Below are 288,358 nucleotides of genomic sequence, written 5' to 3'. Positions count from 1 at the left end.
ATCTATATTACAATTCATCCTCTAGAGGAACATCATCCTCTGGGGACCTTGAATATCCGCTGAGTCACCGCGGCCGACTGATAGAAACGCCAACATTGCCATAGAGACATGTCGATATCATGGCTTAAAATTAAAAAAGGATAAAAGGACCCAAAGTTACTGACACACTTTCAACTAAACAAAATGAAACGGCGAAGCTTCACAGAATTAGCATGACGGGGTTGCGTGAGGCGACGCAGGTGTTCACGACATCCGGTCCGCCCCTTAAATCTGTTTGAGTGTCACAGTTAAAGCCTGAACCCTCATGTGCAGCAGGATGGAGAACGGGACCCGGCAATTACAGTCTGGAGGTCTACGATCACAGATGTCGACTTAATGACCGTGTGTGTGTGTGTGTGTGTGTGTGTGATCCGTATTTATCTGTGCATCTGGGTGAGTTTGCCGCCTTAAATTTGCATTTCTCCGTGTGCAGAGAGTATAAAGAACATGGAGTACATAAATGTTGTTTTCAAGGTGGCTGGCGTGTGCAGGGGGGTCAGTGTATTTAAAATGGAAGAAGAAGGATTAAAGTGTGTATTTGTGGAATGAAGGAAGCTGAATGTTGGGGTTCGCCCTAAAGAACGAGGCGTTCTGACTCACTTGGGTAAACTCTGTCTGCAGGTCTCCATCTTCCTTCTTATACCTTACAGGATGACTCATAGCTGATCGCTACCAAGCCTCTGAAGTAGACTCAAACACACACACACACTCACACACACACACTGTTACCTCCTCGTTGTCAGTAACACTCTTTCCCACTCTCAGCACATCAGGCAGATGGTGCCACTCAATGGCTTCCCCTCGAGGAGCTCTGAACAGAGAGAGAGCCCAGATGGAGATGATCACTTGGATTTGGGTCCCGCCCTCTCCTAGTGGCCCCGTCCAAAATACACCATCATGAAGGGGAACTGCTAGAATAGAAGTATAGAAGGTAATATCTTTTATTTTTGGAAATAAATAATAAAATATAGGGAAAAGACAAAAAAAATCAGCATCAAGTTAGTCTGACTTCCACAGCCAATCTGTGGCTCTTTACATTACAGTAGAGGACGGATAACCAATAGATTTCACTCATATTCATGGCACTCACAGGATGAATCTTCATAACTTTATTTGTATCATTGGTTTATGACATTAACATCAGCCTCAGCTCTACTTTTGACATGCTTATATTGTTGTGGTGCTTGTGTTAAAATGTGGATGTGAGCATTTATTTGCTAGTGCTACCTAAGCACATCATATACACACATAAAAATACTAAATAATTGATAATAGCACGGTTGTCAGGGACTATTTTCAGCCGTGGAGTTGGAGCCGTGGAGTGAAAAAAGCCTCACCGGCCCATCAGCGGTGTGATTGAAATGCAGGTTTTAGTGTAATCTGCTCCTAATATATAACATACGCGCATGTTAAGTAAGAGGTATCATGTTTCTGCAGAGGAAATCCCTCGCATGGAGACACGCACGACTAACCGCATGAATAAATGCAGTCGGGTGTCGTGTGTCTTCCAGCTTTACTTACATTAAATGCTCAGTATCTTAACATGGCATGATTGGACTCCGACATCTGCAGGGCAAGGCATTTAAGCTGCAGCTATGGAAATGGGGCTCCTCCCCTCCTTTCCAGCCTCCCTGTTTGTTGCTGGCTTACCGAGGATCAGAGGAACAGATGCCAGTTATTCATCAGGTCTCTCCGAGATGCGATGCATCCATGCAACAACCACATCCTTCCTCTTAAATGTCACTCCGACCATTTGGATTCTCTGCAGATAAAAAAAAACAATTTACATTTAAGTGTATTAAACGTAGCAGATGGGAACATGTTGCACACACATGCACGTCTGTTTGTAGGTGTTCCCCCCCGGGAACATGAGCAGGTGCAGTCACTTCAGGCAGGGATTCCCAATCACAACAGCTGTCCATCACCAGTAGCTGGGAGGCTTTCCTGTCTCCAGCTAGTGTACATAAGCTAGTGTACAAGTGTAATATTAATAATATATATTTCCTCCTCTCCACAATGGAAAATACTGATTGTTCTTACAGTTCTTTGTCTATCCACAGCCTCTTATCCCGCCCACTCACACCCTGTTTAGCTCTGAGATTAATACAAATTTGTAATTAATTGAATGTATGTTAATGAAGACATTTAGGGACGCTTAAAATGTAGAATAAATTCCTCCCGTTTAGTTACAGTCACCTCTCACATAAACAAAAGTGCAGACATAAAGAGCCAGAGAGGCATGAAGGTTGACTGTCGTCATTAATGGTGCGTTGAACAGGAACACGGAGCTCGTCGCAGCTATTGTTCACAAACAACCAAAGGCTGACACCTCATTAGCATTCACAGTTAGCATTAGTTGTTATTTATGAGAATGCAAAGATATCCCCCCCCTGACTTGTTTTGCACCGTGGACCACAGTGGAGCTACACTCTGTAATATGATGTTATTATATGCAGTACATGAGTGTTTGTCGGTGATCTGAGTAGGACACAGGCTGGAGACGAGGCTGTGGACATCTGGGCTTCACACAAGAGGCCGGATGGAAACCAGTCAGTCATGCTGCTCCACAATCAAATCTGTCCCCGTTGTGATGGCCGCTCTTTCAAAAAAAAACACTCTCTCAGAAGGAGAGAACAAGAAGAATACATTATAAAAGATAATATAAGATGATGAGGAGGACATTCTATTGTGGCTCATTATTTAATCAGACGGTGGAAGATGTGAAAGTATGCAGAGACGGCGGGGTTTTCATCTCTTATTCTCACAGCTCAGCTCCTCCAGCTGTTAAATGAGTTTATCACCTTCTGTGGGAGTACGTGGAAGAGTCCAATAAGTCATTGACTTTTCAAAATAATTGGGTCTTTCAGTCACAAAGCTGCTGATTTGATTTTATATTGCAGCATTTATAAAAAATATTCCATTTTTAGCAGCGCTTCTAGAAACATGTGATGCGGAGGTGTGGAGCATCTGTTATTTACACAATGACCAAGAGTTTACTTCAGTGATATGAATGTATCTTGTGACGATCAAACAATAGCCATACTGTGTATATTTTGCCTGCTGGCTCCAGGATTGCTGCTGATTTACCCTTGAGGTGAAACCCTTCACCACAACGGGATTAGGCTTGAACGCTAATTGTTGCAAGTCGGCCCATGAAGTGTGCCGACACGGACTCCCTCGGAGGTCATTTCACTGTGTGACTTTGAAGCAAACCACTTCAGTGTTCATATATTATCATATATTATTATTAGCATTTCATTTTAAGCCAAAAGTAAAAGTTGATAAACTTAATATGAAAATCGACCAGAACAATTCTGGTGCAATTAATTTTTTCCCCAGAATTAAAGCATTATGATAAAATATCTATTATTATTATTATTATTATTATTATTATTATTATTATTATTATTATTATTATTATTATTATTATCCACGCTCAGACATTAAGCAAGCCCTTTTAATTCTAAATAAAAGTATATTTGAAGGGTGTTTAACTTATGCTTTTCATCATATTTTGCGACAATGCTTAATAATCCCACCATAATAAAAAAAATCCATACAGTCGGTTAATTAGCAACATCGCCAAAAAAGATTGTGCTGCACTAAATCAGCGTCATGGCTGACGAGATGTCCGGGGTCATTTTCTGGAGGAGGTACAAACAGCTGGCCGAGGGAACGGCACCCAAGGGTCCCGGACGACCTGATGTGTGTCTCTGTCCAAGGTGCTGAATGTGCTGTTCTCTTTTTTGCCACGTCATCCTTTCAAAGGCCGAGCCCCTCAGTTCCACCATCACTTCGATGGTTACTTGAATTTATTTACTTTATTCCTCTGATTTATCTTCAGCCACCGCCCTGGAAAGTCCCGACTCCACTGATGGATTTCTGATTTTGTGCGTCTGCAGTTGAAGTCTCCAAGACTTGTAACACAAACAGGCTCTACTTGCAATAGACAGAAAGGATCTGCACATCCTAAACAAGTCGTTCCATATTTTAACCATCAAGCTGTTACTGGAACTGGCAAACGTTCATACTTTCAGGTCGAGATGTCTTTGAAACATGGGACATACTTGTGTTTCACTTTCCAGGGGATATCAAGGCATTAGGGTCTTTTCTTAGGGTCTTTTTTTCAAGCCCAGTAAATGGCAGAGCCTGTTAGTGAACATGAAGGTTAAAATAATGTAACCCTAGTTCTAAAAGCACAGGCGGAGCCCGATATGAAGGGGGCCCTGCCACTCATACATGCTCACTTAAGAGGTGGAAGGATATTTAAACAAGGGTCTCCTGTTCTGTGGTTACAAGGTAACGGTATCATAACATCAGATTATATTTACAGTATCAGTTTTACTGCAAAGCACAATCACGGTAATGTTTTACTCTAAAACGAAGGTCCTAAAAACAGGCTAATTAAAATACAATAGGATATCCCCATGTGACGTTACACGGTGTGTGTGTTTGTGAATGGATTGCACCTCAGCAGCTGCACCGTTGGATGAAATGACTGTGAGTTGATTAGAGTAAACCGATTAAGTCCTCGTGTTCTGCCTTTCAGGTTACATCTGCCTCCGTCAATTACAGCCTAATCTAACAGAGAAGCCCCAGGTGGGAACATGCAAACAGGTGTTTTGGGGGAGATGCATTCAAGGCACGATGGAAACGGTGGCTTTATATAGAAGAGGTGAAGAGAAATGAAAAGATGCCCTGTTTCTAGGAGAAGAAGAGAAACTAATGAGCTCGGGAGGCTAAACACAGACAGTGAGCGTTTTTTAAATATGAGACTGTAAACCAGACAAATGGCTTCCCAAGGTCGGAGACAGGCCACAATCACAGTCATCTATTCATACGAGCCTGATGGGCTGATGATGCCGCCGGGGCAGCAGCAGCAGTCACGGCTTCAAGGCTCATCAACGCTTTCAGAAAAACATGAGAACATTATTTTTTTGATGTGGTGACGGTGAATGAATGGGACTTTGTGTGGCTGCTGCCTGGCAACATGACAAAAGTTGCTTCAATAACACAGTCACGCCCTTCCAAAAAGAAAGATTAAAAGACATAAATCAGTCTTAGAGAAATTGATAAATCAATGCTCCTTGGCTGAAGTGTGTGTGTGTGTGTGTTTATGTGTGTAAACACACACTTTCCTTTGTGACAAGTATGTGACTGAGTGCTGCAAATGAGACGGGATGCTTTCCTGCTACGTGTTCCTCCGGAGAGCCGGTGCACATGCTGCCTCAGCATCACTCCAATCAATTTGTCACCGCACTCGGAATAATCTCCTCCGTCTCCATCAGGGAGGAATTAATTTTAAAGATTGTGACCAAGAGGGAGTTGTGTGGCTTTAAAAAAGGAAGATATTCTTCCATAAAAAATAATTAAGCTTTGTGGTGGGACAGTGGAGTCATATATTCAAGAGGTAAAGGAGATGAACAAGAAGCCTAAATGATATATGGTGGGGAATTGGAGATACTAATCATTATTGATCATAATAAAGAAAACATTTTACACAAAAAATAACTGACAAAATAATAACTTCACTCAGTACCAATGTACCAGTCACAACCATCACCATTTACAAGAAGTGGAAGTTACCATATTTGGACTGTTAGAGGAACCCTCCTACATCTGGCACGATCTGGGTTCTGGTGAAACGCTGTTAACGAAGTTAGCTTCCATAATTCTATTACAGCTAAGTGTTAAAGTAACCTCAGAAGCTAATTGCATTGGTAGCGAAGCTGCGGTTTCGACACCGTGGTAACGACCAGCCAATCACAAGGTAGCCCCGCCCTAAAGCATACCCTGATTCACGTCTATCTGTATCTCTAAATGTGATTATTAGAATTTACTAAATGAACACCATGCTGTTTTAAAAGGAATGAAACCATAAACCCGTTCTCATTGACTTCCATGCAATCAGACTGCTTTTTGCAAGCTGAGGAGTCGCCCCCTGATGGCCAGTAGAGAGAATGCAAGTTTAAGGCACTTTATATTTGGCTTCACTTTTCAAAACTGGAGGTTGCCGCCTGGCCAAAACGATCCAATTTGCCTGTAAGAGACGGCAACTTCAAGCTTCATCTTAAGGAATACACATTCATATTTTATATGTATATATATATAGTTTTTTATGAATCGGTTTTGCCTAAAGCTAATGTTTGGGTACGTTTCAGAGAAACCAGCACAAATGTGACTGCACTTTTGTCCCGTGGTTGTAATTCTCTTGAGGATGCCCCTCATGCTGAAGTCAAATCCCATCCCTCCTCTGGATGAGAGGAAATAAATCGAGTGTGAGAACGTGTCAGATTTGCGGAGAGCTGAAGCAGCACCGCTGAGTGAGCTTATACTAACTGACTCATCGCTCTGTGTGTCACTGCTATTATAACTGTCAGGCACACACACACACACACACACACACACACACACACACACACACACACACACACACACACACACACACACACACACACACACACACACACACACACACACACACACACACAGGCAAATGGGATCTGATGGGAGGTGGCAGGGATCTCATTTAATGAACAGGGAGGCAGACGGGCAGAGTAAGGGGCTCAAAGTGCCAACTCATGCTTTAGTTTAATGTAATCAAGGCGGCTGAACTTGCAAATCTCAAACACGACATTGTTCAATAGCTTACAGCTTGTTGTAGCGATGTTCAGGAGTACTGACCCAGATCCTTAACTTCAACATGTACTTAAAATATCAGAAATAAAAGAACTAACTTTGCTTTCATGTGAAATATTGGATGCTTTTACCTATTTTGGCCTCGATCATTTATATTCATTTCTGTCTCAAAGTAATTTGTTCTTTTCCTCCTCTTAGACCGTGTCTTTTTATGTTATTTCTGTGTGTTTCTGGATTCCTGCAGAACAAGCAAATGCATTAGTGGGATCTCGTGGGAATCCTGCTCTCTTGGATTGATAAAGTCTGCAGAGACTGCATGAACAATGTTTTCTAATCACCCGGTTCCGCAAAGTATAAAGTATATATAAAGGCACATTAGCAGACATGTCTCCTGATCCAGGTCAAGTAAATCAACAGTTATGCTTCCTGAAGGCCTCTGTAAAGGTCCCTGGCCACCGGCCTGTGCACTGCAAAGACTATCACACATTTGAGCCCTACATTCATAAAGAAAGCGCCATCATTTTAAGGGAAATGCAATTTTCAATGCAAAGAATGGAGTGATTTTTCCCCCCACATTTGAAGGCAAGGTCACAAACACAGACGAACGGACGTTTGCACTTCCATTCTCACACGTTACGACAGCATTAGCATTGATTTGGAGTTTCTGGCAACCCAACAAATGTCACTTTTATTTTAGCTTTAGTCTCTTTAAATGGCTTGGATGAAATGAGCCTCCTTGTGTTGGTTCATATGGACCAGGGCTGAACTCTGGGAACAATGTCACCCAAAAGAGGAAGTGAATCTGTGCAGAAACTGTCGTGGGGTGGAGACTCCTTTTGGGTCCATGGGTGTGGATGACAGATGCAGCCTGTATTTAGGAGCGGTGACTCAGTGGTCAGTTACCCAATCTACGATCATGTGAAATTCTAAAAAAGTCAGCTTTTTAACCTTTGAGTTCAGAGAGAGTCCTCCTTTTTAGTATTTAGAGCATGCACGATACGTTGCGTTGTTATAATTCATGTTATGTGGGATTGAGTTACAGAGATTGTGGCATTATCACCCTCGACTTGTGCGATTACAGAAGCTAAAGGATTGTTTAACGGCCTTGGTAGGATTTAGATGTGAAGGAAAGGCGAGGAGTGCAAATACTAAAAACTAAGAACGAGGCCAAAAACGTTCCCTGAAAATTCAAACAGTTTCATAAAGTATGACATCAAACCCACAGCCTGCAGGCAAACATCCACCGCTAACCAATGACTGGAGTTTTTCTCAACCTCATCTTAAAGTGGACTTTACCAACGTCTCAGGTAAGAACGAGTTTTTTATAATTTCCAAAAATCGCATGACGTAAAAAAAAAATTAATATTTACAATTGAGGTCTCGCTCACACACACACACACACACACACACACACACACACACACACACACACACACACACACACACACACACACACACACACACACACACACAGGAATGGGTTCAATTATGGAATGGGGATTCAATTACCCGGCTGTCGGAGGCTTCACGGGGGGAAACGCCTCGCTGCAGAGATGATGTGACGGGAGCCGGTGGGGCTAAAACAGCATCAAATAAAATGAATTTGTGATCTGATATCTCTTGTGTCAACATTACGTCGACGTCGATGCTGTTTTTTTAAAAACGGCTCCAGGTCAAGTAGAGTGAAACGTAGGGATGAAATAAAGGAATGTGACGCTTGGATGGTCGAAGCAGAAAGAAAATAGGGCCGAGGAACCGAGAGAAACGGGGATAACAGTCAACCTCCCCTCCAAGTGGTGTGAAGCTTTTATCTTCTCATGATTTAATCTATTAAATATGAAGTGATCTAAAAGGATGAGACGGTGGCTCAGAGGACTCTTCTACCTGTCACAAAGTCAAGGATCTACTGGAGGTCACCACACGACTTTTTAATAGGAGTTATGAATGTTTGCTAGCGGTGGAGTTACTCCATATGCATTTTATTTTTAATCATCGAGCTAAAGCAAGTTACTGGAAGTGAGTGACTCCTCTTTTTAATTAAAGTTTCCATCTCCAGTAATCAGGTGAAGGTTTAAAGGTTGTGCAAACACAGACATTATTCTAATGATACAGATATTACATCGCCCCAGGCGGTTCAAGGATTTGGACACTTAAAAAAATGACTAACGCTACATTACTATTCTGCACCACAAAACAAACCCCCCCCCCCTCAAAAAAAACCCCAAAGGGTGCCAAACCTACCCAATGTTAACAGCTCCATACCACGCAGGCATCTTCCTCGCTCGGAGAAACCACAGCGCTGCCACAAAGATTATGCTGTAATTCCATATTTCTTGCTCTCTGTGCAAAAAACCCCCCAAAAAATAAAAACACAATTTATCATATTCCCTGATATGCATATTTGGCTTTTCAACAAAATTACGTTTGCGTTCATATACACAAAATAATTCACCTTTTCTTTGTCCTCATGCCATCAAGACTTCACCCTCTTCTGAATACTCCAACGCTGCTACACTTTATTGCCATTTCATGACCCTGTATTTTCTGAACATGCATATTATCCGTGGCTTTTGTGAAATTGATAAATTGAGATCGTCATGGGGACATTTTGGGAAATATTTGCTGTTTTTTTGTTGTTGCAGAGTAAGATGAGAAGATATTAAATCTTTATTTTATCTTACATTGTATCTCTAAGCTTACCATGTTTTTGCTGTAGCTTCTGACAAATATGAGAGTGGTAACAACTATTTAAGATGAATTGACCTGCGTTTACATCAACCAAAACATGAGACGCTTCAACCCTCCACGGCGTTCTCTCTCGGCTTCCGACCAGCAGCAGAAACTACGTCTGCACAGCTCTGGTCAACTAGCTGAACAAATTGAAGTCGTGTTTTTCTCTCTTTGGAAAAAATAAAGACATCAAACACAACTTTCCAGGCTTGTACTCACAAACGATATTTAGCTTTCTCAAAAGTCCCAGGATGCATTGGATCTCAAACAAAAGCATTTTTTTCTTGGCTTCTTGACTGTTGCTGACCTTTTCGGGGGGGCAGGTTGTAAAAGTAGAATTTTATTCTCCTCCACTTGACTTGAAAAACATCTCTGTGGAAAGGAAATGCTTTGAAGGGGGTTATTGTGTTTCCTCCAGGGCCCTGAATCCAGACACCCGTCATCCCAAAGCCCTCACTCAGAGAGGCCTCACAGGCTCTTCAAGCAACTCGGTGACTTAAAACAACGCTTTGCACCCGTCTGTCCACCTCGTTAGAGGACAGAAAGAATACATTAACCACAAAAGGAGCCTGGATGTCACACTGAAGTTAAAGAGCTCGTCCATTGAGACGTTTAGAGTGCAAATGGAAATGCAAAGCATGACATTCAAGTTCTCGCTGCTCCACAGTCCCACCCCCCCTTATTCTGCCTGACACCGATGTTTACATACGTCCGAGATGACCGTCTTCCTAATAAAGCCATGACATTGTGTGAGTCAGGCTTCTAGAGGAGGCGGAGCCACAGAGGGATGCTCAGAGGTCTGAAGCCTTTGTGTTTTGGTTTAACATACCGGGAAACCCAAACTAAACAATGCAGGAATAAACGTTCCCAAGTGTCAGACATTAACATAGAAACTAGAAGAAAATTGTAATTCAAATGTGGTGAATAGTGACCGTTAACACCCAGATCAAATATTATGCCATAGAAATTAAACAAGGATACAATACCATTTGTTTTGATGAGTTTTTAAGCAGATTTTGACAGTCTATGAATTTTGTTGACTGACCTTTTTTCCGCAAAATTTTAGCCAAAATTATGACTTTTTTTTCACAAGGGTGAGGTTGCTAAATCTAGTCTTAAAAGTCAAAAGTTATTTTTTTAAATAACATTTTAAATTCACCCAATTTTTTGTTGTTGTAAATAACAGTAAAAAAACCTGAGCGTATTATTAGGATTATTATATTATAAATAAGAGCTCAGGCATTTTTTTAATGATTTAAAAAATCTCTTAAAGCAACAAGAAAGCCGTGTTATCTTGATTTCCACCAGCAGCTATTAAAATGAGCAGCCACACGCGTCTGTGATCACCAGCTTCACACTAAGCTTTGATCGCCGGCCTCGCTCCCGTCTACACAAAGACTAACGACCTTTCAGCAGCATTTAATGAGCACATGAAGGCTGGACTACGTCTACTTTAAGTATGTAAAGCCAAGAGCCAAGGTTAACCAACGGTCTGCATCAAGCTGAGATCTGTGCAGGTAACGTGGGATTGATCCCAGATCAGTCGCAGTCTGCTATTGAACTGGATCAGATACCCCGAGCTGCTCAGACATCCTGCATTATTGACTCAGCCAGTTGGGGAATTCTTAGTTGGAGGCTGCTGTGCCACACATGAAACATAAAACACACACACACACTTCTCCAGGCGTTTAGCCTGAACCGGGGGGGGGGGCCATGTTTGCACTCCTGAGATTAGAGCGCTGCAGGGGAAATAATGACTCTCACGCCTCCGAGCTGAAGGATTTCCTATCGCTTCCATTCTCATTACTGCATCCCGCCGACGCCCTGAACACATTAAGCCTGTCAGTCACCTGCTGCCTGCTCTGGCGTACGCCGAGCTGAGCTTTTAATGCTCGGGGACTAGAGACGAAGAAGAAGAAGAAGAAGTGGCACCTCGGGAGCAGAGGAAGTGACAGAAAGTCTCTAAGAGGTTTGAAAACGTTCCACGTGTGGGTCTGAGAGACATGAATTATGAATGCCGGTTGCGAGTGTTCGGAGATGTGAGGAGGAGGAGGAGAGGAGGAGGAGAGCAGGTTCCCATTTAAACCCAAGCCGACCATCGTTATCCCATGGTTTGATCCAGCTGTGAGCTGCCTCGCCTTCAACATGTGGATGCTTTCTTCCCCACAGCGGATACAATTATGTTCACGTGCTGCAGTTATGGAAATGACATAGAAGACACGTATGAACACAGACATGCAATCACTGGTGATTTTAGCAGGAAATGAAAAGAAGATTCATATGAATACATACATGGGCAATTTTGTCTTTATCCTAGAAGATTGTGGTTTTCAGCATATAATGACATACTCTGGATATAAAAAAAAACACACAAGTACCTCCTTAAGTTCTCCAACTATTCCTCTTTATTATATGTTTTTCTTCCACGTGTTATTGCTTTTCAGAGCTTCCTGCCACGTGTGATGTTGAGAAAAGCCTCGTTTCTGTGTCGGATATTTTAACACCTGCACCTTTAAACCATCACACCTCTTTTTTCCTCTCACATCCGTTTGATATCACGTCTACCTGTCCAAGGTAGGCACTACTATACTATAACGCGGTAAAGTTAACAGCTACATGCCATAATCTTCATCGTTATTCAGGGAAGATCTGAAAAAACAAGCAAATATTCTCCAAATAGTCACATTTGAGAAGCTGGATACATATTTCTGTACGTTTGACTTACTATTCATCAATTTGATGGCCTAATTGGTTAATTAACCAATAGTTGTAGCTCTTTCTCTCTATATAAAAAGCAGATTTGCTGGTGATTCAGGATTTCTCAAAGTGAGAGGTGGAAACAGAGAAAATCCACCTGCCAAGCTGTCTTTCTCCAAGGTCTTCTGTGATTCCCCCAATTATCTTCCCACTCAGTCTGAGAGTTCATTTCACAACACAATCCCCACTCAGACAGGTGCAAAGCAAAGCTTTCAAGGCTGTTGGCTGGCTTTTTTTTTGCTTTCTTCCTGTGCTAAAATATCTTAAAAGTCAAGGTTTTTGGAAGGATTACGACCAGGCTGCATACGGGAGCAGGGCAATAAACCAAACAAAATCCATCCGGATATTTCACTTCATTTCTTCCAGCGCTGCTTTAAAGCTCAAGAGCACCAAACACTTAATTCTGATAATCATGAAACGACACAACCACACATGGATGTGCATAAACCAAAACTATAATCTGCTCACTTCTGTCCTCCCTTATTTTTTACCCATTTATCCAACTTTCTGATTCTTTTCTCCCACCCATCCTCCGGTCAGGTGCACCACAGGAGACGAGGCTCCTCCCAACATCACCGTCATCACACCTCACCTGCAGAAAAATGACATTTCCCACAATGCACCGCAGCGAAGCATCGTACAAAATAAAGTTTTAAGGTCGACTACTAGCAAAAATAAAAATGTGTTCCCTCATGTTGGTTGAATTCTACGCTAACGCATGTGTGTGACCTTAACAGTGCAAGAATTGCTACATGTATTCTGCTTAACATTCTAGTCACTAACGAGTAAGTCAGATCATTTCATTACAAAAATACTAAAATCTGTCCATCGGCTGATCCTTTATACAATAGATTATTTATTCCGGTGAGTGGTGTCTGTCCTGTGTACATAGAGGGTCTGATGGTGAGTATTGCATTAAGAGCTGATTGGAGGACAGTGGGAAAGGTCTCCGGGGGTCCTCCTAACTCCGCTGAGGGACATGAGGCTCCTCCTGGTTGCTCTCCAGCAACTCGTCCTCAGAGAAGCTGATATGTAGGCAGGTATCATTCATGGGGGAGGAGGAGGGCGGAGCCTGCTGGTAGGCGAGGGAGGGGGGCTCGAGCGCCGCCTCGTTCCTCTCCTCCGGGGGACTGTCACAGCCGCTGGAGGCCGTCATGAACGTCCCGCGGTCCCCGAACAGGTCGTCGTCGTCCCGCAGCGGCGACAGCAGCGACTTGGTCTCGGAGCGGACGCCCGAGTCCTCGCTGGCCGAGCAGGAGCTGCTCTCACCGTTGCTGAGGGAGTGGAAGTCGGCGGACGACAGGGAGCTGGGGGTGACGTCCGGGAACGAGAGGCTGCTGCTGCTGCTCGGGGCGCCGTCGTTAGCGGTGGCCTCTCCGGGCTTGGGCCCGGCGGTGACCTCTGACCCCGGAGACAAGGTCCTGCTGGACCGCTTCCGGTACATGGACGGCGGAGGGTCCAGTTTCGGGATCGTATACCTGGCGGGGAGAGAACGGAGGAAGTGGTTAATGGAGTCGGACACAAACGGCTTTATTGGTCAACAGAGAGATATTCATCGTCCTCGTTCTGCATATTCAGACTCAGCATCGCTCTCCACCCAGCATGTGCGTGAGTACCAGCCTCCAGCCAGTTTTTCCTCTCCATCAGTCACATTATACCCCATTAACCTGAGACGTGCTGTGACCTAAGCTGTTCCCAGACACGATAGAAACTCCCTCGCTGTTTCGGCTCTCTGCGGACTTATCTCCATCCCACAGCCGCCCCGCCGAGCAAATAGAACATAAAGGAGACGCAGGCTTTCCCCCTCTCCTTCCCAACACAACCACAAATAGCTAAACTGCAGCCTCGTGTGATTGCACCACAAGAGAAACGCCACAACGTGCACGACCACGACACACACACACACACACCCGCTAACGAGCTTCCTCCTCCCATCTCCATTCATTCTGCTGCTAACTTTGTTCCCCTGTGAAATCCGGTCTGTGGTGGAATCCTGGTCTCGCTAATGAAGACTCATGCGAGTGGCTGATGTATTTCTCGTCTCCGCTTCTGTGCGAGATCGGAGTCGACGGCTACGATAATGACGGACTCGTACCGGTGCGAGGGGGACGCCGGAGATAATTGCGGTGACGCCGTTTCCCCCGAAGGAAGAGATGGAGGAGCGCAGCGGCACGGTGGGGGAAACGTCAAGCTGCTCTCAACATGGCGAGCGATGATGTCATCGGGTTTTATTATGGTGTTAGAATTATCTTCTATCTTCAAATTTTTAATTTCGGCATGACAATCCCATCAGCCCCAGCTGAACGTTATATTGAGAGCATGCTAAGAAGGTGTGTCACATAAGTAATGAGCGACGTGGGCACTTTTGTCAAAACACCCATTTTTAAACAGATTATTAATGCTTTTAAAGGAAATGAAAAGTCAAAAAAGTATGCTGTGAAAAAGGCTAATTTCTGCAGTTTTCCCAAATTATTTGCACAAAAAAACACAAATTAATTACTTCCAGTAAAAACAGGTTTGCAAAAAAAAAAAAAAAAAAAAATGTAGAGGAAACTTCTTAATACAATCAAATGTTGGCTAAATACAAAGCAATATTACAATGTCTGCACGGAGAGACTTTTAATATATTTTACTTTCATTTATTCTAATTGGACGTCGACTGTCAATCTGTGATCCATTTATTACCCCGTTCTCATTTGCGATTTTAACAAATGTCTGGGAACAAACGACCCATTAGGGATGTGTCTGACAGAGGAGCCCACATTTGAGGCTCATTGTTTCTTTTAGACCAGTTTAGAAGTTTGATCCAGCTTTTCCCGGCGCTGTTATTTATTTTGCCGAGTCGCGGAGATGAACCTGCAGCTGGATGGAGGAGCAGGCCGGTCTATTATCATAACGCTGAGTCAGCGCTCCTCTGTCACATTGACGACTCTCTTCACCTCGCTGCCCAATCTCCCTCTAATGTGTCTCCTCCCTCCCTCCCCATTCCTCAACCTCTCCCCTTTATTACTCCCTCCTCGGTTCTCCATTCATCTCACTAGAAGCTGCCCGGCACCTCGGCTCCTTTCTCACCTCCTTCCATTTTTATTCGGAGACGCCGCCTCACACGTGACAAACAAGGAAACTACTACACTTTTTTTATGTCATCATTACTGGTTATAATGAGAATCAACTGCACAAGAATATTAGAGATATTAGATTACTTGATCCATCACAGGGAGAAATTCATTTTCTTTTTCAAAGTAAGACTCTTTTTTTTGCGGTTGAATTTGTGCATTTAGTCGTGGGAGGGAACTCTGACATCAGAGATCGAGCTTTTCTTGGAGAGTTACATTTGGTGAACTTTGAGGCGAATATCAGCATGTGTGTCCGTGTCCGAGGGATGGGAATGGACGGGCAAAGAGCAATAATTAAACAGTAATTCATTAATATTTTGCACCCTCAGTTGAAACTAATGAATGCCAAGAGCAAGGTTGTATTCACAGACTGTGGGCGTCTTCATGCTCACCCTCCATATTGCTCAAGGAGGAGAACGCTGTTCTTTACTTGATACGATGTTAGAAGTAAAGTTATAGTATTACTATAAAAACAACACACACACACACACACACACACACACACACACACACACACACACACACACACACACACACACACACACACACACACACACACACACACACGTAGATATAACCATCTCCACTGTAATGAGTGAAGGACGGGTGTTTCCCTGCTGCCTCTGCTCTGACAGCTTCACCGTTCCGGTGGAACCTCCACCGACAAGCCGGGGCCGAATCTTGACAAGAACATTTCTTCTATTGTGGCGGACAAAGCAAGCGCTCGCCGTCTGAAACCCACAACGGTGCCACCGTGCATTAAGATGTGCGCCTCGCCTCCATTACATCAATGCTTATGAACTCACAGAACTGGACGTTGTTGTGCAGTCGTAAGCAGAGAAATCACCCACAGTGTTCATCCACCGCATGCCTGATACCAAACGTGTGCCACAGACTGGTTTCTACATGCTGGTGGTCATGAGTAATACTCACATAGGAGGGAGGAGAAGGGGCAGAGAGGAGAAAAGGAGGAGGAGGAAGAGGAGGAGGAGAGGAAGAGGGCTCCCCAGGCTGGAGAGGCAGGCTGGTGCAGCGAAGGATGAGAGGGACGAGGACGGGTGGAGGGCATGAGTGGTGGGTTTGAGGAAGCTGCTTGTTGGATGTTATGCAGGAGGTTCAGTTTGTTTGGAAAAATGAGGGGATGGTTAGAGGAGGAAGAGGAAGAGCAGGAGAGGATCCTCGCACCTGTACCAAAGAGAGGCGACAGTTAGACTACAGAGGATCGGGGGGAGTCATGTACGGGACGAGGGGATTTAAAACAAGCCCACACCAGGGATTTAGCACATTAAAGACACTATGTGTAGGGTTTTTATACAAATAATGATTTGATGCTTTAATACTACAATACCCATGAGCCTCTAATGAAGCAATGGAGAAAAAGGCAGTCTGAAGCTGAAGATTATTTGATCGTTTTATTGTGTTAAGCTACTGAACGCCGACATAGAAATGTTATGAGGACTTGTCTTTAATTGAAAAAGGATCCTGGGAATCGTAGTTCCCACCATATAGTTTTATATACATTATTTTTCCATCAAAAGAAGCAGATTGTGTGTTTTTACTGATGATTTAGCTGAGAGAGAGTTTCACACTCAGCCATGAAAGTAGTTCCCATTGAGGAAAACACCCAGAACAGCTTCTCTTCACAACTCTATGTACAATCTGCACCTCTCACTGATCCACGCCAGGAACAAAAAGTCTCTCTGCTTCATTCTCACCACAAAATGGTAAAGGATCTCACTGTTAGGTAGCTTAGCTTTGCCAGTCACTGGACTACAGCAGCCTGAAAGCAAAGAGTCTCAAAAGGCCTAATCTTTGGGTCAGACGGTAGTTTGTAGTTAGTGGATGAAAATCATATAGAACCACCGGTATGGATGAAAGGTTTCACTCTTTTTAGTGTTGTTTTTTTATGCTTATTCACTGCCAAGACTTCTTAAATGTTACATAAAAAAAGAAGCAAGAGACGGAGTCTAGAAATGAAAGTGAAGCTCCCTCTGTGTCCGCAAATTCATGTGACTCATAATCACAGCGGGCTGATTGAATTCACAATGTAACAAGGCAGGGACAAAACAGCAGGCGATCAGGGGGGGTAGCATGAAAGCATCACACACAACAGAACTCTCTAGTGCTGCAGATCGACAGGTGGAGGCAGAGGAAGAAATCTGGTGTCTCTGAAAAAAGGAGGGTTTCCAGTAGAATCAGATATAAGCAGGAGGATTAAACTCTTTGTGAAAGCATCTTGCTTTTGTAAAGAAATTAACGCGCTGCATCCGAGTGTCTGCGTGGGATGGTTAAGTGTGGAGGAGGATGGACGTGAGAGTCTGTGAGAGTATCGGAGGAAAAGAAAAAAGTAGAAATTCGAGCGAGAGTATCGTGAAGAGTGTCGTCTGATGGACTTTCCAGCTCTCCAGATATCACAGTCCTAAAAACAGGATGACTCTGAGCAACGGCATGCAGCGCCGGAGGAACCAGACAAACCAAACATCATCCGCTGCAATTAGATGACACGAGGTGCGACCGTGATGCTGATGATGAAGATGGAAAACAAAAAAAAAGAAGGATGGCGGGGGAGGAAGAAGATCTCCAGATAGGTCAGGGAATGTGATTACGCAACATTAAATCCTGTTGCAGTGCTATACCCTGCCACCGGGGGAAAAGCATGACTCACTTGTGAATCATATATATATAAGTTGGCTTGTTGGTAGAAGCTGGTCACCGTATGTGTTTGTTCTTGCTGTGTGTGTGTGTGTGTGTGTGTGTGTGTGCGTGTGTGTGTGTGTGGGCACGGTGCCACTTTTAGCAGCACGGCTCCATTGGTTGGTCTGGACGGAAATACCTCAACATCTACTGCCTTTGCTATGAAATTCCATACAGACGTTCATGTCTCCCAGATGGTTTCCCCTTCATGACTTTTACCCTCTAGCGCCACCATGAGAAAACTACCACGTCTGCAGGCTCCCGCCTGTCATAAATAAGAGGATAAAGGATGCCGATGACTCAAATAACACCGTTCAACGTTGTGCCCACATAGTGTATTTTTAAGTTTACGATCGCATCCTGTTTTCATCCTACTTCCAGTGTGTTGTGTAAAGTGTGACTCACTACGTGGTTACATACAGTCAACGTGCCAACATGCCATATGCAAGGGGGGGGGGGGGGGGGACACATGGATGTGGTCCATGTTGGCCCACAATGCCCGTGTGATTTAAAGTTACACCGCACCGATAATGTGACGTGAATGGGATCCAGCGCCGGACAAAAAGGGAGACGTCGTCTTAAGGGGGGCGAAGAAAGGGAGGAGAAGATGGAGTGTCTGTCTGCTTGTTCGTAGAAGATAACATAAAGCCACTCAGGCTGTAAACATCGATTCTCGGGGGAAATCTAGAAAACAAAAGTAAGTGGAAGCAATAAAACGTGCCCTGAGGATGCAGGAGTCTGACTGCACAACAAAAGGTAATGTAAATGATGGAAGGCACAAAACCACACAAGCTTATGTGTCTTATTATCATTTAGTGACGTTAAAAGATGGAACTGAGTCACAATTATAATAACATAATAATTCCCATAATAAACTATGTTTATTCCAGCCATTAGTGTTTTTTTCCCCTTGCACTAATAACCCGACTTCTCCTTATTTTTACATGTTTTTTATTCCTATTTACAGAAAGGTGATGTCACACAGGAGAGGAGGCAAACAACAGCACATGAAAGAGGGGAAAGCCATTTTAGGAAAAAAATAAAATAAAAATCCCCCAGTGATTTATTACTATGCAGCTAAATCTTTTTTTAAGCCTTTCCAGACAGAAAATAGAAAATGTGGTGCTCACAAGGAAGAGAGCTGTTACATAATGACAAATACTGTAAAAAGGAAAAAAGGGGGCTTTCAGCCTGGCACACAACACACTCCCAGATGGAACTAATGTTCGGGTGGAAATGTACGGTTTCAGGCTGCTTCTCTTTGGAAGGAGATTTGCAGTTCCCCCTTTGTCCTTCTGTAATATTTTTCCCCCCACGCTCGTACAAAAGAAAGGAAAAAAAAAACGACATTCTGACATATGGACGGGTAGAGTTTCAGGTTGTGAGGGAGATGGGAGCCGAGGGTTGGCTGGGATTCTGTGCTGCAGGAAACCACAGGATGTGAGTCTGGCTGTCGGGAGCTAAGCAGCGGACACACACACACGCACACACACACACACAAACACACACACAACATCTGCAAACACACCAACATTTCACAACTCCTTATTTATCTCTCGTTTGTTTTGAAATCAACTTTAAACATGCTCTCCTTGGAGACTTTGGGGAGAGAGAGAGAGAGAGAGAGAGAGAGAGAGAGAGAGAGAGAGAGAGAGAGAGAGAGAGAGAGAGAGGATAAAAGACTGAAGACCTTGATAGCTCTCCTTGAACGTATGTCGGAAATGTTTTTTTTTCTTTTCTATAGCCGGTCTTTGCGATAGCGATAGCTTAAAGGAGATTAAAAGCTCACTAAACAGCTCATTAGATGACTTCGATGCTGTGGCGTGTGTGGTGTCGAGCATGCGGGCATCAAAAGGAGCAATAGAAGACAATCGGAGCATCAATATAGCAGCACACAGTTATTTGTTATGTAAAGACAGAGATGTGTAATGTCGAATGACGTCGCTCTCCCTCTGTGTGCGTTGTTACCCGAACGTCACCGGGCTTTGTTGACAAAGCTGGGCCAGCTGTGCATGCTTTTAGCCCGGACCCACCCTCCGGTTCCCCCTCAGGTGTAATCTCTTATCTGTATTAGCACCTTTACCGTAGTTCCTAGTGTTAGCGCTGCTAGCTCGACATTATGAGAGCCATTGAGAAGCAATCGAAATGCTCTCAAAAGTCAAAAGGTACGGGAAGCACTTCACAACATGAAACGTGTGAGAAATATCGCCTCAAATGTCCCTGCAAAGCAAAAACGCATTCATCATAAATGATTCCATTTACCGCCTTTACTCTCTCGACGCTCGTTTTAATGGCTTTGCAGAAATGAGTTATTTCAAGAAGTAGAAACACTTAAAGCTGATGGAGTTTCCGTGTTTGTCTTAAATCTCTCTCTCTCACACAAGCTTCTCTGATTCCCTCTTTCAGCCTCAAACCTGATCCCCTCTTTGTTTGTCTAACCCCAAACCCTCCTTTTCTGTTCCGTAATCCCCTGATTACAGTCACACTTTCATTAGCCGCAGGCCGGTTTCTGCTGAGTTGCGTTGTTCTCCTGCTAATAACACTAAAAGCCACGTATGTCACGGCGTCGCCTGGCTACATCAAACACAAACTGACTGGCATCACATGAGGAACAAGCACGCACATTAAAAAGGAATAGCTCTGGCAATTATTTGGAAATATTGTCTTTCTGGCAAGAGTTAGATGAGAAGATCGATACCACTCTCGTGTGGGTCCATTAAATAGGAAGCAGCAGGCACTTAGCTTAGCTTAGCACAAAGACTGGAATCAGGGGGAAACAGCTAGCCTGGCTCTGTCTAAAGGTAACAAAATCTGCACATCAGCACTACCAAAGCTCACTAATTAATTTACTGTAACTGGCCGATTGAACAATATGCAGATGATGCACATGTTTATGTTCAGATTTACACTTTCAGAGAAGATCTTTATTTTCATGTCCAATCCCAAATAAATGTCCTTAAATACATAAAGTCAGAACTTGCTTGAGAATCATGACATTTTTAAGTTTTCTTCAGTATCAAAGTAATCCAATGATAGTTGTCTATACATCCACGTGAAAACAGGAACTGCTAAAAGCTGGTTTGACATTAACTTTTAATGGTGACAATAAAAAAATAAATAATAATAATATTAAATAATAGTAATAATAATAAAGCTATAAAATAAATGGGGCGTAGCCCACAGCTAGTTAGCGGAGTCCATGGCAACATTACACTTCTTGTTTATATCTCCTGAGGCATCATGTGAACTGTAGTTTTTAGAAAACGTGGAGCATGTCAATTCCCCAATTAGAGGTAAAATAAAGAATAATAATTCCAATTTTATCCGTTTATATTGGAATTATTTAGAAAAAAACTAGTTCTTTAACGTACAATGGCTTCTGTGTGTCGGTGCAGCACTAAAAAACACAATCATTTCCAATAAAAACATGAGGAAAGTCGTCTTACTTTTCGTCCATGTTGGCCGAGTTCCTCAACGTGAACGGGACCGTCTCGTTGGCCGAGCTCCCCTTGCGGCCCGCGGTCCCGTTGGCCCTGATGAAGGGGTCCAGGTCTCCGTTGAGCGACGCGCCGCCGTTCTCCAGGTTGAGCAGGTTCAGGTAGGACTCGGCGGAGTCCACGTGGGCGGCGGCGAGGCTCGAGGGCTGGAGCGGCCATGCGGGCGTGGAGGTGATGAGCTGGTCCAGGGTCTGGTTGTAGTGATTCTTCAGATTCAGAGACAGAGCCTTCGCTGACGAAGACACCGAGCTGCTCGGTGACTGTGGACCATCTGAAAGAGACAAATCAACGCCATTATAAGACAAATATATAACATAATAAGTCAAAATTTGAGAGTCAACCACAATAACTAATAATTTCTAGAGATCTCTCTAAGCAGCGACTCTCATTCCAGAATGCAGGAGTTGGCACCGTGCCACCGGGAGCACTTAGCCCAGCAACAAATTTTCTATCAGAGAGACTAACGTGATTAATACGAGCATGAAACATACACACAAACACGTGTTTACACACATTCAACACACACACACACACACACACACACACACACACACACACACACACACAGTGTGTGTGTGGTTATTCATCTTCCTTTTAGCCAGACTGAACATCCAGTTAGCTCCTAAATACATCGCTGCTTCAAAATTCCTCCTCACAGACAAAGTGTGTGTACGATTGTGTGTGTGTGTGTGTGTGTGTGCAACAAAATTGATTATATAATCTGCTATACATTCAGTATAGAGATGCTATTGTGTGTGAGAATACACTGCTTTGAAACAGTCATTTCAAAGTGCGATCGATAATCCAAAATCTGAAACGTTCCCCTCTTCATGAATCCTCATTCATCATGACATAAGTGGCTCCTTGGATGCTGTACTCACGTCACCCTCAACATTACAAACAAACCTCACAAGACAACAAGGCCCCAAGAAACCACCCCCTTGGGCAACAGAGGAGTGAGCAACCGAGTGGGCACCTACCGTGTCCATTAGCCTCCAGTTGGGGCTGCCCTGGTGGTGTTTTTGGGGAGCGGGCCTCCAGCTCTTTCAGCTGCTGCACGAGCTGGGCCAGGTGCTGCAGCAGGTCCTTGTTCTGCAGCAGCAGCTGGTGGACGCGGGCCTGAGCCTCCATGCGAGCGGCGGTCTCCGCTGCCATCTGATCCTTCAACAGCTGCACCTGAAGTGCAAACAAAAAAAAAGGGCAAGGTGTGTCTGCTTGCGTGGGATTTGATTTAAAATGCACAACCCAGATACATTATGCATTAAAATGTTTGTTTGACCTCACCTACATCGTGCCTTTTTGATATAAGATGTTATGAGGATGTAATTGGATTCATAATCTGGCCCACATCCTGATTGGATGGCTATTTAAGGTAGACCACTTTTGTTTAAGCAGTGCAATCAACAGCATCAGCCAGGGAGGTAAATATGTATTTGTGTTGCAATTCCTCAGATGATATTATAAATAGGAGGCTTGAATAATCTCTTGAGATGCTCAGTTGGAAATTGGATTTTATTATGCTGCACTGCCGGGGCTTTCATTATTGTGTTGGTGCTGCCCCCTAGTGGGGGAGCTGCAGTAAAGGACACTGTACAGAGACAACATGGTGATGATCAACCTCCATAAGTCTAGTTATGATCCATATTGATTTCTAAAAAGGGACTTTTGATTTAAAATGTACCCTTCAAATGAAGACTATAAGAAATGTTGCTCATTGATTGACATAATCCACTATTTTGGGAATCAATTAATTGTCTTTTTTTTTTTTTTTTAATAAAATAATGGAAAAAATATCTGGTTACAACTTCTCAAAAAAGAGATTTTACTGTTTTTTCTTTTTAACAATTAATTAAAAACACAAAAAAGTCAAATGAATCCACAATGAAAACATGTGTTACTTGCAGTCTTAAATCTGAGCTTGTATAGGTGACGGTGTAATACAGTAGAGGCCCCGTGTGTGTTAACGTTGGCGTGTTTCTCACCTGTGCGACGGCCACCTGTGTGTGCTGCTCCTGCTGCTGGAGCTGCTGCTGAAGGAGCTGCAGGTAATGCTGTGATGCCAGCGGCGTGAGAGAGCGAGAGCAAGGGCTGCTGGGAGTAACGCCTTGGGATGTCACGGTGAAGAGGGACCCTCGGTCAAAGTCCTGACCGCAGACAAACACACAGAAAAAATACGTTATATATCGACGGAGAGAGAGAATGGATGTGAACCCTACACACAAAGCTTATTTCCCCCGACACGTACTGGACCAACAGAAACCATCAAAGACACAATGGACTTCAATGTCGGGCCCTCAGGACCCCTGGGTGCTGCCAGTTTCCCCCCCATTCTCACTACATAATAGGAGCTATTTTTAGACGTTGGACAGCAGTTGAATAAAATTAACGAACCAGTGGAATAGAAAGGACCAGGTGCTCTAGAGTCTCTGAGACCAGGACTGCAACCCAACGATCTGGACCCCCTTGGATCACTAAAGTGACCCCTCATCAGAACCTCCTCTACTTTAAATATCTCAGTCTCTTTCCTCTCTGGACTTTTAGATCATTTTCCATATTCAAATGTTTTCAGACAAAGTGATCTGATGCAAAAAGATTATCAGCAACGACCAACAGAGATGGATTTGGTGTTATTAAGTATGCTCAAGTCGTACATAATCACATGCAATTTATGTCTGTGTTATTATGCAAATTTCTACTGCTGTCTGTCATGCAAAATTACTTTCTTAGGTATGGTTTACTGTAACTCCTACATCCCACCACTAGAGGGCGAAGTAGCACACTGTAAAGCTCAGGAAGTGCATCTTATTCAGAGGTTCCAGCTTCCCTAAAGACATTTGAAATGTCTGAAAAAAGATCAGTAAAACTGTCAAATGTGATCAGATTAAGTTGTTATGAAGCAAATTAAATTATTACTTTATAATGAGTAGAAAGATTTGCTTTAACTTTACTTGATTTATACTCATTAAGCAGCGAATGAGAAAAATATAGGATTCGAAACTGGTGCTCAACGAATTAGTCAATTAGTCAACGGTCAGATCATTATTTTGGATTGATTTCGATGATCAATTAAGCGCTTAAGTAGTTACCGTAGGCTCTGGGGAAATTAGAAATTAGGCGTTTTGAAAGATGAAACAATTAAAGAAACTAATGAGCAGATTAAACTCTCTGAACTTTTAAATTCAGGGAAATAAAACCATGTGGACGTGGTTCAACATCGGTCTAGCAACTTAAGCAGCCGATCCCACAACTGTCATGGTTTTTTGGGATTGGTGCACAGATTAATGTGACATCACCTTTTTGGACCTGAGCGCCTCCAGTGGGAGGAGCTGATGTCACTTTGCTGCCGCCAACACAAGCAGCATCTCGCGTCGTCCCGTATCTTTCGGCTACTCTTTTCTCCCGTTATCCTGATCTCTCAATATTCCTCCCTCCATCCCTCTCTCTGCTCGCTTATCTCCACGGAGCAGCTGTTCCTGAACCCCTCAATGGGATTACGGTGGCGTTTCTCAGAAATCAAAGGGAACAGGCTGAGTATTTTTTTTTTTCATTTTGGGATTAAGTGTCCCCCCTTTTCTGAGCCAGCAGGAATATTCAGGTCCCCTCCCTCTCCAATCCAACTCTCTCCGGTCGAGCAGCGTGATAACAGCTGTGTCTACCGCTATCGCTATGGTAACAAATCCAAAGTAAAGCATCGTGACACACCAAAGCCGGCATGTTTTCAGTCAAAGGAAGGTAACTTTCTAAAGATTCAAAGGCTGCTAAGTCTCAAACACGGAGAGCGTGACCAGGTTACTTCATACATGCAGTGTCTGCTGCCAACCGCGGTTAGTCACGAAGGGGCTCGTAATCAGTGATCTGGTCAGGTGTGGCAGCGGATGACAAAGCACCGTACTGTACTTCCTCATTTCAATGAGCCGTTTGGCAGCCTGGAGAACGGCATCAAAAACACCTCGAAGGCCAAAGGAATTAATCACTACATTTCCTGCAGCTACGGAAGACGGAGGAAAACAAACTAATCATTAGAATGTGATGCTGCTGCTGCAGGTGTCAGCAATAAAGGGAAGCCTCCACTACAACTGTGTCTGCTCTTATATTTAGCTGGTTAGCGGCAAGAAATACAGACACAATAAAAAACTCACGACATCATTAACAAACAAAGGTGAACTGAAATCAAAATAGTTTATAATATCACACCAATCCCAACTCTTAGTGCTGCCAACTCTAAATGGAGCTGCTTTTAACGACCCACTTAGCAATTTAGGAATAAAAATCAACCAAATCGTACTTCCTCCCCTTTAAGGCGAGTCCCGAATGTTTATCGGTGAAACGCCGTCAAAGCCAAGATCGCTGCATTAAAGCAAACGTACGTCTTAATTTACGACATAAGACATAAATGTACTGAATTCTTATTTATTATAATAGTGGGATCCGATACCAGATCGTCACCGGGACCTGATCCAGCTGTTTGAGTCAGTATCGTTTCATATCATTTGAGTTTGGTTTGATTTCATTTCTATAAGTCACAGGTGTTAAAATATCCATCTATTCTAATAAGTAAGTAAGTAAGTAAGTAAAATGTATTCATAAAGCATATTTAAGTACAGTTTACACAGACCAAACTGCCGTACATAGTACAAAAGCAGATAAAAGAACACACACACCTATATCCACACATTGTAGCTAATTAAAATAAAAGGACAATACATGAGAACATATATAACAATATCTGTTTCATAACAGGGCAGGAAAAGTCAGGGAGAAGAGGTGTGTTTTGAGCCTAGATTTAAAACTAGAGATGGAAGGAGGTCTCCCTCATAGGAGGCTGTGTGTGTGTGTGTGCGTGTGTGTGTGTGTGTGTGTGTGTGTGTGTGTGTGTGCGCGAGCGCTGCAGCAGGATCTTACTATGATGGTCTGTCCAGGTTTGACCACGTTCAGCTCGGCCAGACTCTTCAGGATTTCGCTGACTGCCTTGTCGGCCAGCGAAGCTCCATCTGAAGGATCGTCTCCTTCTCGTCTTCCTCCAGCTTTTCCATCCTTCTCTTCCTCCCCTTGCTCCGCCCCCGTCAGCTTACGACCTGAGAGGGAAGACAGGAAGACAAGCGTTGCCATCACCTCCAGGTTTTTACAGAAAACAATGCTCAAAGTCCATAAAAAGGGCGGACGGGGATGCCTTCATTCCGATAATCAAACCCTCAGATAATGCAGTATTTTACGAGTGCGTGATGAGATCTGCTGCCACACGGCCGTCACTCGCAGCCAAAGAACTATTCATTAACTGGACAAATTACAGTCATTACTGGAAACGGCAGCAATCACCCTCTTGTGTTGTATCCCTGGACTCTTTCCCATCGTTCCTCTCTGAAATGAGCCCAGCATGAGACCTCACAGAAGACCCGAATGCACATTATTGATGTGCTTTCTTATAAATGTTCACACGTAGCTGCATATATGTGTTGTTGCTGTTTGATTGCTGTGCTGAATTCATGAATTCATGAGGTGTGATGGCTCCATTTAGGTTATAAAGAGGCGTGTAATCAAACTAAGGTGATCATGTGACCAAAATCACCAACAAATTAAGACGTTTTCCCACAATAACATCGTTCAGACACCAGATGTTAAAAGTAAAATGTGTTTTAATGCACCAGCATGCTTCTCTGTGGCAACATTTCTTTGTTTCTACTATTATTTGTCTGGTTCGTATTTAAAAAAGAAATGTTCCTGTTGCATTCAGATGCAGTCAATTACTCATAATTAACTCATTTATGTGATACAGTATAATATTGTCAGTTAAACTTATTCAATGTGCAGTTTTCATGGTAATTCTTGGAAAGTGTAAAAAACCACATATTTAAAACTCTGCTTAAGCATGAAAACATAAAACTTATATAACAGTCAAGCAACCAAAAAGTTAGCAAGGTGGTTTTGTGCTGCATTTCTTGTGTTTGACTCCCAAACAGGTGGACGTTTCCAGACCAACAGCAGGTGTTTGCTCATAACTAAACAGAAACTAAACTGTACAAACAGACGGCCTTATCTGCAAAAAAAGACCTCATTTTAATATCGTGTCATTTCTAGGTCGTGGAAACCAGCCATAATGTAATAACTTAAAAATGTGCATTTTATTTGAATGCACTCTGCGAAGGCAGGAGGGGGGGCTCACCATGGCTGCTGGACTCCTCGGTGGACTTGTCGCTCTCCCCGTCCGCCTGTCCGTCTGCGTCCTGCTCGGCGTGCTGCAGACTGAGCTTGTGGCACACGTCGAAGGCCTGACCCACGGTGCGCACGATACGCATGGCCTGCGACTATCGGAGGGGGAAGCAACACACAACACCATAACTCCTCTCCTGTCTGCTGTAAGATCACCTGCTGGTGTCACTTCTGTGATTTCTATTAGAATTCCCAATGTGTGTAAAGTCTCAACTGATGGATTGCGGCCGGCCAGCGACGCATAAAAGGTGCAGAGATACCTGTCTGTTGTAAAAACCTGTCTTCCAGCACATCTACTCTGTATTCACAGAGCATCGGGCCACAGGATATTAACCAAGCCACTGGTGATCGGATAAAATCTCAAACCAAAATTGATTAACTGAGCCGACGTAATCAGGAAATTGATTCTCATTCTTCTGTTCGAAAATGCAAAAGAACGTCGGAGAGAAACAACCCTCGACTTAACGTATGATTTCAGCACACACACACACACACACACACACACACACACACACACACACACACACACACACACACACACACACACACACACACACACACACACACACACACACACACACACACACACGCGCGCACACACACACACACACTCTCCCCGTGTGATTGTGTTTGATGTCAAACAGGATCTGTAGTTGTGCGTGAAGCCTAAATTCCCCAGAAAAGGTGCGTTTGATATCAGCTCGTGTGCGTCCACAGTGTGTTTATGTTGTCGTACCGTCTTCTTTGACTTGAACACGTTACATCTGAAGGAATTATTGGAACCGTCTCTCGCGATGTAGCTGAAGATCTTCAGGTCCTGGGAGTCATGTGACACGTAGAAGATCCTAGAGGGAATGACACCAAAATGTAAAGTACGTAAAAGTTACACCAACATCAACACTCTGAGATTTCCATTTCTTCAGAGACGTTACCTTGTTCGCTATAAATGCTTGTTTTAAGACTTTTCCCAGTCCCTCCTGATCAAAACCTTTCATTTCCATGTAAATGCACCTTCTCTTCTACACTTTACAGTCTCATTACTGTGAGTAGTGAGGCCCGTATCTGATTGGCTGACGGCTCCATCCCCATGTAAAACAGGGAAGGTAGGAGGCTGTCCTGGAAAAATTACATCCTGACAAACATATGCACTACAAGCACAAGCTATAGATTATTCATTCTGCTATCCTATGAACTAAGTGCATTTGGCACGCCTGGTCTAGGACATCCACATTAGCCGTGCATGGTAAAGTACACGGGAGGACCTATATAACGCAAACTTCACCTACAGAGGTGGAGCCGACTTTTCTGCAGCGCACTCACAGTAATAACCAGAACATACAGAGTGGACGGAAGAAGTCTAACATGTGACTTACATACATGCGAGGACACGTGACCAATCAGACGAGAGGAGAGACTGACCTGTATATGGGGTCGTGCATGATCAGCATCTTGCTCTCATCCCACGTCCATTCTTTCCTCTGTGAGACAGATGATGCAGTTCAATTAAATATCACTCATATGCTGAAAGTGACTTATTATGTATGTTTTCTGGATCTTATGGTCATCACGACTCACCTTCTGTTTCTTCCTCAGCAGCACCTTGACTCCGTCCACAGACACCACGATGCTCACTTTCTTCTTTTTGATGTTCTTGGCCTTGAATTCAAACTAAGAAAAGAGTAGCATCACACATACATAGCGTGTTATCTTCCAAGTCAACGTCTGAATAATATATGATTGCAACCGGCAGCAAAGTTAATGGAGCTTTTGTTTTCTTCACCTGATACAACTAATGATTATTTTTCATAACGGATTCATCTGACAAATACTTTCTTGTCCAAGCCAGAGCCCAAGACGACCTTTTTAAAATGCTTGTTAATGGACAAACAACAGTTCTTTATCCAAATATACTTAGTTTAGTAGCATTTTAGACAGAAAACAAGAAATCTCAACCCCGGAGAGGCTGGAAATCAGCAAATAAGATTAATAATAATATATGAAAACGGCACTTAGGATGAGAAACAACACTCGCAATAAGTTGATGACGGTGGATTTCCATTATCGGAAGACAGAGACTGATTTAATAAATAAATAGTATTTATATTTATCCTTTATTTATGCATGGAACCTTTCTGATTTATGATGACCTTATTTAAGATTATTAGATTAGATTGTTTCACTAAAAAGGATGTTTGCTAAGAAAAACGATAAAAATATGTATTTATTAACAACCTGTTCGGGATAATGTAGTGAATCACAATTATTTTGGTCGGAATAATCACGGCATGCTTACTAAATTAAGGGCATGACGGGGATGAACATGAAAGCATGATCTGCAGTGATAATTAACACACCAGCATCCGTTGGAATTTCACAATAAGAGCATCTGTTGAATATCGGCTGCCAAGCAGACAAAAAAAAAGAAAAACCCGTCTCTGCAGCTCTGACGCCAGAGGAACCAGAGAGGACACTCGGATAAGAAAGATAAATTGCCTGCCATCACCTTGACTGTAATGAGAACCAACAGCCAATAAGTCAAAACACCCACTGCAGGTGGATTCTGACTGATCAGAGTTAACGGCATTAAACAGTTTCACCTAATTAATCCTCTGACATATTCTGGACCGTTCCTGAGGGCCGCGTGGCTTCAAAGCATCTTATAAATAGGAAGTGACAACAAATTATCATGTGTCCCCGTACAGCCTCTGTTCCACCAGCTGATTTTAAACAACAACATGGAAGTTAAAACGTGTGTTTCCACCTCGTCAGCTGGAAATTAGCAAGTCTGGCCCGTCGCCTCGGATTAGAGTCACTTTTTAAAACATGAAGCCGGGGTTCAACTCGCGTTAGCCGCCGGCTCATACAAGGTCACGCGTGCAGGCGGTGTGGGGATATGGACCGCAGTGGGAAAACAGTTTGACATCATCCGTTTTCTTGATCGATCCATTAAATACGAAGCCGGAGCCAACTGGTGGTCAGTTTAGCACAGAGCCTACGGAGCTGGCTATTTAAAGCATCATATCCTTCCATCCTACACATCCTTTACGCTAAGCTAATGGTCTCCTGGCTGCAGCTCCGTATTTGTCATTCAAGGCAGCGGCATCGATTGTCCTCCATATTACAAAAATATCTTTTACAGCCACTTTAAAATCTCATGTCATTTCCAAATGTCTTTGAGTGATGTTTTACAGTATAAATAAATGGACACTGGAGGTCACTGGCCAAAGTCCAGGCTAACTTCTCTCCATATTTTCCTCTTTTTTTAATCAAGTGATTGGTTCTCCAGCTGGATGAGTCGGGGAGAACGATGTGAGGAAACAAGGCGATGTACGACGGGAGGTGATGAGATAGGAGGAGACAGAAGGAGAGGAGGTGAGGAGACAGCTGCTGTTATGTAAGGACACCCTGCAAACTGTGACCTTTCAATCCGGCGACCCACTGGAACACTCAGACGAACGTCATATAGTCAAGACCTACCAGACGTGATTATGAAATACTGTTTATTGATCTCGTGCGAATCCTCGGAAAAACGCAGTGGAAATGTGTTTTTCTTTCATGCCAATTTCCTGCTCGTGTGAAATGCCCTGCGCTCGCCTGCCCCGGATCCATGGTGATTAAAGTTTCAGTCTCTAATTATACAGAGCGGAGTCCTGAGAGAGCTGATTAAATGGAGAATAGGTTGGGAGAGCGGGAGGAGAGGAGGAAACGCACCACGGAGACGGAGAGCCGGCGTTTAAAGAGGAGGAAGATGGATTCCAGCGTGCTTATGAACACTTATATTGAGAATGCAACATTCTCTCGGGGGGATGACGAAACACAAAGAACAACAAAAGGTTTATTTTTAACGTATACACGTGAACCCTCGTAATCCCAAACAGATCACTGTTGTTTTATGTCCCATTAATGTGTAAAAGTAAACCCCATCTGTTACATCAGGATCAATACTAAACCCGTTAAACTAGAACGCTACACTCGTTAAACAATATTACAGTTGTGTTTCAGCTATTTCAAGCTTATAGAGGTGCAGCTTCTGCACTGCGATCGGCTGATTTTCTCTGTTTTGTACCATTATAATAATCCTCTTTGGGTTTTTGACTGTTAATTGGACAAAACAAGGCATCAACAAGGGATTTTATTGTATTTTATGGCATTTTATACACCAAACAAATGGATTAATTCAGCTTATTTAATAACTGTTAGATGCACTCCTAGTTTAGGATCAATATATGTCCAGGGAAGTGATTCTGGTACATCGGTTAGTGAATCCATTATAAAACTCCACAAGTATATAATGTGATTTATCCATATACTGTGGTATATATGGCTGAAGAGTGTAATAAAAGTATTTGAGCTGATAAAGTGACTTTTGACGGGATATCTGGGGACAGAAACTCCACCAACAACAGAGAACACAAGGCAGCCTACTACCTTTACTAAACCCCACCAGTGTCAACACTTCCACACACGCAGCTCCTTCATAATTCACTCTTTACGCCGGCATCCGGGGCCGAAGCAAAGATGGGATTTTGCAACTTCATTGAAAAAGTATGAAACTTTTATATTTTCTTTGCTTAAGTGCCAAGTGCTTTGAAATATTCACACTTCTAATGCACTTGTTTTGTTATGGTTTCCCTGTTATCGACAGCGGGAAAACAAACCCTTAAAAAGTGCCTGGAAGCCTCGACATGTGCAACCATCCAGCAATCAAGGCGTAGAAACATCCCAGGGTTCAGTTCGGTCCGCTGTTACACCTTTAGGAAACCATAGAAGAGGAGTATCACATGAGGAGTGATGAAAAGTGATATGTGGAGTGGACAGGCATGTCCAAAGATTTGTCCTAAAACCTTAAAACTACAGAGTTGCAGTGCTGCCGAGGCGTTCAGGCTTAAAACGGAGTGAGAGCGTTTCTTTCTAATCTCCCTCCGTCTGGATGTGTGTGTGCATTTAAAGCCTCAGACTCATCAGTCTTCCCAGACGGCGGAGCAAATTTCAGCACCTCGGCAAATCTATTATACAAGTGTCAGATAGAATAGCGATGGCTGTGCCGTCTGGGAAGCCGGCTCTCTGTAGAGTTTGGGATCCCACATGTATATTTTGAGTCTGCTTTAGAGACAAGCATATAATAAGACGTTTTCATAGTAATGTCTGAAAACGACAGCTTCTTTGAGATTTCATACCGTCTACAATATATCCTGTCGACATATATTAGCCATTTGAGATATGAGTATGGGGAGGCGTGCATCCATTTAAGAGGAATTGTTATTTTAGACATTTTTCAAAAGACAACAGTTATCTTTGCTCTGTCAAGTTCTCTTGTAGACTGTGGAGGCATCATTTTTGTATATATTTGTGCTATTTTTTCCAATTTATGGACCTTCCATTGTGTCCTGAATAAAGTGTATTATTATTATAAAAGCTTGGATGACCGCAAAAGAAAAAAACACCAACCAGAACCTTTAAAGCCTGTTTTTCCTCTGTTTTAATCCTTATAAAAAGAATGTTTTGTAAAAAAAAAAAAAAAACTTTCCCCCCTTTACTTCCAGTCTTTCTGTAAGATTGATGTTGATATTGATCTTTTCATCTAACTCTTGGACAGTGAAGTGATGTTTTCCTGGCATAAGGAGGCGGACTTCACCCTAGTAATGGGGACCTGGGCACCTAATAAAAAAAAATACAAAAAATAAACTTGGATCTCATGATCCAAAGATCCAGATAAAAGATCTAATCTCGGGTTCCACAATGAACTCCAGTGTTCGCGTCCTCTGTTCTAGGAGGAACAGCAGTTCTGGGAACAGCACTCCAAGTCATTATGTGGAAGTAGTTGCACTGCAGATACTGTAAATAAACCGGCCGGCTGCAAAGAAAAGTACCTGTCAGCAACCTCTTAATGAAATGCCTCCGACTCCTTCAGTTAGGGCTCCGTGCTTCACGGAGAAATCGGACAGTAAAGGTTGCATTTGTTTTTTTTATGGCTATTTTTAGAGTGAATAAATGAGCAGAATTTAAATAATGGAATAAGAAATTGTGGGCAACCCCCCACCCAAAACTCCCCTTCCTCCATCCTGAAAAGCAGTGGAATGCAGGGTTGCATTGTGGGTCATTGATGCTCCCTGTAGTACCATTGAATCCATACAGGAGTCCACAATAGGCACTATAGATCGCAACCTAGCAACCCCTTCATTACAATTCCCAGGATTTGGGGAGTTCCAAGGAATTTCGCTGCACCCCCCCCCCCCCCCCCCCCCCATCCGGTGTACAAAGAAATGACTGTTGAGAGCTGAGAAACGCAACAGCTGCCCAACAGCCTGACATTTAACTAGAAAAAGATCGAAATAAAAGCTTCCCGGAAATACATAGTAGCAAAAAATTTGAAAAACGTTTAATTTGTGTTAAGCTCCAGCTGTGAGCGCTAATTTTTCTGAGGAGGAACCGACATATTTTGGCAATCAAGCGGCATCTACTTACACCGTCCCATTAGTTAAACAAAAGCAACTACGCGTCCCTACGAGTGTTTTTTGTTTTTAGACGGGCCTCTCAGACGTGGGGGGGGGGGGGACGGAGCGACTCCCGTGACGCCGCAGAGGCCCGAACCTCCGGTGTGAACTGGCACATCTCGTCATTAGTCAGCAGGAGTGTGATAACGGAGCAATTACTTCGACAGTTGCCACGGACGACGACCTTGGCTCAACCAGAAACGAGGGCCGGAGTGGGGATGTGAATAGAAGGAATAAATAAAAACACACACACACTAGCGAGATGGGCAGAGGAGATGTTCTAAAAGTGTGTGTGTGCTTGCGATCCGATGCTCGCTGGTGCCCGTCTGAGCCTGCCTACGTGAGTGGTTTCCGCCTGAGTGCACACATTATGGATTGGACTCCCGGGCGTCTGTTTGGCAGCCTCCGGTGAGCAGCAGCAGCAGTCTGGTCCTCTGGGAGACGGCTGCTTAACGGGGGCGTCTCCATGACAGCAGGGTCACAAGCAAGACCGGGAATTTACTGCAAAGGGCGTAGAGTATAACTGGAGGCTTTTATTGTGAAATAATGTTTTATTTCGAAATTGTTTTTGATTGAAGGGCATTTCCTCGTCTCCCCTCCGGCATGTTGATTTTTGCGCGAGACGATCCTGGTCGGATAAGCAACCTCGGCTGGCTCCATCAGCTACAGCTGTGACTTCTATTGATGAACGACTTTCATTACAACCACTGAGAGTGTGTTTATAGAGGCTGACACACAGAATTGATCAATCCTGGAGGCCCCTGTGTTAATACGTCTAGACTGAGGCGGGGGGGGGAATCAAAGCTCCCCCGAACTCTGGACGACGTACCCCTAATTGATCGTTATGTCCTTACATCTCAAATTAAGGGCGGAAAAAAAGGTCAGGACGAACAACGCAGATGAAAGCGGTAAACGTGACGCGGTGATGAGTCAGCTCGTACCTTGTTTTGAAGGGGAATCAACTACACTTGAAGCACGCCTGTCAGAGGGTGCAGCTCAGCCCGAGTGGGGGCCGGGCGCTCCTCGAGCATTGGACCCACGCCTGAGTGACTCGCTGACGGGCGAGGTGAAAGGACAGCCAGTCACACGGCTCTGACGGCGTCTACTCAGGGTTAGTCACATGGGACGTGGAGGAAATACTAAAGGAACGACCTGAGCATGCCAAACACTCTCTCTCCGGGAGAATACGTGTGGAAGCTGCAAATACGGAGATTTACTTGTGGTCTAAAAGTAATCATTTCACTTTGCAAAAAGCCATAAGTGAACGGTCAGACACAGAAAGCCTCATATCTCGATCCGCGTCCAAGTTATTACATTAAGAGACGGTGGCGACGTCTCCTTTAAATGCAAATCTGAGTCACAAGTGAATCCACTGAAATGAAAAATATCGAGCCAAAAATACATCAAATCACCGTTGTGGCAAGAAGACTTGCTGATACGTCTCCTGTGGTACTAATGATTTAAAAAATGTACTGTTTATTGTAAATATCCATCTGTGGTGTCTGTGAGGGAGCAGAGTAGAAAGAAATCCACATTAACTTAATGTCCGATAGCTTTTCTTAAAGCTACGTCATATCATTCTTTTGAAGCTAGACAATTTTTTGGGGACAATCGTTAGGGACTGTATTCAAGAAGACATAGTCATCATGATGCCACCCATTGATTTTTTGGACTGCGGTTTTTGAAGCCTCGAGTTCGACATTTCGCAATCTTTCATTTTTTGCAACCACTGAACGGAAGTGACCATATTTGGACTGTGGAGGAGCGAAGGGTGGATCCATCTGGCTTCTGGTGCAAAGCTGTTAACAAAGATTGCTTCATAATTCGAGGTCAACTTTACAGCTAAGTCTTAAGTTATCTTAGTAGCTAATAGCATTAGTAGCCTGTCAATAAAGCAGCAAATCCTTTAGGGCGTCGCTAACTCGCTAACGAACGCTAGAATGAAGAAGACTTGAACCTAGAAATTGAGACCATAAACTCATGTTTACGATGTTTACTGAGGTAATAAAGTAAGAGATAAATGGGGTCATTTTCTTATAGACTTCCATGCAATCGGACTTCTTTTTGCAACCAGAGAATTCGCCCTCTGATGGCCAGTAGAGAGAATGCAAATTTAAGGAACTTCAGTGTTGGCTTCACTTTTCTGTTCTGGTGCTAAGAAATGAAGCCAATGCCGAGGTGCCAAAATGTTAATATACTCAACTTTACAGCTAAAATAAACATGCTTTTGGGGGAAAAAAACACATTTTGGTCTCTGTAATAATTTCCCTGTTCATGGCAACCTGTTTAAATGATTAAAGTTAGGTATGCTGTGGTGACTGTAGGTGGCATTTTGTTGCTTTCGTCTCTCGTAGTGTGACGCCGTGACACCAGTCTGAGACCCGTGATGGATCACTTGGGTCTACATGTGTGCTGCTGCTGTCTAAAGCTTGTAAATAGTTGCATATCAGTGCGAGACCATGGTGTTACTGAGCACGTCTCTGTCCAATGCCGTAGTCTGGCAGAGCAGCAGTCAGAGTAATAGGATTACTGGGACGTACGCTGTCAGATCACAGGCTATCAAATCCCTTAGTACCCAGTGTGTGTGTGTGTGTGTGTGGGTTACATTTACATGTTTAGAGTGTTTTGAATACAGAGTTTAAAGTAGTTTGATATATAATTACCAGCTAATTAAAATAATGATTGATTAATTGATCCTTGTTGCAGCTGTTTAATTATAAAACATATCTTTGGGTTTGGACAAAACAAGACAAATGACGGCATCTCTTTGGACTCTGGGGAGTAGTGATTGACATATTTTTTCACCATTTTAGACATTTCATTGACCAAAAGGCTAATAACTTATTGAAGAAAATGATTGTTAGTGGCAGCTGCTGCCTTACATTACTCTAAAGATTATTTTAATTTCCAAATGGCTTCAATTAGGAGGATTAAATCATTTATTCTTCCAGTGCAAAAGAAAGGAGCCCAAGGAGTGGCTTGTGTCTGTAATTTACATATTGAAGATAAAATACGGACATACATAAAATATATAAATGCTTGCTATATGAGTTTACATGTCTGCCATCACAAACACACTGGGGGGGGGGACACCAGCTGGTATGACGGGGGTGCGTGGTGAAAGGAAACCAGGAGGAATAAAAAAGGAGGTGGCGGTCCATTTAATAAAACAATGTCAGGTTTGCAGCCAAACTGTCCCATTAACCACGTGAACCCTGTTTTAGGGGGTTAAACCCGGGTGTGTGAGTCAGGGGGCACCATCTGTGTCTTCCATGCCCCCAAAAAGACCCATCGGAAGAGGCTTTAAGTGTGTGTGTGTGTGTGTGTGTGTGTGTGTGTGTGTGTGTGTGTGTGTGTGTGTGTGTGTGTGTGTGTGTGTGTGTGTGTGTGTGTGTGGGCTTTCATAAAGCTCAATCATGAGTAGCTTAAATCCGTGTCTGAGAGGATGGAGACGGCTCCTCATGTAGACCACAACAACAACACCGGCAACTTGTCTGGCAACAGAAGGCACCGGCGCTCTGATTAATGCCGTCTGCCGACTACATGCATTTTAAATCGTGGTACGCAACGTCTTTAAATAAGAACAGCAAAGATGGCGTTTTCATTTGGTGGCTCTCTATTTCCGAGTCTCCGTGATGCAGCGTTTGTTATGCAATACGGCAGATTAGAGGCAATCAAATGGATCATAAGCACGGAAAAGCCTTTTGTGCAGAATCAAAGGGCTTGGAGATGAGCAGTGTTCAGCATGTAGTGTGATAACCGAGATGATCGCTGTGCCATCTCTGTGATATTACCCCCAAAAACAAGACCAACGGTTTTGTTTTTTTTTTCACTGTGAGCGAAACATTGCCGGAGAAGGTCGGCTCATGCTTTTTAGCCGGGACAACGGAGGCCGGATAACGTCGGGACACACTCCTGTACTCGCGAGGGGAGACAATCAGACGGAAAGATAAGAAAGAGATCTGAGGAATCCATGTTTGTACATCATAACCTGCAGAAACTTGCATAGAAAGTGAGAAACCAGACAAGTCAAAGACACAGAGGATAATGAAATCCAACTGGGATCAAATTATTCAAAAGGAAGCACAAGAAAACATGAAAAAAAACCTCCAAATATATGCTAATGCCTTCAGTGCATATGATTAGACGCCTCATGTTTATCTGCCCTGATGTGTTGACGCGAGGGGAGATAACAATGAATTCAGCCTCTCAAACTTACATAAACATCTTCTTCCCGTTCCGTCAACAAGAGTGAAGACGGCTTTGATTGAGAAACCCGACGTCGCCTACAGTGACGTGACCGAACGTTAACGTGCTGCTCCGTGACAGCGAGATGCTGTTAATCTGACGGTCACATCCAGCCTCCTCATTCGGACCGCCGAGAAGCCGTTATCTTGTTAGACGGCCGGGCTGAGGCAGTTTATCCAATTAGAGGCGAACAGGGAATCTCTATTGTGTCTCCAGCGGACGAACGCCAAGAACAATCCCATTAACAAAGTCTTCCTAAACCACAAGTCAGTCAAACCCAAAGACATGGAACGAGGGTTGGAGTGATGATATGAAGACATAAATGGTACGCTGTAGATCTGGAGTGCATCCATGTATGAGAGGATGAATCATTTTAATATATGCACTAAAATATTCCTTAGAGAAGCAGCATATATGTACGTTTATTGAGAAATATAATACAATATTAAATAAATTGATGAAACAGGGGATGCACCGATACTGATATCAGGCCATCTGTGTCAATGGGTTATACGCTTTACATCATACTGGAATTTTTAATTCCTGTTAACATTTTTGACCAGTTAGTTTACACTTGAACTTTTGTTCCTGTTCATTTTGAAGATTTTTTTAGTAGGTTTATATCCAAGTATGTATTTATTTATTTAATATACTACTACTGTACTAATAAATCACATTTTATTTGTTACATTTTGTTAGGAAACAATGATTTATTCAAGCCTGATGTTCTTGTTAATCAAACACTGTATCAGATGGAACTCTTTACTTTATACTTTGAGTACATTTCAGAGCGTGTACTTTTTACTTGAGTAAAGAAGTTCAACTAGTACTTCTACTTTTCTTTATGAACACAAGTATCTGTACAGAAGTACAGAACGCATGTACTTTTTACAGAATGAAGGTCAGCTGAGCCTGAATGTCATGATCCACATAGAAAATGTAATATCGCTTCCTAAAACTGTATTTAATGATTCCAAATAGTCGGTAGATGTTACAACTCTAAAAACGACCTTGTAGGAAACCGTTTGATGGAGACGTTGACACCTGAAGTCAGGAGGGATTTAACTTCAGCTCAGAGCTTTTAAACCTCGGCTGCTTTCCTGCATGTGAGAACCGACTCAGACTCCAGACGAGAGCAGGAGGACGCAGAGGAAAATACGTCTACGAGGAAAGAACGAAACAAGACGAGGATCTGGAGGGAGGACGAGGTTCAACGATACGGGAGAATGAGACCTTGAGGCTTTCTGTGTGGCACGCTGGAACAAGATGAGACACACACACACACACACACACGCTGAATAACATTTAGAAGTAGGGCATCCTATCTGCCAGCTCAAAAGCCCGCAGCACTTTTCTCAATCATTATCCAACGATAACCATAACACAAAGGCCGAGTTTATCTGCCTACTCATGCTACGGAAGAACGCTTCCAGGCACAGAAGCACAACTTGCAACCCCGCCGTGTTTATTTTAAGTAAATATCAAGACGGGTTTCTGGTCAAACGTAGACTTTAATTTGTTGTAAATATGTAGAAGAAAAAAAAATACTTTAACCTTTTTGCAAAACTGGATACCAAAAAGACGGCGCTGCTTCTATATGCGATCTATGTCTACGTCCAAATCAAACGGGGTTTCGTTTCTCCCAACTCTGAGCCCATCCCAAACCTGAGAGGAGTTGAGAAAGAGATGTTTTGGGTGGAGGAGCTGGTCGCCGTGGAGACCTGAGGAGCGGCCTGACATTTATGGTTAATTCAGATCTGTGGAATAAACGGCGGCGGCTAAGTAAGAGCTCAACGGTGCCAGTCATCAAAAGACCAACTGAGGCGAACCGTGCGTTGGAAATTCTAATCATAATTCAAAGCTAATCGTTCTGTTTGGAACAAATCGGGATGACGGAACCGGGTTTGTAAAAATGTACAGACCAGGGAATTACATTTGACCAAACATAGACACAGTGAGCAGAAATGAGAAACGAGGAGCAGATGATGATAAAGAGTCTCCAGAAGAGACTCAGAGGGCTGCAACAGTGCAGAGATGTAAAAGCATTATGCAAACATGCTCAAAATAACCACGCAAACATGCTGAGGTCTAGCTGCTAATGTTGACCTTGTGAATGGAAATTCTGCACCAGCCACAAATACCTATTATTCATAATAGAGGAACATGGTTCTAAGTGCCAAATCTTGTGGGAATCCAGGTTAAACATATTTGTCTGCTGTAAAGCTCAAGAAAAAGTCAGGTGTTCAACAAAGCAAGAAGGATTCATCCTCTGGGGACCATGAGTGTCTGGTGGGGGGGGGGAACAACCAGCCATGCCGACGGCTAATGTGGCTAAAAAAAACACACACCACAACACGCATGCAGTATTGTTTGCAAACCCAAGGACATACAAACACCTGAAGCTCACCTTGGCCTCGCAATGACTGCAAATACACAGGTGCTGACACACACACACACACACACACACACACACACACACACACACACACACACACACACACACACACACACACACACACACACACACACACACACACACACACACACACACACACTACATGTGTCCACAGTTGCTGGTCTGTTGACTTAAGTTGTGTTTGTACTTGAGATTAGCTGCAGTTTCGGTTATGAGATCCTCTTGATATTATACAAAACTAAACACTCAGACATGCTGACATTATGCAATGCATCCAACTAGAGTTAAAGAACTGCCTTCATACAGCTGACCTGGTTTGAAAATGACAACCAGACATTAGAATCTCACAGTTCTATCTGACTTTTTGTTTGGTCAAAAATGACTCCTCTACTAACTCATGTGTTCGTAGACATCATGACATTCAGGGTTGGAAACACTAACAAACAACACAATATTCATGCATCAAATAGATGCAGGAAACCAAAAACATCACACCTAACACTTGTTTCTATTTTTAGCTCTTACTTTATCGGCAATGATATGTTGTGGTTTCTTTCTTTTGACAAATGTACTTATTGTAAGTCGCGAAAAGACCTAAATGTAAAAGTAAATGTAAGCCAACAGAGATGCACCGGTCAGGAAACGTCTACGGAGAAAATGCGGCGTCAGGGTCGAGTTCCAGGCGTTGGACGCGCGTTTCCTTGGCGTGGGGATTGTGGCCGAGGGTGGGGACGTCGTGTGCATACATCTCCACTAATTACGGCACTAAAAAAAGACACGGCGTCGCCCCGAGGGCAGATGATGAAAGCAGAAGTGTGTCTGTGCATGCGTGCGACAGGATGCTGGTTGTGGAGGCCGGGATCCACTCACCACCTGTCTGTCCACCACCTGTCTGTCCACTCATGTGAGCAAAGACCTGCTGGTCCCTTCAGTACATTCATCCGGCACACACGAGGGTCGAAGAGGAAAAGAATATGCTAAAATATGAATGTCCACCTCCAGTCTGGATGTTGTGAGGTTTTGTTTACACTCTTTATTGCATTAATTCCTATGATGTCACTGAGCTTCTTGAAACCCTCGCCCTGGAGGATCTTCACCGCGCCACGTTCCTGGTGTGAACTTAAAGGGAGTGGATCATGTGTACTACACCGATCCCAGATTCAGACTCACTTTTCAAAATGACTGTTAATCAAGAAGAATGGAAGCCCCCCCCCCCCATCCCTTTTCTCCAGGGGGGGTTTGGTTAAACAAAAGGGGTAACTGCACCCTTTCAGAGCTGAGATCACGTCTAATCCAGTACACATATAGGTCACCCACAATGCACTTGTACATCTGCCATTAAGCTGGCATGAATACAAAATGAAAACAATGCCGCCCCCCAATATGTGTCATGCCTCCTTAAATAGTGCATATCCCATATTCACACATGTGAGTGCACAGAGAATAACCCCCGTCCAACCGCCCCCACTTAGCTACAGATCTGTAACCCCCCCCCCCCCCCCCCAGAGTTAATCTGTGCTCTCCCTGCTTTCTGGGACATGCACTGTGTGTAATTGTTATGCAAAAATTGTGATCCACTGATATTTATTAACTGTTTATGTCGGATCCTGACTCCTGTTCAGTTTTTCCTAATGGTCAACTCACTTTGGCTCGACTACTTAAAAGTGAAATGCCTTGTTTGTTATATCTAATGTAACAGAGAGAAGAAGAAGAAGAAGAAGAAGAAGAAGAAGAAGAAGAAGAAGAAGAAGAAGAAGAAGAAGAAGAAGAAGAAGAAGAAGAAGAAGAAGAAGAAGAAGAAGAAGAAGAAGAGGGAAAGTGTAGCTCGCTGCTCGAGGAAGTGAAACACGGACATTTCTCTGTTTCTTCAGACTCTTTTTTTCTTTTGGCTGCAGGCAAATGAGTGGACTGCTGCCACAGTGTTGAATGAGTGACAGAGAGCACCATGGTTGGTTTTTTGTTTAAAAGATCAAGATCCTGGAGCGCAGGCCACAACTGGGAGATGTCGAGCCAATATTTGTATTTCTACGTGTCGTCAAATTTATTTCGCACCATAACGAGACGGTCATTGCTTCTTGAGCAAAATAAACTTAGGCAGAGGAAAGATTTCTGTTGCACTCGACGGGTCCAGAGTGCCCGTTTCCCCCTCGACAGACAATCAGCTTCTCCTGACAGTTCGGCGTAGATCTAATAAAAAAAAACACTAACGGACGAACCCAGATAGATATTCGTTTGCCTCTCACGAGACGTTGCGGACAGACGGGGGGGACAAACGCAGACCGAAGGGAGCCACGTATCAGACTCTTGGCAGTCGGAGGAAGGAGGCTGCATCCTGACGGACCTGCGAGCGAGGCTTAAAATCCCATTAGAGACGATCAAAATTCAAAGAGTAGCATGCATAGCCAGCCTTCAGCCTTAAAATCTATTCCTGTCAGCACTGAGTAGATAGCAGGGATGGGTTATATCGAGACGGGGCTATTTTAGTAGGAGGAGAGTGAGGGGATGGAAAGAAAAACAGTGGAAGATGGATGAAGGGGAGGAGGGGGAGGGCAAAAACATAAGACGGGGGGTGAGGAGGAGAGAATAGCCTTCAACTTGTTTCATTTTGTAGAGACAGTGGCCCTCTTTTAAACAAGGAGATTCCAGGACGTACACACGTCCCATTGTGAGGCAGCGAGCTGTGCACGACGACACCAAATCTCTCCATGTGGGACGCAACGACGCCGTTCAGCAACCTTAATCACCCAAAAGGGGTCTCACACGTGTGTGTGTGTGTGTGTGTGTACTGGGATGGTTTCTATTCCACCGCTCAAACTGAATGAAACTAATTCTTATAAACCAACACAGTAGGACCAGTCAGCCATAAATGGGAGAATGTTTTACAAAACACCCCTCTGAAAAGATCCACAGGATCCAAAAAAATTGGGTCTTTTCACGTTCTCGTTGGGGAGGAGGGGGGGGGCAGGTGTGTATGAGGACGTGACTCATCCAGCTCGGCTCCGTCAAACCCAGATTCACCGTTTGCGTTTGCTCCCGTTTTCCCCCCCCCTCACATCGTCTGAGACTAAAGAGATTAGTCGAGGCAGATGAAAGGAATACGGCTCCGCCAGCCGCCACGCAAACCCCTCTCCATTCCAGGACTTCCTCTGGAGACTTTTCCTCCTCGCTGCCATCAGTTCATTCCTCCTACCCTCTTTTAATCGCACTCAGCTGCTCGCCGCGGTCCCTCGGCTAAAGGGCTGCGCTTTTAAATTAAAGACGAGGCCTTTGCTTTCGTTAAAAAAAAAAAAAAAAAGAAGAAGAAAAACTGAGAGAGAGAAGAAGAGGAAGTCAGGAAGGCCGGTCAATATGCAGCTAAACAAAGCTAATTACATTTGACTTGGCAGCCGAGCCTAAATGCCCGCGCTCACCCTCTAAAACCTGCGTTTGCATTCAGTGGGTGTAGACTCACCCGGAGACAAGCTGCCGGAACACAACGCCAGCTTTACTTATGCATCAGGATAAAAGAACACTCGCACTAATCGATCCTGGTGAATTTCCGTTGTCGGGAGAATCGTAAATATCGTCACGAGTGATTGGAAAAAGCTGTCCAGCTCACTATCGTGGCAGAGAAGTGAGAAATAGAGTCTGAATAAAGATTTATATATCCTTTATGTCTTATTTCTGATTATCTAATTGTTTTTTTATGAAAAGAAAAGTTGTGTGTGTGTCTGTTAGGCAATAAAAATATTACTTTCCTAACGAAACGTGAAGTGATTCCAGTTTGTTTTGAGAGTTTTGTCACATTTTGATCCTTATCGGAGAAAATATTGTGAATCGCAATTACTTTGCCCAGTTATTTTCCTCCTGTAGGCCTATCCTTTTTAAACTGGGCTCTATTTTCCACCATGACTGCAAGCTAGATCGCTGTTTCAAATCATTCACGATTATCCCGATAATGGAAATTCACCACTATCATCTTATTTTGAGGTGTTTTTGCGACCTGCGATAGAAATCCTGTGTCCCATCCCCACATCCAGCACCTCTAAAAGGTCACTAATGCACTCCACGTTGATGTCATTTAGCACCGACTGACAAGGAATTCATTTTTCCATCACCTTGCAGCTGCTGTCTCGCTTAACAGCTTCGACGTGAAACAAAACAAGCCAAAGTCATCCATCGGTCAGCGTAAACACAAGTCTATAAAAAGTCACATCAATCCGGTGACTGTCGGCAGAGATCACATTAAACACACATGATTACACATTAAACACACATGACGATGTGTACCAATAAAAGGAGCGGTTGGTTCTGTTGACATCAGTCATATGGGACTCTATGAGGCAGCACTCTGCTTCATTAGCCATTCAGAAACAAAGACAGAGTTGCAACCGAGGCAGAAACTCATTCATTATTGAGTCGAGGCTTTCTTTGGAACTCATGGGAACTATATATAAACTAAACTGCTATATATATATATATATATATATATATATATATATATATATATATATATACACCCATAAACCCTATAGACATGCATCCACACACTCGGAAATAAATCATCTTTTTCTTGCAGCAATCAAAAGCATCTTCCCGTCCCGGATATACCTGCTCCGTTGCATGTTTTAATGTTCTGCCTCAGCCTGATGATCGTGTCTTTACCTCAATGATTTGTAAGATTTGCAGACTTGCCGCCTTCACACGCACTCATCAACAGTCTGGCTTTGTCTCCGTTCCACAGACCTACTTTGGTTTGCTTAAAATATCTCTTTCAGACAGCGGGGTTCCTCTAATTTCACACACACACACGGTTTCACACTTGCAGCAGCAGAGTACAGCCACCTACAAACTCAAGCTGTGACACAAGAGGAGGCAATACAAAAGTTTTAAAAAAAGAGCTCGGGAGGATTCCCCAAAATGCTAATCTGCCTGGAGTGTGTAATGTGCACACCGCGTCCATTTACAGAAAAGCAAATTATGGCTCTTAAATATGGGTCGGACGATTATTCAGCATTTTTTTTATAGTTATTTGTATCATCATTTTCTTTTAATGGATTTGCAGATAAAATAATTTCATTAAAATGCGCTACTTTGGCTCTGATGCTGATGGCTGCAGACACTACTCTCCTAACCTAGTAAATTATTGTATTTATTTATTGCACTCGCTGTGTTAAGTTCCTGTTGAGAGGTTCTGGGAATTAAACATACACTTTCATGAATTTCAAGTTTTTTTTCCACAACAAGAACAACAAATATCGACCCCCGACTTTTTAATTAAAGAAAATGTAATTTAATTTCCTGCATATTCACCCCGCTAGGGTTGGGAGGTGTGTCACGTATGCACCAAGCGAGTATAGTGAGTCACACTTCAATCTTAAATGACAGAACCAGCCCAGCTCCTGAGTTACTACCTTGAAGAAACAATCAGGTGAAATGAATGAGATCGCCATAGTAACACTCCAGACAGAACTTCATGATGGAGTGAGTAACCATGGCGAGAGAGTGAAATGGAGAAGAAAAAATGGGTTGATTTGTGAAATTCTATTAAACCATCACCTCAGTAGTTTTAATGAAAAGGCCCACACACACCGTGTCCTTGAACGTCTCACAGAAATATCTAGAAAGGGCAACACACTATTCAGCAAAAAGCAAGCCAATCCAGCTCGTTCTTATTGCTTTTTCTTCCTGCAAAATTCATCCCTTTCTTTCCCAGGAGTCGTGATCTGAAGGTAGTGTCACACACACACACACACACACACACGGTGTGTTTTTCTTCTTACCCTGATTCTCCTCATCGCCGCCACGATCTCCATCCGACTGTTGGGCCGGGTGACGTCAAGACTCCCCACGTACTGCAGGAAGCAATCACACACACATTAGAGGATCTCCAACAGCTCCCCAAAAGGTGGAGTTCTGGGAACATTTATCAGATAAAAACATCTTTCTATGAAGACGACATACACACTTTATATATGTGGCAATGCTCGTCCACAACAACACAAATAAAACAGAGCTATCAAGACTAACATTGGTGGAAACTTTGGTTAAACCAAATTTTGTGAAATGTGGCAACTAGTGCCTCTCTATATAAGCGTTTAATATATGGTGAAGGACTAGCGCTGCTATTATTTTGATGTCTGAGTGTAACACTATTAATAGATAACTTGTTATGGACATTAATTCAACATGTCAAGGAATACTGATGAATGTAGTAATGAACAGAGATGATGTTATGGTATAATATCTACATGCTGCTATATGAAGGTGATAAGACAATATCGAGAAAGAAAAAAGGCAGAAAGCTGCTTGAAAAGCAGAAAGATACCTGCAGCCTTGTGATTAGACTTTGGACTCCTAACACTCCATTTTCCTGCCCTGGAAATCAGCTCAGACAGCCCCAAAATAAAGTGAAGGATTGGTGTGTGTGTGTGTGTGTGTGTGTGTGTGTGTGTGCGTGTGTGTGTGTGAGTAGAGTCTCTAAGAACTGAATACTGTCAAGCTGCTTCCCTTTGAGGTTAATAATTCAATGACTTGGGAAAACCTGAAAATACACTCAGTTCAGTTCACTTCTGAGCACCAAACATAAGGACATCTCCCTCAGGTTTTAAAGGATTATAAACTACAATTCCCTCCGACCCCCGCAGCAGTAAACCACCATGCGTGTAAGTGCATTGCCATGCGTCCACAAGTTCACGGTGCACCTGCCACAGGAATAAAACTCGTAAATAAGTGCGTGTCGGTTGTTCACCTTGGCCTGGAAGGAGATCCCGTGGTGGTACGCCTCGTCGTTGTGCAGCGGCACCCTCGAGTCCGCCACATCGTCCACCAGGTTGTACCTGTTCCTCGCGGGCATCGCGGTGGCGGGTTCCGGCTGACGACGCGCTCGCGCACCGTTCAACAACCGAACGGGATAAACGTCGCGTGGGCACTCGGAACGCTACGTTCCCGCGCGCGTGTAACTCCAGCTCGGCTCCAGGAAGAGTGAGTTCCCGGCGGGGACGCAGTCCATTGTTGTTGCTCCAACGAGGTCTAACCTCCCCCCCTCCACCACCACCACCACCCACCTCCACCACCGTCCTCCGGGCGCCCCCTTCGTCCTGTGACACCGAGGAGGACTCTGGAGGATTTCCTTCCACCTTCGCTCCTCGTAGGAAAAACAACAACAACAACACAACAGCGTGGCGGAGCGTGTGTTCCCAAACCCGCCGAGGGAGGGTGTTTCCTCTCCGCAGGTGATGTTGCTCTCTGTGGGTAGTTTTCCTTTTTTTTTTTTTTTTTTGAATCCCGTCCTGTTTGGTGGGCAAGCAACGCTGCACCCGCCTCTCTCTCTCTCCCCCGCCTCCCTCCCTCCCTCCCTCCCTCCGCAAAGCGAGCCCCTCATTGGAGCAAAGTTCCCCGGCGTGATGCAACCCGGAGCCGGGGAGGGAAGCACGCAGAAGTTCGTTAGTGACGTTTGATTCCCTTCAGGAGCCCGAGGTGGGTTTACTCTGGGGGGGAGTATTTAATCCGGTGATACATTTACTCACAGTTTGGTGTATGGAAGCCCAAACTGTCAGAAAAAATACACACTTTCTCAAAATAATGGCATTCTATACTAACTCATTATTTTGAGGTACCAAGTAAGTAATTTGAGAAAGTTTCTCATTATTTTGAGAAAGATATTCATCATTTCTACCTCACTGCATTCAAAGGGAATACATTGTATTTTTTAACCCACATACAGCAATTTAAACTCCACCGTGACCAACCATCATCACCTTTCATGATGTAATAGTGACAGAGGTCATTCTGGGTCATGTCATGTGACATTCCCTGACTTGTCTCTCCTCTCCAGATCGAGGCTACGCGGCTCTTCTTGCATCATGCAGGGATTCTACTGTAGGCCACGAGCCCGAGGCTATTTTTTATGAATATAAAAGCCATCTTTCAAGTTGCATTTTACCCTTCGTGACTGCAGCAGAGAGTCAAGGCGCTGATCAAATGACTGAGATTTATTGCACCAACCTCATATGGTCATTTTCATCGTCCTTGGCGTCCCCCCCCCCCCCCCCCCCCCTCCCCCCTCCACAGCAGCCGCAGTGAATTAGATAACGAGCGTCCAGCCACTAAACAGCCGGCGTTCCCTCAATGACAAATGCTTTTTATGAGTGCAGGAGGAAGTTGAAATGATGGAGTGTTGATTCTCTGCATGCTTGTGTCACATTAACATCAAACCTATATGCCTGCAACGGTGGAGCATCACAGGTTCGAGTCCCATAAAAAGATTTCCTCTCTTTGTACTGCTACTAGTGGTAAAATATCACACAATTAATTAACTACTAGGTTAAATGTTTAATTAAAGCTAAGACATATTGTTGAAACAATACAATGGCGCCCCCTGTTGTTTGCTCAGTGATTTAGTGTTTTAAGATTAATAGATATCAGATTCAGCAGATGGACTTATATGGAATAATCCTTTCCAATCAAATTAATTAAGTCTATTAATATGAGGAAGAGGCAACTAAGTCCTAATCTTTTTAGAAGCTTTACAGGTGAGAGAAGATGCCTCATGAGCATTATTAAAGAGGTGGTGATCATTAACTTGATCGATGAATCAAACTATAATAACCTCATATCCACATATGAGTCTCAAAGATAAGCATTGGGTTGAGTTCAGGAAAAACATACAGAACCCAAAGAATATCAGATCAGACAATTTTCACATTTGGCAGCACATTTCATGGAAATACTTAAATAAATTGATTTCTATATTCAAGGGTTCAATAATTAACTGGTTAATTTGCTTGTTTTCAAAAGAATCGCTTTGACGTTTTTAAAGGAATAACACAGTCTGACACTTTAGGAAGAATTCCTCAGCGCTCTCACCCTGAAATCCACTTTCAGATGTTGTTCTTTGATCATGTGTTAAAGAGGGAAAAACTGAAAGAATATTCTTGACACCCAGAAGTATAAACCTTTAAGAAGATTGTGAGGAGACCTGTGAAGTGTTTGGATTTTGTACGATATCAGTAAAGGAATTAAATATAATTCAAATTCATCAAAAAGCACAGTTCCTTCGTGGAGTTTACACCCTGAGAAAGGTATTTGAGGTGAATTTTAGATTAGTCTTCTGAACAAAAGTAATCAATTTGATTTGAATTCATATGAGCGCTGCCTCTGAACAAACACAAATAAATTAAATGCTTCTATGAATCTTCAAGGCTATTCGCTCCAATAGGAATCCAGTTCCAGTAATCACAGGTCCCAGTCTAAGTGCCATTCATGTCACGATCAGTGCGACGTGTACGGACAGAGGACGGAATAATAATCTCATTAAATAAAGATCTGCCTCTGAAGTAGCTTCATCACATTACAAACACCATGGGTCACTTTGGGTTGGATGCCAATTAGTGGTATTTATAGGCTGTAAAAGAGATCTAGTTCACTTTGATGTGTGAGTTTTCAAAGACAAACAGACAAAAGACACCAAAATCACACATCATGACTGGTTTTAAACCCTCCGCTCAAAAATAGGGTTTTCTTCAATGTTGGCATCAGTTTTACCTGAAGAATTATTCCTTATATTTGAAGCTTCCACTTTGCATCACCACACTTGTACCTATTTGAATAATATCACACTGAAGAGTGTTTAATTAGAGGCCTCCTCCTCCTGTCTGATAGAGGAAAACACTTCAATGTTATTCCAATTTAAATGCCAATCAGGTCCACCAATCTGAAGGGCCAATTATTATTATTTTATCTTTGTAAAGATGTTGTTTTCACGTCGTCCTCTTCGGTTTTAGCCACAGAGCTGGCAGTGATGAGTGTTCCAGCATAGATCAAACCAAGACTAAAGTTAGTAAGTTACTGGTTTTAATGAAGTAGCCTATTTTCACTACTTAAATCAAATACCGAAGTAGAGAAAGGCTCCATCAAATATATAATAAAAGCTAAACACAAACCTGAGCCAATCTGGCTGCGCTCGCTGCCACACAACTCATAACGAGCCCAGACCACGACAGTAGTAGCAAGTTTGTTTTAATTCACTAATTGATAACAGGATCGGGATTCACACCACAACACACATTTAATATACACGTATCTCTTACAGCCAAATGTGCACTCAACACCCTGGAGATAAATCCTGGATTCATGTCCCTGCAATAAAATAAAAACTGGACGGATGGCTGTGGACAATAAAATTAGCATTTCACACGTTTCACGTTATTAAAACTGTAGTGTAAGAGTGTGTAGTGTCATACTGCTGGTGCATATGAAGTACTTGTAAAGCTGGTTGTACATGTTTTACATAAATGCCACGTGTTTTTCCGTCGGCACAAATCAAGTCTATGATCCGGGTGAACTCTGTGTTATTATCTGAATGCTGTATGTTGTTAAGTATGACACCTGAGAGCTGGTGGTAACGTGTGAATGTCACTGACCAGCCAGTAACGCATTCAGGATGGAGAGACGGCTATAAGAGGTACGCGTGAACAGTTAATCCCAAATCATCCTTATTACCCATGACACATCAGAGGCAAGGCAACACAAACAACACAAACACAAATGCGTACACGGCAGAGCACTGCATACCTCATTTGAGTGATGAAGGCAAACGATGGCTCTGGTGACTGTGTGGGATACAGACCGATTCATCCCCTGAATCAAGACATTCCCCCTCATTGAGTTTTTGATGGGTTTTGGTAGACGTGAACTAATTAAGACTCATAAGAAACACATCGGATATTCAGTAGGAGATTCTAAAATAACCAAAAATTAAAAAAAGGAGGACAAATTAAGCGCACCTTCACGTTTTTTTCCCCACACGTAAACGAGCCGACACGTGCAGCGAAAGCTTTTAATGAAATGCCCTTTTTACCCAGAGTCCATGCTACCAGACGTTTAGTACAGGAATGCCTCAGCTGAGCTTAAACCAACTGATAAAAAAAAAATGATATATGAAAAGCATAAACTGTCCTTATCTTTGGGTATACCAGATACATTCCCAATGTTAAACTAATGCCGTTGTATGTTTGAATATCATTCTAGCTGCAATTCAGAGTTTTGTTTTGGGATGAATTCTGTGATGTAACAATACCATAATCACTCGTTTCTCATTGTTTTCCAATGAAGGTCCATACAGGGATTAAAATATGGGAAAATAAACAGCCCTAATGATTTGGAAAAAGTCAATAAATATCATTTAGAAAGTTCATTAAGATCCTAAAATAGAAAGAGCTTTTGTAATGCTAGTTTTCCCTGATACCCTGGTTGATTTGATCATCTACATTCACTGCTTAAAGTAGCTTCTACTAATTAAATACAGAGTTCACTCAACCGGCTTCGGAAACTGCCCACAAATTTGCGAAGATAATGAAGTTAAAGCCGATATCATTATTTGGGCGTGCTGCCAAAACCAGTCTGAACCTTTTTATCATCATTATCTTAAACCCAGCTCTCTGAGTGAAACAACTCTGAAACAGTGGAAAAACCTGAAGTCAATTATCTACTTTTTACAATCACATTCATTTCTACTGGGATTTCCTGAAAGGCTCTTGGGGCTACAAACACACACCTCACATTTTCCCTGCAGAAACGGGGGTTTTTTACAACTGACAGCGGCGACAAACGGGGAAACAAACAATAACAAATAAATAAAACCCATAAGTAAGACCATAAAAACAAAACTCACAATTTAAGGAATGGAGTCGCAATGTTCGATTCCCATTTACACGCCAGGTACCAAAATGCAACGGTGTGTTTTGATACTATTAGGTCAGAACGAGAATGCAGCAGTTTGAGGAAATAAATAAACTCAGTATCGTAATCATGTAGTGGGGAGGAGGAAAGGACCGTGTAAGAGGAGGGATGGAGGGCCGTAAGAACCGAAGGAAAGAGAGGAAGAGGAGATGCAGATGCTTCACTCCGGAGCCCCGTTTGCCGTTTCCGTCACCCTCTCTTCATCCCCCTGTTTCTGATGCTGCAGTCTGGCATAAGTCACCGCGTCTCCCCTGAGAGACAAAGAAAGGAAGACAGGACGCGGGAGGGAGGGAGGGGGTAATAAAACGGTGGGTAGAAACAAAGAGAAAGCGGGTGTGACAGCGGAGGATGACAGTGTTAATTGTTATTACACGGCTCACCTTGTCAGATGCGTTTGCATAAAAAAAACGAGGCTCATTGGGATTGTTAGAAGAAAATAAAAATCATATTAAGTTATTATAATGTGGAATGCAGCGTTTAATGAAAGCTTAATGACCGTTTAGAGGAATATTATTCTGTGTTAGACATCAAGAGATGTACACGGCTTTCAGTCAAACAGATACTGAATATAAATCGTGTTATATGAAATAGTTTTTGTAGGCTTTTAACGGACGTCTTACTTTTTGCCCAAAGACGCGAGGCCGTACAGAACTCCTGTAGCGAAGGCGATGCCGTTCCCGAACAAGGTCGTGATGGAAAAACTTAAGAATACGGGAAACAGAGCCATCCTGAAAAAATTAACCACAGGGACACAAACAAAAAGTCAGTAAGTCATATTAAGGACATGCTGCAGATATGAGGTAATAAAATAGATAATGCAATGTTATTAACCACCAGAAATTCACATTCCAAAACCTGAAGTGAACTCCAGCCTCCGCTGACATGACGGGGTACAATGCACAGTTGTTCTCACCCACAGTAGAAGAGGGCTTTCTGCCAAGGCTTTAATTTGTCTGCACGGGCTGCTATCGCATTAGCAAACTCTATGAACTGGCAACAGAACGGGACTTCACACAGGAACAGCACGAAGGCGTTCAACCTTGAGAAAAGCGGGAGAAACGGGGACACAAACACAGCAGTGAATTATCTTATCCATCTCTAATACAACTCCAGTCTGGAGGCTGAGTATAAAAGACCCACTATGCTGTCATCGTTCAAGGTATTGGAGTTGGACTGGAGCACTAGTGCAGCATGAAAGGTTCTTCAGTGAGCTGATTAGTGGACTGGACTGCAACTAGCTATTTTAATTATGGATTAATTTCTTAATTTCCCAAAGAGACATCTTCAAATGTCTTGTTTTGTTCGATGAACAAAAATCGAAACCCCCAAAAAATTAGAGAACCTGCAAGTTCGACTAATCGATTAGTCAACCAATCATTTCAGCTCTAAAAGGCTCATTTTATCTGTGATCTGGTGTAAAGTCTTTATTGTAATGTTTATAAATCACTCTATATTTCTATTGAGCGTTGAAGCTACACTTTCAAAACAAAATGTGTTCAGACAGGAAGACAAATAAACTGCAGTTGGCTCTCCTATGTCATGCCCTCGAACTCAAAACTTCAAACAACTAAACACAGTCTTTGGCTCGGCACGTCCATGTCAAGGATTCCTCCACACCTCCGTCATTCGAGCAGTAGGTGTGGCCAGAGAGCTCCATGAAACGACTGCTCACTATCAATGTACGACAACACTGTATGCATGTAAAACTACTGCATAATGTATGAAATATTACAAACACTTTAAATATGCACAGTAAAGCTCTTTAAGATGGTTTGTATACAAAACGTAAAAAGAATCTGCTCACGTCTCCGTTCAGTGACACAAACTGCAGAACAATCAAAGTTTTGTTCTATTCAACAGATTAAATGTTTATCAGGCTGAAACAACGTTCACGTTCACAGCCTCGTATAAGTCGTTTTATAGTATATTGTTTTTTTCTCTCTGGCCTATGGAATGTGAATGAGCTAATTTATGGATTCTACCCAATAAACGTGATGATCCCACATGGGTGTGTGTAATGAGTGTTAGACTTACACCATCCATACTCCAGCAGCAATGTTTAAAGGGTTCACAGTGACACAGTTCCACACTCCTGCGACAGCACAGGCTGCAAGACAAACAACAAAGTAGACAGGTATTTATTAAGATAAGTCAAGTGAGTGACAGTGAAAACATAAAAGGCCTGGCCATTACTTGTAATGTTGAAAGGGGAGAATAGATCTTATAGTTGTGGATGTGGCTGTAAAGAGATCCGGTTCAGTAACTCCTGTTTTCTACATCCATGAAAATCAGAAATGCAGAACACATGGAGCATGTACAGTATGTGGATACGAATGCAGAACAAACTAACACACAGGCATGTCTTTGAAGAGCAGCACATGACTGCCTTATATATTTAAAACCCGTTAGAAACACCTGACAAACACTGAGATCTAGCGCTTACATCTCGATGTAAAAGCTGGAGCTAATTTGAAACACTAATTACCACAGTGTTAAAAAATATCAAAGCTACATTTTCCATGCACAAGATTTCTTTACTGATAATCTGAACATTTTCCATCTGTTACCACGGCTATGATATCTGTTAAAAGATTATTATTTCACCATGCCCCCCACACACAGATCCAATGGAGACTGCCTAAATACAATGCCGGATTAATCTACTGTCAATAAATTGCTAAAAATTCAAGTTGACATGTTCTACATGCAGGAATTTTGGTAAGCTCTGAAATAATGTGTGGAACATTACACATGGAAGAAATGTGTCAGCTAAAGCAATTAACAGAACAAGTTCACGAGTTGGCCTACATCAACCTAAAATGTCATTCCTAGAATGAAAAGGTTTATGGCTTATTCTAAATATAAACACAAATGAGGGCATGTCAGCTTTGGGGTTAACTTTTTTTTCCTTATCAATTAATCCGGTAATTACTTTCTTGATTCATTTTTTCAGTCAGTGAAACATCAGAAAATGGTGAGCGAGCACACCAACAACACCAGTTTCCCAGAGTCCCAGGTGAAATGAAATGGTTTGTTTTGTTCAATCAAACGTCCAAACCTGTTGAAGACGACTGAATATTTAAATACAAGCTGAAACCTGTGTATATTTGGAGCTACTGTGTGAAAAAAAAGATGACGATTTGCTGATTAATTTCTATTGGTTCACTTTCCTGCTGTAACAGGTCAAAAATGTAAAACATGAGAAAGATCTGTGATCACACCTCCTCAATCAACACCAGAAAAGTGTTTCTTTCACTAAAGAGAAGGGAAATAGATGTCACACCATTGACATTTCCCTTTTGTTTCACAATAAGACACAGACATTTCTGTATTAACAAATGTCTATTCATTCTCATTTCTGTGTATTTATAACGGGGCACATGTTGTTTGGCATTCAACCAAAATGGTAAATTAATCAAACATGTACCAATTGTGATTTTTAGTATTTGAGAGCAGATTCAGGCTGCGAATCCACAGCGAGACAGAAGATAATGACGCTTGCTGTGTGACCTGTCAGGCCAGAGTGCCTACAGTGTCACAAACAGAAGAACAACGTGCTCCGTCAGACCATCCAGCCTACTCAATAATACAGAGCCCATTGAATATGCAGAGCCCCAGCTGGTTAATGTGATACAGGCACCATGACTCTGGTGTCACTGTGAAGGAGAGAGAGGGGAGGGAGGGGGGTGCAATGCTGCTGGAAAAACTGCAAAGCCAGCAAAAAAAAAAAAAATCACTTCTGACTTCAAACATACCTGCTGTTCTTATCATATAGCTGTGATAAATTACAAGCAAGCCATGCAAACAGGCGGTGCCCAGCGGCAGCTGCTGCAGGGAGGGGACAATAGGCTGTGACAAAGCTTTTGTCTGGCGTAGCTGAGCGACTGGAATTATGTTTACACACAATCACAACACGGGCTTCTAAACAGTAATGTGCCCTGTCATGTCCCTCGTATTAATGCAGATGAGAACACGCAAACCGTGTAAAAAGTATGCTGACAGGGCAATAAAAAAGCTTGCCACATTAAAACAGCACAAACTTAAATGTCAGCTACACAGCAGCATATTAGTTTACTGTGCACACGCAGCTACGGCAGGATTAAACGTGATCTCCGCCCGTTTGTTTGCTCACAAAGAGAAATGGACTTTGGCGACTGGCGTTACTTACATATTCCTCCCAAAACTCCAGCTATTTTGCAGAGCCATCGGTACCACCAGGTCATGCCATCGTCCTCCGGGGTGGCTTTGGTGGAGGCTGCCGTCTCTGCATCGGTGCTCATCTTCGTCTCTAAGCTAAAGCTACCAGTATTTACAGACGCGAAATCCCCAGATAGCTAAGTTTACTATGTGACGTTAAGCTAGTCTCAACAAAACTAACTGCTAAACTTGATTATGACGACACAGCCACGCTTTATCGGTAAAACCTGATTTAATTTAAACTCTAAAGTATTTCTTTTTTTAATATATATTATCTTCTCTTTGTTTGGAGGTGTTTCGGCCGGCTGAAATGATGTTTCCAGCCGCTTTTCGCTCAGCTGTCCACCCCTCCCCGTCAGTTGGTACCAGCTAACCGGCTAGCTGATGCTAAACAGCACCGCTACCCAGCTGCCGCTAGGAGTGGATATCACTCATTCGCCCTGAACTCTCCAGAAAATCTTAGAAATGAGCTAAAACTAGCCCGAACTCCTTAAATTATTATTTAAAAAAAAAACGACACTGCTTAGCTGATTGTTTGTGTAGCTGCTCCGTTGTTCTCCTCCCCAGGCTGCTCCTCTTTCTCTTTCAGCAGATGTAAGGCGCGGTGCATTGTGGGAGGCGTTCATGGTTTGTTTACATGCAGGGAGTTCTCCAAATCGATTGTGATTCATGTTTTACAACACGATTTGTGATTATTCTCACAGCAAACAGATGAAACAATAATATTAATCAAATAAATACAAAAATAACCGACTTTTATAAAAAAAAGAAAGTTGTTTCCATTATAGTGAGGTGCACATTAAAGCATCATAGTCAGTCCTCCCATTCAAACAAGTCTTTAAAGTTCCCTTCCTAATGCCATTTTTTTTTGCAAAGGTTAATCTGAAGCTTCAATATGAGGTTTAGCTGTTAGCAACAAAAGGAGGTTTTTTTTTCTCATAAAAACAAGTATATTTTAGAGTATATATGTATATTATCGTCTGCAAATGGACTCACTTCAGGAAGACGTTTCGCCTCTAGAACTGATGCTTTCAAGGACTATCGTGATCTGGATGACTGACAGGGTTCACACTAAGTCAAATGTCAAACTCACAGATTTATTCCCAACTTTCAGACTAAAAAGCTGAATTTCAATTACCTGTAACGAACAGGAAATACGGCCACATTTGTGTTGATATATTATTATTTTAAACCCATTCATTTGTGAACTTTACATTCAAAACTTTAAAGATGTTGATGAGTGGTAAATTGTTTCTCCCAACACCCCTACACATCAAAGCAAAACAAAGATTTATTTTCACTATCAAAATTCCAATTAATATTTTAATCACTCATTCACACTTTTATATACATAACACATTCTTCCCAAATAACTCAATATCCATATGAGATCCTTGCAAGGGAATCCCCCTCCATTTAGATGGTGTCGCTTCTGTAGTTTTCTCTCAGCAGGTTTCTGTTAAAGTGCCCGCTGCACAAATATGAACGTTTTTCATCCAAATTTGCAAAAGAAAAGGGAACAATAATCCGGTCTGCAGAGGGAAGTCTGTGTCTGTCTAAGGAGAGGTAGATGCAGTAATTGGGACAAAGTCTACTCTAACTGTCAGTCTCATATCAGAGCGTTTAGTAAAAGCAGGCTTTGGAGCGGCACACAGCTTCTCTCACTCCGACAGCAGAGTGGACCGTAGTGGCTTCAGTGTCCTCCGGCTGGTCCTCCTCTCCTCCATGATTAGTGCTGGTTTCCTCTTCCCCGTGGGCGTGTGGCAGAGCATGCCATCGAGGGTCTGCTGGGTCACCTGATCGGCTCGTTCAAGGTGAGTCAGGATCTGCTCCACTTTCACCATGTGCCGTCCGCCCTCGCTCCGCAAGCGCAGCAAATCCACCTGGAACGCATCAGAAGAGGCCATCGATCAGTTTCTCAGTGATGAAGACGTTTAAAATCTCTGTAGGTTTTGTTGACGTTTCTCTGATCAACAATCCTGGGAACATGTACTTCAAACCTTCTTATTTTGTTTGTCTTATTACATGAAAAACCAGAGCAAGCAGACTGACTTACCACTTCCTGAGAAAATTCAGGCTTCTTCACAAAAGAAGGGCTTTTAGGCAAAATGGCTGCAGACAGGATAGAAATGGCATCCGGCAGCGCTCCTGACATTGTGAGTATTATAACCTAATAACATAAACAAATAACATACAAATCATTTGATGACAACAGCAAGAAATAACGTATACCACCGTTAGATGATTCACCCTTACCTTCAAGTTTTGGCACAATCTGCTGTCAGTGCTCATTATTTGTGAATACACCGACCGTGCCTTTTCTATGTCATTCTGGAAAAAACAAAAGACAGATTATTGATCACAGATTCTCCACACTTTCTGCCTCAATGAAAGGAATAGAAGGAGAAGCTAGAACTCACCCGTCGAAGTGCTAATGCTACAGCAAAGCAGTAAGCGTGTCTGGGGACGAAGTGGCCTTTGGTCTGTGCCTCCTCTATCAGAGCGTTACAGATCCTGTAGGACTCCGCCGTGTTCTGACCGACAAAGCACAGATCGTTAGCCGACTTTAACGAGTTTTTACATCTTAAAAAGAAACAGAACTCTTGGTGCTACAATGTGTAAATAAACTGAACATGTATAGATAATAACTAATTTGCCTGTTACCAGTTTATAGCAAGTGCCAGATGCGAGTGTCAGCGTGTCTTTGTTGAATGGTACACCTTGGTCTCGCATAGTTCTTAGTACCTCCAGGGCATCTGCAATAGCCAAGGTTGGAAATATTATACACATGTGATAATCCTTTAAGAGGATTTAAAAAAAAAAAAAACACGAGAAGGTTAACCTGTCACTTACTTTCATAAGAGCCTTTGGTGAACAACATGTCTATGGTGATGTTAAAGGAGGTTACATCGTTGAAAAATCCCCTCATAATCTGTTCAGACAAGCCAGAGGAAATATTACCAGTTTAAACAATATTAGTTCTGCCTTTTATGGCACTTTATCAATAATCAGGGTTTTGGGGTTAATGTAACGTACCTTATCTGTGAGTGTAGCAGCAGCCAAGTCCTCCAGACCCAGCTCATAGCAAAGTCTCACGAAGAGGGGACCAAACTTGAACTCTCCGTACGCCAAGTTGCGGTTCTCTGCTTGATACCTTGTGAGAGCAAATGGGAGGATCGTAACAGATAAGAGAGGGTGAGATAAAACTGGATTTATCCCGAGGGGGGGAAATGACAGTGCAGCAGCTGGAATACAAATTGGGGAAGAGTGCAAACCCAAAGAGTCTAAGATGACAATGAGGTGCAAATCCCAAATATATATGGTCATATATGGTATGCATGTAAGTACAGTCATTTAACAGTACATGATTAATGCAACATGTTAATGATTATGTCCATGATATTGCATGAATCAGTAGTAAGGAGTTGAGTCACAATATTAACATATACATAATTCAAATACATTGAAGACACATTTGGTTTGCTGTATTTCCTTATTTCTAGTGTTTGTAAAAGACAATTCAGCAATAAAAAAAGTACCATACCTATAAATGGCGTCTCTTGCTATCATCATGTCGTCTGCAGACTGACACAAGTGAAGGAGAAGCTTCAGCTCGTCTCTCAGTATCAGCTCATTCCTCTGTAGCTTCAGATTAAACAGCTCAATATAATTTCCTGTAAAAGTTTTGAGGTGAGAATGTGAGCTCGTATTACGCGTGACGTTAAAAGTGCGGGCTTCAGAGCGAGCGATGAGAACTACTCCACCTTTGGCTCCGGTGACGAGGTGAGCCACGGCCAGCTTCCTCTGCTGGAAGTCCTGTAGTTTAATGACGTCTTCTGACAACAGATGCCTCTTGGCTGCGGAGAAAACCAAGAACCAGATGTGGAAGAAGGAGTCAGATCTTTTGCTCGGGTAAAAAATAGCGACACAAATAAAAAATCTTACTTCAGTATAAATAATAATGTTCAGCTGAATAAGTATACTTGTATGAAGTGACAATATACCAGAAGTAAAAGTTTGATAACCTATAATATATCAAATTATTAATTGATTTATATCATGTATTCATGAGATAAATGTGCAAAATAACTAACTGAAGCTATCAATAAATGTGGTGGAATTAAAAAAACACAATATTTCTAAATGTAGTGGAGTAGAAGTACAATGTCTTAACTGTATTTGCTTGTTTTTTCTCCAATGCTTTTAATGTTTTATGTAATGCACTTTGAATTATGGTTAATAGGTGCTAGACAAAGTAGCATAACATTGTGGTACTCAAGTACAAAATTGTACACGAGTACAGTACTTGAATACACGTAACCTACTTAGCTAATTATCCACCAATAACAATAAGGCTGGTATAATTTCACATCAGTTATCACCACTGGGAGAGAAACAAACCTCCAATAAATAAAGGGAATTTAAAGAAAGGTTGAGAAGCCATCATATCATCATTTAGCATATGTTATACTTAGACTACAATATGCCTTAACTTGTCAAATAAAAAGCCAGAATGCAACTTCAAAACCCGAACGTTAAGTTAAGTTAAACCCCACTTTTAATGAAGCTGTTTACAGTCAGTGCTGTATCTTTGCTTGCTAATGTAGCTTCTCTAAAACAACATGGCAGCTTTACGGCTCGCCTGTGTATCAGAAAGGAAACATGTTCAACATGAGTTTAGTCTGTTTTTACCTCCTATGCATCCTTCGATCCAGCCCGGATGTGAACCCCCACAAAACGCACTTTTAGAGGGCTCGCGGACCAACGACCGACAACATTTACCGACCCTGGCCAGCGCCATGGTGCCCACGGACTGTACCATGAGGATGACAACACAAGGGGAGGCCATCGGAGATATTATAGTTTTAAAACGCCCGATTCACGCCAAAATAGCAAGACATATTTTCAAATGTTCTGCTATTTAAAAGCTAACGTACCTGGAGAAACACAGCGAGGGAAGCTATTTATTTTATTTTTTTAATGCCCCCTACGCATTTTGGTATCATCCAATATGGCCGCGCCGTGTGAAGTGGGAGTCTTTTTAAATTCTATATCCACGTTATCGTTATATCGTTATTTCTACTCGGTTAGTTAGCTCTGTTCATGTCTGTGCTCCCGCTGTGTTTAAAACTGGATCGGCTTTTTATGACCCAAAAAGGTGTTCATCTTTTTAACCTACAGGTGGCGCTGTTGTACTGCACTTTAAACAGTTTGCAGATGTCTGAAAGTTTGGGACACAATAATATCCTAATACGTGTACAGACACAATACAGACACTCATGCATATATTATGCACTTTTTAGTAAAAATAATAACAAAAACAAAAAGCAAAAACATAACAAAATAGGCTGTATATAGTTTAGTAATATACGTTTTTGTAAAAATGTCACACTGTTCATACGTTTATTATTATTATTATTATTATTATTATTATTATTATTACCTATTCATAATGTAGGCAATATTAATCTGCAATTTACATCTTTTTTTTTTGCACTTGTTAGATGCTTAACTGCATTTTATTTTCAATGACAACAAATTTGAATCTAATCAAATCTTATTTTCTAAACGTTTTCATCGACAATGAGTGTCATATCATTCAGGCTCACCCATGCTTTCCATTAGTTTTCTCCATATTTTCTATTCTATAAATAAATTCATACTAAATCGTCTGTTTTAGATTTCCTGATAGACATTACATTTTGATAGCCAAATAGCTCAGAATTGTTTGCACAATGGTTCTTATTTGGACAACATTTTGGTTACGATGGGTACAATTTAATTTAGGCCTGTGTGTGATGTTCTCACCTCCACTCTAGTATAGGAGCCTTCAGCCTTCCTCTTTAGTGTACCCATTGACCTACATTACATAACATATAACATATAACATTCTGCTGCATTTTGTCTGTGATGTCGATGTCATACATTTGAAATTAATCTATTTATTCAAATACTCTCAGATTCATCTTGTAACTACGCTGAATATTTTTAATTTACAGTTGTTTATCATACACAAATGTACACTACGCATGTGCACTTTTCAATTTATGATCTCGTTCCTTCATACAGGATTTATGGTAACACGTGATTTTCAAACTGCTGTCAGTGGATAGACTTTTGAGGAAACTAATTGCTTATTAATAATTGCTAAGCCATGCAGTCATTAAGTGAAGTGAGTTTTGAGTAGATTCATTAACATCGATCGAGGTGCATCTTAAAGTTACTCCAAAGATAGACTCGCAGAGAGGAAACAGGGCTGGGACAGGGAGTTCCCCACTGTTGCCTTGGCAACAAGATCTCAGCCCATCCAGCTGAGATTGCTCTCTCAGCCAATCAGACACAGGGCCTTGGATAATTCATGGTCTCCTGCAAGGTGTGTGCGTCTCTGTGGGTTTCTCTCTCTGCACATCAAGCATGACGTTAAAAGACGATTTTCCGACACATAATCACTGGATACTGTAGTTCCAGGTTGAGGGTTTATTGTGTTGGCAGCTCATGGTGAGTGGCGGCTCAAATGATGTAATAATCGACAGGGGAAGATTGCACTGTGTGTGTGGAGAGGTCTATTTTAGCACTGATTTCCCAAACACCCAGGTTCTGCCGACAGATAGCTCTTACATCTCCTTTGATTCATCCCTGCGTGTACTTCCCTTTGGTGTCGGAAAGTGCCCGGGGTGTCCCATCATCATTAATAAATGTCCCCACTGAAACAGGTTTGGCACAGAAAAAAAAGGAAAAACAGCTGGTGATTACTGTCAGACTGTATGCAAGTGTTTTAAAATCACTGTCCTTGAAAGATAATTAAATAGATTAACTTCCATCTATTGCCAGACTTATGACATACATTATTATGCATGTTTATATGCCTATTCAATCTGTGACAAATCTTGTATTAAATCCTGAACGCCTGTGGCTGCATGGTGGGTTTAAATATATAGGGGATGCGGTCTCATTTGCATAACTAGAGTATAGTAATGTAATACTGTAAGGACGGAAACAGCTGAGCTCTCCAATTCGACTGGTGTGCAGTCGGCCTATATCTGCTGAACCAGCTCTGAGAGAGGGGCTCAGACATCAGACATGCGGACTCGCCGTCCCACCACTGTACAGTAAATGGATGTTAAATTGTGGAGACATGTCCCGAGGGCATCGGATCTTAGAGGTCCTTCAGTTCACTTCCTACTGGAGGAGCTAAATACACTCTAAATGCGTGTACTTTTCTCATATTCCTCTGACACGTTGCATGGGCTGAATATTCTTATATATTTTAGATCTGTCCATTTCTTATATGGTGCATATATTTAAGATTCAGACTTCCTTTGCATAAGAAGCAGAAGGACGCCAATGTTCTGACATGCTTGTGAAACTGTGGTGATGTTAACTGCAGAGTGGAAAACCCACTTTGGTTGCTCCTAAAGCAGTGTTATTATGGTATGGCTTCAGAGTGAGAATGATGAAAAAAAAAATGAAAAAAAAAAGACGAAGACGCAAATCCTTCTTTTTCACAACAGATTTTATTGTGGTTGTTTTTGAATTGTTTGTTCTTTTAGTAGTGGTTCCTCTTACATCAGAGTCGCCGTATGGGTGGAGGAGATATTGCACACAAACATCAGAAAGCACTAAGGAATACTTTCACTTGAAACTAATTGCTATAAGTTACATATGAGTTTGGGGGAAGGGGGGGGGGGGGGAGAGGATGCAAGGATCACAAGACAAATATACCACACAGCTGCAGACAAACATTATTAAAGTTCTCCAGAGAGAAAGATGAGGAGAAAAGGCAGAGAGAGAGAGAGAGAGAGAGAGAGAGAGAGAGAGAGAGAAAGGAAGTGTAGAGAAAGAGGAAATGTCAGTTCAAGAGAAAATGTCAGTTCAAGAGAAATGTGTGAGGAACACAGCCCGTTAGTTGTATCGTGGACACCTGGCATCATATTTGGTGAGCTCGATGAGTTGAAAACCCCAAAGTACCAAAGCCTGTTATCATCAAGTTGTGATTTGTTAAATGCGGCCTGTGAAAGTTGACCTGTGGCCTCTGTACTGTTAGTTTGGTTTCTGTCATGTATATGTTTAAAGTGTCTAGTTTTTGTTTTACATCCTTTCATCTAAAAACACACGAGCCGCTCACTCTCGCCTCCGTGTGCTGCCTCTCTGAAGACCACGCCTCTCCCGGAAGCTGTTACCCTTTTACATCACGTCTAAAGAGCAGAATACTCTTTTGTCACAAGAAATGTTCTGCCTTCAACCTGAAAATCCGACGCACTGCAGTCAAAATCAAGCGTTGTATCGATTCAGTGCAAATTTGAACGCAGTTTGAGTTTCTGTAGTATACAATGTCATGGCACAACTTGCAAAAAATCATAAAATGCTCCTTACATGTATTTATTTAACCTAGCCCTGTTATTCTTAATGCATGTTTTAGCAAAATCCCCATTAAAAACAAAGAAAATCCTGACATCATGCATGTCTTCCAACCACTCAATCTGCCACGAAGCTATTTATAATTATAGTACAATGCTTTAGAAAAACAAGACATTTTAAAGTTTATGAAAATATCCTGCCTCACCAGCTTTACAATGGGAAAGGTTAGCTCCCCCATAGCTCAATGGTCACCTAAAAAACAGGTATAAGAAATAAGATCTGATTCTTCTCTTTTTGAAATAACTTTGAATAAATCAAAAATAAAATAAAACAGACAGTCTGAAATGAAAGGCGATCCTCTAGAAAGCATTGTGGAAATGATACGATTTTACACATGTGACAAAAGGGAGCGTAAAAGGCTAATCAAGCACAATAAATTAAATTCAACATAATAAATTAATATTCAGCACATATTTCAGCAGCAATAAACCAGATTTAAATCATCCATTTTAAATAAAATAAAACCCAGTCAAAATAAAAACATAATGTTTGTCTCGCCCATTATGAATATGAAGTCAGACATCATATTAGGTCTTATGAGTGTTCAGTAAGCTTTCAAGATATTTCACATCTGCCATCATTCAGCAATGTAACCATTTAACAGTCCTTTCTGGGATTGACCTCTGCTGTGTAGAGTTATCTTCCCATTCTTCTACTAGTTGCACCAGTTCTTATACATTCATTTTGACTCCCTAAGGCAATAACAGAAAACCTGTTTCTTTATCCTTTGGTGTGGATAACAACCATTATTCAATAATATACCAAATGCTGGGATGTGTTGTTCCTTGACAGCAGTTAAACTGATTAAAACCTCTCCTGTATTTTGATCTGGGGAGGGAGAAGAAGCTCATTATTTGATCTGTATGAGTGTTTGTCTTATTTGGCAATCATGGCTTGGATGTTTTTATCAAATTCTAATTTATACCTAAATATGACCTTGAGGATGTCAAGGAGGAGCCCCTCAAAGCCAATATCGATGTTAGTCTTCATTGTAGGTATTTCATTATTAAGGGTTTAGTACACAAGAATTAGCAATTAAGCATATAAGTGTTTAAGTATTTGCTTAGGGTTGATGCTACATGGATTTGTTTACCTCCTCAATGAATGACATTATCAGTCACGAGGCCTCCTGATCTCTCGCTGAAGGGCCTACATCTCTATCTTACAAGCTGGGAATGACTCATCCTGCATGACGACCGTGCTGCTGCTGGCCAGGACCATGATGTTGAGCTCCTGCTGCTTGTCGTGGGTCTCCTGGTACCACTCCCTCATCACATCAGTGTCATGGGTTGGAATCAGAGTGACCTGACACAAGAGAGGAGGGAGGCTGCTTAGCTCAAGCATTCAGAAAATCGTCTTTAACACCTTTTGATGTTTGCATGCAGAGTTCAGTACTAGCAGGGTTTTAACAAATGCATGAAAAATATGAAATCTTTTGAATAACTGTCATGTAAAATGATTTGATGCTGGTTCATTCCCATTGATTTGTTTGCATTTACCCCTGATATTCTAATCTAAATGCAAATGTAATGAACAGAGGGCCAAAGAGCCAGCTAAAACTGAAGCATTACAAAACGTGGTCATAACTAAGACATTTATTGTCTTTATACATTTAAAACCTTGTTGCACCCTGAAATTGGAGTGGTGGCATTTCCATAAACTATCTATGAACTAAATAAACTATGACACGTTACCTTTACAGTATCACATCAATCATATTAATAATTACCTGCATATCGCTCCCCCACTGGGCCTTTCCTTCCAGCAAAGCATCAAGGACAGCTCTGCTGGGCTCCTGAGCTGTCTGATCGTTGCCACTGACCACATAGTAAGAGGAGCGCACCCGCTTAAAGAACTCAGCATCCACATTCTTGGCATTGCAGTGATTGGGGATGTAAACCAAATCCATGTACATGGGAGGACAGTTGGGCAGAGATGGTCCACCTGATACCTTTCCACTGCCAGTACCTGAAAGAGCAAAAAAATATAGCATTCTCTTTGATAATCGTCAAAAAATATGAGTAAACTATGTGAAATAATGTGCTTATTAGTACTCACCTGATGTGGCACTTTTTACACCTCTGGATGCAGAAGTATTGGTTGCATTTTTGGCATCTTTTCCTTCTCCGAGAGTCTTCTTTGGAGAGGAGGTCTTTGTGTCCTTCACTTTTGATAGAGTACTCTTTCTGGCTGGCGAGGAAGACTTTTTCAAGAGCTTTTTCTTCTTGGGCTTTTCTCCTCCATCTGTATTAGCATTGTGGAGGTTTTCTTCGGCCTTAAGGGCCTCTGGGTCAACCATGCAGACATCATGGTGGCCAGAAGATGGAGCAGAGTCCCTGAGTGCCACTGGAGGAGGATCGGCATGCCTGTAGGTCAGCGTTCTGTCAGTAGGCAGAGTCTCAGAGTCGTCTTCAGAGTCAATGTTAGCATCTGCTGTAATGGAGGGGCACTCCTCTGTCCCCGGGGGGACATCTGAATCCGTCTGGGAGGGTGCAGATTCACTGATGGATGTGGGTGGGGTCTCCTCACATTGCTTGGCAGGAAGCTTACCTCCTGGAGGTGGGGGCCCTCCTCCAGACTTGACCAGAAGCTTCTCCTCATCTATGGTGTTCTCTTCATTGATGAAGTATTCTAGAGGGTTAGGGTTGATGAAGGATGGGGAGAGTTCTGTCTTGGGATGACGATACTCACATGAAGTGACGAGACAGAGGTCCACATCGGTCTTTGATGGAGCAGAGGGGCTCTTCTTTGTAAAATCTGGGTCCCTGGAGCCACAGGCAGAATTGGCATTACACGGATCAGAGGAGAGAGGTAGATATGATGGGAAGGGAACTTTCGGGCTCACAGGGGATTTTCCCTCAAGTGTGGAATCCCCACATTTAAAGGGATTAGTCTCCTTGGCCGGGGAAAATGTCTCTTCTTTTGAAAAAGTGAAAGATGATGGGGAAGCAGCTTTGGGAGGTGAGGGTGACTTGTCGTATTTCTGTGGTGAGTCAGATTTATAAGTAATGCTCTGCACAGATGGTGAAATTGGGCTGGTATTGTCTTTAGCCATGGGGGAGCCTAGCACTGGGGATGGCTCACTGGAACGGGGCGAGTGGGCGAGAGAGGATGCCTTTGGCGTGACCGGAGACTTGTCTGTCTGCTCAGCAACAGCATGTGGCATCTCTGTCATCTGGCATGGGGTTGTAACAGAGGGAGTGGACTGAGATGCATCTGAAGGGGTCGCAGAAGTGGCAAGGGCTGAATCACTCTCCTCAAAAAGAAAAGGGTTCTCCACGGTTGAACTATGTTCTTCAGATGGTTTTCCATTTGGTCCATTTGAGGGGCTGAAGTCAACCTCAGTCGGGCCATTCTCTGTAGCACGTGAGCTGCCTCCCAAAGATGGATGATCTGGAGATTGCTTACTAAAGTCCAGGGCTAAGGAATGGTCAGGGGACTCTTGGCCAAACTCTATTGACATGGTCGAGTGCTCTGGGGATTTTGAGTCCTGTGTTCTGCCTTTTGCCTTTGGTGAGATGTCTGGGGAGATAGACATGGGCCTTGGACTATCTTCCTTAGATGGAGATCCCTCAACTTCGTGGAGGGTGGTTGGAGTCTGAACCACAGAGACAGACAAAGAGTCATCTACTTCCGTTGAGTGAGGAGAGCCTACCTCAGCATGAAGGGAGGGAGAGTCAGTGGTGGGTTCTGGAAAGGAGCTGGTTGCCAGAGAAGCGGTGGAAGCTGAAGCCAAATGTGAAAATGTGTCTTCTGCTATCACCTCCTCTGGAGGGGTTCCTGACTTATCTGATGTGGTACCCTCTGAAATGGACATTTTGCTTTCTTCTTTGAAAGATGCGAAAGGATTGGTGTCTGCTTCCTGTTTGGTCATTGGAACTGAGGACACAAAAGAAATTCCAGTTCTCTCCTGATCTACATCAAAGAGTGACTTTTCCATCTTCATTGGGGAATCAGGTTTAGTTGGAGGTGGGCTTTTTGGAGAGGGCATTACCTGCTCTACAGGGGAGGAACTTCCTTGTTGTGGCTCATTAGGCTCTGGAGTACCTCTATTGGAGGCATCCTCTTTATCACTTGTGACCTCCACAATAGTTGGACCCTGCGTTTCGTCTTCTGACAGAGGTGGTAGAGCTCCTGCTCTTTCATCGACTGGTGACTGATAGTATGGTGTGTGACCAGAGGACTGAGGTGAGTTAGCTCCTTCCAATGTCTTATCATCTGGGCTGATGGAGGCATCAACTGTTGCTCTGGCGCTGCCTGCCATTGTGGTGGACAGTTCTATTGGAGCAGCAAACAGCGGTGGAGAATTAAACATGTCCTTGCGGTCCACTGAAGGAGAACGCACAAGAGGTGATGTTGTGAAAGTTGAACTGAGTCTCGTTGAGTCTGTTTCAAGCTTCTCGCATGACTCTTCGGCTGTGGAAAACCCTTCAGCTTTTCCTGCAGAGTCAAACCCCTTACAGAATTTATCCTCTTCTAGAGATGAAGGGGGAGATATCGTGGAAGCAGAGTGGTCGTAGTCCTGGCCTTCTGTGGCATCACTCTTAGAGTGATCTGACCCTGGCATGTCCTGAAGTGGGGACAGCTTCTTCCTATCAAACTCTCCTGATGCTGAAGTCACAAACGTGCCAACGTCCGGTGAAGGAGACTCATCATTGGTGTTTTCGTCACTCATGATGTCCCTCGGAGTCAACATCTCATCCATGGGAGTAGGCACACTGGAGATCTCAATGGTGGACTGAGTGTGGCCGGAGTTGATGGTGTAATCCTCAAGGGGCTCATCTCTGTTCTCGTCATCCGAGGCTGTGGAGCTCTCAAAGCCAACTGGAAACATTTCTTCATGGATAGATGCAGCTGGAGAAATGGGTGAGGACACTTTGGGTGAGGCTGCTAGAAACAGAACCGGTTTCTCTGTTACTCCCTCACTTACATGCTGACCTCCATTTTTGTTGGTTATGTCAACGTTGTCTTCAACACGATCTCCTGGTTTGACTTCATCAATTTTGTCTTGGTGTTCATCGTCACTGGGAGTGAGTTTATCCTTATCTGGTTCCACTCTCTGTGGTTCATAAATCTCTTCTGTCTCCCCCTTTTCTTCATAATCTCCTCCCTCTGATGTCTCTTCCATTACAGTGCCTTCGTCTTCAAACTTCTCACTTACACTGCCACTGAGTTTTCCCTTCAGAACTTGTTCTTCTGGAGTCTCTCCATTGTCTCCTTCAGCTTCCGTTGTGGTTATACCCTCATCCACAGACTCTAATGCCTCAGGTGACTCTTTGGTTTGTATTATTTCTTCGCGGTGGATCATCACAGCCTCTTCTTCTTTAATTTGTTGCATGGTCGCATCATCCTCCACCAACTCCTCAGCCTTCAGTTCTTCAAAATCCTTTGTGAGATCCTCTGGGGTGGACATCAGAGATCTTACTACTTCTGGATCCTCTACAACAGCTGCTGCAGGTTTGCCACTATCAACCTTTGTCTCCTTCTTCGTCACCTTTGGCTTTGCTTTCTCTTTTAACTTTGACGGGATTCCTATGTCTTTCTTTGAAACGTTGTCTCTTTTCAGGGGCTTTGGTTTTAGGACTGGACTCTTGTCTTCACCCACAGCAGATGCCTTTTTTATGTCTTTAAAGGGCCTTTTGACATCTTTCTTTTCTTCCTTCTTTTCCTTCATAGGTGAGTCTCTTCTGATATCCCTTTTTATAACTTTCTTTGCCTCCTCTTTCTTTACTTTTTCATCCTTTTTAATCTCGCGTTTGGGTGTGTCATCTTTCTTTGCTACTTCCTTTTTAACCTCTTTCTTCTTTTCCACAGACACTTTGGTCTCTTTTTTTAGTTTAACTTCTGACTTCTTTTTTTCTGGAGTTTCATTTTGGGCTGTTTGCTCTGCCTTTGCTTTTGATTCTTTCTCAGGTGCCTTTACCTTTTCTTTTTTCAGCGGGGCCTTTTCTTTTTTCTCAGACTTTGGTGTTTTTTCATGAGATGATTCTGCATCTGCCTTTGCCTTTTCTGGTGCTTCCTCCTTTGATTCTTTCCTGATGCTTTTGATTGGTGATGGCTTTGGGGTAGACTTCAAGCTCTCTTTGCTGTCTGTTCTGTGTTTCATCTTAGCCTGCTTTAGTGTTGGTGTTGACGGCATACTAGAAGACATTGCTTTCTGAGTGACAACTGGCTGTTTCAGGAAGTCCAAGTGCTTTAGCTTCTCTAAACCTTCAAAGACCTGATGCTGGGTGGTATTTCCAGGGAAGAGAACACGCACAACCTTATCCGTGGGATTTGCAGGGTGCCACACAATGAGTGAAGAGATAGAAGTCAAGTAAGAGACGGGGAACTCTGATTCCTTTCCATTTGGCAGCAGAATGGAGGTGGTGTCTTTTTCACTTCCTGTCCACTGCTTCATAAAGTGCTGCATCTCCTTGCTGTTCCTTGATGGATTAAGCACATACATCTCAAGCTTCCCAACGCCCATTTTCTGAAAAAGTATGAGGGGTTCAATAGTGTTTCCAACCGGCCTTTGCAAAGGCTCTAACCTCAAATTTAGCTTTGTGAGGAACTGCTGAGTGAACATTGCCTCCTCCAAATTCCTCCGCACTCTGTAATTAGGTTCAGGGCTTTCCAGTTTTTCAGGGAGATTCAAAAACACAACACCAATATCTGGAGAAATCATGTTCTTCACCCAGTCACTGTTAGCAGTCGAACCCTGTGACTGCTCCTCCTCAAGCTCTGCAACCTTCCTCTGCAGCATGCTATTGATGCCCGGCAGGTTGTCGTCACCAATGTGGGTCATGAGGATGGAGTCCACGCGGTCCAGATGTCTCACTAGCTTCCAGAAGCAAGACTTCCTGTCCGAACCACCGTTAATGAGCATGTTGAAGCCGTTGACAGCAAACAGAGCAGAGTCACCGCTGCCAGCAGGGAAAATGTAACAGCATGGTTTGGAGAGTTTGAGGAAACCACCTGAGGTCGGCGGTTCTAACATGTCAAAAGGAGATGGGATCTCTACTGATTCAGATAGATACTCTGTGAACTCTGAGAGGCCCTCCATCTCAGGGAGTATTGCTGTGGAGTTTAGTTTCATGTTAATGAAGTCCTGCAGGTTGTGTTTGTCCAAGTTGGAGTTTTTCCATTCGCCTTGTTCAGGGCAGGACAGTGTGAGGTTGGCTTTGTTTGCCGGGTGAATGGTGCTGAGCAATTCACCAATCTGTGCATGAGAAAAATTAAGTGACTTTAATTTTGAAAATATCAGAGGCCCTAATCAAATGAATAGTGCTTTGCAATCACAATTTCAGTTCATACGGTATGTGTATATACCTGAACTGTATATATGTCACGTTTAAAGACTGTTATGCAATGCTAGAATGAGAACCTTTAGGGATAGCAACCACCGTGGATGTTTTTAATTAACCAAAAGGGTTTTCACGAACAAAAATATCTAATTTTTAGTCTGAATGTGGGAAAAATGATTATATTTGATACAATATGAGCTACCCAGAGGTAAACTGAATGTCACTATTACACAAGATACAGACAATAAGCAAAGGGAAAACAATGTCACAGGTCAAATATGGTTGCTTACAACAAAATAATCATGTTGGCTCACCTCTTGGTCTGTGAATATGTCTATGAAGTTAAAGAAGGAGAAGGATCCAGACTGAAGAATCAGCTCCCCACTGTTTTCAGAGCATTGCCCTGAGAGAACCAGCAGCTTGTGTCTGGCGGTGTCTGAGATCATCAAACGAACCTGGAAATGAAATGAAGAAAATTACCACTGACAATAATAAAAATAGGGAAACAATCAGGAAAAACAACAAAAAAGTATTTTATTTATTGCAACTTCTGAACAAAGAGAATGACTACTATAAAATAATAATATTACGGGCCTCAGTGACAGAATACAAAGCATTGGGGCTGCAGCCATAAGCCTAATGCTTTAGTGCATTTCAAATATCCCCAGCCACTCAAATCCATTAACTAATTAGCTGACTATGTTAAGTTCCTTTTCATCGCTCATCTCTTTCCATTGTTTTTTTTTCTTTTTCTACTTCAGCAGCATCAGCTGTTCTGGGCGACTGGCCAGGTCAATCCTGCTGTGCTGTGAGATATTATTAATGCACAGTGTGACTGCAGACATGGGTGGGGGGCTGGAGGCAACGCTGAAAAGGAGCAGTGACACAAGAGAAAATCTGACCCCGCCCATGTCTTTTCTTTCCATCCAAACGTAGCAAAAGCTTGCAATAAATTGCAGTAAACGGTTGCACTTGTTATTCTAGCAGTAAATGAGGCATTTGTGTATTCCCTTGAGCTCCAAATTGGATTTTTATTCCAATCAACAGCAACAAACAGCAGTTCCTATTAGGGGTGGATAATTCCACCGTCAAGGCCGAATAATGGATATTTTCAAAGTGGGACTGTTTGTAAATATCCATTTATGTATTTGTGAATCTACTTGATAGAAGAATGGAAAAATAAACTTACCTCGGTGCTGACTGCTTCATCTGAAGGGTTGATGAGCACCACCGTCTCCAGGACGTTACTCTTATGGTGAAGAATTCTCTGCCCTGCGAGACAAAAGAGAAAATAGTTAGATACTCAATTTACTTTCATGTATGAAGAAGAAAACCAGCAAATATTTACACACATCAAGCTGGAAGGAGGGATCTATTTGAGCAGTTTTGCTGAGAAAAATTACTCAGATGATTAATTGATTTCATAATTGATCGTCAATCAACTAATAATCAACTGACAAACAATACATGCAGACTTGATTGTTAAGACCCTATTATTGTTTGTTATACAGGGGAATAATATGGGTCATACTTTGACATAAGTCACATTTTCCCTTCAAAAGTAACAGTGGAGTGTGACAGGCTCATGATCAATCATCCTGGGTTTTGGATGATTGATTATGCTAATGACTTTGTTCCCATTGTGTGTGTTTGTGGGTTTATCCTCTGGTCCAACATCATTATTCACCCCCGACACCCCACGCTTCACTCACACGTCCATCTTTGTTTCTTCTCCTTGTTATCTCATTTCTTTTTGAATAAACAATCAATGAATTCCCCTCGAGCCAACTGACAAAAGACGGGTTTTATTTTGTTAATTTACATACATTTCTGCCAGTAAAAATCGAAAGAAAATGCTGCCTCTACCATTCTGTGAATAGAACAAACAACATGTTCCCTGTTAGGTTCAACGGGGCAGTAAGGTGTTGCTTGAAGATGAGTTTAAAATTCAGAGGACAGGGTGTGCCTCGTCTCCAGAGACGCCATTCTGCAGCAGCTATCTGGCTGCCGGGCCGATTCCTCCATATATATATTTCATATTGCAGTTTCTCATTATGGAGCACATAGCCATTAACCCTGCCGCTTCCTCCCAGAGGACTGTCACTCCATATGGAAGAAGTCTTTCATTCACTGCCATTAAGAGTAAACGGCCCCCTATACAGTACATTACTATGAGCGTCTAATAGTCTGGGAAGTTCAGTTCCAATATTGCACTCCATTCATGTGAGTATTCTGGAGGGATCTTTAGTGTGACTTTCATATGAGTTCAGTATCTTATAAGATTCTTAAATGATTCCTTTTTGATGGAGGGGAGTGGTTTTAAAAAAGATCATTCTGCAAGTTGAGCATTAAATATCTTGGTGTGTCTCTTTTCAAATGAATGACAATGGAATTGATTCATCACATTTAATTAATAATTTCATACACCATGTTAAGGGTTCTGGCATGTCTGAAAGGAAATAAGGAGGAACCTGCCAGGAAACACCAGAGTGAATCAAATGGTGGTTAATATTTAAAAATAAATACATTTGTGTTAAATCCACGATGATGATTCACTTGTTTCCAAAGCAATCTGTCAGTCCGTTGATTGCTATGAAATTGAATACACATATTTATGGTCCCCAGAGGATGACTCCTAATGATTTTGGTGATCCCCTGACAATTTCCTCTAATGCAACCCTCAAGTAGATGTTTCTTATTTTTAGTAATGTATCTTAGCATCTATTGAATGCATTGGTATGCAGTTTTGTGCAGATATTCATGGTCCCCAGAGGATTCTTCCTTTGGTGAATGTTTTATGCAACCCCCCCTGCATTCCCATCAGCTACAGATGCAGTTTCTACTTCACCAAAGACCAAAATGCCATGTCTTGATTTTTGATCGTGTGCATTTCGTTTGATTTGCGTCGCCATCATCAACATCCCAGTGGACTCTGGAGGAAACCAGCTTCACCCAGCTCTGTTCTGAAGAGGCAGCAGTCTTAAACTGATGAGCGAAGCTCCTCCACAGTGACTGAGGAAACAGTTTTCAGTGGTCTGAGAAATGCGAGAACAATCAATCATGGATGTTGTTCATCCTGTCATGCTTATATACAAAAGGCTGTTGCGAATGTTAAAGAAAAGCATTCTTCTTTGTTTCTCACTCGGTAGGTTACGCCCAGCTTACTATCATGTCATGTGATGAAACAAAGAAATACAGTCTGTACATGTTAAGGACCAGCGGAGCACAAGGCAGCCACCATCGCCACCATTATCACGCTGCTAAATTGCCCGGTGTCTGGGCCAACTTGTCAAAAAAAATGACAGATTGTGCATTGGGGCTTGCTTGACCCTGACAATTACCTTGATCGATGTTAAAAAAAACCCCTTAAAGCCCAGTGCATCTCTGTCTCAGCGGGACGTGAGGTAATGTGACATGCATCGCTGAGCATTCTCCTCCTGGCTGAATAGAAAGAGCAAGACTGGTGGAGCCTGCCTGCCCGCCTGCCACAGACCGAACCAGACAGGGGAGCGTCGATGTGAATGGCACTGCACCAAAAATAGACCGGTGGAACAACTGGTGTCGACTTTTTTTTTGCATTTAAAAAAAATGCAACAAAAAAAAGATCTCACATGTAAGGATTATAGATTTATTTCCTCCCTGTATGTGTCAGCACCTTTTTCTACTTCCTGTCCTTTTCCACCGTGAGTCGTCGATCAGGGTGACTTTCAGAAGCTGAAGCACAGTTTTCAATGTCACTTGTTCCTGTGACCCCAACTGGATTCAAAAAGCGGGGGCTGTCTGGCACACATAATATGTCTGGACATGGTGCTAATGCTATCAGCTAGCTGACTCACAGAGCAGGCGATCACCTGTGTCGTAGTATCGATGCCTCTAAATAACATTCAATTTGATCTCCTCTATCCTTAGCAATTAGCTTTGTCAAGACAAATGAGAATCTAAACGTTTCTACATTATTATGTCTTCCCACCACCTGTTTCTTCCCCCAATTATTCCGGCTACGAATATGAAGATTGACCTGGCTTTCCTTCGCTGTTTGACTGATCAATCAATCTGCTGATTGGCTGCTACAGAACAATCAGGCTCAACGGATTAATAGGCGTCGAGAGACGGACAGGAGATAAAAAAAAAAATAACCCAGGAGGACCTTTATCTCAGACAATTTGTGGAAGTCAACACAATTCTTAATTAGTATTGATCACATGCTGCAAAGTTGTCTTCAACAATGTCATAAGGAGGGTCTTTAGTGGATTTGCGGGTTCAGAGAGAGCCTTTTAGGCGTTAGTGCTGTCTGCATTGAAGGCAGAGCGATGGGAAATCTATACGTAAGCAGGAGAATCACCGGGGGTCTCCTGTCTTGCCCCTATTTTTAAACCCTCCTCCTCCTCAATGTGGGTCCAGGCTTCCTGTGTGATGGATGTCATATCATCCGTCAAGCAGACAGATAATTGTATTTGCCCTCCTCCGCTCTGCAGGTTTGTCTTTTCCTGTAAGACCTGAGCCCTAAATAATGAATGTACTGCAAGCTAAAACATAACATTAAAAAAAAAAAAAAAAATCTGCTTGATTGATTTTTGCTTTTATAGCTAAAGCTGATCAGGTTCCAGTCAAGCATTTTAAAAATTAAACTTTGTTTGCTTTCTCAGGGAGAGCTAGATGGGAAGATTGATACCAAACTCTTATATCTTTACAGTAAATATAAGGCTACAGCTAGCAGCCGGTTAGCTTAGCTTAGCATAAAGACTGGAAACATCAACAGCAATGACTACTTATGTCCAAAACGTTGGGAAGTTACTGCTCCAAGTCAAAAAATGGCATTTTTTGGTATAAAGTCAACATGTCTATCAGTGAGATTTGGAGATTTTGGTATTTGTTACCTTCAGACTGCGCTTATGCTAAGCTAAGCAGCTGAGAGTGGTACACTGAGCTTCTCATCAGAGAAGAAAGCAAATAAACATTTACCAAAATGTCAAAGTATTGCTTTAAGGCTGTTTATTAGGTGTGATGGAAGGGTAATCCACAAGTTTGGTTAAAACACAACTTCATGCAGGGAAACTGTCCTTAATAAACATAAAAGCCCTGTAAATGTTTCTTGGAAGCCCTTCGTGTTCATCTATTAAAAGTCCAATAGACAATGCCACCCCAACCCCCCCTTGAGAAATAAACTTGGCAATAAGCCTGAGGCATCGAATATAAGACAATATCAATCCCGTTTTACTGCTGCTGCAGCGTTACCGCTCATCGTCTCGGCTTCATTAACTCAACCATCAGAACTACATTTCTGTCTCTGTCTCACGTCTTTCTTTCCTCTTAACCTACTCTATATTTCCGTCCTTCTTACCTCACCCCTCCCTCCCCTCGATGCTCTCTTTTCTCTCATCCTCTTCACAGCCACTCCCCTCCTCTGTTCCCTTCATCCTCTCTCTTTCTCTCTGTTCCCCTCCCTTGCCTACGTTCACGGGCAGACACTTGCCACCAGGGATTCGACGCTGCTAATTACCCCCGAATCAACAGCACATCCAGTACTGGGTTGCAAGGCAACAGCACACATGGAGGAAGAGGAGGGGAAGAATGGAGGATGGGAAAATCGAGGCTGGATGCAAGGGAGTGGGGGGTTCGGAGTCTCTTTGTGTTCTCTCTATATATAAAAATCCCCCTCAAGCTATTGTACTTCACCTCTTTTGGACTCCAATACCGAGATTCGATATCACTGCATTGAAATAAATCACCTGATTTAGTCTGCAGCAGCCGTTGTTGGCCGGATCAATCCGTTGTACAGTACGAAGGCCTGCCGGTCATATCCAATATGGAGCGATGCCAAGCAGAGGCTTTAACTGCCGCCGAGCATCAAGGCCAAACTGCCCACTGACGGACCACATGCCCTGCCGTACTGGATCGCTTCCATCTTTATCGAACCTCTCCCTCACCTTGCAAATAATATCCGCAACATGCAACAGAAATGCTGAGAGGGCGTAACCAGGGACGGCTCATAAAACAGCCGACTGCATGTTAGTCGCAGCTACCAGGGCTGAAAAGTGCAGCGTAACCAAGAATATTTACTCAAGTACTTAAGTCGTTTTGATTGTACTTTACTAGAGTATTTCCAGCTTTACAGCTGTAGACACTCATTATGTGTTCATAAAAAAGAAATGCAGCTTTGTAATGATATTAATTGAAAATTATGAAGTCATTTGAATCTAGGATTTAAGTTTTAAGTGAAAATTAAGTAATATTTCAACTCGATTTCAATATGTTCTCACATATCAATCACATATTTCATAATTCTAGTGCAACAACCTGCTCTTTTGTTATGTTTTGAGAAATATAACTAATTTTAAAATGGTGTTTATGTCGTGGAAGCTTTATGAATCATAGGGTTGGTAATCTTGAGACACTAATTATGCTCATCCGATTCAGCTCAGTGTTGCCAAGTCTTTACATTTTCCTGTCTGAGAATTTCATTTATTGATAGCTGTCAGGATGTAAAGAGAATATAAACAAATACATAATTTTTAAAAATAGATTACCAACCCTTTAAAGCATAATCAGACTGCTTTAACTTCCAGTTTTACCTCTGACATCTGCTGAGAAACGAGCTGAGTGTCTGGAGACAAACAGCTTGAGTTCCTGGTCCAGGTTGCAGTCGATAAGGTTGGTGTCCCACGAGCGGATCCCTGCAAGGCAAAAGAAATAAATGAACCAACCAGAAAATCAAATAGAGGGAGACAAACACGTGTTAGCTCTGCTGTCTGAAAATGAATCAAGAACAAAAACACAGAGAACTTGGCAACAGGTCTGACAAATGTGAGGTCTCGCCCTCAAACACACAACGATTCCACTCATCCTGCCTCCAGTTTATTGTACAATCTTAGAGGGAACACGTATAGACTTGTTAGTGGTTTGGCATGAGAAAAGAAATCTATAATAGGAAATATCTATAGCCCTGTCTCTGGGCCAGACGCACTGGTAGCTTCCACCGAGCTGAGTCACGGCGGTATCATCCTCCCTCCATCATCATGCAGTTAAAGGCTGACGAGGTGGAGTTACGTGATAACATGACCTGGGGATGAACACAAAGGGACTAGTTTGCACATATAAGGTGGATATTAAAGTTTATTTCACTCATTTATACTGTAAATATTACATGAAATTGAAATGAAAGAATGAAATTACAACAGTAAGCCTGGACTTGAAGGCTGAAGGTGTAGCAACAATAATAAAAATAATAATAATAATAATAATAATAATAATAATAATACATTGACATGAGCAACAGTGATGAAGATGATAGCATTTCTTTTTTAAGAATAAAACTAGATGAGAAGAATGTAGCCAAATAAAATCAAACAGATTCTCAATAAAGAAAAGAAAAGCTCCAAAACAGCTGGCAGAACCTTCTGTTTTGATTTGTTTCTTCAAGGCCGACAGCAAACTTTTAGATCTGACACAAAGCCATCATAACAATGTATTGATCTAACATAATCAGGTGATACCCCCCCAAAAGTAAATACACTTCATTCCACAATAACTGCGCCACATTCTCCTCCTCCTTCCCCTCTCTCGGGCCAGACACGCAGGCAGAACATCACAGCAGCTGGCTCTCATCTTTCTAAAACGCCCTGCTCGCTCAGAAAAGCGTTCCTTGTGGCTTTCCGTAGGGACCGCAGTGCGGACTGGGCCACGCCCACCAGCCGGTGAGGGGATGAGAGAGAGAGAGCTGGATGCAGGATGATGTTGCTGATGATGAGGATGATGATGGAGATGTGTTCCCACGGGGTTAAAGAGGGGGATTTCATCTATCAGGGCTATACCATCCAAGCAAGTACAAACACAAAGCGTATATTTAATCCACTTCCTTCCACACAAACAGAAGAAAAGCTGCTGCTGTGAACGCGGTTGTCTCTCTTCCTCAATCCGCTCTCCTGAAACAAAAGCCTGACGCACCTGAATAAAACCCTGGCAAGATGCTGCGGGAGAAGAAAAAAATCATACGCAGCTGCACTGGAGCCAAAGCGATGCGATGCGCTGCATTGTGGCGCATAGTCCTGAATTAATGCTGAATCACCGCTGGCTGGTTTATCAGAGGAGCCGGCCTACACGTGATATGACAACAATAGGGCCTCCTGACATTAATATGATGATAATAATAATGATGGATTGACCTGTGGGGTTTATTTGGCTTCAGGTTATGGTGATGTTTCTGGGAGGGGCTGTTCGATACCCCCCCTCTTATAAACAACACCACCTCGAGAACAAATAAGTGCAATTAATGTGCGTAATTGACGCGTAAATCCGGTTCCTAACAGGTGCATCACCGCCTCCTCGACTTTTCACACCTACAAACCAACTTCCAAGCCAAACATGCCAGTTTAAGTTCAGCCTCCAACAAAGCTCACACGTCTTACCTTTCTCTATGTCCGCAATGGCACACTTCAGGTGATCCTCCGCCAGGATCTCCCCGATCACCACCAGCAGGTAAAACTTGCCGTCGTTGAAGTGCTGCGCGGGGCCGGCGGACGCCGGGGACGTCCCCGTGTTGCTCTGGCCGCCCAACGTCTCCATCTCTGCAGATGCTACTACCAGCGTGGCCATCCTCTCTGCCTGTCTGTGTGTGTCTCTCCCAGTCTCCCAGTATGCAGCGCGCAGGATCCCCGACAAGCAGCAGCCTCCTCCCTCTTTTTCTTCCTCTCTGTTTGCTGCAGAGCACCGGAGCGGTCCCCAGACATCCAAGTGGAGCCTCGGTAGGAGTGGCCCTAGCTTTTTATACCAGCAGACATTGTGTCATATTCGGTAACCGGGGAGAGAAGAGGGCGCCGACGTTTTTTTTTTTTTTTTTTTTTTTTCTTTTTCGCACACTCACGCCGCAGCTGATGTCATCCGCAACGAACCAAACGCCTCCGGAAGTAACGGATTTGATGCGTTGTGTTGTAGCCTTCACCGGGAGTAGCTGTAGCTACTTGTTACTCATTAAATACAAGTTGGATGTGTCCATTACAAATAAATCCCAGAGCTCTCTTAAAAAGACTTGATTTAAAGATTCAAAGACTTCAAGAGGAGCAGAATGGAGACGGATGAGTTTATTCTACATACATGCAAATTCATATTTTGTATTGATGTTGTCTCCTGAATAAAGAAACATAATCTTTCTCTTATGCCTTGGTTTCAGGATGTTCCCCCTTAGTGCTCTATTTATACATTTAATTGGTTTACAAATGTATTTTTAGCTGTTTTCCTGTGGACTTATTGTAAAGAGACGATGCAAATATGATCCCAGTGATTTAAATGCTCTGTTTTAGTCGAATTCAGGATGATACTCAACTTTAAGGCCACAGTTTTGTCCAATTAGAATAAAGCAATCATTAAAAAGTTGCAGTGGTTACATAAAATAAAAGGAATATACAATAACGTTGAATGCCTTTAACAGAGTTCACTAAAGTAACGTCTGTGAGTAAAGTCCAGAGATGACAGGAAATGGTCAGCGCCAACCCCTTAAACCCCTTCAGCCTCCCAATAAAGCTTTATTAACACCACCATAGAAAATCACAATCTTTAGAAATTGGCCGCAAGCGATGTCCAAACATGCTGTTCCTGTCCACCTTAAAGTGGTTGTTTTCTAACCCGACCGGAATCCTTCGAATCCACAGACGAATATCCACGTCTGATCACAATATCCGTCTTTGATCTCGCTCAGGTCGGTCCCTCACAGTCTAACGGGGAGTATCAAGAGATTCACCTCACAAAACAGAAGCAAAGAACAACAAGGCTTTGATCCGTCTAAGAAAAACTAGTTTCCGAATGAAAGAACGATCAAATCAGAGGGGGGTTAAAGAGGAACAACTACGAGCGAACAGCAACCAAGATGAAAAGACTGCAGCCTGTCAGAAAGGAAACAGCGTGTGTGTGTATATATGCAGATGTTAAATGCAGTTGGCAGTGAGTAATAAAGTCATTTTTTCTAATCATGTAAACATAAAAGAAGCTTCCCAGGAGGATCACCGTAAAGAAGCAGCTAAAAGCAGACAGACTTCAGAGCTGTAGCCGACTGCTGCAAGAACAAACGCCACAAATCTGACAGCGAGAGAACAGGATGCAGACACAAAAGGATGCACTAAAACACACACACACACACACACTCATGCTGGATTTCCCCCTGGCAAGCCTCATTGATGTGATTCGCTCTCATGGATGGGGTCGCTGCAGGTGCTTTATTGACTTTAACGAGGCTATCAGGAACAGGGGTCCACTCAGCGGCTCCTGGATGTGAATATTTCAGGGCCTTTGTGGCCTGGTGGGCTGGACCTGGTCAGACTCTCCCCGGGCCATGAGGGTGAATCAAACATTCATTATACACTTGCTGGGAAAGAAGCAAGGCATTAAAAATACAACAGGCTGCAACCAAAAGTCTCACAAGGATGGTATGAACGCCTGTGTGTGTGTGTGTGTTGTTTTCAGGAGGAAGCTCAATGGATGAGATAGGATTTTTGCTTTGCGCAGACGCATTTGTATCTGTGTATATGTGTCGAGAGGCGGTTCAAAAAATAAAAATGGAAGGGTTTTAATAATTCAATAACCCGAGACCCTAAATCTAATCCCATGATGCCTCAGGTCACTTTGTAAACACGACAAAGACGCCCTATAAGACGGGTGAGTCTGGAAACTGTAAGAAATGTTAAGCAACAAAACATACAATGAAAAGAAAGAAAAAGAAATACGTAGTATTATCTGGGATATAATGCGAGAGAAAAGCGATTTTTTAGCAAAGTAGGTTCAATTACAGTGTTGATTTAACCCCTGATACATCGTGCTTTCACATTGTTTATTATTTGTTACTGTTATCTGGTCTGATTGAGTTACTTTAGTGTTAGCAAAGTACAAATATAGTAGTTAGGATTCTTGAAATTGGAAGGACCTCTTCCACACCTGCCTCAATTATCTGCGGTGTCCCCCAAGGGTCAATCTAAGGTCCTCTTTCATTTCAGGTTTTAAAACTTTAACAATAGAATCTATCCACAATCTATGACTCCAACCTCACGTTTGATGCATAATTATTCACTCTATAATGATTTTTAAAGCTATACCTTTCTTTAAATGTTTTATTTCTTGAATGCTCGTTGTTTTACTGTTTTTCCTCACCTTTTAAATATCCACATTATTTTAAGATATTTCCTTGCTTTCCGTTTGTTTTACTGGACCTGCAGTTGCTGTGCCACTGGCAATCCCTAAATCATGTATTAGTGACAAATATCTGATACGACAGGGTTTATTTTCATTATGTGTTGGCATGGAGACAGCCATCTGCCCTCAGTTGGCACAGAGCCTCAATTTAGACCTCATTGCCATGGTGAGGAGAGTGGGCTTGTGGGTAAAACATATTTGCACCGGCTGCATCTTGCTGCCTCCTCCTGTGCAGAGTTGGCTGATAACGTTCACCAGTGGCACATATGTGATATATAAAGACGTATTAACGTTTCCATAATTCATAATATTTAATTCAGTCATACACTTTAATTGCTATAAGTCGCGGTGAACCATTAACATAGCAGGTGTAACTGAAAGCAGGTCATTAAGGTGTCATATCCATAACCTAGCCTCGTGTCTGACAGGCAGACTATTCACCTTGAGCAAGGTTGATATGCAGGACATGTTTATGCATATTACAGATAGCACATGAGCTGGTTAAACATCCTCCACATGAATTATTAGTTAGTCAATGGAGAAAATTAAGGTGGATCAATTGACAGTAACTTAATACTCAAGTAAAACAAAGAAGAAAGAAGGATCATTTTATGCTTCATTGCTACTCTCCTACATCTCAGCAAGAAATATTACTTTCTTACATCACAGATTAAGGTTAAAAATACACACATGATCAGATTATATGATACATTAATGTAGAATCATCCAACCAAGCGCTGTATTAATGTTAACTTGTTAAACTTGAACCATGATCAGCTACAAGATTAACATTTCAATACACTTTTACTTTTAATCAAAGCACATTTTTCAGAAAATACCTTTATTTTAAGGTTCTCTATACGACATTCAGAGCTTTAGTATAGAATCAACCAACGGGTTTCTATGTTCAGCAGGACCTTGACTTGTAATGAAGTATTTCTACAGTGAGGTACTGCTGCCACACTGTGCTTTGTTTGAATTAATAGCCTACTTACAAAATGTAAAAAAAAAGGATAAAGAGGAAGAAAGGTGGAGTGTACGCTAAATGGTGTGATGTGGTAAATTGTGCATTATAATCAGAAAAAAACACTGGTACTGCAAACTACTGTGATACAAATACAGTAACTGAAGAAATAAGTGGTTTCCCTAAATACTGAATATAGGTTTTTGAAGAAAACACAAGGACACAATATAATCCTGGAGAGGCAGAGGCCGAGGAGTCTCTCTGTCTCTCTGCCTGGCATCTCTGTGGTATTTCTCTGGGCCAGCCTGCACCCTGCTGAGCTGACAACACCAATGTGTCATCCTGCAGCGTGCCCGTGTGTGTGTGTGTGTGTGTGTGTGTGTGTGTGTGTGTGTGTGTGTACATACAGTACAATTGACTGAGAGAGACAGAAAAGGGAGAGACACAGAGTTCAATCAATCCGCTTACATGAGTTTAACAGGCCCAGTCATGACACTCAGTACTCAGTCTACATACAGGAGGATTGTTGGGTTTGTTGAAAATGCCAAAAGGGAAAATAATACTTTCTGACCTGTTTTTTTTTTTTTTTTGTTCTAAGCTCACTCTGTGCACAGCAGTGGCGTATGTGTGTGTTGTCATGTTTCCCCTGCCATGTGGGGACATTAATTCGGTTTAACAGTTACTTTGTGGGGACTCACCTATTTTTGGGGGAAATGGTCACAGTTGCGTGTTACATAAATCATTCCATTTTATGGTTGAAGACTCGGTTTAAGGTGAGGGTAAGGGTGAGGCCGGAAATTTAGACCGGCTAACTAAAGTTTCCCGGTCGTGCTGCCGGCATGGCTGCAGGGATGAAGAAGTGAGTCGGTCCACCACAGTGGTTCAATCCGACGGCTTTAACGATTCCCCCCGAACTGTTCCTCTGACACAGAAGGTCAAAATGTTCACGTGTCCAGTCCATCTACTCGATAGACCACCACAAAATTTGGCATTTTGACATTCATGTTCCCCTCAGGACAGGATACACTTTGGTGATGCCTTCACTTTTCATCTAGTGCCATCATCCGGTCAGAGTTTAAATGAGTCAAACACTTGCAAAACCATCGACCTTCCCATCAGCAGCAGTTGTAACCTGCTTATTAGTAAATCTATGAGCATTGCATTGTCATTGCAAGCATGTTAGCATGCTGAAATTAGAATTTGGCTTAAGGCTTATATCAGAAGTAATGGCTCCTGGGATCGTTACTAAAAGGCCAATAATACCATTCCGGTCTCAGTCCCGTCAGGATATCACTAAGTGCAGATGAGAGGGTCATGGAGGCAGGACAATGACTTTGCAGTCTCTTCCTCTTTGTGTGTGCTAGCCAAAAATAGGCTACATGACCAGCTTTTTATCCAGAACTAACAAAGAAAACAGAAAAGCTCCTCATATCAACACGACAATGTAGTGAATCTTATTAAGGTTATAACAGAGAGAGGTCTGTAGGTTGGGAACCATCCTTCCCTTTGTGAAGTATTGAGTGAAAAGCCCCGACTCAGCTTTTTTTTCTGCAAGTGGTATAATTACAGTAATGCAAGGTCAAAGGTCTCCATGCTAGAGGTTCTTTGAGGCTGCACTTAAGGAGCAGAGCAATATCCAGGTTTCACTGCTTCAAAGAAAAGAGTTGTGCAGAGTTGCAAAAATAATAATAATAATAAAAAAAATGCAGTGAAATCCTGGGATGACATCGCAGAAAAAAAGGGATTTATTTTACATTATGTCAACGTTTTTTGGGCAACTGTATCCTGCAGGTGGGAGCGAAGAATTGGCATAAATGGACGGAGAGCTCCCTCTGGTGGTGATACAATGAATGACAAGGATGTCATTCTTCAGTTTACAATTTATTTAAGTGGCCTCAGTTATCAGCATTTACTTTACTTTAACGCTGCAACTACATTATACTGGACTATATACTTTAACTGTATATTTATAAACAGTATTATGCTTCTGGCACTTTGGTCCTTAAATAATATCACGTTCTCCTTAGCAGAAAAAAATATTTCATTTCAAATGTTTTTTGCAAATTATTTCAGTAGATTAAAAACAAGCGGCGGTGGAAGAAGAATATACAGATCACTAACTTAACTTAACTTAATAATTTATTACATCATAGTTTGCATTAAAACTCTTAATTTCTAAAGGGACTTAAATCTTATATTCAAATAAAGGTAAAAGGACTTAAAAATTAGAGCATTTTGCTCCAAACTGTGATGGAATCAACATATTAAGTGTCATAAATTTGAAATACTCAAGGAAAGTACCTGCAATATTTACATATTTGGTTTAAATTTATTGAATTCTTGCTCTTGAACTGTCGAAAAAAAACAAATTAAAAAAATTGTTACCGCTACAACTTCTTCCAAATTTGCCAGTTTGCGTCGTTGAATGAACTTTCTTTGCCTCTCAGGTGAAGAGTTTACGGCACAGAGGAGAAACATTTCATGGGTGTGAGTCAACGTTACACCCGGATAAAACGTGCATCATCACAATGCACCTCCTCTCACTTCTGCTGCTCCAACTTATCATTACCGGAGATCCACACACTGTGACCTCTATGAATCATTGGAAAGCACAGAGAAGTACAACCTGTGAGGTCTTGTTTTTGTCCCATGATACCAACTGAACGTTTTTTTTCCACAGAAGCAATTTAAAGGGAGGCTAACTCCAACATCAGCCTGCTTATTATCTGAATTTCTCTAGTGGGCCATTATATGTAAATTCAAACTCAACCAGGGAGTGGAGCTGTGGTGCCACGACACGAAGAAGTAACGCCTTCATCTTCCTTTGTGAGGACCCGCTTTGACATTTATAGGGAGCGAATCAACATTTGTGGAGATTTCACAGTTAAGGGTCTGAGAGAAAAAGGAATAGTTTGGGTGCATTTTAGGAAAAATACTTATTACATTTTTGGCGATATGATATTTATACATCTCTTTTGAATATAAGGCTTAAGCCTGCAGCCAGTTAGCTGGGCCTAAAAAGAAAAATGCCTTTAAATGGGGAAACAACTGGCACTTTGCAAAAGTAAGAAAATCCACATTTCAGCCCCTTTAATGTGCAATAATTAGCATGCAATATGTCGAGCAAAGTGTAAAATCAACTGGTGTCTAAGTGCAACAAGACTCTAGAAAGTTGCTTATTCAGGCCAGGAAATAGTCCCAAACAACCCCTGAATACGCTTGTGTAACTCTTTTGGATCTCATCTAAGATATGAGCATATTTCCTTAAAAGTCAACCTCCTTTAAAGATAGAAACAAAGATTAAATTCAGATGTTTCAGTCACGCATTCACTGCTGCCGTTTTGGGTTCCGAGGCATTAATGCACTGCATCAATCCTCCTGTGGCCTCTGCTTTGTGTGCCGACAGTTTCCATTTCAACAAAGGCTTTAAGGCCACGGCTCGAACCATCAAATCCACCGACACCATTTCTGAGGAAATAACTTGGCACCTGCAGCACAACATCACACATGGCAGCACCCTTCCCGACATCGCACAGCGTCCTGGAGCATCGAACAGAGCCAGGAAGCTGCTGGCGGTAAGTAAACTGTGGGAAAACAAAGAGCCTTGAGAGTTTTAAGCATTAATAGGTAATAGAAATACATCAAGTCAGAATTCTTGTTTTCCCTAAAGGTGAACTGTAAGCAGACCTCCCTTTCCCAGGGAAAAAGGCGATGCATATTATCAGGCAACTCCTTCCTGTTGTCATCTCTGCAGATTCCCACCCTCAGTATTAACTGCTAAAACATGTTGTTCTGTGCCGAACCGAATGGAGAAGACACAAAAACATAACGTGCTGTTCTCAGATCTGCTTCTTTGATCTGGTTCCTGTCAGTTTAAAGGCTCCATCGTTTCTTAGTTCAATAAAATTATCCTCCAACTTCCACTGATGTTCATCCAAAATCACACACACACACACACACACACACACACACACACACACACACACACACACACACACACACACACACACACACACACACACACACACACACACACACACACACACATGTTCCTCTGGCTGACTTCATTTCGACCTGACCTGTGAAACAGATATGGATCAATAGAAACAGGTCACACTGCACTGCTGTTAAAATGGTAACTGCTTGGTCACCAAAATAAAAAGTAACATTAACGTACTGTTTTGTTCTGCCCTTTCGCAGATTAAATATGTTTTATGTGAGGCGATACACACTCCCTCGCTGGGTTTATCAGGCAAATCCAAACTTTCATGAAAGTCATGATGTCCAGCTGCAACTGATGCAAGACTAGATATGAGAAATACCTCAGCTCTAGTGTAAATTAGCTTTATAGGATTCTAATCAAGATTGTATTATTAATGTAGCGATAAGAATGTTGGCTTGATCATGACTGATCTGATTTAGGTGTCCAACATATTTCAAATAAACTATAAAGACAGCCATTTGACAGCTGGGATCGGCTCCAGCCCCCCAGCGACCCTGAATACAGGATAAGATGGATGGATGGGTGGATGGATGGATGGATGGATGGATGGATGGACAGCCATTTGTTCTGTGTACTGTATCAAGGAGATTTTTTATCTCCCAATTCTAAATTGGAACAGAAATAAATTAAAGCTACAATCAATATTTCCATATCAACAATCAATCTAATGGCATCAGCCAGCAACAATACAAGAAGATCAGTCCCTTCAAATCAATTAAACCTCACAAACATCACAAGCAACGCAACGTTATAGAAAACAAACAAAGCTACAAGTAAAAGCTGCCGCAGCCTCGCCTGTTTGATGTGTAGAGCTGTCCATGGTGCTGACGATGCAACCGTCACAACGTCGCCTTCAGTGACTTTGTTCTGCACAAATAACCCACTTGGGCCTCGGACGGTTTGTTTGTGGTTTGGAGGGTTTTAACGGTAAGGAGAGACATCTGGAGTTTTGCATACTCTGATAAATAATACGTTGTGCTATCGAGTCCTGATTATTTCATACAGACTGAACCAAATTTTACTTAACTATGTCAAATTCAGCTGGTGAATATATTTAATATGCTTTAAAACCGCGTCCCTTCATCAGGAAAACTCGTTATCGTGGGCGATAACGAAATAAGTGAGTTCAAAGTGAAAACACTTATTCGATTTGATGACAGGAAATAAATCATTTAGATATTGAGGTCCAAAATAGTGACACACATTTATCAGTTTGATCCAGGGTCCCTTGGGTTTTTTTTCCCCGAACAAGTCAGATGCTGATTGTTATTCTACGATACAGACGCCGTGTTTTATTTACTGATAACAGTTTGACATGAGCAGAAAGGTCTGTGTTTGATTAGCTGCTTATGCAGTGACCTCACAGAGACTTCGAGGTCAAAGGCATTGCATCAGTGACATGACGTTGATGACAGCTGTGCAGTTTTCTTTGGTATCGGTCTTTACTGGAAGCGTTGCTGGTGAAAGGCTGATTGAGAGACCCAGGCAAATAAATGACAACTATCAGTAACAGGACAAACAAACGCGTCTGTGCGGTCACATGATCGTGTAAAAGGTTTTCATCTCGTACTCTTCAGAAGTCGGGTCGGTTTCATCGCTGCCTTTTTCGTGTTTTCAGTTCCTTTTCCCCACATGATCAATTCAGGGAAGGAGTTCTCTTATTTTGTTCCCTCACCAAGCAAATCTGACATTACAGCATAAAAACTTGTGACTCTGTTCAAAGTTCAATTTTCGAATGTCATCAGCAAAATATAACAGCTTGCTCAGTGATTTTTTTTCTGCAGCCCCTTCAACCCAACAGTTCTGTATCAAAAAATCAGTTAATTTTGATATATTTTTTAATGTTTAATTTATCTTCATTCATTTAAAAACAATCCAAAGACTGTTCTCCACTTTAAGTTAATGTAATTTATGTAACTGAGCTTTTTTTGGACACTTGGGGGCAGCAAACAGATGTTATAAATGCAACACTGACATATTATCACAAAAAAAGTCACCTTTTTTGGCTCTGTTTTGGTCTCCACCAACTCTTCAGGTAATTTCCTGGATGTTAAGCTGCCGTTTGAACAACATCGATGAGAGTGACGTGTGACTGAACCAAAAACATTAAAAGCTGAGGGATGGAAAATAAATACTCAAAATAATTGGAATTGGAAAATGCCCAACATTTTACACTGCAAATGCAAAGTGTGGTTTCTCTATTGATGATCTACAAAAATATTGATTATAGCAGCTTTAAATCTTAGAATGTGTAGGCCATGTTTGAGACATGACCTCCCTATGCACCCTGATGTTGTTGGTGTTTTTAATACTCCCCAGTGTCAGGAGAAATGTTTTATCTCAGTGTTTTAAATGTCAAGGTTCAATCTCTGTGGTTTCTCCCGCCTCTCCTCCGGTCTGAACAAGAACCCGAGCCAGACCTCGTGTGTCTTATTTTGGTGCGGCCTGGCCAGTGTTATGCCTTCTGCCAACGGGAATGCCAGCATGTCACTGCACTGATCTCCTCTCAAGTCAACAATGTTTTTTGGGTATTTACAAAACCAAGTGAATGTGGCTTATAAAAAAAAAAGAAGGTCAAGCATCCTTGAGAACATTTCTTTTTTCTTAAATAGCTCGGACCAAATCAAACATGAACATTTCGTGGGAGCAAAAAAAAACAACCCCAAAACCCACTAAATCGCCTAATGTCACTCCTCCTCTGGTCTCCCATGTGTCTGAGTGGAGCCACAAAGAGGTTAACCAGTCATTTCTCATAAACAAGGGTTTATCTGTGGGTAACAATGGTGTTACCGCCATTATTTCTTTATTTAAACATAATGAGCTGGCAAAAACCAAGATTACTCCCCCACGTGTTTTTGTAAATGTCTCCTTTATCACATCAATCAATCAATTAACACACAGCCTGCAACAAGCTTCCCATCTGAATGCAAAAGTCTTAAGTCTCGAATTCAGATATGACGATGTTGTACGACGGCGTATTAGGGTCACTGTAGGAAGAAAAAAAAAAGCAGCCGAGAGAGGTGGGCAATATTCCAAGAAAAAAAGTTTATAAAGTCGCAGATTTGCTTGTTTACTAACTCTATGACAAGTGAAAGCTAACGCTAGCATCGTAGCTCAACCGCCCGATCAATAAACACTCATAAGATGTGCTACTTTATAAAATTTGCGTCTTTTTTTGTTTGTTTTTATTTTCCTACAGTGGCCCTAATACGCCGTCGTAAGTTGAGGCTAACATGCTGCTTAGCATTTCTTTGAGTGTTTTCAATGTACAGACAGATGAGCAGCATGTGGTGCTCAGTATTAGAGAACAGTTTTTTCTTTTTCTTAAAGACGTGCTGGTGCAATAACACAGCTGTCTCATTCCAGGGGCATTACACATGGCAAGGATCCTTTCACAGCTCTCGACAACTGCAAGAGATGGAACAATGCGCTCACTCGGCAGTCCTGGAGGGGTCGGGTTTCGAAGCGAAGCCACGAAAAAAACACACTTCGGATAACGAGAATTCACACATGGCCAACATGCTCTCGCCCCCGGTGGAATTAGAGAAGTATTAAAAAAAGGTCCTCGCTGTCTCTGGGAAATCACTTATCTTTGACAGATCACACACACATGATTTGGGCTGGAGGTCCCTGGTCATGAGGGGACACCATGATCACAGACGTGGTCCGGTTGGGGAGGGGAGGTCATTCAAAGTGCTGCTCAACTCCGACTCCTTTTCCCACGGAAACGAGGAACAGTAGCTCAGAAGATGGCAGACGCATCATGCGAGAGTGATAGAGATAAATTAATATATTTAATGTCAACAAAGTATTTACGTCCAGTTTGATATTTGTGTGGATATTATCGCTTTTAATTAGCATTAGCCGGGCAGCTAGCCTGTTCTGAACCTCTGATTTCATCGTTTACCATCCAGTATGCAAGGGGGAGCGAGGTCCGATCACAACCGCCCTCAGGCTCTTGCACAGTTTTATTCTCTATTTTACACCTACGGTGAGCACATAAATGATTACATTTCTAAACATCATACAGTGTATTTGTCCAGCTTTAAGCTCACTATTTAGCTTGTTGCATGTAGTTTGTTTAATCTGCACAAAACCAAAAACCACTGGTGAGTTACGTGGAAGATGACTGTACAAAGTGACTGCAGACATCCTGCCCACTCATCAGCCCAACACACACTTTTTTTTCTTTTTTTTTTTGTCGAGTCAGATGAGAAGATTGATATCACTCTTGTGTGGTAAACATGAAGCTACAGCCAGCTAGCTTAGCTTAGCTTAGCGTGAAGACTGGAAGCGTCTCTGTCCAAAAGGAGGGCAGAACTTCTCAGGTGATTCCCTCCACAAGGGGTCAAAGGTCATGGTCAGAGCTCCTGCAGTTGGTGTCTATAGAGCTTCAAAATTTGCTTTTTTTTTTACTGCCATAAGTTCTTAATTTACGCACACACACACACACACACACACACACACACACACACACACACAATCTGTGTCTTCCATCAGCAGACATCTGATGACACAGCAACAGATCATATCGAGTAATTTCAGCAAACTTGCATTGATGAGTTCTCTGGAAAGGCAGAAACGGGGAAGGAATGCATCTGATGCACTTCATGCTACTCAGGAAAGAATGAACGTTTCCAGATGGAAAATTGCCGAAATCATTAGGAAATGGTTACCGTCCAACAATTTTCTATTTCAATCAAAACACATATTAACAAGGTCGATTTACCTCGACCAACTGATAAAGCAACCGTTTTCCTCTCCTACTCTATCTTTCCCCTCTACTTTCACCCTTATTGTAAATACAAGTTGATTTATTTTTTCCTTTTCAAATCAGCAGTCTCAGATATTTCGACACTTAAAAACCAATTCCAAGTGATATGGCTCGGGTATAAAAAGGTTCTTGGAAATTACCGCTTGGATTGTGTCTCAACTGATATTCAGCAGATGTGCAGAGTGTTACCTTTTTACTCTTAAAGTGATATTAAATCTCAAATAGTATCAATCACTTTGGCTGGATGAACTTTGTATAATATACAAAGTTCAAATTCTCAAATTCTCCCACTTAAAGCAGCTTGGATTCATATTGGTTGTCATGGATTCAAAAACAGTGAGAAAAATATTAAAATTTTCATTCTCATGAGGGTAAAACCCCCCCCAAAACTTTTAAGAAGATACTTTTATTTCGCCTTATTTCATTATGAATACAAGTGGAATAAAAGTGGAATAATCTCACACTGAGATGGCCTGAACGCACAACGTTCAGGCCATCTTCACCCAAGGAATACAATTCCGTTGTTATTATTTGTAGACAAATAATATTCAAGCAAATCCATTATCATATCAGCATGTTTGTAGCACTTATAAAGTCAGGCTTATCGATTAATCTGTTTAAACCCTGCTGGGGAGCAATTCTTTCCGTTCCACTCGCCAATAAACACACTTCCATTCCTGGAAGCGCTTCACCCCCAAGAGACGGGACGGTTTAAAAGATCAAGACTTCCTTTTTATCTGTGATTTGGTTGAGACTTTGATAATGTGATGATCTAAGAAGTTATCATTTGAAGTTAAGGTGCATATTTAAGGTCCGGTGGACTCTGGAGCAGTGTGATGTCACGGGGATGGCTCTGGGATTAAAAACATGACATAGCACAGAGGTCAACAGTCTACTGGAGGCCTACATGGAAAGGAATTTGCTGTCTCATACTTTATTGGCGAAGTGACATGCATGGTTTCTAGACTATGACGCTGGGCATAGTTGCCTCTGGTGAAGCTTTATTCCCAAGGTACAAAAGAAGATGTAAAGTATGTCTTTGAGGCCTGGAATGGAACTCAATTTGCCAGGCGGCAATGAATTATAAAAAAGAAAAGTTTCTATATTTGTCAGAGGAGCCTTTTTAAAAGACATTTACTCAACTGACGTGTCAAAAAAAAAATTATAATGTGAATTTTTAAAACCAGAGGTCTGAGGTGACAAATATTCCTAGACCAGCTGCTTTCTGATCATTCATTGGTTCATAAGTATCGATCCAAAATACGTAGGCTCATTATTATACATTGTGTATGTATTTATTTCCTTATTTATTCAGTTTTGCATTATTTATTTAGTCATATTTATTAATGTATACACTTATTTCCATCTTTATCTCCATAATCAGCAGATTAGATTCCCCTGAGTGCTGATTAAGGAGCAGCAGGAAGCGGAGTGAGGACACTTCAAACAGCTAAAAGCTACCAAAACATATACAGATAATAATAAACTAACATTTTTAATATATTTATTGAAATGCTATTATGCACATTAATTTGTGTGTTTTTACCAAACTTGTGTTTTACGAGGGAACATTTCGATTTTTTTTATTTTTTATATTATTGTCTCAAAACCATGTTCCACCCACACAGAATTACTACTGCCATGACATCTCACTACTTTACTGCTAACATTGTTTTTCCAACCGACATAGACTTTCCTCAGCAGCAGCAGCAGGTGGAACCAATAACGTTACATTTACTGTACTCGTTAGCGGAGTGCTAATTGATGATTACAAATGCCAAAGTACTTTTATTTTGCAATGTGGGGGTCTTCCCACACCTCACAGATTCCTTCTGGGCACAAGCAGGCGGCGTTCACTCTGACGTTCACTCGACGCCCGGAGGTCAGCCAACAGTTAATCTCTATTGCATCTATGTTGCAATCAGCGAGAAGGAGCTGTGTTTCCAAAGAGCTCGTCGATGGGCCGTGAAGGCTGACGGTTCAGCCTCTGGGCTCCAACACACACACACACACCACGCCATTCACCCACGCCAGTCCCACTGAGGCAAAACCGTGACCCTCCTTCCTTTGACGGGATCCAGCGGTTGTTTTTTTCGTGAAGGTGGACGACGCTCTCCTGAGCTCAACCTGAACGAGCTGGTCTGAAAACGCAGGAAGCCCGCCTGTACCAGTTGCAAAGCCTCAAACAGGAAGTTCTTTTTTTTTTTTTCCACTGCAAATATTTCATCTCTCGGCCTGCGGGCCCAGCAGGGGGGCCCCCTGCCATTGTGTAACGGGACTTACATGTGACCTAAAGGATGTAGCGGTAGATCTCTCACAGACTGGATGTTCTGTACTCCTTTTCATGTTTTATGACCATGTTTCACTGCATTCACACATACATTACGATACCAACTACTGCTATATATGTTACTCTGTCTGAGTGGATGTTGCAAGGCACTGTAGTCCTGATGATTAAAATCCAAACTGAGTCACAGCTGGAACAAAAAATGTGTTTCCCATGCTGTATTGAGCAACAGCCTATCACCATATTTGATAGAAGGAAGTAACAGGAAAAAATGTCTTACGGTATGAGATTTTATCTTTCAGGAAGAAATCATCACAACTAAAACATGAGCCATAGTCATATCAAGATTATCCTGGCCTAAATAATTGATTAAGAATAATAATGATTCACGATATTACCATCAAAATGTGCTGCTAATGCATACTGGAATCACTTAACATTTTGTCAATAAATAAATACTGTTACACAAAACTTTGAACATCCTTTTTTAGTGAAAACGGTCTTAAATAAAATGCTCAAGAATCATATACAGGATATATTATCAATACAGGATAAGTAATGTTTTTAAATGTGTTTTTGTATCCTGTTCTTTTAATTGGTTTATTTCTCAGCTTTTTTCCAAGTCACCCGTCACCACCTTATTGCACCTATGTGTTAACCATGACCTCTACCCAACCTCAGTTGTGGATTTCTCGATTCAAACACAAAATATATTTTAATTTAACTGGTTTAGTAGTGGCTGCTTGGGTTTTTTTTGTCTTTTTGTTTCTCCCTCAGGAGTTGGTGGGCACCAAAACAAAGCTAAAGTAATTAATGATAATGTTACTTTGTGTCTGCTGGCTGTCTAAATGTGTTTATGTATCCGCCAAATATGAAACAGACTATTAGCTGGCACAGCTTGCATGCTCCATCCCGGCCGGTCAAACAGGCCGATAGTTACAGACGTCCAAACTTTAAACGTGGATCGATATAAGTGTAATTTTCATTTCTCTAAACTGCCTCGTTTGTTAGTGTTAGGTTAACGCCTTTATTGAGCCAAATCTCCTTCTTCCAAGAACATCAAGAGCCTCACAAACAAGAGATTCTGACAAATGTATGATCCGATCCCAGCAGGAATAAGACCACCGGCCCGTCTCAGGGTTCTGGTTCTTTAATGAAAACACGGCGCTGCGTGAGCCCTGCTTGGCATCGGCACAAAGCAAATTATTGTTGCACGTCTATTCCCGCAAAGCTCAGTTAAATTCAGACAAATGTAAGCAAAAAAGTGATTCGTCTTCCGCCTTCCCGCATTTTCGCTGCAACTTCTCGATCCATCTCCTACTCTTGACCTCTCGCTTTTCACCGTTAGATAAATCTTAATAACAGCATGAATTATGTCATCTGCAACTAATAAAAAAGCTGTTATTTTTAATTTTTTTATTATTTTAATAATGGGAATGCGTTTTTCAAAGGATTCAAACAGCTGTCATACTTGTATTCGACCATTACTGTGAGATATGTTAAGAGAATACACAACATCTGGAGAATAATGTAGGATTTATAGGGTAGGGAGCCCACACGCAGCTATACTGTTCTCCCTTTCCTTTCATTTGATGGGGTGTCAAAGATGAGGTGTCTCCCCAGGGAGCCGTCGTTTTTATCAGATGGACAGGACTCATTCCTGCGTTTCAGGATACGAGGAGGTCAGGGAGTCGTAGAAAGTGGCAGAACTTTCCTCCACATTCCAATAACACAACTTTCTATGAGCCGGCGGGGCAAAACTCACTGTACAGACATATCCTGTCCTTGGAAACACATTCTCTTACTCACAATACTACCATTAAATAGTCAAGGAAGATGATGCTTTATGATTAGAATGAATAATTTCCTTGTGGTTCTCATATAACAGCTCGTAAACTTTAGCTTTTGCAAACTTAATACTTCAAGATATTGTGGGATAAGAGTTATTAAACGAGTTAAAACTTGAAAATGAGCTACGATAAACATATGTGCTGCTGATATAGAGGATCCAGCCTCACCTCTGAACCAGTTTCACCATCAGACCACAGTTTCCACCCGTCCGTCAAACGATCCAGACATATGCTTGTTATTGTGGCCTTAATGTCATCACACATTTAACTGACTGACCTATTTTTCACCACTTCAAACAACATCTAAACCTGCCAGACTATAAAAAATAGATATAGATGTTAAAATAATAATTTAACAGTAACTTAATGGAAAGGTTTAAACACTATGTGGGCTTTAAGCACGTCGGCTTTGTCTCATGATTCCTTCGAATTGCTTGAGCACAACTACTTACTGGAGACGGCAACCACACAGAAACCACTGCCCCCCGCCCCTCCCCTGAAACACAAAGCGAAAGCAGGCGGATAAAGTGGCCTGTTGCTTTTATGCAGCTTGTTTGCAGCGAAAAAACCCTCTTATTTTTATCTGCCGGTTAATGGATGTGTGGAAAGACGAGTGCCTGAGGAAACTCGGGGAAAGAATCAGAAATTAACGTGATTATTATACAGATGAGCACCTGCTTATTTAAACAAAGGTCCCTCTGTGGCCTCGTAAGCAGCAGCAGCTATTAGATTTGGTTCTGAAACCTGCAGGGTGCCCGAGGGGAAAAAACGCTGGAAAGCACCAATGAAAACAGCGTTCTTCATCAGAGTGAGTGCTGGGAGAGAAATTCCCCCGTGCAGACACTTACCCGCATGCATACACATTTCCAAACTGTCTAACTGGCGTGCAGCAGAGTTTCGGCTCCAACCGTCGTCGTCAGAGCACATTTGTTGACAAAGCATGCAGCAGAGGACAGGTGTGGCACCTCGTATCGTATCACACCTCATTCAATTCTAATAATACATCTGCTGCAGCTTGTTCACACCAAAATATCACCCACAATCTTTAGTGTTGCACAATAAAGCCAATATCATGACACACCAGTGTCTTATCTGCTATTTAAACATGTTAATACACAAGAAATACAAGTAAAACATGCAACAACTTTTGCTGTGGAGATATGAGTAAAGTACCGACGAGCAACTTACAATTACTTTTTACATTCTCCAATCACAAATCAGTTTTCGAGTAACTCTCCACATCCACAACAATGGATCCTCAGTTTGGTGCTTTGTCTTTCAGGGAACAAACATTCTCATGCAGCCGCCATGCAAAGTGGTACCCACACTTCAGTGTAAACAGTCGGGGTCAGACGAGGTCAACTGCTCACATAGTTGGTGTCTGCAGGGGCCTGTTGGATTCTTGGTCATAACTCTTATATATGATGAAAGGTGCATGAAATATTGAGGCATGCATCATCATTTTGGTATTTATACAATGTAAACCCCCCCCCATCTCTATCCCTCACTCAGTCCCACACAGTTGCTAATACTCTGAAGGCAGTGGGACACTGACTTCTGTGTTTGCTCTTCAAGCCGCCCAAGGGAAATAGTTTGCCACTGTTGGGACTTGCTCCTCTAAAGCTTATGTTAAAACCGCACCTGAGCGACGAGCTGATGAGCGTAATTATAGCCATAAGTCTGAGGTACTTTATGAATGTAGTGATTGAGAGGGGAAGGGGGGGGTAACAATAAAAAACAATGTCTAAGAGAAAGCAGAAGGGGGAAAGATGCTGGCTTGTTCCCTTTCATCCAGGAAGTCAGTCAGGAAAGGGAAGGGGAAGGAAGATACCCCCCATCTCCCCCATCCGCCCCCCCCACCCCCGCTCCAGAAAAACAGGTCAGCATGTGTGAAAGTTGGCCTCCCCTCACTCTTATCTCTCAACACACCCACACTCCATACTGTCCATACTGCAGGAGTCAAAGATAAACCTCTGTGGTCTCCCCCGTATGTGCCGTTAAGATAGCACAGAACAGGCTGGAAGTTGCAGAGTCGATGCTAATAGGCTTTTTACTTTGATATTTTTCATCTTTGCCAAAAAGGGACGATTTTCAACAAGTAAAATATACTTTTCAAAAAGCAGCTGAAAACTTTCACCTGGAGTAGGGATCACTGTTTTGTATTTTTTACATGAGCATAACTCCTTGGGTAAATAATTCACAAATGAAAAGGCTTTAGCGGGGACATTCTGTCCCGTTTCAAGGTGGTTAAACATTAATTGTACCGTTTTTCCAGGCGTTTTCAGTATTGGTTGCATCGTGAAAACCAAGCTGTTGATTTTGATACGTTATCAGACGGCTGAGTGAGTTAATTATTATTCATCTTGTATCGCAAGAAAAACAACATATTTGCTTGCATAAAGGAAGGACAGCAGTCATCGAAATTTGACCCTCGATTAAGGTTTTCCAGAATGGCGATCGAGAAACACAAATCCATACATAAAGACTGTCGGATCGATTTACTGGTCAAAACAATGACGACGACGACAACAAAGCAAAAATACATTTAGTGGAAATCAATTAAATATTGACTGGTTTCACAAACTCACTTTAATCACAACATCAACATGTGGTTGAAGCGTGTATCTCCCCGTATGCAGATGATGCATGCTTATTTACATGTACAGACAATTATAACTTCTCGTATGAAAACATATTATACTATTCCAAATGTCACTCATTATTTGTTTACACACCAGCTTACACTTTAGAAAGATCTTTATGACATTAAAGTCTGCTATAATCATTTATTAAAATGCTAAATAGGAGGGATAGTTACCGTTTGTACATGTTGTATAATTAATTGTTTTTTAAAATTGCCCTTTATCGGCACTCCTTTAGGCTGCAGCCGGCTGAGCACCTCCCACTTTTATTACCATCTGTTGTCTCTCAGTGTTGTGAGAGAAGTAAATTAACTTTTAATCTCTTTGACAGCAACTGATATCCCACAGATATCTTCTTCTTGGGATCATATCCACAGTATGTCCCCCGTACTAAGAGTTCCACCTTTAATCTGTGCTGGGGGAGTAACCTGACCCCCCCGGGGGGGTTAACTCCTTTCTAGTAACATGGGAAGTTTGTGTGGGATGAGCTTGACTTTCTCGGGAGCAAAACGTACAAAAGGTCGACACGGCCTTTTTTGGCCTCGTCTTTATCGGCAGCCTCTGTGTTGCGCAGACTTGTGGTTTGTTTTTTTTGGTTTTAAATCATTAATATTACGGAATTGTATTGAAGGAATGCAACAATTGACGGTGGAGTATGCAAACAATTCGGGACTTGACTATGTGTGATGCTTTCCCTTATTTAGACCAGACGATCTTCATGCTTTGATACGGCTCTCTGACTGTTGGCAGTCAACACCGTGAGAGAGCAACAACATAAACGGCAACAGTCAAATAACAAAAATTCTGATCTGTGCTCGTAGGAGGGGGAAAAAAAGAAAACGTGACACCCGCTGGCACATTAACACTATTATTAAAGTGATCATTGATTGTCTCTTTAATCTCAGACATGTTAATAAAATGTTACTCAGGATGTTTGCTCTAACGGGGCGGTGCAAGAGCAACATATTTCTTTAGGGTGTTTTTATTAGGTCCCTGAAGAATTGGAGAACGACCACAAAATGTGAGGTTTTCGACACGTGACCCCGCTACTCAAGCTGGACCTGAGTTGATACGAGTGGGGATGGAGCTGGGGAGGGCATATATGCTCATAGCTCCCCGGGGAGCTCAGAAATGAATCTGCTTCCCAGGCTCGGACAGTTTTCATCACATTGTGGATCAGCACTTCTTTTCCACATACAAGGCAGACGTTCTGCAAGTACAATGTATGGGCTTCAAGTGTAAATATAAGTATATTGAAATAAATGATCTTCAGACCTCCACATCATTTCATAGACAGCCGTCAGCCTAAGAAATTCAATATGTGGCTTCACATATTTCCTAAATGAAAAAAAAAAAGGATAATTGCAATAAAGCCATTTAACCGAGACTTCCTGTCGAACCGTTCGGGACTAGCCCGACATGTTTCGGTCTTTAGAGAGAATATTACTCACTTCTGGGAAGAGAAGTTACTGGAAACGGAGCCAGAAGGTGAGTCATGTGACTAACTAACATTTTGTTTGCAAAAGGCAGGAAAACAAATGCATGCCAATAAAGAAACATAAATAAACTATAATATGTCTCTCATTAGGGGGCTGCACGGTGGTGTAGTGGGTAGCACTCTCGCCTCACAGCAAGAGGGTCCTGGGTTCGATCCCCGGGTCGGCCCGGGTTCCTTCTGTGTGGAGTTTGTATGTTCTCCCCGTGTAAGCGTGGGTTCTCTCCGGGTTCTCCGGCTTCCTCCCACAGTCCAAAGACATGCAGGATGGGGATAGGTTAATTGGTGACTCTAAATTGCCCGTAGGTGTGAATGTGAGAGTGAATGGTTGTCTGTCTCTACATGTCGGCCCTGTGATAGACTGGCGGCCTGTCCAGGGTGTACCCTGCCTTCGCCCAATGACAGCTGGGATTGGCTCCAGCCCCCCCGCGACCCTAAATACAGGATAAGCGGTAGAAAATGGATGGATGGATGGATGTCTCTCATTAGCTCCGGTAAATACATTCAGTTGATGAAATTTCTCTTCTCTTTACTTTTGTGCAGCTTCTTTGAACGGCACCTATATTTTGCTAAGAGACTGAATATAAGAAGTAGACGTAGTCATTGGACTACAGTTTGGAGGGCTCGAGTTTGTCATTTTCACCATCACCATCTTGGATATGTACAGAAGTGACCATATTTGGACTGTGGAGGAGCGACGTGTGGATCTGACGAACACAAGCAGCAGTGTGACCCCCCGACCAGCAACCTTACTGGATCTGGATCCATCCGGCTTCTGGTGGGAAGCTGTTAACAAAGTTAGCTTCATATTTCAAGGTCACTTTTACAGTTATCAGACTTCTTTTTGCAACCAGAAGAGCTGCCCCCTGGTGGCCAGCAGATAGAATGCAAGTTTAAGGCACTCCGGAGATGGGCTTCACTCTTCAGATAGTTTCAGCCTACTATTGCTGCATCCACCCACAAGATGTTGTGCAAATATCCTCAGCTTCCACTGGAATATGAGTATACTGATCCAAACAATGATAAGTGGTTACGCAGGAAAGGTTGTTTTTTTTAAGACGTATTCCAGTCATCCATAAGAGAAACGCTGAGCTGTTTAAATACTCAAACCCTACCTAACATAGTTGACTCAATTGTGCATTTTGTACCGTTGAGTGTTTACAGTTTCGACAGTTAATGTTGTTTTAACACCACCATTGCGCCAAAGTCACCTGACTGCACTTCCCGGTTGGCTATTGTGTTTGTGGGTTAAGGTGCTGGGAAAAACAAACACATAAGAAAAATGTATTATCAAGAAGAGGTAGGGCTATTATGTATTTAATGAAACACATGATAAAAAAAAAAACATTGTGAAATTAGGCATAACCATGTAAAGGCAAGACTTCCGTGGGAATCTGTTTGCCTGCAAACCCTCCTGACTCTGATCTAACCTTAGAATTTGCATGGAGTCCTTGTCAGGCAATCTCAAGTGTGACAAATGTTCCATAAAAGGTGACTTAAGGGTGGGCATTTCCCCCCCGAAGATTTGCGTTCCATGCAAAAACTCTAAGAACTGCAGTTTGACGTCTTTTTTAGCACCAAAGTCTTGAATGTCGCTCCACTGACGCTCTACAAGGAAACGCTCTCCACGGAAACACAAACAGGGAATTTGGTTATAAAAACACTGGAAGTCTGGAAGGATTCCCGTTTAATTTGTCTAACTTATTCTGCCGAAGCCTCATATTAGAATCAGCTTAACTTATGAAATGATTTGATATACTGAACAAAGACTGGGATTTTGTCGCATTTAAGAAAGGATCTCTTTGCTGCCAGTATGGACAACCCACCGTCCGAGTCAAACATGGGTCTCCGGAAAGAGCACCGCATCAAGTAGAAACAATGATGTGCAAATGTAAAATCTACATAATGAGAAGTAGAGGAAGTATCTGTGGTGTTTAGACGGATGCTAATGGGGCAGAAATATCTAATAAGTGTCATAAAAGTCTTAGAGCTTTTAGCAACATTAGCATCGTGCAATCTTGCAATCAGTCCATGGACAACCCCAGCGTTTACATCACCTATGCATGGTTTCATGTCAGTGCTTGTCGAAGGATTTCTCTCAAAGTGTGCAGACACAAAGGATGGGTATGCATCGCTAAGAAAGGTCTATGAAAACCAATCATACATAGCAGAGACATGGTTTGACGAGACGACTACTATAATTTGGCTCATAAATTGCCCCAATTTAAACCGGAAAGTCTTGCCCACCACCTGTTTCTGCACACGCAGGCAACTTACAACGATCTAATCCACAAGAAAAAACTGACTCGTACCAAAAGACTCCTCATAGCAAGCAGATAACGTGAGTTGTGTTTGGAGCATTATGTTAAAATGTGCATACTGATGAGGGGAATTTGAGTGTTTCGGCGGTGAGACGTTCGTCCCCTTCCTCTTTGTAAGAGTGTAAAACCTCACCCTGAGGTCAGGGGAAGTGGCGTCTCCAGCGATGTTCTCAGTAAGTGTTACGTGACACATTCTCAGCGCCAACCACAGATCACACCACCGCTTTGTAACCAATGATAACATCCTGCTCTAAAACATCATGTTTACGGGTCACCGATAACAGAATTTCGGTTTGTTAGTCGCTCGTCCTTTGATTCAATGAACACAATATCAACTTCCCGACCCGCATCCTAACAAACCTTTATTTATTTATCTGCTGCAGCTGTTTTTGTTGAACACAGTCTGATTGCATCCAAGTACAACAGAATGCTGACGTATGAAAAAAAAAAAGTATTCGCGTTTTAAAATATATAGCATTAAAAATAATATCAGGCGTACTCCGAAGACGATGAAATGCTCATCTTGTAATTGTGTTTGCAACTCAAAATGAAGATTTCTGAAAAGTCATCGCCGTCTGTGCAAAGTCTCCAGATGACTGAGTGAAGTGTTTACGAGACGGGGAAGTGGGGTTTAGAGGTGCAGTTACCACAAGTGAAAAAGTACATGTAGATGACGCATGTGTGACAAACCAAATTAGAATGTAGCAGGTCACTCCATTTGTAAACAAGTAAACACGTTCATGTTCTTCTGCATCAGCATGTCAGTCCGAACCAGGTTTTCATCCAAATGGATCCAACGACGAACCAACCGATGCACTTATTATCAGCACCCAATCAGAATCGCTCGTATCGCCAAATTTACTCAATAACAGCTAAGAAAAAGGACAAAGATGTACACTGTTGTATTTACATCGGAAGTGGCAAATGACATGACATGCTATATTAAAAATGTCTTTACAAAAATCTAATAACGGCAGAATATATAGGATATTTTGGACTGATTTAATGGTTCATCAGAGCGTCTGTGAGAAGAAACATGTTGTGATATCCAAATGATGCAGAAAGCACAAAATCCTGCTTCCTAACTGGGTTCAGAGGTTGTATGAAATGAGAGAGACACTATGAATGTAGAGAATATGTATGTTTATTATTACTGTTTTAAAGCAAGGGCAGCTATAGAGAAAGAGGTTAATCATGAGGTATGAATATGAATTGTTTGGAGCTTTGTTTTGTGGGATATATTATGTAAACTTATAACCTTAAGATGAATGAAGGAAGCTTTACGTCATAATTAAGAAAACAGGGCATCAAGGTATTATCTTGCCAAAGTATTATCAAATGGAAATACTCAAGTAAGGTACAAGTACTTCTGCATTCCACGTGTTTAACATGACTGTCTCTCATTTTCCCATGCTCTCTTCTTAACGGCTGACCTCGTTGACACGAATCAACAGTTTGCCTATGACTTTACTGAGATCAAATGCTGATGACGCGATAATGAAGACTTAGTGACCTCGAGATCTGCATGTTCTCCCGCTGCACTATTTCTCCAACAGTGGTGAGACGGTGCGCAGAGGAGGAGCCGCCTTCAGGGGCCCCAGAACGAAGTTCCCTGTCAGTGTGCAGAGTGACAACAACGTGGAGGCGCAGCTCGCAGTCACGCAGCGTCGCTCTCACACCAAAACAACCCACAACAGGAAAACACTTCATTGGATGCTCGCGTTTTCACGGACGAGGAGCTGTTTTTAATGCTGCGCGTAAAATGAGACATTTGGGGGAAACTATGGATTCGCTTCTTGTTGGAGAACCTGGAGAACGCGCGCTCGCGTAACATGCAGAGAACCTCCGCTTAGTGTGAGCCAGTGAGTCCCCCCAGCAGGTATGAACTCCACGGCAGCGGCGGGGAGGTTTCACCCCGTCACCATCCCGGTGATCATGTTCATTTTCGGGGTGGTGGGGAACGTCGTCGCCATCGTGGTGCTGCGGATATCCCGAAAGGAACAGAAGGAGACGACTTTCTACACGCTGGTGTGTGGCCTGGCGGTGACGGACCTCCTCGGGACTCTGCTGGCCAGCCCCGTCACCATCGCCACCTACATGAAGGGCGCCTGGCCGGGAGGCACGCCGCTGTGCCAGTACTCCGGCTTCATCCTGCTCTTCTTCTTCTTGGTCCAGCTCAGCATCGTGTTCGCCATGTCGATGGAGAGGTACCTGGCTATAAACCACGCGTATTTCTACAACGAGAACATCAACCAAAAACTCGCCGCGCTCACTCTTCTGGCCATTTACATCTCCAACATCGTGTTTTGCGCGCTGCCCAGTATGGGCTTCGGGCAGGTGGAGCGCCAGAGACCGGGGACGTGGTGCTTCATCGACTGGCAGAACAACCGGACAACAGTGGCGACCTTCAACCTGATGTACGCGGGGGTGAATTCCGTCATGGTGCTGGCCACCGTCGTGTGCAACGTGATGGTGTGCAGCGCTCTGATCCTGATGCACCGGCGCTTCATCCGGCGCACGTCTCTGGGCACGGACCAGAGGCGCGTGGCGGAGCTCGGGCGCAGGCGGAGTTTCGGGCGGTTAGCCGGAGCGGAGATCCAGATGGTGATCCTGCTCATAGCCACCTCCGCGGTGGTTCTCACCTGCTCCATACCGCTAGTGGTGAGTATGCGTAAAGACCGAGCCAGACGCACGTTTGCGTCATCCGTGTGCGGATTAACAGATTACGCGCCAAAACAAAGTGTCAAAAAAATAAATGAAATACAGGAAAAAGATTTGCAGAAACACATCTGCAGAAGTTTCCTGATGAGTGAATTAAAACGATTTGCAGAAGATAAAATAATAGGCTTGAACTTTGTGTTCCTGTTTGAGATCTTTTGCGGTCAGATGACGCATTTTCTCTGAGGCACAAGTTCACACGCACTCCGTTTGCTATTTAAAGTTTCAGTGGCATGCACATATATGTATATACATATAAACACGTGCTTCAGAAAATATGAGCACATGTTATGTGTATAAGTTTGCACATGGAGGGAGGATCAGTGGAGCAGCGAGAGATTTCTGCAGGTGTTTTGCTGGAGTGCAGGCATCCTGCAACTGATCACTGATCAGCTCACTGATCAAATCAAAGGAGTGGTTCAGCCTGTGTGTCCTGGGGACAAAACCAACAGGCCTCATTTGCACTTCCATGTCGTCATATTTTAGAGATGAACAGCTTGGAAGCAAACCCGATCTCCTTCAGGGTGTTTGTTTTCGATTAAAAAGGTGTGAAACCCATCTTTAAAAGATGAAATGCAAAAATATCAAGGTTTTTTTTGTGACTCTGGTTTCCTGGAAATATGATTGTTGATTAGACTCTGGGGAAACTCAGCGACCGAAGGCTCTCCGATGATGAACGAGGATGAGAACTGTGTTTTTATTGGCCTCTCGCCATCTCTGCTCTGCTGTGGTTACAAGTTGCATTCAAGTGCCTATTTAGATTTGACCGTCCCATGCCAACCATGGAGGAATATGTAAAATAAACAATCCCTTTACTGCTGTAAATGAAGTGTGGACGAGTTTGGGCATGTGAAAAAAAAAAGGTCTCTTTGCAAATGTAGTTCCCTCCAAACCTAGTGACTTCCTAACACTGTTTTTCTCTCCTGTTGCAGCTGAGGATCTTTATGAATCAGCTCTACGGAAACCAGACAGCAGAGGTTGGTGGGTTGAATAAAGACCTGCTGGCCATCCGCATGGCCTCCGTCAACCCCATCTTAGACCCCTGGATCTACATCCTGCTCAGAAAGACAGTGGTCCTCAAGCTGATGGAGAAAATCAAGTGCCTGTTCTGCAAAATGGGCGGGCGGGGGGGATCCAACGGCGGGCAGTTCCGCTGCGCCGACGGCCGCTTCTCCTCCTCCGTCGTCTCGCGGGACTCTCCCTCGCTGGTGACCCGTGAGCCGCTGGAAATGGTGACCACCTCGCAGACCTTCCTGTGCACGTCGGAGGGGACCACCAGGAGGTCGTTTCAAGAGGGGTCGCAGGGCGGCTCCAGCCCGCCAGCCGCACAGCCGTCGCTGGGCTCCCAGGGGCCTCAGAGGGGGCCTTCAAACTGTGATTTAGGGGACAGAGGGCCAGCCTGGCCCCTGAGAGAGCTTCCAATGTGCCCCAAGGACCCGGCTCTACACGTGACCTTCACGGACGAGACTGCAAACGTACAGGAGAAATGCATATGACAGCATCATCTGGAGGCCCTAACAAGGACCTGAATCATCCATCCTGTAAAATATCTGGAGGACTGATATTTGATGGATATAAACTGAACTAAACACCCATTATCAATGTACTAATTACCACAAACACCGTATCTCTAAATACACTTCAGTACAATCACAACCGTTATATCAGCCAAGCCGTACAGGAGCTCTTTTCCTTGCACTATTTGTTTTATTGGAAAACCACTGCTGTTTGGACGACCCGTACAATGACTGTCAGGAGTTCATGTTAAAATGTGAAAAAGTGTTGGATATTAATTTATTTTATGTACGAAAAACCGTACGTTATCGTCTTCTCTGTGAGAAGGTCCGGATCGTTTGGAGCCATTTGAAGCGGTACAACCGGGTTGTTTTTTTTTTACGTGTTGTAAAAACATTTGGAAACAATTTGGTCCGACTGTGTGACATTAAAGCTAGAATCATAGCATCCCCTGCATTTCTTAAGAAAAGAGCAGACAGCGGAGCATGTTTGGATGTCTTTAATGTGCTGAGCCCATTACTTTGTAAGGACTAAACCACCTTCTTACTTTACCTTAATGTTATGTGTAATTCCTCTCATCTAATCAGGCTTTATGGGGGAATTAAGAAGGGGAAAGAAAATTAAAGACATTAAGCTAAACAATCCTGGTGGCGTTAATGCTACCGTCGCTTTAAAGATCAATATAAATACAAATGTGAATGTCGTGGTGACAGCTGATGTTAATTCTAACACAAAATGTCTAATATTGTACCAAACGATTTAATAAACCATAAAATAAAAGTTTGTGTCACTCTTTTAGTATGGTGTATATGAGCATGACGTATGTCGTTAAAGTAGCTAAATGTTGGATAATATGTATCTATTTAAAGCTGAAACAATCAATTAATGCTTTAAGACATTTTGAAGCAAAATGACACAAAATTCACTGGTTTCAGCGTCTTTAATGTGAGGATTTTTATCATTTTAAATATAATTTTTGGAGGGATAAAAACATGTGATGGGCATATTTCACTAACTTTATTTAACCTTCATTTTTATTTCATTTTATAGAGCAAAATCAATTTATTCATTCAGAATACGATCTGCCTGTAACGAGGCCTTTAGCAGCCGATGAATCTTTGCTGAAATGAAATATTGATCCGTCCTCAATAGGACTCAATGATGGAAGTTAAAGTCGATACCAATGGCTTGAGGTTAATGGATAACAGACATGAAAGTACTGGAAGGTAAGGTTCCTAATTAATAGCATTTACTGTATAATTCATAGAAAAACAGATCCGAACCGAAGTGTGTCGTCAAATAAAAGCTCTACAAAAACATCTTTTTCTTGCATTTTCACTCAGCAGCCGAGAGAATATACTGTAGGTCAGCTTTCCTCTCCGTCAGCTGATGGTTAAAACACATTTCTGACCAGCGGCCAAGTTCAGATGGCACAGCAGCTCACCTGCAGACAGATGGTTTCTTCACCCACAGAAGGTTTCCGGGTCCAGCCTGGCCGACGTCCAGAGGCTTCCCAGAGCAGCTAAAACCTCTCCCTCCGAGAACAATACCCCGTTAAAGAGAAAGAAATCTGCTAAAGCTGAGGATGTCTCACAGGAGGTCGGAAAAAATAGTGACAAAACAGATGATGGGATTTTAACAAGAGGGCAAAATGAGGATGATGGAGGATTCTACATGTGCAACTCATTGCTCACCTCATCCACTGACAGCAATGATACACATGTGACATTTAAAACCTAAAATCACAAGAATAAACAAATAATGCTATATTCTCACACCAAAAGAACGGCCAGGACGACACAGACTCCAGGGAAGACAATAGCAGTACGACAGGCTACCATTTAGCTTTTTATTCTACAATAGCAGAGATACAGCGCTGGAGCCAAGACGCAATAAAGGGATCCAGGCTGTACTTAAGTGACCCGATCCTTAAGGCCCCTACCAGGAGAAAGCTGCACCTGCAAAGAGGTCTCACTATAATCTGGCAGCAGTGCTCTCCCCTCCCCCGCCAAGTCATGTATTTACTCGGGTGTGGATATGATTTTAGTCACCATGCTGCAAACTTGTGTCTGGAAAGAGCCAGACACCTTCTGCTGTGGTCTGCTCTACCAGAAAGAAGAAGGGACACGGGAAACTGCATGCGTCATACCAACAGGTCTTAGAGGGGGAATATAATAATAAGTAATCATATGCAACTAGTTCTTCATCTTTTTCCCCCTCACATATGACCAACACATACCACCTTTATCCCCTCTCATCTCATAGTTATTGTCTGTTACTGTTTTGTGAACCTTTTCTGTGGAATAATAGATTGAACTCTACTATTCTATGCAGATCTGCAATGCTCTCTGAATTAAGCAGAGGCAAATTCATGACCTGCTTCTGAAATGTATTCGTCTATTTTACATGTTATTTTCCTGTGCAGCCCAACGATTAAACCCACATGACTTTGTAGTAAAATCTAGTTGAGGTCCCAAAGGACCAAAGCTGGGGAAATTCTGAAAGATTTGCATATTGGAAAAGTTTGATTTAAGTTGCTACGTGGAGCTTAGGCAAAGTGGTGCTTTGAGTGAAGTAATATCAGCAGCGTATGAAAAGGGAAGTGGAAATGCAAAGTCACAGGATCAACACGGTTAGATTATCCTGAGGAGGACGTGGATGTCTTGAGCCAAACTTCATGGAAAGTATTTATTTGAGATGCTTCAATCTGGACCGAGCAACATCGCCAGACCTAAAAACATTGAGTCTCGAGTTTGAATACCTATAACTCCATAAATATCATTTCAGACAGTGTGAAATAAGATGAATTTTACTACTTTATTCTGCTGAAAAGGAAATAAAAGTATGAATGTGGGGTGTAAGTTCCCATGCCACACAAAAGGAGCTGTTAGGTAGAAAGACGTTTAAGCAAAAACAGTCAAAAGAAGGAACAAGTAAATAGATTTTCTTTTCCTTTCACTTTTCTGATACAGAGATCTGGACGGTGTTTGCTTTCATAAGGCGATGTTACGTCTGACATGTGTATTTAACCTGAAATCACTTGGCACACCCCGATTACACACAGGTGATCTCCATCTCTCTTATACAACTAAAACCAACAGCTGCATGATTTATGTCCATCACAGGTAAGGGCTTGTCTACTTATGTAATGCTTTTTTTTAACTTACATCCATTTGTAGAGATGTGTTCTCTGGTTCTCTGCCACAGAAACCTATTTTAATCAACGCTAACACTTTGTTTTGTAATTACCGGCCTACAAACCTACCCGTTGTATAAGACTTTTTGCAGTAATCTTCCCCTCTGGCAAGAGATCCCGAATATTGTTAGATAAAAAAACATGACTTTCCAGTTGTGTCGACTAAGCATAGACACATATACAGTGTACTTTCAGATATCTATAAAGCAAATAACTTTTTTTTATTATCTTCAAATCAACAACGATGAACTACAAATAGCTGTTGCACAAAAAACGGGAATTAAACTTAATATATTTATTTTCACAAATATTGCAAATTTTCTAAATTTGTTTAAACAATCATTTTAAAAGAAATGAAAACAGTCTGACAAAATGTAATTTAAAGCAGAAGCTGAAGAATCCCATCACCTCTGGTAAGAAAATCTTATTTTTAATGATTAAATTTGTATATTTGTGTGCCAACATTGTTCTGCATATTCAAAGTCATTCTCAATATTCTTTCAAGTAATAGCTTATTATCCTTAAGACACAACAACTATGTTATCTGTCAAAAAGTGGCTGTAAATCACATACTTGTGATACTACGTGGAGCTCACGTGTATCCTGTTCAGACTTGAAGCGCTCGGTATTTAAAACGTTGGCCTGTTAGCGTTTAGCTACAGCTTGGCAGCGATGCGGCGGTCGACTCTTGGACTTTAGTCGAATATAAAACACATTATGTCTTGTGTCTTTTCATAATTTTCTTCGATGGAAAAACTTGATGAGGTCAAGAGAAGATGTGAAGGAGAATTCTTTATCACACAACAAAGGGATGCTAACGTTTATAGCCTCAAACATGTAAAAACTTTACATGCACATTTAACAGGATTAACATTAAAACTCAACAGTCTTTTATTCTATTGCATGTCAATTTAACAATCAAATCCTCTTGCTTTGACAAACTGCTCCTTGGACGGCGTCGCTGCGTCCTCTGCTCCGTCTTCCCCAGCGAGTACATTTTTAGTATTTCCCTCAGCGTCTATGACCACGGCGGTCCTCTTCAGCTTCTCGTAGCGCGTCTGTCGCTCGGCAACCGCCTCGCAGGCGGCCAGCACCTCGTCGGACTCAAAATCATAGTCCTGCTGGAGCTCCGGGGCGTTGAGGATCTGCTCTTTGGTCTCCTCTTCTTGCCGCGTCTTCTCCTCCGTTGCTAAATGATGCTTCTGGAGGCGGCACGCCCACTCCAGGTCTTCCTGCCACAGGCCGCGCTCCGACGGGCACAGGTGGATGGCAATCTGGAAGGACCTCACGGCCTACGGGGACAAGCACCGCATGAGGTTTCAGACACAAGCTGGTCATGACAGATGGGTGACGGCGGGTTCCCAACACATTTAATCTTTCAGGCCTTTTCATGGCTTCACTGTCACTCTCACAGATGAACGGTGTGACATCCGAGCAGCTGAATGAGCAGGTTAGATGCATCATCAGCATGTTGATCGGCGAGACTCTTAACATCCTTCTTGCTGTGCAGGCAGATTTATGGGTTCATTAAGAAGACATCGATAGCTCTCAGCTGTGCGATATGCAGATCGATGTGAAAATTATTATCCCTATTGGACAGAAATACAAACGGCCTCCGATGGTTTCTGGGACCCTGATGTCAAGGTTTAGCTGTGACAGGAGAACACAACTCCTCAACCTGACCACACAGGTAGATTGTTTAACTAGAGAAACCACATCAGTCTGGTACAAAACCCTCTGGGACAAGGTTGCTTATTTACAGCTAGTACAACCTGCTGTAACCATCGTTTGTCATTAACAGCTGGTACAGTGTGTCGCCGGTGATGTTTTCACCTTGTGAGTCCTGAGTTTGTGAGTCATCTTAACCCAATATGGTGCCGAGGACAACTACTGTAGCGGGAACTACCACAGAAGTGGGTTTTAGTACTTTACAAGCTGTTCATATGTCTCTTTGTGGTCACATTTTGTCAATGCCATAGTGTTTGCGACCGTGCAAGGCCCGCCCACTTTGAGCCCCAGGCCCGATGTGGCGTGGAGGCCGGTGTGATCCCATCACGAGTCTCTTTTGTGAATATTTTGTGACTGTGCCCTGCTCTTTGCTGATGACTGAGATAAAAGATTCAGATTTGTGTCTTAGCTGCCGTGTATTTTGGAAACTGAACTAATTTGTCACATTCAAACACTTATATGAAGTCGTTACCGATCCGTTCAAATATGCTCAGATCGGCCCCGATAATGATCCTCAGGATCAGCTCAGGACATCTCTCATCGAAGTGCAACACTAAATCGCTGTTCCCCTACAAGCACTTTATACAGATTAGATGACACATCTCTAATGAGTCTTAACGAGGCCAACCTGTGGTACAAGTCGGGCCAAAGAAGCTTCACTGATACATCACAGATACATTTAATGACGAACACAAACCAAAACTCCCAACTGGCCTTTCTTGAACCATCACAAGAGCTGAGAAAATGCCGCCAAAAAAACATCATCTTATGCGAGTCATGTCACTGCGTACAACACTGATGTGAAATGTTCCCCACCCATCATATAAATAACCTGCACCATCAAATTGAACTGAAAACGTCTTTGGCAGGTTCACCGTAACAGATTTTTGACTAATGACACCGTCTGGTGCCTGAAACAACGCGTCATGTTTCATCTTGAACCGACTGAACGCCCATCATGTTTATATTCCCCAAAGTAATCCCTCAACAGACGAGATGCCACGCTAGGCAGGTTAACCGGCACCTCTGTGGTAATGAGAACAAGATAAACGCTGATGGAGCCGTCATGCTGTCAATGTCCGTTTCCAATGTTTTTAAAACATTAAAATCAAAATCAAGAGTGTTTGTTTTATTTGGGTTCTTTCCAGGAACGGAAACTGAAGCAGGGAAGGAAAAGAAGAGACTCATAAAAGAGAAAATGGGTAAATCACTGCACTCACAAACACTAATAAACATGTCGATGCACACAAAACTCTGAAACTTGACTGGGCAAGTCTTGCTAAAAATAGATGGGCCTCATTCCCCCCTTCCTTCCCCATAAGTTCATTATACAAAAGTTTAGTGTTCCCTCAAGTATCTTTCAACACTCATTGTTGTTGTGAGTGCAGTCGGACAGGTCTCTCCTCTCTAGGAGTGAAGGCAGCGACATTAGCTCTAGGGGGTTCAGCCCTGTTTGCTTGGCTCTGAACGGGCGTGCGGTATAACTGAGATCTGCGGGTTTCATACCCTCGCATGTCTCGGCGTGTTCCGATGCAATGTGAACAATCGTCCGAGCCGCAGGCGAGTGGGCGTGCTTCGAAAGAGGAACATCTCGGAGGAAGTTAGCAGAAAGAAGTAAACAGAAATAACTGACGTATCTGAACAAAGCGAAGACACGACTGATTTATAGTCTGCAAGAAGAAGAAAGGGGTGGTTTGTTGCAGAATCAGACGTTAAATAGTTAAATGGGGACGTTCTACTGAAGCTCATCGACTGTTACGCAACGCCATGAGTGAATGTCGGGGGGTGTGTATACTTGAAAGCTTTTATTTTGGTGTGTTTTCATGGGCAAATTGGCACCTTTTTGAATGCCTTTTGTGTGAATCACCACACTGAGTCACCCCCACTAATACACCATCCTCTGTAATACCGGTAATCAATGTTATGCTTTTTGTCTCCTCCTTTCGTGTCTCCTCCCGCTCCCGAGTCACAAATTCCTCCATCTAGTACTCTCGTTTGTTGACAGCCCTGAATGGGATATTCCTATTGGTTTTCCTTTGGAGTGCATTTGCCAGCCATACTCACCAGGTCCACCTCCCCCAGGTTGAGCTGGGCTCGGCCCAGAGTCTGCCAGCCCTCCCACCACAGGGGACGAAACTTCACCGCCATCTCCGCCGCCTTCACAGCAGGAAACACTTCCTGCAAAATGGTCAGGACCTGTGGAGAGACCAGATATGGTTGAAGACTAGTTGAAGAGTTACCTAAAAAGCAGAAATTCCATTCAATTTTTTTGTCTTTGTCTTTCTGTAATGCATTTTAATTTTGCCTTTATTTTCTTTTGATTCTTCTACTTTGTTCACTTTATTGTATGACATGTTATGATGTGAAGCACTTTGAGTCTACCTTGTGTATGAAATGTGCTATACAAATAAAGTTGCCTTGCCTTAATTTCATTTCTGATTTCTCATTATTGCAAACGGAATATCTTTGGGTTTCTGGGAGCGTTGGTGAAACAAAACGAGACATTTAAGCGATATGTCATTTAGGAAACAAGCTGTCAAGAAGCTTAAACCATAAGGCTCAATTTACACGACAGTCGGTGTGAAAATGAAGCATATTTGAGAGAAAAATGTATTCATGAAGCTGACTAATTATTGTCAGTGTTGAAGGGGAGGTTTCTGCACAGGACTGTTCTCTCACATCATCTGAAACGCTTTGTATTGCTGCCAACTGTCAGAAGACGGTGCATACAAGTCGACTTTGACAGAGCAGTTGAATACATCCAAGAAGATGTGGTGACAGATTTCCTCCAGAGCACACTACGGTCCGCTGTGACAGACGTGCAGCGTGACAGCGGACGCAATAGTCACAACACTGATCGAGTTTAATCGGAAGAAAGTGATGAAGGGAAGTAGGGCTGGCGTCAGTGGAACCATCCTCGTCATATCAGTAATGAGAACATGATGAGGTCCAGATTATTTTTAGCCTGATAATGCACACTAATATTTAAGATGTGCTGTACATGTTTAGTCATACACAAGACATCTGAGCTTATGTCATGCTTTAAGTCATAGCATCGGGGCGGAAAGAAATCCCATTTGTAGTGGTTTTACAGGCTTGGCCCTATAATGATTTCCTTCTCAAATATCATATAATGGGTTATATTATATCAGGCATACAATGGATATAGCTGTATGGAGAGACTATTGTGTTAGTCGTCATAAATGAATGAGAAAGAATGGAGTTTGTCCGTCCATCTCCTCTGGCTTCTCCACTTATTCCTCCAAATATATGGGAACCATTAATTTCCGAATACCTGCATGTTAGAAGAAAAGGAAAATGAAGCCGAGGATTGATGGCGAAGTATGAGTCACAGAGCTATTGACCGGGAGGAAGAGGAAGTGAGAGGGACAAAGAAGAGGAGCTAAAGAATCGACGTGAAAGTGACTGACTGCAAATTTGCTCGGATTAACTTCTTATATCCTGGAGACAAAGCCACTGTCAGATCATCCTACCAAGATGTAAAACTACAACCCCCATCTCTAAAGGCAGCTGTTGGACTACAACACTTGTCCTGTACCAGGAAGCAGCAGAAACATACAGTATCAGCCATGTGGTTAAAGGCAATTCTAACCACGTTACCCAAAGACTCGCAACTAGCTGCTTTTTAGTTGCATCATGGGTAATGTAGTTTTGGCAAAGAATTTTAATGCGTTTCAATCCAATTCCTTTGAAGAGAAAGAGCTGTAGACAAGTTAAGTATGGTGAAATAAATAGCAAATGTCAAAATGTGGATTTACCTGAGACTTCATCTCGTACAGTAGTGGGTTGTCTGGAGTCAGCTGGATGGCCTCGTCCAGCTTCTTAATGGCCTCCCAGTGCCTGGAGAAAACACACCATATAGAACGGAGGGATTACTCGGACAAAAATAGTTTGTTTATGGCATCATAAACCATAACCTGACTGCTACTGGTATGCTGTAAACCGCGGTCTGATATGCAGCTAAGCATGTGAATTATTTATAGTGCATGAATGTTGGCTATGATCTGAAGCTACCGAAAGCTATCAACGCCGCATTGATTTCAACATCTGTATTCACGTTTTAGGATAATGCAGTGTTGAGTCATAACAGACTCATATAGCCATCTCATAAAGCAATTCATTTAACACACAGACAGTTTTATTGCCTCCGCCCTGAGGTTTGATATATGTTGCAACCTAACCTGATATTAGTTAGTCCTTATTTTCACTCAAATAAACATTTCTAAAATGAAATTTTTACTTTTTTTTCTCTTTTGTCTTATAGAATGAAAAGGGGAGGAATGTCTCCCAGAACAATAAGCTAAAATGACGTCATGCTCACTCCAACAATCCTCTCCTCCTGAAGTCAATATTGGCTCAAGAAACATTTCAATAGCCTGATCGAGACAAAGGCTGAGACAATGAGGTGAAATCCTGGCCTTGACAGTACAACACATGTCTTCATCTTTTATAGCGTTATGGAGAAGGATATCCTGAAATAATCCAGATGCAATTAAACCACACAATGAGACCATTAACACTGATCCAGTTATACAACTTGGATTACAGCCAGAACCAGGATCCTTAGAAAACACACACCACTGCATTAAACGGTAGGAGAGGAAATGGAACTAGCAGTGTGGAAATCTCACCAACATATGAGGCAAAAGACTGCAAAATCATCGGAGGAAATTGAGCAATACGCAGCTAAAAAAAACAACAACCATCAGTCACCGTATGGGCAGGGTGAGAAGATGAACAGAAGCCTGCGATCACTGGAATGATGGAAGTACACACTCGTATGTGTAGTTTAAAGAAAGCGTGAATAAATATGGGAAAAAATGAGATATGTCCAGCATGTTATTGTGCCGAAATGAGCAGAGGGTTGGAACAATATTATCATTTCACAAACTGCTGTCTAAAAGAAGGAAACACGCCCAATTCACAGTAATGATGACAACACTTACACCAGTAATCTAAACCGCAGAACAAAAAGCAACGACCCTGAAAAGAAAATTAGCGTTTGAAATAGCCTCCGAGGACCAGAACACCTCCAGCCAAACACGATTGACTCAACAGGGCAGATGGAAGACAAATCAGTAAACTATGTGGAGTATTTGGCCTCCACAGAATCCCAACATCTTCCAAAGAACTGTTAAAACGAACAGTAAAACAGACGAAGCAAGGCATGACTGTACATATTTTTTTAAGCTGATGTTTGAGCCAAGGAGAGAACTGTCAATCATCTTTTGAACTATACTTGAAATTACAGTCTTAAGCAAATGTTTGTTGAGCCTGGGTCTTTCAGAGGTTATTGCAAATTAATTATTCAGAAGATGCCCATCATAAAACTACCTTTACAAAAGGAATATCTGCATCATATAATTATCAATGTTGGTTTGTTTGTTTCACCCTTCATTTATCAGTCAGACAGTTTCTTCCTTTCATCTGCAGTTTATGAATAATAAAATGTCAACAAGTTTGTTCACGCATACACAGCGGTGACGGAGCGGGGAGCCTGTCTCACCCGTATTAAGATTCTACTCTATGTCAGCAATAGCTGATCTTACATAAAACATGTTGGCGTGCTGCCGCGTGAAGATTACTGTCTGTAGGTAGTTTATTCTATTCTTCTGTAATGTTGCGTACTGTTTTAAATGTTCACTGTCAAATCTGGCTTAATATTGATTGCGCTTCGGTAACTTCGGCAGTCAAAGAACGTGGAATTGCGACTTGGGATCCAAGTAAAATGACATGCAATGAGCCAAATGCCTACTGCAACACCACGTGACTCATCATGAGATTCGGATCAAACAGGTTTGAGAGGAGGTCTTCAATGACATCAGGAGCATGTGAACCCTGGTAATGATGGACTGACATCGGAGGTCAATGTTGTTAGAGGAGAAAACACTCCTGGCTGACATCCCCAACCAGACACCATCTCAAATCTCTCAACAGCCATTACGGCGCAGCGAGACATCATTTCCCCGGCAGAATCCACTTTCTCCTCGCAAACACGATTACAGGGCAGTCACTAAGGGCAACAAAATTACATCTACTGGACCGAGGAGGGGTTTCACAAAGTGATTGTTATTTGGCTAAAAGGGTCAATTATCATAGGAGAAATATCCAACATCAGCTTAAAAAGCATGCCTTTTTTGTTTACTGGGTGACATTTGGAGTTATGCAGTGAAGTAAGTAGTTTCAAAATTCACAAACACTTACAATGATCATTCTTCAACATATCATTAACTTTCTACAAGCATATACTTCAGTGGGTCCTAAAGTAGATTGCAGGAGCAATTTAAACATGTCTTCACACACACACACACAAAAAATGCCTTTTCTGTTTGAAAAGCTTTCTTTAAATTGCTCCATGCTTTGCCTTTCCTCCCCTCTAACACTCAATATGGGTTGACAGACCTGAAAACCACAACACCTCCCAAAGCCCACATGTAAATTGTTATGTTCATTCAGTGATCTCATCCTGAGAGGTAAATAGCTCTTTTGGCTTTTGAAATCCAAATCTATTAAAAAAACAATATGATTGCAGAACCCCTTCAAAAAAGCCATTAAATAAAATACAGGGGGGAAAACCTCAACCTTAGATGGCTCTTGGGTGTGTCTTTGAATCACACTTCTTATCTGAGTTACCATAGCGCCCTCCCTTGGAAGGTTTCTAGTATGACACGTCTAGTAGACATCCCCCCTCCCTCCTTTCCCTGAGTATATTTATTATTTACCTATTGCTCGTCTTTACAGATCCTGCATCAGGAGACTCGAGTGGTTGGTTCACTGGCTATGCTAACCCTCTCTTGACAGTATGACTAAGTATTAATCCAGAAGCAGACAGACATGACATGAAAGACATGAAGCCCACAATACCATGAAATCAAACAAGATTCAAGTTATAATCTTGCTTGTGATGAACAGATGAAATGCTGATATATGTGTTTGTCTGAGTGTGTTATTATATATTGGTTTAAAGCTGTCACTGACAGCAATCACAGAGCAAACAGCATCCCTCTTCACCTGCCATGCTCGGCCAGCACTGCGCCTTCATCCTGCAGCCTCTTGCTCTGGGCTGCACAGTCCTCCAGCAGGACCTCCCGCCGTCGCTTGATGGCGTGCAGCCAGTCCACCTCCTCGGTCTGACTTGGTCCGGCGTCTTCGGTCTTCGCTGCCTCGGCCTCGAACTGCTGCACCACCGACTTTGACACCTTCTCGCCAACTTTCCTCTTCCAGCCAAATGAAGCCATCCTGTACGGGGGAGACAGTAGCGGTGGTTACTGACAAGATATCCCATCTATCTCATCGGATATCAGTATTCAACCAATACCGGGAAATGCACGGAGATCGACTATCTTTTTTAAATATCAGAAAACTCGCCTATATGGCAGCCACAGTTTGGTGTAACTTCAAGGCATATCTCGCAACTAGCTTAACGAACGGATAAACAAAAACAGGAGGCTAGCTTACGTTAGCTATAGCAACATAGCTGAAAACTAACTTGACACCTCTCGAGTACGTTTGCTCACACAATTTAACACTTTATTCGACTTTGACACAACATATTACACCTAATCTTGTCATGTGAGGACGGTAAAAAAAACTATGCTTACGAGGTATACGCACAGACTTTCCGTTGGCAAAACCGAACAAGCTAACGGCTGCTAGCCATGTTCGGTGACCCGGAAGTTGTAGTAATGTTTACCTCGTCTCTTAAAGAGACACGAACCGCGTATTTAATGTTGATATACTGGCACGCCAACGTCATAAAACACCATCTATTTATACTAAAGTATTTGTGTACATTTTATTTTTCAGGAAATGTTGTTACTAAAATACGATGTCTGGGATGGATGCTCCATTTTGTCCACTAGATGGAACCATAGGGATGGCTTATGTGTGCCACAGAAGATGTAATATTTTATTAATTTTAATGCAAAATTAATCTTAAAGGGCCATTGCTTTCCATGCCATATTATTACATAGAATAACCCTAATAGCTTAAGTAGTTAGTGAGATTTCAGAATAATAAACACTGTTAATTTCATGGCTGTGACAGCAGTTTGTACTATATTTCAAGTTCACGTGACTTCATTTTTTTTTAGCTGTCCAAACACTAGAAACATGCAGAGAAACTTACAGCAGAATTATGTGCAATTTAGCAGTTTATTAGGCAGTTGTGTATACAAATGATTTCAACACTGTCCATTCAGATTTACACCGGTCAATCTGGTAGGGTCCCTTTTCACAACAAACAAAAATAAAAACAATATTTCTTTGAAGCAGTCCAAACAGATGACAGACTGACAGAATTTATCTACAGTCCGCAAGGACGCTACTCCATAAAGGTCACGGTTTCACACATTATTCTTCCCTACAAACCCCACGAAAAGTTTTGTAATCAAAACTCGCAACTGTCCTATAAAACTAAAAACGTTTAGTTTTACAATATCTCCTCAAGACCATAGTGCATTTCTCCACCATGATCATGATATTTCATAAACTCTAGTTTTAAAATTGAGACATAAAAGGTCAAAAAGACAAAATACCAACTAAATATTTCAGTCCAAACCTGCCCCTTAGGACAGTAAGAGAAACAAGATTATCGCAATTATTGTCACTCTTGGCAATTTTTTATTATACCTCTGAAATGTAAAATCGTTTATACCAATGGCATATTTCTGATTTTTTATTTTTTTTTAAAGCTGCAGAGAGCTAAACACTGGGAACGGATCCTTGAGCAATTGCTAACACCTCTTATCACAAATAAAATTTGCCTCTTAAGTGACTGATATTATAATGAGAACATGCAAAGTTCTTTAAAACCTAACGAAACCAGTTTAGCGTTCAAGTTTGCTTTGTCTTCTTCTGTTGCCATAAAGAAAAAGGTGGTAGCAGTTACTGAGGTCCACAACAGTTTGGCGTCAACAACGAGATGTTTATTTTACATTTTGCCGTTAAGGAAATTTTAACGCAAACACTTAAAATAATCTGTGAATTCTTAATGACCGAGTTGTGAATTAACAACACTGACTAAATAATTTGTGGACGTGAAACCTTCAAATTGCAAAAAAACGAAAAAAAAAAACATGCCAATGATTCTGATCAGCACTGGATTCCAACTTTTACTGACATAAAACCGATTAACAGTACTGGATAATGATAAGGCAGCCAAACAACACACCGCTTCAAACTTTAAGACTAGACAGGAAATGGAGGGAGACGCATCATACTTGTGATTAAAGACATATCCAAGACTTTGTGAGCTTGTGAGTATATGGACTTTTTTTTTTAATCAAATAAAAACAAATCACCCACACATTTATAATCCATGTGCAATATTTTCTCTCCTACCAGAATTGCAATCAACCCAGCAGGACTTAACAATTCCAAGCTCACAAGATTGTTTCAGGTTCGAGTATGTAAACTTTTTTTCTTCCTCCAAGGTCAACCTTCAAGGGAATGTGTGGGCAATAAAAACAATATTGTGGATGTATTCACTGCCAATAGACATTGCCCATGCACTGCATGTAACTGCTACTAATCATTTTTTTCTCCATTTACACATGTGATGGATTGGCATATACAAATTGGATGTAGGCAAAAGGCATTTCATTCAGTAATCATACTCAAATCCTAAATCATTAATCTAAACAAAAATAAAGATAATACAACAAAAAAAAGTCAAAATCAATTTGTCATTTAAATATGCGACACTGAAAATGATATATTTCTAGAATTTGACTGTCATGGCAAAATACCTCTTAAATGGTAAAAGCAGGCTATATTTATCTGGAAAGACAATCAAGTATCAGAATAATTGCGATTGAAGGAAAAAGCTGTGATATTGATTTATAAACCAGACTGTAAAAAAGGAAAATATATACCATCCAGCAATAGATAGATCTTGATGCAACAAAGAAAACAATTCAATTTCCAATAGAACTATCACTCCATCCAATGATAAATATATTCATGTCTTTATATATAAAAATGTAGGGGACAGACAAATTCAAACATTTTTTTACAACGAGGACAAATTTGTGAAAATTTAGTCTCTGACAACTCAAATTCACAAAAAACAAACAACCAAACATAAATCTGATGAAGCATTCTTTCGTCCCTGACACAAGACAGAAATAAAGGGGTCATTGCACTTCTTCAGAGTCTAATGAATGTGACGGGCATGGAAACCCTTGTTAGCGAGTGCAGCGCCCCGATACATCTGCACCACTTCTCTGATCCCCACAGAGAAAAACAAAATAAAACCAAAAAATAAAAACAAGAGCAGCAGGAAATAAAAGAAACTTGTGCAAAAGTGCTTCCTGCATCCTATACGACTGCCAACCGAACCCCTCAACACGTGGCTTCCTTCTCTGCAGGCAAAAACTTGATCTTGTTCTCTGTACTGGAAAGCAGTGGTCACTGACTACAGTACAGAAAATTCAGTGTAATCACTTGCGCGTATATGTATAGGTGGGATGTGGACATTTGCCATTAAATTGATCAGGAATTGTAAAACCCGCTCCTAAATGTTGTTCTGTCCTAGTAGCTCATCTTTCCAATAACCTCTTACAGTCCCTGCCAGCTGACTACACATCCCTTTCCACTTCGGGAACACTAACCTGCGTCAGCGTCATGGAACCGTCACTTCATCCTCAGCGGGGATGAATTGAGCCATGAATTGGTTGCATGCTTATTGCTATAAAGACACTCGGAGAGGAAAAAAGGCTAGCGATTGTTTTGCAAGCTATCGTGCAAGTAGTTTAATAAGATTTGCACACATCTCAAAGAACTCGATGGTGTGGCTTCCCGGTCGGGGGACGGTCGGGGCGTCCACCCCTCCCGTTGAGTCGATGGATGAGGTCAACGACGACGCTAAGGAGCCTTCCGCCGCCTTGGTGGGGGTGGGCACAGTGCTAGACGTAGCTGGAGCATCTGCCCCCTCTACATCGTTCTTAATAGTTGTGCGGTAGTTGCCAACGGACCCAGATCGTAGAGGGGTAGCAGTTCCAGATTTTGTCTCCAACATGTCATCTAAATAAGACAAGACACAAAAAAATAAATAAAAAAAACATACAAATGTCTTGATCATTATATATTTCTTTCCAGCTGTAGAGGACACTATAAATTATTGTTTTGTATGTAGTTGTGGGCGGTTGGGAGACTTTATAAAGCTATCAGCTTGAGCAATCAACCTTTGATTTGATGCCAAGTTTAAATCAGCCTTCATTCCTTAAAACTATCAGTTACAACGGCAGCTAAACATTAACACCGTGGCTGACTTGGCTATAGCATGAAGTCAAAACTCAGTCTCATGCCCTTTACACAGCATGCCTTTGCAACATTAATTCAGCTCGTAACAACACTCTTATCTCATATTTGCCTTTGAGGTACCGCCGCGCACACACAGACAAAAAGTCTAAGCCCTCAACTCCAAGTCAATCATTCATGAAGTGTGCACTGAGTGAGTGCTACAGGACAGAATCCAGGTAAACAACCCCCTAGATACAGGGAAGTGGATTCAGGGTGGACCAGAATATCTTGTCAATGTTATCAGGTTATAAACTTAAAAACAAATGAAAGAAGTATGAGATTAGTTTAAATGATACAAGTAACATTAGAGAGCAAAACAACTAGTCTTTCCTATTATACCAACTTTTAGCTTTCAGGTTTAACAGTTTAACTCCAAGGCTTGATTATATTTGTAAACATATTGATACAGAAGAGTTTGGTTGAAACGTACCGTCTATGCTACGGAAGTCGAGGAGGTAGGTTCTACTGTCCACCTGGTAGAGTTGAAGGCTCATCTTGGTTTGCATCCCGGTAATCGGATTCTTCCTTCTCACACGTAGATAATATGGATTCGCAACCTGGAGTTGAACGGTGAAGAAAGAATGACCGTATAAAACTACATCTTTAAATGTACTCTGATAACACAACTTCTTAATTTAGAGTTAAGTAACATAATCACAACTCTAATTACTGGTCCAATGCTTACCTTCCACTCATAATCCAGCTGTTTCATCGCACGGCACACTTCTGACATGATGTCATTGGGTCTGCTCTGACTCCGGATACCCAGGTGCCACTTGGCCCTTCTAACACCCTGGTGCTTGGACTTCAGGGGGTTCAATTCATCCAGTGTGTGGCGAGGCCTGGGTGGAGCCTCTGCCAACAGGAATGGTACGCGCTCGGGGTGGGCCTTGATAGTGCCGCCCACAGCTGCACCAGACGAGGTCAGGTGCTGGTCATCTAGAAAAGAGTCGGGGGGGCTGGATGCCAGGTAGAAATCCTTGGCTTCATTCATGATGCGACGATTGTCAATGATGAGATGGTAGGCCACGGCTAGCGGATCCTGATGATTGCGACTGTATATGCAGGTCAGGACCTCCTCCTCTGTGCACTCAAACTTCTCACAAACCTCCTTCAGGGCTTCATCGTCAATCATGTTGTTGCTGTAGGAGGGGTCCTCGGGGAACAAGTACTTGGGTAGGCCCTCTTTAAACCACTCATCCTCTCTGCAGGAGAAATTATATTTGTAGTAAAACAGACCACAGACCGTACATCTTAGAATCTAGACTTTGAAATTAATGTAGTGAGGCTCACCGGATCTCTTTGATTGTGGCTCTTTTCATGGGGTCCACCTGCAGCATGTGTTTGAGGAGGCTTATTACCGAAGGGTTCAGATACTGCGGGGTGAAAAAGATCCCGTCGCAGATCTTCTTAAAGAGCGTTGGCACGTGGTCGTCATCAAAGGGGAGCGTCCCACACAACAAGGCATAGAGAATGACCCCACTGCTCCAGATGTCTACCTCTGGACCAGCATACAACCTGAGGATGAGTAAAAGGAAATCCTGTAACCATGAAAGCAACTTGCTGGGTTTTTGTTTATTCAGCAGTATCTTGAGCTGTGTCAATGGCAACTTTGAATGACGCCAACACAAATCTTACCTTCCTGAGATGACCTCAGGAGCAGCATAGTTAGGAGAACCACAGCTTGTTCGGAGGAACTCTCCGTCTGACATCATGTTTGATAATCCTGCAAAAAAATAATAATCCACATGATACACTTAATTTAGAGTTACTGTACTATTGTGTCCATACATTTTACATTTAAATAACGTCCTGTATAACACCCGTTTTCCATGCTCTAAGGAGGCAACACCAGGGACTTACCGAAGTCTGCGATCTTTGCATTCATGTGTGCATCAAGCAGCACGTTTTCAGGCTTGAGGTCCCGGTGCACCACCATGTGCCTGTGGCAGTAGTCCACTGCTGAAATAATCTGCTGGAACAGCCGACGAGACTCCTTTTCATCCAACTGACAAACAAGAAATGATTCATTGAGTGTGATCTCGTCTGTGCGTCAGTTATCACATCACAGCTGACTAAGCAGCGCTTCGTCTGGTGTTTTGACATCTTTAACAGACTCTGTTTTTGGCTCAAAGGTTGCCGTGTCCGCACCAAAGGCTGGTTACGACTCAGAAAAGTACATAATGCATTTTTATATTCTGGTTCCTTCATTTAAAATAAAATATACAATATCTGCTAAATATGGCACAATGGAAAGAGTGAATGAAAAAATCAGCATTATAACAGATTATAAGACCTTTTCTGGCATCGTAGTGCATTACCTTTCCATTTTTGCAGATATAGTCAAAAAGCTCGCCTCCTGAGACGTACTCCATCACCATGAAGATATCTGTCGGGGTGCTGATAACTTGATACCTGCAGACACAAAGTTGACACATTATTAGAATATATAATAACACTGCTCAAACAGACATTTATCAGTCATTGTGATTCAAGTCATGCAGTGATGCGATTAAAAACACATTAAATTGTTATGCCTTGCTCATGAAAATAAACCCATTAGTACACATTTTACCCTCACAAGACCAAATTAAATAAACTACAGGTGTGAAGGCACCCGTGGTTAGTGAGCCTAGTTTTCAAACAACAAAATCTTAGTAGTTTATCTCCGTAGCTTAACAGCCTCTGCAGCTCTGAATCCACAAGCCTTAAAATACAGAAGGAATGTAAGGTCACAGACAGTCATCTTAAATACACCATCACAAAATTGCCAAGTCAGTCTAAAGGTGACAAATGTGTGTCATCACCAACGTTTCATCAGTGACATGTGACAGATGTTGACTAACTAATCACCCCATCTGTCACAATTGCTGCAAACACCCTGTCAACCAAACGAAGGTGCATTGTGTTATCGTGCTCGACTTCCTCAGCAGACACTCAACGGTTTGCACTTTGCCCTAGTTTTTGTGTGTTCTGTCAAAGATGGGATCTCTCTCTCTCAAACAGACACAAAACAGAGTTTACATTCTTGTGCACGCATGATGTGGAGCTGGTATTTCAGGCAATTAGCCACACCTCATGGTCACTTTAATGGCCCTGTATCTGTGGCCTTGGGCCTTTGCTGCGGACAATCGCATACCAGGTAGGCAGTACCTCGGAAATGTTCTAAATCACTACTTGATGCTCATGTGCATTAAAGCACCAACATGCAGAACATACATGCACATGTTGTCTGCAGAGCCGGGAACTATTTCAAACAGATCACATGTTTGCTTTGGCAAATACACACATCTGGACAACTGCACAACACAGACCCATGAGTTCTGTGAATACTAAATTGAAGGAGAGAAGATTGCATGGCATGACAAAAGATCGTGATAAAGACTTTTTTTATACTAGAAACAAAAGATCACCTAAGAGGATAACCCAAGCAGGCAATAAAGCAGAGTGAGCCAAGGACTGAAAGGAGAGGAGACTGGGTCAGACTGATATCACGTGGATGTTTTCTAAAACACACCATTAAAACCTGCAAATAGCTCAGTGGGAGGCATTAATGTGGCGGCATGGGGATTATGGAGCGGTGAGCAGGGTGTAATCTAGGACTTACAGTTTAATTATGTGAGGATGCCTGAAAAGCTTGAGGTTCTGGATCTCCCTGCGGATCTTTCCCACCACGTCCAAACTGCGGATCTTCTGCCTGTTCAAGATCTTCACGGCCACTTGGTGCTTGGTCAGCTCATGCTGGCCCACTGCAGGATAAAACAAAATGTTGACACGAGTAAACACCAATTTCAACACAGGACATGCACTGCTGTTCAGAAATATATAGAGTCACCTGTTGTATAGTACCTTCCTTCAATAATGACTATTTTAGCAAAGACAAAAAGTATAATACCTCCCCCCAAAATACCCTTCAAATTGGTTTCCCAGTCCAGATAAGAATAAGTAGCCCTACTCATTAATGAACCACGATGCTGCTTGGGTTATGGCTTTAAATATTTTGGATAGTTGTTTTTCTTTTAGCCATCTGCAGTCTACTTAATAGTTAAACCCGGAGAGGTTTTGTCAGTCTATAGTATGTTCACTGTTCTATTGTTTCTAATTATTGTTCTCAAGCAAGTACTACTAGAATCATCTCACTGGTGTGATTGTATGCACCACCGGGAATTTAGACGACCGAAGTTGTCTGTAAAAAGAAAGGTCTGTGCTCTCCCAGCGAAGAGGTAAGATAACATAATAATTGCAGCCGCAACAGTTGCAAGTTTCAGAAAAGGTTCAAGAACGTGGCAGAGGGCTTCACGCCATGCAACTCAATGGCAACTCCAGCTAAGTTTCAAGCAACTAAAGTTGCGTGAAAGTTTCATTGCGTAAAGTCAGCCTGCGACGTAACGAAATTATACCTGACAATTTGTAGTTGTGGTATTCGCGATATAGTCATTTAATACATCTCATGTACCAAAGAGGGAAATATCTGGCTGTTATGCCACTAAATGCTCCACTATGTTCAACGACTACTCACTAACTTTGTCCTTTTGACCTTTAGTCCTGGTTGAATTCAGAGCTTTTTGCTGAACTAAGCTAAGTAGAGGCCGGACAATGAACCAAAAGAGAAGTTGTGGGCTGAAAAACTAAAACATTGAGCTAAAGGATGCTCACTTTTTAATTGAAGGGAAATGCTGTGTAAAGTCATATTTTTCTGTGGGTTCATGGCCATTCACATACAAGTAGCCATTAGATCGTATATTAATAATAATGATTATAGCTGCTTTTAAATGTAACAAAATGCCATGAAGTGAAATTGAGGCCTATATTTCTGTAAACACAAGACTTTGAGGAACAAGGTATATTAAAAAAATGGAGGGGGGACAATCCAAGCAGCTAGATTTCATACATTTTAGACATGTATGTTCAGTGGCTTGACAACCCCAAACAGAGGTTTATCTAAACTCAAAGACGTCATCCTTCAGTTGAAGGGAAAACAACTGATGCTGAAACGTTTTCAGCGATATGCAACAGCAGCATCGGTCAGAGGAAAGTATGCAAGCATATCGGAAATGTATAACAGATTATTATAAGGAGAAAACACGATAACGTTTGAATGGATTGTAGGAGATGGGAGTCTGCAAACTGCTGCTATTGATTCAACAGCTGTGCTGACGATCGACAACGATGAGGTGAGCATACATACACATCCAGTTGTCTTAAATCCAAAATAAATGTTATTCCAACGTGCGTTAAGTAAATATGTATATAGACATACTAATCGTGGGCGTAGATTCGGCCGGGTTTGCCCTGCTCCCTCCCCACAAACATCTAGCTGTCTCAACAGAATGGAAAACAATTCATAAGGAGGAGGTCAGAGTTCTGACCAAATGTGTTACCGAGCAGCAGAACTTTCTTACATCATGTTCAAACAGAGAGACAAGGCAAGACTACATGCCTGCATCTCATGAATATGAACCGAGCTAGCACCATAACTATCGCTAGCCCGAGTCAAACAAGGTTTACTTCCCGGTGTCTGTCTTGACAAGCGACTTGTGGCTCTTCTGGCTAGCTCAACAAACGCAACCCGCCGCTAACTAAACGCGATGTGGCAAAACGTAAGCTAATGTCGCGTAACTTTGCATTGCAAAAAAAACCAAGCAAAAAAAACGTCACGTTTGTCGGAAACAAGTTGAGATAACGAGCAGGACGCGGGGACAACAAGTGTGTTACCTTTCCTGCGACAAGTTAGCTTTCCGAGCATGCTAAATTAGCCGCTAAGCTAAAAAAAAAAGCTCTCACTGGCCACCATCTTTCAGGTTTGGCAGGATGCAACACACAGGGCGTTAAGACAGTCGATACATACCTTTAACCTTCCCAAACGTCCCCACTCCGAGTGTATCTCCGAGAATGTAATGTCCAATTTTAACTCTTCCTTCATGTTTCTGTTTTTCCGTCGCCATCTTCCCGCAGTGGCCTTGCTGCCGGGTAGAGCTAGCTGCGAGCTAGAGATGGACCGAACTCCGCTGTGTGCGCGAGCGCGTCTCTACTCGAGCGACTGTGCTCCGCGCGGAGGGTGGGAGGCGCCCCGGCTCGTGCGTGATTCGTCAGAAGCGAGGCGACGTACTCGTGTGGCGTTCAAGTGCTCCCAGTAAACGCCTAAATCGGGCTATAATTATCAACTTTACATGGACTGAACTTTTTTTTTTGTGCCTGGAAAATGTATAGAAGCCTTATTTTGAGGCCAGAGAGAATAGGGAGGAAGTGCACATTAGACATGCATGGGAGGATTAATGAAAAACAATGATGACAGTGGAACATAATCCCACATGCACGGATGAACAGATGCAACAAAATGTAACATCAATTATTTACAGAGAAAGCTAAACAGTGATCCAAGCACTATGGGGAGCTGTGGATCTGCTCAGCCCTGAAGAGCCATATGGGTTAGGTTTTTATTTTTATCAGCCAGACCAGGCGTATATGTTGGTCTGCCTGATATAGATTACCTTTGCCTAAGAGGGGGCATACAAAGTTAGTTTACTGGCAACATACCTTGGCAGTTATACAGGGAGTTACACATCTCATTCTGCATTTCTTGCATTTATGATTTACAGGGTTTTATGGAAATGTGGTCTAACAATGTCAATTTAAAAGAAAATGTGCCCCACTCCATTAGCAAGAGCCACGGATCTTCTTTGGCAAACAGTTGGAGACACATTTTTTGTCATATTGTATTCTATTTGAGGAAACTATTCCAAGGATAGGATGAGCAAATGAAAGCGAACATTTGGTAGGATTAAGAGAAGAGGGACACTCATCTACCACCAGAGACTGAGATTTGCAACACTTTAGTATTCATGGCAACATTGTTTGGAGATAATTCTGGTTATAATAGTTATTGCATGGAAATAAAGGACTGATTAATTGTTGGTTTTGTGCGGCGCTGGTCTGGGTTGATCTCCTTGTGAGTGCTGAGGTCACAAAGGCAGCTGGACGTTGCTGTGTAGTCTCAATTCCTGAGTTTGACCGTGGCCAATTATACTGTATCTCATGTCCCAGAAGGCTGAGAATGAGACGCGGTGTGAATAACAATGAGCTCGTTGGGATGTGAAGAGCTGCTCAGTCACGGTGATTGATGACCAAACACCCTAAAAAAAATCCCAAATCCTACTCCGAAGCACAGCGTCCTGCACTTAAAGGGATATCCTAAATAACTATGTTTTACCCAACATACAGGCTGTATAAATACTGTTTTCACTCGGTCAGTGAGGAACTGTTAAAGAAAGAATGGTCTGGTGGCCCGTTACCACGACGACTCATTGAGGTTTGGTAAGAATTTACAGTTGGAACCAAAAGTCCTTGTCAGTGACACTTTGTGTGTGTGTGTGTGTGTGTGTGTGTGTGTGTGTGTGTGTGTGTGTGTGTGTGTGTGTGTGTGTGTGCCCTCTATATGTGTTTTAAGAATACTGATTAGATTAAAAGTTTTATCCATCGTTTTTTTCCATTTGAGGACACAAGAAGTAATTAAACCTCAGTACAGTAGGCTACTATATTCAGGTATGAATTCATATTAAATATTTGATTTTGTTTCTGTTCTTATTCATCCGGTGGGAATTTGAAAAGTGAGGGGCCAGTGAATGTACACATCTCTAATCACAAACCTCCAGATGTCTACTCGACAGCGACATCTAGCGGTTGGTTGTCAATCCTGCAGGTACAATTTGCTTTCATTCTTTCACAGTCGACCCTTTTGTAAGGCAGGCTTTCTGTGTAACATTTAAGTGTTGGCCCAATTTAAGATGAATTTAATGATAGAATCGGGGATACAAGTGTCTAATCCTTGTGACGAGTATGATTGTTTTAAAATGATGCTTCATTGGACTTTATGTTTTTATTGAGAATAAATATGTCCTCATTGCTCAAAAGGCACATTTTTATCTCTCAGATTTGTAAAAGGATCTCAGTTATAACTGACACTTGCTACTGCATGTTATTATACAGGGCATACTATACGTTATATAGTTTGTGTGATGATGAATATGAACTCAATGGAGCCCAACAGATCAAGCTGGCTTTCTTCATCACCAGCATTCCATGGAAGATGCAATATAGTATTTAATGTAGGCTGTTGGTGACACTAATGGACACAATGTGCTTCCTCATTTGCTTTCCCTCCAGTTTAAAGAGCTTTTCACTTTCTTAATACCAGTCAAATGTCTCATTCATGTCCTGACTTTGAGTGACCAGTAGATGGCAGTATCTTTATTAGAGATGAGCCACTGAGGAGGAGGAGGTCCGATCCTCTGATGCACTTTTACATTCTTATTGCCATGTACCCATGGACCATTAATTACCATCAGCACAGAGTAATAGACCTCTCGAATACTTAACTCAGCAATAACAATTAATCAAGATAAATCAAACAACAAGTGAGGCGATGACTTGAACGAGTTGTGTATATGCTAAGGACACACAACAAATACAAAAAATATAAATAAAAGAGGGCTGAATGTGGCAGAAAATGCAACAAGACATTTTTTCTTTCATTTGAGATGTGAAAAAGTGGATGAAATACAAACAAAAGGTGCAAAATTGTTCCCGATGTGACTTAACATAGTTGATGCAATTAGACCTGACATTTTCCCTGGGGGGGCTGGATGGTTGTTACGTGAGAATCCCACTGTGCCTACGTAAGCTCCTGGTAGCATTACATGCAAGAGTGATGATCATTTTAATTACACAGGTGCTTATTATAATCCTGCTGTATCTGCCTGTTAGCATGCTTATTAAAGTCTCCGCATCCAAACACAACCTGCTCTCTCAGAGACATGAACGGCCTTTAAAAACAGAACAAAAATAAAATTAAATAGGAAAAAGTGATCGTTTGCAGCTGCAGCTATTGACTTTTTTCATGAAAACGTTTTATTGCTCAAGAGTCCGTATGCATACAGATGCATGCACATTAAGCAACATGAAAATGAATGAGAAAAAAATATGGAATGGCATCTTGATGTGGAGTCGAGGTCTGAATACGACCGAATGTCCCTCTCAAAGTGTTATAAACAAACACTGGTGTTTACTAGTGAAATAAAACAAACATTTAACCACAAACTTGTTATTTTTAGCCAACCAAGAGTTTAAAAAGAGATCTCCAATACAGAAATAAACAATTAAAAACTTAACAGGCCAGTGTAAGAATAAGTTTTATTCCTTTGGTGTCTGCAAACAATGTGCATTTTAACAGCATTAAACGATGTTATACGCCTAAAACAAAAAAAAACTGGTTAAAATATGTTAAATGGGTAAAAAAAACTACAAGTACCAAATTCACAGTAAGTAGCGTGAGTTACAGGAACACTGAGGCACAAATCACAGAATTCACAGGACAATGAATGCAGTTCGACAGAGAGGGATGAAAAGAAATGTGAGATAAAGAGAAACTAACAACGTATATGAAGTATAAGAAGGATAAAATAAGCAGTCAAACCCGCAACATAAAAAGAAACAACGATGGCAAGAAAAAGGGGGAGAAAAAAAAAATCCACTACTTGTGAACTTCACTCAGAGCGTTGTGAACACACCACATCAATATAATTCAACAAAATATCATGAAAACAATCTCACCAGATTACAAAGAACACGGTTTTCAAGACCTGGTGAGCTAGAAAGACTGCTGGAACTGAACACTTGTGTGCCCTCCCTCCTTTCCCCCCCCCAATCTGTGTGTTGAAGCTCTACAGTATCTGCATGTTGAGGCACTTGGAAAGAATATGATTGTACTGCGTGTCGTATATTATGTACATTTATTATGCTTGTGTGCCTGTAAATCACACTCCTTCCAAAATGAACATGTGCTTAACCTTACAGATCTAAAAAAAAAAAAAAAAGTTCTTCTAGTCACCTACTGAAACTGAAAGTCCCATGTTCAACATGATCTCTTATTCACTCGCACTAGAGAGGAGAATATTACAAACACATAGCAGTACAGTCATCTACAAAAAATGTTTTTTTTATTTTTCAGATCATGAGGTGGCCATTGCAACATAGCTACTGATTCCAGATCAGTATTTGGCTCCAAGGGCTGATGACTTTGACCCAGAGGAAATGGGCTGGGTCTGTAATCTCTGGCACCTTATCTTTAGCGAGACGCTGACCAAGATTAGCCCGGCAGGATTTCATCCAAGACCACTGAGGACAGTGCAAAAAAACGTGTTGGGGGGGTTCTTTTCCTTGTGCTCCTCCGAAAGCATCCTACTCTCACATGGTTGAAATGAAAACGCGTCCCAAAAAAAGAAAAAGAAACAGGAAAGGAAAAAAGCAACCTCTGGTAATTTGGATTCTTCCCTTAAAATATAACCATAAAACACTTACTATGCAATCTATCAAGCAGGTTACACGTACAACTACCAATGCTACATTTCAATTAAAAAGGGAAAACGTATGAATGATAATATTCACAGTCAAACATCATTTAGTGAGTCGTGGTCTCAGTCTTTCAAATGACAACACTCGCACGCACACACACATACACACCGTATATCACAAAATAACGTCCTGGATCACCGTTCCCACACTAACACGACAGCCCACATCAAGGGAACGGCTCTGTCACGCAACCGCCGCTGGTCCCTCTGCTTCACGAGCAGTCTGGAGGTCGAGGTCTACAGTTAAGGCAGGCTAGAGATGTCCCGCTTCGGAGGGGGTCCGTCGGGTTTGCAGGGAGCGCCGTTGGCTTTGTCCTCAAAGATCAGGATTCTGCCGAGAGAGAGAAGAATCATGAAAGTCAAAAAACGCAGGATTTCTGAGGCCAATATCAAGATTTATGAGTTGAAACACACGTTTAGAAAGATTGACTCTTTTCTAAAGGACTTAAAACTGTCGTTGCTCTTTGGTTATTGATTTATCTGAAACACAGAATGGACGTAGCTCCGACGTACAGTATTAAAGCATTATAACGTTATTTGATTGTGATGAACACGAACAAAAGTAGCACTAAAGAAATAGTATTAATGACAAATTAAATAAGGAAAGCGTTTGAAAGAGTGTAAAGTATGTGTGTTAACTAATGTTGATTTTCATCACCAATGCAAAAAGCCTGAGTCTGTTGTTGTTGGCCCTGCAGCAACTGGAACTAAGTCATTTTGCTTGAAAAAACTATGTTTATGATTGATTGAATGATTATCAAAACATTTCGGCCCTCATCGCCTCAAATTAAATGAACTCAAGCAGGCAGAGATAGAGAGATTGAGACCGGGGGACTTGGTTTGACGGTTTCACGCCGCGGAGAAAGGCATAAAGAAAGTAAAAATGTACACGTAAACCAGGAAGACAGAAGGTAGTCTAAGGGTTTAAAGGTGGTAAAAACAAAAAGGTATGAAGAAGAGAAGCAGGATGTGCGAGTGAGGAGGGATAATTGCCTCCTGGAGGACACAGAGAGCCTCAGTGAAGACTCGGGTATGAGCTGGCTGAGCGGGAAGTGAAAGGAAAGGAATGAAGGGGAAACCACAAAAGGGAGTGAGGGGAATGGTGCTTTGGAGCGTACACAGAAGAGTGAGAGGACTGACAGGAGCTATTCAGAGCCAATGTCTGTCTTTAATTTCCTTTTTTGGAAAAACTCTGCAAAGCTCCGCTAAGCTCATAAGGAGCGATGATCCCGGCGACGAAACCGGCACTCGGCAGACTCGAAGTCCGGCACATTTTCTCTGGTATCTCTCACTCTTCACACCCCTGATATCTGCTTCCCAAAAGCTGCATGACGTCACTCAGATCACCGCTGATGGTCGGTCATCTAACTGATGATTCAATCATAAATGCAGCCAATATCCCTTTCTGTACAACAAGTTATTCATTATAGGACTATCATGTATGTGACAGAGGACATATGTTTGGCTAATCTGCTCCATACAGGCAGAACGGCTTAATAGATAAAGTGACCGGCTGACTTAATCTCATTATTGTGCATACCATTGACTGTGGAGTCTACGCTACACACCTGACACCTGTTTAACACGTACAAAGTCTGAAACATAGGACCCGATAGGAACTCTGCTTATCTGTTTTGCGTAAAACTTGTTAACCAGCATAAACATCTTTAAGGCTCATTTCAAGTCTCGGTCACAAAACTGAGCCCCGACTTGTGGAGCCTGACCTCAATCATTTTCCTCCGATTGTAACTACATCAATTGTTCTCGTGCCAAATGCTTTGAATAACACTCTTCTAGAGCTCAGTGTACCCTCCACCTCTCCCTCCCTCTAGAGACAACAAACAGCAACACACAAGAGAGGCGTTGTAGACCTTATCAGAGTGGGGAGCAGGACAACAAACAGCAAGATACTCCATGAAGGTAGCCTACACCCTGTGGCCAATGTGTCTTTTCTTGATTAGATCAGTTAATATATGTGTGGGTATCACACTCAAATACCAATAGAAGCTCACTCCTTTCCTGTGCATGTCAATTTGTTAAATCTGCAACTTTGTGGAGTGATTTCACAATCATTCTTCCAAATACTGGTTCAAAATCCATGGAGTAAAACACACATTATCAAGTTCCACTGTCAAAAACAAAAATGTGACGGTTGACCACTTTATCCCGGTGAAGACTAATTCCAAACATCAGCGTGGACAAGTAAGGCCCGGGAGGGAATGAGGTACTTATAAATAGCGGACGGCGGATTATGGGATACACTTTAAAAAAAACAAAAAAACAACAACGGTTGAGGGCAAAGGAGGAAAAGTTATGCATTTTCTCCGCTTGGTGTTTTTGGGATTATGAGGATTTGTCTGTCCAACCAGCTTAGTCCAACGGAGCTGACAAGCGGCAGCCAATACACTGGTTCTCCTGCAGTCTGACCCACTCCAAGGCTGCTTTAAACAGGCTTACACTGCCTACACTAACCCCTTTTAGAATAGCAGGAAATATGTGTCCTTATCCAGCAGGGATCATTGGAAAAAAAAACCCCAACGACAACAAATCATTTCTATTGTGAAAGAACTTTGTTGACAGAATGTGATGAGTTTCTATTTATCAGTCCTGCGTGACTGTCGGTGCTTAATCAGCCTCTAATCGGTTACCTAAGCACATGAGCCCAGCTAAGGATGAGGACGGGTTGACTATGGATAGGCTACATATATGGGTTTTGTTGCCATGGAGATTAACGACCAGTGCAGCGTGTGGGTAGTGACATCATCGCTTGTCAGAATTGGCCTCCTCCCTCTCGGACAACACACCCGAACACATCATGAACCAGCAGATGGTTTAGAGACACGGCCAACTCCCGTAAATGTAAAAAACGTGTTCTTTTCACGCAACACATTGCACATGGAGGTTGACTCACAGTTTGAGCACGGCCGAACGCTTGCCCAGCATCATCTTGACAAAGTCCCTGTAGTCGATCGTGTTGCTGCTGCTGCCGCCCGTCACCTCCACGATCATTTTTTTCAACTCCAAGTGGGTCTTGGGTACGCCCAGCTTCTCCATCATCCGCTTCAGGCCCATCATGTCTGAGGAGAAGGAAGAGCGGATGATCAGAGACGGTGCTCGGCTGAGAGAACATGACTAATTTTTATGGATTGAAGTACAGTCACTCGAACAACAGTCCAACACATATTCTACTCAGACTGTGAAGACAGCTGTTTAATGTCTTATGTGGCTCTGGGGGGAGCTTTCCAGAGTCAGAAACGATTACCCTGAAGAGTTATATCAGCTTGGGGGGAAACATTTTCAAGAGAAAGCCTTCGTTACATAATGGTGGTGTGGGGTTTGAAAGATGGAAGCATTTAGGAGACAAATAGAGACTAAGTCACGGCAAAAGTATGTTATAGAAGGGTTTAGTTCACCGCTCAGAGAACTAAATCTCCCGTCTCACACAACGTACGCCACCAATGTTGCCATTACTTGTTGCTTTTTTTATCCAGCAACTCCCTTTTTTTCAGTCGGGACACAAAAGAATGAGCAAGATCTAGAAAAACATGCTAAATTATCGTTTAAATTGAGAAACACATACAATGTGTACATCCACCTGAAGGGTGCCTCTCTATACAGTAGGTTCTAATACAAGATGATTTGAGTTGCATGATGGGAAATGTAGGATGCCATGTGTGTATCCATTGAGTAGTTGTTAGGATATTATAGATCAGGCCATAGTGGTGGACCAAGCATCTGTTCCGTTTTTTTCTTGCTAACGTGGCTAAAACAACATACGTTGTTTCAATTAGCAGCTGATTTCAGGGCCTGCAGACAGACACCACATCTGCACCTCAACAGCTTCCCCACTGGTGTACAGTAGGTCTCACTTTACAGGACGCAGACACTATTAATTACTGCACCCTCATGACAACACTGAGCCTGGCTCAGCTGACAGGTGTTATCCGGGTCGCAGTTGTTGTTTCGGCGCTACAATTACTCACCAATCTCTCCTTGGTCGTTCAGGTCAAACTCAGCATATCTATCTGCAACACAAGCACACACAAGAGATTATTACCCTGACAGCTCATGTACCACTTCCCCACGAGTAACACTTACACAAACACAATCCCCCGGCTGGCATCTCACATGCCAGTAACACACACACACACACAGTCCAGTGATGTCACCGTCTCACACACTGCTGACAGCTGGCCCGACAAAAGGATGGACGCAGGCAGCAGATAATGACAGGTGTGTTTTGAGTGTCTCAGCAGAAAGCAGGCGAACGGGGGGGGCAGCTGAGCGGCGTTGACATCGGAGACGGATTAAAGTGAGAGGGTCGGGAAGTTAGAGGAGAACTTTAAAAAGTTCAAACACAGCAACCAGGAAGGAGAACAAAGACGCTTGGGCTGAACATGATGAAGCTTGGATACGGAGTTTACCCTCCCGGTCACTCGCTCAAAAATAAAATCTGGTCCTCCTAGCCTGAAAGCATGCAGACAAAGCACTCATGCTTGCCAAACATGTCCCACACCCAGTAACTATTGGTGCACAGCCACTTTGTTTTCAGTTCTAGTGTTTGGGGCTGTCTTGCTAACTTTTTGCTGGGACCAAGATGTTATTTAATCACACAAAAGTTGAGCTTTTGCTAGCCCGAGTAACTATTGACTTCTGTACGTGTCTTCAAGTATAAAAGGTCATTATTGACGGAAAAAACAACGAAAAAAGAAGACATTTTACCACTTCTCAGTAAATTTTACCACTCTTTTGTCCAGAAGACCACTTTAGTCAGATTACACTTGCTATTTCTATCCCACACTGGGACACTGTGTGTGTGTGTGTGTGTTGTGTGTGTGTGTGTGTTGTGAGGGAGAAAGAGAGGACTGTGTTAACTGTGTGAACCCTTGGGGAGTGGGACAGGACAATGCCAACCCTGTTCGTAAACTCTGAGAAGGGGGCCTCCACACATCACACACTAACACACACACACACACACACACACACACACACACACACATGCACGCACACACACCAGCAGCTCTTGAGTGGGGCCACTTGTCGTAGTGCAGCCTGTTGATCATCCGCAGCCACTGAAAATGGCTCCACCGAACAAAAATGTCTTTAGGGTATCCTCCTGACCTACATTCCTTTACAACGGATGTGATCAAATAACACATGTCGTCGACATACGAGCCAGACATTTTCTGCTATAATTCATTGAGAGGTCGGTGATTTGGAGTTTGATTAATTTGAGTTGTTGGAAGAGTTTAACGGCCAGTCACTTTGGCAGCTATCACTCGTATAAAAGAACAAAAACCACACGGTTTTGCGGATCAAATAGAAATGGATGATGAATTCTCAACACATAAACAAAGAAGTTTCCCTCACAGTTAAACGACACCAACCCTGCCAGGCAGATAAAGGCTTCAATGCAGGCATCCAAGAAAAAGCTACTGAAAAGGCGCCAAAAAAAAAAAAAAAAAAAAAAAAGTGAGGCAAAGCAGCAGGCAGATAAAGCTCGCTCCAATAAGGGAGTGTATCTCTGGTTGGTTTCCACCCACTGGCCCCTTGTTGAGGAAGTGAAGTGTTAACTGTTATTATTTGGTCCTGAAAACAGTAGCTGTGATGTGATTTGGTCGGTGGCGGGTTTAGATCCTGACCTCTGGGTCACTGGGACAGTATGGAAACAGACAGATAGCAAGGAGAAGAAATCCTCTCAGGACCTGGGTGTCGGGTCCCCTTTCTGTTTATATATTACTGCTCCATTTCCTCCAGCAAGATGAGATTGTAAGTAGGACAGCGTGTTTCTCATGCCCCCTATTCTTATGTTACTCCCGTGTGGAAAATCGTAGATAAAAAAACACAACACATAGCCAGAAAACAAAACGCTCGACGTGCACCCAGAGCACACACGAGTGATATCAGAGCAAAGCTATTTTGTTCCCGTAATTAGCTCCTTGTAGCAGTGATTTTATTCTATTCCAAGGGGTGAGTTTACCCAGCATAGTTCTGAATATTGTAACAACAAGCGGAGGAACGCCCCAGCACATTCCTCCAAGGCCACTGAGGACTTGGCCTTGCAAGCCTCTTTGAAATCTCAGCAGTCTGTCTTTCCCACAGTGGAAAACAAAATGCTGAGGACTCCTGTGTGTGTGTGTGTGTGTGTGTGTGTGTGCAGGCCGCTAACAAACAAATATTGATGCAAAGACAAAAGGCGGGATAAAGGATCACACCCTCACAAAGACGACTGCATACTTGCAGATAGTGAAGCTGCTGTGGGGAAAAGGACTGGATTTGCTTACTTTTGAGACCTTCCAATTTTTCCGCCAGGTCCTCTTCATCCCTGTATTTCTGGTCTTCCAGGTATTCCTGAGGAAGAAGATGGGAGTGATCAGAAGAAACCCCCCCAAAGAAACAAGTCTTACAAGTTTGACTGAAACCCCTTTAATCAGTTTCGAACCCCGGTTTGAAACTCTGCTTGCATAAAAGCTCCGGCAGTGTTTTAAAATACACAATTAAAGAGGACGACGCACAAATTAGAGCATTCGTCTGATTTTGTCAAATGTGCCAAAAGATTCTAACTATAGAATGATGACTCACATAAAATGCCCCCCTCCCCCGGTAATATTACTTATCACCGTGTTCGTTAAGTGGAACACCACACAAGGGTGTAAAGGAAGAGCCTGAAGGGAGCTATTCTAATGAAATTATAACGACACAATCTGCCATGTGGGAGTCAGCTTCCATCTATGTGGAACAACCAGAGAGAGAGAGACAGGAGAGAGGGAGGCTGTTCTTTTCATTTGACCTGTCAAGCTTGTAATTAAGGGAGAAGAGGATAAACACCAAAACTGGGTGTTTATATGGGACGCCCCCCCGCCTACACAGGAATGTCCTCTCGAATGAACAAGTGCAGTGAAAGGCATCATCACAAAGAATTCTGTGAGATGTATTTTTTTTCTGTTATGAAATTAACAGCACATTGGGTTTGATTGCTTTAAACATTAGAGAAGCTGGATTAAAAAGTCAATTAACTTAATTGATTATTTGACCCAATAAAAACCCAGGATTTTGTCACATTTTTAAACTGTATTTGATGGATTTAACTGATAAGGAATGTGGGGTAATTTCCTCTAATTAACTAATGAGGGACGTGAAGAAAAGCCTAGATAAGAGGTCCATGAAGGAGCAGCGTGTGTTTGCAACCGTGCACAGGAATGTGACAGGCGCCGCGGGGCCGCGACCTGGTTTCCAATGCGCGAGCCCGATGTGATGACTGCCAAAATAAAAAAAAAGGGAGGGAAACGGAGAGATTATACGGACGACAGTCCAGTTAATCTGGAATACTACTATCTGACGGAGCCGAGGGCTGACGTGAGACAAAGAGCTCATTCAGAAAGCCGGGTCTTTGCCGTGGAAACGCCGGACATGAGGACACACGCTTCATTTTTGTTTTAACAGATCGATGTGAGGGCACGCAACACCGTTCAACAAGTGGGGTCAAATCAATAAAATGCATCAACAGCATCGCAAAACGTGTGTGTGTGTGTGTGTGTGTTTCATTGTGAAATCATTATTTACGACACTGACAGTTAAACACAAGCTGCCTCGTATCATCAGTGTGGCCGCGCGCGTTCAAAAACGAGGCCAATGCCGAGTCAAGTGTATGTGCGCGTGCCCTCAATTAATTCAAATTCCCTCGAGGAGGAGCCGTTAGACACGCCGATAAACGGTTAACACACACGCGCACACACACACACGGGAGCGTGACTTACCTTGTTTATTTCATCCAATTTAACCCTTTGCTGCTCCTTTAACAGCCCAAAGGCTTTCCCTCCTGAAAAAACAACAACAACAAACAACAGAAAATCGCGTTACATTTTAATAACAGCAAAGCTAGTTAACACCGACTTAGCTTGGACGGTAGCCTGCTGATGCTCTCTCTCCAGTGTAAAAGACTCAAAAGCTTTAGCTAGCTGGAGGTTAAGCAGACACCCGGGAAACGCGGACAAAGCGTTCCGTTTGTTACCTTGTACATTTGAAGGCATCCCGGAATTTATGTGTGGCGTGTGTAAATCCAGAAAGTGACCAAATATCCGAGCCGGAAAGGCTGCCGCAACCGTGCGCCGGGGCGATACTCGTATTCTCTCTCCCGCTGGAGACTGGGGGGGCTGAGTGGGCCACTAGGTACCGGTGTCAAGTCGGACGCAGTTACAGAAGGGACATCCGGTCAGTCGTATTTCAAAATAAAAGTCTGACCGCGACCAACGTTAAAGCAGTGACTCCATGTTGACGTTGCTCTCAATGTACGTGTGCACAATTACAGGAGCACACATCTGGAAACAGAATACGATTAATTTACTGTCGATTAGCGTATAAATTAATCGTTTCGGCCCTCGAGACGTTTATCAAGCTCTTACTTTGAAGGCGGAGTCACCCACGTTCCGGTGTGATTAAAGTGACCGACTACCCTCATCAGTGAGTGATGCTCTTGGAGTAAAGTGGGACGCCTGCTGCTATTCGTGCTTACCATCATGTGGCGGCGGAGGAAACTGCACACAACGCGGATGTTACTGAGACAATACCGGCGCTGTCTCCAGTCGTGTGAAGTCCGAACACCTCGGGGAAATCCATTTTTGTTGTTGTTGTCCAATGTGGATTAATGCATTTAAACACCCTCCTCTAAAATGGGCTATATCAGCTTAATTATGCATCTACACAACCGGAAGAAGTAAATAAACCTGATCAACCGCAAAGAGAAGATTGTTTCAGTGATTTACACCCATTTTAGTGTCAATGAAGCTCAGACAACCATAATGTTTCAATGCGCAATCAAAATAATCGTTTTCCCCTCCAAGCAGCAAATGTGTGTTATGATAATTAACATTATCTCTGTCCAAAATATTTATTTGTCTCTTTATGATGTGAATCTGAAATCATTATGTCTTGGTTGAAGGTTTCATGCCTCTTAATTGTGATGTGATTTCAGCCTCATTAAGTCCCACATTGTCAGTTTGGGGATTCATTTCGTTTTCTGGAAGGGGGGGGGGGGGGGGGGGGGGCACATTTCCACTTCATGACAACAAAGCAATGGCAATATACCTGCCTGTTCACAAACATACCATACCCTTTATATTTGAATTCGCAAAAGTATTATAATACAATTATATGATACATTTGTGTTATTAAATAATATCATGTGGCAACAATAAGGCATTAAAGGAGTGAATGTGTCGTGTCAACAAAATAAATTCATAGAAATATAAGTTGTGTTGGTATAATTTGGAGGAGGGGTTGTCTCCCCCTTGTGGCCATTTATTGTAAAAGCCTCTATTCTTGTTGCATCCAGACAAGGGCAATCAATCAATCTTTCTTTGGTGCAATTTGTTTTACAATAGTGATGCCAATTAAATTTGTGTAACAGTATATATGTTTTACACACTGGGTTACTCTGTTATATATATATATATATATATATATATATATATATATATATATATATATATATATATATATATATATATATATATATATATATATATATATATATCATTGTGTTCCTGTATGACAAAGTCAGGTCTCTCATGTAAAATAGATTCTGAACTCAGTGGGACTTCCTGGTAAAATACAAATAAAAAAAAATGCAAAATCTCCTCACAGGTAGTTCACCACTCAAAAGGGTTCTAATGGAGCTCTTAAAGAACCCTGGAAAGTTAACTGCAGGATTGAAACCCATATTTCCAAGAGTGTATGACTGATCCCGGAGCATTAGACAGGCACATAAAACCAATTAATACCCTTGGTTGAGGTTTAATTAGCATCCAGTAAAACTAGATGTGAGTTTTCAGTTTTAATGATCGATTGGCATAAAGGCGCCATATAAGTAAATGTCAGCCCGATCAGAAAAATCACACATTTATGATAGGTCTATGGGATCAGTTTGCACGTTAAAAAAAGCATTTAATAGGAGCTAAAGATTTGAGAAAAAATAAGCCTATATATTAGAAAAAAGGCCTATATTGCTGCCTGTATCAGCTTTTCTTAGAGCCATTGAGCATCCATTGCATACGTTCACTGGCCTTTTCTGTTTTACATTTATTGGATTTCTCTCTTAATGGGGCTCCAGTGTCTTTGGGGGTTTTTGTGTTCATTAATTGTTTAGGAATGCAGGCATTGTGTAAATATAACTATGACTGTTCTGCCCTGTTAGCCCGCTCTCAGATAAGCTCGGCTTGTCACTGCTAATTCACACTTTCAGGACCTACATGTTATTTTTGAAGCTGCAGTCTCACATCATTTACATGAATAACTCAAAGGTGTTTTTCAGTGTTTTAGAGGAGTTTTACACTGGAAAGTCAGTTTGTTACTTTGAGTTTCTGATTTACATGAAAAGGTCTAATGGTCTACAGCTAAAGAGATTAGCCTGCATCATATTAATCATTAGACTCAGAGACTGTGTGTGTGTTTTTTTTTACGTTCATTAATTCAGCGCTAGATCACAGGGCAACTGGTTTTTAAATAAATCATGACCTTGGCAAGCCGGCGGTCTGGCATTAAACTGAACCGACAGCAAAACACTTTCAAATTATCATTAGTTGCCCTCAGTGATTATTAAGACATCTCTTATTTTTGTCAATGTTTTTTCTCCTTGAATAATGTGGCTGACAGTTTTATTATTTATTATTATTATTTTTTTCTCCACTGAAAAAGAAAGATTGATCTAAAGGAGACTCGATCAGCCCCAAAGATTTGTCGTAACAGAATAATGAACCATAATCAAGTCCAATAGGAGATTATAGTAAATCTCAAATGAAGGCAGATTGAGATTATTATTATTAATACTATTGTATTTATTTATTATACTAATGAATGTGATTATCATTATTATTAATGATGCTTTTATGATCATTATCATTGAAATTATTTCCTTTTTTAAATTATTAAAACATATGATTTGTACTGTATCCCTGTGTTTGTTTCTCATGTCTGTTTAATGCTATTTTGCAACAAAAACAAGTGACCAATTTCATACCACATAGTAATAATTATGAGTATATTGCTGTAAAAAGTTACAAAACAATGTATTCTCACATCACACCCATTTTTGAGTGAACTGCATTTGCTAATTAGCTTTGAAAACTACCGTTTCCAGCTGTTAAGCTGTATATTTGTGTGCTTGGGATGCGTGAGTAAGTAAGAAATATAAGAGAGGATGGCTGATTGGTTGTTGTTTTTGGGTCTTTGCTCAGTTAAACCTAAAGATTTTAGCCTGCCACCGTTCTGGTGAGTTCTCCGTGTTCTGTGAACGACCCTCGGGGTCATCGAGGAACATCTGCCGGTTCAAAGAGCTAACGGAGGACGAGGGCCACGGGGACGCGGCTGCAGCCGAGGCTGGCGGGAGCCTGTTTTGGAAAACAGACTAATTGGGGTCGACAGGCATTTGCGTGAGGAGACGGAAACATTCTTGTGTGCATGTTTGATGTCGTGCAGGTTTAGGATGATCTGACTGATCTGAGGAACGGGAGGGAGGGAGGGAAGGCTTGCACGTACCGCTGGAGAAACTCTCTTTTAGGCACTTTTCAGACTCACTGGATGAAAAAAAAATTAGGTTGGAAGCGACTTAGCTCAGAGGGTTAAAGGGTAATTGAATCCTTGGAGGGTGTCCTCGGTGCACAGGGAACAGGTCACGAAAGGTTTCAACAGAATCTAGAAAGTAAGAGGTGGTTAAAATTTAAAGTGAAGGGAAGAGGAGGCGGTTAGCACCTCAGTTAGCTCCGGTTCCTCCTCCTTCTGGAGTTTGCATGTTGTTTAACTGATGACTGAGGCCCGAGGGTGTGAATGCATGTGTCTGTCTGTATGCGTCAGCCCTGTGATTGGCTGGTGACCTGTCCAAGGTGAACCCTGCCTTCCTCGACCCTGAACAGGATCAGCGGCGAGCGATAATGGATGGCCGGATGAGAGAGGAGGGTTTGTGTTTTGCATTAGACGAGGTGAGATAAGAGCAGTCCAGTAGGGAGGGGGGGGGGAGGACAGGACAGCACACATCCTTTAGACCACAAACACAACAAGATGAGACGACGCCGCGGAACCGAAACCGTGAATTCGTTGCTCACAACTTTTGCATTTCATGTCGTCGACGGAGCAGAGATAAGCAAAACATCAACCCACCGAGCATATCACGCCTCTGAACCCTGCAGGGAGGAGAGAAACCATTTGAAATGAGGGAGACGGGAGGATCAAACACACCACATGGGGGCAGCATCGGCTCACACGGCCGCTGCCTCGCTGACGGAGGAGCCACGTTGCTGCAGAGAAAAGTCATGAAAATGATAAAAACATGTGATGTAAAAGAAATGAGAGAGAACACAGAGAAGACAGCACTTATACTGACTTAATAACGACACACTAGTCACTCAAAGTCATAGAATACAGTAGATTCATGCAAACGTATATCTGCTGAAACCATTTCTCCTAAAGTAAGTGATATTGGCATCACCTTCAGTTCATCATATGGAGAATAAAGTCAGCTCCTCTTCTCTACTTGACAGGCCTCCAAGTTCACCAAGTTTCCCGCTGAGCTTTAAGAAGGATGTCAGGAAGTATTAGTAGTTTTCTCAACAGACGTGACTACAAAAATGTCCTTAATGCCGTGTCGTCGGTAATCAATCAATCACAGTGTTATCATTAAACCGGTAAACAATGCAGGACTCCGGCTAATAGGCCTGGTCCTTTAATGAGGTGGCGATTAACTTCCCAAACAATGACTGATGCACTGCCTCCGAGTGGTCATTAGTGTTACCAATATTCATTATCATTTCTCTTTTGATTGGATCGTGTCATCGTTTTACAGCGTGGGATTATGGGAATCTGAATGAGTTCGTTGACGCCAGTAATCAAACTGAGCTGGCAAAAATGTCACATGGTGGCTTTTAGGACTTTTGAGGTTCTGCGTGAAACTTCTATGTTTTTTGCATGAAAGCTTGTATGAAATCCAAAATTCACTAATGTCACTAAACACACATTCATCGTCTAATAGTAGCTTTATGATGAATTACCTGCAAAAGTAGCATTCCAATCACACTTAGCAACTGTTAGCGTGCTAACAGGCTAAACTCACCTCACCTGCTAAACATTAGCATGTTAGCATTAGCCTCACCGAAGCCAGCAGCGTGACTGGTTATTATAAAATATGAATCCATTATTCTGGTTCCCATCATCATCATCATCATCATCATCATCATCATCATCATCATCATGTCTTGCGTCTCCATCTCTGCCTCTTTGACTGGATTTCCCAAACGTGATGCATCTTTGTGGTTGTTATGGTTACGGCGGGAAAACGCCACCAAATATGGGATTACACTCCCACGCTTATGAACGTATTGATAAATGAGGAAGAAATCCTTCTGTCGCTCTGGAAGGCAGAGTTTTTACTTTGTGCACAAACACGCACTCAGACACATGAAAAGTCTGTATTACTGCAGCCGACGCCGAGGTCAGCCTTCCTACCATCCTTGTGAATAAATCACCTTTTTTTCTTCTTCTGTCGCTCCTTGAATTGTAACCATATCGTGGTGGAGCATGTATGTGTGTGTGTGTGTCCATGAACAGACCCCCCAGGACCCGGGGCCGAAGCCCATTGTAGACTTCATTGTGAGTCACGATCAGATAAAAAAACACACAAAAAAAAACAAGGTAATTATTCACTTATCTGCTCCTGTCCTGTCATGTGTCATCCAGGAACAGACTGAAGAAACAGCCGACACGACCTTGGATGCTCGTGTGAATTAATTCCACCATTATTTTTGAAAAGTACAACATGTAAAGTCTCATAATACAATCTCCGTCCAACAAACTGAAAACCAGAGGAAGAATGTCGACGACGGCAGCGACACCCAGACGCTTGTTTTCACGGCTGTTCTTTTTGAAGCTTGTTATTGTGGCGAGATCAACAAGCGTTGTCATAAAAACGACAGAATAGGAGCTTCGCTGCTTTGAGTTTTTTCTTCCCTGTCTGAGTAGCTTATTTATTTATTCTTAGAGGAAAATGTGTCCTTCTCCTGTCATACACATATCCAAACAAACAAACAATCAGAAAGCAGTTGGAGTCCCACAAAAGGAAAAATGCCGAATGCCCCTCCCCCCCAAAAAACCATCCACCACCTGTTTGCTGTCCAGACGTCGTCACCCAACAGTCTCTCCAATGAAGCAAACAGTCGTAACCAAGCGTTACCTCCAAGGCCACGGGGGAAACATCACAATCTAATAATACTTCATTATGTAACCACTTAAAGGGCCACAATTATTAAATTAAAAACATAAAAAGCATGACATCATCCCTCACAAACGCCTTGATCTATTCAACCACGCCTTTAGTCCTTTTCTTCTCATTCTGCTGCGTTTCGGGACGTTTCCGAGCCCTCGGCAGAGTCTTTGGGGTCCATGTGGGGTTAGTAACCTCCAGGCAATAACCCGTTACAGGTCGCCCTTTCACTGTCAGATACAAACAAGGGTCGGCTTCTGTGTGTCTCTTTAGCAAGGCACGCAAACGAGCAGAACCGCGACCTTCGATTTATCCAAAACCCGGCGACGTGTCACCTTCCTGCAGGATTGGAGCATAACTATGAAACGATCAGAAAATTGCATTTTATTTCTCTCTTATTCACTCCACTGTCTATCAAAGAGAGATTTTAACCTTTTCTTCCACGACATTTAATACGTCAGTAAATAAACCAGTCGGTGTAGGTCGTTTGCAGCTTCCTAGTGATTGAATTCACGCTGCAAAAAAATCATAAAAACCGTGTTTCTTTGCATAGATTATGTAAGAATTATACATTTGCCATAAAGCAAACAAACGATCGTCTATGGAGGGAACCGGTGCGATGCTAACTGGTTGGCCTACAAAATGACATCATCCCTGCAGGAGGCTTTGGAAATACAAAGTTCAGTGGTGACACACATATTCATCAAACATAAAGCAAGGCTGCTGCTCGGCTTCGACATGGAACGGACAGTTGGACTCATCTCCCCTGTGATTGTGTTGTCTTTGCTCTACAAACCTACATTTGATGTCGGCAGGCGGCGGGGCGACCTGATTGGCCAGGAGACCGGTTTTTATAAAGCTCTCGTATCCGTGGAGAAGGACATATGCTGGGCTAAAGTGCAGACAGATGCAGTGTCTGTCTTTTTTTTCTCCCTCCAGTCCCTCGCTCCTCCTCACTGAAGTCTGTTCTGCAAAGCTAAGTGGGTAATGTCGGTGTCCAAGTGTCAGCGGTTTACTTCCACTGTGTGAAGGTTGAGTGCATGTAGGGATTAGTGGAGAGAGGTGTTTGAAGTGGGTATTACCCTTTTTTATTCACCTCCGGTGCATCTGTTTCTTTATTTGCCCGGGCAGCCGGACGGAGGGGCATGTTGGGGCAGAGCGGACAGGAGAGAGAAAGGCCACGTCCAGGCTGGATAATGAAATATTTGTGCTGTTTTACAAGAGGTTTTTAGACCGTTTTAAAGGTCACAATCAGATTTGTTACAATAACAAGGAGATGCAGTTAGAGCAACCTCAGACAGGGTTTCACCCATTACTTTATGTAATCACCCCATAGAAACCCCCCCCAAAAGTGCTGAGTGCAATAAATAGTTATGCATAATATGAGGTAGCTTGTTAAGGGTAGGGGGGTAATGCAATGATGCAAGGAGTATGGGGGTGTATGGAAATGGGGCACTTTGTCACCGAGGGGATCGGGGGAGCAGATTGTCCGTTTAGCAACCTGACTGCATGGAAAACGCAATAAAAATCTCTTTTTTTTTTTGTGATTTAGCATTTTCCCCCCATGATTGTTGGATTATTGTAGAAAATACGATATTTTTCAGAAGTTTCTGATATTCAGAGCACGATATTCTTCACAAACAACAACCAAAACAAGCAGCTAAAAGAGGCAGGGACACTCCGTAGACTATTATACAGAATTATTTATTGGGGCGTCACTATGAGCAACCTTTTTAACATTAAATATAATCATTTGATCTATAGTTATTATAAATATATTGATTATCTATATATCTCCACATAATCCCTTTAACATTTTGAGTAAATCTGGACTTTGTCATAAAAATAACATTTTTATTATCATACATTTGAATGATTAAAGTTCTTTGCAGCCACATTATCATCATAAACATCGCTAATGGAAGATCCCATAACTGAATGTATGCTGTGTGGCCCCGCAGTATTCAGTATTTACAGAAGGAAATAAAGAACACGATGAAAACAACCTGTTTGTTGTGTAAAAACCACATAAAAATGAATCAGTTGTGCTTGTTGTTTTTGTGTTTTTGAGGCTCAGACCTTCACAGCGCCGCCTGGACTGTTTCCTCCTCGGAGAAGTGGAGTTATTGAGGCCGTACAAGTTTCCCCTGACAGCAGCAGTCCAGCTAATAAACGCTAGATAACCTAAACTGCACTTACCTGTCGAGGAGAAAAACAACTCCTTCCCTCCGACTCTCAGGTTTCCTCCTCTCTCGTTCCAAAGCGTACCGTTGTTTATGATCCGACTATCATCGACAATTTGCAAGCCGTACCTGAACAATGCTCCGTCGTGTTTTTCATTACACACCTGTGGTCGGGATGGGTTTTCTGAGCATTTCTAACGGTGGGAATTTCATGACCCAGACCAAACCTCCCCACTGAGCTTAGTACATAAAGCACAGTATCCTGTTATCATCCCGGTGAAAACTCTCCAGAGTGGTCTGTCTTTTTTGATCATAGAAACATTTTTATTCCTTTTATTGCCATGTCATCAGAAGCAAAACACTAAATATCACTTAAAGTGGCAGTCATGTCATTGATCATGTGACCCACTAATGAAACTGCTTTGCCCAGAAATAGGATCTCCGTGTCTGTGGTGACATTCCCGCCACAAAATTAAAAATGAAACTCAAGGGAGTACCGGTGTGCTGAGTTTAATCTGCTGAGTCAGTGTTTGATACATGTCATTACTGCTGACTCACAATGGAGGATCAACAGGCAGAGAAAGAAGACCATTCAACTTCCAGTCCAAGAAAAAGAACCAACAAACTAATGGAAGTGAAGAAGGAACGTCATCAAGAAGCAAAGTGACACCAACGAGGGAAAACCACGGACCTCCTTTCAGTGTGGAGCATTTGAAGGCATCACGCAGACGAGAGACGGTCCACACTGTTGGGTGAGGGAGCCTGCAGTTCCATCTACCGCCAGAGAGGCCGCTAGAAGCATCTCAAATCTTACAGACTGCCACTTTAAAAAGCAATATCTGACTTGTATTTAAAAAAATATCCCATATCTCTGTTTGTTTTATTACTCTCAGCATGTCGTCAGAGATTATGGAGCTATTCTTCATTCTGTAGCGCTGACGCCCCAAATAAAGGGTGGCAAGTTGTTATTTGGCAGCTGAAAACACTTGGAGAGGGATGATGAGAGACACACAACAACTGTAGGCAGAATCCCTTGCAAAAAAATAAAAAATAAAATAAAAAATTAATTCAATTCATGAAGAAAATGAAAAAGAACTAGATGCTTAAAACAACCCCAGGAAGCTAAACGAAAACAAACTTAAAAATGAAATAAAAAAAAACAAGCTCCCCTCCTCCTGAATTGCACACCCGTGACCTGAATTGGGTCGTACCATCTTATGGGGTGAACCAAACAGGTGATTGCGCCCTGTTAAACATACAATGTCGTGCTTGTGTTTCTAAGCATTTATGAATTTGAAGAGCATAGAAACTCCAACAGAGTGGACTGAACCATAACTAAAAAAATAAAAGAAGCTGTACCACCTCTGAGAATCTCTCTCAAGTACAATTATATTTGCACGACTGCTTTCTCATAAAAGAGAGAGAGAAAACTTTACCTTTGTGATATCCTTTACATATAGAGGAGGAACCCCACGCAGCTAAAAATGAATCCATCCATTTAAACGGATGAAGAATAAATGAAAAAGCAGACGGAAAGCAGTGATAAATGTGTAACGGAGGTAAACAGTGTCTGGATCATCTACCTGCCGATCAGAGGAATAACTCATCAGTCAGCCTGAGCCTTTTATTAACAATATTGGAAAAAGCTTATATAGTTTCCAAGTGAGCTCTAGAATAATACAAAAACATGCCACAATCAGATCGCCATGACAACCTGACAGCCCTGCAAGGTAATTATGGCTCTCGGGGCAGCAAAGACAGAAAATGTCACCTATTACCCAATTACAAATACAATTATGATAATAATAATTACAAATACATAATGAGGTTATTGCTCGTGCCGTTAGTGTCAATCTTGTTCAGTCATGGATTTGTTCTGAATTAGTCGTCTCAAAGGTGCACTAATCATGATGTATTGACGACGATGCAAATTAGTGACTTACGTGGACTTTTAGACGCTTTCAGCTCTTTCTTTTGGTTTTCACTGCTGCTGTTTGGGTCGACTTTCACCGCATTGTGATGGACAGCTGGGAATATAGTGGAGCATTTTTTTATTTTTAAATTTTAAACTTTACTTTATTATTGGCTTGTTTTAATGTTTTTTTTCTCTCCAATGCTTTTAATGTTTTATGTGAAACATTTCTAATTGCCCTGTTGTTGAAAAGTGCTATACAAATAAAATTGCCTTGCCCTTAAAGAGACAGGCAGTTCCCTCAAGAATCGGGTGGAGACCAAAACAGAGCTAAAAGTGTTACAGCTTCTTACGCCGCCCCCAAGTGGACAAAAAAATAATAACTGGTCAGCATTCCTACTTTCAACACACCATGAAGCTTATTTACCCCAAAAATCCTCTTTCATCTGCCAATTCTTCTTCTTCTTTTTAAAGATATTCACTCTTCATTGAAGCCACACACACACACACACACACACACACACACACACACACACACACACACACACACACACACACACACTTTCATCAACATCGTCAGAGTGCATTTGAGCTGCGTTAAAGATTTCACCGGGAAATGCAACAGGACTTCCACGACGACGAGGCGCGATTGTAAATGAGGTTACAATCATTTCATCATGCAAAGACCTTTTTTCTCTTTATCCTTTCAACTTTGAATGATTCCACGTGTTGCAATGCAGGAAGACGACGCTGTTTTCACTCCACGTCGGCCTCCTTCATCACAGACCATCATTACCGGAGCCCCGTTTAAGAGGAAGAATGTTCACGTTTTGGATCATTTAGGGGTCACTTTCATTTGAAGAGAACACTTTGATTTTCTAGAACATATAGTGAAACGGGGCATATTGTAGTATTTTTTAGTGTCATGATAATAAAACAAATTCACGCGGCAGAAAAGGAATCACTGCACTGATGTCAGCTGAAAAGCATTTATTTGCATATGTTGACATGATTTCAAAAGGCGAGTCACACATACTGTACAGCACAAATCCCTCTGCAGTTCTTTGTGCAGGTTTTCTTTAATTTAAAAACTCTGACATGTATTTTCCCCGTTGCTACGAGCTCGTTTAATCTCTCCTCCGTACTTACAGCACGCTCACGCTCGATCCCGAGGCAAATAAAAGGGATGAGGAAGACGGCAGCTCTCGGAGGATTCTATTTTTTTTGGGGGGGTATGTCATATTTGGTTTCCTCTCCTGAACTCATGCCTGGCTGAGGTGGGACGGGAGGCGCAGTAGGAGGGGTTGGGGGTGTCAGCCGCTACCTTTGATGTTGAGGATTTGCCTCCTCAGACCATGTCAGGTAGCTCTTGTGTGGATTTACTGGTTTCTGTAGGTTTTAAAAAGAGCTAATTTGACACTGTGTGTGTTTTTCTCGGCGTGGATCGATGTTTTTCCTTCTAGTGATTTATCCTCGCCACATGGTCGCTGTGGGGATGACATCATTCAACGTACTGTACGACTTGCCAGCAATGTGAAGCTCCATGCATCCTAGCAACTGGTAATTACCCCTCCCCCCCTCCTCCTTACCAGTAGCCAAATAGCATCTATGGTTAGCTGCCAGTCTCTGTTTGGCTCTTGGCTTATTATCACTGAAGCAACTTTTCCTCTTACAGACATGGGTTTTCTCTGTGGGAGAACTTTTTTTTTTTGGCAGAAAGAGACTTCAGGCTAAAGTTCTATTTATGCAAATGTTTGAATCAGGAGATGTTGTGCATGTTTTGCATTTTTATCAAGCCAATATCTCACTTTACCGCTCGCTCAATCAACCAGCGACTGTCCGATCATGGTTCATCAACATAACAAGAACAGCGGGCGTGTGAAGTTTATTATTTAGGATTTTGCCAGCATGCTGAGGAGGAGATATTCGGTATTTAATGAATTTAACGGGGCTCGGTTTTAGACGAATGACTACGTTAACTGTTGAAGAGGTTCTTTGAAGACGTAAGTGTGAAGCCTGAGATCTCCAAGCTACCAGCTGACATGAGATTAGCAACACAATCGAGACAAAATGGGCTAATTTGACCTGATTCACTGGCTTTTATCTGCTTTTATGGATCCCATCAGGAAGAATGTTGGCGTTCTCACTACACTAGCGTGAATATTTGAACAAAGTAATGACTTGAAGGTCTTTGCCATCATTCTCTATCTCCATATTACCTCTCAACAGTCATGAATTTGGATTTCATTTTCATATGGTAATGACACTCATCTCTGCTTAGCTGGAAAAAAATGACAGCTTTTAATTCCTAGAATTTAAGAGCTGCATTTCTCCACATGATGGATTTCCACGAACGCTCTCCTCCGTGATTATCTGGGAGTCGAACAGAGACGCCGCCGCTTCCCCGATCTCGTACGACGTAGCGCTCAGCGGCATCAGATGTGTCAAAGAAAGGAAAAAAAATCTCTTTTCATTGCTGGTGTGTCAAAAGGTGAAAGCCGACTACATATCTATAAAATATTTCATTTGAGTAAACCTACACAGTCCATGTGTGAACCTCTGCCTAAGGATATTATTGTGATTAAAGTTATTATAGTTGTGCTATTGGAGTTATTAAAAAGAGCAGATTAAAAGACGAGCATAATGACTTTCACAACTGCACAGTGGATTAAAGGAATAGTTTGACATTTTTGGAATGAAGGTTCTATCATTTGCTTGACTTTTCAATTTGGTTTGAACCAAACGTGCAGGTGTGAAAGGTGCCTCGGACCGCCGGCCGTACCAATGGACAGGAATCTGGTCCGACCAAAAGAGGGGTGCCTCGGTCCAGATCAAACCGAACCATGGTTCGGTTCATTTTCAGTGTGAAAACAATATATCTAGATTTGGTGGGACTTTCGGATCAGTTAGAGGAAGTTAAGGATACCATAGAAGGAAGGAAGGAACCGGGAAAAGAAGATGAGGAGACCAGATGTCTAATAGCAATTTATCAGACGGAACTATAAAAATGCAGAAATGAACACTATGTTTTCTGAGAGGATGAGAGAGAAGTCGGTGCTGCTGTTGTATCCATTCAAATGGAAGACGGTGAGACAACACACGACTGTCTACAAACCAATCAACGTGAAGTATAGGGAGCCCATGTAGGTGATAACAGCAGGTCATCAAATGGGAAGCTTGTCTGGACTTTCAGGTGTGGAACCAGCCTAATCTGGTTCCTGATACGTTATTCTTCATTATAAAAAAAATAGATCATGTGGATGTGGACTTTATGAGTTATTCACAACACAAAGACCAAGAGCCAAAGCAGTGTGATCGAGACGTTGGACAGAAACACAGAGAGAAAGGAAGAAACCCTAAAATCAGAGGGAGACTCTGTCAGAATCCGGCTCACGGGTCGTGTGCTGTCGAAGCCTGACCCGAAGCCCACTGAGGCCGAGGGGACTAATTGTTAATTAAGTCGGGCTGATGAAAGAGAGCTCAAGTGTAAATGAATGTGTCAGTCTGGAGGAGCACTCAGACGCACCTTTTTACCCCCACAATAGAAAATCAGCATTATTTTAAACCTGACAGGGCCACTCCAGCGGCTCAGAACGGCTCCTTATTATTCACGGGGAAATTAAACTTCTGATGTTGTTGGTAAAAAAAAAAAAAAAAAAGTGTGGGAGCAGGAAGTTAGATGAAGTATGAATCATGGGAGACGGTAGAGAAGTGTGTGGTGGGAATGAGTGAGGTGGTAAAATAAATTATCCACCTTGAGGCAAAAGCTGGTAAAATGGAAGAATTTAAGGATATGTGTTTTTTCTCCTCTTATTAAGGAAATCTCCTGTGTTATGAATGATCCGATCCATGTGCTACAGTGTCTAGGCTGCTCCTGTGGCCCCGGGGCAGGACGGAGGCAGGTTTAAAGCAATGTCCCTGAGACTGTCCCTCTCCTCCCTGATCTCCTGCAAGTCCTGCTCGATGAGGGACATCCGGCCGTGTTGCTCCTTCGCCGCCGACTGCAGCTTCTGGATCTTGGAGCCCAGCGTCGGGCTCTCCACGCTCCCGCGGAGCATGCTGAGGCGGCGCGCCGTCTCCTCCAGGATGCGGTCGTAGCGCTCCAGAGGCACGTTCCCGTCTGGTCCCGGTCATCCAAGGCAAAGAGAGAGGACAAGACGGAGTTTGTAAGATTCAAGTGGTGGACGAGCTAATTACAGTGATTTGCTCATTATCCTCTCAGTCACCTGTCGACATATTCACCACTAATTGCAGGTACCTGCCTCTCACGGTAATTCTACACATTATACAATGCGTTATATTGGGAAATGGGCTCGCATGTATAGGTCAAAACGCAGCTGAATTATTTAAATTCACCCGCGAAAGAAAAATGCTTCACTTTCCAAATCTGGGAAGTATTCCTCTGTTAAATGAGGCATTAAAAAGCACAAAGCTCTTTAGCCGGGCTGACATTTGAGTTCTAATGAAGATTCATGAGTTTTATAGATACGGAAGACTAGAAAGGAGTCACAGGGAAAATGATCTAGAAGGGAGTGACTTACCAATCTTGCTGATTAGCTCCGTTAGTGTAACAGAATAGGCCTGTAGCTGAAGCTTGGCTGCTTCCATGTCTTCCTTGACGCCGGTCAGGGACACGGCGAGCTAGAAAACGAGAAGACAGAGTCTTTCAAGCTGCAACACGGGATCGACATGCATGGACCCTGCATGTGTGTGTGTGTCGGGTACCTCCGGGGTTATCTGGGAGTTGGCCGCGTCGGTTAGCGTCTCCTGCTCGGCCAGCTGTTGTAAAGCGGAGTCTAGGTGGGAGCCGAGGTGTGCCGATGCGGTCCTGGTGTGCTTGGCCTGGGTCAGGACGGCTTTGGAGCTCTGCACACAAAGAGAGAGAAAAAAATTAATAGAATCGACATGTGGACAGGAGGAGCCGGGATCGATCATAACCATTCATGCTAATGTTCACTAATTAGCAACACAAAGTAGAGCTGAGGCTGACTGGAATGTCAGTTTTACGGGTATTGGTTTATAAAGCAGAGTATTGGATAATTTACTAATTTGAGCCGCAATTTGACACGAGATTAAAAGTTAAGGGATCGCAAAAGTTGTTAGAATTCATCCTGAGGCGGACATCTGTGCAATACTTCTAGTTTTATTGGTGGAATAGAGTGTAAAGCCAACGTTATAACCTGCACACCTTTGCCACGGCGTGAGCCGTCTGCTGCGCCTCCTTGGTGACGTTCCTGGAGAGGCTGGAATTAACCTGAGCCGGTTTCAGCATCTTCTCGATCTGCGAGACCCTTTTCCTGACGTCGACTAGAACCTTTTCCTCCAGGGGTCGTTCCTTCTTCATGGCAGCCTTGGTCAGCGCCTGCTGACGGGGCCACTCCCTCGCCATGTCTGCACGGCCAATGGGAAGGAGGCAGGGGTAAATATATTAAATAGTCATGACTAAATAAGAAGAAGTTAGAAAATATGATGTCTAGAGGGTGAAATGTTACTAAATCCTGATTGGTGCAACTACTCACAAAGTAAAGTACAGACATATTTCACGCCATGACATTTATATATATTATATATGTATATATTTGTCCTCATGTTGGTTCCCATCATTCATCATCATCACAGCTAATTAAGAAGATGTTCAGGGCCTTTGAGGTGGATTCCAGGTTGCACTGAATTACAGGAGACAAAAGTACTCGATGATTCTCTTCACAGCTTAAACTGCCAACATTTTCCTTCATCAAGTTGAAGGCGTAAAAAATCCCCCAAACATTCCACTTCATCGCATTTTTCCACGGAAGCCGCCGCCGCATTCAGTGTATGACAATTAGGTCAAAACGCTGCGGCGGTGATGACATATTTATGGTAGTAAATACTTCAGTCTGCTGCTCCCGCATTTTGTTTTCAGTCTCTGCACTTGACATTTCAATTTGAGTGGAATAATACAGTCGGACGTCCGACAAGATCAACAACGCCAGACAGACAGCGAGGAGAGAGAGAGACATAAGAGACTCACATTGTAGTTCTCTGTGCAGGGCGATGGCATCAGCCTCCACCTCCTTCCCCGCCACCACGGCCGACAGAGCCGTGACCTTTGCCCCCTGAGCGTGAGCATGCAGCTTTGAGAGAAAGACACGTGAGAGGAATCATAACCTGAGCTGAAGTGTGTTCGGATATCAAGGTAAACTGGTGGGAGGGCAGCGTCGACACGGTGCTCTGAGCTAAACGCTAACATCATGGTCCCTAACGGCAACATGCTGATGTTTAGCAGGTATGATGTTTAAAATGTTCAACATCTTTGTTTAGATGGGGACATTATGGGAGAATAAACAATCTGACAAAGTAACAGTAATATTAATTGGCTGTTATTTACACAGAAATAGGCTATTTATCATGATTGATTTGGAGAAAACAAGCAGTTCTATGTAAAATCAGACATTCAGCACCCCCATATAGCCTGAATGGAATGATCCATTGTTCCATAACCACATTTTCCTGCCACTGGTGTTCGAATCAGCCTCTTAGATCGACTAGTTAGCACGCTAGAAAGAGCCTTCACATGTAGAATCTGTAATAAACCACACTCTGCACCTCACTGATGTCATCCACCATCTCCAGTTTCTTATTGGCCGTCTGTCTTAGAGGCTCCATCTCCTCACTGATGTCACCGATGAGTTCGTCTCTGGTCTGAAGGTGCCGGTCCAGCTCTTCTGTCTTCCTGAGCAGCTCTTCGCCCCACTAAACGGGAAAAAACACAACTTTATTCAAACAGAAAGACAACATTCTGCCTTTAATCAGCCGTTTTGCAGAGGGCACGCTGGCCTATTTCTGTGTCATTTCACAACGTTTTGCCTGCTCGGAGATGCCGCAGTGGTTAATCACCCTCCTCTGGAACAACATGTACCCCCATGAGCAGCAAATCCTGCCAGAATCCTCTCTCCCGTGCCTACTCAGTGTCCCCCTCTTCTTGCCAAATGTTAAATCAAGAAGAGAAAAAAAACATGTGGAGTTAACTGCCCACTCTTCAAAAAATGGGATACTTGCATCTGTGTATACGAGGCCAGTTAAATGTGCAGGAACGGGCTTCTTACGTAACATGTGCGGCTGTTATTGGACTAAATGATTCTCTGGCGGGTTTGTAATGCAACACGATAACGCTTCACATTCCATTTGTGCTCCGTTCAAACCGACCTGGGTCGTATGGTTGGTTGGGTGTGTTTGGTTGGGCTCCGGCGATGGGCTGGCATCTGTCAGAGCCAGCTGATGCAAGGATGATGTGATGTTACCCAGGGCCAGCTTCACACCTGCAGCCTCCCCCTGCAGGGCCAGCTGTTGGGCTGCCGTCTCATTCACCTGCGCTGTCAGCTTCTCCTTACGCCGCTGCATTCCTGTTAGTCTGAGATGAAAAGAAAAGTATATCATGCACCGTAATCGCCCACTATTTAACGGGACGTCTTGTGTTCCTTTTGATTTATTATTGTGCAGATGATGAAAAGAGATACTACAGCCTCCTTAGGGCTTCACCTATTTTGCACAAGGTCCAGCACATTCCCTTTCATATCTCCGGTTAGAGACGTTTAAGAAGGAATATGAATATGACTCTGGGAACCAGACAATGCAGCTTATCATAACCGACTAAAGAGGATTTAAAAAGGTAAGTGCAGTAGAGGTTTCCGTGGCGATCTCGTCGCCTCCACACCTGTAATAATATGAAATGTGTTTCGCCCCAGCAGAGCAGATCCACACGGCTGTGTCACTTTAGCTTTTATTCAAATCAGAGTCGAGCGCGTGGCGTTCTCTTGGGTAATTAAAAATAATTGATTTTCACAAGAATTAATTCAACGTGTTTGGTTGAATGCGGGAAGTTGTTTGTAAGAAATAAATATGGTAAATGTGTTGAAAAGTAATAATAGAACAATGTAGAAGATGCTCATTACATTCCAGGTAAAGAAAGATAGATTAGATATATTTAAGTATCAAAAGGAAAAGCACTGAATAAATAAATCACGAGATACATCTGTGAGGGTTGTGAGAGGATCGATGACATGGAGGAGAAGAAAAATACTGTTCTGCTCCACTTTTCTCAAAATGTCGCTTTTTTTGGGGTGAAATATCGGATACTTTTGACCTCTTTATGCATCTAAACCGAAAGTTTCGAGGGAACATCACTCAGACGGCTGAATCGCGACCGCTTCCTGTGAGGCGTGATGAGTCATGAGGTTCGGGAACGCCGGTTTAATCTCCAACGAGTAATTTAACACGCTGAAAACCGTGTTCTCGCTGACCCCCCCGGGCGGTTTTCCACTTGTCACTTTTTTGTGGCGGTGACGTACGAGCGTTTGTATTGAGCGCGGTTTCAGGTGCAAACGGGAAAAACTAATCCCATCAGCGACGCTGGTCGAGGTGAGAGGTGAAGCAGGCTGTGAAACACAGCTGTTCACTCCGGCGTTGCTCTTAAAGTAAACATTGTATTTCATAAGCGTATGTTTTTCAATGTGAAATTCTAATCTGTAAAGCTTTTAAACGTATGTAAACACACTTTAAACCACTGTAATCTGATAAACAAACGGCTGCTTGAATTCTCACATTTCTCATAGGAATGTCCTGTCTATAAAATGCATCTGATATGCAGTTTACGGGAAAATATGGATGGGAAATGCAATTTTATGCTGCCCATCTGTGCATAAACTGCTCAATTCACATCCTATAAAGTGACACACACACCCCCACACACACATTGTCATACAGCCGCGCTCCAAAGATTAACAGAACTCTCCTTAACCGAGCTGACGACTGTTAGAAGGGGGTAATCAATTTTGAGTTCCTCGCTTCTTGCTCTCATCACGGCCACCGGAGGGCTTTTTTTTTGCATCATTCTGTCTAGCATTCGGGATAATCCTCAGAGCAATCACACGCTAGGAGATGCAGCGAGCGTGCGGCAAATCCAAGAAAGCAATAGGCTTACAGTGGAGAGAAGCTGTCCCCCTGTGGCTAAATGTCTTACTCCTAAAACTCCAATGTGCTTTAAAAAGGGGCCGCTGTGAACACGAAGAACCGCGAGCCGGGTTACAGGGATAGGTGCACCAAAAAAAACATAAAAATACAGCTAAAAAGCACAATAATCCAGGGAGTCATGCAGCTTGTTGAGGTTCTGCAATCCAGAATGATTTATGTGAATGGGAGACATTCTCTCTGCTCGTGCTTGTGTGGGTGGCCGTGTGCTCGGGTCGGTCATGGTGCTCACTGCTCCGTTAGGTTCCTGATGTACTCCTCGGTGGAGTTGTCCTGCAGTAGATCCATCAGGAAAGCCAAGGTCTGCTCCGAGGCTCTCGCCGCCCTGCTGGCTGTGGCCTCAATGAGGTCTGCCGTTTCTCTGTGACTACGAGGGATGGAGGGAAAAAAACAACAACAGAGCATTACAACTGATGAGTGACTGAGTGGCTGAGGGCATCGACTCAGTGACGAGCTGAAGGACGGGCAGAGACGAAGCTCCGCGGATCACTCGAGTGGTCTGTTCTCCTAACTGGCCCGCTGCTCTTACTTACCTTTGCATTAGCGCCTGTGAGTCATTGACCATTATGTTCCATTTGTTGGGTCCTGCCATCAACTCAAAGGGGATGATCTGTGAAAGAGCGAGGAGAGGGAGATATGCTGAGCACGTCTGAGAGATGAAAAACCTCAGAGAGGCTTGACATGTTCAACTAAATCACGCAAACTGGAGTATACATCTAATAATTTAGGCATTTTCAGAGTTCTTCTGCAGCACCTGAGAATTTAGGATGCGTGTGAAAGTGGTTATTTAAGTGTAGAGGTTCATTAGAGGAGGTTTTATTGCTCAATTTAAATAGCTTTTTCTGGACTGAAGCCTGAAAATGATGGTCTGTGGATGGCTTTAGTTCAGCAAATATTTAAAGTCATCTAATGAACCTTCATAAATAAGTATGTATTCATGAAGGTTCAAAGCAGGGGCATGTGAAAAAAAAAAAAAAAAACTCCCTCAAACTGAATCCCCTCGAGTTTTGTCAAATGTTGAATTCTTCCCCGAGTGACATTTAATTTGAGAAAATGCAAATAAAAACGGGGAAAACTGAATAAACAATTGACACTCCTGCATTTCTCTTTTCTCTCTTCAGTTTGGGTGGCTGCCCTGCTTATTAATATGGAATTAAATTGCTGCCGCTTCAGGCTTCCCCGAGTGATAAGGTACAACGTGCACAACGCAGACACGCAATCGGAAATAGAGAGTTTTTATATATTGGCAGAACAAGCTGTCTGGCGTCTCCCAGAAACCCGAAGAACGCCGTCTGTAATAGATTCCTGCAGAGTGTGGTGGTGAGATGGTGGGAAGGTGTTAATTTTAGAGTCCATCAAACAGACTTTGGGTTTTTCCTTTGGAGGCGGGAGGAGGGAGGAGGAGGTGTGTGGAGGGAAGAAATATTGTTTTGCCTTGGGGGGGATCTTTGTGATCTATACAGAGGAGCTGCACCAGGAGGAGTAAACTGCAGCATCCCGTAATAAGGACAAAAAAATCGATTGTGTTACATATAATATCAGCGTGCCTGCGGACTGGGTGGACACCGAGAAATACCAGGATTACATATCCTCACCACGTGGACCGTTAACACCATGTCAAAGCTACGATATGATTGGCCTACCATGTCGTCCAGGTCCAGCGTTGCCTGCTTCAGCTGCTTCTGAGACGCTCTGACCACGGACTCAGTCTCCGTGAAGCTTCGACACGCGCCCCGGCTGCCTTCATCCTTCCTCCTCTCCTTCCCCTCTTCCTCCGTCGTGCCGACGCTGCAGTTCAAAGTGGATGTAATGCCGTGCAGCTGGGCTAAGAGTGCGCCGGTGGAAGCTTCCAGGGAGGCAAATTGTTTTATGAAGGCCTCCCGTGCTTCTGAAAGAACAAAGAGCCACACAAAAAATGTAATCCGTCATGGATTATTCCAACGACAACATTATAGTTCCAACTATTTTGTTCTAAAACATCTCTCATTCACTGTGATGAGGCTACCTGTTTGTGGGAAATCTATCCAGATGTTAAACCCCTCACTTTGCATTCTGTGGCGTCTCTCCTCTAACCGGCGGTACAATTAGTAGAATACGTCTTGATGTTTGTTGCTTCATTGTGTTACATACTTCTCTTTGACTCCCTGCCACATAAAATGAGAGTTAACAAGTGTGTGTGAGCCCCGGTGTGTGCTGTTCGACCTCTGCATAGCCGCACAGCGAGCCTGTCGCTCCCACGTCCTCATTAAATCATTACTAGGCCACATAGTGTCATCAAGGCCGAGGCAGGTGGACGACGTGTGTGTGTGTGTGTGTGTGTGTGGGTGTTGGGAGGGGGGTTGTTAGACAACTGTTATCATGATTGCGACTATAATCATAATAAACCAGGGATTAGAGATGCACCGCCTGTCATATAAATAGGGATTAAGTTGGTCACACGCCGCCTTGTTCTATATTGTTATGATTTGTCTCCATTTGGCCTGTGCAGCTGAGCCTGTAAGCCCTTTCCCCTCCAAAGATAATGAGGATATATCAGCATTGTGCTCAGTAATTGGGAGAGGGTTGTATTGTTGCCCGCTTTTCTGATTTAATCGCTTTGTTGTGTTTCAGAGGAGGAGAGTCTCTCAGGAGACGCAGACGGAACGTCGTGGGCGGGTTCATGTCAACATTGCCCAGCAAATGCTCGCTGGTCTCCTGTGTGTGTATATATATTTATATATATATATACACCGATATGGCGTGTTACAGCACTTACGATGACACATACTGTGACCACATAGCAAACATTCGAGGAGTGACAGGCCGAAGTGGAATTATCTGTGCCGGTACCTTGGAAGGCCAGGAAATCCTCCAGAGCGTTGGGTAGAGCGTCCTCCCCCTGGTGCTCATGCTTGTGAAGCCTGGCCATGTGATACTTCAGCAGGTGGTGTTGCTTTCCAAACCTGCCCCGGCAATCGAAGTGAGCCAGCAGCTTCTCCAAATCCTGCAGGCGACTCCTCAGCTTCTCTGCCTGTACGGTGACGGCATGGAGATTTATCACAGACGGCGTCAATGAGAGTACAGATTATAAAAACCACCTCACGAAACAGAAAATAATCCATCCAGATCTGTATTTATTTATTCCGACAGAGGGATTGAGATCGTATCTTCGATTCCCGCTCCACGATGACGTTAACGTGTCGTATTTCAACGGAAGCAATGAATAAATGAATAGCAACAAACAGAAAAGGAACGTGGGTTTCATATCCACATCCACTGTTCTCCGCGCAGCACGTGGCCAAAGGACGTGTTTCCGTGGGGAAGATAACCGGATTAGACTTCTTAGAGAATGGGCTGAAAATCACATGAAGGTGCTGTGATTGGCACCAATTTGTTGATCCTGGAAGTTAAATGGTTTGAGGCTCTATAAATAAAACGTGCTTCTCGCTGCGATCACACCTCTTCAAACCCAGTTGGCATGTCGTACATGCACGTGTGTTCTGGTGATGAAGGTGTGAATGTTTTTACTATTTCAGTCCATTCTTTATTTGACTCTCTTCTCGGTCATCGATCCTTCCTCTCTTTGCACTTGTTAGTCTTTCCCTTCCTGCGTGTAAAGCCGGCTGACCATGGTGAGCAGGACGATAGAAGGGGGAGGTGGGAGGGGGGAGGAAAAAAGGTGAGCCGGGAGGGAGACTGAGGAGTAATTGCAGTTGTTCAGAGTGGACGAGGCTCGGGATGTTCACCGAATTGCTAACACTGTGGAAATCACAGTATACATTCACGCAGGTGGGTGATGAAAAAAAAAAAAAAAAAAAGAACAGAATATGTTGAGAAGAAAGACACGTCTGTATTGGATTGGCTTCAGGGGGGCAAATCCAGGGCCACAACACCTTAGCATACAGACGGGGGTTACAAGGAATCTAAGGGGACGGGAACAAGCTGCACAGGAGATCATTAGGCCATGTCTTTTTGTGTTCCACTGCACATCTACTGTTTACTTGCAATCTACAAATACAAAAGGAGTCATATATATGGCTGTCAAGGGAGGAGGTGCACGGGGGACGCTGCTGTTTCCAGAACAAATTGCAGCACAGAATATAATAGTGATAGCCAGAGTGTGTGCATTAGAAACACATTAATACATGTGAAAAAGGAACAATGGAAGATGAATAAATACGATGATGAACGAATAAAGTGCATTCACTCAAGTAGCAGTGACACTAGAAAAAAGAGAACGATGCATTCCCCTCCCATTACGTCTGAGATGGAATTACTGTCATTTTATACCAAATCTATCTGACAGCTGGGCTTTCTCTCGTCGTGCATTTGCATTCACGGCTTTATGTTCGTGCTCAAACTAGTTAAAAAACATGCTGATCATGTAAACACACCAAACCGTCACTGGAGAAGGGATTGCTTTCATGTCACTGTAAATGTCGTACTTATGATGGGCATTTCCTTCTGTATTTAATGGCATTTAATATGTATGTTTATCAAAGAGACGTCTGTTTATTCCTGAAATATACTTATAATATAGTTTGAGTTTTCTGGCCCCACAACAGGACTGTTTAGGTGCAATCTCACCACACTCATAGTGCTGTTTCAGGCTGTTTTTAGAAACCTTCCTGTAGGCTCGGGACTGTTAGAGTGCTGCTGTGGTCACCTGCTGTGATCAGTCACCGGGGCTAATGTTGAGATAACTGTCGCTGGCCAGCACAGACCCCCATGTTTTATCAGACACCAAGCAGGAACTACTTCTTTGCCAGGTGTTTGTATTTCTGTCTGTGGGAAGATTTTTGTCACAACGGTGATTCAGTCACAAAACGTAAAGGTTTGAAGATGGGTGTGGTCCGAGGTAGGGTGCCAGAAATAGGGGGGTTTCTGGCACTTTAGCCCCTCCCCTTTACTCCTGACTTGGCTTTGATCCTCATCCAATCAGATGATAGTATCTCGTTAGAATTGTACCCGTTAAATAAACAAGATGTGAGGTGTGGATGATTTGAAGATGTCTAAATGCACCTATGACTAAGCTGAGCTTAGTAAACAAAGTAACATAACAAATAATGTAGCTAGATTATGATTGCTGTTCGGTAATCAGTAAAGTAATGTAATTGCTCAGGAAGTAGGTAACTTGCTGCTGTCTGTATTTGTTGGATGTGTAAATAATAATAATCATCATCATAAGCACCTTTCATACATAATATGCAGCTCAAAGTGCTTTGCAGAAAAAAAAAAACAGCGTGCATCGTAAATTAAATATAAAGAATAAATGAGTTCATGAAATATAAGAATAAAAGATCCAATAAAAAGGCAGAGAAATTAAAGCAGTAAAGATGGTAGAAGAGAAGGATAAAAAAAATGTACTGCATTAGCTTAACGCCTGTCTGAATAAGTAGGTCCTCAGTTGTTTTTTCTCCTAAATGTCAGCAGAGCTTGCATATGTAATGTGGCTGTGCTGGGTGGTCCTGAGTCTTGGAGCGTAGTAGCTGGAAGCAGTTTCATCAAAGGACCTCGGGGCTGTTGAATGTATTATATATTAGTATACTTTTGAATGAGAAAGTGATTTTGTGTGGGATATTCAGGATACTGTCAGTAGATAGTGTAGACGTGCTAACGCTAGCGTAATACAAATCTCTACAGGTTTTTAAGTCGAAACATGAAGTTTGAGACGATGTTTGTCTCTTTTCCAAACCAGCCTGAAGCCTGAAGTCCAGACTGTGTTCAAGGTCAAGACTCAGCAGGTCAAGGGTCAATTAGGTAAAAACAAAACACTCACAAACAAGCATGAACTCACCTGTTTCTTGACAAGGCCGTAGCAGACGGGACATTCCTCACACTGGTGTGTTGCTCTGTTGTGGTAATAGTTCAACTCACACTTGTCACACTTATAACCCATGAAGCCGCGGCGACAGTGGCAGGTACCATTACTGTGACACTGCATGGACATGGAGCCCATCGGGTCACAGTTACAGGCTGGTAGAGGGGGGGAGGAGATCTGTTTTAGAGGATGTATTACAGCATTAGGATGCAGGTGTGATGCCTGAAGGGAAGTCCCGTACCTCTGCAGCCTCTTGACGAGAACCCAAAGAAGCCCACGCGGCAAGAATCACACAGTGTCCCCTCCACTCCTGCACGACACAAACACTGCCCTGTGATTGGATGACAGGCTACGGACGCCGAGCCAATGGGATTACACTTGCACCTGAGGAAGGCAGCGAATGACAAGATTCGGTTATTACGTCGACTCAACGAATCCACCGAGAAGTTCGCAGGCCATCTCGGCACCTTTCACATCCGACGCCTCGCCGGAGGTTGAAGAAGCCGACTTCACAGTGACTGCAATCCCGCCCGGTCACATGACCGAGGCACTGGCAACTTCCTGTCTGGGGGTGGCATTCGTTCACATGGCCAGAGGTTCCGCCGGGATTGCAGCCGCACGCTGCACGGAAACAGATAAAACAATGGAATCATCACTTACTGCTCAGATTGTGGTGATGTGGCTCCTGAGTGTGTGTTGCTCGTTATTAGTCTGATTCCAGAGTACTTGAAGGGAATGACAGCAGCGCTGATGAGTAACGAAAGGCAAAATCTGCAATGTGGTGAACAAATGGCTGAGGAGTAAAACACGTCTTATCGAATGAATACCTTGAAATACAGCTACACAGGCAGACAGGGAACCAAAGAATAGCAGCAATGTGTTCATCCTCCGATTTTCTTCTAGTTCTACCCGTCGAGCTTCTGTACAGAATAATGTCAAGGAGACATCCGCGAGTCTCCTACACTCGGATTTTTATGTTCTGAACCGTTTATTCAAGTCGACGTGAATGACCCATTTTCTGCATTCCTTTAAAAGCTAAACTCACGGTCATGTCGTCTTTAATGGGATTTGTCTATTTGACCATTACTTTACTCTTCCTGTCGTGTAGAGAACAGAACACATTGGAACATTTATGGTATTTAATGCACGTCTGGAGCGAGGACTCAATCATTTGTAAAGAGCTCCTCTACAAACGTATTTAAGATAATAAAAAAAAAAAGAAAGATATTTTTTCCCATGAATAGTTCAGTTACTATGTTGTAAATATTACATCTTATCCCTTATGTCTGCGTTAAAACTCAGATTTAAAAGAAATAAATACATTTACATATAAATAACGCACCCCATATTACCTTGAATTCTTAAAGAAGACGTTTTTTTTGCAAAAAAAAAAAAAAACAAGAAAATGGGGGGCTGCGTTTTACAACAAGACTGTATCAGACCATCAGTTAACTAACTGTCACACAGCTCATGCATTATAATCCAAGTTTTAAATAAACTGTGTGAGTTGTCTGAGAGTTTGTCGACGGACGTTTTGCTTTAGTTTCGCCGTTGTTAGACGCGACCCCCATTTACCTCAAGACTTTTCTCCGTTTCTGTGATCCTGCGTTCACTGAGGAGGCATGTGAGAAAAACAAAGTTTTTCTTCCAGAAAGTATTCCTATAAGAGGAGCACAGACACACTTTCCCACTCCGCAGATGAATGTGAAAACAGCCTTCTGGTGTCAAACTCTGCACATCCATCATTCTGCACAGTGAAGGTCAAACATCCAGGTGAAGCAAGAGTAAGCACACTTTTGAAGGTGGGATTTAGTCTTGCAGAAATGAAGTCTCTCTCTTTCTACATTTCACTGGATGAAGACTGAAATAATTGATGCTCCATGGCTACCCCTCTCAGTTACTCACGCTTGCACTTCTGGCCAGCCGTCTGGTTCATGGCGTCGCCGTAGAAACCCCGCTGACAGCGCTGGCACCGCTCGCCCTCTGTGTGTCTCAGGCATTTCAGACATCTCCCGGTGAGGCGGTCACAAACTCCCACCGCGTTCAAGTCCACGTTGCCGTTGCAGTTGCATCTCGCGCAGGGGCGGGCTGCAGCAGATTGTCCCAGGGGGTCACCATAGTAACCGTCTTCACACATCTGACAGCGCATCCCTACACAGGGGGGGGGGGAGACAGTCGAAGGTCATCCAGGTGTCATCCTCAGACTCTGATACAATTAAATCTAAAAAACTGATTTCAGATTCCTGCAAATTAGCTGCTTTAAAGTCTTTTCAATGAGGAGCTGCCTGGGTGAATAGATTCTCATCACTCTGTTCTTGACAACAACAACAAAGAAGATTTGACTGTGAAAGCATTATGACGCTGTCAGTGGTTCGTCGCACCTGTCTGTCCTGTAGGGCAGTTGGTACAGACCACCTGTCCCGTCTCCCCAATTACAGCACAGCTGGTACGGTCCGGGCAAGGGCAAGGCTGACAATCACCAGGCGTGCCAATCAAAGCGTTGCCGTAGTAACCATCCAGGCAGCGCTCACAGGTCACCCCGGCGGTGAAGTCTGAGCACTCACACACACCTGAAACAGAGAGAGAGAGTGTAATTATGCAGTCCGACTACACACACACACACACCTGCTTGTATGCGTCACTGTTCTTCACGCCTCGGGCTCGACACAACACACCACCGAGGGTGACGTTCTCTCCATCGCCAGCAGAGTGCGCTGTGTCTCTGACCATGGCTGCAGCTAGCCAACGCTGAACTCCACTCTATAGCCCCGATCCAGTAAAAAAAAAAAAAAAAAAACATCCCCACAGCCCACCATGGAGAGCGGAAGACAACTAAATTCCCCCTGACTGTAATTGCTTTGGGAAACATAAGAGCCAAATGCAGTCGGAAAGACCTTCAAGAAGTAAAGCAATTCCCCCACCATTACCGACTCTATGATGTCCTGAAAAACAAACTGTTGTTTCAAAAGCCCGGCAAAAAAAATAAATAAAAAAAATCACAGCTTTAAACCACTTTAAAGGATTTGTCCGCGTGCAACACGTGTTGATGTACACACACACACATTTGATCTCCGATCGATTCTTCTCGGTTGGTTGAGCTGATTTTCAGCCCTCATTATGGAATGTTTGGCAATGAAGAAACTGACATAATGTGAGCAGATTGTATGACTTTAAAAAATAGCAAAAGGCTGTAAAACAGACTCCTGCTGCAGCTCAATAGGACCTACATTCAACCCTCAAAACCAGCAGCTTCGGAAAGAACCAGTGAAAATGTGCCTTAATACAACGAGGCACTCTAATTTAATAACTAATAATGAATGACTGGCTAAAGCTAACGGAGGACTAAAAAGGAAAACCACAGAGAAAAAAAGGCAATAATCAAGATGTTTGCAAACTGTGTTTATCAGAAGATCACAATGAACACATTCATTAAATTTTAATCGTCATTTACGCAGTTTAAGATGTAACAAAAATAATATGCATGCTTTTTGCTGCAAGAAGACACTTAGCATTCCTGCTGCACTGTTTGGATTTCAGTATTCTCCCGGCTTCTGCATATCAGAGAACTTACAATAATTTAAACCATTTGGAAAAATGTAAAACTTTCCGCAAGTGACTTCGGCACGACTTGATAACAATAATTGCGCTAATTTTCTAGAGAAACACCAATAAGATCTCGATGCAAAGCAAATAATCCGCGGGGCGCGCGGTTTTACAGAGTCCTCATTAAAATGTCCTCGCCGCTCCCTCGCAGCCTACGGTGTGATTCAGTGAGGAGCTCTTTGCTGTGCATTTTTAAAAACCAGCTCACGCCGCTGAATACGGGAGTAGAGGAACTCATGCCGCTAGTTATAGGGTCACTGTAACCCCGTTACTGCCATCACTAAATAAAGCCCCGTTAACTTCACATCGGGAGTCAAGTATACGAGAGAATAACGAGCTGCGGCGCTAAATTGATCACACATGCCATTAATGAAAGGGGGGGTGGGGGGGCAATTATCCCCATTGTGTGGTGGAGTGTAAACTTCTGGGTGAAAATCATTACGTTCCTCAGTGGGGTGAGGTGAATAATACATGACTTCCAAGCATGTAATGCCAGTCATTTACACAGTATTTAGTAATGATCACTCCGAGCATAAAGGAGTGAATCTTTCTGGAATTTCACCAGGCGTTACAATGACACTGATGGTGTGCGGTGTCGCTCCCCAATGAGCCGTCGTATATTTAATGGCATCAGAAATGTGCTGACTTTACTGAGTGTGAAGATGACTGAGCGTGGTATGAGGGAGCGGAGCCGCCGAGGGGCCTCCTCCACGCTATCATCATTCCCATGAACTCCTCGGCAAAGCTAACGGCATGCATCACAAAGCGGCTACTTCCACGTGATATTCTGCACACGTCATGCTAATCATGATTACTCCATCACGTCCTCGTAGACCGTCCATGAAGTCAATGACGTTCATGCTGCCTTAATGATTTGGGATTTCTCAGCTCCCTCCCCCCCCGCGGCGCCGCACACTTCCAATCCTTTGACAAATCCACACAATCCCACTATTCTCCTCGTTCTCCTCCCCTTTCAGCTACGAGGCGCTGCACTTCAGCGCTCCGCTTCCCCGCCTCGACTCGACTGCTTGTCTGGTCTGTGATGGCAAAGCAATATTTCTGTGTGTGGGGGGAACAAGTATTTTCTTTCTTTTTTACCCCTCGAAGAAGAAGAGCCCAATATACACATAGACACTCCAAAGGGCTCCTTCTACCTGTACATCATCCCTCCACTCTACTCCACACACATCCAGGACTAATGCACTTCAATAAAGAAGCCACTTGTGGAGAACACGAATGAATACGTCGCTGCATTACAGCTGCCGGGGCACGACAGGCACTAAGGAACGAATGAATGAAAGACTGGCAACTTTGAAATCGTGTTTTTTTCTTTTTTAAGTTTCCCTCATCGACCGGTTTATACCCGTGCGTCATTCAGCGTCCCTCTCAAACAAACCGAGTAGCTCTTCCAAAGATAGTGGTCGTCATTGTCTGCTGTTGCTTGTAATAGCTTTAACGGCAGATGGAGATAGAAAGCAAATCCAAGGAGAAATGGATTTTAAATAAAGTATGTTTTTGTTTAGGAGAAGATAAGAGCGCGTGCCTCTCTTCTCTCTTTCTGTTATTACATTCTAGCCCCCCCCCCCCCTTCCCTAAAATCAAATTCATTTGCTGACCAAATTGAGTTTCTAAAGATGGCTGTTGTCATTCCGCACCATCTTGGGAGGTCTCTCGGAAGCAGGGGGGCAGTGTGAGGTCTTTGATGACGTGTGAGCCCGAAATACGCGTCAAAGCATGAGTTCACAGCAACATATGGCTGCGTTATGTGGTTGTTTCAGATATGAGGCAAATTCAACAAAATAGTTCTGAACTGGAACATTTTTACCCCCCTTTCCTTTTTTGCTTCACATAAGCACAACATGGATGCGATGTCAAAAACATGAGCGTTCACGTTTTCCACAAAGCTTGTCTGTTTCGCCCGGCGGAACATTAAAATGCTTCGGGGCAGGGAAACGTATTTACTAATGCATGTGAACTCCCTGTTTTAATGAAGGAGAGAAGGAAACAAAACAGAGAGGAGTCTGTCTGCAGCTCGGAGGCCTCGAGGGTAAACGTTGGGGGTAAAGCTGCTGCAGGACTGTTTGATGGGGATGTTGGTCTCTAATTTAACACAGATCTGCTGCCAGCGCCTGCTGCTGCAGATGTGGCTCATCAGAGGGCTCTGAACGGAGGAGATGAGTTTGTTGAAGGATGTATATTCTGTCCATCCCCACAGATAATGCACAATACGGATGACTGGGGATATATATATTTGTTTTAACATACTGTGACTGTGGAAAATAAATGCATGCAATTCCTGTTTTGTGTATAGCAGCTGTCAGCTAAATTGTTATGTCCAAGGCCCGAGGGTATCAGGGATGGCAGTGGTTGCACTTCATCTCGTCTCGCTCTGGGTGACCAAGTTGTCGTAGACGAGATGCACAAACGACTCGCTGTGTATTTACGCAAATCAAATGTCAGCGTTTGGATATCTGTCACTTTTATTCGGCTCATTTAACAGCTTTCATGCTCTTGCATAAGGGTTATCTCTAAACTCGTACTAGTGGATCGGATCAGTCCATAACTCTGCTCTGGACTGATATAGCTCTACATCTATTCGTTGGAGGCGTTTCTCATGGTCCCCAGAGGATGAACTCCTTTGGTGACTTTTCATCTAGTGGTAAATATCGGAGCACCTGCTGGATGGATGGGCATAAAGTCAAACATTCATAGTTCCCAGATGATGCATCATCGTGACCTTTCCTCTAGTGCCACCATGAGGCAACTATTATTATGGCGATGCGTCTTTAAATTGGATCATATCTCTCTAATTGCTCACATTTTATTTTGTATGAGCGGTCCCATTAAAGTGGAGGAGCTCTGAGCTTTTTTCTGTAGCTTTCTCTGGAAGTAACTCTGAAGTGTGTCGCTGTCTTTCCTCCTCTAGAGGTTTTCTCTTCATATCTGCTGCTTTTAGGCCTCATTTCCATTCATTTCACTGATGCACCGGCGAGGTTATGCTAAAGGCTCCTCGTCTCCACTGATTTGATCAAGGGGGGAAAGGTTGAACCCCTTTTCAGATCAGCGATCTCCGACAGTGTGACTGGAAACCCAAGGCGGGCAGACAGAGTGTGCACATCACTTAGCGTTCTGTTTATTTTGGTGTAAAATAAATGCCCTGGTTGTGAGGAGATAAGTAAAGCGTGCTGAATAGGATCAGCAGGAGAAATTACATGGTAAGATTCATTCTGACTGACTACATCTGTCTTTCTTGCTCTTTCTCACTCCCTCCCTCTCGCTGTCGCTCCTCATATCCCATCATGCTGATACGGGCCAGGCATCTCAGGGCTTAGCCTGCAACAAATGCAGCCCACCAGAGAGATTAGGGAGCAGAATAAGCCAGTGCGGGAGCCGGCTTCAATCTCTATCAGTTTGTCTGCCTCAACTTTCTCCCATACGTTTTTCTAACTAATGACCTTATAGAGCTGGAAGCTGGCATTTAAGCAGGCATTTGGGAAACGCATGCTCCGGCTTACTGGGTCTCATTCTAAAGAGCCCTTTGTTGGTAAACACTGACTCACAGCATCCACCATCTCAACCCTGCATTCTAATGAGTATTGTAATGAGCAGCGGTGTTTGCTCATTTCTTCATCTGTACCCTAATTGATGCAATGAGACAGGCACTCTAGGTGATGGCCTTTATTAGGACCACTTCAGAGTATTTTGCTGCAGGAGCCCCTCGGTGGTCCGTTCCCCTTCACACAGCAAGAACAACAAAAAAGAAAGAAAAAAAAGAAAAAAGAAGCTTGTTTCCCAACCTCCACCAGACTGCAGTGGGCGTGACATTTAGCTATGCAAAACCACTGTGCATTATTCAAAAAAATTTGGCCCCGCATAAATGTCAGAGAGACACGAGCATATGCTGTTATGAAACCAGGAACAGAAAGACCTCATTTATTCCGGGAGTTTTGTGGAGCAGATGCACATGCTGCATGCAGGTATCTGTGGTCAGCAGAATGCAGTTAACTGGAGCCGGCCTTAATAGCTGCAGGATCATAGCTGGTTCCAAAGGGGAGTGGTGGAGACGTGTGGTGTAAGTCTATGCTTTGTGGAAATGTTCCCGCGGCGGTCTGTCTGTGACTTCCAGACACCAGAAAGGATCACTTAGATCCACATCAATCTACGTCAGGTCTTTAATGCACATTAATAATATGTCATTGACAAGTAGAAGAGGGGGTCATCAAATGATTCCCTCGGTTTGAATCACTGATTATAATACACCAGAGGCTGATGGGTATGTCATGTCCAGACAAACTCAAATTGCATGACGGTGTGTCGATCAGAAGTCAGGATATCACCAAACATTAACGTCTGTACCAAACTTCCTGGCAATCCTTCCAGCGGTTATCGGGGAATTTCAGTTTTCATTTAAGCCACGTGGTTAAAAAAGATTGGTGAAAATCCAAAAGACAAACTCCGCGCCTCCACGTAGACATTAATAGTCATAAATATTGGTTGAAATAACCACTATTTCTGCATTTTACATGTTGTAGAAGTCCTGGATTCGATGGAAAACTAAGCATCTGGGTTTATAACATCCTCCAGAGGTGCTTGGCTGTAATTTAATTCCTGACTCAACTACATAATGATGCTGATTTGTTAATATCACACAGCATAACAGATTCCTTCATTCTAACATATGCACCACTGTCTTCCATCATAAGGAGGGACCAAAGATCTCTGTTAAAACGTGTCCCCTCGAGCTTGAGTGAACGTCTTAATGACTTAAGAACGGTTCCTAGATCCACACAACACGTTACACGACTATATTCCCAGATTAGCAGTACTACTTAGACTTTGCCCCCTAATTATTCAGCAGTTTTTCCATTTGAGACTCATATTAGTCCCGTTTCTCCAGACAAAGACAACATCCTCAGATGCCATTGTTCTTTGATGATGTAAGTGCACACAACGGAGGAATTGCATGCGTCTACTAGGATCGGCGCTCACGGAGGAGCTGTAATACAGCTCCCTACTGCTCAGCACCCGGCAGAGACTAGACAGTGTCAGGAGCATCATGTGTTTCATTTGTTTAGGTGATTAATGAGTGATCCCCTACAGAGTGGGCTGCAGAGAAAATTGAGTGTCTCCATTTTATCAACGCGTTACAATCATCTCTCGCCTTCCTCGACCCTCGAAGCTTATAAATCACAGCCTCCGCCTAATGTTACGGACGGTATGCAATTAACGCGGCGTCCATACCGCATAGGAGCGTGTCAAACGTTCTCTCCCACACACGTGGCGTTGCGTCTGAAGGACATATGTTTGCCTTCGCCCCGGCCCCGCAGCACAAGTGCCTCGGCAGGAATCGCAATTTGCCCCGTACCCACCGCAAATATTAACATTTCCAATCTGTTGTGCCGCGCTACAGCAAATAGAACCGACACGACTCAGAGAGTGTTAATAAATCATGATTATGAAGCACCATTGGCTGCGGCTTCCCATCGGCAAAGCCAGAGAATAAACTCTGTCCCCCGATTTTCCGTCTGTGGGCACACCCCCTGCGTGATGATACAACTCGTTAGGTAATTATACAGCAATTAAGATTCTGATAGGACAAACAGCAGGTTGGTCCGCCCTCCTGGTGACAAATGATGAACAGCGTGCCTCTAATCTTACTTACTTTGATAGTTCCCCTTGACCTGAACTTATGGATTTATGGAGAGCGTCTTTTTTTTTTTTTTTTTTTCATTGAAGGCGAGCCAGCCGGCTGTCAGGAGGTGACATGCCATCATCATCTATTGAAAAAGGCAGGCTAATTTTAACGAGCCCCCCCCCTTCCCTGATAGTCAGCTATTGCTATTCAGCCCAAGAGCTTGGTGCCAAAGGACACAACGCACAACGGGGATTTGATCCATGACTCACAGGACACGTCGTCTTCTGCATTTAACGCTCAAATATTTTTAAAGCATCTTGAAAAGCTTGTGTGCGTAAAAAAGAAAAAAAAAACCCTCCTCCAGTCCGTGGGGACTCGTGAACACTGTTGAGATGTCAACTCTGTGTTCAGACCACCCTGAAAACGCTCTCCTATCTCCTGACACTTTAAATCTCTTTAAAGAACGTCACCGTTTTTATCTCTCCACTCATCCTGTAACATCTGCTTTCGGAAAATTCGGGTTGAAGTTAAAGTTGGCACTGAATCCTGTTCTGCATTAAAGCACTTACACGGCGTGAGAAAGCGCAGATTACGTCGGCCGCTGCAAACAAAGGAAGTGTATCTGTGAGAGATTACAAGGAGTCTGCACAGAAGGGAGTCAAGGACGCTAAAAACAAAGTCAAGGTCACTGGGGAGAGCAGGTGCAGTCCTTGCTGAGAGGAAGAAGGAAGCCAACAAGAGGCTGACGAGGGAGTCTTGGGAATGAGAAGAGTACAAGTGTGTGTCTGTGTGTGTGTGAGGAAGACAGAGACGTCCAGATTGAGAAGAGACATAAGAGACACAGGAAATCTGCAAGCAAATTAGACATCATTAGCCAAGAGGCGGCTAACAAGTCTAATTAGGGGGGAGGCAGGCAGGCAGGCAGTGATACCAGACTCGCTTCCGGACCTCAGACACACACACAAACACACTCATTTAAACACACACACACACACAGCCACAAACATAACACACTCACAGCCAAAGCTTCAGGCAACCTCCTAACTAGGTCAGATCTCTGATACTTTAAGTCTGAGGGGGTAGGAGGGCGCGATAGAGAGGAAGGGAGAGATTGAGGAAAGATAAAGGATGGGAGGGTGGGACCTCGGATGGGAGAGTCGTCTCCTCTCGGTGAGATGGAGAGACTTATTTAAAGCTGTGAGAGTGAGATAGCGTGGAAAAAGACGTATAAATAACTGCACAGAGGTTGACTTGTTTACGCGCTCAACAGCTGCTGTTTTTACTCCCGTCATTTACGGGACGTTGCGTTTAGGATATGAATCGGGGAAAAGAATACGGCAACTGCTGTTATTATCTGCCATAAAAAATGTCAGGTGCGTTAAATACACACACACACACACACACACACACACACACCCCTGCAGTAGTTTATCTGTTATTATAAAGATTACTTGTGTGAAATGAGGCTACTGCTGTATTAGTGACAGCCATCCAGTTCTCCGTTTGAGTGATGGCTTGCCAATACACCAGGGGGGGGGGTGACTGAGTTACATTCCCTTGTAGCGATGATGACTGAACGCAGCTTCTGGGAAGACGTTGGGAAAAAATGGTTCAGTCCAACAGGAAATATTGTCTCAACAACCTCTGATGATCCCTCATCTCGCGTAGACGCTTCGGAAGAACGGCTTTGTTGCCCGACTTTTTAGAGCGGTTTAATATTCTAAAATGCCGCAATAAACCAACACGCCATTCTGAGCAGAGCTCGTGGCCATGGGCGATACCATCCGTGGTAATGGATCTGAGCGCTGACTTGTGAAATTGGGAACTTTTAAATCACTTTACGAGAAAATTCAGTCAAGTATGATTAAACTGTTTATAACCTGTGCTTCTGCTTTTTTGAAAAGCACTCTATCTATCTATCTATCTATCTATCTATCTATCTATCTATCTATCTATCTATCTATCTATCTATCTATCTATCCATCCATCCATCCATCCATCCATCCATCCATCCATCCATCCCTCCCCACGTATTACCTGTCTCCGGGTGGCAGGTTCCATGCCGATGGCAGTTGCACGGCACACATGCCGAGAGCGGCCCTCTGCCGGTGTCTTCCCGGGTGAATCCGGGGGCGCACCGCTCGCAAAACTGGCCCGCGAACCCCGGGGGACAGGAACAGGACTCCACCCACGGGGCGGGAGCGCCGGCCGGACCGGAGGGGACGACGGCCGAGGTCAGGGTGACGCCGGCCAGCTGTGATGTGTCTGGAGAAGAGAGGAGGAAGAAAAAGGCAGGGAGAGCGCTTTGTCATCAAACTCATTACAAAGTTCACGAGCAACTGGTAATTGTTGCCTCAGCGGCTTGTTGAAGCATGTGGGGCACCTGCTTTTCCCTGGAATTAGGAGTGTGTGTGTGTGTGTGTGTGTGTGTGTGCGGGTCTCTGTATCTTGTTAAGCAGTAGGCTATTAGCATTTGTTGCAGTGCTGTCCCTCCCTCCCCGTCTCATTACAGGTTCTGGCCTGTGTTTAGAGTTTACAGTCCGACACACACACACACACACACACACACACACACACATGCACGCACAACAGCTTCTTCCCCCCCCACGCCTGTAAATGCCACACTTAATGCTCACTTGCGCACACACACGTGTGCTCGCATTCGCCCAAACACGCGCGTACACTCGTCACCCAGGGAATCTTTGATATAGCAAATGAATAAATCACTGCAGCATAGCAAGACAAGAAGAAAAGGAGACAGGAGACTCGCTGGAGGTATGTCAGACGTGCCGTTCCTGTGGGGTTTCAACATCCCTATCTCCTCTCATGAATAGTGATGGCGGCAGGCCATCCTGAGCCCAATCCCTTTCGCCCCACACTCTCTACGCCGCAGAACACAAAATCACTCCTGTCCCCGGCCCGATACTTTGTCTGCTCTCATAGATGGATGGGCGGATAGAATATGTTATGTCGTATTGGCCAGATATGGTGGATGCAAAAAAAAGAAAAAGTGTGAATGGACGGCTGCATAATGAGGGGAAACTGGGCAGGAGAACCAGGAGAGAGGATGGACCCTGAACCGCGAAGAAGAAGTCACGATCCAGCTATTCCTTTAGCGGCAATGAAACCGGGTTCATTTGCACCACGGAGGGATAATCCAGCCTGTCCTCTACCCTCGGCGTGACTCGTCTCATCCCACACCCTTTACTCTCCTCTACCTCCTTAGCTCGTTCAACCGGGAAAAATGTGTATTTAAAACAATATTCGCAAACTCAACCCAACAGTTATTTCAACAGTCGTGCTCAAGTTCTCTCCATCAATCCTTCCTATGAGAAAGCTCGTCAAACAAGAGGAGATTTTAATTCCCTTTAATCTTGAATGGCTCTCCGCAGCCCTGTGAGCTATGACAGTTTAGGTCTCTTTAAGGTGCCTGTACATTAAGCCATTTATCACAAACTTCCAATGAGGCTATGTGAACTCAAAAGCACAATTTGCGGCGGGGAGAAAAATGAAAGGCCTTTTCCCCGTGACTTCTGTCGAAGCCCGACTTCATAGTCTAAAGACAATACTCTCATTAAAATAATACAATCCTGTTACAAGAGATTTCTGTGCGGTGCGGAGGAATTTAAAACATAAAGGAGGGAGTGAGGAGAAAGATGAGAGGACGGCTTTATGGGAATATGGAATTAAAGTTAGTGGTGCAGCCTGCGGCGATAAGGCACTTCTAACACACTGTGTTTGAGACCTAACACAAATCATTACCAGCGTTTCTCCCCTGTGATGTGCCGCTGATGCTGTGTAAACTGTGTGCTTGACTTTGTTTGCGTGTCCACGTGGGCGGCCGGCTAAGTGGAACAGTTTGACGGAATATGCATGACTGGGCCTCGGATTTTTTTTCGTTTCTGCGTGCACAAACTTGTGTGGCGCACGTGGCAGCGACACAAGAGGGTGTGCGTCACGCCGCCGCCACCGAGCAACTAATTAAAATGGTGTAAGTAAGTGTGAGGGAGCTGGTGATTCTGACCAGATGTTCCGTCTTCTCGGCGCTGTAATCCACAGTAATGCCTCTCAGATCCAGCCTGTACTTTTACAACACAGACTATCAGATGGAGAGGGAGGAAGGATACCGTAAAAAAGAAAGAAAAGCAGGAGGATTTCCAGAACTAGTTTCTAACATCTGGGAATAAATGTCCCGTTCTTTTACGGAGCCAGATTTGGAACGGTTGAGCTATTCCCCCGAATACAAGCACTGACATTGTTTTAGGAACTATTTTTGGTGCAGCTGTCGCTTCTTTGTGATGTAAAATGTATTTTTAATCAATAAATATGTCAAGGTTTTGGAATCTTTCTGGGGCAAACTTTGCTCGTCTTATATTACATGATGTTTGTAAACTGTTAGTGTAGTGCAACATAAAAAAAGCAGTAGTAGTAGTTAAGTTAAAAGATCATATTTGACAATAACAACCACACCGAGACACACAGAGACACACACTTACAGTTCTGTCCTCCAGCGTTGCTGATGCTGAGAGCTGTCAGGTTGTAAAGGACTTTTTGGAACTGGAAGGCAGACAACGGAGGTTTGAATCTCATCTCGTTTTCATGGAGCCTGCGAAAAACACCACAGAAATCACATCATTTACAGTATTGTGCATTCAAATGCTAACAAATTGTGACACCAAGGTACAAAAGCCTAATTGGTGGGGATTTGTTTGTGCGACCAAGAAGATAAGAAATGCCCTGTCGCACACACGCTTGACTTTTTCTCCGGGATTACCAGCCGACACACGCGGCGTGGAGAAAGAAGTGTGATGTGCTGACTTCGACACATATTCGGGGTCTTGATCACTGAACTTTGCCATCTGCTGAAGGATGTTCTGCAAAGCCAGGCTGCACAGCTGACATCTGCCTGTTTTACTCCAGGAACCGTGCACTCTTTCCATCTCGATGAGAGGTGCTGTGTCAGCCGCACACACACACACACACACGCGCACACACACACACACACACACACACACACACACACACACACACACACACACACACACACACACACACACACACACACAGGCGATATGTGGCGACGTTTTCTCCCAGGAATCGTGTGTGAAGGTCCCAACGGAGAGCATGGTGAACAGATTCATGTGCAGGTGTGTGAAAGACAATTACAGGAAACGCTTTCTATAAGTAGTATGTAATCGTTAATACGTATTCATGAGTGTCTCGGTTTTAAATGAGCCATCACGACTGCGGCTCCACATACAGGTGTGAATAAGTGAATGTTGGTCCAGGTGCTCTGCAGGAAGAAAACCAAAGGATTGTTTCACAACCAGGGGATGCAAGAGGATTTTTGGCATCCTAGCGCAGCTGACATTTTCATCATTTACAGAGGATGAACCCCTTTTTGGTTCGTGGCACCATGAGGGTTGACATTTGTTGTGTCAACAAAACAACTACTACTGCAGGAATTGCCTGAAAATGTGGTTTACACATTGGTGTTCCCCTCAGAATGTATTGGGCCAAGTTTGGTTTCCCTTAACTTTTCATCTGGCACAAAAAAGATCTCAATCCAAACTGTACAAATACCTGAAAAACGAATGACATTCCCATCGGCCTCTGCTGTAATTAGCAAATTCTAACATGCCAACACATTAAAATACAGCAATATGGTGAACATGGTAACTCATCAGCACAGTAGCATTGTCTATAGGGGCCATGCATCACTGTGCCTCAGGTCCGGGGGTATGTTCCCACTAATTAACCACAGTTATATTATCTTATTTTAAGTGCTAATTAACTATAATACAGGAACCTTGTGATCACAGGCGAAAACCATAAAAGAATGAAGTGCAAAACCTTTAGTTTGTTGACCGTATCGGCCAAAGTCAGGCCTTTCATGTGTGAGTGGATGGCCTCTATTTTATTAGGTCAACTGTTTTGTTTTGCACGGCCTCTGTCTCAGCATTCATGCTGTGCACGTGACAGCATCTGTGTGTGTGTGTGTGTGTGTGTGTGCATATCCCTGGTTTGCCACACGGACTCTCTACTGATGCGTAGGGTCCTTGTTCCTTGGCCTGACATGTAGGCACAGTAATAAAGAGAGGCAATTACAAACCGGGCCTCAAAGCCATGGTAATGGAGCTGGTCAGACAGAGATAAGCGGAGTGTGCATGAAAGTGAACAAACTCACAGTCATGCCTTCCCTATGGAGCGTCAGTGTCCCTTTTAATCAGCAGCAAGCAGAGCGAGGGGAGCCACGCTGTAATTAAGCCCGCTCCGCTGAGGATGAGAGGAGATCATCGGGAAGAGAAAAGCCGAGAAGAATGCTGGACACCAAAGCCACCTCACCCCCCAGCTCCACACACACACACACACACACACACACACACACACACCCTTAGGGAACAGAGATACAAGGTGAGCAAGACGGTGTGTGTGAACGACAGAGAAGGAGGAAACAGAGAAATGATAAGCGACCGGGAAGATAAGTGATTGTAAAATTGAAAAATACAAATTAGTTACTCCAATAGAACAAATTATGAATCATATCATTTTGCAGAAAGCTGGTTCTAATTGTGCAAATCTGCTCGTGGAAGCTCCACAGTTTTAATTAATTGCCTTTTAATATCAATACAAACTGTAAAACTAGGGAAAAAAGTAAAATGAGTCATCATGCTCGGCTGTAACAACTTCGTAGTTATGCATCTGTAAAGAAATAATTGAATAGCTATCTGCTTTATTTATTGATTAATCTATTCATCTTCAGGGTTTTTGTTGTTGTAAGCCTCCTTGATGGATTGATGCTTTTGATTTATTGATCACGAGGCTGTTGAAAGCCCAAAGTTGCTGCCAATTATAACAAAACGGTACAGATTTTAACGATTATTGGATGGATTGCTTAATTAGTTAGTTAGTAAGTGTGCTCATCATTCTTTAAGTATCCGCAGCAAGTATTCTGGTTATCTTGTAAAAGTTATTGTTAACTCAAGTAATACAAGAACTTTGTTTTTTGGCTTGGGGATGTAATAAATCACAGATGAATCTCAGGCACACAGAAAGTCCAGGCTTCCTCTAGCTTTGCTCAGTCACTCCCCCCCCCCCCCCCCCCAAACCCCTTTTTTTGGCAGCAATGTGACTCTTTTCAATATATTTAGCTGGCCCTGCTCTATTATCAAAGTCAGTGCCTTTTAAAAGCATGACAGAAATGAGCTCAGTGCCAGATGGACCACATGCCTGGACTTATACTTGAGCTCTGCTGACTCCTGCAGATTGGCTCGTACCTTTCATTCCAATGATACGTGATATGTTTATCAGTCGGCTGTAACATGGCCCGAGCATCTGTGGGGTTCCCTGTGGCATAAATATTATGCTTACATGCTGCAGGCGTACACATACAGATACAAGCAAGGCGATAAAACCTGCCTGGCTTCAAGGGAACAGACAGCGAGCAGAGGGAACGTCAGGGAGAAGAGTGGATGCTGCCTTTCACCTCCTGTCATCAATCCCCCGCGCTCCAATCCCCACGCTTCCATACACCTTTTCCTTTATCCGATTTTGAAATGATCTCTGTGTCGTGTGGGAACACACGGCCACTTAACGGGTTAACATATTTACCAGCTATGAACACAGACGCTGTCAGCCAGCAGAGATGTGGCCTGTGTGTGTGTTATTGATGCTTTCACATGCCTTAAAGTGAAAATGTTTGGAAACGCGTACGTTCCCATTTTTCGATTTGTGACACATTGCAATCGCGTTTTTACACTACGGGATAACCGCGTGGATTGAAGTGTTTCTGTGAAAGCTCAGTGTGTGTGTGTGTGTGCGACAGAGAGAGGCATAATGTGACAGAAGAGTGCGAGGGAATGATATAAAGCATGCAGTGAAGTGCATCTGTGCATGTACCTGAGAAGTGTAATGAGATCTGTGGAGAACTTCTCCAGAGAGGAACACTTAATGACAGTCTCTGTCCCCCAAGCTCCAGTGCATTTCAGGAAAAAGGAACCAAAGATTTTCTTTAGCCACGGGCTCTTGGTGCTTCGGGGGAAATTCATTACTAGGTGAACAGACACCAGAGAGAGGTATGGAAGTCCTGGAGGGGGGCGGGAAGGGGGGTGTCCCAGTTTAGGGTCCAGATCCACTGATGGAGCAAGAAAAGAAGATGTGTCCTTCTTCTTAAATAGCCTCCGCCCCATAATACAGTATTTACAGGAACCAAACCAACGGTGCATCCAAGATCTCCTCATCAACAAGTCTATCATCAGGAAGGTGGTGTTAAAACTGGGACGTTTCATTAAAAATCTGTTATTATTGATTGGTCTTACAGACCCACATCCAATCAGCGGACAAACAAAGTTAGCAGCTATTTCCCTCAGAAGGTCAGAGGAGACACCCGGAGGAGAGTAAATATTGGACTTATAGTTCATTCATCAAGTGAACTGACACATGACTCCAAATGAATGCCAATGTTGCTCCGTATCCGCTGGATGCTTCAAGCCGGCAGAGTGTGTGCCAAGTTACCAGATCAGCTTAAAGGGGATTAATGCGCCAATGTTGTGCTTACAGTTGGTTTCTGCTCTCTCCAAGAGGCCAAACTAATTTGTGGTTTAAGAACTGATGGACAGCTGGCAAACGGTCTACTAGCTTAATGGTAAATAATGCATAAAACAAGGTACAAACCATCATTTATTACTTTGTATTGGATTTTTTTGTATTCAGTCGACCAGCGCAAAATGTATTGTGAGGATTCTCTAGGAATCACTGAAATCATTGGGAGTTAACATCTGGGAACCACGCATGTCATTACACAATTTCATGGTCGTCTTGGCCAAAGTGAGGGATGAATTGACATCTGATCAGACCGACATTACCTTCCCCAGTGCCAGCTAGCAGCATGGCTAAACTATTAAAAATATGGAAGATAAACATGGTTTACAGCAAATATCTGCATGAAGATGAAATATAACGAGAGCCCAAGCAATGCAGTCCATACTAAAACAGAGAGACTTTTTATTCCATCATACTGCCAACACCTTGCCAGTAACACATCTCCTCTCCTTCCCATCACCTTGATACTTCAGGTGAAGTGGGCATCTTCTCTTTTACTCCCTTTCCCCAACACACCGAAACCAATTTCAACTAGACTGACCTGTCCTTTTTGTCAAATTTTGTTTTCCCACCACCGCCACAGACAACAGTACAAGTATATTGACTCCTGCCCAAACTGCCAACAATCGCGGTGTGATTCCAGACGACCGACTGCAGCGTGAGCCCCCCCCCCCACACGCTTCACAACATCCATCAAGCGAGAGACCCATTCCTCGCCGATGCAGCTCTTCGCTCGCGCTGTAATCACGTCCCGTCTGAGCTCGTGCAGCTCGCCACCTGGCAAAATACAACTTACTCCGAACGCTGTAACCTTGTGTTCGTTTTCTCTTCAGCATCTTTAAAATTTAACACATTGCTGCTTCTCTAGATTTCTTTCAGCAGCTGCCAACAGCCAACTGCCCATTGTTATGGTCTGTAAGAGTGTGATTCCATATATATATATATATATATATATATGTGTGTGTATATTTGGAGCTAAGGCACTGGGACACACCCGGCGGAGCACACAGAGAGGACAATGCAGGGCTCCCCGGCTGCAAAACACGCCAAATTTCTACGTGGAGCCTTCAGAGACATTAAAAAAGTATGCTGTTTTTCCCGCAGTCTTTAAAGCAAACCCTGGAAAACAAAGAAATCCTTTCTTCGGGGAGAAGAAAGGCTTCCAAGCCTGGCTACGGGGAGGAAGTTAAGTTGGTCTGCGGATGCTGTGGAGGAGAATTAAAGATAGAAACGCTGGGGCAGAGTTGGAGACAAATTGCAACAAAGCAGAGTGAAGGAGGTGCTGAGTGGGATGAGACGGATTACCGGCTACGATACGCGAGAGGGGGGGGGGGGGGGGTGAGAATGACTTAAGTCTGTTATTTTAACAGGTTGAATGTGGGCACCAGGCCACCCCCCACACACACACACCTACCCACTTCCCCCCCGTCGGGCCTTATGAGATCTCGATCCCTAACAATATGACTGATTGCACTCCGCTTCCACACGGGGCGTCGCACTGGGGGGGTGATCACTTCTTCAGCTCGCAATCACTCCCGCCTCCGGATTGACCACTTTACCGTGAAGGGCAGGACGGAGAAAAGAACAGGCCTCGCAGGAGAGGGGGGGCAAATAGTCGCAAGGAAAACCAAGTGAAGTATAAGTATGAAATCAAAGAGGATTTCAAGGGGAGAAAATGTCGGTGGAACAGTCCCACCTCCCAATTTGGACTGGTCTGACAACACAGATGATGGGAGCAGGCAGTTCCCGTTTCGGAGGAAGCTACATGTTCTCGTGCAGTCTGCCTCTCTGGTGAGGCAGACGTTTGGACCATCTTGACAGAAAAAGGCTGATTTTCTCAGCAGGCCGAAGGCAATAAGCTCGGGATAGATTTACGTTTCTGTTGCCGATTGAAAAGCTTATTCGTGGCTGTAAATTCTCATAAATAAAAACATCCTTTCACCTTACTGTGTCTTGAATGTAACTCAAAACTAATTTTTAATGTCTCAACACAAAACAAGGAAACGAAGTACAACAAAGTAGAGATGCTATTACGACTGACAAACGCTAAACTTAATATAATCTAACAGAAGACTCAGAAAACAAGAGCAGCAGAGTGCCGGTGATGAGTAAAGTAGCACACCCGCAGCTTGATTTTGATTGCTGCCTTCTCCGTTACAATGTGCAAACCTTTGATTGCCGCTGAATTCAAAGAGGTGCCGCTGTGCTGGAATCAAAACAGATGCGATACCCACCGGAAGGTCTAAATAATAGTAACAATTTTTAGGCAAGGTTTCACACGGTGAGCTAGAGGGATATTTTTCCTGTACATATGCTGGAGTTGTATGAATGTGATCTGATTACTGAGAACTTGTACACGTTGGCGTGGGAGGCTTGGGCATGCATTATACCTGAATAAGTGATACTACGCAGACATTTAAACAACAGAGTGCTGCGGCAGGTCAGAGATGGTTCAACTCAGAGATTCATGGATGAAAAAAAAAAAATGTGTGGAAAAAAAATGTAATTCAAACTTAACTTTGCCATTAAGTAAGAAACTCACTGAGCCAAATCCTGGTACGTGGGTGGCAGCTATGAATGCTTACACACACACACACACACACACACACACACACACACACACACACACACACACACACACACACACACACACACACACAGGAAAACATCCAACCAACTAACCCTCTTCAGTTCCGACTGATGAAAACTACTTTCTGTATCTACATGTGCACATTGAGCTTCATATATATATATATATATATATATATATATATATATATATATATATATATATATATATATATAATATTTAACCATCAACCTAAATTAAACAATTTCTAATGCATGAACTGTATTTGAACCCCACTCTCAAAAAGATAAAAAAGTCCAAGTCTAACCAATCAACCTTGTCGGTTTTGTTTAAATGCGTAATATTTATATAAGCACCTTTTGGTATAATATTCTGAATATTCTTCTTTTCCTCCTTCAGAAGCCCCGTTTTCCTATACAGATAAATAAAGTTGGCTATCCTGGGCTTCATGTATCCAATTTGAAGGGTCTGGTTTTGGGGCATATCTGGCTGCAAAGAGACCACACATATATTTCCAGGCCATTGACCCGCCTTACACTCTATCTAGTTCTCTACTTGCTGTGGCTATAATCCTATTAGCTCTCCTTTTCCTTCCTCCTGGAGCCGACTGGCGGAGTGACCTCCTCACTCCAGTCAAAACATCAGACTGCTACACGCTTCATCGCTGTGGTATCAGAGCTTTCCTATATTTATACATCTTTTTTTACCCGTCCTCAGCCATGCTAGCGCCATGTCTACCAATCAGTCCACCACTTTGGTCCAGACCGAGACATCTCGACAACAATCTGACGGAAGATTCATGGCCTCCAGGGGCCGAGTCCTCACAGGCTTAGCTGAGCCTCTGACTTTATAACTCGTATCACCAGCAGGGCGTTCATTTATCCAGTGAAACATCTCACGTCTCAAGAAGCTTGACATTTGTGGTTATGGGTGAAAGGAGATTTAGAAACACACACATTCACGTTCCCCTGCAATAACTTTGGTGATCCTTTCTTCTTTCCTCCAGCATCATCATCAGGCAAAGTTTTCAATTTCTCCAATACTTGTTTATGACTGAATAAATGCAAAAAATGGCTTTACGTCCTCATGTTAGAGTTGTCTTTGTGAGCTTGTCACCTTTTGCATTTAGCTCAAACCACTCATCTCTTCTTTTAATTAGTATTATTTTACAATAAATAGTAAGTTTGGCTGTTACACTTTTGGTGACTTTTGTGTCATTCCACTGCTGCACACGTTTAAGGTCACAGCGGATGAGGCCATCTTGTATAACATGTATAACTGGACGTGTAATGCCGCGGCCCGGTACCTGCAGATCTACATGACAGCCGGCACACGGGGGAGCAGGCTCCTCGCTGCACTCACATCCTCACATTCTGCTGAGACCATGACAGCAGCTCAGCGTAGGTGAGCTGTAGTCAGTACATGGGTGTCCTGGATAGTCTGCACAGTCTCTCTCTCTCCTTATATATATATATATTATAACAAGGAACAAAGACAGGCAACAGGCACACAGAGGAAAACAAACATCCCCCCATTCTTATGCACACACTCAGGCGAACACTTTTGTATTCTCCAGAGAGAACTCAAGTTCAACAATAGGGGGGAGAAAAAAAAAATCTGAATAATAAAGAAGCATGTGCACAGACTTTACAAACTGACAGACTCATGCCGGCATCCTTGTACCTGACAATGAAGGAGTGGCGCGATGTGACGCCGGGGTCATGGTCCGGCACCGGCTGGGGTGAGAGGTCGGCAGACAGAGTGACTCCGGAGCCTTGGAGGAGCAAGGTGACGTGGTCGGGGAGAAGCTCGGCGGTCTCCGAGGTGAAGGTGATGGAGAAGAGCTGGCCGTAGCTGTGGAGTTGACGACCCAGGAATTTCTCTGGTGGGTGGGCAGAGGTTGGATGTTAGGGAGGTGAGCGGAGTCAGCTTTCTCTCAACCAAACTAAACACAAAGATGGATTTCTGTGTATGCAACCGGGTTTTCCTGGAAGCTGAATTAGTATTTATTTTTGTGCATATAGAAATATTCTGCCTATTCCTGTCTGTGTGTGTGTGTGTGTGTGTGTGTGTGTGTGTCATCAGGGCAGAGGGGAACAGGCTTTTTGAGCCCACATGCAGCGCTGCAGGAGTCTATGTGTAATTACCCACCCTCTCATCTCTGGCTCATTACAGCACATTTACATGACTTCAAAGATACAACTAGACGTAACCCCAATCCACTACTTTACCCCCCAAAAACTGGCTGAAGGAAAAACACGCACAAGTGGTACTTTTGATAAATAAAAATAGGCAGAAGGTCCAATACCCCTCCAAAAAAGAAAAAAAGAAAAAAGTAGACAACATCACATGCTACTGCAGGACAATTTGCACCAGTTATGCTCTGAAAATGAAAAAATCATAACAATTCTTCAGGAAACAACAACTATGCTGCCATTCTCGCCCAGCTCTAGGTGAGCGAGTGGGCCGAACTGACAGTTTGCACGCTTGGTTGCCACCTTGTTTTCAAGCGTAATCGTGTGTGAAGTACAGCCTGAACTCTTCTGGAGGGTTGGGAGGGCTAAGGACTTGAGTGGGTGATTTTTTGCGTCATTCGGAGCAATTCAACTGACTGACCGTCTAATATGCGCTCAACCAACGTCCTCCCTTTTATCAACTCTGCCGGGGCCCTGCTGCACAACGACAGCCTGCTCTCACCAGGAGACCGACCAACACTTCTGTAAGGCCTCGTTTCTAGACGCTCCAAAATGAGGTTTCTGGCTGCTGCTGGTTAGGTTTTACTTGTATTTGTGATTTCCTTATTAATTAGTTCAAGTAACAGGTTATTTACTTTTTTTTGGAGTAAAAACCCAATGTAATTATTATTTCAATTAAGTCCAAACTGTTATTTCTTCTTTTATTATTTCACGGTCCAATGAATAATGCTATTTGCTCTACCAATCGCTTAATTTGGTTTATAATGTTGTTACTAATGTTGCTGTATCTTTCCAGCTCCTCTTCCAGCTGCAACGGCACTTGTTTTTCTATTCCACTCTAAAGTACGGGAGTTTAAATTATTCTTTTTTTTTGCCCTCAGAGTTTTTGTAAAGACTGGACTGAGTTGTAGACTTTGTTTTCTGGGTTTGGGGTCTTCTGAATCAGCCTAATGAAAGATAGTCCGGTTACCATGTTTTTCAGGCGAGTGAAGCCAATGTAGAAGTGCCCTAAGCTTGCATTCTTTCTAATGACCAGCAGGGGGCGACTCCTCTGGATGCAAAAAGTAGATTGTACTCAGTTCCAACATCTCAAATCAATTCGATTTCCAGAAAAAAAACCCAAGGTGATGAAGGCGAAGGCCAAAAAGCTGGCTTCAAAGCGTAGTCCACAAACCAACGGGTGATGTCACAGTGACAACATCCAGTTCTATAAAAGTCCTGATTTTCAATTCAGTCTTTGTTGGATCATTGATTATATTCTGTAATGATCCGTTTTGCCTTGCCGGCATGAACTTTAAATAAAAAAAAGCTATTTCTTTCCTGTTGCCTGCAGTATCCCGCTTCCAATTGCTCCACTCTTCCAGAAGTGGCTCATTACCGTGTCTCTCCTCTTTCTAATAAGCTGTAAGCTTTCACAAATAAGACGCCAAACGGAAAAAGTCAACTTTTCATATAACAGAGCACCCTGTTGCCTTCCATCATAGCGGTGACTGAACACAATTACACACGAAGGAAGGAAGTGTATCACCCCATGCTATTCATATGATTCAACACTGTAGGGTCAGTATTTGTAGGAAATGAAAAACAGGCAGTGATGGAAGGAGAAAGACTTCAATTACACGACCAATCAATAGCACTTTCTGTCCGGAGTCCAATAAGTCATCGTTCATGTCAATGCCACTCCATAATCAATGGAAACAGACAATGAAAGCCAATCAGGAGTGTGTGTGTTTGTGTGTGTGTGTGTGTGTGGTGGGGGCAGCGATGGATGGGATGGACGGCTAAACAACCACCAATCATCACCAGCGAAGACAAAATGCTATCTGGAGTTAAATGAGCTTCCACACATCTCAGTTAAGTCGCGGAATCAATACATATTGATAACTAAAAATCAGCCAGTGAGGAGATTAAATCCATCACCAATTAGACAGGAACGCCTTCAATGAGCCCTCTCACATCCGAACAGCTTAACCAGTGGGGGGGGGATCAATACTCCAACAAGCCACCACTCATACCAGTGCAGATGTACAGATGTAGACCCAAACACATGAAAACAGACTATGTGTAGCGATTTCATTCATGTAAAGTATTTTTCTCATCTATTATAACACTATTTAAACAAATAAATGTACAGCGTCCCTTCAGCCCTACACAGCATTTACATTTATCAAGTAAACGAAAACAAAAAAATGCTGAAAGTGAAGAATAAATCAGAACTTTTCATTTATTCTAGATGCCACCAATGGACACAACGAGATGTAAAGGAGAGATATAAAGGTTATTATATCTTCTTCCATTTTCATGATTTCATTAAGTTGAAGTTTAATGCAAAAACCCATAATCTCTGCCCCCTCCTCTACGAGGTGCTGTATTCTATAGACTCTGCTCTCTGCAGTCAGTCACTCAGACACACAACACTTAACGGAATAGCAGCCGCCAGCAGACCGTCACTGCAGTTACTTAATATGTGAGAACAGTCTAGTTAATAAGTGCGAACGGGCTCAGCGGGGCCACAATTTTGGGGGAACGGAGGAGAGGTAATGACCTACATGCTGGGGTGGTGACGCACTATAATAATGAGTAATATAAGAAACTCATGTTCATAGAAAATAAAAGTCAACAGATATTACTTTTGAAATGATTAATAGGGAAGATATAGTGAACGCTCCTTGCATAGCGATGGGTAATGAGCCCGGTAATACTGTTGTGTGACTAAGCTAATATTCTTTTCCTAAACTGCTCCCTTATGGTGGAGACTGGAAATGTTTCAGCTCGCCGGCCATTATTCCGCCGCAGTCTGATCTGCGTCAGCGTGGTCGCTGGTGGTTCTTTGTCTGCGAGGATGGAGGTACCACATAATTACTCATAACCCTAATAGACCGTCCTGGAGTGGCCCCTCTCCAAAAGTAATGAATCACTATAAAAAAAAACAATGAGAGGATTATTCATGTGTAAGCGTGATCTGCTGTTTGTGCATTCCCATGGATTTATATTCATTATTTTATCTAACATGACAAATGGGAGGGAATTTAAAAGTTTAACAAAATGTAAACACCACAGCCTGCCGAGTGTATACAGTATGTGAGGATGCTCCTCCTCTCACAATCCTGGGATTCAGCTTTTCTTTATCAGTGTATTACTCCAGTCAGGCGGTAAATTGGTAACGCAATCCATTTTTTTAATCGTTCTCCATCAAATTATTTATAAAAGGATTTTTATGAGTATAAGGTTGATACGACTCTCTTTAGCAGAGGCTTTCAGATGTCAAATATGTCCTTAAATATCCTTAAATGTCCTTAAATATCAACGTTTTCAGGTTCTCCAATATGAGGATTTTATGAGATATTATATATGATATCAACTCTGGGACTTATAGAACTCAAAACTCAAACTCACTTCAAAAAATGTATGTAAATATGTATTATAATGAACAACTTCAAGCGACAGAACAGAAAGAAAAGACAAAACAAAGCTTGTGCCACTAGATCCATTTCATTCGGAAGTCCTCCGACTGTGCCGCCACACAGGAAGCTTAAAGCGTCGCCATCGCAACAAGTGATAGATTCCCCTCTAAGTTTTGGGGAGAGGCGGCGGAGCTTCGCGATCAATGAGTGGGTTTAGACTCTGCTCCAACCCAATTAAATAAACTCAATTTCAATTAAATCCCAGCTGCCTCACACAAACACAAGTCCCGGAGGCTCTTACATCGACCAACCGTGCAGACGGTCTGAGGGCAAAGGTTGGATGGACAAACTTTTAAACAGGCCCAACTAGAGATGTCAAAACAACATTTAGAATTCCACGAAAACAGAAAAAACCCACTAAATCCCATATTATATTATCATTTGCATACTGTTAGTTGTGAATTTATTGTTGATCCCAAATGATTTGCCTCAATTTTCTCACCATACAACATGTAACAAGACTACATTTGCCCAATACTCATTTTTACAGACTAGAGCTTGAACGCATCATTATCTAACCTGCATGCATGCGACCTCTGTATGTTAGCTCTGTTGTTTAAGCACGACTGTGCAGCCAACTAGTTGCAAACAGCGTATTATTTCTCCTCCCGATTTCAACAAATGTTGTTCACAATGCAGCATTATGGGGAATTCCTATAGTGTATGAATAGATGCAATGAATGAATACACCTATGCAACCTAAAGCGATGTTTAATCTAAGATAATAGATATACATCTAATATAATAGATGAAAAAGTTGCTATTTAAAACAAACAAGAATCTTTCCTGTGGCTTCTGCATCTGCAGTGCTTTGCTAATGCCGTGGTCTTACGGCATGAGGATGCTCAAAATGCTCGACAGATTGTCTAACAGCGTCTGAAATCCCCTCAGCCTGCATCTCGCCAACGCTGGACCGCGTCCCACCGTTTTTGTAACTTTGTGAAACAGACGATCTAACAGTCAAGAGTCTCTGAGAGAAGACACGGAGACTCTTGGAGAGGGATGGAGGAGGCCAGGCCAAGTCTTTTCATCAGGCCTCTGGGTGTGATCAACATTTTTACTTAGATATGTTCCGACAACTCTTTGCACAACAGAATTTGTTTCAAGAATACTTCAACCTGAGAGTCGATACCTCACTCAAGCACTCCTTCACCTTCCAAGCCGACTTCCCCTCAGCTTCTCATTTATTCCATCTTTTTACTCTCCTTTTTTATATCTCTCCACTCAATTTCTCCCTTTGCTTTATCTCCCCTCTGTTTTGTCTCCAGACGACGAGGCCAGCAGGTTACATGCAGACCCGGATGCAGGTAGTGCTCCGGTTGTGTGAAGCCCTTAGCTGCAATTTCAGCTTGACTCAGAGTGACAGGTAGCCTGGAGCTGCTCTCGTGGATCTTTACTCTCTTCCACTCCTCAACCGAACACAAGAGCAGCCATATGCTGCTCTCTCCCCCTTCTACGTGACGGTTATTTCATTAAAATACAGAGCTTTTTTTCCTCTCTCCCTTCTTTCGTTTCCTTTTCTCGTCTCCCTGCCGCTCCAGGCTTAGCAGCTTGGCCCTGTGCTGCAGATATGAAAAAAAGATCAACATTGCGAAGCTTCTCAACAGATGGCTGTAAGGACTTATGTTAGACGACGTCCCCTTCGGCACGAAACCGCTGCTCGGCCAAGAGAGTCACAGTTACTGTCCAGCAGAATCAAGTGGTGACCAACGGTTGCTGGAGACGGGTCAAAGCGACGGGTTGGGGAGGCGCTTCGTGTTTGTTTATGATATTTCCTGGCAGCTGTGCTCAAGTGTTCAGTCTGTTGAAGTCACCGAAGGGGGGGGGGGGGGGTCAACCGCCCAGCAGATGTCCGGGATCAGGAGGAGGACAAGTCAAGAAGCACATGCTTCAGAGGAAGACCGTGTCCCCAAGTGCCCACATGCATACACATCCACACGTCCGTCTACCTACATACATTCATGACTTGGACACTAGCAGCGAAACTACGATGGGAGCAAAAGGCCAATTTCAGATTTTTAGAAATTAAACTTTTCCCCGCAGTGAAAAAGAAGAAATTCGGATGTCCTGAGGAGGGTTGAGTTGAGGTATGAGAAGTGAAGGCATAAGTGCCTCGTTGGCCTATTTGTCACAGGAAATTCAGGAAAGTCAAGTGAAATGCTCTCTCTGTCTTTTTCTTTCACACGATGTCAAACTCTCCCAGTCTGGTCCAACAACTCCCTCTTTCACACACTACTGAGAGAATATCTTTGACGTCTTGTCCTCTGTAGCGTTGGCTGATATTTCTGGAGCTGGGTGAGCTTTGCGGAGCCCAAACACTACATTTAATAACAAAAAAGAAAAAATGAAAAAAAGAAAAGCCTGTGATTGAATCCTGTCCCTTGCGCGACAGCTGTAGCCCGAGACAAACTACGGTGACGAACGCATTCACGGAGGAATCACAGGAATTGCATTTTGCGTGATGTTCGACGTGGAGTTGTCACTCAGAATTATCTCGCACTTTGGCGAAAAGGAGACAGTGGAGGGATTTCAGCACGAATACAAATTAAGAAAAGTTAAAAGAGCAGAGGCAGTGGCAAAGAGAAAGAGAGAGAGAATTTCAGAGCTGCTTTCAAAGCCGCTGCAACTCTGGTCTAATCTTTAAAGTAACTGTACACATGCACCACTATGGAGGGGGAAAAAAAAGGCGAGAGAAAATGAGATCATTAATAGGGATGGCAAGGCAATAGATTTGTGCATTTATTATGTGGAGAAACAACATAAACAAGCACTGTGCGAAGTAGATAAGCAGGCTGCCACAAAGCTGCTCTCGGCCAGTTGGGCCACTAATCTGTGTGTTGTTGCCTACAGAGACGTTCACTATAGACCGCGTGAAGAAGAAAGCTACTTTAAAGGGACACTATTAACTACATTTATAATTATACATATGTATGGCAGAGCATCCAAGCAGTGATTAATGCACATGTACACACACACACACACAGTCACAACTTTCACATCCATGACTTATGAACACATCCATAAGGACGTTTTACAAATTAGGCCTGACCACTCGGCTTTGTCACATCCTGCTGGAAGCATTTCATCCCTCTAAAAAAAGACGCCTCCAAATGGAGTCGCTCTCTGTGATCACGCGTTTTGGCCATTAAACCTCCAGGATGCGGAGTTAATGGGATTGCTCCTGTTGTGCTTCGGGGCCGTGGGCTGCACGGCGGCTAGAGGGGCTGCGAGTTGATGTCTAGAACCGACTTAGAGGAGACGAGAAGAAACCAAGCCAATTTTCACTTTGTTGCTTCTCCAGCACGGCCAAGACATCCAATTCCATCAGGCCTTTGCTGCCGGGGCGGCTGATAGAAATGGGCCCTAAGTCCTGTAGCCGGGCCAGCTTATTCCCTTATCTTCTAATGGCTCTGATAACGGATGGGAGGAAATGGTGTCAGAATAACTGCAGCACGACCCGCTGCCAGAGATCCTGATTAATCTCGCAGAACAACAGGAACAAGCCATGGATATTAAAGACGCTCTACTAACAATAATATCATTTACATATTTGCCAGAAGAGCAAGACTGGAGGATTTATTATCTCATAACATAAATGTCAACAATACTAAAACGGCTTCCTGGGGACTGCTACCAGCCCGTTTGACCCAACACTCTGTCCTCATGGATGAATTCAAATGTCTATTATTTTCCCATTTTGACTCACCGGGGGCTTTGTAGAAGCCGATGTCTTCCTCGGTTAGAGGCAGCAGGTAGACTTCACCTTCCTTCCACAGCAGGGGGTACTCCTGCCCTCCGGAGAACTCTCCCAGCCAGTCATCCTGATCTGGAGGCAAAAGAAAACATTTAAAAAGAAGATTCATAGTATATTCTCTGCACAGACATTGTGAACAGATAAGGTGCATAGTAGTGTTTGTACGTTGGAGTTTTTTTCCGGAGATGTGTTCTGATTATTTTCCTATTAGTTTGGTTCTATCTGTGATCATAACAGAAGAGAAACTACACAGCGGCCCTGAGAACTAAACACACTGCAACTAAAGAAAACATGCAAATACAGAAACATGCTGCACATGCAAGCAAGTCAACCAAATAGATATAACCTATTACTATATTATAACTAATCATTTTCAGCATATTATCTCCATAATATCCCAATCATTAAAGAAATCTAAACGTTGAGCTCACTCTCCAACAACATTAGTTTTTGCTTTTTGGCGTGTTTTCTGAATTTGGTGGTTTTCTTCCGCGTCTGCAGCTGGTTTTTATTTCCTTGGAGCATTTTGTCTAGATGCTGTATATATTGATGAAGATTATGTTCTAATTAGTTTGTTGTTTTGTCTATTTGAACGTCTGAATGTCTTGAGAGTGCATCTGCTGTTCCTGGCGATACGTTTAAAAAGGCTCCCTGATATTATAAAACAACATATCCAATAAAGTTGATGCACGGAAAGAAAACACACAACACAATACAGTTCACTCTCACTGATAAATAACAGCAAAGTCAGACAGAAGGTAGTTCAGGGAAATTAAGACAAATTCAGCCAGAACGAAGTTAACCTTTTTCTTGTTAGGGCGGGATAAAAAACAACACAGTATCGTCATAGTAACAAGGGGAACCTCATTAATGGTCGGTGATTCTTAGCCAATACCTTCAATGAAGTCAGAGGTGATGTTGACAGCAGCGTAGTGATTGGACGAGGAGCAGGCCAGCGAGTGGCCGAAGCAGAAACAAGCTTGGCAGCCTGCTGGGTTCACTTCTTGTAGGTGGAAAAAGCCTGGCTTGCACCTGTAGGCACACACACACACACACACACACACACACACACAGCTATTAACATCCTTGCTGTAGTGTTTCTTCTTACTAATCTCTTTAAAGCTGTTCTCAGTGCAGCAGCTGATGGTTGTTTTTTGGAAGCGGGGACCAAAATGGAAATCAGCTGCAAGGACACTGAGCTCTGACCTACAGACACTCGCAGGCATATGGGTGGGACAGGAACACGGCTAAAAATCAGCTACTACACTGGTCACATTACACAGGAGAAGGGGCCGGCTCAACGAGCCGTGAAATCGGCAGAAAAAAAAAAAAACAGTCGAGAAACAGGGTGCACGGAATTATTGAATAGTTTGAGACCTGTGGCTGTGTGTGTTGCTGATGTCACAGGGAGTTTACCTGTGTGAGCCCATGTCCCTCTGGAACAGGACAGACACAGACGCAGAGACGTGGGTATTGACATTCTTGTAACAGTCATGTTCGCTGTCAAAATGACAGACAGCCCAAAAACATAGAGCCGTTTTTAGACAAATTATTCTCAAGCATTTAGATATATTTTATGACGAATATATCTTTCTATTTTATATTAAATCAAGGCGTGGTAATGTAAATGTATCATCCTTTAAATACTATATATCCCGTACATAAACGGATGAATGGCCGGTGAGGGCTTCCGCTGTTCTATTGTGAAGGACTTTAATTGTTGCCTCGGCAACCGCAGGTCATGTGTGCACGTAGGCGACGTAAACAACAAGCTTATGACACACCTGTCACAGCTCTGTCCCTCCACGTTGGGCTTACAGTGACAGCGTCCATCCAGAGGAGAGCAGTGGTCCAGGCTGCCGCCGGCGTCGCACTCGCAAGGCCTGCAGACGACAAACACATGACGATGAAAGGCTGAAATACCCTCCACCTTACAGGTATGTGCGTTAAGGAAGGAGCATGAGATGTAAAGCCCTAAGGATATCCTCCACCTTTTCCAAGGTCAAATTTAAGCACTTTTCAAGCACTTCAAGGTGCATTTCCATGCTTTTCCAGCACCTTCCAGCTGTGGATAACTACAAATTTGTATCAATCCAATGGTCAGTATTCAGTCTACTTATTATGTCACTTGTTCATCACATTAAATGAGATGTTGTTGTCCTATAAACAACCAACATGATGTTTGGAGACAGCTTTTTACAGAAGGACCACAAATGAAAGGAAAACTAATTCCACTAACAGATCCACAGAAATATAATCACCAACTATTTTCATCATCTGTTCATCATCAAAAGTCATTTTTCTAAATTCTAAATCCAAGCATTTCCAGCACCCGTTTTGTAAGAGGAATTCTCTTATATACACATCATCACAGATGGCCAGCTACACATCCGCCCTCTGGAAACGGTGGGGTGTCTTGCTCAAGGACATGGACTACATGGAGGGTTGCTGTGGGCCTTGAACCTGGTCTCCCCTAACAACCAGTCCAGCTTGTGAATGTGTTTTTTTTTGTCGTCACTTCAGAAAAGAGCAAGCGTCCTTCAGCGCTAAGATGCTCACCTAGGTACACGATCTATCATTAAAATTAAAAATGATGTGCAAACAACTTTGAACAAAAAGCAACAGGGGTGTACGGTACGGGTCAGCGGTGATTTGAATAATGTCAAAACATGTGTTTGATCACCTTCCTTGATTGATTACCTTTGTTTGAAACTGTAACACGGAATCTATATTTTAATGAGGCGCTATTACATATAATTCAATTATCCCAAGGCAAGCCGTCTCTACTCGTTTCTGCTCCAGTGGTCTGAGTAATTCACACCTCAACTCAACAGCCTGATTTTGCCGCATGAATGAGAGAAGGCGGTGCATGCGTGTGTGCATGCGTGTTGGCATGCGTGCATGTATATACTGTACGTGCTTATTTTTTTTTTTTATTTCAATGATGAGAGTAACACAAACTAAGAGTGAACTCTAAAATTATTGCACACTTCTGATTTATGAGTGTGTTAATGGCAAAAGCTGTGATTTTCAATAAAGGAAATGAGTTTCCAGGGGTTTTAATCACTACTGGTTTTATAATAAAGCCTCCTTTATCTCGAGTCTCGCTTTAAATCTACATTAACTGATGTTTTTGGACCGTTTGTGGCCGGCGGAAACAAGCTGTAAACAGAGCGCTGGAATATTACAACCACTTAAGTTGATGTGGTGGACATGTCAGCTAATAGTTCCCTGTGCATCCACAGATGAAGCAACATAAACATCCCAGCTGGCTAATGTAAATGTAATCCTTGTCCGGGAACCAGACGAGGCTGTGAGCTCAGGTTTGATTTGCTCTGGTACAAATCACAACTGTTTATCTGTTATGGAGCATGTTTAAGGTGATGACTGGAGAGAGGGCCACCGTTGAGACTGTCCAGTACAGCAAACTGGACTGTATATGTTTGCTAAAAGTCAAACAAGCAACTGCACTTAAAGCTTTTCTGAAGAAGTTGCATCTGTAACAGCAGCATTCTAGTCAGGAATGCAACAAATGTTTTAACAAAATAATTTTTATTTTAGGGTTCATATTTTCATGCTTGTTGTCCCAATTTTTATATGTGCCACCGATGGCAACCAAAAGACAAGAATTGGTTGCCAGTTTCCCGAAATGTTGCCCATGGTTACTAGGGATGTGAATCTTTGGGTGTCTCGTGATTCAATTCCGATCCTTAGGGTCACGATTCCAATGATGTAATTACACAAAGGCAAACTTAAGACAAAAGGTAACGTTTATTCATGCTAAATAAATAAAAACGTACTTACTGTACAAGAAATAACTTGCATAAATAAAATTGCCTAAATAAAAGCTTATAGGCTTGCTGCCCTTTTCTCCTAAAAGTTACAAAAATAAACTGCACACAAATCACACAAATTGGTGTTTTGTGTGATTTTTGAAATAGAAAAAAAGCAGAGAGACGGGGGAACATTAACAAAAAAACAGATTTTCGAAGTTTAAATCGATTCAGAATTGTGGATGATTAGAATCGCGATTCTTATGTGAATCGATTTCTCCCCCACCCCTAATGGTTACCTGGCAACCCTCACTGTTGAGCCCTGCTCTGTGAGACACCGTTCACGCAACCATTGCTTATAAAAAAAAAAGATTGACGCAGCTTTTTTATGTCACAGGAATAAATATTAAAATTGTTCGTCAAAGTTAAAGTAAGTCAAAACTAAATTTCTACTTTTGTGTTGCCACGGTAGCCACAGTTAGGTGAGAAATAATGTGAACACCAAACAGTCATTGATATGCGATTCAACACCATCACAACTTAGCATTCCCCTGGCAGATAGAAGCGGGTCAGGGAGAGCTTGGATAGACTTCTTATGAATATAAATACTGCAACATACTTCTTATACGCACGCACGCACACGTGCACCCTCACATACATTTACACGCAGGCTCATAAGCATGCATACTTAGTCGGAGAAGTCTCGGGTCAGACGAAGTTGGAATGTGCTTTTCATCATCAAAATGTGTGCAGCAGGTCAATGCATCTTCAAGCGGCAACAAAGGATGCAAAGAAACACCCAGACGGTGAGTGTGCAGAAGCCTCAGAAGAAACTCACTCTCATATCAGGGATGAAAGCAGCACTTCCTGTCTTAAAAGCATTAAATCCGCTGAGCTCATTCTCATAGCGTACCGAAACAATCAAAATCAGGGCGAAGAACAAATATATATCTAAAAAAATACTTCAATAGATGTTTGCATTTTGTTCATATTCAGGGGCGCCACCTCAATTATTAGAACAACTGTTATCAGCGATCAATCTGACATCTATGAGATCTGTTTTCCCAATCAATGATTCGTTTTGTTTCTGCCAGAGTAACTATTTCTGTCAGAATAAATAGAATCATTGATTGACTTCACGCTAAAAAAATCAACGTCATAAAAAAAACAAATCACTGTTATTAACTAGTAATAAGTCAGATGAATCATTAAATAGCCTATTCATAATAGAGATTATGGATGTTTGGATCAATGAGACCAGATTAACATGGGATGATATTAAATTGTAACCTCTCCTAAACTAAAGCGGTCTTCGGAGCAAGTAAGTTGGTCCTTCGGGTTCGGCTGCAGCCAAAAGCGGTTCCCTGAACATTTGTGAATGCAGCGAGGCTGGATCCGGTCGCCATGGTAACAGGTGGAGGACAGCACATGGTCTCTGGCTTGGTTCTGAAGGATCTGAGGGTGGGGGGGCATTCATAATTCCAATCTGACGCTCTGCACTGAAACGACAGAGCGTTGTATTTCCAAATGAATCAACACACTTCCCCATGGATACGTAGAATGTAAAATGCCGCCTCTTGTGCGAGTGCTTGTTAACAGCGAGGGTGACGATGATTAAGATGAGACATGAGGCCGTAACATTACACACATATTCAACATTCACATTCGTTTGAAATCATATTTCAGGCTACTTGATGAACGTACGCCCAAAATTAATTCCCTGTTTAGCCCTGTTTTGTCTTCACCAACTCTCGAGGCTAATATCTGGCTCTTCAGCCACTGATTTGTTTCTTTTGATCCTAATTTAAAGGGTCAGTGCAAGATTTGGCGCCACCTATAAGTGACGTTGCAGATTTCAACCAACTGAAACTTCTCCCATGCGCTGAGCGTTTAGGAGAACTATGGTCCAGCACGAAAACGCAAATGGACCAATCTTCATCCAGTGATATAGATTGTTTATTCTCAGCTAACGAAAACACAGCTGATTATACACGAAAGACAACTTATTTATTCCATTCCATTTCTGCCAATAGATCCCTCCAAATGCTACCCACTGGCTCCTAAAATAATATGAAGCTTGCTCCATGGAACACAGTATAGAACCATAATGATTGATAGCAAATATAGCTATATAAAAACAGAGTTTTTGGAGGTTAAATACCAGGAATACAACATACGGTATGAGATACCGTGTTCTGAGCTTGATTGATATCTTTATTAAATTGAATGAAGACTTTTTTTTCAAGTCATGTTTACACGCTCCGGAAATAACAGCGCTCTGGGTTGCCTTTTAGAACAGTTGTTAGCAGTTTGATAGTGTACGGAACATCCTGGCACTCGCTGATAAGAAGGTCACTAATTCACAGCGGTGTCACATAGAGAAATGAGAATCCCGTTGTTTACGAGGCCCGGGGACATTAGATAGTATAACTGCAAAACGGGGGACGATGTATGACACCGAGTCTGTTTTACCTGTTATTATTATTTCCATTAGACCCCTTCTCACTTTCACCAGGCCTGTTGTCACCATTGCGTGTGCAGATCTGTGTACATGTATGTTGCTCACCTGCAGCCATCGGGCCCGAGGGAGTGAAAGCCAGCTCGACATGTGTCACACTTCTCTCCTGTCACGCCGACTCGACAGGCACACCTTCCTTCCACATCGCACTGCAGACTGACTGAACCTGGGGGGGAGTGGGGAGGGAGGGGGCAGCAGATAGATCAGCAGGAAGAAAAAGAAATGAAAAATGAAAAGGGTACACAGAAGGAGGACATGAGGGAGGAACAGGGAGTGTTTTCAAGAAAATTGAGGGGGGGGGGGGGCCTTCAAAATCCATAAAAGGTTATAGGTGGATCAATGTTTCATTAATAATTTGTCATGATGGGGATAACTGAATACCTGTTATTGAATCCTGGATTCAGGATATAACCTTACAACTACACCGTGGCTGACATACTGTAGCTTTAGATAATGGAGAAAAAGGACCAGCTGGGATATTGTGGACATGAGAGAAGAAAAAAAAGGAAAGCCTGATGGAGTTTGCTATAAACTTTGATCAATAAAATGGACTCCAACAAATCTGTGCAATCACCTTCCGTCTTTTAGAAAATGTAGAGGGAAAAGATGTATTTGTGTCGTTCTTCACCGGTCCCCTCTCTTTACTCTGGCGACGGTGCAATTAGGAGCCCAAACATTTAATTTGTGTCTTTCTTCACCGGTCCCCTCTCTTTACTCTGGCGACGGTGCAATTAGGAGCCCAAACATTTAATATCACTCCCCCTAACATTAGACTGTTTTAAATGAGCACCGAGTCTATTCATTGATAACGCTCAGTGAGTCAGCTGGATCAATTTACAACAGCAAGGCTGAGTTAAGTCATGGATTTATTTAATGGTCATTTGGGAAACTGAGGCGAGAATAAAACTGATGAGATGTGCAAGACATGAGACGAACAAGATTGTATAAATTATGAAGTAGAAAGACTGTACTTAAGCGAAGATTTGGCAGTTGAGAGGTCGATTGGTGAGAGTAATGTAATGTTAACAATGATTTAAAAAGCATTTGACCATAAAATATGCAACAATTCATCTTGTGAGTAGCTAAATCTTGTTTATGGGGCCTGATTCTGCCAATAGAACTTCCCAATTTAACCATAATTCAATTTTCTCATGCCAGAGAAAACAAAAATAGTGAGTAATGGTATTTGCATGGATTATAATAAGTTTTTTTTTAAGTTATTATAGAAACAATTAAGGGTATTGCATCTGCAGTTTACCATCAATGTTGCAGTTGCAGGGAAGGCAGGGCTCTTCAGCCGTTCTCCTGTAGTGGTTCAACTTGCAGCCCTCACAATGGGGCCCATCGGTGTTGTCTCTGCAGCTCACACAGCGCCCCCCGCTGCCGGTGCTGCGGTACTGCTCCATGTCAAACACACACTCGTCTGACCTCCCACTGCAGTTACACCCTGCGGGCGAGCGAGAGAAAGCGAGAAAGTGAGAGATCGAGAGGTCAAGTGAGGAGGGAGACGTGAAGAATGAGGAGAAGAGCAATCACAGGGAGAAGGAGGAGGAGGAGGAGGTAAACAGAGGCGACGGAAATAGACGGATCCAGAAATAGACGGAGGAAAGAGACACAGATACATGTGTGAGAGATTATGTGTTCTGGGATTGGATCATAATTTAGAGGCTCGCTGCTAATCTCATTTCACACAAGCCTAATGAGGAGCCAATCGGCTGTCAGGGGGCACTTAGATAACAGTAATTCATGTTTATACAAGAGCAAATTACTCAGCTGATAACACACCATCACAGCTCTCATACCCCTCACATCAAATCCCTCCTTAGTTTACCAGTTACCCTGAGGGGGGATTTAGGTGAAATTGCCCATTTTATTATGAATCAAGCACTCTGTTGTGCCGGCAATAACCATACGATTATTCCTTCCTGTTAATAAGGAGGTCTCGGCAGTGTTCTTAATTCAAAGAGTAAAAAAAGATCAATGGTTATTTTAAAACCAACATGGTAGAAACTTGGGATTGGTGGTGAAAAAAAAAGTTTAAAAGATGTGTTATTTTAGTATTGCTAATCCAAGTACGCGAGTTCTCACAACAGAGTTGCTTGAGTTTCGCCGTCAGCTTGTTTATCGTCTTCTGAGTTTACTGAGCTATTTGTCTCTGTGAGTTCAGTGGATCCAGAATATGGAAGCGGGGCACTGGTGCTGGGAGCCAGGGATCCTCAGAACAAGACATTTGTCTCCCTGTAATAATGCTATAAACACAGAGCATGAATATAACCAGCAAAAAATAAATCTCATTTTTTTGGGAACATTGCACATTTTCCTGAACTTTTGCACTGCAAATCCACCGCTCACACCGTGCAGAATAGACATATTGAAAACATACACTATAGTATAACAGGGAAGCTCCATGGTCCAAACCAAGCCCCCAGGAAGATATCAATTCCCGGGACACCACTCATGCACCACTGAGCAACTCCAATGAAATGGGGTGGTGCCACCAACACTGTATGCAGTTATCTTTATACCTCCATGGTCCGAACCAAGACGGCAGATTAAACTCTCCTTTCAATGTGGGCAAAGGCAATGCATACCAGATTCCTTCCATTCACAATAAAAGCCCCAGACATATACATGTTTCCTGTTTACCGCTGGGAACTCAAATTCACTGAGAGCTTTTTCGCTAAAAGGAAAGTCAATAAAATAGTTGACAGTAATTATGGCTATATCCCCAGACAGACTGCCAGAGGCTGCTCTGGATCAACAGGATCCAGGTAGTCGGTCCTCTGCCTGAGCAAATCTATTGTAAACCTTTTATTGAAAAAGCAACCGTCGCAAATTTGCATTTTTGTGATGTTTATTCATTGGGCCCCTGGTGTTTAAAGGTTTACACCTCATTTCTCCTTTAGTTACTAGCTAGCCACAGGTACACCGACATTAAATCCACTGGGTTTTGTTTGGGTGTGAAATTGCATTTTGTTAAACCACAACCACAAGTCTCATTGAGTGAAAGCATGTAAGTACTTACATCAATTATGGCCCTGTTCCATTAAGGTGGGCCGGGATCGCGGCATTGTACATGCTGGCTCACCGTTATGGCTGTGACACATTGAATAGAATGGTCCCATAATTACTTTTATCAATTACACCTGTGTTTACCCTGCTAAGACGTGTAAAAACAACTGCTGTGAAGAGGGGCCTATTCCTGGATGTGTTAAATAGACGACGTGTGTGTGTGTGTGTTCAGAGCTGTCGAACGTAATTTACGCACATCGGAACAAGTAACTTCTTCTGTGGGTGAAACATAATGAGTAATTCATTAGTTTTTCGAGTTATTTGTCAAACGCCGTGTACAGTGGGTTAACCCAGGGTTGTGAAAACAGCTGCATTCTGAATCTATAAACAGCCCTGATGAGAGTTGTGGCTGTGAAACCAAAACAACAGGCTGAAAGGTGTTAAAACACCTTGTAGAGCCGAGGGGAATTGCAGAGTCGGGTGATAATTCTGCAGGTTCTTAACTACGCGGCAACTCCTATAACAATGGGATCTATTGTTAATGTACAAATATTGACTGGTGCAGCTTTAGGCATCCTAAACATGTACATTCTTGATTAATGACTCCCTTGTTATCACATCTGCAACCCCTCTGCTCACAGGGCGACAAGAATCTACCGAAAACCGACTCCCCCACATATAGAAAAGCCGCTGCAGCATGACTCTGATTCATGATTTCTGATTGGCACCGGTGGGCGACTCAAGCAGAAATACGACCAGCCAGCTCTACCTGTCAGCTCCCGTCCTCTCTATCTTTATCGCGCCAGCTAGCGGTGCTGCTGCCACTGCTGGTCAGGCTAGCTGATAGCCAGATGGCCGTCCTGTCAACAACCTGAGCCCGTGTTGCATTTTCCTTAGTGGTACATATTCAAGTTGCCTCTGACAGGATCTCATAAAATGTTATATAATCCATGCCATAATACTGTGATACCTGGAGGACGTTTGATACTCCCAGTAATTATTTCAAAAATGATGTGGTACACACATAACCTCAGGTCGATCACGAGGTTACATCAAAAGTGACTTCATGTGTGAAACGAAAGCAGAGAAAGTGACTTTGTTTAATAAAGCTTCGGGGCAAACTGAACCTCTGGCTTCTGATCCCTCTCAGCAAGTTCTAGAATATATTTGCTATTGTATTAATTACCTAATCCCATTAATTAAGCTGTTTTGTTACCGTTTTGTTGTCGGCAATGAAAAATAGGAATGTGGCTAGAATCATTTTTGGATCGCTCCCAACGACTCTGCCTCTTCAACCTCCCGAAAGAAAAAGACACGGAACCGTTAAACGGTATGTTAAAATGCATGTTTTACATCCGGGGGACGGAGTGAACAGTATAGCAGAGCAGTTTAAAAGGTGGCGTGTGTGGGATGAAGATCGCTAGGAGCGGTGCGCACACAGTATCGCAGAGGGAAACTGAGACTCAGCAAATCACGTAAAAAGCTGTTTTTTTCAACACATGCATAACAAAAGACCTCGACAATTCTTTTCACAGCCTTCTTGACCACATTTAAACCTGCCCCCCCCTCCTTCCACATGCTTGCCTCAGCCTTTACATCAGCCACTGTGGAGGCTCCACACTAGTAAGGAAGAAGACTTGGCTCTACACTCGGTAGGAACACAATAGTACACAAAGGACTTCTTCCAGTGACTGATGGAGCCGCCTCTTTAAACACTATGCTGCACTTTTGGATGAGAAATCTAAACGACGACAATGGAAATACTTTGAACACACTTTCTTGTGGCGGTCTGCAGCCTTTTGAGAGGCTTTGATTATAATTAAAAAGAAAGTAAACGGTTAATTTATATGCACGGCTGTGTAAAAATACGCCGTTACAGTATATTACAGCGGTGACCTTTGGCCCCGGTCATCCAGACGCAGTAGTGAGAATTGATATTCCAACAGCAGAATAAAGTTCTTGACAGGATCGCGATTCAGTTTCAGAACAACAGGTGTTTCCGCTTAACGAGCGAGCATGTTGATTGGTGACATTCAGCCAAATGGATCCGCGGTTGCATTTAGAAACGTACATAAATCGTTGCCGTAGATAATAAACACGGATGAGTATGTATCTGGAGGAATGATTGCAGGGTTTTTCGGAGGACACCTCCATCCGTTAGTGTTTAAAACAGCTGCTGCATTTTATACGCATTTTATAACTCACTGAACTCGAGTCAAGCAGGCGGAAGCATCCAGTAACTTGTGTGCTCGACATTTCTTTCTGGTGTAACACTACTCGTTGTGATACATGTGGACACCGGCCACTAAATATTGGGCCGCTTGCTAATGTATTCTCCCACTCACCAACAGAAAAGGCATCCTGGAAGTCAATTTCAATAGAGTGCATTCACAAGCAGCAGTGGCCAGTAGGTCAGGAAACCAAAAAGTGAGAATCCTTAACAATCCTTTTCTACAGAGCATGAACAACATGACTGTAAGTGGATGTCTCAACTACAAAAGAAAGTTCTTGCTCGTCCCTTTTTGGAAAAGGATGGTCCAGTGCCTTTAGTGACGATGAGCCGGTGTCTCTAACCTCTCTCGACAGGCTGGCCCTGCAGCAATTCAGACCCCTGCCGGGGACTTTAAAGGACTCTTTAATTTGCATATAAAGTCCACAGGCCTGGACGTTGCCCTAATATTGCTCCTTGGGGCTTTGTCTTGTGAAGATTAGCCCAGACACATTGTGAAATCCATGTTCATTCTATATCTCCAGTGTCTTTAACAGCACACAGTTCTTCACCGCCTCCAGACTAAAAAATATTTTTGCAGTATGTTACAGTAGCAATATGTAAAAGTAGGTCATAGAGATGAGATGTTGGAAAATCAAATTGATGTTAAACTAAATATGTTTTGATAATCCAAATGGCAGTGGTTAACTTTTGTCAGCATCAATCTGAGTGTTAGAAGTAGAAACTATCGACCAGGTTGCACTTTACATTCATGTCTGTCCAAAAATGGCATCACTTTATAATTTAGCCCTATTAGACATCTGTGAGAAATAGAGGTGTAACGATTCATTTGATTAATCGATGAATCGATTGTCAGTCCCATAGATTCTACTAAATCCATCTGCTAAAATAAATAAATAGAATGAATCGTTTTGGCTTCACCAATAATCAATATAAATGCGTTTAATCGGATTAATCTTGATTCTTACTTATGATTAATGTTTTAATACGTTTAAGACACTCCCTCCCCTGCCAGCATGTAGTCTATTGAAAATGTTAAAAATAACCAAGCATATTTTAATTACATTTTTGTATTCAGCATAAAATATTATGCAGGTTTACTTTTTTATAGAATAAATATTATTTATATAATATGTTATTTTTTCATCTTTCAGAAGAATACAAATAGTCTCACTCGCATTATTGCATGTTTATTTAATGGATATAGAATTTTGGTTACAAGTTACTGAATCGAATCGTGGTTTACAGAATCGAATCGAATCGTTACAACAACAAAAAATTGTCCTTGAATCTAACCGCAAACTACTGTATCGTTAATTGAATCGAATCGCTGTGAAGCCAAAGATTCACACCCCTAGTGAGAAAGTGGCATGCGAATTCTTGAGTTTGACTGACCTTTGACCTCCAAATTCTACTCAGTTCATCCTTGAAAGTGGATGTTTGTGTCTACAATTTCAAAAGTTCCCCTCCAGGCATTTCTAAGATATTGTGTTTATGAGAATAGGACAGACGGACTGACGTTTACGTACAGACAACCTGAGAACATAATGCCCCCGGCTACGTCTGTGGAGACCAAGAAAACATCAGGAATAAGCTACTGTGAACGACCCACCAAATGATATAATGGCATACATGAAAGATATGGAGATTAGTGAAAGGATGAAATAATATAGGTTATGTTTGAGACCAAGTTATGCATGTTTGATTTTGTTATTGGTGAAAGTATGGGAGCTTAATGGTTGACGAAACCAGAACGAAAAAGGAAATACCAACAAACAAGCTGCACTAACTTTTCCTGATTGGATTATGAAGCGTTGCATCCGCCGTCTCTGAGCAGCAATCTTTTGGAGGCTAAAGGAATCTGCCACTTCACCTGCATGAGAGGTGATGCAATCCACCATCTTACTGCCTTCTGCCCTTTATATGAATAATTTCTTAGTATTGTTGCAGATTGTATTGCAGGGAGGGATCGCAACCCCCGCAGGCACAATAATTTCTCATTTTTACATCTAATTTGCAGGACGAATGAGATGTCGCAGGAGCCAAGAGAGCAGGATACCGGCAGTGATAAGAAAGCAGTCTATGAGGGATCACGCTGCACACATATCTCTACGACCTGCACGTGTACGCTTACAGACAAATCACACCTCTACGTACATCACACACTATTCCCTGGTACGTTTGTGCATAGGTTAGGATAATGAATTATTGATAAGAGGTCTTATTAAAAAAAAAAAAAGCAGCATTTGCCATAAAGATCAGCCCAGTTGTCGATTAACATTGTTTACCACACCAGAGGAGCGCCCGAGTCTCTTGACTTTAAAATCCTCATAATTTACTCTCCACTGATGCCAAAGGAATGTGTAATGGCGTGTGTCTGCAGTGATACATACTAAATGAGGCCATTTCTTTCATATATATATATAGGTTTTAATCTTTTTTTTTAGCTTGACTATTGCAAAGGGTCATAAGTGTGTTTTATATTGCTTTTATTTTAGTGTGGCTGCCTTTCTATATCAAAGGAGAAGGTACCAAAAGTGAGTTTGGACACGGCAAATGTGGAAAGGTGTCCTAAATTACTAGCTGGGATACGAGTTCACGGAGCAAACAAACAAATTCAAAACAAAAACACACGAGGAGATTTTATGTAATCCTATATTTATCCTATATCTATCATATTTCACACTAGGAATACCACCAGGAGGCTTAGATGATAAGGATCTGCAGTATTATGAATGTACTATTGATATTCCCCCCCCCCCCCCCCCCTAAAAAAATAATCAGTCACGGAATCAGTTACAACTGCAGCCGTCAACTTTAAATCTGTGGCAAGGCGAGATTTAAAGTGTCTTCCTGCTGGAACAGCCTCAGTCTACGCCAATGACAACATCAAACAAACAGCGGAAATCATGAAGACCCGCAGAAACCTGCTTGGGTTATAAATGATTTCGGTCTCTGAGGGGGAGAATCTTGATGATAATGACATCCCATTTCACCCCCCGATACACACAACATAAACACACACCGACACACGCACACACACACACACAACCAACCCTTTGCATATTTCTCCACACCTATTTTAAGACTGCAAAGCACACAGCGAGCAAATACAAGTCAGCGGTCCAATATCGAGCTTTGATAAACAACCGCCACCGATAGTGAAATTCCCAATAAAAAACAGTCAGACACGTTCGCACGCCCCCGAAGCTTCCATTTACCACCTGCTACTACTATTCACACAATAACGATAGCAAAGATAGCTGTAATAATCACACGTGATTGTCACTGCTTCTATTACGTTTTCACATCCGAAGCAGTAAATATCCTTCAACCATGAGTAGAATAACCACAATTGACATGCGGCTACATTCAGTGGCCTGGAGACGGAATGAGAAGATATACAGAATAGAAATATGAAGGAACCACACTACGTCACTAAAGCAGGTTGGGTATTGTGCCCCTTGTATATGGGGAGGACTATACTCATTTACCATATTGACCAAAGCATTATACTCACACTCAACTGGTGTTACTTTGAGGTGTGTGATAGAGGAGGCTGGTCCACAGAAACAGAGGAGGTTGTTGTATAATGACGAACAAAGGGTGGACGTCAAAGTCAATTCTCTACCACAAACTGGCAGCGAAGCCATAGCTTCAAAATAAATGTGTATATAGAAGTGCATCTTGTGAACTACTAAAATAAAGATTAATTTAGGCAACAGTAAGTCCTGAAGGATGTGTGCTGCAGGGCGTTACCCATACCGGGATCCATTCCCGGGGTGTCTGCAGCAGAAGGGCTGACCCACGTCACCCAGGACCGGATCCCAGCATTGTACCGACAGGCTTCTAGTGATACATTACACACCAGGTCCATTCCTATCCAGAGCCTGCAGAGATTGGTTGTGAGAAATCTCGTAAGCCACTGAAAGTAGAGATAAGTCTGCAACTAGTGTAGCAATAATAATTGTATTTATACTTGTCTTGGGAGATTGTCTGTCCTATATTTCCTACACACATTTATTTATTGGTTTATTTCAGGGACATTGCACACTAATCACTAGCAAGCTGTAAGTGAGCCAGAGTTAGCCAAAGAGGCTAGTTTGCATCTGTAGCCAGATATTCAAAAGGCAACCTAAATGAACACAGCACAAATATCAAGCAGCACTGAATCCCTACATAACATATAGGTGCAATTGCAACAGAAGTGAACTAATTAAATAAAATAACAAGGCTGAGGGTTGGTTTTCCTCCCGTCCTCCATGTATTGTCGAGTCACCAGCAGCAGCAGCTGGTTTGAATTATGGTGCTTGTTCACTACTATTTCTGGCATCGCGGTTGGAATGCGTCGTCAGTCACCGAACACATTACTTTATCTTGTTCTGACGTGCAGAGCCCTTGAGAAATGTGAAGCTCGAGTCATATTATTTGCGTTCATGTACGTAAATACATATCCAAATGCATACGGCACTGAGTTGATATAACATTCACAGCAGAGTGCTGCATTAGATTTTCCAGAGTGTCCGTATATGATATTAAGGCTGAAAGTGAATTACTTTGAATGAGAGTTGCAAATCCTGGCATTTAGGTTGCCACAATAGCATGATTAAGATGATTTTCACTTTAAAAAAAGAAAGAAAAAAAGATGCCAGTGCATAAAGTTGAGTCGATATTTTATGTGCTTATTTTTTTTTATTATTTTCTTATACTTGGGCTGGTTTTCTTAGCCTGAAAAGGTCACTCTGTTATAGTTTATTCCACGCTGAAAGTGCTATTTGATAAAATATTGCTTGAAAGTGACACTTGACATTTTTGCCAGATTTTGTAGGACAATTGTCTGCCTCTATCTGCAGCAACGGCAGTCAAGCAGCGAATTGGCAACATGATTGTGTTCTCACTTCACACCACCTTTCTAAATGTCTGTTTTCTGCCCCCAAAGCTGGAGTGGATATTGCAACGTGTAATTAAGTGCTTCCTCTTAGTTTTATGAGAGTGTCATTTACATAACTGTATCACTATCAGGTGCTATTGTTAGTGTGTTGTCAGTTGTTTTGAATGACATATTTGACAATACTTAAGACATGAACTACAGGTTTGATCTAGTTTTAATTCTAGTTTTCTGTATACTATTGATATTGGTTTATTTAAAAAAAAAAAACAGTACAATACTGTGTTGTAATACTGATATTTCCACAGTAAATGCAGGTAAATACGGCCAAAAACACGTGTCAGAAATGGCCAATAATTAGTAAGAATAATAAAAAGAGTCATTTATAGAAGGAAATGGCATAAACAAAGCTAGAAAGTTCAGCAACTATTAAGCTCCTAACTTTATTCTAATCACTGATCTCCAGCTGCTTGGTCGGCTGTAGGTGTACGTGAGACACAAGACTTTCTTTGAGTTCTCTTAATCTATATGTATTTTTATGGATGCTACCCGGTCATAACCGACCCATAACAAAACATGCACATAATTCCACGTGCAAACAGGTGCCACTGTAAAGGTGGACATGATAAAGGCAGTGTTTACGGCATAACATAAGCAAATACATTAACAAAAAACAGAAAACATGTTTTGTTTCCTTTTTGCTTTTCTCTCAGTTCCTGCAAAGTCAAAGATCATGTTCCCTATATTCCATTCAGCCCGCTTTATATATTCTGGAAACGCACCTCATCCCTTCTACCTTATTTCAGTAGCAGTGCAGCCAAAGAGGCTCACACTGCAAACGGGGCCTCTGCTGCTCCCCAAACTTGATATCAGGTCTAACAAATGGTCTGAGTCCCCCTCGAGCCCAAAGATGTTTCACACCTTAGACCTCTTACACCTGCTTTTTTTAGCACGAAGAAATCTCTCATAACTAGAGAGTAAATTGCTTCCCCGCTTCACACTCACAAACATGCAAGAAACAAACAGAATATGCACTTCCTTAAAACATGAAATTACTGCATTTCTACCATTTGTAAGAAGAAAAAAAATGACTGCTCGGTGTGTGTTTTCCAATTTCCTTGATGCAAATGTGCTGATGCGTATCAGCAGCTCATAAAACGATGCCACAGAGAGGATGGTATGGTTCCGGTGCCTGACGGGGAAATATAAAAGGTTGCTGGGGTAAAATGTTTTTTTCTGCCTGATAGAGATGTGCAATTACACTGATCATTCAGTATTTTGTTTGTTCCACATTATGTGGCTCCTTTATATGGCGTGTGTTTATTTATTAATATACACCGCATTGATTAAGTTAGGTGCAATACTCTATTTAAGACACCATCTGCTTGGAACGAAGAGTAAGAGTAATTAAAACAAGCTTGCTGCTTAATAGAATTCAGCAAAAAAAAAAAAAAAAAACATAATTTGTGAGCCACTCTCCTTATTGTTTTTTTATATCCCTCTTTCTATTACAATTCAGCCTCAACTCGCATTCAGTTAATGTGCAAAGTGTGATGAGGCAAACCTGATAACACTCTACTCACATAGTGAGGCTCTGGAGAGTGTGTGTGTGTGTGTGTGTGTGTGTGTGTTTGTGTTGGGGGGGACAACAACTAATGAATATGCATAAGACCAACACATGTGTATTCACACATATGAATATGAATATAGACACATCTTCCAAGCAGTCAATACTCATCGACTGTACAAGGCGCCTGCCTTGAAAATCAATGAATTGAATTCAATTAAGATTTAATTGTATTACTGTGTGTTATTGCTTGAAAAGTTTTAATGGTAGAATCAGAGACAGTCAGGAGGGGTTGCTCATTGTCAGGTCTGTCACCCAAACCTCTAAGGTGGAGAGAGAAAGCCCTATTTCCCATCTATTTTCATTTTTTTCCCCCCTGGCTAAACACTTTTGTTTGTTGATATCTTCCAGCTCGCTGTTCAGAGTTCTCCTTGTGTTGAATTAAGGGGCGTACAGTGAATTCAACCACATCAACTTAAGCTGATATCTTTGAATGTTAATGGTCTGGGTAATCTGATTAAAAAGGGCCAACATAATGACAAAAAAAAAAGGACTTTCCTACAAGGAACCCATTAATCACAGCAAGAGAAACTGCACATATCAGAATATAAACATACATATTATAGCTCACATACTTGTAGGCTTAAAAAGAGGAGTAGCAATCTTGATATGGAGCTCAGTAAAACCAAGGAAGGAGATACATCACAGGGCAAAGAGGAAAATAATGTCCTGGTACTGGAATTGATCTATGCACAATTTCCTTTTTTTTCAAATCCCTATTTGATGTTATAGCAATGGAAACAGAATTTGTATGTGTGGAGGAGATCTGAATGTGGTACTGAATCAAAATATGACAAGCAGAAAGAAGAATCAAAATCAGTTAACAAAACTCAACGCTACCTGTGAAGTAATTGGCTTTCTTGATGTCTGGAGGAATTTCCATCCTCTCGAGAATATACACACCCAAGTCAAGACCAGACTCAATTTATTCCAGAATAGTCAATTTGTACTGTAATACGAGATTAATAGCTCGGACAAAATATACAAGACCCGAAAGGAAAAATATAATAAGGTGATCTTAGAGCTGAAGGAGGTACAACAGAAGTACAAAAATAACGAGGACCAGAAGATTCATAAACCATAACAAGATTTGATAGGACAAATGGATCAGAGGTAGAGGGGAAAAAACAAGATTCATAAAACAGGCATATTACGAGCTGGACCCTAAATCCACTAAATTACTTGCCTGGAGGCCACGCAAACAACGGGCTGACAACGGCATTCAAACCTCTACAGCACATGGGTAATCAATGAGGTTTTTCTTCCAAGTACACCACATCTAGCCTGTATTGGAGTGATGAAGAGAATGTAATTGGCAGGCTAAAAACAAACAAGGACCTAGGTGACGGTTTAGAGTGGGACAAAGAATGAGCTGAACCCAGTTCTTCTAAGAACCTTTAACTAAATTCATCAAGGAAGGAAACACGGCCCCGTCGTGGAAAGAGGCGACCACAATACTAATAACTAAAGAGGACAAAGACCAGGAAAACTCTTAACTATAGTCGCTTCTAAAAGTATATAATAAGTCACACTTCAACTAGTTCCAAAAGGTTTGTGCCAGATTAAATGAATGAACACCTGACAAACATGGGCATTGCAAGGACCCTACTTATAACACACAGGATTCAAAAGGAAGGTGCAGGTGCAGCCCTGATGAGCCGTGATGCAGAAAAGGCCTCCTATAGTTTTAATTAGGAAGTCTTGTATCAAACACCACCAGCTACCTACTGCAAGAGTGAAGGTGAATAGCTCCTTAACTGAGAGATCTGTGTGAGGAAGAGGAATACGACGGGGGTGTTGTCTATATTGAGCCATTGGCCCAAGCAATCCATCAAGATAGGGAACTGGGGAACAAAGGGGGACAGGGAACATAGATTTGGCCTTTGCACGGATGTCAACGCCTCCTTTCCAGGGATGATCGGGATCACAGAGATATTTCATTTATGAAGCGGGATATGCATTGACCGTCCAAAAACCTCAAATCCTCCTATCAATTATGCGTCTCCGGAAGAAAGGTATAGGATTCAAAATCAATCAAATACCTAATATAGGGGTGTTTATAACAAACAAGTATCTATGTTCTATGGGCCCCATTATAATCACAATAAAACATGGTCCACATACCCAGTAGATATTAACAGTAAGATAAATATGGTGAAAATGAATTTTTGCCAAGGCTACTGCATTTATTTCAATCCTTTCCAATAGATGTAGCCTTCACGAAATGCAATAAATAAAGCCTCTATCTTGGGGAGGGAAGAAAGCCAGAGACGGATACACAACACAAATACTACATGGAAAGTGCATAGTGAATTTAATCCAAGGATGTATGATTTGACATTTAAAGAGTGAATGAAAAAAAAGGAACGATTGAATTACTGTTGCTGAAAACGGAGAGCTAAGAATTCTTTTATGAACTGAAGGACAGATTTGCACTCTCAAAATAAGAATTGTTTAGATATCTTCATGTGAGAGCACAGAACAACAAGTAAAAAGGGAAAAAATCAAGTCGTAGAATAAATTGTCATATAAATAAACACCAAGTAGTAGACTTGTTGTAATCTGTTGCATCTGGTGAGTTTGTGATGGAAGAACAGGGGCAGGCTACTCACTCAAACACTCGTGGGCGTTGTCCCCGGTGGCCCTGGCCCAGGGTCTGTCCTGGTAAAAGGGGTGACATCTCTGACAGTCGTCGCCCACTGTGTGATGCTGGCAGGAGCAGACCAGGACCCGATCTTCCCCCCGAACGCACTCGCTGGCGTGACCGTTGCACTTACATCTGATAGAAAACACAAATGATGGAAGTGCAACTATTACATCCTTTATTCTTTCTCTTCTGCTAGCTGACTCTGGTGTGGACTTACTTAAACACACCGTGAATGGCATAGGAGAGGGTAAGTGAGATGCTATTTCCAATGTAAGGAGTTGTACTTCCTATTATCTCTCACGGGCAAAAACATGAGGAGCTTGAGATGAGATGAGCCTTGAGCATGTGTCTCTGTGAGTACAAGTGTTTACATGCTTGCCTATTTACTCTCTCTTTGTGCTCACACCATCTTTAAATTAGTGTGGGTTTTATATAATAAAAAAAAAAAGTAGATACGTAAATAATCCTGGGCTAAACAGTATTTATGGAGTCACTGTTCACAAAAAGATAGCCTATCATTTCCTGTGCAGCGCGGTGGCAGCTTTGCCCTCCTGTGTGTAATATTTCCTGGCAGCGTTTGTCAGGGTTTGTCAAGTGGCGGAGATAGGGGACGAGGACTTGCCGCTGAGTGGCAGGCTCTGTCAAATTTCGCCAGCTGTCCCGGATCCAGACGCATCCTTGCCTGAGGCTCAGACCCAGTTATTTCTGTTGTCGCCGAGATGACAGACAACAACCTAGTAGCTCCAAAGTGCCTCCAATCCACGCATCAGATCTTTCTGCGAGAGCAGACTTGAGCTGCTGGGCGATAATTCAAACTGAATATAATGTGAAGGAGGGTGACCTGAACTGTCCAGGCAGCATATGTGCACTTCAAATAAAATATGCGCAATATGTTGAGCACTCAGGTTTTATACCAGAATGAAAAGATGCAAGAACAGCATTTTTTTTTTTTTCCATATGTGGATTGTTGGCACCAGAATTCGAGCACATTTATTTCTGCAGTACTCCACCTTGGGTAAGGGTTGGATTGATATTCTGCATAAATCACAGATGGTTGGATTGTCTTTTACAGCAGCTGTGAGCGGGACTGGTCTGACTTGGCGAGGTGCAGCTCTGAGGTGTGAAGGCATGTGTGCTCGTACAGAAACACAAGGCTAACATGTTGTCATGTGGGCCTCTCCCCTCAGGTACTGTGGCATTGGGGGGGTAATTTGTCCTGGTGCTGCAGTGATCCTAAGTGTTTATGACACGTGTCAAATCAAGTTTATATTCTGTCTGAAGGCTTCATCTCAACTACTTAATCGTCTACTTCCATCTCAAACGCCGCGGTGCAGCCCGGTCCTTGCCACCACGTCCTCTCTCATTACTTTGAGTCGTAAACCAAGAGAAGTGGATGCAGGATTATGTTGGTTTATTCTCATCTGATGGCAACTTGACAGACAGCCAGCTGTAATTTTTTTTCCGTTAGCTTTTCAGGAGAAGGTGCTGATTGCTTGCAAATACAGTGTCTTAGACAAACCTGTCCCCTGGAGATTATGTTTGTATACATATACAACATGCATATTTAATTAGGTTTTGAAGGAAAGGTAACACTGCTGGGAGGATTTTATTTATAAACACAAGCAGGACATTTTATGCAAACTGTCTACTGCAAAAGCAAACGTTTTAAACTGAATGTAGGACTAAATTACTCATTAGGTTTATTTTGGTCAATATTGACATCATTATTATTTAATACAATAACACAGTGAGTTGGAAAACACTGCATTTAGAAAGAACATTTTGTACTTTTTAAAGTCAAATGCTTCAAGCTGGTGCACGTTGAGAGAAAATTAAGAGGTTAGATCTATGAGGACCATTGTGCTCTTATATAGATACTAACGGTGATGACATGGTTAAATCACCACACCCACAAAGTATTGTCAACAAGACGGGTTGCTGCAGACAGACCTATGGACATTCAGAGCAGTTGACTTGACCTCCTCAGTGGGAGACAAAGACACACTGAGCACTAAGTCCACCGCCCTGGGAATCGGCTATGTCCAGGCGAGGAATGCTGTAAAGCTCACAGCTGGAGCAATTGCTTTATAAACTATTCTAGCAATATGTGAGATATAGCACATAAAACCTGCATGGGCTCTGGCCTCAAAATCTGTGCTTTGTGTACCCAACCACCCACCTCTACCTCCTCAGGCAGCAGTTGTGTTTCCTTCAAATCATATTTGGCAATGCCAATTAGAATTATATAAATGTGTTTTGTAATAAGCAGGGTACGCCATTATGTTTGCGATGGCTTGAAGCTGGAAATTCAAAATGATTTAAGAACATTAAAAAAAAACAAAAAAACAACAACTAAAAAATACGTTTTTTTACCACAAAAGTGTTTCATCTGGTTCTGGGTTCAATCACAGTTTGATGGGGTGAAGCTCAAGGTTAAACTTTGAATTGACTCATTTTTAACAGTTCAGAAAGAGTGTTGGCCATATACGCTGTGACACTAGCCTGGCTTTTTTTCTGGTGTCTCTTACCTGCCACCCACAGAGAAATCCGAGATGGCATAGAAGTACGAGCGCAACACTTTAGCGTCCTTGAAGAACTCATCTCCAAAGGTGTTCAGCCTGTCCAAAGAGATGAGCAGGTCTGTGGCTGTCACCCATTCCTGGAAAAGAAGAAAAGAGTAGGGAAGAAGAAAGCACCGACAGGGTAAGAGGGATGTTAGAAAACATCATTTGATGTCATCTACTTCAGTCAGTTGGCTGCTACCAGTCTTGGAGGTACAAGAAAGCAGACAAGAATTAAGATGAAAAAACACACAAGTGGGCTTTAGTTGAGGAAGGCAGCAGGTGTACTCTCCATCTTGAGACCATTTATTTGAAGTCCTGGTCTCGTGCCTCGTAATCCTCTTTGCCTCAAGCTCAGCGATTGAGAACTAGTCAAAGTGAACCCGGCCGCTGATTTGGAATCAGTTGTACAGAACTTTAGCTGCTTCTACCAACACAGCTTTCCCCCCTATACAGTATGTATTCAACAGCAGCGCTGCAGCTAAAAATATCTCTGAATGCGATTCAGGCCCCCACGGCAAAAAAAAAAAATAGTAGTTAGATGTAACTGTATTATGAGAAGAACGGCGCCTGGATCAGAGATGTGACCGGATTATCGTTGTTAATAAAAACGTAGTGGCTCGATGATGCACAGTGACATTTCATACACTATAAGGCGGACCTGCCGACCCCGCTGGACTCATCATACGAGTCAGCTGTCACTCTGTTTGTCACTGTTATTAGAGACGTCAGTCTGCATTCTACTTCGCTGGAAAACCTGATCAAAGAAAGTTTTTTTTGTCATGTCTAAACTTCTGTCTGAAAATTACGATTTCCCTGCTTGTGGGCATACTGGAGGTGGTCCAATGATAGGACGCCTGTAGTAAATACCCTATAAAATGTCACATTTATTAATGAGCTTAGCCTGTGATGGTCCTCAAACCTAAATTCTCTGCATTTAGTCGTCTAATGTTGGAAGATAGATCAATCTTATTTATAGATTATGTCTGTCCATCTGCTCAAACACTATATTAGCATTAGGAAGAAGCTATTGCCTAATATGTTCTTAAACAAGGACTGGATTTGCTCTGGACTCCGGTCTCGACTGCCTTTGAACTTCTCTCTAACTCAGAAGGACCGGGTCTTGGACTTGACTTGGATTCAAATAGGTTGGTCTTGACTACAGCCCTGGGCGCCGGGATATGCGAGGCAGCAAAAAGTTGCCAGAGCAAAGAAAGAAGAAAGCAAACTGGAGAGTTGGTGGATCAAGGAGAGGAGACGGGTGGTGGTGTAACGGCGGGGGAGAGAGAAGATGCAATGGGGAGATAATGAGTATGGTGTAGGATATTGAGTTAATGTCACAAAGAGGGGTTGAAGAAAGGAGGGGATTAATGGAGACAAAAGCTGAAATGTAAAAAAATTAAACAAACCGGAGAAAAGACACAACACCGCAGCACTACTTGAGTATAATAGATGGCGCACGGCAAAGCTCCCTTCCCTGATATGATTTAAGCTCCTCTGTTTGAGCCCACTGCAAAGGTAAAGACAGGATGAAGCAAGACTGGGAGAAGAAAGCGGAGAGGGATAACACAAACGGGGGAAAAAGCAAACGGGAAGTGCAATAGTCAGGCAGAAGATAAAAGCGGGGCCAGGTAAAGGGAGAACAAATGACATGAGGTATCTCTTAGCCCTGAAACAGAACCAACTTTAAAAACAAATAGCTGAAGAGAAACTTTCCGTCTGTTTCGTGGCTGGTGTGGGACTCTGTGGCAGTCCTGAAATGTTGTACGTTTTGAAGCCTCTCCCCAGGGGTCTCTTTGAAGTGTGGCAATGGGAGAGAAGGAGATTGCAGCGGATGGGCCTCAGACTAAAAACACATGCGATGAGTTGATTCATTCATGTTTTTTCACAGCTCATCTTTGTAGTGCTACAGCCCATCAGATAGCAATTATTTGATGGGAGTGACTTTTGCCTATTTCGGTCTGTTAAGTAGTAAATAGTACACATTCTGTACACTTGTTATCATTTTGTAAATTGTACTGTACCAACTAGTGCATGTATTACGATGCCATTTAGTACAGATATATTATTTCATGTTTTTTTTCTCTGAATCTCTTGCCTGATCACTAGCTCCCTCTTCATTACAAATCCCGTCACCCTCATCTGCCATGCAATCAGCTCATTCCCCTCACCTGAGCTTCCCTGCACACTTCCACACCTGATCCTCATTACCCCCGTCGACCACGCTTTCATACGCCATTGCCTGATCTGTCTGCATATCTGGTTTGTTGCTCCTGCTTGTTATTTGGGGACTAATTTAAGTGTAAATTTAACTTCGAGAATTTAGGTTCAGTGATTTCTGAGGCGTTACACCTATCCCCAGATTTTTTTCACCTGGCGCCACCATCAGGTCAACTGGTGGACAGTGCACATGCTCAGACGTCTCCCTTTCTCAGCCCTCTGTGTGTATTAGTGTAGATGTACTCAGTTTTGTGTAATGCAGTATCCGGAGGTTTCCGCTCAGCCCAGACCAGACCAGAGCCCCCCCATTGGTTGCATCAAAGAACGCTGCAACACAAGCAGCAAGGGCTCTAACTTGGCATTTATTTTAAAGGTTCTGTTATTCCGCATTATTGTTGTCATTGTATTCTCATTTGTAACTGAATAAAGATGGTGAACATAAGCAAATACTGTATTATCATAATGCATGTAATCCTTGTCATTGTGAGAATGTTAGCATGCTGATATTAGCATTTAGCTTAAAGTACCACTGTGCCTCAGTGCAGCCTCACAGAGCTGCTAGCATTGCTGTAGGCTCTTGGTGTAGTTTTAAACTTATTTCCTCAATCCTGTTTATGTTTTATACAAGTTGCTGTTGTTAACATGGACTTGCATTTCAAAGCAGAGAATAAGCAAACATGGCTCTTTGGGAAGTCTACGCTGATCTCGGACCCTTTGTCGGAGCGTAGCAGAACACAACACAGAGAAAAGCAGTACTGCATCATCATGAAGTCATAACATCTAAAAGGAGTCACTTTTATGTTTTATCAGCCTTAAGTTTTAAATGTCCGCAACCCTGCCGAGAAGAGAAAAACACTGTAGCTCTCTGGAAGTTATGAAGTCATCTAAAACGTACAGATTTACAGAGCAAAAAAGCATTAGAACAGCTGGTATACTGCTTTAAGGTGCAGTGCCTCTGCAGAATCTCCACGGTACGTAATGAGCATTGAAATAATACTTTAATTTTTAGCTCATTAGCTGTCACCATGTTGTTCAGTAAGCGAGGAAAGTGGCTTAATTGGTTGGTAGCAGGACATATCACAAAGATGACACAACTGAGCCCTTTGAGAATCTCCTCACAGGTACCCAACATGATCTCTCTCAGCTTAAATAGCACTGCGGTAAAAGTTTAGAGCTAAGTTCTCTTTAAAAGAGCTGCTTCTTAGAGGCTTTCTTCTTCTGTCAGCAGGGCTGCTATCAGCCAGTTTCAAAGGAAAGGGTCTCGGGATTCAGACCACCTGCTTGGCCCAAGCCTGCAGTCCCAGGAGATGTACCGCTGGGGCATCAAGAGGTCATAGCCCATTACGGGAACATCTGGTGGGAATATGCAACGCACGTGTTCCTGATTGGCTTAACCCTTACATGAATGGTGTCAGCACGACTGGAGGACTAGAGGATCAGGTGGCCCTAGGACTTTAGTACCACCTGAGTGTCAGAAAATTCACTCAAAGTAAAAGAAAGAGTTTGGTGTTATCAGCAATGTGGAAATGATAGCAGAGCTTATTAAAATCTCTAATTAGCAGGTCATTATACAGCGAGAGGACAATTCTTTATTTTAATTTTAACTAGGCCAGCTGGTGGCTTCCTTTCAGCAATATGTTCTGCAGTCGTCACTCATCTCATCTTTAGTGTCCTTACCTGGAATGCCCTCATGCCTTTTACTCTACACCCCTCGTTCTCTTTATTTCCCTGTCTCTCCCTCTGCCAGCCTTATCACTCTTCCGCTAGCTGGAGTGCACTTCAGGATTTCCAGACAGCCTGTGCCTTAGCGACCTATTGAGGGCTATGGAGATGTTATTTTGGAGTAACCGTAACTGCGGTGTAGCAGAATTGAGTGCAGTTGGCTGGTTCGCTGTTTTTCGGGCCCTTGCTTATCGACTTTGCCCCTGCTTGACACGGCTCTACTGGATAATGGGGGTTTTGCAAGACATGGAATGACCCTGTTGCGCTGCGGTTGCCAGGGAAAACAGATGCTCATAATTCATTTTGTTCTACACTACCTGGGTATGTCATGGTTTTCACCCTTGGTTTATGAGAGGTGAGCTGTGGGGGTTTGAGATGGGAAACTTAGCTACAAGGCAGCAAATTAAGGTAACAGGAGGGCACTAAGGTTGAGAAAATGAAGAGGAAATAGAAATCATTGCTTAACTTAGAAACAAGTGGTCAGAGCAAAACCAGAGAGGTGCTTACAAATATATGACTTCTCTTTTACTGTTCATCTTTTCTACCTCGTCGTCCATGTGTACTACAACTTGTACTTTTAGTGAAATAACCTTGATGTTCTCATAATGATGATACAATAAGTGAAGTTTTAAATCAGTGATGGAATTACATAAACGCCACTCGACTGGATACAGGTAGCAGTGTAGCAACGTTGTGGAACAAGGATAGATAGTTTTTTGCCAGCTAATGAAGGTTAAAACACTGAGGGACAAAAGGATGAGGAAAAAAAAGAGCCACATTACAAAAACAGTCCAATTTGCATATATATATAATATCATGTATTATGAAGAATATCTTCCCCTCCTTTCACAAATCCTGGACTTACATTTTTCCCTTTCCTCGCTCTTAATTGCCTTTGGGATTTTTGGATAGAAGTGGCACTCCTGTCTGGCTGAGACCAACTCTCACACCTCACAGCTGACACACTGGCCTCAAGTCAATTGCATTTATACTTTGCCAATTGGATAATTGTACTCGGATGCAAATAAAGGGCAAATATTACTCCGCTGCAGAACATTGAGAGTTTTTGTGTTGTAATATCATTCACGCAATATCTTTTGTGAATCACACCTCGAGATGGAGCAAGGCAATTCTTGACGCTATCAGTAGTCGCAAGGCAAGTTATGGGAATTATGGGAAGTATTTGTGTGATCAAATCTCGACCGAAATGTAATGTTGCTGATGAATAACAAGGGGAGTACACAATGAGCGATAAAATAAACATTTAGCACAAACTGTAGATGCAGTGGTCGGTAGCTCCCAAGCATTTTAGGTCCATTTTCGGTTTTATTTGTTCATAAATCAACATCGGAGAAGGAAGCGTGGGGACTGGATGATACTATCATTTTCAGCTCACCAAGGGGGGAGAACCCTAACATGCACTACAGGAATGCACTACATGGACAGGAACAGATTACATCCCCAAATTATCCTTCATTAGAATCATTAAAATGAATTACATTCTCGCCTCTATTAATGAGGGACCATTCCAAACACTGGTTGACTACTACTGGATTGTGTCCCACATCCGGCTCTCATGCTTCAAAACGCACACAGATGAAATGCATTGTTAGCATTTTAAAGTTCTTACTCACAATAAAAGCAAAACACTCTCGTCCATTTATCATAAAGTGCAAGACCATTATCATATGGAAGTGTTATTAGCCATGCTTGGACGAACGGTGCTAAGTGTGAGAGGAAAAGCAGACATAGTTACAAATATCACACACTGCCCTGAAAGGAAGCAGTTTCTTAGGGTTAATTAGTAGTCAGCCCATTACGTTGTATTTGTGCAAACCACAGCAAAAGCTTAATTAACTTTGATTCTCACTCCCTTGGAATTTGGGCTCACAACACTACAATGATGCTGACTTAGGGATAGGCTCCGGCGTCGAGGGTGGCAATGAGCCAATCCTTTGCTTAAGACAATAGTGGACTAATGATTAAACAAGCGGTTGCGCACACACACACACACAAACACACTCACACACACACACAATCACACTTACAAACACAGACAAGAACAAGGCCTCAGGCGGCAATTTTTTTGTGACTGTATCGAATGCAGTTTTCCGGTTCAGGGGGTTTATGACCTTCACCCTAACCTCTAAAATCTGTCTGGCCTCCTGCCCCGTCTGTCACTGCCTCTTTTTCCTCGCCTGCCTCCTTACCCCTCTTTCTGTTTCAGTCTGTTTCCTTGAACTCTGAAACCTCCGGCTGCAGGCACTGGCGGCAAAGAGAGCAGCGTCCCTCATTCCAAAGTTAATAACTTTTTAATTTAATTGCTTATGCTCACTGTGGCCTCAATATGTACTTTTTCCCCTTTTACTCATTGTCATTCAATGGCGGAGCTTCAATTTGCCACACAGCTTTCTAGAGAGAGAGAGAGAGGGAGGGAGGGGGGGGGGGGAGAGGGGTGGACTGGTGGTAGAAGAGACAGACAAACCATTTTAATGGATGACTGAACAAATTAAATTAGAATTCAAAAAGCAGCTTTCATCTTCGGCGTGATTATTGGGAAAAGGGGGCTTTGCAAACTTGACAACAGAGCCCTCTTTGAAGTAAGCCATTACTTTAGAGAAAACATCTAAATGTCGTGTTAAAAGGTGAGCTTTGTTTGTTTCAAATTAACATCATTTGGCAATGCAACACAACACATTAGACGATGGGTAGAACAGAGAGCACTGCAGATGACGCACGCAAAACACCCATCAATTTAAGTGTCGCCAGATTTTTTTTATTTTCTTTTTTTTATGTAATTTTGCTTTGACCTCTCAAAATGACAAGGATACACATTTTAAAAGCAGCAGATGAAGCGTGTGAAGTCTCTATATTGAAACTATGCGCTCCTCAGACTGAGGCACGAGCGTTAAATCTGCAAAGGGATTAAAATGCTAATAAAACAGGCAGGATGCAATTCCTGTTTTAAGCCTCATGAAATATGCATGGTCCTGTATGAGCCATATGCAGAGGCAACGGCACACTCACATGCCACTGAGAGGAACAGGGATCATTTCATGCTCTGTTGACAACCTGTATGTAAGGACTATGATTTTAACCCTTGACACAAATGACTGATCTCACTGCAAGAAAAGCCAATTGATACGTTTGATTTCTAGGACTAGAAATTCCTGAAGTGATCCGTCCCCACTATTATCCGCCACGGAGAGCATTTTGAATGTATAAGTGGCTTGTTTACAGCCCCAACTTAATGTTCTTTATGCGCAACTACACATTGAAGACTTATGAATGCTTGAATTTTAAATGCGTCGCTTTACTGTGGTCTACATTGTCAGTCATATGGACAAAATATGATGGCCAAGGCCTCTTTTGTACCTCCGGGGTATCATTTTACTGCATTAGCTGGATAACTGCTCATGTGTATAGAAATGATATATTGCTACAGACAACGCTGAAATAAACTGGTCAGAGAGTGCTGCGGGCGTTTACTCTGATTATATCAACTTTATGAAAACACATTCTGCTTGAGCAACACGTTCACAAAGTCTGAGACTGAGGTTTTTGTGTTTTCATAGAGGATTATCAGTGATAATCATTTGTTTCTACTTTTCTTCCGCATACCTTCGGGGTTTGAGATATACAAGAGTTAACCATGGGGTATTACAGAGTGTTCTCCAGCTCGTTCAACTTATTGTGACGCGAGAAAAGGTCACAATGGGTCACATTCCAAAGTGTGTTGATTGGCTTCGTGTCAAGGTAATATTTCAACTCAAGTTTATAAAGAAAACGCCTAATTTTGCATGTTTTTGCTATCCTTGCATTGACTTAATATGCGATTGTCGGAAACCCAAACGACCCATCTTGAAAAACAGACCCCTTCTCTTAATTTCTGAAAGTGCACCAGTTTGATGCATACAACTTTAAAATGCACCAAAACGTCTTCCAGGGAAGCATGCCCCCGAAACCACCATCGAGAACGAGATCGACCAACCAAAGTCTCACAATATCCTTTAGTAAACACAGCAATATACATACAAAGTAATAGTTAAAGAGCAACTTAACTGCCCTTGATTGAAGGCTCTATATTGCAGGAAATGGCACATTCAGGTGTCATTAATTGTTAGTTAAAGACATTTTCCTTCCATTCTACCCCAACCCTATCCCTAATAATGACTTGCTATATTCAGGCACCATCGTCATAGTGTTAGTTGCAAATTACCAGCTGGGGCCAGCAGCAATGTTGCTATTTTAGCAAAGATTTTCTTTCCATGAACCAAAGTATTAGACAAAAGGGTATTTCGACCCGCTGGTGGCGCTAGAGGAAATGTCACAAAACTTCCACACAAAGCTGGTATTGACAGAACAGTGGACCGGATTACAGTAATTATAGTGACACAGTGGTTTTTAAATCTGTGCATCCGTGCATTACATTGCACCCCTGACAGAACTGTTTATGTTGGCCTCACAGCCACACAAGGTCAGCAGCAAAGACTCTGGAGAGGACAGGACCCGCATGTCCTGGAAGTCCCTGGAGCCAAAAATGCTGAATTCTAGAGCAACATTGCAGTGTTGTGATGACATTATCTGGGATCATCTGGACAGAGAACAAATTAGCCTGTAGGCTTTCAAATGGAAATTAAAATCTGGACACAAGTACACATCGACAGAGTGTGCAGACCATTTAATATGATTTAATTGTCTTGTTTTATAAGCATGAAACTGAAAAAGGTTCACCCTGGTGAAATACAGCAAACCATTTACACTACAGTAAAAAAAATAAGCTTTTTGGATTTGTATAACAGGTTGTGTTTATTGTTTAAAACAAATAGCTATTACAACCGGGCATGTGCGTCCCCTCTCCTCCCTCCTTTTAACGCCTTTCATCTTACTTTCAAGAAATAGTACTGTACAGGGAATTACATTTTGAGTGCTGCTCTCAACCTCAACCCTTGTATAGAGTTACCTTTCTTCTTGATTTCCAGCATTTGTAACTCAAGCGGGAACCAGTATGTCATTACCCCGACCATCATTTTTATATTTTGGGAAGGATTTACCGCACAAAAAAAGATTTTTGATACAAATGCAACGTGAATGTAAAGAAGACGACCGATGTGTATTTGTCTTTGCTAACTACACTCCATCGGTCCCGTCACCCTTAAAATAGAGGGGGAATCGGAGATTTAATGAAAGAAATGGTGCAATTGATCCGCCTTTTATTCTAATGGTAGAACAGATCACAGTCAATTATGGGCCTTCTCATCTTGTTGTTTAAGAAGAAGGCAGAGAGGGAAGGTGGACTGAAGGAGAAGGGGTGTTTGGCAGGTCTGCTGAGAGATTTACCACCCAATCTATGTATTCTTGGCTTATATTGATCGCCCACAGCTTTATAATCAGTGGGTCGATGTCATCCAAAGCATATTGAAATCCAGCCAACAACACCATTAGGAGCCAGGGTTTAATGTAAGTAAGGCCTCCTTACAGATCGCTCGCCCAACACATGTCGTTCGTTACATGGCCTCGCCATTGAAAGTAAAAACATCTAAAAGGTTCACGAGGTTAATGAGAATTTATCGTTAAAGCAGGTACGGGGAAAAATGTCCCCATTTAAAGACTGACTAGGAAATAAAGGAAAGGATTGGTTTGTGTATTTCTGTACATTAATTACTATAAACAGAAGCAATCCCAGGCTTTATTTGTGGACATGAATGGTGCACACTTGCAGAAACAGCAATTCACTTACCAGCACAAATACATATTATTGTATGTATTGAAATAAATTGCTTAGCTGGTAATATATGTTGTTTTGAGCGAAATACATTTCTCATTGCCAAGCTTCCATAACAGCAGCCATTGATTTGAATAATATATAAACACCGTATTCAGTAATATTCATGTTTATCTTTACTTCAGTAGTGAATTGTTTGTTCAAAAATATTTAATATGCCTACATAATTACTGCACGTGTAGCAGCAGTTTTAATATCTGAAAATATGAAATCTGATCTGAGGGAGGTTTGATAATGATCTTAATTGCTTTGTACACAGAAAACAAATGATTCAACGCATTTTACCTCAGTAAAGACTTGATGTCCTGTTATAGATAATATAACATGATGTCTCGTGCAGATCTGCCACGTATAGAATAGAATATAATTAGCTACAGGCGGATATGTGCAGGCAAACCCCGTTTTTTAAGAGAATACTGTTGAGCAAAGCCCTCACGCTGACTAATGCATTGATTCATTGATCCTCCCATCCAGTTGGTCGCAGTGGTGCCACATACACCGAACAACAGGGTTAATCAAAAGTGGCTGGTGTTGTTCCTCACTCAGAGAGTGAAAGCTGTGATGCTGCTGATCTCGACAAAGAGACAGAAGGACTGTGGATGGACACACCTGGGACTCAAACTCCCCTAGATAAATAAACAGACTTCAGATTTGTTTTTGGATGACTACCCTGATGTGTAAAGAGCAAAACCAGTTCAACAGACTGAGTCACGAGGGATGATTTACTACAACAGTAATGCCCCTATCAGAAGAGGCAAGCGAGAGGTGGTGCGATGTTATAATGTGCTTTTAGATCCACTGGAAAAAAAACTCTCTGAAATGTATCAACAGGTGTTAAGATGTCCTGTTATTTCTGTTGAAATCTTATTATGCTGTTTTGGTAAAAAAATAAATAAATGCTATTATAAATTGCCAAAAAGTAAACCTTAAACCTTATGAGAATAAATCTAACCATCCAGTCAAACTTTCAGATTTGGGTTCAACATGAAGAGTCTTCCTGCTCCAAAGGTGTGATAACAGCTCACACGACACACTGCAAAACCCTGCACCTCAGAAAGTGATTTAGCACAAAAAGCGTAAAAAAAACACCAAAATGTCTCTCTTGTTTTACACCTTCCAGTGAAAAGTACTAATGGGATAAAGTCAGTGTGTTGTGGGCAGAATTAAGTGCCACCTCCACTGAATTATGTGACAGCAACACAAATTGAACCTTCTCCTGCGTGTGGAAAGGTGAAAACAGCTGAGCATAAGCAAAAAACAACTCCCGTTCAATTCAGGGTTAATATGCAAGTCGGCAACTACATTTTTTTTCAAACAAAGTAGCATCATAATCTTCTTTTTCTTCAAGGACTTGCAACTGAACTGGGGTCATTAAGAGATTAAGGAAAGTCCACCCTGACCACAGTACTTTCTTCCCATCAAGCTATAGTGGACTCTCAGACTACCTGTTTCTACCCATGCCTCCTTCTCATAATCCTGAGTCCCTTAATTCCTTAATCCAACATAATCCTTTCATGGTGAGTTGATGTATTTCTAGCTCTGTTCATGCATGTGGAGCATGTACTTCCAGCTGAAAACATAATGCTAACTTTAAATTTCAGCAGAACAGGCTGAATCCTGTATGTCCTACAACCGCAGGCTCTCCAGTTTGCTATTGTCCCAGCAGTCTAGAGTTATATAGCAGATAGATAGAGAGGCCGAAATAGTACAGTGGTAGAGGACTAGTGTGAAGGGATTAATCAGAAAAGGACAGTTTAATAATCTCTGAACACGAAAACCATGCTGCTACCTTTTCTCGGGAACATTTTATAACTGCTCCGTTGCAAAAAGAAAAATGTAGAACTACTAGTGGAGGAGGTGAAGCAAAGTAATACACAGTGAGCAGAATGGGGATGATGAACATCCTCGCAGAGGTGAACATTTTTAGAGGTCTTTCTTTTGACACTGGGTTAAGTGCTATTGCTAAACCACATAAATATGTTTTTTTTTACCCCTATTCATTCTCCTTTCTTTGTTGCCCTAGCAAGACAGATACAAGTTGAATCTCGGGACAAATCCGGTCGCCTTACTTGAGAGTAGCCTGCCACACAATGTGCACCACCCATGGCAACACGAAAGCTAATTTTCACTTTGCACCTTGCATGGCAGAGGTGAGGATAACATGTCTTTATTCTGCTCCTCAGAGCAGCTTAGCATATGCTTGAGAGCTGACGTGCCTTCACCACTGATATCTATTCAGTTTTCCCAGTTTAAAAATGGGATCACTCGAGGGAACGCTGCCGTAAGAGGTTGCAGAGATGTCACCCAGTAAGTGCCGTGAGTTGATGGGAGGGGTTGCGAGGTGTTTATGAGCAGACAGCATGTGGCTCAGAGAGCTTGTGTGTTCGGAGGGCCGCGGGGGTAAAGGTATGTGTGCAGGCAGGAGATACCATATGTAGCCCTCAGGGCTTGTCAGCTGCATCACAATGTTCTGCTGTTGAAATCTCAGAGGTTTAAGAGTGCAAATAAAACAAGCATGGTGTCACAATAAATCCTCATCCGTTTGCCAATTAACTACATTTATCTCTGTAAAAGTAATTTTTTTGCAGTTTGCAGAAGTAGCTTTTATTCATAATGGCCCTTTTCAATTTTTAATACAACTTCTCTCTATAAATAAAATGTGTGAAAAGGGAATGATTAAAAGAAAAATATTTAAGCACACTAGCAATTCACCCACAAACTGTCAAAGACGAATCCGCTCTGAATCGGGCTCCAGTTTGCTTCAGCAGTTTGTCATTGAGCGTCGCATTCAGAGATTTGAGACACAACATATTTCATAGTTGAGTTTCAAAACATAAACAACACACACACACACACAGTGAATGAGGAGCTGTGAAGCATACTTGGGTGTGCTATTGCTAAATCCTCTTTAAATTGATTTACAACAGCAATATAAAGGAAACTGCAAACATACCGACAGGCAGAGCAACACACTTCCTCCACAAATCCCCTCATTCTTACTTTATTAAGTTTTGGAAGATGGTTTCTTTCTTCGAGGTAGGTTATTCAGGGTTACACAACATAGCCTTCACACATCCTCCAAAAGACACCCTTACTGTTCGTGCATAATGATGTGGGGGAGGACACCTTTACAGAGGAGGTAGTGTTGCACTGCCATATACCTATTTCCTTACAACATTTAAGGAGAAAGGTCACACAGGAAGAACATGTATCATTAGCTAACATGAGGGGGCCAATATGTGACTGTGGACTGACCGTCGTTCCTGAAATAATTGAAGAATATTGTTGAAGATGTATGTCTACTGCATGGTGGGATTTTATTATAGAAGGAATAAAAAGAGCAACATGCAGAATATCCACATCCTGTGAAACAGGTTATAGAGGTGGTGGTGGGACAATTCTTTTATGGCATTTTTCATATTTATATATTTTCTATTCTGTATTTATGTGTCTCCTGGTTTCTGCAGTATTTGTTTTTTCTCATGTTTATTGTTGCACCAAAGCAAATTCCTCATAAAAGGTAATAAACCTGAATCTGATGTGAATTTTAACACTTGACCATTTGTTTTCCACTGAACCGTGCCGCAACTAAAATTCCCTTTGTGTTCTTCCTGAATAAAAAAGTTATATGTTTAAGGTTAAACCAAAGACCATCACATGCTTTGTCTTACTGTGTGCATCATCATTATATATCCTCCTTCAGTACATGCTCCTGTAAGCCAATTAGCGTATATTACTGTAAGCAATGCTGCACCTGGAAATAAACATATATTCCCACAGCTAAGATTTCTCAGTAATTAATAAAAAGGAAAAGTCCTTCACTGAAGTAGGATGGATGGATGCACATTTGCATACTCACAGCCCTGTCAAAGAAAAAGGAGTGGCTGCATTAAGTGCTTTATTTACTCAGTTTTTGCCACGCTTTACTGTGCCCGCCCTTCGCAGACTCTCCTCCCCCAGAGGCTGCCATTAATTCAGCACAGCCCTCTCAAAGCTTCATTAATGTTAATCAGAGCTAAATATAACATTAGATTCCCTTCAGCAGCTATCAGAAAGGCTTGAAGTCATGGATATATATATATGTGCGTGGCGACGGTATGTTTGTTTGTGTAAAAGTGTGAGCTTAAGATGGTGTTCGCAAAACATTAGTTGCACGGCACTGTTGACAAGATGCTGTAGGTGATGAGAGCAGCCATCGTGTCTACAGGTGAATAATAAACCTTTTTTTCGAATCTGCATTATAAGATTGAGTGTGTTAGTTGTGATATATCTGCAAAATCACTTTGAGTGGCGCTAATAAAAAAATAATCACATAAAAATAATCAAATTAAATGTGCCCTCACCTTCAACACCAAGCTTTGGTCAAAGTTGTACGCACTGGGCCGTCCCTCCAGGGTGGAGAAGGCCACGTTTCCTCCAGTGAGGGGAGAGATATCGCTGAACTCATCTGTGCATAAAGCAGTCCTCTCATCATCTCCCGGGCGAATGTAAGCCTTCGCATCCTTCCCATAGGACTTCCTACAAGAGGCGCTGTAATACTGGTAAGGCGACCAGGGCCCGTCCTGTTCCGTGCGCTTGTAGATGGCGAAGCTCTCTGGTCGACTGGTGTAGAATTTCAATCGCACGTAGGTTATCTCAAAAGCCTTCCCTGTGGAAAACAGATATGATTAGCTTCGAATGGAATCATTGAAAGAATTACTGCTGGAACTAGATCCTTTGTAGTTACACAGTTAGTTCAGGGCTGGTTATGTGAGAGACAAATACTGTGGGGTGATAGTTTAGGGCCCAGGAGCAAAGGGGGGAAAAAAGACATAATTGCATTATAGAAAGAAGGAAAACAATGGGGGATAGGCTTAATTTCCCATGCCTCCATGCAGGGTAAATGAATGTCATTCCTGCAGGAGTAAAAGAATACCCAGGATTATTTTCTCATTATGCTGATCATAATGGGCCCCAGAAGTGAACGATAGGTCAAAGGAAAAGAGACAAAACATCTTTCTTTTTTTTTTGTCCTTATAATAACTGTAGGACATAATAGACTAATGAGTTCATAACCACAGGGGGAGTGCCTCCATTGTTGAGTCTCTGGCTAGACTGTAGTCTGATGCAGCACCTGGTGTGCGACAGGAAAGCAACACATTTAATCAATAAAAAAAGTGATTGGTCAAACTTGCAAAACACTAATGAGTGTCATAAGGGGCTGAGTCATGGCATGGAATTAAACATATCATTGATTGACATATCTAATGCGACGTTTTAGTGGTACATCAGCGACTTGGTAGCACGGGGGAGAAAGAAGAAACTTTTCATAGATTTGTATTCCCCTTAAAACAGTGATTTGACTTCAATCTGTGAAAAAGGGAAATGGGTTTTCCGAGCACAATCTCATCTGGAAGAAGATCCGCAGCAAACCAGGAGATATAGCGTACTACCCAGATTTCCATTTGTGTTGCTACTGGGGGGATTTAGCAGATCCGACTATGTTGCTCTGTAATTGGTGTTGCATTGTTACTGAAGAAAAGTCATCTCTGAAGAGGAATAATAAATGGAGGAATAAGTCTCCCAGGTAACGAGGGAAAGGGTCACGGTAAGAATGCTTTTTGGCATTTTCTTTTCTTTTACTCTGATGACTTGAATTGACAGGCGATCATGTAATAATGTCTCCTTGTGTGGAAAAACTGAAGCGGGAACTTCATTGATTTGCAACACAGCTATTCCTTATTTGGATTCAGAGGAAAGTTGACATCTTCTTCCCTAATCTCTGAGCAAACAGAGAATCATTGCTACTTTTTTGGAGCGAGTGTCTCATTTCCTCCCATTGTTTACTCACTGTGGACACTTCAAACTATAATCCGGGAGCCATATTGGAGGAAGCATGCAGACTAAAAACATCCATCAACAGGCGTTCAGAATCTGCCAAATGTTGTGCGGCTTTAGCGGGCAGTCACAAATTGAAGTCATATTGAGACCAGAGAGTGAGAAATAACATGTAGAAACTCTCTTAACAGGCGTCTTCATTGCACTCTTGGGGATTTTTTTCTACATCATTAGATACCAAGTCTCAGCCACTCCGCGCATTCATAGAGGGATGCCATCCACTGGCACAGCCATAATGACATCTGTTGCGTTTCTCCGCCAAGTCAGATCCAGGCAACTCTCTGTGTCTTGTCTCTGCAGCTCTCTCTAATGGTATCTTTCCTTTAGGAGACCTAAGATCATTTAGCTTTCATTTACTCCCTGCATGAGGTGAGCTCAGCCCTGCTGGGACTGAGGCAAAAACATAAAAGAGGCAGAAGATGACACATTGGTTGGCTATCCCGTGATGAAAATACAGACTAATTGCAAAGGATATTTGTATGTTGTTTTGCATAATGCTTAATGATTTGTTTTTCATTCTCTTTCAGGGGTGAATACTTTATGCATTCAGAGCTTATGTGGCCACCACAGAGGGGATTTATTCTTAACGAAGCAAAGTCACATATGTATGCATTATAGATAAAATACACCCCAAGATAGAATTTGTGCATATATTTTCACAGTTTGGACCACTATGAAGCAGAAGTCTCTCTTTTTTTTGCCAAGCAACAGGTCTTTGAGCTCTGGAGATGTGTTTGGAAACCGAGTAAAACAGCTTGGTATAACTTTACAGGGCTAATCCAGACACTTGTTGCATCACAAATCCAGCCAAAGTGGTTCATGGTGCACAAAATAACACTAATAAAAATGACTATTTAGACACAGACGTAAGAGTAAAGTCTGGGATGTGCAGAAGCACAGCATTTGACCCTAGTCTGAGTCATTCGTGTCAACTTAACACAGCTGCTCTCATCAGCCCAGAGACCCAGACAGGCTGAGAGTAAACTCGAAACAAGTACTGCAGACTCAATATTTACAATCTGTTTACACCAAAACTGAGATTTCTTTGTGATCAGCAAATACACGGATGAGTGGGTTTATCCTCCAATCACGCTGTGTCTCAAAGTTTACAAATTAAATAGAAAACAAAAACCAGCCTCTTACAGAGAATTGTGACTTGTCATGCCAACTGTGGCAGACTTTTATCATTGTTTTACATCTGAGGGCAGGATGTTGCTTGTCTTTAACGGTGCTGAATGAGAACCAGATGCAGAGCCTGTATGTGTGTGTGGATCTTACCATGTCTGTGTGGGAAAAACCTGACCCCAATTCCTGAGAAAACCACCCAACATTTTCTTTTTTCTTCCCCCCTTCTTCCTCATTATGTTTTGTTTACTCCCCTTGAAGCCGCCCCCCAACCCCCTTCTCCTTTCTACTCTTCCACAGAGCCGGTCTGACCTGGCTGCAATATGCGTCCCTGCATCCTACTGCTGTGTTTATCATCCCAGCATTTGCCTATATTCCCTTCACAGAGCGCTTGTTTTGTTTGGAGAGGCAAAAGAAAACAGGGATGTCGAAGCCTACCCCCCACCGCCAACCCAGATGGATCGCAGAGCGGTTCACACAGACCAAAGGGATGCCACGCAGCCAACATGTAGGGATATTTCATTTCCATAAAACTGCATGAGATGAAAACATAATCATCCCTTCTTAAAAATGCCGGAATACATTTTTAAAAAAGGCGTCGGGTCTAGGAAAAACACAAGTTTGGGGAGCAATGCAGAGAGAGGAGCAAAGGTCAATCCAGTCTGAGGGAGACCCGTGGTGGGTGTGGGGGATTTGTTTGAAGAATAACAAACCCTCCAGACAACGCAGAGCACATACCTCTGCAGCAGCAGCAACGGTTGGCGCCTTTCAAACGAGCCATAACCGGAGATAATACACAACAAAGGCCGAAAACACAGCTGGACGCGTGTTTCACTATTGGAAATCAATTGGCCTGTTATTCTCAACGTCTTCTTGCTTTCAGAGCACGTGACACGTGACGCGACGGTTCGTCTGCGGTCAACGCGCTGACATTTTCAACTTCTGTCATCATTTTGTCCCTTTGAAGAGGAGCTATTTTATGGGGCGGCCTCTCCACTGACACTTAAAGAGGAGGAAATATGAACTGTCAAGAAAATGTCTAGTTTTTGAACAGGAACCGTCTTCACTGACTGATTGCTGGACGTTCACACACGCACGCACACACACCGTTGTTATAACGACTGTAACCCATGGTGACAGACTCTGAATTTCCCCCCCCATGGTTCCACGGAACTTCATAGCATCTTTAAGCACACACTTATATAAAATACCATTTTAGCCACGTCCACGTTGTGGTTTGCGGTCACAGCCGGCAAACTGGTTTAAGCTAGCAGCCAGAGAAACCCACAATGGGCGCGTTAAACGGCGGACAGAGCTAGCATAGTGCAACGTTAGCATGCTAGCATTTAACGCTAAACAGCCAGACAAGTTTCTGGAGATAAACTACAACAAATACAAACTACAAGAGAGTAAATATTTGACTTACGCTCTCCAGTCAGGTAGCAAAAAAAAACTAACGTTAAATGCTGGATGTGTAAATGTTTGCTAACAAGCTCGCTGTATCAAGGTGTTTAATTGTTCGTTTACAGCTTGTTTCCGCTTCCCTCTAGAGGCCAAACGTGGTTATTGCAGGTTAAAGGTGATATTACATTATGCTCTAGATTTAATTTAATTTAACTGAAATCCTGCTGGTATTAAAGCGAGCTGTCATTCAACCTTATTTACCGGTAGTTACATTTTAAATAAAAAATGTGCCCCTACATGTGAGTGGACTTGTAGTAATCATAGCCTGGAGAGTATCCACAGACATGAATATTGATCCATCCATCTACAGCCATATGATATCTACCAATCTTTATACACAAAGCAGGGAGGGGTTTATTCCCAGCATGCATTGGGCAGAATCAGTGTACTACTCACTGTTTTTTCACCAGTACATGAACACACTGTTTGTCCTGTATCAGAGGAGAGTATCACCAAAGACAACATGGATTAAACAGCACTGGAAATCCTGATTTCAACCTCTAACTGAGAACAAATTAAATTAATAAGATGTAATCTTAATCAGAAAAATAAATAATTAGTAAGGATTCATTTAGTTAAATAACTAAAATACAGGGCCCAGGGCAATATTCTTCAGAGGGGTCCAAAATCCTGTGTATGCCCTTGCTGAAACCCTCCATTACACACACACACACACACACACACACACACACACACTACAGCTAAAGGTAATTTCAAAGAAAGATGCTTTGTAACATTAATCGCCACCATTTAATTCAGTTAAAGTGACAAATGTGGTCTGTTACTTTATTTCAGCAGCTTTGCGCCGCATGGTAATGGGATAATGATGCTAATGGCTCAAACTGGTCTCATAAAATTTAGTGACATGAGGAATTTCTTCAAATGCCAATTTGTACGCAGTGTACAAAAAGTGAGTCAAAAGCATTTGCTCAAAGGCAAAGAATGCGTGAATGCATAAAAAAAAACTTGTATTTCTAACGCGAGAATAATGTAGCGTGGTTAAAAGCAGCGCATGGTTAAATATTTGCTTTTGAACTGCAAAAGACTGTGATGCTTCATTTCAAATGAAGTTTAATTATTTAAACTGATGGTGTTCGCATTCTACAATTAAATCCTAAACATTCATCTCACCGTAACCAAGCAACACTCAACCTATCCGAATCCTAGTTGGCCCAGATTAAATGTACATGCAAATGAGTAACTGTTAGTCAAGCATTTCAAGTGCTGAACAAAAGGAAAACATTTTGTAAAATTAAACCAGCGCCACAGAATCTACTTCATGCTGGAGAAAACATTGTTTACATAATTTGTGCCAACAACAAGTGATTTGTCTTTAAGAGCTCATTTTACAAAACATAATAAGATATTGCAATTATGACACACTTCGTTTCCACAAATCCCCAAAGGTCTACTTTTCATGCACAAACAATGTATTTATATTTATGACAAGTTGCATCCATTAAAACCACTGCACACGGAAATGAATGGAACAAGTCTCAGCTCGTACAATAGTTCATATATTAAATGTGGTGTAAATAGATCCAGCAAGAAAAGCTGCTCGTTGTTGATATTTAGTTGTAATTTGTTGGCTGGTTGGGTTTTGACAGCATTGTGTTAATCATAGGTGTTTGATTCGATTTAAAAAAAAAACCTCCTTAAACTTAGTTTAAAATGCATTTCTAAGCAAGTTCTCACCAAAAGTTCTGTGAAAACTCACTTACTCAAGTAAAGGAGAAATTTGCATAATTTCAAGTGACAGTAGACCTGCTGACCAAGTCCCTGGCTATGCAAAAAATGACTCTGGCTGGGGGGTTAATGAAATTTACCTCTGGAAGTGTAGCTCCTGAATTCCAAATATATTTTATGTAAATTTCTGGCTAACTTTCAGTCCTCCTCTCCTTATCATAAGTCTAATTCCTGATGGATTCAGGGACTTTTTATGCAGGTTATCAACTGCTTATTTCCTGGAATAGTCTGTTTTCATTCATAGTCAGTTGTACAGTGTTTTTGTTGTGGTGAAACGTGACAGTTGCTGAGATGAAAAACACTGAGAGGATTGAACGGAGCCTGCAGAACTTGTAATGTGATATATAATGTGAAATGTGGATTTCAAGCTAAAAAATGGTGCCATAAAAGTTGATCTATGAAGGCTGTCCCAAATCATACCTCAAAGAGAGCCTCTTCAGCTCTAACATGTTGTGGCAGCCAGATTCGGATGGTTTCATTCAGCAATACTCCATGGTGATACGTGTCCTAAATGTAAACTTGGGGCCAGCACTGAGCCATCACTCAGTTGCTATCTGGGCATGCCAGAAGCAAGTGTGTGTCCTCTTCATCCCGCTTTAAATCCAACCAAATTCTCAGACATGCCCTTGTGGCTATGTGCTCAGAAAACACTCCAAGTCTAATCCATGTATGGGCCAAAGTGTGTTTTTTATTTTGTGAAAAGCTTGCCTGAATAATACAAATCATGTGTTGTAAAGCACAGCTGTTTTGCATTTAAGATTTCCCCAGAAATGGACTTGGATCCAGATACTAGCTGCACAGAAGGGTGAAAAAAAGTGACAAAAACCTTAACTCGACTAACATGCAGTGATGTGAAACCCCATTTAAGATGGAAACCACCTGCTTTAGTACTAAATCTATTGATGATATTGACTGATATTCTGGTTCTATGCATAAAAATGCAATGTGAAAAGCTTTTTAGAGGACTTTCCAATGAAATGGGACTACCAGAGACCATAATTGAACCCTGAGGACACGCATGCTTGACCTAGATGCCCCCAAACTGCAAGTGGAGGGAAGTCAAAACTTCTGTGATCTTACCCAGATGGAGGGTGAGGTTGACAGAATTAGGGTGCTGGATGCCGTAGTACATGGACTGGCTCTGCCACCACGTGGGCTCCTCGTTCCTGTGGAAGTCCGACAGGAGGCTGGCATCGTGACTCATGTCCGGACGTGACGCGTCACAGTGGTGGCAGGACCGCGTCGAGCCGGTCTGCATGCAGTAGTCCTCGGGTGGGGAGCCGCACTCGTTGGACGTCACCACGGTGCGGTTGAAGGCGATGTTCTCGAACTTGGGCATGCAGCGGCTCGGGGTGCCCTCCTCGTCGGAGCAGGAGTCCATCGCGGCCCGGACGAGTAGATGGCAGTGAAGATGAAGAGAGAGCAGAAGGGCCAGGGGGAGAGAGCTCACGGCATGGGATGCATCCATGTTTAAAATCACATTCACACCTCACACACACACACGCACACACACACAAACTTTCACATTCATACAATCTGATTTCAAAGACGCATGAAGACCCTGACTTTGGGAGAAGTAATCCAAGAAGAAGAAGAAGAAAAGAGTCCACTGTGAGAGCTTTTGTTTGTCTACTCAGTCTGCTCTGTCTCTGGTGAGTCTCCAACATATGTTCTCCTTCTGTGGAGTGGAATGAAGTTTGTGCAGGAACTCCTTTCATCAGGGGGGGCAGCATGAGACAAGGCAGAGGAGGGACAAAGTTGGGGGCTGGAGGGTCGACCCACTCCTTGAAAACTTCTCCACCTGCTGGTCGACACAAGCGCCGCACCAGCAACCATTAGCTTTAGATGTAAAGCAGACTTGGGGTAAACTATGTCATTTGACAGAACAAAAAAAACTACATTCTATAACGCCTTTAAATAATACCGCAGTGAGGTTGTTAGACTTCGGGGCACTGAGGTAGTGAGCACCAAAGCACCTGCATTCACTACTTTACAGCGACGCAAAACACCGTCGATACTGTGATAAATGCACTTGGCAGTTGGCCCCCAACGGCAGGATGTTCTGGTAAATGCTGACTGTGGTGATTCACACTGGAAGACTGGAGGTGCTAAAACTGTCTGGAATATTTCAGCAGGCACGGGTCATCTCCATAAAGGGATGTCGCTCAGGGGAGTTCTGTGACCTAAGGGGACAATTTATTTATAAAAGTAGAAGAGAGAAACAGCTGCACTGCTTTTTTCTTCATCTTTTTAGCAATATCTGCTCAAGGCCCGACCTTCCATTAAAAGTGAGAATTGGATTTGCATGTCTCTGTAATTCATACCGACTGCTCCGGGGCCTAATGTTACACATCCACCAATGTTGATTAGACTCCGTTATGAATTAGAAGGTGGGGAAAAAATATGAGATTTAATTGTAAGTCATCGGGAAACAGTACAAACATAAATACACGTGGGTGAGATTGCTAGCGTGTTAAATATTCCAACAGTTGACAGTGGAAAAGTACGACGGCGTATTAGGGCCACTGTAGGAAAAGAAAAAAAGAAAAGAAACGGAGCAGAGAGAGGTGGGCAATAATCTGAGAAAAAAGTTGCATATTTGCGAGTTTATAAAGTCACAGTTTGCAACTTTATTGCAATGCTAACAACCGGCGTTTATGCTAGCTAACGTCCCATGAATGTGCACATTTATTTTTCTAATTAATACATCACAACGTGTGACAATGCCTCGTTAAGGTCCTTAGGGTGATGATGTTGATGGTTATTGTTGGTTTTATTTATATGGGTTCAAATTGTCATATTATGGGTGTTTCTTGATCGGGTGGTTGGGCTAAGATGCTATAGGTTGCTTTCACTTGTCATAAAGGAAGTAAACAAGTTGATTGACCGGATGTTTGCCGTTGCTGTGACAACAAGTGGACCTTAACGAGGCGTTGTCACACGTTGTGATGCATTAATTAGAGAAATGAATGCGTACATTGAAGTTAGCTAGCATAGATGCCCGTTATTAGCGTCATAATAAAATAGCAAATTTGCCACTTTATAAACTCGCAAATTTGCAACTTTTTTTCTCTGAATATTGCCCACCTCTACTCTACCTACATACAGTATGTCAAATAAAATATGTAAAGCAACCACAAAAAAATATGCTGTCAAGATATGTGGTTCAAAAAGAACTGAGCTTTATTCATAAAAAGGCATTACATTTCACATTCAGAGCATGTCATTGAGGGATTGCCTCCAAACGGCTCTCAACATGGGGACGGCTGACCCGGTGTCTAGCAGCTAACGGTGCTAACAGCACAGACAGTGCAAGAAGTGGTGAAAGGTGTCCACATGTCTACAGGAGGCAGACAGACAGAGAAAATATGAAGTCCCACGAGTGACGAGTCGATTATTGTGGAGCAACCCCAACCAATAATGTGTAATGCTGTGCACTCTAATCCTGTTTGTGTGAATGATTCTACTGTCACTGAATCCCAATCAGCCAGAAAAACCCCAGCCAACATTAACGGCGACAACACAAATCAGCGCGAGAACAATTTAAACGATGATTGGATCGATGTTGACAGGAGAGTGTTTGTAAATGAAGAAGGCAGACAGACAACAAAAGAGTGTGAAGACAGATAGCATGCAGAGAAAGAGAGAGAAAGACAGGTAGTGTGGACAGACGCATTTAGATGCTGTACATTTATGATCCCGGTGGGATTTACGGCAAAGTCTTGAAGTCCCATATATCCTTGTGATTGCCTTGATTTATCAGGGCTCTATCAGTACTCAGGCAGGGGACATTGTAAAAAGGGGGCCACATCAATTTGCAGTGAAATCCTCTGCCGGCTTTGGATAAGAGTTTGGTTGCATGTGGATCAGCCGTTATAATGAAGAATCTAATGCCTCTGCAAGCAGGCTTTTTTTAAATTCACGAGTCAGGTTCATTATCGCACCTCCCTTAATGTCACAGGCAAAACTGTTGTTGGGGATGACACTGTGTTTTCGGGGAAAATATACACAAAGAGAATTGGACGCACCGGGCAAAGGAAGGGAAATGTTATTATAGATCAGAAACCCACAGTGCCATTTTTCTTTTTTCCTGGAGGGCAGCAGCAGATGAGTTGGCCTGTCCAGTGCCGTTGAATCAGCATGATACCGCAGAATTCATCTGTTTTTGATGTTACCTGTGACTCGTCGGGGCAGCTGGGGGGAATCAAATTCTTCCAGGAAAAAAAAAGAAAAAAATTCAATCAACAGACGGAGTTGTACTCTTGACTTCAAAATTGTGTGCTGTATTTGAGTCGGCTGAATGGGCTCAGCACGGGGCTCAGCAGAAACTAGGGAGAATGTCTGCAAAAGCACCCGAGGGTATACTACCGCCTGGGACCCCCGACTATTTTGTAACCATTCAGACGAGTCGACCACAGAAGATAGACTCAGCTTGTCAAAAAAAAAACACTGCTGACTTCACACAAAACGAGCCCTCTTTGAACGCCACGCGTCAAATACCAGGTGTCAGACATAAATGTAGAATATCCTACACATTTAGCTGCACTCGAAGCAGAATCGCTGTCTTTTCCCCCCGTACTGATAAAGGTAGGCGTCACCGTGTCACGCAGCTGATGCATCTCTGTTCAGGGCCGTTTAAGGAAACACATCTGGGTGGCTTGAGGTCAGATTAGATTTGTTTTTACCACAGCTCCTTTTGAACCGCTGCCGAAACCAGCGATCAGTCAAAGCGCCGCCCCCTCCAGACTTTCTGCAACTCAACGTGAATATGGACGGAATATTAATTTCCACTTGTTTGTTTTAAATAAGATGGTTGTCAACCTTTCGACAGATTTCTTATCATCCATCCATTTTCTCTGCTTTAACCTTTCTGTTCTCTGTCCTTTGTTTTCCTTTGCACGCACACATCTCTTCCCCTCCAGTGGCATGTAATACTTCAAACTGCAGTCTGCCCTCCCACCATCTCTCCCACTTTCCCCCTACATGTCTTAAGCTCTCATCGTAAACCCCCCTCCCGGTGCCACAGATCCCGTAGCCTCCGCCTGCCACAGACCCCCCTTTCATGCTAGCAGATTGGTGCAGCTGGCTGTCAGGTACGGCCTCCCTTTCCACCGCACCCACAATGTCGTTGCCATGAGTTCCGCTTTCAAACAGTGATTCGATGTCACAGCTGTCAACGCTTCACTTAGCGATGCAGGAGGCGGCTGCCATATCCCCGCGGGGAAAAGCATTATCTGACAAACTAATGAGCGCCGCACAACCCCGCCACGTCGTCGAGATTCTTCTTGGCGTCGCGCTCCTTCATGAAAAGTCCTCGTAGCCTGACAAAACCACCGACGACTGTTTATACTGTAGGACTGTGTTTGATTGTGTTTTGGTCGCATTGTCAAACACAAAGTTAAAAATGTTTATTTGCCTGTGACAAACATCAGTGGGCCTAAAACATATTTAAACGAGGTACATATTTTGAATGGAATACAGAATACAACCCAGTTAGTGAAGGAACATTTAGGTATTTTTACATTTTCTTCTTCATGGTTGAATGTGTTCACAAATTATCATGTCAAGTGCACTTTCAGAATGAATTCATTGGCTTGCTAAACCACCTGGACTGACCTCTGACCCTCCTCGTTGGTGGATGGTGGAAATTTGCTGATGGATATTTGCATTTTCTTGCACATTTGTTGTTGTTTGGAGCAGACAAATAAAACCACACACTAACATGCATCCATCACACACACCCGGCTGTCCGTACCTATAGTTTAATTCACATAAAACAAATCAATTTTTATTATAATCCATGTCATCGTGAGCCATGAAGGGTGAAGTAGTATGAGTCAGGTCTAAAATGTTGGATATCACCCAGGAGACTGCTGTTTATATCCCATGTGACACCCAGAAGTCAGTTTTATTTGGTCATTTGACCTCCATACTTAAGTAACACCACCTCCGTGTTCCTAAACTGAATGGTTACTTGCACACATGCTTGAGGAACATGACAGTTGGCTCGGGCAAGGATTCGAACCTTGGTCTCCCGTTCCCCAACCAACAGCTTTGACCACTGCACCATCTACAGCCTGCCAACAGAAAGAACCAAAAAATCAAATAAGATGAGGTCGAACCTTCAGAAACTTCACCTTCACCAACCTGCAGAGAGACAAGTGTACAGACTGAATCATGTTGTACTGATATTATTCACATTGGGTTTTCTCTTCATAGCTCGACTGATAAAGGATGAGCTCTGTGGATGAAAGATGGTGGGTCCCGAACCCTCTTGACTTACGATTTCCTTCTGTTAACCCTCAGAGCACTGTAATAAAGGACTGTGTTATTGTAGGAAAAAGCCTGTTTCGAATGAGTCAGATAAACTGAACAAGGATCAGTCTGTTTCATAAAGACACTCAGAGCTGAAAGTTCAGTCTGGATTCAATCAAAACGCTTCAGAGGAGTAAATCAGTTCAAACTGGACAAAAGTTCTCAGAGAGATGTTTGGCACGTCCTGTCAGCTAAGACCAACAGTCTGCAGCTACACATCCAGCACACGAAACCCTCGTCACTCTTTTTCTTGTGTTTTCTCATCAATGTCAGGTTCAACTCCAAGGTGATACATGACTCAGTTAACCAAATACAATAAACTATGTGCAAGTTAATTTTCTGTTTCCGCAAATACTTTTATTTTGAGCCGATTTTACCTTCCCTAATCAGTTATCTGAATTATAAAATTGTAAAAGAAAATCTCCCATATCTTAGCCAATGGGACTAGAGATGGAAAATTGGCCAGCTGTATTTACCTTGTCCTATGTAAAAAAAACCTACAAAACTACAAATATTAAGTGGCGTGAAATGAAAGTAGGAATTTTAATATTATGTTTTGAGTCTCACTGGGTCGTTGCTTGAATCGCCACTGGGGTTGGACCAGTGGTGGAGAAGGCTGCCTGGGAACCAGGAGCCGTGGGTTCAAATCCCACCAGATACCCGAGGTATGTCACACAGGACATGTGTGATGGGTGTGTGATTTCATTTGTCCACTTGCGAATTTCCACCGTTGCGAATTTCAACTTCCGAACTTCAACTTCCGAATTTCAACTTGCGAACTTCAACTTGCGAACTTCAACTTCCGAATTTCAACTTGCGAACTTCAGCTTGCGAATTTCAACTTGCAAACTTCAACTTGCGAATTTCCATCAAGAAGTGAAGAGAGAACTGGTAAGTCCATGTGAGCCCAGGGTGGTCAGGCTAGCTAGCTTAGTAAGCTAGCTAGCTTGACGGGTATTTTTGGTTTCTTTTCTGTATCATTTTTCATTATTTGCGGTGTCTCTGTTTGTTAAACTGCCTCTGCAGGTGATAGAAGGGCTGATGATGTGACTTGCATAAGTATTATACAGTAAACCTCATTAAGTCTCATTAAGGCTTTTTAAGGGATTGTGTACATTTTTTTCAAGTTAATTTATCAATACATTTTTAGTTAATCTGCACATTTGAATGTTAAGTTTTGCTAATAAAAAAGTTTTGCTTAAATGTATGTGCATCTGATCAGTATTTAAGCCCATGTAGACTATATTGCAGTGGAACAAACTATCCCTGGAAAAAAATAATTTAATTCCAGTCCCCCTCCTGCTCTCCTATAAAACCTGTGCCATGGGTGTACTTTAAGGAAATATGATAATGAATGAATGAAAAAGAGGGTCTAGAGTGCCATTGAATCTGGCATGCTGATTATCCATTATGCCAGGAATTTGAATAAAACGCACCATCGAGCCTTTTTTTTCCCAAAGATGGGTGTCCCATGACGTGACCATTACTATGTGCGCCTTGATAACAGCAACAGAAAGTTCAGAGTCACTGACTTTTAACAATGCCCTTATGTATAAGCCATTAAGATTGAAAATTACCAATCATCTGTAACCTAGACAACCTTCTTCCCGGAGAGTACTTGCCAAATGGGGCAGGAGACCATAAGCTGAGAAGAAGTCGAGCAAAGGCAGACGAAACCACCCGTTCGAAGCCCAAATAAGTCAACGATTAAAGCTATAACTAATGGATGAATGGACATTCATTATGAGAATGGTGTTGGTTTTGGCATCAAAACTAATGGATGTCTGTTACAGAGAGTACAGAGAATCAGAAAATGTTGGCAGTCTAAGCCTCAGTCACAATCATCAGTCATGTTTGCTCTCAGCCAATAATTACATTTGATTTCATAAAAAAAAAAAAATGAAAGCAGAAAAAAAGGAAAAGGTTTTTGATGTGTGAGTAAAACACAGGAATCATTTCAAGCTGTCACAATGAGAGGTTCATGCTTCTGCTTCTTTCCGATACGATGTTGGATGTGAAAGGGGCCAGCTGCAAGCCGAGTAAACAAGTGTGGGCAAAGCCAAAAAAAAAAAAGTCCCATTATAACTGAGACATGATAACAGTTCAGTCGCTGTTATTTAGAGAAGTGTAACAGCAGTGTGAGATTTCAAGTGTCGAAATGCCTCGTTTTATTTGCTTTTCGGATTTGACCGGCGGCGATGGCGGTGATCCTCCGGGTGTGCAGGGATGAGCGGCACTTGGATGAGCTGACGGAGTATTGGTACACAGCCATTGTAAAAACAAATTAGAAAGAGACACAGTGTCATGCACTGGTGGACTCATATCAGTGGCCCCCGGTTCCAACAGTACCCCGACGTTTGAAGAAAAGATTACTGCATAAGTGCTCTCTTGGATGCCCCCCCTATGGGAGATACAATGGGATGAAATGGGGTCCTTCCATGGAGACGTGCCACACCAGCTGCCCTGCAATGCCAGGAGGCTGTGGCTCAGAGGTAGGTAGCGTGGTCCTCTGATCGGAAGATCGGTGGTTCAATTCCTGCCTCCTCCAATCTGCATACTGAAATCTCTGTGGGCAACATACTGAAAGAAGCTTTGTTGTGTGAATGGGTAAATCCAGACTGCAGCTGGTGTTCAGACGGAGTCCGACACTATTACAGCTACGTGTATAAATACCTTAAGATTGACATTCAGGTGACTGCACCATAATAGTGCGAGTGTTATGACTTCACGCCTGTTTTCAGGTTAAAAAATGGATAAGTGGATTTCAATATATTGAAGGATATTAATTGCTGTTTGGGACTATTTCAATATGATCAGATAAAAGGCTTCACTTTTCTCTGTGCGAACAGATTTCACCCCTCAAATGTACAAAATAACAATGGTTTAAAAAGTCACACCAAGGGGTTTCCAATCAGGTTGGGAGTGAGAATGTGTTGAATACACAGCAATAAACATGCAGTAATTGTGTGTGTTGTACCTTAAATCCGGCATTTCTTCCTGCAGTTTCAGAGCAAAACCACCCACCGCCTTATTAAAATCCAGGACTCTGACCCCACTGTTAGATCCTAATAGCTTATTTTGTACTCTGAGCTCACCAGGAAGTTTCCTTCTTGGTAAATTCCACCCATAACTTTTGTGATTTCTTCGCAGTTTATGGCACAAAAAAAGCAACTTTTCACGAAGTCTTCATTAGCTGTCAGTCATTCTGGGGTTGTTGTCCGAAATCTCGCTTTCTGTTGGGGGTTCGGCTTGCTGGCTGTCGCGCTGACGGTGCACCAAGAGATTGATGAGCTGAAGATGTGAGGAAGAGACAAGACTCCGGAGACACTACTCCCTATAACTCTAAAGTCATTGTTCTGTCTGTAGGAGGTGGAAACCTGTCGCTTCACTGTGGCCCCTTTTACACAGATATTCCACCATACTGATTATGGTCATGGGGGCTAATTGTTACGCTAGTTTGTGATAGATAAACCTTATCAATCCTAATGGTCTGATTTCTATTTAGGTGTTATATAATACAGAATAAGTGAGAGTTTTCAGGGAAATTTCCCAACGAGACACAAATAAGTTGTTTTTTGGAAACCGGATACACTCATACAATCAGAATTATCAGAATACTTTGTCTGTCTGTACATTTTGTGTCCTCTCAGACTCAAACTGTGCCCAGTCTGCAGCTGAGTGTATTGAATAGCTCTATAAAGCTTAAACCCTCTATTATCAGCACAGAGGAAGTGGTTTTAAGCTTAATTATAGGACTTGGTGCTCAGCGGGACTCACGTTTAACTTATTCGCTAAAAATTTTGATTCACAAAGCGTTCCACATTTCAAAAAGCAGCACTTTTGCTGCATTTCGCCAATAATTTACAGAGAACAGGTTGTGCTATCCAAATGTTGGCGATGCATTGCGGAGGCCTTGTAGCCCTTATCTCTCCGGCTGCCCAATATAACTCATCCCACTTTGCTGCTCTATATAGCGTTAGTTTACACAGCGTCTCCCTTCCAGGGTGATTTGTCATCTTCCAAGGCTGATATGAAAAGAGTTTGCCATCACAGCATTGGGAACACTGAACAAAATAAACAGATCGATTTAGGAACTGCTGTCCGAAACAACTTGAAAGTTTCATAAGACCTGCAAACATGGTAATACAAGACTTTTGCAGAGGGGAAAAAACATTTGAATGATTTAGGGGAGCTAGACCTGGACAGAGGCCCTGTAAAAGACTGGGGATTGTAGATATTTATTATGTCTGAGCTGTTGTTAAGCTGTTGTCAAAGGGCCAGCTTGGCCCCTGCTCTTGCATCCATCAGAGCTGATATTCCTTCTTGTTTTCTCTCTTTTATTTTTTGAAACGGGCCAGCAGGGAAGGCCACATTTTCTTATCTCTCTGTCCACCCATCTTCTTGAAACCACCACCTCCCCCCTCCCTGTAACATCCCTGGGATAAGTAATTAGTTGACTGTTGATTAAAAAATGGCTTTAGAGAGAAAGAAGAGATCCAGCAATTACCCAGCATATAAATCCCCTTCAGTGGCTTCATTAGAATGCTCTACGCACCCTGGTTTCAAGTTTTACATTTAAATTTGACTCTGAGATTTTTACACTGCAATTTGCACATTTAATTTCTGCCTCCCCATAATTGGACGTAGCCGGTTCGTGCTCGAGTTGCTTTGTAAGTGGAGCCAATGTTCTGCACCCCTCTATTTGTGTGTGACCGACTGTGTCGCCCAACAGGTTGGAAAAGAAGGAGACAAACAACCAATCCTCATTTTTCACATTTACTTCCTCCCCTTGACTCACTGTACTACTTCCTGAGGTGGTATCCCACCATGGAGGGCATAAAGGGGTACGGCAACGCTGAAAGTTGGGTGGTTTATTTGCTATTCCATCATGTAAAGATCCCCTTCACACATTACTATTTAATGATCTGCTTGCATCAATGATTTTATGTCTGATATTGTTTTCCAACAAAAAGTTCATTTAGATAGTTGAAAAGTCACAAGGTGAAAGCAAATGCTTTTCCTCCAGTTTTTTTTTTTTATTATTTAAGAGTGCATCAGCTCTCACCTTGGGCATTTATACAAGAGGAAAAAACAAGTCATCACCCTTGTTTAAAAACTTAGTTTTGAGATCGTCACACTGATGACAGTCCATGACCTTGTGGCGAGGATTCACCCGGAGAAGAAGCCGGCTCCGTGTTTAAGTGACTAAAAAACTCTACTCTCGAGTTGAGTTCCACTAATGAATACGACGGAGAGAGCAGCACCCCGACTCTGTAAAGCATAGACGCTCTGACGATTCCTATATATCCAATTAATGCAGCGCTTAAGAGTTCCTCCATCAAATCAGTAAGGTGGTGGCACTGATATCGATCTGTGATGCGATGGAGGGACAGTGGGACTTACTTACATTGTTGCTGTTAACACTATAGACTTAGGTACGATGGAGTATTAGGGCCACTGTAGGGGGAAAAATGGAGCCGAGAGAGGCTTCGAAAGTCGCAAATTTGCTACTTTAGTACAATGCTAAAAAACGGCATATATGCTAGCTAACTTCCCATGAATGTACGTAATGATTTTTTTAATTAATACATCACATCCTCGTTAAGGTCCTTAGGGTGATGATGTTGATGGTTGTTGTTGGTTTTATTTATTGTCATCTTATGGTTGTTTATTGATCGGGTGGTTGGGCTAAGATGCTAGCGGAAGCTTCCACTTGTTGTCATAGCAACGGCAAACATCCGGTCAAGCAACGTGATTACTTTCTCTGTGACCGCTATAATAAAATAGAAAATCTGCAACTTTATAAAGTCACAAATTTGCGCCTTATTTTCTCGGAATATTGCCCACCTCTCTCGGCTCCGTTTTTATTTATTTATTATTTTCCTACTGTGGCCGTAATACGCCGTCGTACTTATGTGTGTTTCGAGGCGTTCTATAAATCATATGATGCACATTTATTTTATTTTTTTCCAAATGGGTTTTTCCACTCTCTGGTCTTTTTATCCCTGCTCATCTTTCATGTAATAATTTACATTATTTAAGGTTCTTGTTATCGCTCCTATCTACCCACGTGCATTATTTACACACATACAGGGACACCAGGTCATTCATTTAATGGTCCACCTTAAACAAATGGAAAAAAGGGCGACGACCATTACCGTTCAAACTTTTGCAAATTTGACCTCCGTCGTACTGCAGCCCGCCCACACATGCAGTTAGTCTGCACACCGTTCTCTCCCCTTCTCTCACTATATATGCACATAAAGACCATCCATATACACACACCAGGCGGCACCTTCGGGGGCTAACGGTGTCTGCTTAATGGAGTTAGCGGCTACGTCCATTGGGTGCTCTGTTCATTTAAAAGTCAGCGGAGGGAGGAGAGGATAGGAGGAGGGGAGGAGGGTGAAAAGGCTAGAGGCTGCAGAGAAATACTGCAAAAAAAGAGGGAAGCGGACATACGGATGGAGAAGGGAGGTGGAGGGTGTGTGTGTGTGAGTAACAGGTGCAAATGACAACATTAATCCCATGTCAGGCCCATCAGTGAAGGGTGAGAATGTGTTTGCGTAAACAAGGCCATGGATACTCCCCCCTCCCCCTGAATGATGCGTAGATATCTTTCAGCTTCTCCGCAGGCTTTTACTATGACACACATTTAAGGTCCAAACGGCCTTTAACCTTAACGGAGACCGCCTGAGCTCTGAGCCTGATACAGTGTGGAGAGGATTAGAGCTTAGAAGCATAAATTAAAGCACCGCGATGACAGAAATGTCCCATTTACATCTGAGTGGTGCAACTTAACGATCGTTTCAAAGTAAGGAAGTAAGGGATTATGACGGGGAGGCATTAGTCTTAATGTCCAGGCTGTTGTTATTCCCATGTGTTGATATGCACACTCTGATTCCTACAGGGCCTGGTTTCTAATGACATTATAGTGGGGGCCATTTGTCAGCTAATGGTTTTCCTTATTGACCTCTCCGAGGCTTATCTCAGCACGCTTGCTGTGATCGCTCCCGAGGCTAAGGACTGCGACGTCCACCTGCTAATTTTATCTTTTTTTTCTCCCCTCGCATAACTGTCCTCTTTTTCCTCGCCTGAAATATCCCTCTGCGTGGTTTGACATGACATGGTGTTGGTGCGAGCGCATCCCTCTCCTGGGTGAGAGAATATGAGTGCGTCAACTTCAGTCTACATCTGTGCATCTATGCATGCACATCTGGCGTTACAAACGCACCAGTTGTGATGAATATCTCCGAGGTGATAATGCAACTATATCAGTTCTCTCTCACCTTTTGCAGTTTAACTAATGTGTGTGTTTAGTGGAACGTCCTCGCTACCTTTACGTGATTAAATATACTTTTTCAATGCAAACCTTTTTTTTACAGAAATAAGCCCCGTTAGACCCAAGCCTCTACATTGCACTGTAGAAACATAGCAGTGAAAATGGATTAATTCTCTGAGTTGCTTTGCTGTGTTTATTCGTTTGACCTGAGAAATGCTATTCCACTCCACGCAGTCACACGTCACCTCTTCTGTATGTGTGTTGATGATGCCTGAAGAAAAATAAAACACCAGCACTCAGAATCCAGCGGCTTGTACAAAGATTTTTGTCACGCGTGTTTAAATGAAATCTTTTTAATTCTCCCAGAAAGCCCGGCTCGATACCCTCGCTGAAGCCGAAGACATAACTATTGCTGGATGTATCTTGTTTACATGTAACAGGAAAGGTGTAGGAGATGGTGTATTGATTTATGTAAAGAACTGCTTTATTGCACGTCTACTTAACTCTTCCTTCGACGCCCTAAAGATGTATGCTCTGGATGCGTGTTTTGCTCACGTCACTGCTATCGGTGTTAACCCCTTCTCCAGCTCAATTAGTGATCCCGTGGAAGAGATTATATACTACACATACTGGATAATGTATGTGTCTCTGAGCTGCTTAACATGGGTGAACTTAACTTCACTGCTTCTCTGCCATCTCAAGCTCAAAGAGCTCCGTTTTGAAATAAATACATGTCTGCTGATATCTTATCCAAGCAGATCAAATATGAATCACGTGACTAAATCTAATTCTGTAGATGGAATTCTAATCCGTACATCAGTCATCACATCGCTGTAGATTGGGTCAGAAACGCTTTAAAGAGCAAGATTTTGTCATAAACTGGAGTTCCTATGTACGTTAAATTGCCTCCGCAAGGCTTTCAAAGTGGCAACGGCTGAGCCAGTGGGTAGCAGCTAACAGTGCTAACAGCACAAACATAAGCAACAGTGCTTTCAGAAATACTAAATGTGTAAAAAGCCCAAACCAGCTTCTTCTTTCTATGCCACCACGGATCATTGGTAACGCTGTCAGAATACACATCTCGTTTATAAAGTACCATTATGATATCAGATAAAGTTTGTTTCTCCTTTATATGCAGAAACATTTTTTTTTTACTACTGTTACGAAAAGCAAAGTATCTTGAAGTTAGAGGCACTCATTGCCCTGAAAACTAAAATTTTGCTTCCTTAATAGAATGTGATTGTTTCCTTTGTATTTGCATGCATACTAATTGTATTGTGTAATTAACTCATCTCAGACTGATCTTGGGTGTGCGTAATTCGTTCTGAGGTCTCTCGTGTTGATCTTGGGGAGTCTTCCAGAATAAATAAAGCTTAATGAAAAATCTACAAGGAGGAACCTTTAACCTGGCAATCCGCACTGAAACGGGATTTGCATATGCTCCATGATGACCTCCGAGATCCATAAACAAGCCCAGCTGTCTCCCAGAATTAAAATAAACTGGATTGATTAAGAGCACCTCTCCGGAGTAGCCCTACAGTTTAACTGTCAGTGTATCAAAACACAGCTGAAAGGTCCACCACCATCATCCATATACCAAATTATCATTTTGAAATGTGGATTTACAGTTGTAGAATGTATGTGCATTGAAGCTAATTAAGACACTTTATTTAGTTGTTTTTTCTTTAACTGTAATTTATAGAAACGTTGAGATATGATCTTCAACCCAATCATTTCTCTACTTCCATAATGAGAAAACAATTCCAGGTTCATTCTCAAAGGCTAGAATCATTCGGCGAGGTGATTCAGTTCATACGCCGATGCTTTTTTTCCTCTCCTCTCAGCTCAGAGAAGCTCTTTCAAGCGCGTATGTCAGGATTGCGTCGACTCATGTCATCCGTGGGTGTCGTGGGTGTTTTTTTTTTTTAAACCGGTGCAAACTTTGGTTGAGTGTGTTGTGTAAAAGCACACTTGTGATGATCTAAGCACTTTGGTGGTTTTGAATCATTAAGGATGCTAAAGTGGGAAAAAAAAAATAAAAAAATCCTGAACCCAACTGGAGGACGGTGTATCGGCATGCATCCTCAAAGGCAACCAATCCAATAACTCATTATTATTCCACCTCCTGTTCTCATCATTCCTTCACTTCATCATTCAGGTACGCCCCCTCACTTTTTGCCCATTCATTCATAACATATTATGTAAATTATCGGATTTTGCATGCGTTTTATACCCATCCAAATACATACTGAGAACTCTGCTTGGTAAAAACTCCCCTAATGGTTTCGATTAACTGTTTTTTCTTCTTCAAGTGATTCAAACTGGTGTCAATCAATACAGTAAAACATGGAATAATTCATACTCAAGACGTGAAATATGCCGTTAATACTGTAGCGTAAGACCGATGCATTCGAGGCCCGATCAGGTGGTTCCGTACTGTATTTTAGGGGTATTTTCTGTGTTTTTATACATAGTTGACAGTATAAATCACTCATAATGCAGGGAGAGAAAGATGGAGGATATGTGAATCACTCTGCTTACAATTCTGCAATTTTTAAAACTCTTAGAAGACACGGACATTTCCTCCCCTTGACCTCATGTCAACTCAAGTCAGTTTTATTTGTCTACGCCAATATCACAAATCCCCCCTCCCTCCCAAAACACCTAGCAAGTAGAGATAAACCAATATGGGAAATGATAATCTTGTCCTTCTCAGAGCCGGTATTTCATCGACGGTGCCTCCATATAAAAGCATTTTTTATGGCTTTGAGATTTTGGGTGACAGCAGCCCGGGAAAGACTTTGTCATGGCTGATGAAGGGGAGGCCGTCACCGCTGAAATGTACGCTGAGGAAGTCCTTGCCTTTCAGCCCCAGACTTAAATTACCTCAACTTCACAAGGCGAGCAGTAATAGGTAGACCTCAATGCCAAGTAGTACAATGTTAAGAAAGAAATCGCTGTTTCACAGATTGAGGTTTTTTTTTTTGTGCTGATAGGGTGAAGGGAAAGCGTTTTAAACATTAAAAATCCTAAATCAGCATTTGAAGGATTCGTACTAACTGTACTCCTCACTCCGACGGCGGTGATGAATCAGCTGATAAGCGGGTCCAACGCTCTCCGGAGGAGGAGGAGGTGTAGGAACAAAGGACGTGAAACACACGAGTTGAATCAGAGTTCGAGAGGAAAGGAGATTGAAACAGCGCGGCCCGGTTAAATGGCCCCAGCAAACAGGATGAGGAATGCATACTTATCTAATATTGATGTCATACTTTACATCAAATATGGAGGCAGAGCCCTCTCTTCTTCTTCATCCTCACCGAGGTTTTATTGTAGAAATACACAGAAATATGACACATTGTTCTGTTCATGGACTTTCTTTGGAGTAGAACATTATTTTGGATATTATATTGTCGTCTTAATTTGATCTCAACTTATCCGAAGTCGTATCCGATAAGTATGATTGTTAGTGGGGAGTTTCAGCATCCATATTTTCTTTTTGCCCCCCTCGTGGTGGTTTGGCAGAGCCATGGGTGACTTAGCTCCAGACAAACACCTCAAGTAGGAAGTGGAATAGATAATTGACGTTTCTCTCCGTCTCCCAGCCATCAACACTGAAGCTTTCCCTCCACTCCGATGGACGAGTGCACCGCTCACCCGGCCTGTCACTTTTGGACACATTAGATTCTCCATAAATCTATTTTTCTGAATACGTTTCAGGTGATGATGCAGTTCAGGTGATATCTGAACCACCTCTGCCAAAAAAAATAAATAATAAAAAAATCACATTCCCAGACAAGTTTTAAACACAAGGGAAAGCTTTTTAAACATTAAAAATCATTGGAAAAAAAAGAGACTTGATTAGGATTTGGTAAAACATCATGGTTATTTGTTATTTTAATAAGTCCCTGTTGTGTTTTGATTTCACACTTCCAGCAGTCTCCTGAAAGAAATGTGAAATCCATCATCTCTCTCTCTCCCTACACACACTCCGATTAGAAACATACGTGAGAAACAAACATAATCCGGGAGAAAATACATTTCCCATTAAACATAATTGACAATTCAGTTTCATTGGACGGGAACATCATTTTTAATAGACCAGGCTCGGCAGCTACAAAGGGCTAATTTGAATAGCTCTAATAAGCTATTAGTTGAGTCGTGTTGGATGTCTGGCCCCTCTGAAGGGAGGTGCCTCCTTTATAATACCAACGATGTTCCCTCACAAGAGGAGGCACGCCGTCATGGTTTTTAGATTTTAAATGGTACAAAGGTGTATGTTAGTGGGCCCTAACTGATGCCATGGAATTACACAAGGGATATAAATATTGTGTATTTACCAAATTTGGGTAATTTATGAAGCTTATAAACTGGAAACAGGCTTCAATCCTTCTTCTGTCCAAAATCAGAATGACTAAGCCTAAATGTGCTGGTATGCAGATTTTTTTAAGCTGTGGACGGAGCCAGCCAACTTACCGTCTTCATGCTATGTTATTCCAAAATTGCTTTTTCTCAAATGGATTGCTGGTACCACCACTAAAAGCCCTCGACATGCAGAAAAAAGGTGAGAAACGTCGCGTTTCCTTCACTGCTCGGCATTAATTGCATATGGCCACGTTAAATATGACGGCGTTGAATAGTTCAACTGTTGTAAAGATCAAGTGGGACAATTAGGTTGCCATATGTTCCTGAAGGATATAGGGCCAGATAAAGATAATGTATTCATGCCTCCCTCTCCTCCTCTTTTTTCTATCTCTCTCTCTCCCCACTGAGTGGGGAAAGGAGTGGAAGGCCGGCACACTTACCCGGGATTAAAGAAGCTCTTTGTGTCTCTTTCACACACCGAGGCTGAAGCATATTTCCACTCTTGCTCGGCCTCTTGCTCTAATGATTCCAATCCTACCATCTCTCTCTCTCACACACACACACACACACACACACACACACACACACACACACACACACCATGAGGTGTTACTATCTCATTCCAACAATCTTCTTTCTTTTAGTACACAATCTCCCCGTGTCATCCTTAATGTTTTCCTCTTCTATGTCCTTCCACTCCTCCCCCTCCTCCCCCCTGCTGATCCTCGGCTCCCAGGTTGTCAGATAAAGGTGAGGATCTTCTTCAGAGCTCCTCTTCTTCTTTAGGTTTTTTTTTTCTTTTCTTCTTTTCTCCTGACTATAGAATTTTCTTTTTGAGCTCCGGCGGTGGCATTTCTGATTGGGCGAGAGCGAGGAGGGAGATCTTCCCAGTGAGTGACCTTTGCGGATTTCTAAAGCTCATTATTCCTCATTGGGCTCAGTTCGTGCCGCTGTGGGGAGTGGCATAAATGTAGCGACAGCTGCTGCTGCTGGGCCACTGCAGATCCTGGTGAATCACTTTGCTTTCTATTTTTCATCCTCCCAACAATCTCATTCTCACTCTTGTTCTCATTAATCTGAACTTTTTTTTTTTTTTAAGTCATTTCACCAACTTTTCCTCTGGCTTTCCGCACCGCTGAGCCCTTTCTGTGTCTTTGCTCCGCTCTTTCCAGCCTCTGAGCTCGGCTAACTCAAAACGCCTGACAGAAATGTCATAATCACTGATTCCACTTTAAACATTCACATTTTTTTATGACATTAACAGACTACACATGCCTCAGAACAAAAGATCATCATTCATCCTGTATTCCACATCCAGCTGAGGACTGGATAGACTTTAAACTGTCGAGTTCAATGGATGCATTGTTTACAAGCCTGGATGTGGGTTTGTTTGACTGAAGTGCTTCTTCAAGAGAAGTGCAAACAGATGCTTTAAAACATGTCTTTCTACAAGGATATCTCCACGTTAGAGCTTTGGAAAAGGCTGGTGAGACACAGGAAGTACACTCTGTTTCACCGTGACAAAGAGGGGAACGGGTGAGGCAAAAATAGGAGGAAGCAATTCGAGGATAATGGCCTCTACTGGGTCTGGCACAAATTTGTCACCAGCTTGATGATATATGATGCTGAAGGCAGAATTTGATTTGGCAGCACGGTTGCAGTGATGCGGCGTATCAACAAAAGGATATATGATAAATAAGATGTGTGCTTTGAGAAAAAGGTCCCTCAAACCTCCAACGCAGGAGCCGACATCATTTGTCAAACGGCTAAGTGTGTGTTTTGAATCATGATTAACCATATGCATTATGAGGGCACACGGCGTACCCTTGGCTGCCCTTCTGGTCCGTATCGACTCACTGATAGCCTTAACAGGAGACTTTTCTCTGAAGAATAGATGCTCTCAAGGTAGCAAGATGCAAGTGATATTTGATCTAAAGTGACTAAACTAGGTTGAGCACAGAGATTACAAACATTTAAAAAAGAAATTCTCGTGTTTTTCTTCTACCTTGAAAGATCTTTTTAACGCCATTCACTAAACGACCTCATACCTTTATCCAGCATTTAAATGTCAGTAGCTTTTCATTTTATTTGTCAAGACATTGATCAAATAAGCTGACTGTGTTAGACTTCAAGATTCAAAGAATTTATTATCATATGCACAGTGAAGAAACTTGTTTCCCTGCACAATGAAATTCTTCTTAATGCCAAACAATGAAACATCTTAGTATAAAAATAGATAAATAGTACAAAAACAAAGTACTTGACATAAATAAAACAACAATAAACGAGTGCAAATGTAAATCTAAAGTGCAATTATGTGCAAAACTATGCAGGTATAAAATATAGTCCCTGATTGTACTCCCGTTGGCCATTTAGGGGTCTAATGGCAGGAAGAAAGAGTTCTTCAGTGATGAGGTGTTCAAGGAGACAAGGAGAACTTTCAAAAGTGGCAACTTGAATGAAATGAAATCAACAGAGCTCTTAATGCAATCAAATAAGTACATGAAAGTCATTCTAAAAAAAAAAACTCACTGTGCTCTGCTGTGATATTCCTTAGCCTCCAGCTTAGCTCGTAGGTATTTTATTAGCAAAGACTATTTCACTCACATCCACGGCAACCAACTCGTCTCATGAATCCACCTTCCTCCATCGCAGCTGCATGGAGGAAATATAATTGCTGTGATTTTGCAAATGATATACTGTATATAGGTTTTTTTTTTTTTACACATGATGGACACACTGTAGTTAGTCCAACTGCTGTTCACTGACGCTGACATGAAGTCCTTATTTAAACTGTGTGTGTGTCATGTTGATGGACATGACAAAAAATAACGTATTGAGGGGATTAAGGGCAAACACATTTGTTTCTGGTGGCAGCTAATGACATTGGAAAACATCCTCTATATTATATTCAGTGGTCAGATAAGGTCAACAGTTTTTTGTGCCCAATACCAAATCATCTTTTCCAATGTCGGCGGTGATCAAGTGTGTGTGTGTGTGTGTGTGGGGGGGGGGCTTGTGATTCAAAAGGTCAACGTGACGGATGTCTAGAGGCACGCATGAATAAATTATTGCGTTGTATGCGGAGCGGTAAGTGTGCAGTCACTTTGGACAGACACTGGCCGATTAAATTTTCATGCAGTTTGTACAGACACCTTCTCGGATCTGCGTGCCAGATGGTTGAGATGCAGGTTTTTTGTTTTTTTTTTCAATAAAGAAGCTGTTTCCAGTGGAATCAATAACAGCCTCTCTCTCCGACGCAGCGCGGCAGAGCACCTGGGGAACGAACCCCCCCCTCCCCGCTGCAGCAAACGGCAGCTCGCCTCTCCGCTCGACATGCTCAGCGGCTTCTGGCATGTAAGTACAGCAGCTGTAATTGCAAGTCATTGAGATTCATTAGCTGGTTTCCTTCCACAACAGCACAAAATCTATACAGCAGTGCCCTTTTGGAGATAGTAGCCCCTCCCCTCCCCCCACAAAGACGGATGAGAGTGCACACATGAAAAGTTTTCCACACGCCCTGTTGCATGAAATGCACAGTCAGTTGACACCTTCTTGAACGTAGCATTAAGATTGACCTTTAGGGCCGTCGGCTGTAATTAACAGGCGGGATAGTTTGTGTGTCAAGGCATTAGCTGCATTTGTAGCCGATGTAACATGATGGACTAGATCCGGGATGTCAAACTAATTTTATTTAATGGGTTCATTTCCCCAAATCCAGAACCAGTAAAACCATTGCATAATAACTTATAAATAAACAACACTTTCAAGTGTATTTTTCCCACATTCAGTCATGTTTCAAGTGTAAATAAAGAAGAGTGCATTCTGGAAACAGTCAGAATCAATGAACAATTTCATATTACAAAGCAGATGATGAATGGCCGGAAGTGTCTGAAGAGACATGAATGCAATTTCAACAAGTTCTCAGTTTACTAACGTAATATATTCTAAAAAAAAAAAAAAGCATTCAGAAACGCTGAAAAGATTCAAAACCGGATGATAAACAGCCTGACATGTCTTTGGAGAGATTAGTGGAATTTAAACAATATGTCTCAGTATTCCCTCATTATCATTACATGTGCATTACAATTGATCTTAACACTTCAATACCATTAAATGTGACCACAATCATGATTAATTGCTCTTCTTTTAGAGGACTGGATTGTGGTCAAGGTGGAAGAGGGTCTGCGGCAGCGTTTTACATGAAGGAGGCTACACGCTGTTTAACTTGCTCCTGAAACTTGGCACCTTTTAGCCTCCACAAGTGCATCAATATTAGGTGTCAAATCCTGAGCAGTCTCCAATTCTGTAATGTCATCCAAGTGTGTGTGTGTGTGTGTGTGTGTGTAATGCAGTTTTGTTTTATCGATGTTCGTGGCAGAAAAAGCTTGTTCACAAAGGTAAGTGCACACAAACATGCACACAACAACTTTTGGGGGCCAGGGCTGTCGAGTCGACCCTGGGAAGAGACGGCGATAAAAAATGTCCGAGCCCGGCCGAGGCAAATTTCTTCTTTCAATGTGAATGACATCGCGAGTCAATTATCTGGAGACGGATGACCGCAGGGGACAGATCAGGAGCCTTGACAACAACTATGTGAACTCTCTCAGTTCACATATTTGTTCAGCAGAGACCTCTAACCGCGTAGCTGAAAACTATTCATGTCAGCAATACGACGGCGTATTAAAGGTCTCATAACAGGAAACCCAAACAGATCGACAATTCTCTCGGTTATAAATGAATGGAGATTGAAGCAACCACTAAGATGATTTCTATATTCATTACTTTGTTTGGCCAAAATATGACAGCGTGTTCGGGCCACTGCAGAAAAAGAAAAAAAACAAACAAACAGAGCAAACAGAGGGGGCAATATTCGGAGAAAAAAAGTCGCAAATTTGTGAATTTATTCTGATGCTAACAACCGGCATTTATGCTAGCTTAAGTGTACGTAATTAATACATCACAACGTGTGACAACGCCTCGTTAAGGTCCTTAGTGTGATGATGATGATGATGGTTATTGTTGGTTTTATTTATATGAGGCCAAATTGGGTGGTTGGGCTAAGATGCTAGCTGTAGCTTTCACTTGTTGTCATAGAAACGACAAACATCTTGTCTTTGCAGAAGCAAGCAACTTGTTTACATCGGCTTGAAAGCTAGCGCTTGCATTTTAGCCCGATCAATAACGTGGAATAACTTTGTTTCAGCCTTGCATCTGCGTCTGTAAAATCCTCTATAAATAGATTCCATTTGGTCATTTGTTAGCATGCTAAAAAGCTAAACGCCGGTGTTGACAATGGAAAAACACCTGTTGTCATTATCACTCGGATACGCTTGCTTCTGTCTGCAGACGAATGCAAACCAATAGTAGGCGACAGTGAACCACTTGGTCTTTACTTGTGTGTTGTCCGGGCAGACTGCTGTATTTAGTGCATTCCGGTCTGGTCTGGCAGCCGAGAGACGGCGGAGGGAAATAAAGATCGGAAACATTAAGAGTCCCGGATACAGACGGGGCGGGTCGAGGCAAGTAAACAAATAAACGGGGAGATGAAGGGATGTGAGATAAAGGAGACATAATGACGCTCACATCTCATCATCAACACATATCGGCACTAAAACATTTGAATTTTGTTTAGTTTTAATCTGTGTTTTGTGTCTAAATTGTTTAACTGTATTTATTGTATTATTAATAATAAACTTGATTCAGGACACATGGGAGGTCCGTAGTACAGTAGAAAAATGGCACAATATATACAAAAATATGGCAATTATTATATAGCACAGTTCATACAAATACAAAGAGTGATAAAAAGCCTTCACCTATTCATTGCGTTGTTTTATTGTATTCAAAAGCCTGGCCAGGGACAAAGACTGCAAATGAGCTGAAGCTAGACGTCTTATATACATCGGATTTTCCCAATTATTTGTGTATTGTCCCTGTTAAATAAACAATAAAATAACGAGATAATAACGAAGCGAGTGTGAGGGAGAAAGCGACCGGCAGCGAGAGCGAAATGACAGCACTTGGATTTATGCACACGAGTGTCTGCCCTTCTTTGTTGTAGCATTTCTCTAATGGAGGAACGGACGTTTGGAGATGCAGTATAAGAAAACAATGCTACCGCTGATTACCTTCAGGAGTCAGGTCTGTTCAGGAGGCTCTTCGGGGCCGTACTCTCTGTGCCTTACTCCTAGGTCTCTCTAATTCTGATAAATTGCACTGTTTGGGCCTTTCTCTGCACTCGGATCATATTTCATGCCACACAGCCCAGGAAGGAGAGAGAGAGTGAGGAGGTCTAAGAGGAGGAAAAGAAGAAAGGATGGAGGAGATGCTCCTCCGCTCTGAGGTCATTTTCATTCATTGAATGCCCCTGTTGTCTTATATTTATAGGTAACTTGCCAACAGACATAACTGTTGGCTCTGCCTTTCCTGTACAAGATGCCTCAATTTGGAGTGGGATGATAGAATCACGTCTGCTATTTATGATCACCAATAAAAAAACAACCCATCTAATTTATGTTCCTCTGACTAGAGCCACCAATTTTATTTTCATTAGCAAACAAATGCATGAGTCGCCCCAGCAGGGTGGGCGGGAACGCATCACAGCATGTGTGGGTGATGACAAAACATCTTAGATGAGAAGAAAGAGCCTGAAAGCTTCAATCATGGCGGTTTGATGGTGGCGTGTCAGCAGATGTTACTTTGTGGTTAATCTTCACTCACTTATAGTGCAGTAAGTTAAGTTCCTTGTTCTGTTGGAAATAGATGCTAACACACACAAACACACACCAGTTTATGTTCACATACACCAGGCAGTAACCTCCACTTCTGAAAAGTGAAGCCAAGCTGTAGTGCCTTAAACTTGAATTATCTCTACTGGCCACCAGGGGGCGACTCCTCTCTGGTTGTATAGAAGTCTATGAGAAAATGGTCCTACTTCTCTCTTGATGTATTATCTCAGTAAACATAGTAAACATGAGTTTATGATCTCAATCGTGTCAAGTCTTCTTCAAACCAGCATGAGTGTATGACTTAGGGCGGGTCTACCTTGTGATTGACAGTCGCTACTACGCTACTTATAGGCTACTAAAATTACTTAAAAACGTAGCTGTAAAGTTTCTCTCGAGTTATGGAAGATTATGATCAGCTTCACACCTGAATCCGGATTCAGATGCAGTAAGGTTGCTGCTTGTGTTCGTCGGATCCACCCGTCGCTCCCCAGCAGTCCAAATATGGTCATTTCCTTCACTGGTTGCAAAAGAAATACCAAGATGGTGTCGGCCAAAATCCCGAACTTAATGGGTGGGCCAATGGGTGATGTCACGATGATCCACGTCTACTTATACACAGTTTATGAATAAGAGAGACATTATATGAGAAAAAACATGAGCAGAAAAAAGGCATTACCTCTCTGTCTTCTGTTTAAAAATGATTTTCACACAAGGTGCGGCATGGATTTGTGTCACTTGCATTTGTCAGTCTACTCCTCCCTGGTGTAACCGAGGCCTGCTGTGCAGTCACTTAGACAAAAATGGCTGCTTATAATACACAGAGGGGGGGCGAGCGTTGCTGCCGGCTCAACAATTTCACTCTTATGTCTTTTAAATGTCTGAATATGAAAACCGATAGCAAATGAAGAGAGAGGAGAAGAAAAAAAGAATAATTTGTATCTCCAACCCTTAACACGAGATAAAAGCAGAATTTTGACAGAGCATTTGTTGAAGATAGCCGGATGAGAGCAGAATTAGAAGCGGGTCGGAATGACAACGAGTATGTCATTCCTGATAGTTGGGAGAGGAACGGAGAGATAGGGGGAGTGTGAGGGGAAAGGAGTGCAAGGAGATAGAGAGGTAAAATAAGTGGGGAAGATGCAAATGTCCCGCGCCGATAAGCGAAGGGGAGGGAGGGAGGACAATCTCGGGCGACATATGGAGCGGTGTGGAGAAGGAGGTCCTTCAGCGCGGGGCCTTATCTGCTGAGCGACTCCTCTTCAGCCTGATTGAATGACTAATCTCCTGTTCTGACAGCATAACAAGGCTGAAAGTACACCGAGACACGGAGCCCGAGGAGATAGAAGGAGCCGGCCAACCTGGGAACACTGCAGGGTGTTTAGCCTCCGGATACAGGCAGAGAGACGGAGGAGTGAAGCGAGGATTGGGGGGGATAACGTGATTGACAACATACTGGGAGCAAAGAATAGAATGCCGATAACCAAATGCAAACAAAAAGAAAGAAAAGGGCGATATTCACAGGTGAAATAGCGGAACGAGCGTCAGAGCCCTCTTCCCGTTGAGATAAGCCACGAAGACGAACACCGAGTCATTTGTCACACAAATTTCCCCCGAGGTAGAGTCACCTGCAGCACGCCTGAACTCTCCCTTACCCGCCACTGCCCGCCACTGATTTTCTCATTTTAGACCCCCGCAAGTAATTAGAGTTCATTATGAGCATTCCTGATGCAATTACTTAGCAAATGGAATCTAATTAAGAACCCCGCAGTCAACTGCCTCCATTGTTTTTTCACTTTCCGGCGTTCATATCTGTTATGATCACGAACTTTGTGATCGTTGGTGGATAAACAACAACAAACAAAAAAGAAAAAGAAAAAGGGGAGATGGATAATAGCGGGATGGAAAGGATGCTCAATTTGTACTTTTCTTTTGTTCCAGCTGATGCTAATTAGCACACGCTTGTTAAACGACAGCATGAATCGACTAAGGCCATAATATTGTGACTCCCTGATGACATATCTCAATAAACAAGGAAAGGGCAGCACATCCTGCTCTGTTTCCTCCAAGTGTCAAAGTCTTTTTTTTAATTAATTTGTATTAATAAGAGATGGTTATCAACTTCGCCACCGAGCCGTAAAAAAAGCTTTCCACTGGGCAGACTTTCTCCGTCTTGCTCCTCCATCTGAGTGTTTTTATCTCTTGATTGTGATTTGCTCTGCGACTCTGAGACGCCAACGACGGCGGCGTCACTTCATGTCATAATGTAGCGATGGTTAAATTGATGGTTTGTCCAGGTTAAATTGATCGCTATGAGCCGATAATTATTATAAACGACATCCTCGTGCGGATTCCCATCTAATTGACATTTGGACGTATTAATTACATGAATATATAAAGTCGCTATTCATTTTATTAACTGCTTCAAAAATACAGTGCGGCTGTTTCGAATGCTCTTTTTCCCCAAATGACGGTGCTGTTACTCATCAGGAGCCCACTCAAGGCATCACATGACGGGGCGTCAGCACTCCACTTGGCGAGGGCGGCTTCAACCACAAGTGTTCGTTTTCTGCCTCCATCACTAGGAGCAACAGGAAGGAGGTTTGAGAAGAAGATTTTCATTGAGAGAAAATGTGTATTTATTGATCTCAAGTATTCAACATATTGTAAAAGAAAAGAAGTACACAACATTTCATCCAGAAATTGAAGACATTGAAGGAGACAGAAGCAAAATGCTTATATAATCCGGCCCTTACTTTACATCATATGTCATAAAAAAACAAATATGTATGCTTTAATACATTAACAGTACAATTCTATAATTTGCCTACAATGTGATTTTGTTTGATCAATAATCACTCAATATCTAATATAAGACTGATTTCATATAATATATAAAATCAGTCTCTCTCTCTCTCTCTCTCTCTCTCTCTAAATTAAAGATGAAAATTAGCTTTTTTGCTAACTCTTTTGAGTTTCAACTAAAAATGTCAATTGATGTGCATTGTCCCTTTAAAATAAATCAATGAATTAATTGTTTCTATATTAGTTTTCCCATATGTTGTTGATAAAAAGACCCAAAAATGAACACGGACTACGTGAAGCAAATGATTAAACGTCACTTTTTTTGTTCAGGAATGTTTCTTGATCCAGTTGTGGCTAAAATCAAAGTATAAAAATATAAATATGTTTGTTGCAGCGTGATATGAGTGGTACACAGATCAGTACACGAGTGTGATAAGGGACTTTAGTACTTTTGGAAAACATTGCTGGTGGCATATTACTGAGAGAGCTGAATAAAAGAATAAGCCGAGTTCTTTAAATAACCAAATTCACGTCTAAAAAGGAGATGAGTGGCACGCCACTGTGACTCTGGGCTTACATCATGTCGCTCCCCAGATCCCGACGCAGAACAGCAATGTTTCATCTTCGGCTTAAAGCTCTTTGAGAGATAAGGAGCCATGTGGTGATGCATGTTTATAACCTTTGATTTGAGCACATTCACATTCAGGAGCATTGCTACAAAGTCAGTCATGCAACACACATCGACTTTCAGTGCCGGCCACACACCTCTTTGATATGACCAGACATGAATCATTAAAGGACTATTGATTTCTGGAAAGAAACAACATTAAAAGATAATAAAAGAGACTTTAACATGCCGATCGTAAATGGATGAATGAAGCAAATATCATTTTCTATCGCTGTCTTGAATTCATCTCACACAAATGCTTGATACATCAGGATCTTTACGTTAATTAGTATCCTATGTAGTTGATACTGCTAACCCATGTTTTCATTGCATCCTGAATTGTTTCCATTGGAATTTATTGTTTCATGGTTTGTCTTTAACATTTTCACATTCATTCATCCATCTCTTATTCCCCCTGTAAGCCCATTTAACCTCCCTCTGATTCTACCCTCCGCCCATTTGTGCTGTCCATATCAGGATCAGGATTTCTTAATTTTCTCCCCCAGAGATATGATCTTGATCCGGTCATATTTGACATTTTATATCAATATTTAGATTGTTGTCTGTAAAAACACCAGGATAAATGGCCTGAGGTGAACTGTGACTCTGAATGTGTCTTTTTTCAGTTGGAGGACATTTCAACATCCATGAGTTTTGAGAGTAAAATTGTTCTAAATATCAAATGTAATATAAACCCGGTACAAAACTATGCAAACTGAACAGAATGATCGATAGCTTCACCACTAAATGTAAACTTAAAGATCCCGTATTATACTGTTTTTCATAATATGGGACCTTTAATATGAGGACAAAGTCACCCGGGGACAAAGACATCCATAGGGTGCCTGAGAGAGACTTTTACTCCGATAGAGGATAGTGTTGTCTTCTGGATCAAATAATACTACAATATATATAATATATACATTTTGTTTAAAAGCCGGCGTTATTGTTAAACATTAAGACAGTAGACAGCTGGTGGAAAAGCAGCTTTTCAGGATTTCTGCTGAGGAACAAATGATGGTATTCTGAATGTATTTAGTATTTCTTTAACAAAAGTCTGTGGTAGTCTGAAATGTAAACGTTAAAAAAGAGTATATTGTGGATTATTAACGACATGTTAATTTTGCAAACATTTGTATTGGATGGTGTTTGTTATGTGAAACATAGAGACATGTATCCCTGACACCATAACTGACTTTTCCATCCTTTAGATACACTTCAGTATTTTTTTCCTTATTGTTACAAATAACAAAATCTGTGGAATAAGAAAATTAATGTATTTAAGGTGGATGAATGCAACGGGTGAATTTGTCAGCTTTAGAGCAACACTATGACTACCTGACTGCTTATTTGGAAACCATGTTCACAGGTCACAGTTTAAGTACACACTAAAGATTAGCCTGCAGCTACATATTATATCCCCACTAACGAACTGACTCACAGTCAATAGCCCATCATTCACCAGGTGCTGGTTTGCTTCCTGCCTGGCCTTCTGCTGTGGAGCGATGAATACATGACTCCAGGCCCCCAGCTCCATATGAAGTAAACAACAACAATTACATTCTTGTATATATCGTCAAATTTGGAACGCTGTCACCAGAAAGCAGAATCACGCCTGTCTTGAGACATCAACAGGCATGATTTCCATAATGCTCTTTAAATTCTGGCCGATGCCCTCTCGGCTTTTGGACGTTTTGTGTTTTTGTGGAAGCTGAAGTCACACGAGACGGGGGAGCTGAGTGCAACAGAATGTTGAATAAAACCTTTTTAGTAGGCAGGACAACACTGTGGTGAAGCTGGTTCATCTTCTATTTCAATCTACGTGGCACTATTATTATTCATTTCTGTATTGAAGAAGACTTGAGGTAATAAATAAGGGAGAAGTCTTTCTCATAGACTTCTAATCTATTTTGCAAATAGATTAAAAAAGAATGCAAGTTTAAGCTTTTCCTACGATGCTAAAAATGACTATTTTGTAATGTGATAAAGATGAATATGTGCTCCTTCTGCAGTCCTCTGTTATTTGTTGTTATGGACGACGATGGATGACATTCTGACTATGGGGAATTCACAGTAGCCAAATGCCCTGATGCATAGGCTAAAGCCAGTGTAACAGAAGAAAGGGTGTTAAAGCAGTACTTACTACTGCAGACTCAATATTTTTATGGCTGAAGAATGATATAAAAAATATGTTCTTTTTCAACCCTGCATAACTCGGCCAGTCCTCTTTTTTTTTAAAGGGAGTCTGCCTGTAGGCTTAAAAAAAACCCAACAAAATAATGTTTCATGCAAATATCACACACTTACAATTCTCTCAGTTCTTTTATCCTTTAAGTCTTTAGTTTGTTTGGGGATTTTTACTGTGCTGTGTTCCTCCTCAGCCTTCGAGTTACCTTCACGGTGAAAACACGGCTTTCCAATAACGTCTGCGAGGCTATTTAACGGGGAAAATGGAGTTTGAGCAACATTTCCTCAATTGTTCATCCCTGTTAACAGGGGATGTAGCCCGCTGTGTGATGAATACACTGACAGTGGAGATGGAGATAGGGGGGGTTGGGGGGGTGCACTTGATAATGAGGCATTGCTTTAGACAGCTACAGGCATGGTGCACTTTAAAACGATGTGAGAGGAGGGTTGGGGAGTATGAAATAGAACATGACAAGACTGTTGGATCTCCACTTATTCTCTCCAGCTGAGCTGGAGTTTGATCGCAGCGCTGGGACTAATTTCTTGGCAGTTTTCAGGCAGTCTGCCTTTGTAGGCGGGCAAAGAGGTTTAGATGGAATAACTTGAAGACATTCCCCACCAGTTCCGGGGCTTGGGAATATTTTGGGACAGTGAGGATTTCTAATTGAGTCAATTAGAACGGTCCGTGTGAAGGACAGCTGTTTTACACGTAAAGCCGCCGACACATCAGAGGCGACCGTCTTATCTGCTGCACGTCTGTCCAAGCCAAATTGGTTCTGGGTTAACTCGGGAGTCCACATCCACGCGCTTGTACTGCCCATCAAGCCCGTCAATAGATCATCATCTATGCATCGTCTTTGGAGCGGTCGTGGCGACGCACCCTCGACGGCGATACCAAGAAACGCCGGGCTTTTACGGGTGTTCCCGAAGGCTAGCGGCCTCGCGCCGAGCTTTTCAGATGAGAGATGCTTTCCTCCTCAGCCTACAGGGAACCCTAAGACGCTCACTAATGGATTATAATGAGCTTAATTTGCTCCGGGATGAGTGATAAGGCCGTGGGAGCGCCGAGGCATGTCTTAAGCCTCCATTTTACCCATATTTAATGTCGGGGAAGTAAAGGAGGAGGGGAGAGACATTAGAAGAGAGGAGATGTGGCCACACACATTTATACTAGCTATGCAAGAGCTGTACATCATCACTTTCTAGCTGTCCTCTAAATTACCTTCCCATACGACTAACCTGTGCTCTCTATAGCGTTGCCAGGGAAACGATTCTTTCCATTGCTACACAACTACATATTTAGGATGATGCAACAAAAGTACTTTGACTAACAGCATTCTCCTGGGTGGAAGACCCCTCCACCTTCCACCTCTGCTCTGAAACTAATTTGCGATACCTTAAGAGCAAACGTAAGCCGTGACAAAACACTTTCCCCTTTGAAAGGTAAAGACCAGGGCTTCCAGTGGGCGGATTGTCTCTTTCTAACACAAAGGACAGACTTTTTTTTTTTCTCTCCGGATGCACAGACTCACTCTCACTACCTTGAAATAATGCCAGAAGTCCTCCAGCTCTTCAGGATGCAGCATGGAACTCCCCGAGCACGAGCCACAGAATACAGATCTGCTGCAGAATTAAAAAGGAAAAGTCATAGTCAGCCTGAAAGACTTAATTCTGGGGGAAAAAAAACATTTTAAGCAAAAGCATCACGGGGAAATGTCAACGCTTTTAAGACGGTTTTTTTAGGGCTCGTAACTGTGTTCAGTGATCTCATGTGATAAGTAAATACAGGTCACCATGGCAACCAGCATCTGCAGCATTAGTATACGTCACTGCAGGAGACCAATTAATCACACGCACAGAAATTCATTTGATGGCATGAATGATGTAAAATGGTACATTTAATGTACTCGAGAAAAGGTTGACAGACATTTGTATGCAAGGTGTGTGTAAGTGTGTGTCTTTGTGTGTGTGTGCAGTCGGATGGCTTTCACCTGGCACTTTTGTGGGCTTTTATCATCAGGATGTAATGGGCCCCTGCAAAGCAGGAGCCGTTATCTCTGTGGGTTCACAGGGTGTAATCCTGTTTGGGTTTCGGAGCGTGATTAGATATGGCAAACACGCCGATCTGTGAATACTGAACAAGCCAAAGTGGGAATAGAACCATAACGTGCGGCAAGTTTGCCTTTGTGATGGCTCGGCGTCGCAATAGATACGGGGTGCTGCAGTCATTTTCAGCTCGTCACCTGTAGCTTGTGAGGAACCTGTGGATTAGGCTTTGATTCCACCCTCCAACCCGCCCTCCCCCGCCATCTTGAGGGTGTAATTATTTTCCTCTTATCCTTCATATCGCATGCGGAGACACACCTACGCTCATCAGACGCTTGGATAGTGTCAAGCTTTCAAGTGGGCAAACACAATGTGCTTTTTCTGATCTAATTAATGCACCAATTAAGAGAAAGGAAAACTGGCTTCCCAAGGGCGGCTTCGCCCGGCTCCGCTAATTAAATCTTGGAAACATGAGTGATATGCTACCTGATCAGATGTGACAGCTGGTTTATTGGTGCAGACAGCTACAATAGGTAGGACCACGGGCTCACATGGCCGCACGCAGTCGGACACATTTACACAAGCAGGTGGACCAGTGCGTGTGTGTGTGTGTGATGTCCAGCAGGTTGCAGGGCTTGTGTAAAGGTTAAACCTCTGTCATAGACCAAATATGCGGTAAAAAGAAAGATATATAAGATATAACTACCCATGGCAGTGGGACAGGGATAGAATAAAGTACCTAGGAACTGTGCTACCAGAGAATAATAAATTACTGTACCAGCTGAATTACAAAGACTTGGAAGCACATGTTAGACAGGATCTGCATAGGTGGAAATTAGCTATATGGTCTTTGGGTAGAAGAATAGATGCAATCAGAATGAATGTACTCCCTCGTTTCTTATTTTTATTTCAAACAATACCACTATATATATGTGTGAACACTTTCAAAATCTGGGATACAATGATTGGTAAATTTATATGGGATGATAAGAAACCTAGAGTTAAGATGAAGACTTTGAAAATGCCCAAAGAGAGGGGGGGACTTGCCCTCCCAAACTTGAAGCATTACTATATGGCAGCGCAAATGAAGCACATACGTACCTGGTTAAATGACAACTCAGAGGCAAAGTGGAGATCAATAGAGATGTTTATGTGTCATGGTTCAATAAAAACGATTCTTTTCTGTACAGAATACCAACGAAAAGTACCAGTAAAAGATAATATATCAATTAGAAACACTCTAGAAATTTGGGCTAGAATTAAAAATGTTGTTGAAGTAAAGAAAGACTTACTGGCTCTGAGAGAGATAAAAGAAGACCCTGAATTCATGCCTAACAAAACGGATGATGCCTTCGACATCTGGGCACAAAAGGGACTGACCATTTTTGGGCAGTGTTTAAATGAGAAGGGAATAATACAATTTGAATCTTTAAGTAAAGCGTATCGTTTGCCGCATTCCCACTTCTTCCGATATTTACAAATAAGAAGTTATATCCAAAATAGTGAAATAAAAAATAAGACCAGTAGAGACTTACATCCACTGGTACAATTTTTGATAAAGAATTATGATAAAATTAAAGTCCCACATCAAATCTCGGCTGTATATACTATTCTTGAAAATAACTGTAAATATCAAGATACAAAGGCAAAACTGAAATGGGAAGAAGAATTGAATATAGACCTATCAGAGGAGAGTTGGAAGGAAATGAATCAGAATGTTCACACAACAACTGTATCGCCGTATTGGAGGGAATATGCATGGAAAATACAATCACGATATTTCATAACACCAGTGCAGCAAGCTAAATATAATAATAAAATATCAGCAAGCTGCTGGAGGGAATGTGGCGAACCATACGCTAATGTTCAACATATATTCTGGTCATGTCCCATTTTGCAAATATTCTGGGAAAAGGTACAGAAAGAAATCAGTCATATTTTAAGATGTGCGGTACAATTAAATATGGAGTATATGCTATTGGGAAGGACCATAGATACACCCCATGAGGAAAATGACGACTATTTGCTCAGGGTGCTGCGTATAACTGCTCTAAAACAAATCACCAGAAACTGGCTTCAGAAAACCCAGCCAACAATAGAAAAATGGAGGGACACCATTCAACAGGTACATCAAATGGAGTATGTAACATATAGAATGAGGGGTAACCTCAGACTATATGAGACAAGATGGGCCAAGTGGTCAACCTACTACAATTGATTTAATCATCATAATTTTGTTGTTGTAACTGTGATTATCCTGCTCGTTGTAATATATATATTTTTTTCTTTTTTTTTTTTTTTTCTTTTTTTTCTCTTTTTTTTTTTTTTTTTTTTTTTTCTTTTAATGCTTATTTATTATTTATTTTCTGAGTGCCTGTCTATGTGATTGTTGATGTTATATGTTTTTTTTTTAATTTTTTTTATGTTGTCTATGTCTCGTGACCTTCTTTTATGTGTACATGTAAATGTACAGACACGTGGTGACTTTAAAAATAAAGTACAAAAAAAAAAAAAAAAGAAAGATATTGCTGCACCATCCTCCTCGGAGACCTGCAGGATCCCGGCCGGCACAACGAGCTGCAGCGGTCTTAAAGCTGTATCGCTCCAAATGTGAGGCTAAATTGGAAAACTGGCATCTCAAAGGGATCCCTTGACCTCTCACCTCAACATATGTGAATGAAAATGGCTTCTGTAGGTGCACACAAGTCTTGAGTGTAAAGTGGACTCGTCTGTAAGAAGGTCAAGAGGGGAGGGGAGACTCTCGGGTACCTATTGAACCTGTTTTCATGTAATCTGCGGTAAAAACCATGCCGTTTTTGGCATGTATTACGTATTTTCTGCTATCTGAAAATGGTGTATTTGAATATTTCTGCATACCGGGGTCCCTAAACAGTTCAGCATGGAATAAAGTGAGTAATACAGGAAAGCTGAGCTTGTGGATCCAATGAGCCAACTTCTGTTTATGTGAGAAGATGTTAGTCCCCATAGAAGCCAATTCACACAGTCAGACAGTTTTTAAAGCTGTTAATTTACAGCCACAAACTAGAGACTCAGAACGTGTATGGTTTTTCTAGTTCTAATGAAAATAAGGGAGTGAATTTCAAAAGATCATAGCCGAAAAAAATTTTCCTTGGTCTGTTAATGTGGTATTTTAGAGGCACTTTTTGATCAAAAATGTTTCATCAAGTCTCATGTGGCAATTTTTGTTCTTAATCACCAAATCTGTGTAATAAATGTCATCAACCCCCAAATTGCTGCAACAACTTATGGCACATTATAGAGCATGAAGTTGGCCATCTATCATAATGTTCCAATCCCTCTTTAACAAGTTTTAATCAATCAATTAATTAAGTGAGTCATTTATTCTGATTTATGACTTGAACAACTTGACACGCTGTGACTGCATCTCAAATTCATCTTCAGGTTCCCAGATTTAGATGAGTTCTACCTCTTCTATGTGATAAATCTACTAAAACAGAACAAAAAAAAAAGACAAAAATGGGTTTATGTGGGTTTCTAATCGTAAATAAAGATCAAAACATTGTTTCTTTTTTTTATGCAAAAGCAAAAAAGGTTTTGAAATCTTTAATAGCCGATTTTTAAAAAAACATCAGCAAGAAAAACTGTGAGAAACTTCTTGTGATTTGGGTTAAGTGGCCACAACAGAAATTAACTTTTATGAATATGAACTATTTATACGACAAACATTTACTCACACCACCAGCACCGCCGCCATCTGTTACTGTACACTTCACCTTCCTCTCCAACGTTCAATAAGTCGGCCTCCAGTCATGTTTGCATCCAATTAACGCACTTAAGAAGTAACCGATAGAGTCTTCTCATGCCTACATAACTTCTAATTAAATGCCACAGCAATAGCCGAAAGGGAGGTTAATGAATTATCAGTGTTGGAGAGCGGCAACAACACAGCAACTATTACAATGCAGAAGACAATCTAACTTTGTACTTTACCCCGTTGTACATTAGCATTTCAAAGGAACTTTGTTAGAAATGCCTCTGGCTTACGTTGCCTTGTCGGGGCTGACGGACTGAAACGTGACCCGCTGTGTGTGTTGAAGTTCCTCCTCTTCCTGTTTCATTCTTCGACTCCGTCTTCTCTCTGATCAGCAGCCCGTTATGGATATCTACGCTCTCTGGTCGAGGAAAGGAAACTTCCAATGAGCCTCTGGTGGGATCAAACATTTCACTCAAATTTGATGAAGTGGTGGAATTTTTTTTTTTAAAGACATCATTTAGTGGATGTCACAAAATGTTCTGCAGCTAAATACTGATGAGAGGGAGATATTGATCATAGGTGAAGAGTGCAATCACTCAAATCAAACAGTTTGCTGTCCCGTTCAATAACTCAGCATTGCAGAAATATTAGTACACGTTAAATCAATGGTTTAATCCTTCTTTCATCACTCCAGAAACATTTGTTTCTCCACAAAATGAATGAGGAAAACATGACCACATTTCACCAGTCTGATTAAAAGTGTTGTTTTTTTTTGGAGAGGCACTTAGTAACAGCGCTTTGAAAGGTTTCTTTTGAAATAAAATGTTTTATTGTTATAAAAGAGACCAGACGCTGGACTCAAAGTGGCCAATTTAATCCAGAAACAGTGAAGTCCAATGAAAAAATACTAATGGAGCAGTGATGAGGTCGCTATGAAAGAAATCCCCGCGGTTATCTGAAAAGAATATTCTCCATGGCCAGGCAATGAATAAACGATACTCCCCGTGTTCGGGACTTTAACACGACAATGCACTCCTCCACGTACACGAACAAGCGTTTCAAAAGGTCTGGGACCAGGAAACTCAAAGAGATCGACATTTTAGTTTGAAATTAATGGAGATTGAAGCAACCACTTAGATTTATTCTATATTCATTACTTTGTTTAGTATTTGGGCAAAGTATGACGACATATTAGGGCCACTGTAGTGGGCAATATTCAGAAAAAGAAACTGCAAATTTATAAAGTAACAAATTTACAATGGATTTCCCCCTTTCAGCTCTTTATGGAATAAGGTCCAACAACAGAATCGGAGGATCAATATTGCATTGTTTGTATGTATTTACATATAATACACACATGCAGCTGCATGGAGGAGCTTGATCGGCAGTACAATCACCCAGTGTACATCTATAATGATGGGAGAATTTGCCTTTGGCTGTGCCTTTTGTTTTTGGTGCTATATTATATTTTTGTTGCTGTGTATTTATGCGTCGTGGGAAGAAGAACACTGCTTCTGGAGGCAGACGTTGGCCTCGACTCTTAACCTTTTTATTTAGAGATCGTCCCTCTGCTGTATTGGGTTGGTGCTTCTGGTCATTAAACAGCCGTCGGTATCTGGATCAAGCGCTTTCAAGTAAGAATCCAATGTAGATCCATCAATACGGACTCTCCGAGTGCTCCATCCGAGTAGGGAGGACACCTGGTGGACAGGTGAGGAATAGCTGGTGCTGGTGCAGAAAAAAATAATGCTAACTCTCTGTACTTGTGGATTACTGTGACATCCGCAGGGGCACCGCATACCAACACCACAACCTTCACCCTGTAATTGAGGTGTTTTTTTCAACCACATATTTAATTCATGAAAGCTGTACGTTTGCAGAGTGCCGCTGCCTTAGATGGACCCACATTTTCTGGCCACAATTGTCTTATTTATGCGATGGTATAATGTCTGATGTGCATAGTTAAATCCCCCATTAATTTAAATGGCTCACAATTGGCAATGCTGTTAACACTATAGTGAGAGTAAACCCTCTGGAGGAGCCTCACACACATAAAACAAGGTGGTCAGATTGCTTTTCTCAATTGGAAGACAATGGACATTGCTCAGTCTTTATTCAGAAGTATTGGTCAAGTTCAAATAATTCCAGATGCAATATCAAACCTGTATATTTCTACCCTATTTTTTATACAAACAGAGTTTTTGTTTGTTCTGGGTTCTGCTAGACATTCATGGAAACATGGCTTTTGAGCCAGTATGCAGCCGGGAAGTCTGGGTATTTGTATTCAGCCGGTAACTCGGACATAAATGTCCTCACAACAGACTTATAATGTCAGCTTCCTGTACTTTTTGGTCTTGGGAGTGTGTGTGTTTTCGTCAACTTGTCTTGAGGTATTCAGAGTGCCTATCCCTCAAAAAAAAGTGAGTTGGCTGGCCATGAAAGAGGAACTCTTTGAAAACCAAATAAAAAAAAGGTGCCCTTCGCTGCTAATCTACATTTGCTCTGATCTGCCTCTTTCCCCATCGTCCTGCTTTCTTCGCTCTATGATTTCCTTGGTGACCTCCGTCAGCTGCTTACACATGCAATGTTTTCCTTCCAATACTGTCTTTCTTAGAGGATGACAGTGGAAGAGGCCTTGTGTGCCCCTTATGGCAGGTTACCGTTGCCACATATGTGATTTTTTTTTTTAGGTGATTTTCGAACCTGCAGAGAAGCCGGATTCTGAAATTGCTGCTTCTAGGAGAAATAATGTCACCTTGGACTATTACAACTGTGTTTTCTCCCATCATCTTTGGAAAGTGACTTTTCAGTTTACCAACCGCAATTTAATATGACATGAAAGTCAGTAAAAAAAAAACATGTAGGCTTCGGTGGGAAGTCAGCAGCTGATGCAGCAAAGGGAAATTGTATTCTGCCGCTCAGATTTTCTTGTTTTCCAGTTTTTAACCTCCATTAAACCCTTAGAAAAAAAGAGATAATGTGAAATGCAAACAAACTACGGCGAAGATTATGTCAGCTTTGTGAAATTGTGTTTCACCTTGTGGTAGAACTGAATGTATTCATTTGTTTCTGTTTAGGTATACAGCCATCTGCCAAATGCAAGCCAGACTTAATAACAATGAACTTTAAGGTCTCACGAAAAAAAGTGATAAATAAAAAGTATAAAATAGTAATCTTGCTGCAAAAAAAAATAAAAAAAATATTAAGATAAAACTGTTTCTTACGACAGCGTATTAGGGCCACTGTGGAGGGGGCCGGGGGGGGGGGGCTAAGATGCTAGCGGTGGCTTTCACTTGTTGTCATAGCAACGGCAAACATCCTGTCAAGCAACGCGTTTCCTTCCTCTGTGACCTCCATAATAAAGTAGCAAACCTGCGACTTTATAAAGTAGTAAATTTGCTACTTTTGGGCTTGGGCTAAGATGCTAGCGGTAGCTTTCACTTGTTGTCATAGCAACGGAAAACATCCGGTCGAGCAACGTGTTTCCTTCCTCTGTGACCTCCATAATGAAGTAGCAAACCTGCGACTTTATAAAGTAACAAATTCGCTACTTTTGGGCTTGGGCTAAGATGCTAGCGGTAGCGTTCACGTGTTGTCATAGCAACAGCAAACATCTGGTTGAGCAACGTGTTTCCATCCTCTGTGACCTCCATAATAAAGTAGCAAACCTGCGACTCTATAAAGTAACAAATTTGCTACTTTTTTAGCAACTTTTCTCTCTGAATATTGCCCACCTCTCCCAGCTGTTTTTTTGTTTTTCCTACAGCTACCCTGATACGCCGTCGTCGTTTCTTGCAAATATCAGGGAACAATATCATCGACACATCTGAGCGTCATTTTGCTCTTATTCATGAAAAATAAAAAAAATGAAAATGCTATAAAAAGATATTAGGTCTGAAGTGTCGACGTCTGACATTTTTAATGATTGAAAAAAGTGCGTTTTGCATTAATGACTGTAATGAACTGTCGAGTGAGTTTCATTCTTCAGTGCAGTCTTGAAATAAATCTCTGTTGGAGAGCAGCTGTGTGCTTAAAGTGCCGGGAACAGTGGAAGCAGTGACCCTGGACTTTGTCTGCACCCACACAGCACAGACCTTTTTTTTTTTTAGTAATAATAATAATTCGTCACTACATCAGCTTCGTTGCTTTGTTCCCTGGCAGCAACGTGTCCTTGGTTGTTCTTGGTTATGTAGAGTAGATTGATTTTCATTGTGTGTGTGTGTTTTTCTTTTTCTGTACATATCAATGCTGTGAAAAGCACCTGATACTTGCAGTAAACACTGTATTAATAAGTCGAACGGAAGGATTGAAGGTGTTTCGGTCAGGGATTAGTGCTGCATATTAACGTTCATGGGGGAAGAATCTCTAATATTCATCACTTTTTCCAACACTGAATGAAAAAAAAGGTGGTGTGACTCACAGAACAGTCCGTGTTAACTGAACTCATTTCCATAAATCAGATGTATATACTGTATACAAGGTGGGATATAAATATTATTTTCTTCTTGTTTCCGTCAGAATGGTATTTCTGGGTGGAAAAAACACTTTCAAATAAAACACAGTGTTAATAAGTATCCACGTGGATAAAGTCGAGATTCTTTTTTTTATGTTTCATGTTTATCTTTATCAACACGCATAATCGATAAGGTAGAGCAGAGCAGATCGATACGAGATGACAGCGGACGCCGAGCGTCGTGTGTGGATGTTGTGTTCTTGCTCGGTCATGCAGACAATGTAAAGGAATGCAGCATCAAAGACTTCAGAGGGGGGGGGATAAAAGCATATGCTTGATTATTAATGGCAGGTGTTGTAATGATGAAACATAAGGTTTACGTCTCTTTCATGCAGAGATTCTGCACATTAATGGACAGCCTGCTGTGTTGAATAAAAAGTGTGTATTGACTTGTCCTCACAGTCTGATCAAGTACACGTTAAAGTGGATAAACACAGTTTTGTGTGTGTGTTGAAGTACTCCACTAATGCTCCAATACAAAAAAACAGGAAACAAACCACCTGAACTAGATGCTGAAAGAAGTCCCCTCTCTCCCCCTGACTATCCAATAAAAAAAGAGTCTTAACAAAATACAAACTGCACCAAATATACCTCTTTGTGTTAATAATGTGATTTTATGTTAATAGAATTAACACAAATCCTTCATTTGACTAGACTATATCCAACTAACAATTAGAATCATTTCCTGGAGAATTACAGTTAAACGGTAGCCGTGCCAACAGCGCAATTACAACCTGACTCATTCCATATAAGAACCATAGCTGACACCCAACAATGGGGGTTACTACAGCACTTTCACAGCTCCTCCAAACAGAAACGGAAGGTTTATTCTACCTTCACCCTTTACTTTTCTTTTTATTCCTGTGGTAAATGGATTAAATGCTGTGCAGGTATAAAAGGCAACAGCATGTACTGGAGCATTATTTTACCAACTGTTTAATCAACTGCATTAGTTGATTGAGGCAACAGTGCTGTTGTTATGATTGGACACTTGCATGTAAATCACGTCTTTTATTCGATAATTAAAATAAAAATTAAAACTCTACCTTCGTGTGTTGTTTTTCGGACAATCTCCATCGCATCAATATTCGTTTCCCCCTAAATGGCGTTATCTTAATGGGGCTAAACTGTGGAAGTAATTGTGTTTCTTACCGTTCATTCACAATGCTAATTATAATCCCATCCCTGACACATCCAGAGCGTTAGCATATCAAGAGTTATGGATTACACATTTATCACATTTTCAACCAGGGGGGGTCATTTCTGTCAAACAAGCTTAATATGATCGCAACTTTGTTTGATGGAGACTCTAGGCAAAAAGCAACAATAACAGGGAGACGGGAGAAAAAGGGTTGACGGGTTACTGCAGGAAGAAAGTGTGGCTGAATCTGCCACCATAAATATATACATATATTTATCTATTCAGGTTAAACTGCAGCCATTCACACGTTCACAAGGGGGGGAGGCTGCAATCTGATATTCTTTTTTTTCCCACAAAACAGATTTAATGTGACCATCATTGTAGCTGCCGTGCTGAAAAACAACAACAACAGCAGCAACAACAACATGCCATGTAAGTGTGAGTCATAATCACATTGATTTGACAGTGAAATAAACAATTGTTGTCAACAACAACAATGTGTATATATATTTATATATATATATATTCCCTCAAGGTAATTTGCTAATGACTGTAGTGCTACATTAGTCTGCAGCGGGCGGGCTGCAGGTTGAGGGACGTCCCATGCATCTCAGTCACATGTGAGGGGCCACGACTGCAAGAAACCTCTAATGATGAGTATGTAAAGAAGAGAAATAGGAGGCTTTTTCCTTTTTCCTTATAAAAGGACAGTGGTGGTGGAGGACGGGAGGCTGACACTGTCCTCATACGGGATGCTAATATATTCTAGGTGAAAGTGTGGTGTTCTCCTCATTAGTAGCCTCCCAGTTTGACAGAGGTGTTGGGGTGGCTGCCATTCACTCGGCCTAATTATCCAAAGTGTGCACGGAAGAAAACCCATTTCCTCCCGAACCGCACTCTCCGAGAAAACAACGCTAATACAAGAGTCGGGCATTTTTTTATTTATTTCCTTTTTCCTGTGAAGGATTTGTTTGACTAATGGCCTATTATGCATCTTAAAGAAGCATGCATACTGGATGTGTCTTCACAAAGCAACAAAATGCCAGTGTTGGTGATTCTCTATGTGGTGAGATTAGAAAATGCGAGGTTTAAGCAGGAGTCGCTGATTCGTTGTTTCTGTAGATTTGCTTTAGTATGCATCCTTGTGTCCGTCTCCCTTACGTTGCACAACATGTTGAATTTCCTGTTTTTTCCGCTGGTTTTGACAAAACAGTATCGCGCCGAAATGGAAATGTCGCCGAAGTGCTACCTTTGAGAAAACATCCAATTTATTTTCTGCAACATTTTGTCATAACATTCAGGAAATGTGGGCCATTAAATAGTCACAGCCTGATTGGCTATGCCGTAATCATTTCAGCAGGGTAATTCAAACATGACAAGAGTCCCCTGTCATGCGAGAATAATTTAAAATCATATGAAGAACAAATAAAAGCCAAATATGTGATGATTTCCAATACTGTTTGCACACACATTTACAAAGAAACTGGCTTCAATACTTGTTTGTATACTACTGAAATATTACTGTTGAGATTGAGACAAACTTAATAGTTTGGCATACTAAATAGTATTGGAACAGACTGTATGTAACTTTTCTGAACACTGTCATCCAAAGTAGCGATTACAGGAAAATGTCACACTGAATTTCTCTTAATTTAACGTCAACAAGGGCCTGAGTGGACCCTTTTTCCTTTATTAAAAAAAGAGAAAATGTGCAGATGATCCATTAAAAGTTCCTTCAAAGGTTTTACGTAATATGCTGAATGTCACAAGACTCAAGGTAATGTAAAGTGAAACAAAAGCAACCGGAAAATGCCCGTCAAGCTATAAGCACATAAGAGGTTGGGTGCAGAGTATTTAGTCCGTCAACATGGCAACACCTGTGCATGCACATTACCTGGAATTCATTACAAATTAAGGATATATCGATGGCCGAAATGCAAAACCTCATCTGAAAAACTCTTGCAGAATGCTATTTGTTAAGGATACCCAATGCATAATACACAATATGACTATATTATGTGTTAACAATCCTTGTTCTCATCATCCAAAGTAAAATCCGCCAATCAGAAAATCCTGTATATAGAAGGTTTTGCTTTTCTGCCATCAATATATAAGAAACAATCTCCAACTTTAGACAAACAATGACATTTGGTAACGAAAGAAACTCATCTCAGCCGAGAAACCAACCCAGAACACCTTAAACCAAAAAAAAAGACAAATGCCAAGAATAAAGCATCGTACTGTAAAAGAGCTCCAACAAAGGCAGATCTAGTGAAGGAAATTGGTTAGCAATAGGAACAAAACTTCATCGTGGAGGCCCACAGTGTGAGATTCATCCGAGTATGTGCTGCAATATGTGAAGGCATATTGTCTGCTCAGAGGTATCGAGATTGGTTTTCTCCGACAGAGAAAAAGATTCAGAGAGGAATTTTGGCCACGCATATAAAGTTAGGTGCTCTCAATTTAATTGTATTCACTCCCTCGTTTTATGGCCTCGAACAAGTGGGCACTTCTGTTCCCATCCATTACAGTAACATGTATCACTGGGTTAGACCCTTCCACTGAACGTATGTTGGAGGAATGGATTGCCCTCTGTTGTGCAGAAACGCTCACTAATGGGCTTTTTTATGTTTCTGTTTGTATGAGCGGCGGTGTGTACTATTTTCAGACAGAAAAGTAGTGGCTCATGCATAAGTACATCTCCGTGACGTCCTGTTGATCAGGGCGAGAATAATTAAAACGCAGAGCTTGAATAAAAAGCTCTTTGCGGGGTGGAAATAAGGGACATTTGATTTCCATTTCGTTGCATCACAGCTCATTATCCACCGCCGACTGTGGTGCTTTTTCTGCCAAGAGGAGCATTAATAACGCTAAACCGGGAATGTTTTCATTACATTCTCCTTTTCATGAAGAAGGGGGGGCAAGGAAAGAAAGAAACAAAAAGAAGATGCTGGAAAGGACCACTTTACCAGAGACCTCCAACCTTTTTCAGGCCAAGGACCCTGAGGCCTAAAGTGACCAACTAAAGTGCACGACGCGTATAACGGCCTTTGTAGGAACATTTTTTAAAAATAAACAGAGCCGAGAGAGGTGGGCAGAGAAAAAAAGTCGCAAGCGAATTTATTAGTTTATAAAGAAGCAAATTTGCTACTTTATTATGATGCTAACAACCAGCATTTATGCTAGCTAACCTCCCCTGAATGTACGCATTTATTTTTCTAATTAATACATCACAACGTGTGACAACGCCGCGTTAAGGTCTTTACAGTGATTTTCATGTCATAGAGGAAGTAAACAAGTTGCTTGACCGGATGTTTGCTGTTGCCATGACAACAAGTTAAGCCCAATCACTAAAGACCCATAAGATGACAATTTGGCCCATATAAAAAAAGCATACAGTGGTCCTAATATGCCATTGTATGTATGTAAACAATGTTAAGCCATTAAAATAATAATTGTTGACAGATTCATATATTTACAGAACATATTTTAATCCTATATTTTCTTTATTGGCATTTCTAGATCACGATTTCACCTCATAACATTGAATACATAGGAAGATTTATATTTGCTTCTTAAAGGTTGTATTCATGTTAATGTGTATTTTTGGACATATTTAGATTTTTGGGGAAGTTTTTGGGAAGTTAGGGATCAAATCATTTCGAGGACCCCCTGCAGTACCTCTGCGGACCCTAGGGGTCCCGGACCCCCCTGTTGAAGATCTGATTTAGACGAATATAAGTCGCGATGGCGGTCGAGTGGAAAATTAGTCGGAAAGGTCGACCGATTGCACAACGCTTCGGGTGGGGGCCAGGTGCACTCAACGGGTCTTAAAGCACATCTCAGCAGGCAGCTGGACGGACAACCGTCTCCACACTCTTGTTTGACTTCTCCTCGTTTCATCACCTTGTTCGGGTCCATCGGAGTGGATGTAGCAGCATGCTCTGACAGCCTGCGTTTAAGAAGAATCCCTAAGTATACCCGCTAAGCCACTGGAGGTGGAATCACTGCTTTTCAAAAACGTTTCAAAAATGCACGTTTTTGTTCTGTCAGAGGGGAAGTGTAAGAAAGAAAAAGTGGAATGGAAATGTAGATTTTGTTTTAACTGTCAGTAAAACAGATGTGTACATCACAGGGTAACATCACACCTGAGGAAAAAAAAAAAGAAGTGAAAGTTTAATCAAGCTGGTGTGCAGTGTGCTGGTGCAGAACATCACACCTCTTGTCTTTTTACCGAGCGAGCCGGCTGAGGGAAATGAAATCAGCAGGCTGGGATGTGGGCTGTCTGTAATCAGGTTTCACCGCCCTTGCCTATCGACTGCAGGGTCAAGATCATATAAGCATGCTGCTCTGTCTGCCCACCATCCTGCCTGACTCCCCCCCTCTTTGCGAGTTTAAGTTTCCTGGCTTCCCTATCTGGTGTGATGCTCCTTGAAAATAGTGAATGAATTGAATTCAGTTTTTTTTTTTTTTTGGAGGGCGAATGAGATACAATTTGATGTATTTTAGCACACGTTTAATTATGAACAATAAGAGATCACGTCATTCTGTCATTATTGCATTGTGCTTTGAAAAATGTGGTGCACTTTTTTTATTCGATTATGTGTTTTGTAACAAATGCGTTCCTGATGGCAATTTAAATAGCATCAATGCACAGTTTCTCCGAGAGGGGGACACATTTATACGTTTGAAACCTCAAAAGAATTAATTTCTATTACGAGAGGCACCTGCCGACAACAATGGGAGGATGTGTGATGATATACAAATTGTGGTGTTGTGCGTTTGCAGGGGAGGGGTTTTTTTATAGCGCGGGAGATGCCACAGAGTCAGCATGTAATGAGCCTTGATGAAACTTAATAGCAGTATTGTGAGATGGGGAGCGCTCCATTTCACTGTGATGGAAGAGCCTGTCTCTTAAAGATCCATTTGTGTCTTACCAAGGTCAGCATTTTGTCCTTAATGAGAGTAATCTCGCCGAGGTGCCGTAAATACCGGAGCTGTCACCCGCACTTCAATATATACGAACATTAATATAAGATATTCCTGACACACAGCGTGGGCACCAGCAAATGGCAGCACATGTCTATAGGGGGAATGCGGCAGTTCACAATTTGTTGAGCTGAAAGTAACTTTTGAATTGAACGGAAAAATACATATTTGCAATAACTGCTTTAAACTATTGGTAGTAGTTCCAATGTTAAAGGGATGGGAACATGAATCTGTATTTAAAGTGGGTCATATATGTAGTCGAAATGTAAAATAATTTTGAATCACCATCATTAGTTGGGTTCATCTTTGGGGACAATGAATATTTATACTAACATATATTGGGTTGCCATTATATGTCTAATGTATTTGGGACCAGAGTGGCAGACTGACACACCAGTGAATACTTAAATGTTCAGGAGTAAGTTTAAATTCTTATATGTTCCTCAAAGTAAACCCTCCAGTCTCAGACTGCAGCCAATGGATGAACCAACGCTTAGTCATTTGATCCAAGTCGATGAATCTAGCATCATGTAAATAATTTGT

At 42.3% G+C, this 288,358-nt stretch overlaps 9 protein-coding genes across 11 annotated transcripts; 1 reads left to right on the top strand and 8 right to left on the bottom strand.

Annotated features, from left to right (window-relative positions):
* Positions 1–11,777: 11,777 nt before the first annotated feature.
* Positions 11,778–47,855, bottom strand: LOC311030051 (carboxyl-terminal PDZ ligand of neuronal nitric oxide synthase protein). Of its 2 annotated transcripts, none has more exons than XM_084035576.1 (11): positions 47,568–47,855; positions 46,600–46,671; positions 29,255–29,335; positions 29,099–29,157; positions 28,416–28,524; positions 27,633–27,774; positions 26,375–26,547; positions 23,455–23,616; positions 22,453–22,648; positions 21,422–21,743; positions 11,778–13,643 (listed from the first exon to the last, which is right to left on the bottom strand). In XM_084035576.1, exons 1-11 carry the CDS (start codon positions 47,670–47,672, stop codon positions 13,127–13,129), a joined length of 1,938 nt encoding a protein of 645 aa, XP_083891702.1. In that variant the 5' UTR covers positions 47,673–47,855; the 3' UTR covers positions 11,778–13,126. The 2 variants fall into 2 exon arrangements, with proteins under 2 accessions (XP_083891702.1, XP_083891701.1); XM_084035575.1 differs by having other exon boundaries at positions 11,779–13,643; positions 29,255–29,347.
* Positions 47,856–50,819: 2,964 nt separating this feature from the next.
* Positions 50,820–57,339, bottom strand: cacfd1 (calcium channel flower domain containing 1). Its single transcript, XM_084035621.1, has 5 exons — positions 56,727–57,339; positions 54,593–54,665; positions 53,472–53,597; positions 53,179–53,286; positions 50,820–52,809 (listed from the first exon to the last, which is right to left on the bottom strand). The coding sequence occupies exons 1-5, from the start codon at positions 56,836–56,838 to the stop codon at positions 52,719–52,721; spliced, it is 510 nt and encodes a 169-aa protein (XP_083891747.1). The 5' UTR covers positions 56,839–57,339; the 3' UTR covers positions 50,820–52,718.
* Positions 57,340–58,026: 687 nt separating this feature from the next.
* Positions 58,027–61,577, bottom strand: ptcd2 (pentatricopeptide repeat domain 2; the record flags this gene model as incomplete). Its single annotated transcript, XM_084034849.1, has 10 exons — positions 58,027–58,638; positions 58,812–58,925; positions 59,012–59,086; positions 59,176–59,289; positions 59,420–59,511; positions 59,609–59,687; positions 59,792–59,909; positions 60,300–60,429; positions 60,520–60,612; positions 61,448–61,577. The coding sequence occupies 10 exons, from the start codon at positions 61,575–61,577 to the stop codon at positions 58,417–58,419; spliced, it is 1,167 nt and encodes a 388-aa protein (XP_083890975.1). The 3' UTR covers positions 58,027–58,416.
* A 4,442-nt stretch (positions 61,578–66,019) lies between these two features.
* On the bottom strand, positions 66,020–81,103 carry map1b (microtubule-associated protein 1B). Its single transcript, XM_084035682.1, has 7 exons — positions 80,865–81,103; positions 79,032–79,133; positions 73,649–73,731; positions 72,774–72,914; positions 67,232–72,374; positions 66,903–67,141; positions 66,020–66,478 (listed from the first exon to the last, which is right to left on the bottom strand). Exons 1-7 carry the CDS (start codon positions 81,049–81,051, stop codon positions 66,323–66,325), a joined length of 6,051 nt encoding a protein of 2,016 aa, XP_083891808.1. The 5' UTR covers positions 81,052–81,103; the 3' UTR covers positions 66,020–66,322.
* Positions 81,104–105,286: 24,183 nt separating this feature from the next.
* On the top strand, positions 105,287–108,977 carry ptger4b (prostaglandin E receptor 4 (subtype EP4) b). Its single transcript, XM_084035217.1, has 2 exons — positions 105,287–106,631; positions 107,621–108,977. The coding sequence occupies exons 1-2, from the start codon at positions 105,852–105,854 to the stop codon at positions 108,182–108,184; spliced, it is 1,344 nt and encodes a 447-aa protein (XP_083891343.1). The 5' UTR covers positions 105,287–105,851; the 3' UTR covers positions 108,185–108,977.
* A 2,007-nt stretch (positions 108,978–110,984) lies between these two features.
* Positions 110,985–120,840, bottom strand: ttc33 (tetratricopeptide repeat domain 33). 2 transcript variants are annotated; one of them, XM_084035229.1, is made up of 5 exons: positions 120,750–120,840; positions 120,160–120,387; positions 116,907–116,988; positions 115,192–115,323; positions 110,985–112,691 (listed from the first exon to the last, which is right to left on the bottom strand). In XM_084035229.1, the coding sequence occupies exons 2-5, from the start codon at positions 120,384–120,386 to the stop codon at positions 112,311–112,313; spliced, it is 822 nt and encodes a 273-aa protein (XP_083891355.1). In that variant the 5' UTR covers position 120,387; positions 120,750–120,840; the 3' UTR covers positions 110,985–112,310. The 2 variants fall into 2 exon arrangements, with proteins under 2 accessions (XP_083891355.1, XP_083891356.1); XM_084035230.1 differs by having other exon boundaries at positions 120,763–120,807.
* A 443-nt stretch (positions 120,841–121,283) lies between these two features.
* prkaa1 (protein kinase, AMP-activated, alpha 1 catalytic subunit) lies at positions 121,284–130,468 on the bottom strand. The gene is made up of 9 exons (XM_084036128.1): positions 130,301–130,468; positions 128,060–128,201; positions 126,774–126,867; positions 126,316–126,460; positions 126,091–126,178; positions 125,746–125,970; positions 125,138–125,657; positions 124,883–125,009; positions 121,284–124,173 (listed from the first exon to the last, which is right to left on the bottom strand). The coding sequence occupies exons 1-9, from the start codon at positions 130,395–130,397 to the stop codon at positions 123,887–123,889; spliced, it is 1,725 nt and encodes a 574-aa protein (XP_083892254.1). The 5' UTR covers positions 130,398–130,468; the 3' UTR covers positions 121,284–123,886.
* Positions 130,469–134,153: 3,685 nt separating this feature from the next.
* On the bottom strand, positions 134,154–143,019 carry aif1l (allograft inflammatory factor 1-like). The gene is made up of 6 exons (XM_084036141.1): positions 142,873–143,019; positions 142,619–142,680; positions 141,146–141,212; positions 138,845–138,886; positions 137,773–137,938; positions 134,154–135,192 (listed from the first exon to the last, which is right to left on the bottom strand). Exons 1-6 carry the CDS (start codon positions 142,889–142,891, stop codon positions 135,105–135,107), a joined length of 444 nt encoding a protein of 147 aa, XP_083892267.1. The 5' UTR covers positions 142,892–143,019; the 3' UTR covers positions 134,154–135,104.
* An 11,548-nt stretch (positions 143,020–154,567) lies between these two features.
* Positions 154,568–242,716, bottom strand: lamc3 (laminin, gamma 3). The gene is made up of 28 exons (XM_084036135.1): positions 242,125–242,716; positions 235,176–235,480; positions 221,073–221,203; positions 218,510–218,676; positions 205,399–205,587; positions 204,189–204,306; positions 199,634–199,732; positions 198,745–198,881; positions 197,802–197,921; positions 190,120–190,318; positions 181,742–181,851; positions 179,283–179,510; positions 170,389–170,577; positions 169,913–170,158; positions 168,475–168,628; positions 168,249–168,391; positions 167,984–168,162; positions 165,037–165,217; positions 163,851–164,095; positions 162,741–162,817; positions 162,440–162,574; positions 160,387–160,591; positions 159,787–159,933; positions 159,212–159,314; positions 158,390–158,592; positions 157,927–158,067; positions 157,743–157,842; positions 154,568–157,321 (listed from the first exon to the last, which is right to left on the bottom strand). The coding sequence occupies exons 1-28, from the start codon at positions 242,510–242,512 to the stop codon at positions 157,065–157,067; spliced, it is 4,896 nt and encodes a 1,631-aa protein (XP_083892261.1). The 5' UTR covers positions 242,513–242,716; the 3' UTR covers positions 154,568–157,064.
* Positions 242,717–288,358: the final 45,642 nt, after the last annotated feature.

The sequence above is a fragment of the Eutrigla gurnardus genome, assembly GCF_963514095.1.
Source record: "Eutrigla gurnardus genome assembly, chromosome: 19".
Taxonomy (NCBI): domain Eukaryota; kingdom Metazoa; phylum Chordata; class Actinopteri; order Perciformes; family Triglidae; genus Eutrigla; species Eutrigla gurnardus.
The sequence above is the reverse complement of the archived record's forward strand: the minus strand, read 5'-3'. Positions and strand labels throughout refer to the sequence as shown.

What these genes read in the sequence shown, in the direction of transcription:
- LOC311030051 (XM_084035575.1), bottom strand. Translation starts at nt 47,672, where the DNA reads ATGCCCGCGAGGAACAGGTACAACCTGGTGGACGATGTGGCGGACTCG. An exon ending in CGAGGAGTCCAGCAGCCATG is followed by an intron (nt 26,548 to 27,632) that starts GTGAGCCCCCCC and finishes CTTCCCTCTCAG; the next exon opens with GTCGTAAGCTGACGGGGGCG. An exon ending in ACTGGAGGCTAATGGACACG is followed by an intron (nt 21,744 to 22,452) that starts GTAGGTGCCCAC and finishes TGTCTCTTTCAG; the next exon opens with ATGGTCCACAGTCACCGAGC.
- cacfd1 (XM_084035621.1), bottom strand. Translation starts at nt 56,838, where the DNA reads ATGAGCACCGATGCAGAGACGGCAGCCTCCACCAAAGCCACCCCGGAG. An exon ending in GCTGCTGGAGTATGGATGGT is followed by an intron (nt 53,598 to 54,592) that starts GTAAGTCTAACA and finishes GCTTTTCTCAAG; the next exon opens with GTTGAACGCCTTCGTGCTGT. An exon ending in AAAGCCCTCTTCTACTGTGG is followed by an intron (nt 53,287 to 53,471) that starts GTGAGAACAACT and finishes TAATTTTTTCAG; the next exon opens with GATGGCTCTGTTTCCCGTAT.
- map1b (XM_084035682.1), bottom strand. Translation starts at nt 81,051, where the DNA reads ATGGCCACGCTGGTAGTAGCATCTGCAGAGATGGAGACGTTGGGCGGC. An exon ending in TTTCTCAGCAGATGTCAGAG is followed by an intron (nt 73,732 to 79,031) that starts GTAAAACTGGAA and finishes TTTGTCTCGCAG; the next exon opens with GGCAGAGAATTCTTCACCAT. An exon ending in ACATATTCACAGACCAAGAG is followed by an intron (nt 72,375 to 72,773) that starts GTGAGCCAACAT and finishes TCTCATGCACAG; the next exon opens with ATTGGTGAATTGCTCAGCAC.
- ptger4b (XM_084035217.1), top strand. Translation starts at nt 105,852, where the DNA reads ATGAACTCCACGGCAGCGGCGGGGAGGTTTCACCCCGTCACCATCCCG. An exon ending in CCTGCTCCATACCGCTAGTG is followed by an intron (nt 106,632 to 107,620) that starts GTGAGTATGCGT and finishes CTCCTGTTGCAG; the next exon opens with CTGAGGATCTTTATGAATCA.
- ttc33 (XM_084035229.1), bottom strand. Translation starts at nt 120,386, where the DNA reads ATGGCTTCATTTGGCTGGAAGAGGAAAGTTGGCGAGAAGGTGTCAAAG. An exon ending in GTGCTGGCCGAGCATGGCAG is followed by an intron (nt 116,989 to 120,159) that starts GTGAAGAGGGAT and finishes TGTTTTCTCCAG; the next exon opens with GCACTGGGAGGCCATTAAGA. An exon ending in TGTACGAGATGAAGTCTCAG is followed by an intron (nt 115,324 to 116,906) that starts GTAAATCCACAT and finishes GTCTCTCCACAG; the next exon opens with GTCCTGACCATTTTGCAGGA.
- prkaa1 (XM_084036128.1), bottom strand. Translation starts at nt 130,397, where the DNA reads ATGGCGACGGAAAAACAGAAACATGAAGGAAGAGTTAAAATTGGACAT. An exon ending in CATCCTCACATAATTAAACT is followed by an intron (nt 126,868 to 128,059) that starts GTAAGTCCTAGA and finishes TTGTGTCTGCAG; the next exon opens with GTATCAAGTTATCAGCACCC. An exon ending in CCTGAGGTCATCTCAGGAAG is followed by an intron (nt 125,971 to 126,090) that starts GTAAGATTTGTG and finishes ACTCATCCTCAG; the next exon opens with GTTGTATGCTGGTCCAGAGG.
- aif1l (XM_084036141.1), bottom strand. An exon ending in AAAATTGGAAGGTCTCAAAA is followed by an intron (nt 138,887 to 141,145) that starts GTAAGCAAATCC and finishes CTTGTGTTGCAG; the next exon opens with ATAGATATGCTGAGTTTGAC. An exon ending in CGTTCGGCCGTGCTCAAACT is followed by an intron (nt 135,193 to 137,772) that starts GTGAGTCAACCT and finishes CTCTCTCGGCAG; the next exon opens with AATCCTGATCTTTGAGGACA.
- lamc3 (XM_084036135.1), bottom strand. Translation starts at nt 242,512, where the DNA reads ATGGATGCATCCCATGCCGTGAGCTCTCTCCCCCTGGCCCTTCTGCTC. An exon ending in GAGGGACAGAGCTGTGACAG is followed by an intron (nt 198,882 to 199,633) that starts GTGTGTCATAAG and finishes GTGTGCCTACAG; the next exon opens with GTGCAAGCCAGGCTTTTTCC. An exon ending in TCACAGGCGCTAATGCAAAG is followed by an intron (nt 162,575 to 162,740) that starts GTAAGTAAGAGC and finishes CATCCCTCGTAG; the next exon opens with TCACAGAGAAACGGCAGACC.